We start from the raw sequence: 262,562 nt of genomic DNA, 5'->3' as shown, positions 1-262,562 counted from the left end.
TCTCGCCCAAATTTCCGACTTTTTAACAGGAGAATATGATGTGTAAAGAGGTGGCACTAAAAATTTTAACAGAGGGCCAATTCTTAAAGTTTCTTAAAATTTCTCGCCCAAATTTCCGACTTTTTAACAGGAGAATATGATGTGTAAAGAGGTGGCACTAAAAATTTTAACAGAGGGCCAATTCTTAAAGTTTCTTAAAATTTCTCGCCCAAATTTCCGACTTTTTAACAGGAGAATATGATGTGTAAAGAGGTGGCACTAAAAATTTTAACAGAGGGCCAATTCTTAAAGTTTCTTAAAATTTCTCGCCCAAATTTCCGACTTTTTAACAGGAGAATATGATGTGTAAAGAGGTGGCACTAAAAATTTTAACAGAGGGCCAATTTAAAGTTTCTTAAAATTTCTCGCCCAAATTTCCGACTTTTTAACAGGAGAATATGATGTGTAAAGAGGTGGCACTAAAAATTTTAACAGAGGGCCAATTCTTAAAGTTTCTTAAAATTTCTCGCCCAAATTTCCGACTTTTTAACAGGAGAATATGATGTGTAAAGAGGTGGCACTAAAAATTTTAACAGAGGGCCAATTCTTAAAGTTTCTTAAAATTTCTCGCCCAAATTTCCGACTTTTTAACAGGAGAATATGATGTGTAAAGAGGTGGCACTAAAAATTTTAACAGAGGGCCAATTCTTAAAGTTTCTTAAAATTTCTCGCCCAAATTTCCGACTTTTTAACAGGAGAATATGATGTGTAAAGAGGTGGCACTAAAAATTTTAACAGAGGGCCAATTCTTAAAGTTTCTTAAAATTTCTCGCCCAAATTTCCGACTTTTTAACAGGAGAATATGATGTGTAAAGAGGTGGCACTAAAAATTTTAACAGAGGGCCAATTCTTAAAGTTTCTTAAAATTTCTCGCCCAAATTTCCGACTTTTTAACAGGAGAATATGATGTGTAAAGAGGTGGCACTAAAAATTTTAACAGAGGGCCAATTCTTAAAGTTTCTTAAAATTTCTCGCCCAAATTTCCGACTTTTTAACAGGAGAATATGATGTGTAAAGAGGTGGCACTAAAAATTTTAACAGAGGGCCAATTCTTAAAGTTTCTTAAAATTTCTCGCCCAAATTTCCGACTTTTTAACAGGAGAATATGATGTGTAAAGAGGTGGCACTAAAAATTTTAACAGAGGGCCAATTCTTAAAGTTTCTTAAAATTTCTCGCCCAAATTTCCGACTTTTTAACAGGAGAATATGATGTGTAAAGAGGTGGCACTAAAAATTTTAACAGAGGGCCAATTCTTAAAGTTTCTTAAAATTTCTCGCCCAAATTTCCGACTTTTTAACAGGAGAATATGATGTGTAAAGAGGTGGCACTAAAAATTTTAACAGAGGGCCAATTCTTAAAGTTTCTTAAAATTTCTCGCCCAAATTTCCGACTTTTTAACAGGAGAATATGATGTGTAAAGAGGTGGCACTAAAATTTTAACAGAGGGCCAATTCTTAAAGTTTCTTAAAATTTCTCGCCCAAATTTCCGACTTTTAACAGGAGAATATGATGTGTAAAGAGGTGGCACTAAAAATTTTAACAGAGGGCCAATTTAAAGTTTCTTAAAATTTCTCGCCCAAATTTCCGACTTTTTAACAGGAGAATATGATGTGTAAAGAGGTGGCACTAAAAATTTTAACAGAGGGCCAATTCTTAAAGTTTCTTAAAATTTCTCGCCCAAATTTCCGACTTTTTAACAGGAGAATATGATGTGTAAAGAGGTGGCACTAAAAATTTTAACAGAGGGCCAATTCTTAAAGTTTCTTAAAATTTCTCGCCCAAATTTCCGACTTTTTAACAGGAGAATATGATGTGTAAAGAGGTGGCACTAAAAATTTTAACAGAGGGCCAATTCTTAAAGTTTCTTAAAATTTCTCGCCCAAATTTCCGACTTTTTAACAGGAGAATATGATGTGTAAAGAGGTGGCACTAAAAATTTTAACAGAGGGCCAATTCTTAAAGTTTCTTAAAATTTCTCGCCCAAATTTCCGACTTTTTAACAGGAGAATATGATGTGTAAAGAGGTGGCACTAAAAATTTTAACAGAGGGCCAATTTAAAGTTTCTTAAAATTTCTCGCCCAAATTTCCGACTTTTTAACAGGAGAATATGATGTGTAAAGAGGTGGCACTAAAAATTTTAACAGAGGGCCAATTCTTAAAGTTTCTTAAAATTTCTCGCCCAAATTTCCGACTTTTTAACAGGAGAATATGATGTGTAAAGAGGTGGCACTAAAATTTTAACAGAGGGCCAATTCTTAAAGTTTCTTAAAATTTCTCGCCCAAATTTCCGACTTTTTAACAGGAGAATATGATGTGTAAAGAGGTGGCACTAAAAATTTTAACAGAGGGCCAATTCTTAAAGTTTCTTAAAATTTCTCGCCCAAATTTCCGACTTTTTAACAGGAGAATATGATGTGTAAAGAGGTGGCACTAAAAATTTTAACAGAGGGCCAATTCTTAAAGTTTCTTAAAATTTCTCGCCCAAATTTCCGACTTTTTAACAGGAGAATATGATGTGTAAAGAGGTGGCACTAAAAATTTTAACAGAGGGCCAATTCTTAAAGTTTCTTAAAATTTCTCGCCCAAATTTCCGACTTTTTAACAGGAGAATATGATGTGTAAAGAGGTGGCACTAAAAATTTTAACAGAGGGCCAATTCTTAAAGTTTCTTAAAATTTCTCGCCCAAATTTCCGACTTTTTAACAGGAGAATATGATGTGTAAAGAGGTGGCACTAAAAATTTTAACAGAGGGCCAATTCTTAAAGTTTCTTAAAATTTCTCGCCCAAATTTCCGACTTTTTAACAGGAGAATATGATGTGTAAAGAGGTGGCACTAAAAATTTTAACAGAGGGCCAATTCTTAAAGTTTCTTAAAATTTCTCGCCCAAATTTCCGACTTTTTAACAGGAGAATATGATGTGTAAAGAGGTGGCACTAAAAATTTTAACAGAGGGCCAATTCTTAAAGTTTCTTAAAATTTCTCGCCCAAATTTCCGACTTTTTAACAGGAGAATATGATGTGTAAAGAGGTGGCACTAAAAATTTTAACAGAGGGCCAATTTAAAGTTTCTTAAAATTTCTCGCCCAAATTTCCGACTTTTTAACAGGAGAATATGATGTGTAAAGAGGTGGCACTAAAATTTTAACAGAGGGCCAATTCTTAAAGTTTCTTAAAATTTCTCGCCCAAATTTCCGACTTTTTAACAGGAGAATATGATGTGTAAAGAGGTGGCACTAAAAATTTTAACAGAGGGCCAATTCTTAAAGTTTCTTAAAATTTCTCGCCCAAATTTCCGACTTTTTAACAGGAGAATATGATGTGTAAAGAGGTGGCACTAAAAATTTTAACAGAGGGCCAATTCTTAAAGTTTCTTAAAATTTCTCGCCCAAATTTCCGACTTTTTAACAGGAGAATATGATGTGTAAAGAGGTGGCACTAAAAATTTTAACAGAGGGCCAATTCTTAAAGTTTCTTAAAATTTCTCGCCCAAATTTCCGACTTTTTAACAGGAGAATATGATGTGTAAAGAGGTGGCACTAAAAATTTTAACAGAGGGCCAATTCTTAAAGTTTCTTAAAATTTCTCGCCCAAATTTCCGACTTTTTAACAGGAGAATATGATGTGTAAAGAGGTGGCACTAAAAATTTTAACAGAGGGCCAATTCTTAAAGTTTCTTAAAATTTCTCGCCCAAATTTCCGACTTTTTAACAGGAGAATATGATGTGTAAAGAGGTGGCACTAAAAATTTTAACAGAGGGCCAATTCTTAAAGTTTCTTAAAATTTCTCGCCCAAATTTCCGACTTTTTAACAGGAGAATATGATGTGTAAAGAGGTGGCACTAAAAATTTTAACAGAGGGCCAATTCTTAAAGTTTCTTAAAATTTCTCGCCCAAATTTCCGACTTTTTAACAGGAGAATATGATGTGTAAAGAGGTGGCACTAAAAATTTTAACAGAGGGCCAATTCTTAAAGTTTCTTAAAATTTCTCGCCCAAATTTCCGACTTTTTAACAGGAGAATATGATGTGTAAAGAGGTGGCACTAAAAATTTTAACAGAGGGCCAATTCTTAAAGTTTCTTAAAATTTCTCGCCCAAATTTCCGACTTTTTAACAGGAGAATATGATGTGTAAAGAGGTGGCACTAAAAATTTTAACAGAGGGCCAATTCTTAAAGTTTCTTAAAATTTCTCGCCCAAATTTCCGACTTTTTAACAGGAGAATATGATGTGTAAAGAGGTGGCACTAAAAATTTTAACAGAGGGCCAATTCTTAAAGTTTCTTAAAATTTCTCGCCCAAATTTCCGACTTTTTAACAGGAGAATATGATGTGTAAAGAGGTGGCACTAAAAATTTTAACAGAGGGCCAATTCTTAAAGTTTCTTAAAATTTCTCGCCCAAATTTCCGACTTTTTAACAGGAGAATATGATGTGTAAAGAGGTGGCACTAAAAATTTTAACAGAGGGCCAATTCTTAAAGTTTCTTAAAATTTCTCGCCCAAATTTCCGACTTTTAACAGGAGAATATGATGTGTAAAGAGGTGGCACTAAAAATTTTAACAGAGGGCCAATTCTTAAAGTTTCTTAAAATTTCTCGCCCAAATTTCCGACTTTTTAACAGGAGAATATGATGTGTAAAGAGGTGGCACTAAAAATTTTAACAGAGGGCCAATTCTTAAAGTTTCTTAAAATTTCTCGCCCAAATTTCCGACTTTTTAACAGGAGAATATGATGTGTAAAGAGGTGGCACTAAAAATTTTAACAGAGGGCCAATTCTTAAAGTTTCTTAAAATTTCTCGCCCAAATTTCCGACTTTTTAACAGGAGAATATGATGTGTAAAGAGGTGGCACTAAAAATTTTAACAGAGGGCCAATTCTTAAAGTTTCTTAAAATTTCTCGCCCAAATTTCCGACTTTTTAACAGGAGAATATGATGTGTAAAGAGGTGGCACTAAAAATTTTAACAGAGGGCCAATTCTTAAAGTTTCTTAAAATTTCTCGCCCAAATTTCCGACTTTTTAACAGGAGAATATGATGTGTAAAGAGGTGGCACTAAAAATTTTAACAGAGGGCCAATTCTTAAAGTTTCTTAAAATTTCTCGCCCAAATTTCCGACTTTTTAACAGGAGAATATGATGTGTAAAGAGGTGGCACTAAAAATTTTAACAGAGGGCCAATTCTTAAAGTTTCTTAAAATTTCTCGCCCAAATTTCCGACTTTTTAACAGGAGAATATGATGTGTAAAGAGGTGGCACTAAAAATTTTAACAGAGGGCCAATTCTTAAAGTTTCTTAAAATTTCTCGCCCAAATTTCCGACTTTTTAACAGGAGAATATGATGTGTAAAGAGGTGGCACTAAAAATTTTAACAGAGGGCCAATTCTTAAAGTTTCTTAAAATTTCTCGCCCAAATTTCCGACTTTTTAACAGGAGAATATGATGTGTAAAGAGGTGGCACTAAAAATTTTAACAGAGGGCCAATTCTTAAAGTTTCTTAAAATTTCTCGCCCAAATTTCCGACTTTTTAACAGGAGAATATGATGTGTAAAGAGGTGGCACTAAAAATTTTAACAGAGGGCCAATTCTTAAAGTTTCTTAAAATTTCTCGCCCAAATTTCCGACTTTTTAACAGGAGAATATGATGTGTAAAGAGGTGGCACTAAAAATTTTAACAGAGGGCCAATTCTTAAAGTTTCTTAAAATTTCTCGCCCAAATTTCCGACTTTTTAACAGGAGAATATGATGTGTAAAGAGGTGGCACTAAAAATTTTAACAGAGGGCCAATTCTTAAAGTTTCTTAAAATTTCTCGCCCAAATTTCCGACTTTTTAACAGGAGAATATGATGTGTAAAGAGGTGGCACTAAAAATTTTAACAGAGGGCCAATTCTTAAAGTTTCTTAAAATTTCTCGCCCAAATTTCCGACTTTTTAACAGGAGAATATGATGTGTAAAGAGGTGGCACTAAAAATTTTAACAGAGGGCCAATTCTTAAAGTTTCTTAAAATTTCTCGCCCAAATTTCCGACTTTTTAACAGGAGAATATGATGTGTAAAGAGGTGGCACTAAAAATTTTAACAGAGGGCCAATTCTTAAAGTTTCTTAAAATTTCTCGCCCAAATTTCCGACTTTTTAACAGGAGAATATGATGTGTAAAGAGGTGGCACTAAAAATTTTAACAGAGGGCCAATTCTTAAAGTTTCTTAAAATTTCTCGCCCAAATTTCCGACTTTTTAACAGGAGAATATGATGTGTAAAGAGGTGGCACTAAAAATTTTAACAGAGGGCCAATTCTTAAAGTTTCTTAAAATTTCTCGCCCAAATTTCCGACTTTTTAACAGGAGAATATGATGTGTAAAGAGGTGGCACTAAAAATTTTAACAGAGGGCCAATTCTTAAAGTTTCTTAAAATTTCTCGCCCAAATTTCCGACTTTTTAACAGGAGAATATGATGTGTAAAGAGGTGGCACTAAAAATTTTAACAGAGGGCCAATTCTTAAAGTTTCTTAAAATTTCTCGCCCAAATTTCCGACTTTTTAACAGGAGAATATGATGTGTAAAGAGGTGGCACTAAAAATTTTAACAGAGGGCCAATTCTTAAAGTTTCTTAAAATTTCTCGCCCAAATTTCCGACTTTTTAACAGGAGAATATGATGTGTAAAGAGGTGGCACTAAAAATTTTAACAGAGGGCCAATTCTTAAAGTTTCTTAAAATTTCTCGCCCAAATTTCCGACTTTTTAACAGGAGAATATGATGTGTAAAGAGGTGGCACTAAAAATTTTAACAGAGGGCCAATTCTTAAAGTTTCTTAAAATTTCTCGCCCAAATTTCCGACTTTTTAACAGGAGAATATGATGTGTAAAGAGGTGGCACTAAAAATTTTAACAGAGGGCCAATTCTTAAAGTTTCTTAAAATTTCTCGCCCAAATTTCCGACTTTTTAACAGGAGAATATGATGTGTAAAGAGGTGGCACTAAAAATTTTAACAGAGGGCCAATTCTTAAAGTTTCTTAAAATTTCTCGCCCAAATTTCCGACTTTTTAACAGGAGAATATGATGTGTAAAGAGGTGGCACTAAAAATTTTAACAGAGGGCCAATTCTTAAAGTTTCTTAAAATTTCTCGCCCAAATTTCCGACTTTTTAACAGGAGAATATGATGTGTAAAGAGGTGGCACTAAAAATTTTAACAGAGGGCCAATTCTTAAAGTTTCTTAAAATTTCTCGCCCAAATTTCCGACTTTTAACAGGAGAATATGATGTGTAAAGAGGTGGCACTAAAAATTTTAACAGAGGGCCAATTCTTAAAGTTTCTTAAAATTTCTCGCCCAAATTTCCGACTTTTTAACAGGAGAATATGATGTGTAAAGAGGTGGCACTAAAAATTTTAACAGAGGGCCAATTCTTAAAGTTTCTTAAAATTTCTCGCCCAAATTTCCGACTTTTTAACAGGAGAATATGATGTGTAAAGAGGTGGCACTAAAAATTTTAACAGAGGGCCAATTCTTAAAGTTTCTTAAAATTTCTCGCCCAAATTTCCGACTTTTTAACAGGAGAATATGATGTGTAAAGAGGTGGCACTAAAAATTTTAACAGAGGGCCAATTCTTAAAGTTTCTTAAAATTTCTCGCCCAAATTTCCGACTTTTTAACAGGAGAATATGATGTGTAAAGAGGTGGCACTAAAAATTTTAACAGAGGGCCAATTCTTAAAGTTTCTTAAAATTTCTCGCCCAAATTTCCGACTTTTAACAGGAGAATATGATGTGTAAAGAGGTGGCACTAAAAATTTTAACAGAGGGCCAATTCTTAAAGTTTCTTAAAATTTCTCGCCCAAATTTCCGACTTTTTAACAGGAGAATATGATGTGTAAAGAGGTGGCACTAAAAATTTTAACAGAGGGCCAATTCTTAAAGTTTCTTAAAATTTCTCGCCCAAATTTCCGACTTTTTAACAGGAGAATATGATGTGTAAAGAGGTGGCACTAAAAATTTTAACAGAGGGCCAATTCTTAAAGTTTCTTAAAATTTCTCGCCCAAATTTCCGACTTTTTAACAGGAGAATATGATGTGTAAAGAGGTGGCACTAAAAATTTTAACAGAGGGCCAATTCTTAAAGTTTCTTAAAATTTCTCGCCCAAATTTCCGACTTTTTAACAGGAGAATATGATGTGTAAAGAGGTGGCACTAAAATTTTAACAGAGGGCCAATTCTTAAAGTTTCTTAAAATTTCTCGCCCAAATTTCCGACTTTTTAACAGGAGAATATGATGTGTAAAGAGGTGGCACTAAAAATTTTAACAGAGGGCCAATTCTTAAAGTTTCTTAAAATTTCTCGCCCAAATTTCCGACTTTTAACAGGAGAATATGATGTGTAAAGAGGTGGCACTAAAATTTTAACAGAGGGCCAATTCTTAAAGTTTCTTAAAATTTCTCGCCCAAATTTCCGACTTTTTAACAGGAGAATATGATGTGTAAAGAGGTGGCACTAAAAATTTTAACAGAGGGCCAATTCTTAAAGTTTCTTAAAATTTCTCGCCCAAATTTCCGACTTTTTAACAGGAGAATATGATGTGTAAAGAGGTGGCACTAAAAATTTTAACAGAGGGCCAATTCTTAAAGTTTCTTAAAATTTCTCGCCCAAATTTCCGACTTTTTAACAGGAGAATATGATGTAAAGAGGTGGCACTAAAAATTTTAACAGAGGGCCAATTCTTAAAGTTTCTTAAAATTTCTCGCCCAAATTTGACTTTTTAACAGGAGAATATGATGTGTAAAGAGGTGGCACTAAAAATTTTAACAGAGGGCCAATTCTTAAAGTTTCTTAAAATTTCTCGCCCAAATTTCCGACTTTAACAGGAGAATATGATGTGTAAAGAGGTGGCACTAAAAATTTTAACAGAGGGCCAATTCTTAAAGTTTCTTAAAATTTCTCGCCCAAATTTCCGACTTTTTAACAGGAGAATATGATGTGTAAAGAGGTGGCACTAAAAATTTTAACAGAGGGCCAATTCTTAAAGTTTCTTAAAATTTCTCGCCCAAATTTCCGACTTTAACAGGAGAATATGATGTGTAAAGAGGTGGCACTAAAAATTTTAACAGAGGGCCAATTCTTAAAGTTTCTTAAAATTTCTCGCCCAAATTTCCGACTTTTTAACAGGAGAATATGATGTGTAAAGAGGTGGCACTAAAAATTTTAACAGAGGGCCAATTCTTAAAGTTTCTTAAAATTTCTCGCCCAAATTTCCGACTTTTTAACAGGAGAATATGATGTGTAAAGAGGTGGCACTAAAAATTTTAACAGAGGGCCAATTCTTAAAGTTTCTTAAAATTTCTCGCCCAAATTTCCGACTTTTAACAGGAGAATATGATGTGTAAAGAGGTGGCACTAAAAATTTTAACAGAGGGCCAATTCTTAAAGTTTCTTAAAATTTCTCGCCCAAATTTCCGACTTTTTAACAGGAGAATATGATGTGTAAAGAGGTGGCACTAAAAATTTTAACAGAGGGCCAATTCTTAAAGTTTCTTAAAATTTCTCGCCCAAATTTCCGACTTTTTAACAGGAGAATATGATGTGTAAAGAGGTGGCACTAAAAATTTTAACAGAGGGCCAATTCTTAAAGTTTCTTAAAATTTCTCGCCCAAATTTCCGACTTTTTAACAGGAGAATATGATGTGTAAAGAGGTGGCACTAAAAATTTTAACAGAGGGCCAATTCTTAAAGTTTCTTAAAATTTCTCGCCCAAATTTCCGACTTTTTAACAGGAGAATATGATGTGTAAAGAGGTGGCACTAAAAATTTTAACAGAGGGACAATTCTAAAGTTTCTTAAAATTTCTCGCCCAAATTTCCGACTTTAACAGGAGAATATGATGTGTAAAGAGGTGGCACTAAAAATTTTAACAGAGGGCCAATTCTTAAAGTTTCTTAAAATTTCTCGCCCAAATTTCCGACTTTTTAACAGGAGAATATGATGTGTAAAGAGGTGGCACTAAAAATTTTAACAGAGGGCCAATTCTTAAAGTTTCTTAAAATTTCTCGCCCAAATTTCCGACTTTTTAACAGGAGAATATGATGTGTAAAGAGGTGGCACTAAAAATTTTAACAGAGGGCCAATTCTTAAAGTTTCTTAAAATTTCTCGCCCAAATTTCCGACTTTTTAACAGGAGAATATGATGTGTAAAGAGGTGGCACTAAAAATTTTAACAGAGGGCCAATTCTTAAAGTTTCTTAAAATTTCTCGCCCAAATTTCCGACTTTTTAACAGGAGAATATGATGTGTAAAGAGGTGGCACTAAAAATTTTAACAGAGGGCCAATTCTTAAAGTTTCTTAAAATTTCTCGCCCAAATTTCCGACTTTTTAACAGGAGAATATGATGTGTAAAGAGGTGGCACTAAAAATTTTAACAGAGGGCCAATTCTTAAAGTTTCTTAAAATTTCTCGCCCAAATTTCCGACTTTTAACAGGAGAATATGATGTGTAAAGAGGTGGCACTAAAAATTTTAACAGAGGGCCAATTCTTAAAGTTTCTTAAAATTTCTCGCCCAAATTTCCGACTTTTTAACAGGAGAATATGATGTGTAAAGAGGTGGCACTAAAAATTTTAACAGAGGGCCAATTCTTAAAGTTTCTTAAAATTTCTCGCCCAAATTTCCGACTTTTTAACAGGAGAATATGATGTGTAAAGAGGTGGCACTAAAAATTTTAACAGAGGGCCAATTCTTAAAGTTTCTTAAAATTTCTCGCCCAAATTTCCGACTTTTTAACAGGAGAATATGATGTGTAAAGAGGTGGCACTAAAAATTTTAACAGAGGGCCAATTCTTAAAGTTTCTTAAAATTTCTCGCCCAAATTTCCGACTTTTTAACAGGAGAATATGATGTGTAAAGAGGTGGCACTAAAAATTTTAACAGAGGGCCAATTCTTAAAGTTTCTTAAAATTTCTCGCCCAAATTTCCGACTTTTAACAGGAGAATATGATGTGTAAAGAGGTGGCACTAAAAATTTTAACAGAGGGCCAATTCTTAAAGTTTCTTAAAATTTCTCGCCCAAATTTCCGACTTTTTAACAGGAGAATATGATGTGTAAAGAGGTGGCACTAAAAATTTTAACAGAGGGCCAATTCTTAAAGTTTCTTAAAATTTCTCGCCCAAATTTCCGACTTTTTAACAGGAGAATATGATGTGTAAAGAGGTGGCACTAAAAATTTTAACAGAGGGCCAATTCTTAAAGTTTCTTAAAATTTCTCGCCCAAATTTCCGACTTTTTAACAGGAGAATATGATGTGTAAAGAGGTGGCACTAAAAATTTTAACAGAGGGCCAATTCTTAAAGTTTCTTAAAATTTCTCGCCCAAATTTCCGACTTTTAACAGGAGAATATGATGTGTAAAGAGGTGGCACTAAAAATTTTAACAGAGGGCCAATTCTTAAAGTTTCTAAAATTTCTCGCCCAAATTTCCGACTTTTTAACAGGAGAATATGATGTGTAAAGAGGTGGCACTAAAAATTTTAACAGAGGGCCAATTCTTAAAGTTTCTTAAAATTTCTCGCCCAAATTTCCGACTTTTTAACAGGAGAATATGATGTGTAAAGAGGTGGCACTAAAAATTTTAACAGAGGGCCAATTCTTAAAGTTTCTTAAAATTTCTCGCCCAAATTTCCGACTTTTTAACAGGAGAATATGATGTGTAAAGAGGTGGCACTAAAAATTTTAACAGAGGGCCAATTCTTAAAGTTTCTTAAAATTTCTCGCCCAAATTTCCGACTTTAACAGGAGAATATGATGTGTAAAGAGGTGGCACTAAAAATTTTAACAGAGGGCCAATTCTTAAAGTTTCTTAAAATTTCTCGCCCAAATTTCCGACTTTTTAACAGGAGAATATGATGTGTAAAGAGGTGGCACTAAAATTTTAACAGAGGGCCAATTCTTAAAGTTTCTTAAAATTTCTCGCCCAAATTTCCGACTTTTTAACAGGAGAATATGATGTGTAAAGAGGTGGCACTAAAAATTTTAACAGAGGGCCAATTCTTAAAGTTTCTTAAAATTTCTCGCCCAAATTTCCGACTTTTAACAGGAGAATATGATGTGTAAAGAGGTGGCACTAAAAATTTTAACAGAGGGCCAATTCTTAAAGTTTCTTAAAATTTCTCGCCCAAATTTCCGACTTTAACAGGAGAATATGATGTGTAAAGAGGTGGCACTAAAAATTTTAACAGAGGGCCAATTCTTAAAGTTTCTTAAAATTTCTCGCCCAAATTTCCGACTTTTTAACAGGAGAATATGATGTGTAAAGAGGTGGCACTAAAAATTTTAACAGAGGGCCAATTCTTAAAGTTTCTTAAAATTTCTCGCCCAAATTTCCGACTTTTTAACAGGAGAATATGATGTGTAAAGAGGTGGCACTAAAAATTTTAACAGAGGGCCAATTCTTAAAGTTTCTTAAAATTTCTCGCCCAAATTTCCGACTTTTTAACAGGAGAATATGATGTGTAAAGAGGTGGCACTAAAAATTTTAACAGAGGGCCAATTCTTAAAGTTTCTTAAAATTTCTCGCCCAAATTTCCGACTTTTTAACAGGAGAATATGATGTGTAAAGAGGTGGCACTAAAAATTTTAACAGAGGGCCAATTCTTAAAGTTTCTTAAAATTTCTCGCCCAAATTTCCGACTTTTTAACAGGAGAATATGATGTGTAAAGAGGTGGCACTAAAAATTTTAACAGAGGGCCAATTCTTAAAGTTTCTTAAAATTTCTCGCCCAAATTTCCGACTTTTAACAGGAGAATATGATGTGTAAAGAGGTGGCACTAAAAATTTTAACAGAGGGCCAATTCTTAAAGTTTCTTAAAATTTCTCGCCCAAATTTCCGACTTTTTAACAGGAGAATATGATGTGTAAAGAGGTGGCACTAAAAATTTTAACAGAGGGCCAATTCTTAAAGTTTCTTAAAATTTCTCGCCCAAATTTCCGACTTTTAACAGGAGAATATGATGTGTAAAGAGGTGGCACTAAAAATTTTAACAGAGGGCCAATTCTTAAAGTTTCTTAAAATTTCTCGCCCAAATTTCCGACTTTTTAACAGGAGAATATGATGTGTAAAGAGGTGGCACTAAAAATTTTAACAGAGGGCCAATTCTTAAAGTTTCTTAAAATTTCTCGCCCAAATTTCCGACTTTTAACAGGAGAATATGATGTGTAAAGAGGTGGCACTAAAAATTTTAACAGAGGGCCAATTCTTAAAGTTTCTTAAAATTTCTCGCCCAAATTTCCGACTTTTTAACAGGAGAATATGATGTGTAAAGAGGTGGCACTAAAAATTTAACAGAGGGCCAATTCTTAAAGTTTCTTAAAATTTCTCGCCCAAATTTCCGACTTTTAACAGGAGAATATGATGTGTAAAGAGGTGGCACTAAAAATTTTAACAGAGGGCCAATTCTTAAAGTTTCTTAAAATTTCTCGCCCAAATTTCCGACTTTTTAACAGGAGAATATGATGTGTAAAGAGGTGGCACTAAAAATTTTAACAGAGGGCCAATTCTTAAAGTTTCTTAAAATTTCTCGCCCAAATTTCCGACTTTTAACAGGAGAATATGATGTAAAGAGGTGGCACTAAAAATTTTAACAGAGGGCCAATTTAAAGTTTCTTAAAATTTCTCGCCCAAATTTCCGACTTTTTAACAGGAGAATATGATGTGTAAAGAGGTGGCACTAAAAATTTTAACAGAGGGCCAATTCTTAAAGTTTCTTAAAATTTCTCGCCCAAATTTCCGACTTTTAACAGGAGAATATGATGTAAAGAGGTGGCACTAAAAATTTTAACAGAGGGCCAATTCTTAAAGTTTCTTAAAATTTCTCGCCCAAATTTCCGACTTTAACAGGAGAATATGATGTAAAGAGGTGGCACTAAAAATTTTAACAGAGGGCCAATTCTTAAAGTTTCTTAAAATTTCTCGCCCAAATTTCCGACTTTTAACAGGAGAATATGATGTGTAAAGAGGTGGCACTAAAAATTTTAACAGAGGGCCAATTCTTAAAGTTTCTTAAAATTTCTCGCCCAAATTTCCAACTTTTTAACAGGAGAATATGATGTGTAAAGAGGTGGCACTAAAAATTTTAATCGAGGGCCAATTCTTAAAGTTTCTTAAAATTTCTCGCCCAAATTTCCGACTTTTTAACAGGAGAATATGATGTGTAAAGAGGTGGCACTAAAAATTTTAACAGAGGGCCAATTCTTAAAGTTTCTTAAAATTTCTCGCCCAAATTTCCGACTTTTTAACAGGAGAATATGATGTGTAAAGAGGTGGCACTAAAATTTTAACAGAGGGCCAATTCTTAAAGTTTCTTAAAATTTCTCGCCCAAATTTCCGACTTTTTAACAGGAGAATATGATGTGTAAAGAGGTGGCACTAAAAATTTTAACAGAGGGCCAATTCTTAAAGTTTCTTAAAATTTCTCGCCCAAATTTCCGACTTTTTAACAGGAGAATATGATGTGTAAAGAGGTGGCACTAACAATTTTAACAGAGGGCCAATTCTTAAAGTTTCTAAAATTTCTCGCCCAAATTTCCGACTTTTTAACAGGAGAATATGATGTAAAGAGGTGGCACTAAAATTTTAACAGAGGGCTAATTTTAAAGTTTCTAAAATTTCTCGCCCAAATTTCCGACTTTTTAACAGGAGAATATGATGTGTAAAGAGGTGGCACTAAAAATTTTAACAGAGGGCCAATTCTTAAAGTTTCTTAAAATTTCTCGCCCAAATTTCCGACTTTTTAACAGGAGAATATGATGTGTAAAGAGGTGGCACTAAAATTTTAACAGAGGGCCAATTCTTAAAGTTTCTTAAAATTTCTCGCCCAAATTTCCGACTTTAACAGGAGAATATGATGTGTAAAGAGGTGGCACTAAAATTTTAACAGAGGGCCAATTCTTAAAGTTTCTTAAAATTTCTCGCCCAAATTTCCGACTTTTTAACAGGAGAATATGATGTGTAAAGAGGTGGCACTGGGAAAATTTTAACAGAGGGCCAATTCTTAAAGTTTCTTAAAATTTCTGCCCAAATTTCCGACTTTTAACAGGAGAATATGATGTGTAAAGAGGTGGCACTAAAAATTTTAACAGAGGGCCAATTTAAAGTTTCTTAAAATTTCTCGCCCAAATTTCCGACTTTTTAACAGGAGAATATGATGTGTAAAGAGGTGGCACTAAAAATTTTAACAGAGGGCCAATTTAAAGTTTCTAAAATTTCTCGCCCAAATTTCCGACTTTTTAACAGGAGAATATGATGTGTAAAGAGGTGGCACTAAAAATTTTAACAGAGGGCCAATTTTTAAAGTTTCTTAAAATTTCTCGCCCAAATTTCCGACTTTAACAGGAGAATATGATGTGTAAAGAGGTGGCACTAAAATTTTAACAGAGGGCCAATTTTAAAGTTTCTTAAAATTTCTCGCCCAAATTTCCGACTTTTTAACAGGAGAATATGATGTGTAAAGAGGTGGCACTAAAAATTTTAACAGAGGGCCAATTTAAAGTTTCTTAAAATTTCTCGCCCAAATTTCCGACTTTTAACAGGAGAATATGATGTGTAAAGAGGTGGCACTAAAAATTTTAACAGAGGGCCAATTCTTAAAGTTTCTAAAATTTCTCGCCCAAATTTCCGACTTTTTAACAGGAGAATATGATGTGTAAAGAGGTGGCACTAAAAATTTTAACAGAGGCCAATTCTTAAAGTTTCTTAAAATTTCTCGCCCGAATTTGACTTTTTAACAGGAGAATATGATGTGTAAAGAGGTGGCACTAAAAATTTTAACAGAGGGCCAATTTAAAGTTTCTAAAATTTCTCGCCCAAATTTCCGACTTTTTAACAGGAGAATATGATGTGTAAAGAGGTGGCACTAAAATTTTAACAGAGGGCCAATTCTTAAAGTTTCTTAAAATTTCTCGCCCAAATTTCCGACTTTTTAACAGGAGAATATGATGTGTAAAGAGGTGGCACTAAAAATTTTAACAGAGGGCCAATTCTTAAAGTTTCTTAAAATTTCTCGCCCAAATTTCCGACTTTTTAACAGGAGAATATGATGTGTAAAGAGGTGGCACTAAAAATTTTAACAGAGGGCCAATTCTTAAAGTTTCTTAAAATTTCTCGCCCAAATTTCCGACTTTTAACAGGAGAATATGATGTGTAAAGAGGTGGCACTAAAAATTTTAACAGAGGGCCAATTCTTAAAGTTTCTTAAAATTTCTCGCCCAAATTTCCGACTTTAACAGGAGAATATGATGTGTAAAGAGGTGGCACTAAAAATTTTAACAGAGGGCCAATTTTAAAGTTTCTTAAAATTTCTTGCCCAAATTTGACTTTTTAACAGGAGAATATGATGTGTAAAGAGGTGGCACTAAAAATTTTAACAGAGGGCCAATTCTTAAAGTTTCTTAAAATTTCTCGCCCAAATTTCCGACTTTTTAACAGGAGAATATGATGTGTAAAGAGGTGGCACTAAAAATTTTAACAGAGGGCCAATTTAAAGTTTCTAAAATTTCTCGCCCAAATTTGACTTTTTAACAGGAGAATATGATGTGTAAAGAGGTGGCACTAAAAATTTTAACAGAGGGCCAATTTAAAGTTTCTTAAAATTTCTCGCCCAAATTTCCGACTTTTTAACAGGAGAATATGATGTGTAAAGAGGTGGCACTAAAAATTTTAACAGAGGGCCAATTTAAAGTTTCTTAAAATTTCTCGCCCAAATTTCCGACTTTTAACAGGAGAATATGATGTGTAAAGAGGTGGCACTAAAAATTTTAACAGAGGGCCAATTCTTAAAGTTTCTTAAAATTTCTCGCCCAAATTTCCGACTTTTTAACAGGAGAATATGATGTGTAAAGAGGTGGCACTAAAATTTTAACAGAGGGCCAATTTTTAAAGTTTCTTAAAATTTCTCGCCCAAATTTCCGACTTTTTAACAGGAGAATATGATGTGTAAAGAGGTGGCACTAAAATTTTAACAGAGGGCCAATTTTTAAAGTTTCTTAAAATTTCTCGCCCAAATTTCCGACTTTTTAACAGGAGAATATGATGTGTAAAGAGGTGGCACTAAAAATTTTAACAGAGGGCCAATTCTTAAAGTTTCTTAAAATTTCTCGCCCAAATTTGACTTTTTAACAGGAGAATATGATGTGTAAAGAGGTGGCACTAAAAATTTTAACAGAGGGCCAATTCTTAAAGTTTCTTAAAATTTCTCGCCCAAATTTCCGACTTTTTAACAGGAGAATATGATGTGTAAAGAGGTGGCACTAAAAATTTTAACAGAGGGCCAATTCTTAAAGTTTCTTAAAATTTCTCGCCCAAATTTCCGACTTTTAACAGGAGAATATGATGTGTAAAGAGGTGGCACTAAAAATTTTAACAGAGGGCCAATTCTTAAAGTTTCTTAAAATTTCTCGCCCAAATTTCCGACTTTTAACAGGAGAATATGATGTGTAAAGAGGTGGCACTAAAAATTTTAACAGAGGGCCAATTCTTAAAGTTTCTTAAAATTTCTCGCCCAAATTTCCGACTTTTTAACAGGAGAATATGATGTGTAAAGAGGTGGTACTAAAAATTTTAACAGAGGGCCAATTCTTAAAGTTTCTTAAAATTTTTCGCCCAAATTTCCGACATTTTAACAGGAGAATATGATGTGTAAAGAGGTGGCACTAAAAATTTTAACAGAGGGCCAATTCTTAAAGTTTCTTAAAATTTCTCGCCCAAATTTCCGACTTTTTAACAGGAGAATATGATGTGTAAAGAGGTGGCACTAAAAATTTTAACAGAGGGCCAATTCTTAAAGTTTCTTAAAATTTCTCGCCCAAATTTCCGACTTTTTAACAGGAGAATATGATGTGTAAAGAGGTGGCACTAAAAATTTTAACAGAGGGCCAATTCTTAAAGTTTCTTAAAATTTCTCGCCCAAATTTCCGACTTTTTAACAGGAGAATATGATGTAAAGAGGTGGCACTAAAAATTTTAACAGAGGGCCAATTCTTAAAGTTTCTTAAAATTTCTCGCCTAAATTTCCGACTTTTTAACAGGAGAATATGATGTGTAAAGAGGTGGCACTAAAAATTTTAACAGAGGGCCAATTCTTAAAGTTTCTTAAAATTTCTCGCCCAAATTTGACTTTTTAACAGGAGAATATGATGTGTAAAGAGGTGGCACTAAAAATTTTAACAGAGGGCCAATTCTTAAAGTTTCTTAAAATTTCTCGCCCAAATTTCCGACTTTAACAGGAGAATATGATGTGTAAAGAGGTGGCACTAAAATTTTAACAGAGGGCCAATTCTTAAAGTTTCTTAAAATTTCTCGCCCAAATTTCCGACTTTTTAACAGGAGAATATGATGTGTAAAGAGGTGGCACTAAAAATTTTAACAGAGGGCCAATTCTTAAAGTTTCTTAAAATTTCTCGCCCAAATTTCCGACTTTTAACAGGAGAATATGATGTGTAAAGAGGTGGCACTAAAAATTTTAACAGAGGGCCAATTCTTAAAGTTTCTTAAAATTTCTCGCCCAAATTTCCGACTTTTTAACAGGAGAATATGATGTGTAAAGAGGTGGCACTAAAAATTTTAACAGAGGGCCAATTCTTAAAGTTTCTTAAAATTTCTCGCCCAAATTTCCGACTTTTAACAGGAGAATATGATGTGTAAAGAGGTGGCACTAAAAATTTTAACAGAGGGCCAATTCTTAAAGTTTCTTAAAATTTCTCGCCCAAATTTCCGACTTTTAACAGGAGAATATGATGTGTAAAGAGGTGGCACTAAAAATTTTAACAGAGGGCCAATTCTTAAAGTTTCTTAAAATTTCTCGCCCAAATTTCCGACTTTTTAACAGGAGAATATGATGTGTAAAGAGGTGGCACTAAAAATTTTAACAGAGGGCCAATTCTTAAAGTTTCTTAAAATTTCTCGCCCAAATTTCCGACTTTTAACAGGAGAATATGATGTGTAAAGAGGTGGCACTAAAAATTTTAACAGAGGGCCAATTCTTAAAGTTTCTTAAAATTTCTCGCCCAAATTTCCGACTTTTAACAGGAGAATATGATGTGTAAAGAGGTGGCACTAAAAATTTTAACAGAGGGCCAATTCTTAAAGTTTCTTAAAATTTCTCGCCCAAATTTCCGACTTTTTAACAGGAGAATATGATGTGTAAAGAGGTGGCACTAAAAATTTTAACAGAGGGCCAATTCTTAAAGTTTCTTAAAATTTCTCGCCCAAATTTCCGACTTTTAACAGGAGAATATGATGTGTAAAGAGGTGGCACTAAAAATTTTAACAGAGGGCCAATTCTTAAAGTTTCTTAAAATTTCTCGCCCAAATTTCCGACTTTTTAACAGGAGAATATGATGTGTAAAGAGGTGGCACTAAAAATTTTAACAGAGGGCCAATTCTTAAAGTTTCTTAAAATTTCTCGCCCAAATTTCCGACTTTTTAACAGGAGAATATGATGTGTAAAGAGGTGGCACTAAAAATTTTAACAGAGGGCCAATTCTTAAAGTTTCTTAAAATTTCTCGCCCAAATTTCCGACTTTTTAACAGGAGAATATGATGTGTAAAGAGGTGGCACTAAAAATTTTAACAGAGGGCCAATTCTTAAAGTTTCTTAAAATTTCTCGCCCAAATTTCCGACTTTTTAACAGGAGAATATGATGTGTAAAGAGGTGGCACTAAAAATTTTAACAGAGGGCCAATTCTTAAAGTTTCTTAAAATTTCTCGCCCAAATTTCCGACTTTTTAACAGGAGAATATGATGTGTAAAGAGGTGGCACTAAAAATTTTAACAGAGGGCCAATTCTTAAAGTTTCTTAAAATTTCTCGCCCAAATTTCCGACTTTTAACAGGAGAATATGATGTGTAAAGAGGTGGCACTAAAAATTTTAACAGAGGGCCAATTCTTAAAGTTTCTTAAAATTTCTCGCCCAAATTTCCGACTTTTTAACAGGAGAATATGATGTGTAAAGAGGTGGCACTAAAAATTTTAACAGAGGGCCAATTCTTAAAGTTTCTTAAAATTTCTCGCCCAAATTTCCGACTTTTAACAGGAGAATATGATGTGTAAAGAGGTGGCACTAAAAATTTTAACAGAGGGCCAATTCTTAAAGTTTCTTAAAATTTCTCGCCCAAATTTCCGACTTTTAACAGGAGAATATGATGTGTAAAGAGGTGGCACTAAAAATTTTAACAGAGGGCCAATTCTTAAAGTTTCTTAAAATTTCTCGCCCAAATTTCCGACTTTTTAACAGGAGAATATGATGTGTAAAGAGGTGGCACTAAAAATTTTAACAGAGGGCCAATTCTTAAAGTTTCTTAAAATTTCTCGCCCAAATTTCCGACTTTTTAACAGGAGAATATGATGTGTAAAGAGGTGGCACTAAAAATTTTAACAGAGGGCCAATTCTTAAAGTTTCTTAAAATTTCTCGCCCAAATTTCCGACTTTTTAACAGGAGAATATGATGTGTAAAGAGGTGGCACTAAAAATTTTAACAGAGGGCCAATTCTTAAAGTTTCTTAAAATTTCTCGCCCAAATTTCCGACTTTTTAACAGGAGAATATGATGTGTAAAGAGGTGGCACTAAAAATTTTAACAGAGGGCCAATTCTTAAAGTTTCTTAAAATTTCTCGCCCAAATTTCCGACTTTTTAACAGGAGAATATGATGTGTAAAGAGGTGGCACTAAAAATTTTAACAGAGGGCCAATTCTTAAAGTTTCTTAAAATTTCTCGCCCAAATTTCCGACTTTAACAGGAGAATATGATGTGTAAAGAGGTGGCACTAAAAATTTTAACAGAGGGCCAATTCTTAAAGTTTCTTAAAATTTCTCGCCCAAATTTCCGACTTTTTAACAGGAGAATATGATGTGTAAAGAGGTGGCACTAAAAATTTTAACAGAGGGCCAATTCTTAAAGTTTCTTAAAATTTCTCGCCCAAATTTCCGACTTTTTAACAGGAGAATATGATGTGTAAAGAGGTGGCACTAAAAATTTTAACAGAGGGCCAATTCTTAAAGTTTCTTAAAATTTCTCGCCCAAATTTCCGACTTTTTAACAGGAGAATATGATGTGTAAAGAGGTGGCACTAAAAATTTTAACAGAGGGCCAATTCTTAAAGTTTCTTAAAATTTCTCGCCCAAATTTCCGACTTTTTAACAGGAGAATATGATGTGTAAAGAGGTGGCACTAAAAATTTTAACAGAGGGCCAATTCTTAAAGTTTCTTAAAATTTCTCGCCCAAATTTCCGACTTTTTAACAGGAGAATATGATGTGTAAAGAGGTGGCACTAAAAATTTTAACAGAGGGCCAATTCTTAAAGTTTCTTAAAATTTCTCGCCCAAATTTCCGACTTTTTAACAGGAGAATATGATGTGTAAAGAGGTGGCACTAAAAATTTTAACAGAGGGCCAATTCTTAAAGTTTCTTAAAATTTCTCGCCCAAATTTCCGACTTTTTAACAGGAGAATATGATGTGTAAAGAGGTGGCACTAAAAATTTTAACAGAGGGCCAATTCTTAAAGTTTCTTAAAATTTCTCGCCCAAATTTCCGACTTTTTAACAGGAGAATATGATGTGTAAAGAGGTGGCACTAAAAATTTTAACAGAGGGCCAATTCTTAAAGTTTCTTAAAATTTCTCGCCCAAATTTCCGACTTTTTAACAGGAGAATATGATGTGTAAAGAGGTGGCAGAAAAAATTCTTGGCAGAAATCATTTCTGGAAAAGTTTTTGACTAAAATTTCATCTTTGCATTCGGAGAACACGATTTGTTTAGAGAAATTCTTGGATGCCACATCATTTTTCTATTTTAATTTTTGATTAAATTATATACTTACCTATATATTTGTTTTATTTCTTTTATTTTTTACTTTTACTTGCTTTCTATTTTTTATCTCTGTTTGAATACTTTTTTTATTTTTAAATATACTTACCTTTGTGTATTTATTTTTACTTCTTACTAATAAGAATATATGTATATAGTTCAAATACATATACTTCAATTTATGATATTAATTAATAGTAAAAGGTATAGAAGTATTTTCCAATATTTAAATTTACGATATTCTAAAGGATTGTGGAAGGATGATGGTAGTGGAAATAATAAAATAAAACGAAATATTGATAAAAAGTAAAATTTATTATTAATTAAAAAGATACATATATTTATGTTATTATATAAAATTTACAATTTTTCTTTTTATTTTATAATAAAATAAAATTTATCATTTATGAAAGACAATTTTTTTCAATATCAAATGATAAATTTTATTTTACGTAATTACAATAGGTATAAACAAATTATACTAATACTTAATATAATATAGGTATTTATTTTTCTTAAATTTAATATATACACATATATTATATTTCACCTCCGGCGAATATAAATATAAATAACGCATTACATAAAATTATAAAATAAGTTCCAAATAATTAATATCTTTTTATTTTAACATAACTTCCTTCCTAGCCATATTTATGATATTAATTAGTAGTATAAAAATATAGAAGTATTTTTTAATATTTAAATTTACGATATTCTAAAGAATCGTGGAAGGATGAATGGGAAAAATAAAATAAAACAAAATATTCATAAAAAATAAAATTTATTATTAAAAAGATACATATATTTATTATATAATATGTTATTGTATAAAATTTACAATTTTTCTATTTATTTTATAATAAAATGAAATTTATCATTTATGAAAGACAATTTTTTTCAATATAAAATGATAAATTTTATTTTACGTGATTACAATAGGTATAAACAAATGCTATTAATGCTTAATATAATATAGGTATTTCTTTTTCTTAGAATTAATGTATACACATATATTATATTTCATCTTCGGCGAATATAAATATAAATAACGCATTACATAAACTTATAAAATAAGTTCCAAATAATTAATATCTTTTTATTTTAACATAACTTTCTTCCTATTATCCGTATTTATGATATTAGTTATTAGTAAAAAGTGTAAAAGTATTTTCTAATATTTAAATTTATGATATTCTAAAGGATTGTGGAAGTATGATGGTAATGGGAAAAATAAAATAAAACAAAATATTCATAAAAAATAAAATTTATTATTAAAAAGATACATATATTTATTGTATAATATGTTATTATATAAAATTTACAATTTTTCTGTTTATTTTATAATAAAATGAAATTTATCATTTATGAAAGACAATTATTTTCACTATAAAATGATAAATTTTATTTTACGTGATTACAATAGGTATAAACAAATGCTACTAATGCTTAATATAATATAGGTATTTATTTTTCTTAAAATTAATGTATACATATATATTATATTTCATCTCCGGCGAATATAAATATAAATAACGCATTACATAAAATTATAAAATAAGTTCCAAATAATTAATATCTTTTTATTTTAACATAACTTCCTTCCTAGCCGTGAATAGTGGACTTGCGTTTGCCATACAATAGCCTGGGTCGCTGCATATATCACGCGCTTTACACACAAGTGTTTTGTTTATCTGCACTGACTCTACTCGTCCGACTATATATAGAATAGTCCCTGTTTGTACAGCAAACTCTCCAAAGCTCCAAAATTTCACTCGAACAATACTCGAAATCCTTTGCTAAAGAACTCTTCGAACGAGGTCAATCCTGAAGACTTCTTTATCCAACTTTTCTTCTCGTCTAAAAATGTATTATTGTTCATAAATGTCAGGTCACAATCATTGTGTAATAAACGGTGGTCTGGCATAATTCTTGTCCAAAGAATGACCAAGAAGAATAGAAAGAAATATGACAAGAAGATCCAGTCAATGCATGCCGCTTCAGGCAAACCGTGACGATTAATTATCAAGGCCCAACTGTCACGGCCTCTGTGAAATCATTAATTTCTTCTGGAAATTTTAGCGCGAATACCGCTTCGTTCCCACCATCACGGATGTGTATGCGCGTCAGGGAAGCGCGAGATTCCACGTTGGATATTAGGTTGAGGTAATTACAGCCATTAGTTCGCGTATACATCAATTATCGATGACACGATGACATGAATCTGCCGCTTGGAGGCATCCCTCACGATGGAAATGCTTGGGCGCTCTCTAAGCATGCATCATCCGCGCAGAATCGTTACCCAATGTGTGTTGTCCACGTGCCTCGTATTCTCCATTGATTAATAATTTCGCGATTGAGAAACATAGATTTAATGAATGAACGAATATATTTTTGTATGAAACATAATTTAATGTAAAGGAAGTGGATGGATATATATATGTATCTCTAAAATAAATGAGAAAATTGTTATTATTTTTATGATGAAAAAATACGTGATGAAATAATAAATAATAAATCACATATAAAAAATATCTATAAATATATATCGAGTGTGAATGATTGTTGTGAGTTGAAATTGAATGTATGCTGAATTAAATTTAAATTTAAAGTTATGCATTTGTATAAGTATGTATTATAGAATTCATATATATTTGGGTCTTTTTACACAATGAATGAGCGTAAAAAAAAATCGTGTAAAAAAATAATTGGTAACAATTGGTTTACAAATAAAATATAAAACTTGTTTTGAAATAAAACGAATTATCTAAAAAACAATTGAAAATATAGAAATACACTTGATTTGTATTATTTTTATGACTTTGTATATATCGTGTAAAAATAAACTGTGTAAAAAAAGAACCAAGAATATATATAATTCTATTAAATTTTGATTCTGGAAAATTATTTCCAGAATCAAAAATTGAAAATGCTGACTTTTATAAACTGATACATATTTATAATTTTTCTTTCTGTAAACAATATAAAAATAATTATTTGATAAATAAATATTGTTTACTTACATTTGTTTCATTTTTTCCCCTGCCAAGAAAAAACTTTGTAATTATCTAGTATTAATCGTTCTATCTTGATATTTCGAATCATGGTCGTTTATAAGCTCAGATAAAAAAGAAAAGTAAGCGGGCAGATCATTTTTTTCTGAGAGCAGAAGATTACTCGAATCTCGATGAAAAGCTCATTAGCCCAAGTGGAAATTAGAAACGCGTAACTAAAATGCATCTAATGGCGGTTGGATTCCCTTTTCTTTATCGTGTCATTAAGAACCAATTTCGGCTTCTATTAATCATGTCAACTTGAAACCTCAAGGAATCAGTATATCTATGACCACGGTTATTGGTCAATTTTCTTTCAGAAATATATCATTTAACAATAAAACTAGTAATTCTTATAAATTTCAAATAAAAAATATAAATGTTCTTGCACAATTAACGTTTCATAATATTTGCAAAAATATATTGTTCATGTTCTCCAAATATTTTCTCATAAAAAATTTATCCCTCTTTGAAATTCTGAAATACAAAAACAAATTACGTATTCTATTTAAAAAATTCAAAGTGTTATTAAACAAACGAGTTATTTATAAAATTATTTCATCCGTTCCTTCTCTAGTGTCATGCAATTTCCATGTCAACAATTTTTCTTGCAGCATACTTTAGAAGTCATTCAAAATGAACAAGTGACTCAACTTTACAAGTTGCCATTTTTAATTTAAATACAAATAAGTAACCTGTCATTCTCAAGATGTCCACTGACCATCTGTTGTTATAAAATTCCGCAATTAGTCAACACGATAATGGTTTCGTGTTCTTTGCGCGTCTCTTTAAATTCTCTCGGTGCATGCTCATCAACGATACTCTTCTTGTTCTTATTTTCAAAGTATATAATGCGGGTTGCGTGACCGAACGTCACCGTCGCCATCTCAAAACGAGCTGCGTTAAACCGGTTCGCCGATATTAAACTATTTTCCCATGTTCCCCGGCCCAGCGTCGGAAAAAATGATCGTTATGCGTTAAGTCGTGCCGATATAATTGCCGTACGACCAGCTTTCCATCCGTATTTTTATCCACGTCTCGAGATTACTTTGCACTCGTCTAAACCGGTTCAATTTCCTGACAATTTAATGATTTCACCGGTCGATCGGCCATCTTGCAACTAATTCCAAGTCTTCGCTAACCATCGATATTTATCACATTGTCGATTCTGAAAAATTAAACATTTAGGTTTTATTTTAGATATTATTAACTAGATATGAATCGAAATTGGATTGATTTTTTACATCCTTGAATTTGAAAGTTTTTAAAAATTCTTTTATTAAATTCTCCTTTTTTTATAAAGAAATCTGTATACTTACCACATTTTATCGATACTGGCAATATTATTCATCGTATATGTAATTCCTTTAAAAATAAATTCTTATCAATTAAAATCTCTTACGAAACTTCTTATTTATAATCATTGTTTATCTAGAGAATCGTAAAAAAAATCGTAAAATTGATATAAAAAAATTTCAAGATTCGAAATCTCGGAACATTTTAAATCTTGGATTTAAAGATTTCAAAGTTTATATCATTCTTGATACTAATTTTATTCCCCATCCTCCATTCTCTAGACCACGATACGAGTGTATCCGAATCGATAGCAGAGCTTGTAAAAATTTCCAAGACAGAATGTCTTAATTGACTCAGGTTTTAAACGTTCCACTCGAAACACCTGATATATCCGTGAAGAAGCGACGCCCGTTCGAGGAACCTCATCGATAATTAGAAAACACAAGATCGAACTCTGTCTACGTGTACAACGACTCGTTTCACGATACGGAACTGCCCTCTTGGGTGAATAAACCCATAGATATAATGCATGGACATCCAGTCGGGCGAGCCATGCGATAAGATATAGAGAGACGGTGCACAAAGTCCCTTGGGACCAGTTGAGGTCTTAATTACTATCCTCTCATGCTGGAATGCCGCGTTATCGTGCGGTTACTTCTCTGTCCGCTCGTGTATACGTCCATAGGTCCGACATTGAATTACACTTTCCTTTTTGGTGGACCTTTACCGTGGATATCACCGTTGGGTAAACGTGTTAATTACTCGTGACACTCGAAAGTTCTGAAAGACGAGCGGGGAATTAAGCATTTAGAAGTTTTTCAAAGAAATATGAAATGAATTCGCAATACGAATGTTCTGCAGAAAATATCGATGAGAAAACTTCTGAACGTGAAGTTCATATATAATGCATGAAAAATCGTGACAAAATGTCAAAACGAAGAAATTTTAAAAACGTTTTCGTTATTAACTCGTTATTATCCATTTACCATCTTCGATGATTAAAGAAAAATTTTAGAATAAGTTATAATTCCATCGATTTAATAAATTTATATTTTATTGCAATATAATACTTTGTAAAAGATTCGATCGCTATATACATACAAAGTTAATAATAGGGGTTTTCGAGGAGAGATATATCGAAATTCGTTGCATCGGAGACGAACGGATAATTTTTAAGAATTTAACGTTCAATTAAAATCTTCCATGGTACACGGCAAAGTGATTAATAAACTATGTATGTACAGAGAGATAGGTGCAGCTTTGATCACAAGTACAAGGCTTGTCAATGACCAAGCTTTAATAGACCACAGAGAAGCTATCTTGATATAATATCGTGTCCATACATACTGGAACACATTTTAAGCGATCCTCTTGTTATTCAAACTCCATTTAACGCACAAAGTTCGCGTTAATACCTATAAACTGGAGTGGAATATCTTTTTTAAACGTCCAAGGAGGCCGTGCACGATGAAAAAATTCGATCGATCCGAGACCAATACACGCAAAAATTACTTTTCTCGTTACATATTCATCGTAACCGATATTGGCCAATATCTGCTCGAGCAAAGATAAATCCAGACAGAGGAACGATCGTAGAAAATCTATATCGTATCGTGTATCCTATATATAGCGTACAATGCTGATAAATGCGCACTCAACAGAAGCGTACAACGATCAGGTCCAAACGTCGGTAATAGACAGTTTACATTCAGCAATTCTGGTGAACAGCGAAACGTTTAGTAGAGGTAACCGATCGTTACATCCACCATCCATTTTCCCGATATCCAGACCTCTCATGAGTTAGCCGAATCCACGATCGGCTAACATGGAGGTACGAAAATTTACAGGCTAACGATCAAAGCCGTGCAAGAACCGGTAACGTCGTTTCGCTATATCCGATTGTTTGTACAATCGTGTTAATTCTCCACTCAATTAAATTCCTTTGCAAGAACAATTCTATAAATATTTGATACGTATAAGAAAAAAATGTAATGGAACTCCATTTATTCGAACAAACATCGTTAAAATAATTTACTCTTTGTCACGTTTCCATTTATACGAATTATTATGAATATTCTAAATTAAAGAATTAATAGCAAAACTTAGTCAATGATTTATCAATATTAGTTAAATTAAATATTAATTATAATGAAAGAAATCTTTTATTTCATGATTGATGGATGTAATTTTATTTTATAAGAGCTTCAAATTAATTTCTTCCCTCAATAATTGCTCGAATAATATATATTTCAAAGAGGTGAATATAAACCCAACTATACGATCAGCTTTTATCATATATAAAGGATAATGGAGGAAAGAGTTAGTGGACTTATTATCCGATTACACGGTATCATCTTGGAACCTCATTGTAAAAAGAAATCAACAGTATCGCAACAGATGAAAGATGATCGTTAAAACGATCGCAGCCATATTCCAAGACGTGAAGTTCCCTTCAAGAACCCAGGTTGAATTGTCTACCTCGCGCTGAGGACGAAGTAAATCGGTTAAAACTTCGTCTCTCCTCTCCGCCTTGCTTAATTATGTTCCAGCTAGGCATGCATTATGTATTTCACTTTGTTGAAGAGTTCGACCGCCTCTGGAAGTTTGTCTTCCGTCGAAACTTTCCTATGGAGTTTCCAATTGTAATGTACCACTTAAAATGAATTATCGATAACTTTCCCAAAAATCTTCACTGGGAAGAAATGACGGTACAGGATAGGAACGATCCCAACTTTTTCTTTCTCTCCCTCGGATGAACAAAGGGAGGAAAGTTAACCGAAGGAAAATCCGAACTGCGATACAGAAAACACTTTGATGTCCTTGGTAGCAGAATAGTAACCAACCAGAGCGAATAACCTTCCTCTATTTTTATATCGACCACTTTGTGGATCGATCATCGATTCGACGATCGTATTTATATCCATCCGAGCGAAAATCTTGAGGAAACCAAGCGAGGATCTCGAGGTATGCTTTCTTCAAGATGCATACATATATGCGCACATAAGGCTATTCGAAGTTCTTCGAATTTTTGGCGGTTCACCGCCAACTAATCACAAACTAGGAGACATCAATGGAGCAGATGCTGGGATGAACCGTTTGGGTTTCAGGTGAAAAGGCTGGTTGCACGTGTATGCAACGGATCTTGGCTCGTTTTAAACCCAGCCAGGCGCGCGTAAAGCACTTTGAAATGAGATAGGTTCGTTATTTTGATAGCCTTCTCGGTGCTCGTTGATGCGATCCATGATCGTGGCTGCTTTAAGCATCGCGAAAACGAATTAAACCATGCTGTATCGAACTTGCATCAAATCGTAAAAAGTTTGCAGATTTCTTCACACTTGTTTCGAGCTTGTAATTTACTCGAACTATATGCTTTTAACTGTTAAAAGATAGATTTTTGATGGTATAAGAATAAAAAGACGTTTATTTATTTATTTATTTATTTTAATTAATTATTATCATTTAAGTTAAATTTTAATTATTTCAAGAAAAATTGTTTAAATTAGTCGTATTATTTGTAGAAAGAATAATTGAAACTTTTCAGTGATTCTGATTTTGAATTTGCTAAAGCACATATATGTATTTTCACAGAAATGATATATATTCAATAATTTGCAAAAATAGAAGGAAAGATTAAATATGTTGATATATATACCGATATCTCTTCTCTTCAATATTATCTCGAGCATGTAATGCATCTATGGCTCTATGAAAACCTTCTACCCTAAATATCCTTTGTTAGTTGTAAACACACCTGCTTTTTATGAACCTGTGAACAATTTGAAAAAGTTCTTTTAGCTTTGTTACGCTCGATTAAATTATTCCAAATATTTTGATTGCCGGGCTTCTTCAACTTTGCCATCGAGCTGGCATTTACTGATCAAGCGTTGCATCTTTGGGATACATTCATCAAACTTCTCTTTTTAAAAAAATATTTAAATTCAACCAAAAGTGTAAATAATATAACGTGAAAATAATTTAATTTTTGAATTTTATAATTATTATTTTTAAATTAATGCAATTGTTATAAATATTGGAATATAATTGAATTTTTGATAAACAATATGAGAAATAATAAATTGAAATTATGTGCACATATAACAATAGAATACTAGTTGTATAAACATATTTAATTAAACATTTGGTTTTGCGATATTCTCGTCATTTTTAATTTTTTTTCATTGTTATTCCAATCACATCATAGCATTAATTATATATGTTGTAATTAAAATAATTTTCAGATATATCATAGATATGTCATCTTTATATTTGTTATAGAAAAAAATTGTTTTTAATTCTTTAGTATATCTGAAATATTTATATTCATTCTAATGATATAAATGCAGAGATTATATAAAGCAAATTGTTGTTGTTTGTTTATTATTCAAATTAATGCTCATATTCTCTTTCGAAAATCAATCCATTACGTAAATCACGTAAAATTTGTATATTATATGGAATGAAAAAAATTTATAAAAGGATATATATTTAAATATCAGCATTAAAATTTAAGCATTTCAAATATATTATTAATACTGTTACAAATTACTGCAAATATCATTACATTATATATTATACAATCACAGTTCAATTATAAATAAAATATATGTGTTGTAAACAATATTAAAACAACATCATGAAGATTGCTTCAATAAGTTACACATATAAATATAATTATTAGACTAATTAAAATTAATTTTTTGAATATTGAATATGCAAATCATATTTAATATGTTAACATTAAATGTAGTGTAAATTAATAGCTTATGTACATAATAAAAAGCAAAATAATATAAAATGTACATAAATGTACATCAACGATCTCCGCTTCCATCGTTTCTTTCTATTGGTATTGCATCCAAGCTCTCATATTTATCAGATTCTTTATCATCATTTTTAAATAATTTATTGTTAGTTATTGCATCACCGCAACATAAATCATCGTAATCTTCCTGATCATTATTCGTCGCAATTACTTCTTTTTTTTTTAAAGTTTCTAGGGCGTTCGATTGCGTGATCATTGGAATGTTTGTTATTTGATTTACGTCGGTACCATGAGTTACCTAAAAAGAGTTCATTTTTATTTATTTCTAAATAAATATATAAAAATATTGGGACAAACATAAGAAATAAAAATATCAAAAATATCAAATATCAATTAAAATAAAGGGAACTAAATATTACCTTAAGAATTATTTGTACAGGTTCTCGGTTTTCTATACTTTGTAATGAATTACCTTTTTCTTTCTTTTTCTCATGGCCAATTCCAAGTTTTAATAATCCAAACCCTAAATTAAAGGATGCACCAGACAGATAAAATGGTATTGTTATTATAACAAAACCTATACATAAGAAAAGTATACATTTTATAATCCATCCATATGTCCATGATAGATTTTCTAGAACATTAAAAATAATTATTAAATTTACACATACATAATGTATTATGTATTTTATATATACATAAAACTATTAAGTTTATTTAAATTACTAATTATAATTAAGAATAAAAAAACTTACCTGTAGCATTATCTATAAAAACTGATATGATAGATCCTATATGAGTAATTGGATGGAGAATAACAGTAGTAATAAAATGAGATAATGCAAATGCAGGTGTAATTTTTAATTTTGGATTAGTCATTATTGTTTCATAATATTTCTCACAATCGTCATCTAAAAAGAAAAAAAAATATTTTATTCTACAATATTATTTATTTATTTCACAATAAATGAATATAATATAATAATACTTACAAAATAATGAAACAAATTTATTCCACATATTCATTTTATCTGGTTGACATGATATTGGTATCTGTGAAAATTTCATTTGTGCTGCAATAGATTTAACTTCAGCCTCCTTTAAAAAAATATACAACAAATTTAATTAAATTATATTATTCTTTTAAATATCATCATTACAATATCACTTACTTTTATAAGTTGCCACCATGTCATAAAAAAACTCAATATAAATATAACTTGTATAATACTGAAAATAGGAAATCTTCGTCCCCATGTTATCATTCGAAATGTTGAACAAACTATTAACATTGTAAATATAATTATAGCTCCATCTTGCTAAAATAATAAATTTTACATTAAATAAGTCTTTCAATATATATAAAACATTAAATATAAATTAATATTAAACACAAATATTCTTACATGCTCTTGTATCGTTTGAAGCATTGTACGAAAACCTCTATGCAATATATCTAATATATTCATAACTCCAGATATATAATTATATTGAGGTTTTCTTATTATATTACTGAAAATATCATCAATTTCTTTTAAAGATGTTTTATGAATTTGAAAATTTTTGAGTATTTCCATTTGAGAATGAGATATTTCAATTTCTAATATTCCTGTTATTGATACTTCATCTTCATTCTATTTTTAATATATAAAATATAATAAATATAATGGTATTTTATTATTCTTGAAAACTATATATATAAAGAATATTATTTTATTACCTGTATATGGATATTTGATAGTAATAAATTAATTAGACGCTTATAAAAAATAGCTTCATGACTGCTATAATTATTTGCTTGTTTAGATTTTAAATTATTTTGATCTTCATTATTGTTTTGCATAACTTTTATCCTAAAAATATTAACAAACAATATTTTTGATATGCTATTAAAAATAAGTTACGATAAGCTATATATATATATATATTTATAAATTTTAAAGATTATATATTATATTATATGCAGAATATAATATATACATTTATACATACATTATAAAATTTTATATTAAAAAAACCAATATATACATATTTATGTAGCAATTTGAATAATATGATATAATGTCTATTACTTCTCTATTATTATTAAAATTCCATCATAATCTAAATTATATATATATCATATTTTATACATACATGTCCACTTTTATGTCTTTAATCATTGTTTTACTTTGTTTATTATAGAAAAATGAATGTGGATCTACTAATTCTTCTGTATTCCTGTAAAAAATTGTTGTTTATTTCATATTTGCAAAAAAATAGTAAAAAAAATTATTTAATTGCTAAATTTAAAAATTATATATACATTATATATACTTTAATATAAATGTATGTACTTACTCTATGTTTTCAAAATAATTTTCATCTTCACAATTAGTAACTAAAATGACTGCAAGAATATGAATTGACAAAAAAATAAATTCTCTTGAATACTTCATTATATATAAAAATAAACTTTGAATACGATATCTTCAACGATTAAAATTTATATGAATACTATTCTAAAAATATTGACGTTATCAATGTTATAATAACCATAACCTATCTTTTTGTTTATATTATAATACACTGCAAATAAATATATAAAAATGATATATGTGAAATAAACATCAAGTCTAATATTAACATATGCGCTAATACATACGTTTAATACAATGATTCGCAATAATTCATTTAAATCACAAAACGGTATTCACATAAAGCAGTGATACCACTTCGCGTTATATTAAATTATAATACTAGAAAGGTTTAGGATAAGTTGCGCTGTTACCTTATTTAGCATTTAACTTATAGCGCCATTTCTTCAAAAAATGACTGAAACATGTTGTATACTATTACCGACACTAAAATCATTTTTTATTGGAAAGCTTTAAAATTTCTTTCTTTCTTTATTGCCGACCCAAGCTTTCAGTTGTTTAAAAAATCATTGTCGTCATCGAATCAAAATATTCACATATTATATATCAAGCTATATTGTTTTGAGAAAATAATGTCCTAAAAATATATTGTAAAATTAAAAATGTAATATCAATAGATATCACAATAAATGTAAAATCAATAAAATATAAGATCAATAGATTTAACAATAAAAACTAGAAATAAAAGTAAAAGTACGTTCAATTAATATTTCATACTTTTGTTACGTCCAAAATCAAGCTCAAATAAAGCAAGTATATAGTGTGAGAAGGACAGAGATAGGATAAAAATATTAAAATCAGCGCCATCTTCAGAGTGCCGCAAATGAAACTTATATAGAAAGGACAGAAAATAATAGAAAAAGGATAGAGATAGATTAAGAATTGATCATCAGTGCCATCTCTCGAATTTTTTAAAAAGATTTTTAAACTGATATATTACTTATATTACTTACTTATTTGTAAGATGGCGCTAAAAGTTATTTCTTTTCTACTTTATCCTATTTCCAAAAAGATGTCTTTACTACTCAAGAGATGACGCTAATAACCAATTCCCACCTACTTTATCCTTCTTTTGAAGAAATGTCTTTGATACTCGAAAGATGGCACTAAAGATCAATTCTCATTCTATTTCTATCTTTCTCTTATTATTTTCTGTCCTTTCTATATGAGTTTCATTTGCGGCACTCTGAAGATGGCGCTGATTTCAATAATTTTTACCCTATCTCTATCTTTCTCGCATTATTTGTTCTCCTTGTCTTTATATATATTATAAAATGCATCTTCTTTTACTTTATAAAATGTATCTTTTTTTACTTTTATCTATATTGCTTAAATACTAAAATTTACAATTGTATATTAGCATTATATAAATATAATTTTAATAATATATTTTAATATATTTAAATGCATTTTTTTAAAAAATCTCAAAAATTGATATTATTTCTATTGTGTTATAATATTGTATTTTTCTATTATAAAAAATAGCAATGTAATTTTTAATTCATGAATAATTCAACTTATTATATAAGTCTACTATTTGTAATAATCGAAGAAATATATCAAAGAGTTATTTTTAAAATGTATAAGTTAATTTTTATGATTGAATATAATTTTTGTACTCACCTAAAAGAAGAAAATGCCAAACACATAATTTCTTGCACGATCAAAAAATAAAATACAAATTTCTATCAAGTATTAAGTCTATTCTATATTTTATCTGTGATTTAACTCTATATCCATATATATAAATATATGTGTATATATATATATATATCTATGTGTGTATATGTATGTTATCAAATTTAATATTATATATTGACATTTAAATACATACAGATATCATCAATTGCTTGTGAATTATTTTTAAATCTTTAATATATATTAAATAATTTTATCTATATAATAAATAATTTCATCCATACATATTTTTATAGATTGTGTGACGCATTAACATATAGAAAATAGATCACAGTATAAATAAGAAATTTAGTACATTCATTTATATGTATTATTATAAAAAAATTGTAATTGAAAGAAATTCATAGTAAAAAATTAAAATGGAAGTTTTAAATCATTTCGAAAATATTGATGAAAGGTATGTTTTTATTGTTTTTTTCATTTTAAATATATTCCTTCATACAATATAATCATAAACACGAAATTTAATACACTAATAATAATTTCTTTTTTATATAAAATTATATATTCAAATTTTATATATAAATCTATATTTATATCTCGTAAAATAAAATTTTGTTTTACATGGAACATTATATACTTTAATCTATAAGGTTAGGTCTTGTAGAAAATATAATTTTAAATTATTTAGAATATTATTTAGAATATTTTAAATTAATTGGATTCTTTTAATATACTTTAATATTATTATATAATGTTTAATATTTTACAGTGTGGATGAGAATACAATTAGCAATGACAATGTTGGTGTAGTTTTAGAAGAAGCTGAAATAATAGATTGTGACACAGAAATAGAAACTGTTGCAGAAGAAGATAATATACAGTATCAATTATGTGAAGTAAATAGGAATGATAATACAGTAGCATATCGTGTAGTACAAGTTGGTGATAATCATATAAATAATAATGAATTATCAATAGCTGCTCCAATAAATAATACTGTTCAAGTTTTAACTTCACCCATAAATGGTCAATTTTATGTACTTAGCAATGGTAATGAAGTTGTTTCTTCAGAATCTACAAGAACAGTTGCACCACGTGTTAAACTTCAAATAGATAATCCTCAGAATATTCTTACTAACATTAAGAAGGTAATGTATCTTATATGATTTATAATTAATATTAATAAAATATTAAAAAATACTAATATTATTGTTAATATTATACAGAGAGATGAAAGAAGAAGAGTAACTCATAATGAAGTTGAGAGACGTCGTAGAGATAAAATTAATAATTGGATTTCAAAATTAGGAAAGCTTTTACCAGAGTGTGAACAAAGTACAACAGCTGATGGAGATGTAAAAACTAATTTTGAGTTGCAGGTATTATTTTGATAATTCATTTTTTATATCATTTTTATTTTAAACATTTATTGAAATTTTATATTTACAGAGTAAAGGAGGAATCTTGGCAAGAGCATGCCAGTATATTACAGAATTACGAGAAATACAGGAAAATTTTGCACAAAGTTTAGACGAGAATGCTCAGTTATCAGAAGAAGCTAAAACTTTAAGACAAGTGGTAAATCAATTAAGAAAGGAGAATTCCGAATTAAAAGCACAAATTTCAAAAAGTACTTATATACTTGGTACCTAATTTCCATAAATACATAATAAATAGTAATAGAAATTTGGATTTTTATTAAATATTTTTTCCATGACAGTTTTATCCAAAGTATATATTATTTTTACTTATATTTGTAAAAAATAATGTATAGGAAATGCATAATTCAGTGCAATAAAGTAATAATAATGTAGTAATTATAAAATGTTTATTTACATATATTTAACTGAGTATATATTTATATTTTGAAAACAATTGTAAACATATTATGTAATTTCAACTGTACATATCATAAACAATAATTATTTATAACGTGAACAATCGAGCAAAGAGAGTAATTTATTATTAAATCATTAAATTAAATATACAAATATACAAAACATTGTGCTATTAATCAATAATTAATCTTATCCAAAAGTTATATCATTTAATTTTAAAGTTTCTTATTGCCTAGAATATGTTGAAATTTTCACTAATAACGAGTTCTACAATATTTACACTTAACGGTATCTAAATTATTTACACGAAACCAAATACATTATCGTATCAATTATTATTATTTTTTTTTTTTAATATTTCAAAGTGTAATATATTCGTGTATATTAATGATATACAATAATGTCAATCATTAATATGCACGTGCAACTAATTGAATATTACAAGGGACAATATATGCATTCACATATATATATGCAACAGCCTAAACTGTTATTACTGTAAAGTTTATTAATATTATTGCTTCAAAGCACATTATTTGTGCAGAATTTGTTTTAATATTTCAGAGTAATAATACAAATTTTCTAATTTATAAATAGAAAGAATACGTCGAATTATTCATCACATATTGAATTACGTTATCAAGATATGTAGAACAATAATGCAAAGAACAAATTATCGTAATGTTAATTTTTTTTTTTAATATTTTAATATTAAAAAATAATTAATATGTTGCATATATTTGTAATATTACTCTGATAATTTATAAAAGTTTTTTTTCTTTATCGATGTCGGTGAAATTCAATGAAAATTCTGAATTGTGCAATGTAATGATATTATCATTTCAGCATTTATAATTAATATTTAGATATTTCTCTTTTTATGTTTAGTTACATTGGCCATTATAATTGTCCTTACATAACAATGCTTATAAAGAAATTGCGTTCGAACAAATAAATATATTCCTATAAAAATAAGTTTTAAATGAATTAGGTCCAGCAATAAATGTATCGCTTCTAGTCTAGACATCAATGATTAATGATCTCTGTACAATTGAGTAGGAATCTTGCTCTTTCATTTTGTTATCATATTGTCCTTTTCATATACTAAATACTATGCCAGAAAATAAGCAAAAATATACTTCTGTGTATTGTTTATGTTTTACAATTTATTTCTTTTTTATTATTGTAAAATTACGCTCAAAGGCAGAGAATAATAATTTTTTTTTAAACATATAATTTGAAGATTTATACATTCGTTAGAATGATAAAGATTCATTATCAGAAACGAAGAAAAACATATCTAATAAACATATTGGCAGTGTTGAAAACTTTCACAATTGGTAGTGGATTAGTTTTTTGAAATGTTAATTGAAATATGCGATGAAGAATTACAGACAGTATGCATGTTCCATTAAATTTTTAATATACAAAACACAGAGGTTTTTGCTGGCTGCCTGGCTTTCATCGTGATATTCTCTGTAACATTTTTCTGTACAAGAGTAGAAAAATTTGAAAGATATCTCAGATGATTCTTTTTTCCTCTTTAGAAACTAGAAACTGCTAAAGCAGCAGTAGAAAAGAAGCTTTGATGTGCGAGTATTTACATTATTATAGTTTAATGATACTTATATTGTTAATACTGTCCACTCTATATCTGACGTAGAAATATAATTCTCCGTCCATTACTAAAAATTTAAAACCTCCATACGAACTACGATGAGTATTACAATTTACTGCTTTTTAAATGAAATGATGATAATTTTAGGCAGTAAAGGGGCGAAACAATTTAAAATTTTTTTTTCTTTTTTTTTTTTAATGAATATGTTATACGTTTCGCTTCACCGAGAGAAAATTTCAAGGTATAATATTTGTATCAATTGTTCTTTTTTTTCAGTGTGCACTCTAAAATACATTATCTAAATTCAAACTAGAAATACAATTAAAAGATTTTTCATTTTGGAACTGCAAATATTTATATATATATAAGTTGATCTATATTGAAACTCGATTATGCTTTTACTATACTTTTCTCTCAGTGCTTCCCTCATACCTATTTATTCGTGAATCTCTGGGAAACAAACATTTCTCAATCAGTCTTTATTACCATAAAAAAATGGATGGCCATTACTAATCCATTGTACACAACATACAAGCGGTTGCATTTCAATAATGATAAAGTTTCATCACTGGTCTTTCATGTGTTTCCATGATAAGTGTGACTAGTACTTTCTCTTTAGTACCGCAAAAGCTCACTAGTGGCTTTACACATATATGTATTTATACACGTCTAATAATAAGTGCATTCATTTTTCTAATTTATGTAAGTTTTTTCTTCGATTATATTTTCTAATTTGATCCGCTTCAATATTTGTTGTTTTAGTTTTAACCGCTCGATCTCTTCTCCAAACTTTCTAATATTCTTCATTTCACTTGAGATATTCGCATAAACGTTGCTTGTACGCACACTCTTCTTTACGTAAATTTATAATTATGCTTAATTAATACAATATTTCTGGCGATTACACTTTGAACAAACAACGTTTATCATTTTCTAGAAACAACTAAGTGATAATACCTTGTCCAAACTCTATGATAGATGCGTGATTATAAGACGAGAAAGTGTAGAAGAATCTTTTTCGAGGCAGTGAAATTAAATATCGCCAACGATATAAAGTTACACTTTTCTTTCCTTTCTTCTTCTTCTTCTTCTTTTATCGAACTGTATGTGTTTAAATTAAACAAGAGTACTATATAATCGAACTGGTGAAAATTGTAGCGTTTTACTATCCTGTCAACAGGACGTATATCGATATTATTGTTATCGACAGATTAAACGTCAAACTTAACAATTATATAAATAAAATACCTTCGTTCCATACATATGATAAGCGCTTGTCATCGTTTGCCTTCGTGTCGATTAAAACGAAATATTCGGTCTCCGCTTGATTGATTCGAATATTCTTGAACGTCGAAATATTGAAGAAAATCCGAATAAATCAAGGTGATAAGGAACTTTTTTTCAAGAAAAGTTTCTCACACGAGTAATGCGTGAACGAAATTCATAGTTACGAAGCAACGATCGAGCGCTTCTCGTTAAACTTTCACAAGTCGATGTATGGCACGAAGGTAGGCCTGTCTCAGGACGGCTGAAGTCGTGTATTTTTCTTGCTGCTACCGAATGTGAACCAAGTGCCAACTTTACGCCCTAACGAGTTTGTCGTGGCCTGCCCGACCATTGTTGGCATTTCGTAAGCCGACTCTCTTTTGTACGTTTTGTCTGTAATTATTAAATTTAAACGATATCTAAGATTATTATCCAAGATTTAAATATTAATTCTTCCGAATAATCGGAAGATAGCAATTATTTTACGTACTGCGAGGTTTAATTGGCGGTCTGTTCTGTTGTCTCGTTGCAGCGAGTCTAGCTAGTTGCCTCGCTGCAGCAGGAAACTCTAACCCATCGTTTCTGTCCTGTGCAACCAATCTTCGCTCCTCCGCCATGGCTGTCAACCATCGACGTTTCTCTTCCGCTGTGCGACAACAGAATAACAACCACTTATCTCGAACACAGCTGTACACTTTCAAACAGTGCCTCACTGTTACACCCAGTTGGTGATCTGTAAATAAAAGATTAACAAATGATCGATATTTGGAATTGGATCGATGATAAATACACGGGGGTTTGAAAAACTTGCCTTTCCCATCGGGAACATCGATCACCTCGCTTGTGTCGAGATAAATTCGTCCCTTGTATACATAGGTATTCCTCTTTAAAATGTCCTTTTTACAATATACTAACTGATGGTCGAACAGGAAGAGGGTGATATTATTTGTCCACATGCCAGTAGTGACTCTTACAGCTTCACCTTGATAAATTAATTGGGATGAAACTTCTATGAGATCTTCTCCCTGAAAATTAAAAAAAAAAAAAAAAAAAAATATTAAAAAATTGTTATACAAGCGATAATATAAATTCATACCTCCCATCCTTCAACCCTTAGCTGCCACGCAGCCAGTTTTTCAAGGCTTTCCATTCGTCTCTTTCTCTCGTTAATCAGAACGGCGACATCTCGCATCGCTTCAAGGGCTTCCTGAATTTTATGGTAATCCGGATGATCAGATTTTGTATATTTCAACAACTCCGCCAATTGGAGCGGATATTTGCATATTCGTTGCACAGGCGTCAATAAATATCCATCCAAAGGAATCTCTATCAATCCTCTCATTAATCTACAGGCCTCAAAGAACTTACTGTAACGATTATGCTGATATAATTCTTGTAACGTGGCGGTAGCCATAGGATGACTATTGCAATACTCTGAATACATGCGAAATCCTGCTCTCTAGAACAGTTTGAGAATATATTAAAAAATTAAAACAATTGTTATCGAAAGATAGTAAGAAACAGTTTAAATTTTCTTACATGATTTAGGAAACATTCACCGACACAACTCTTATACGGAGCACTCCAATCTATCCTAGTTTCTAAATCTTTCAAAAATTCGGATTGAAAGTCTAACAATTCCTCGAGATTGATAAAGATCGTTTCTATCTGCTCTTCGGTAAACATATCCGTGCGTCGTCGACATTCGGCTATGTAACCCTCCGCAACATCCCTTAGTATCTTGACGAAATCCCGCTCTGTTTGAACCAGTTCACGAACTACGCTCGTTCTAACTTGCTCGTTCGATAACAACGAGACACTGGTACGTCTTCTCAGTTGCTGATTCGATGTACCTCCAGAGGCCATCGCCGCCAAACAATCCTCGACAGTGTCTTCTTGGCTTACGCGTAACTGAAGACATATAATTCAACGATTCAAACTTCAAAATATAATACTTGTTTATTTTTTAACAAAGAATTCTCAATGTATTAATTCAAATACATCGATTCGCTATCTTTTTTATATCAAAGAATTTAAATTTGTCTAAAAGATGAAATAAAATCATTAAATGTAACAGCGAATATCTTAACAAATTGTATTTTTCTTAAATAAATGGTAAATAATTTATTTTAAATCATCAATAGCATCATACCCTAACAAATGCAGCCGGGAACCAGCCATGCTCTCCTCTGCAACTACCCCACCACCAGTCTTTATCCAAATTATCCAAAACCTCTATCACATCGCCAGCACGGAAAGCTAATTCTTCTGGTTCCATCGCCACGTGGTCCCAAACAGCTTCAGCCAAGATTACAACCTCCTCGTCCATCGTCTGCTCGAAGGATTTCTTTCTATCCGTCAAGGAGGCGATGGAGGATTCCGAATCGGACATCATCTCGTCATCCGAAGTACCACCTCTTCCATCCTGTTCATCCTCAGACAGGACGTTTCCACCGGGCAACCTTGCGCCTGATTTCAAACAAAACGACACTTGTCTTTATTATTGAAATAAAGAACACGAATCGAAGATAACTTTTATAAATTTTTATCTGTCGCTGGATTTGTCGTATAAATTTCTTAACACGAGAGAACAATCGTATAATCGTTAAATCACCCTGTAGGTATCCATCGTAGGCTTGCTGGTATTGGCAGCGAAAGATTAAAAAATTGTTTATCACGTTTTGTGGGTGTAATTAGTTTTCTCTAATAGTAGAGCTTTATGAAATAATGCAGTTTGCGCAAAAGTATTATTTCCAATGTATTTTAAATAAAGGAATTAATTTGAAATTGAATTTCTGAAATATTTCATGAAGCTCCAAAAAGCTTTCTACTTTGAACAAAAGCGTATTCACAGGAAGCAATCCTTACAGAACGAAGATATCAACACGTTTAATACAGGAGTGTTTCCGCATTCCGTACTGTTCAAGAACTCTTCTTACAGGTGCTTTCTGTTACAACGGTTGCTTTGAGATTTTTACAAAGGGTGCATGCTAATTTAGAGCACTGTCGGAAAAAATGGTGATCTAAGAGAAACAGAGATTGGAGTACCACTGGAATAGAGAAAGTGTGCACTAATTCTTCGTCAACGGGTTCGCTACCAATGTACTTTCGTACCAAGCAAGCAAGCGATATGCTTCAACAAGAAAAAACAAAGAAAAATAGAATCTCGTACTTTATAAATATCCCTAAATATTTGTAATAAAAATTTTATGTAATAATATGATTGATGAACCAATATATAATTATAAGAATTTATAAATGTTCAAAGTATAAAAAAAAAATGATAAATCACTCATTTGCTTGGAACAAAAGGAAGGAAAGTATATAATCTACGTTAGAATTTGAACAATATCAACAAATGAGATTTTAGATTAATATTTGTTTGAGTTTACCTGCAGTTTTGGTGCGCATCAAGGGTGATAGTTGATTAATACCCAGTGGTTGACTAAGTGAACGCCTCAAATTTGTCCGAGAACTCCTCCCTTTCGCGTTACTGGGAGCAGAATAAAATTTTCATTAATATTTCATTTCTCGTTCCCATATTTTCGGATGAAGGACCAACAAGCTTTGTGTTTACGTAGAAGCATCGATACAACATTCAGCAACGAGTTACAATAGGTAAATATATATGTATATATATATGTATATATATGTATATGTACATACGACAAGGTATACACGTGTATACAGAGTGGTTCTGTTAATTTTTCCTGCCTCCAAAAATTATTTATTCGTTTTTATGTAACGCATTTTTTTTATTGATAATTATGTAGTTTTGTTCCCTCATTGCTATAAATTATGCTACGTTTTAAATTCTTTTTATGATTTACCCTAAACTTTGTACATGTATAATTTATTAAATAATAATCCGTCTAAGTGATTTAAACGATAGTTGAACATTTAAAAATAAGACAAATTATAATGTATAAAATATCTTGAAAAAAAAATTAACAAAAAATCAATCAATTAAAATAGGAAAGAACCACTCCGTAACATAGTAACGCATGATAGATCAACTGTTTTACGAGGAAAAATTAAAAAAAGATGGTTTGTTATAATACCCGTCTACCTACCACTATTCTCCCTCGATTTACTGGAAAGGTTCGAGAATAAAGAATTTAAATTTCTTCAAGGATAATCTTTCAAGAAATTGAAATTGATGATATTCTAATGTCGTGCTATGATTCATTTGGAATTAAACGAAATTAAAAAAAAAAAGAAAAAATCCAGAAAAAAAGATCCAGAGAAAGATTCAGAAAAGAAATAAAAATACAACAAAAGAAGAAAAAGCAAATTATTCAAGATAACGTTCATTTTTTTCAACGATTAAACAATTCAGATCTTCGCTAAAAGAAATTATAAATTAAGCACTTAGATTATCTTTTCATAGCTGTTTCTTTTTTTTTTCTTTATTAGCAGTAAAGTGTAGTTAGTTCATGTATTTTTAAATTAACCAAGACAATACTTTTGAATATTTGCATTAAAAGTCAAAGCAATCGTCCACGTCTCCAAATAAGAATTAATTAATCTCCATGTCTCCCTTCTCTACAACATCCATCCCATTTTACGATTCTCGTTAAAATCAACATTTGCAAAGTCATCAAGACGCTTCCAATCGAATATCCAATCCACGATAATAATAATAATAATAATAATAATAATAATAATAATAATAATAATAATACAAGTCTCGAGCGGATATATCTAAATACCAAATCGCGAAATTTCCCTCCCTCTCCCCCTTCTTCCCCCGCAACGATTGAACGAAGTTCTCTCGTCTAGAAGAGGCGAACCACCGCTCAAAGATGGCAAAATGAGGCGTTTGCGATAAGGGTGCGAAACCACGGGGTTGATCACGGTCGTTAAACGCACCTTCTCAGCGTAACGATGTCATGGGAGGAGTGCCTCGGGCTCAGCCTAGGAGGCCTCGTCTTGATCGGCGATGGCGTCGACAGCATCCTGCGGTAATTGTGCGCGTGGCTGTAACCAGACCTCGTATCCCACTGGAGTAACCTTTGACCTCCTAAATCGCTGTTCGTTCTACGTACATGCTGGTGCCTCGACGACGTACGACTCTGAAGATCCGCCTGGAAAGTATTACACTCGTTAAACATGAACGGTTACTACATAAGATTCCTTAATAGTGAAAGCGAAGATGAGGCTCTTCTTGCCATGTGACGTTAAGCCAATTGTCCAGAAAATTGCTTGATCATCGAGCGGGTTAAGTGCCGTTCCCATTCTCGTTTACGATTAGATTTACACGTCCAGTGGAGATTTGTTAATTTTGTACAAACACCAATATATTTTTGTATTCGAGTTAAGGTTTTCGATGTACGATATATATACACATGGATATTGGTCATTTTACAAGTAATTTTGGTTCTGGTGCAGAGAATTTTTAGTTATAAAATATTTATTATCACAAAATTTCTTAAATGACAAAATCTTTGAAAATGGATAAGATGAAATATTTTTTTGCAAAGTGGGTTGAGAAATAAGAAATATATATATTAAATGTACGTATGAATTTTTCCATCGAAACTAGGTCTTCAAAACGAAATTACTTATGACGTGACCTAATAGATTAGTGCAGTTAGATATGTGGTGTTAGAAAAGAGGCGCCATGTTGCTTTCACGCTTGTCGAAACACATTACCATATTACATTGTTCACGTTCCTATATCTTCATATATATGATTCACGTGTTTCTTATCAATATAATTATAGTATATTATTCACATTTCTATATCTTCGTTTCTTATATGATTCACTCAAATTTTCAAATACTTTTTTTATCAATTGCACGAAACTTAAGATTCACCGTAAATGGCACGCAATAACCGATTCACATTATCTCGAAAATACGCCGTCGTTATACGCGAATCACGTAGGACAAAAACAAGAATGATGAAGAGCAAACAGTGACTCGACTTTCGTCCACGTTTCCATAAATCGTGTTCGGTCAGTCGCTCGGTCCGATATCAACTAACCAGGACTGTGCTTCCTCTCCTCGTATCCTGGTTAACGCGATATATCGTACTGCTATGGTATCAGTCGGTTGTCGGTGATCTTAGCACGAAGCGTGGCTAAACCATAAACGTGAGTAATGCCAGTTATTGTGTCGAAGGAAACAGTCATACGTGTGGACTGATAATGATTACAAATGTGCGACACTTTCAATACAGCAATAATTATACATCATCGGGTGAAAATGGAAAGGAAGGGAGAGCGCCATGGTAAGACACAAAGAGGGAAAAATTGCGCACAAATAAAATAAAAAGCGACGTATGCAAACATCCAATGACAAATGTATCGCTTTGTACGTCCATCGAAAGCAGAAAAGCGTTTCTCTTCGAGATCCTCGTTTCTTAATATCCCATACAATTATTAGCCTTTTGAAAATTAATGATCCTCAGTTAAATGGAATTGTAATTGGGAGAGTGTCTTGTAATTTGAAAAATTGAATGTTCAGAAAGATATTGCTGGTCGATCGAGATGAATTTTATACTATTACTATTGCTTTTTAAATCCTTTTTAAGTTACGACTTCCTTTTGTAATATTCAAATATGTAATAAATAAATGCTGAAAGTCATTAAATAAAAATAACAATTTTTGTGAATCGCAATCTATAGATTGAGAACCACATGTTTATTACTTCAAGTTTCGCTTCGATCGGCCATCGATGCTTTTCAGAACCATAGCCAAAGGTTTAAATAGACATTCCAAAAGATCATCGATATACGACAATGATTGAAAATACCTATTATTACTAAAAATACATACTATACTTTACTGAGAACAAGTCTCGAGGCCCAAGGGATTCTCGTCCTCTCGTTTAACCATCACCCAATGCCAGATTATGAGATTTTCCACCAATACATATTTCTATTTTTATTGCACCTTGATCTTAATCCGTAATAAAAAAATCGAAATTCCTCTCGAATAACTTTTTCTCAGCAAAATTTAATTAAATACAAAACACTCCCTCGTTGCGGTATTCCCATTTATTCAACGATGTTTAAGCACAGATATGGCAACTTCTCGTGCGGCTGATGATTGGTTAATGATTAACGAAGATAGCATAGGGGACAAAGAATCGGGGGCAAAGAACGATAGTCTTTACCTTAAACTTGTCGATCAGTATCTGGTTGATGAGCTCGGACTGGGGTCGTGATTTGTCGGCGACTCGCCTGCGAAGGGCTGGCGGGCTGTCCGTCTCGTCTTGGACATCCGTGTCGTGGGACTCGGAGCTATCACCACCCCCCATCATTCCACCACCACCACCGCCCCCAGTCAATGCTCCACCAGATACCATCTATATCGTTCATAATTTACTTCGTTACTCGTCCAATCTAAATTACACTTTCTTTAATTTTTTCTTTTTTTTTTCTCGATACAGAAAGTCCATCGACTGGCGTGACGCTTTTTTTAGGAAATTAATTTTCTAGGGAGAATTATAGTTGCATGAGATGATGTGAAGTATCGGTGTGAAGTATCTCTCGGACAAGAGAATGGAAATATATAGGTTATAGTTAATTTGGCTAATTTTATTTTTATAATATATAAAGTACGAGTGCATTGTTAAATTGTTCTCTTTCCTTACCTCAATCTGTATTCCACTATCCCCGCTGTTGCATTTCGCGTTTCTCGCAGCCTTGCTGCCTTTTTTCCTCTCTTTACTGCTTCTCCACACAAGAGGACCGAATCTGTAAAAAAAAAAGAACGAGATTCGACCTTTATTTTCTTTCATTTAAATTGCAAGTATAATTTCTCTTAATTTAACCGAAAGAATATTAATTTTCAAAAAAAGATAAAATAGATGGGATGACATTAAACTAACCGGAATTTCTGGTCATTATTGGTGTCTTCTTTATGTTGAGGGGTTTGTTCAGTCACAGTAGGTGGTTCCCTTTCTTCCTCCTCGTCTAAAGGTCCGGATCCATCGTTATCTTCGGCCGGACATTCGCTCTCGTTGCTCTCCTTGCTGCCCTTTTTATGAAACCTCAAGGAGAAACTTTTTCTAAATTTCTGCAGAACGCTTTCTTGCTGGCTCTGCGTGCTCGAACGAGGAGGATTCTGGGTCCCAGAAGCGGTCACGAGATTGCCACTTAAGTTAGAGGGCTGCTCTTGAAGTCGCGAATGGGAGACCAAAGGAATTGTCGCCTCTGCCAGAGGATGCTCCGTTGTTACGTGACCTGTTGTGCCCTCGTCTTCTTCGTCTCCCGACCACTGTCGACTGTTCCAATAATATGGTCGAACGTTATTTTGATATTCATTTTAGCTTTAGAATATTTTTTAAAATCATTATTTCCGCATTATTTTTAATTAACTTAAGTTTAATTAACTTGTCACAAATTATGCATGACATTCCAATTCCTTCATAAAATTTTATAACGTGGTAAAAATAATTTTTTTAAATAAAAAAATGGATGTTAACGCCTAATTAAAAAATATTCTATTTAAAAGTTTCAAAATCTATTGAATTTATAGAATTGCCTTCAACTTTTGCTCGATACATTTAAATTTTTGTTCGACAAAATGCTCATTGTGTACATTAATACATAATTATTGTAATAATATTGTAAAGAGACTATATTTAATCAAATCGATTTTATATTTGAAATAACAAGGATCGCTTTTGTCATCAATATATCTTGACCTCGCAAAATCTTTTCTGAACTTCAGATTCGATCATGTTGTAACGAAAAGAAAAGCTCAGGCTGTTCAACCATAATTCTCGATCTTCTTACACACGTACACACGCACACGTAGTTAATGGGTACGATCGATTCGATTTATCCGTTTAATCAATGGCCCATTGTGATCGTAAATGGAAAATAATTTACGGATCGCAGGAAATTCTACACCGTTTCTTTCCTCTCGCGAGAGGTGCGTTATAAAATTGATAGATCACGAAACTGCTCACGGCAATTTATGCAGCTGAACACCGAGCACGCCAGCTGACCAGGTGGCTGCACGAGGCTGCATAACGGAAACGAGGTATCCTCCGAGTGTCGCCTCTTTGAGAAGCGGAAACTTGCGGTTTCCGAAAAATTTCTAAATTATCCAACTGACGAGTAATGTTACATTGTAAAATTTTTCTCGAAGCTTGATTTTATGAAATGTGATTCCTAATAGATTGATAATTCTTTAATATGCTCTAGAAATCATCTACGATCGATATTTGTTTGAAGAACAATGTGTTGTTACTTGTTACGTTTGAGGAAAAAATTCTGATAGACACGATTTATATTCTTTTCAGATAGAAATATGATTTGAAATGCGAAATGCAGAATGCGAAAGATTATAATTTTTTTAATTTGGAATTCAGGTGGTTGCATAATGAAGATGAGACGTCTTCTCCTGCGAGTGTCGTCTCTTTGAGAAGTTTCTGGCTTTCGAAAATTTCGAAATTATTCAACGAGTCACGACGAGTCGTTTAATATTTAATTGCAGAATCTCTCGAAGCGTGATTGTATTCATTTTCGAGGTGGAATGTAATTCGTAATCGATTTGAGATTTCTTTAAAAAAAAACGTACGATCGGTGTTTATTTAAAGAGCAATGGGGAACGTATCGTTATTTCGTTTCAAAGTATAAAAAAATTCCGCGAGAATAGAAAACAATTTCATGTAGCCAGATATAGAGAGCGCGAGAGAGATTATGATCTTTTCGATTTGAAATAATCAATATCGTTGATAAGCTCTTAAGTGAAACTGTTGATTGGGTGAAACGATATTCATAAGAGTGATTTATTCGAAGGTGTTATTATTGAAGAGTTATTGATTTAAATCGCGATATAATCGAGCCAGATTCTCGAGTTTGTTTTCAAAATATCTTTCTCTTAGCGTGGTAAAAGATAAATGGTTCCTGTTTGCAACGAAATCAATTGGTTCAAAGGAAATATAAATTTTGCAAGTATTTTTTTTTTTAGCAATAAATGAGATAACTAAATATGCTTTATATGCGAACACTTTTTTTTCGAGATAATGAAATTTCTGACTCATTACTTGTCCTTCATGAGTTAATTACACGTAAAAATATTTTTTCGTTTTTTTACGCTGACAATGCAAAAATGATAAATTAACGTCACAGTTACAGTAGTTAGAATCTTTTTTTTTTAAACAATACTTTTACGTTTTTACTCGATTTTCTCAGCCAAATTAATGAGAAAATATGGTGCAGAGTCACGACGTACCACATCATCGAGACGATTTTGATCGATTTTTTTCCTCTTCCAGATTAATGTTTATCCGACGTGTTTCATTACTTCTTGCTCCAGTTACATTTTACGCTTCGTCCGCTTTTCGTTCTGTTACGTTTACTTCTTCAAACTTTTCACGACGAAGGAGTTAACATTTTTCGCTTCACTCGAAAACATTTTAAATATCCTTGCGAAACGATTAATTATTCCAGCGAAGATTTCGTTTTGAAATTGATCGAGAAAAACTTGTCTCCGATTTAGCACTACCTCGAAACAGAAATAAAAAGAATAAAAAGAGAGAAGAGAAAGGTTCTTTCATTCACAGTTCATTCCATTTATACGATCCGACACTAGATAATAAAATACTCGAGATTATTCGACGCACGAAGAACCACTTGCAACCACTTTTAGACAGGAAATGCGTCGAGTGATGGTCTACAGGCGACTGAAATCTTCGACCGGTATACACCAAACCACCACCATATGCGTGTGCACGTCCGTCGTGCCGCGTTCATAGGCCTATACAATCCCTGGTATTAAAATATTCACGGAAATCGTTCTTCCTGTATACTAGAATTTTTATTTTACGATATTAGCCCACCGTTGCTTCCGACCAGGAACCGTCACTTGTTGATCAGCATAATCACGTGTGTGCACGCACACATGTTCCTTTGTGATCCTCTTCTTTTTTTTCACGAAATTACGAAACAAACATTACATAATTTCCATAAATAATAATAAACGTTCGAAAAAAGATAATTAGAAAAATTTCCATATACTCAAATCACTCAACTACATTCACGATCCTCACAATTCATTTCTTCTTCGATCGTTTCTCGACCAATTAAGTAGAAACCGTACGAGAGTTCAAATTTCTCCTTAAAAACATCAATTTGAACGCGACACTGATTCGAGGAATCACACGAAATGCAAAGGCCACTCCCGAAAACAAGAAAATCGGTCGAAACCACTCTGGCCCAGAAGGAAGCGCATTGAACGACGAGCCGCAGCCGACTGAAGGCTCCGACAGCCACACAAATCCAGTCTCACGTGTGTCCCACGTGCATTGGTGTGTGTACACGTGCAGGATGTGCTTGTGTACCCGTGTGCACCTCGTGAACTCTTCCGAGAACAGATTTCGAGGGTCGCTTCAGGTATAAACCGGCATGAGGGGTTGCTCGTTCTCCCACCTTTTGCACGCTGCCTTTTTTTTCTCCCTCTCGTCTTCTCTTTTCGCTTCGTGCCACCCTCATTCACTCTGTCCTCTTCTCTCGATTACGGAGGGCAGGTCGTGGGCGGATAAGAAAGAGAGAGAGAGAGAGAAAGAGAAGAGCGGCCTAAGAAGAGCCGTCGGTCTCCACAAAAGGTACCATTTATCCATTGTAGTGACAGTGGTCCATTCTCGTTCTCCTTTTAATCGGAGGAATTTTTCTCTAGTCTCTTTCCCATCGTGGACGCACACACCACCTCCTACAAATTTGACACGGTGCACAAATCGACTCTTTGAGGATTCCGTTAATCTCCGTTGTCGTTCTGTGTCCTCTATGCGCTTCTTTCTTTTTTTCCTCCTCTATCTTCTTTTTCAACTCTTTCAACGCTCATGACTCCACGAAATCGGTAGTAGAACCGCAATCTTCCTGTGTTTCCGGAGTTTCAAAGAAATCGTGTCGATCCGCGATGGATCCGGTTTTCGCTCTTTGCGAGTTTAAAAGAGTTCCAAAAAACGACAGTTCTCTCTCTTTCTTTCTTTTTTTTTTTGATTGCAAATATCGTCGATTGAAATCGTGATATATAAAATATAATCGTGGTTATAGATTATAAAGTTTTCTGTTGTTTTTTAAAATTCGTTCATCATTGAAATAATGAAATAACAAAAAGGAAAATGGAAGAATGAAAATATAGAAATAATGAAAGGATATATCTCGAATATTATTTTACTCTTTTCATTTATTAAAAAATACTTCCCATTTATCTCTCGTAATATTATTCCAATTGTGCAAGGTATGCATTAACATTTTCGAAGAGGACTCTATGAATATTTGTAAAAATATCGTTAGAGGTTGAAAACGAGGAGTCACGTTCCCGGCATTATTTTTCACGATGTTCCTACCGGTTTGTCGGCAATCTCTTCTGTCATTTCTTCCATTTTGTTACTTTTATGTAGCTAGACACGTGGCACGAACACACGATAATTCTTCTTTTTATCGGTCTACGTTTAAATCTAGTACACGTGGGTGGCACGTACTCAACTTTTGTGAATGCTACGTAGGAGTTTCGATCTCTTCTGGGACTGTTTTCACCAGAAAACCGATCATTAATTCATCGATCATACTATAAGTTTTTCCTCGATCCTTTTGATTTTTCGAACCCTATCTAAATTGTAGCATATTGCTTGTTTTTTTTTCTAGAATAAATTGTATCGTTAAATATTTTTTTTAAATGAATTGCAAAAATAAAAAAAAACGTTAATACTGAAAAAATGTGTCGTCTTTTTGTATGATTAATAGAGAGAAAAAAGTTTTCCATGTTCGTGAAAGAGGAGAGTAAGTTTCTTTTGTTAATGGACAGCGGAGCCATGGACTAAAGTCAAAGAATATTAAGACGTAATATTCTTTCTTAAATGATCTTAAAAGACACCACAGATATTCTTCTTCGTGTTCTCGTTGAATATTACGAATTTAAAATGCAAATTTGGATAATTCTTAAATAAAAGTATCTTTAGAAACGCATATAAATTTGAATTTTTTAAATTAAAATTCCGTTCATTTAAATATTTAGTTTGGAAATGAAATTTAAACTAAAAAATGTAAATTCTATTTTCTGGTAAAATCAAATCTGAAAAAATCAAACTCGAAAATATTGACTTTTACAATTAAAGAACGAAATTTAGTCCAAAGTTAAAGGAAAAAAAATTTTAATTAAATCTCGCCACGAAATGATGTTTCTTCTCTTTCGGATTCATCCCGTTATCTTTTGGAATCCAGAATTTTAAATACAAAACGAGTGAATACAAACGAATGCGAGTGAAGTTCAGTTCGTGGTGTTAAACGGAGCGCAAGTGGAAGTGAAGTGACTTGGCCAAGTCATGAATGGAGAACTTACCGTTCTCCAAAACTTCAAATTAGAATAATACCCAACTGCGACTCATTGTTGGGAGGAGGGATTCCAAGTTGTGAGAACTTTCGAAGCGAAGAAAATTAACGTTCCACTAAATTGTTATCGCTTCGATAAAACTATGACCCGTTTCCACCATTCAAGACTTTCTAATTGAACTAATAACAAAAGAACATTTTTAGAAAACATTTCAAAAACATTTTACAAATTTTAATACAAGCGGAAAGAAAATTAACACGATGTTATTATATTTATATATTTTTAAATAAAATACTTGTCTAAAATTTGCACTAGATAATTTAAATATTATTATCAATTATTCCAATTATCAAATTCAATTGAATCGCTATTATTTGGTATATCGATTTAATCTCGAAGATTAGTAGTAGAGAATTATTTAAATAAAAAATGGAACGATATCAAATATTTGAAAGTATAATTTAGAATAGCAAGGATCTTTGAAAGAAAATTAAAAAAAAAAAAAAAAAAAGATTAATTGAATTTCCTTCCAATCAATCATTACTAGCAGATAAAATGAAAAAGTATCGCTATTAGTTCGGTTGATTTGCCTGAGAGAATCACTCGTGAAATATTAACAGGGCTTGTTTTGGGATGAAACAGACCGGAAGCAAATGTACGCTTCCGTGAAAACTAAAGAGGATGTCGCGAGACATTTTCTATTCAACTGGTAATTAGAGCAACGACTGGATGAATGTTCGTCCAGGTACAAAGTCGATGGAACCTAGCAGGGTCATTCCAAGTAAGGTCTTTATTCTTGCCTCGACAAACAACCCCGACTGCGAGACATACCGAGGGGATCAAGAGGTCATGATGGAAGGTTGGAAAGCAAGAGACGAGACACTTCAAACGAATCTGGATCAATCCATCACCTTTGATCTATATTTCGCTCTTCGATCAACTGTCTTTTTTTTTTTTTTTTTTTTAACTATTTTTACCTCTCCACGATATCGATAACACAGCAAAGTGGAAATTGCTGCTCATTCAGTTTTGATTTATACGTTAGATTATATCCTTTTTCTTTGTACTAAAAAGTAACAAATAATTATACGTATTTATAATTCTTTTCTTTTAGAAAGATAAAGATAAATCGTTAGAATTATGCTTATTCGTAATTGTCAAGTAACCAGAAAGTTCTGTAATCACTTTTATGATATATATAAAAAATTTGATCTACAGACAATTATGAATTATAGGTTTCTATATGTAGAATTATATATTTCTTCTATAATACCTATTATCCAAATGTACGTATTCCAATCAAATAAACATCGTGAAAATAATTTATATAATTATATTTTTAAACAGAAATTAATATTAATCTTCTAAGATCTTCTCTTCCAAGCACAAAAAGAACGACAAAACTGTCTTGGTTACCTAATAATCATGACCGTCTTTTCAAAAGCGACACTCGATTCTTTTACCTAGTTTTTATAAGGTCACTCTCGCATTGTTCTCTTAATTTTCAGTCAAGTATCTCTACTTGTTTGCTCCCGAGATTTATAATAGTAATTTACACTGAGTTCGTTCATTATACCGCATTATGTTACCAAGATTATATTACGTTACGTGGAAATTGTTGGCTAGCTTCTCAAACGAGTCTTTATTAAAAATATATAAATTTGCCGTTTATTGTATTTACAACCAAGAAAGCCAACTCTGTAAAGCTTCTCCAATATTTACAGATACAATATTTTTCGTCCAAGGCAAACACAACTTCCTAAAATAGGGAAATCTCCCTATTTGAGCCTACCAGGCATGAAACGGACAGGTTTCATACCTTATCTGCTGCACACAAGCTGTACACGCGAGACAAGACAGACAGAAAATGAAATGAAAGCAGCGCCCAGCAGAATTTTGAAATGTCCACCTAGTTCGAGTGAAATATTACAATTTACGTTTTTTTATTTTTTCCACTGATGGACGACTAAATTTTGAAAAAGCTATATTTTTAGAAGAATATCACGAAAGATGATAAATCATTCCAAAGAGAATAATCCTAGTTACACAATTTCTAAAGATCATTCTAAATTTGAACAGTTCACAAACATACAGCAGAAAATAAAAACGAACAATAATGGAAGATACGGCAAATATTCTAAAAAAAGAAGAAATAATCCTAAACATATCCTCAACATATAAGCCCGAAAAACTTGCCAAGGATAAACTACATCGGAAGGATCACGTAGAGACTATAAGGACGAGAATGAAGATTCGAGAGACTATCATTCGACACGATCCAAGGTTCTCCGATAAAATTCAGTAGGGGAATAGCTCCCCCAGGATATCGAATGGATTATAAAAACCGATTTCAAAAATAACCACTCACCTTTCCACATCACGATCCAAAAGCGCAGGCGTGCTCGACGCTTTGATACGCCTCTGCGCCTTGCTCAGCCCAGGAATCCGTCTCCTATCCTTTCCAGAATACGCGTTCGAACGTTGATCGTGGAGCGGCTGAAACATAATCGAAATCATTTTACACGTTGCCGACGCATAATTGCGCGTTGCATCCCTCCCTTCCTCCAAAGACACTTAGATGCCAAATATAACCCTCGTGATAACCCAACGCGCGTTGGAAAGTTGGTCGAACGTCGATCTATTCCCATGATTCGACACGCACGAGCGCTCCCGATCGCTCCTATCGTATCGACGCTTATCGAGAGATCACGACTCGAGGTATATTAGACGCCTAACGTGTACTTTAGTTTAGTGAATTATTTCGTAAGCCCGATGTTACGCCGATACACTGGGTCACTATGCCTCCCATTCACGTTCCGGCCACGGGATTGTTAAGTTCTTCTTCAGAATGAATAATAGGATGCGATTCATAATGGATCGTATTGTGCGGACGAGATAATGACGTTAAATATACGGAGCACGGATTCGATCGGCGATCCCCGCTTTGGAATCGTGGTGTAGAAAGTGGTTTTCTTGTATTGGAGATTCTAGATTCGATGTGAATTGTATACATCTCTTAATTGTAATAATTGTTATCGTTCTGAAAAATTTGAAATATTTTTTAAATTAATGGTGATATAATTATGTATGATATAATAAAAAAAAATGATATAATCGATAAGGTTGTAAGCGTTGAAATATAATAGAAAACTTGAATTTTCTAAAATATCTCTATTTTTAGTTTCGAAATAACTTTGAATTAGTGAAATTGTATATATATATATATATATATATATATATATATATATATATATATATATATTGCAAATATTTATGATACAAATGCAAAGATTTCGAAGTATCGAAATATAGAGGAATGAGAATTTCGTGAAATATTATTGGCGAAATTTAACGTTGTCAAATGAACATTTATATCGACAGAGTGTCTCTATTAACACACGAACGAAAATTTGCGTGTCGCAACGATTTCGAGGCTATTTCGCGATGGAAATTTGGAAATGAAAAGTGTGAAAATGGCACGGTGCCACAAAGCTCGATTATATCTCCTCGTCGGATATGATGTTTTGCTAATTAACGATCATTTGTATTCGAGACGATATTTTATTCCTTGTTATCTATATTTCGAATGAAATATTCGAACACGTTACGAACATGTTACCTATTTATTGCCTCGCGAGATGGTAAAAAGAAAATCTAGTTTAACGTATCGATACCTCAAAATGTCCGAATACATGATAACGCGTGGGAAGAAAGTTTCTAAAATGTTTAACGATACGGTGCATACTCTGCAAATTAAATCGAGATTATAAAATTAAACGTAGAGAACGTGATTTTTATCGCGCTTTCTTTTTTCTATAAATAACACGTAAATTCTGGAATAAATATATAAATTTTATACGATACATAATATCAAGTAAAATAATAAATATTTAATTAATTACGTTTAAAATTATTAAACGTTTCATTCGAGTAATTTTTTTCGAATGGAAGTTCACCTTTAATATTATCCAATTCTTCAGGAATAGCATTGTGTGCCGAATCTATGTAGTACATGTATCCCAGTGAAATCCATGCAGCATTGCTCTTTCTGACGTCTATTTGTTATATATACATACCCACACGTAGTACATATAGAAAAGCTGTCGGTCGTGACTGTTCGAGTTCGATTCGGAAGCGATTCACTACAACGAAGGATATACTTTCTACCCTGTTCTCATTCCACATTTTTCTATTAAAAAAAATATATACTTGATAGAAATATACCGACGGGAGAACTTTCATTCTCTTGTATTATCACTGAAAATAATATTATCTTTGCCCATAAAACGACAAAAACGACATTTACCGTTTCTCACGGGTCAATGTAAATTATTATCCTTTTATTCGGAACGGACATCGAATATTTTTCGTTTTCTCCGCCTACAAAACTTGCTTTACACCATTCGGAAAGATTCTGAACGTTAAACATAATGGAAAAGCGAAATAGGGCCGCCCAAACGTTCTCACTTCGTGGAATTACTTGAATATTTCGGGGGTAACGGGACATCGATCGATGTGTATCCACCTTCCGGTTTTCTAAACGAGCTAGGACCACATTTCAGTCCACTCTCGCGTTTCTATACCGAAGAGAGGTCGAGAAGTCACTTGACTCGTCGAGAGAGCGAGTATTGTTGGCTGCGAAAGAATTCACCCTCACCGAAATATCTCGATGCCATTGTCTCCCACTCTTAATTACAAACAGTCCCCGCTACACTCGATTCCCTTTATTGCCTTTTCTACTCGTGATTCGCTTTTTTCATCATTCGCCGTCTATCATCCTCCACACTTTTCCTTTTTCCGAGAAATTTCCAACGAATTTTTTCCTTATCTCCTGATTCATACGAATATATCTCATTCACGAAATACGATATACTTGTACGAGGATAAATTATGTGGGTTGATGAGCTTTTTGTTAATAATTTCTGATATTTTTAGAGAAGGCGAGTACAAAACAGAGGTATAGAGGAGAGAGAAAGAGAGAGTCCCAGTTCTGAAAATTGCACAGAGGAGAAAAGTCGGTTAATTGGATTGCTAGATGAACCAAGATCGAGCTATTCAGGTCATCGGTGAAGTAGTTCGTCCTAGGTAATATTCGAAAAAAGTTGTCGCTTATAATAAAAAACAAGCCGCGTTTTTGAGGCTGAATATAATAATAAATAACTAATAATAGTAAACAACTATCTTACCTAAATTTGCATAACAAATGCAATATAGTTGAATAAAATTATACGTAACATTTTGAAGAAACCGTGCGATTATTAAATTCCAAACAATTCTATTTGACACGACTGTCGATCATATCAAAACGATTGGAAAATCGAAAAATTTTCCAATTAAGACGACACGTAACACCAAGGATAAACCTTTCAAAATACTATTAAATAGCCAGGTTAAAGAAATATCGGAGAACCAGATAGGTGGGAAAAATGTTTTACAGCGTTGAATATGCATAGACCGTGCAACCGTTCGTGCTAACCTTTAATTAAAACTTTTAATTAAGGTCGACGCGAGAAGTTCGATGCTATCGAACTGCTTTGTGTCAGTACTCGACGTTTCTTCGAACGTGGCTTTCGCGTGTCGAAACGAGCGAAATAAGAAAAGAGAAAGAAAAGTTGGATCGATTCGTACGATTTCGAATTGAAAGCGATTCGATCGAGCGCGGCAAAGAACGGAATGGCCTCCTCCTCGTGAAAATATTAGCTTTTGTCTCGATACCACGTTCACGAGCGGCCATTCAAATTCAAATTTATATACATCCAACCTGGCCAATTCGGACACAAAACGATTCCGCCACCCGGAAAATATGTATTGACAGTGTTTGCTTCTGTTGCGGTACGCCACGATTCAAAATCATGGACAGAGCCACTGACCAAAATTTGAATTTATATTCCCTGTCGTTTTGTTAACCCTTTACTTTGGAGAACAATAAATTTTTGATGGAAGAGTTTATCGATGGTGATTGAAAATTGAAATATACCGAATTTAAAGATATTTTTCACATGGCCCGAGTTTAAAATTATTTATTAACGAAACGAACGTCAATTAAAAGCCATTAATGTATTATGTACTCTATATGTAAAGTTTTTATATTTTGCAAAAATAAATGATTGACAGTCATACCTTCGTCATTCACTATTTAATCCATGACACAAATTTAGAGCGCTACTTTCGTCGCAATAAATACCAATTAAAGCTGATAAATTGTCACTCTACGATACGATATCAAATATTGACAAATATTTCACAGATTGCGGTTAAATAGGTTCCAAATTATCCATTAATTTCGTATTCTATTTCAATCGAAACAACAATGGCTCTAATTCATTTCACTTTCGATGTTTAAAACGGTCAAATGTCGATTCTGTCTTTCTCTGTCGTCTCCTTTCCAATCGATCCAATAATCGAAGCGGTTCGGTCGGTCGAAAATCATTCAGCAGGTTATATCCGGACTTGACAGAATTTTTCACTCGGTTAATTAACATTGATCCGAAAGAGCATTTGCATGTTCCTGGTGTTAGATTCCTAACATGCCCAGTAAATCGATAATTGGAAGTTACCGAGGTCACCGCCCAATTATTCATTCGTGTACGATTTTGGTGGCATGGAACGATCCCCGCGAATTCTGATCTCTGCTCGATTAGGCACTCGGTTGAGTTATTCTGCCGGAAGAAATTCTGATTTAACAAGTGTACAAACCAATCAATGCGTGCTTGTTTGTCCACGGAATCGAATTCGATTATCTTTTCATTCTTTTTTTCCTTCTCTTTTGTTATTTAAAATAATAGAAAATAAAAATGTAAAAATAAAACGTTTCTTTTGTGTCCTTAATATCTATTGAATTTAAAATTGAACGTTTAAAAATGCGCAAAGAAATATTAACCGACGATTGACTTATGGACTATAAAAATTGTCGGAGATATTTGACGTCGATAGTTTTGCAAGTTCGTTAATTAAACATCAATCGAAGAAATCGCGAAATAGCAGCGGAAAAGGTAAAGCCGAGAAATTATTTTCAAGGATAGACGTCAAACGTTCGATCAGCTAGACACGCGATTCGTAATTTCCTTCATCGAAGTGAATGATAGAACGGTTGGATGAATAATGATTGCCGCGTTCGACGTCTCAAACTAAATATACGTTGTTTACATACGAGTATAAGACTTTGTATATTCCCCGTATTCTCGATACCATAATATTATGTTTACTTTTATTAATCCATTCGTGTCTATTTCGTTACTTTATATTATATTAAACTTCGTGGAATGGAAATTGTTACGAAAAAATTATTATTATTTCCCTCCCCCCCTTATTATTTTTTTCAAATGACGAGAACTATCGAAGAAAATTAACGAAATTAAAAAATTAATAAAAAACGAAAATGACTTAAAGAGATTATGTGCAATTCAAGTTGCATATAGATCGTGCAAAGGAAATATCGTAGAGGGATAAATCTTGTAAAAATCTTGCAAAGTTTCCATGATCAACTTTTCCTATTCTATTCCGTGCTTAGGAAAAAGCCACTACTACTCGTCCCAGTTTCTAGAATCATTTCGTATAACAGGATTGGAGCTTTTAGTATATTAGATAACTTAGTCGATGATAAAATCACTTGAATCACGTATCTCTTCAATTATTTTCACTTTTTTAATGCACGCGTATACACGTTTGTTGTTGTGCAATAAAACGCCGGTTCTATTAATTAAGAAAAGAGAAAGGAAAAATTCGATATCAAAAGAATCGCAAGACAGCCGACAGAATTTCATTACTCCTTCAATTACAAACCAACGTTAGAATTAGAGCGTGTTAATACATATCGATTGCATTATTGCGTTTGAATATACGTGTGCAGCCTATCGTTGCTTCCTACGACATGCATCATTCACACGGACACAACAGGCATACCTGTTCACGTTAACGTTACTGGTAACAATGTCGTGTCGAATCGGCTGTATCTATAACGCTTATGCACGGATCATTGTCAACAAGGGACAAGCATTTAACTGACAATTAAATGGACATCGACATTGTAAACTCGAATTCGCCGATTCTGCCTGATTATCTTAATGATTATCTTAATTTCCCAGAATCACCTTCCTGTTCTACCTATTCACCTTGCAATTCCAGTATTGCATATGCGAAATGTCGATTGGAATAATACTTTCTCTCGAAGATGATGATATAATTTAAACTCGAATTTTTTTTCTTACTATTTGCACTTTCATAATCAAGATTTAATCCAATCCCTTTCTCGGATAAAAACTTATCTAAATTATCTCCATTCTCTTTCAACATCCATCTAATCGCTCCTCCTAACATCGACCTTTCGTTCGAAACCTTTCGAAAGATATCCCAAGAATATTTTAACACTACAAATGTATAATTGAATTTTAAAGAGAATGGAGACTTGGTTCATCCCAGCCTCCAGATAAAAAGCCGAAAACCATCGAAACTCCATCCACTTTCCATTCCAATGATTCGATTTCCCCCGCGATTAAAAGATATCCGATACGGAAAGCTTTTCGACACGCTTCGATCGTCGCCCAAGGCGCTCGATAATAAAGTCGTATCCACCTCGATCCCTCGATGCTGCGTAATCGTTTCAAATTACCTCGAGATAGGTGGAAACGGATGGTACACCGTGTCAGATGCTCGGCATTTCAAACAGGAAGTCACGTCACGGGTTTACGATAACGCGTTTAAAATTTGCATCTCCGCGAGGGAATTCCACGATCCTGCGGCACGAATGTGGAATGCGAGCATCTCGCGACGATCTGCCGCTCGAAAAACGGGATCTCGATCCTCTCGAGCTTCCAAACCGGAAACAAATCGGAAACGGCCAGCGGGACTCCGAGAAATCTGAGAAGTTTATGGAAAACGCGATACGATAATGCAAAGTCGTGGCGCGATTTTAGAACGCGAATTTCCGGGACGACACGTCACGTGCCGCTATGATCGATTTTTGAAGCGTTGTCCGGAATGTGACGCGCGCCAAACTTTCATCGGTGGAAAGGTTAAATTGGTTGGAGGAAAGAAACGAAGGGATAAGAGGAGGGGGGTTAGAAGTCGATAAGTTGCTACGTTTTTGATAGATACCTCCTTGGAAAAGGGGGAAACATAAGGGAGGGCGTTTTTATAAAAGTGATTTATGGCTGGCCTTTTCTGCTTCTGCGAGATGATAAGAAAAAAGGAAAATGTTATTTTTTCTTATGTACGAGATTGCGGGGTTGGATAAATTAATTTACGATAAAAAATGTAGGTTAGTATGAAATTTCGTTGCGAATGAAATATTTATTTTGTACGATTATTATTTATTTTTTCTTTGAAAATACTTTTTCTCAAATTCAGATTTACGAATCTTGTCAAAATTCAAAATATCCAATTACTGGAATTATTCCATCTATATTATCTTTATATTATCTTTTTTATCTATTTCTGTCCATCATTTTTCTCAAATTTAAACTTAATCCTATCAAAATTTAACAAATCAAGATTATTGAAATATTCTATAATTATTTATCCACGAGATAATTAAGTTATGCGTTCGTTTTTAAATATTTAACGCGCGACATCTCCTCGAAAAGTTACACGCTATTTTCATTTCGTGTCGTTGGAAGCTTTAAGAATTAGGATTAAGATACATTCCGCTAAGGGGTTGATCCTTTCCAGAAACTGCAAGCAAACGCTTTTAGCTCCGAAAAGCTATGAAACGTTATAAAAGCGGTTCCAGGAACTGTCTTTCTTCCGAGTTTCTTGGATAAACAAGAGGTCTAGCCGTTGGTGATTCGGGTCAGCTTAATTAAACTCTGGGACGTTTTATCCGGGCTAACTGTCGCATTGTTGTAAGTTCGCGGATTTATCCGCGACGATTCTACAAGAGAATCGGGAACAGAACAGCTCCTAGTGGTAATTTATCACGTCTGAGCGTGGTATTAATTGGGATCGTTATAACGCTATATGTCGCTAGCATTTCATCGACTCAGAAGAATTTGTAACGCGATAATATAATATCTAAAGTTATTTTCTCTCGTACGATTCGCGAATTACGGGAATATCATCGCTAATTTTCATTTTTTCCATCAACAGATATCAATATATCTTTTTCTTAGATAACAAATTAATGTAACGAGTCATTAGGTTAAAAATAAAAAAGAAATTGTTAAAATTTCTGAAATGAAAGAAGTGAAAAAAATATTGGTCGATTAATATCGAACGATTTCTTCCTATGCTAAACGAGGCTCGTATAATATTATAACGTTATAACGTGAAAGAACATGAGAGAAGATTCGGGAAATCAGTGATAATTTTCTGGGAAACAGGGGAACGGTAGAAAACATTTTATCGATCGAACAACGAGACGATATAAGACGGGTAAAAAGTTCAACAGAACCGCTCGGAAGTTCTCCTGGGAAAGAAAGTTGCGAGAGGCTGTCGGTGAATCGGCCACGAAACTTATAAAAGAAGTAAGAAAATGTTGCTGATCTTCGAATGTTTAAAACATTTGAAAGTATTCTTTCTCTCTTATTTTTTCCTTTTTTTTTTTTGAAAACGTCGACGAGGGAACGAAAATAGATTGATAACTAGTCGAATGTCGATAGGGTCCCGATAATCGGGATCCTGTAATTGAGCGATCATAATTAAAAGAAAAAAAAAAACGATTCAATTTCCGGCAGGGATTGGAATACTCACGGAAACAGGAGCTGTGTGAGGCGTGGCTGCTTCCTGCGTGTGGTGGAGTCGACTGGGACTGGGGCTCGACCTTTGGGAATTCTGCCCACGCTGCCAGGATCCTCCTTTGTTATTGCTGAAATCAAATTAAGTTTTATATACGTAGGAGATATGACAGTTGACAGATGAACAAGAGCTTCGTACGATCAAAGGTAGTGGATGGTACAGGATGACCAGGAATTGGCCTCACGGTACAGATTCCACGGTGATTCACGTTCACGCGGGACCTCTGACACGCTCGCTCGTGGCTTTCACATCGAAAATGGGTAAAAATAGAGGCTGAGCGAGCGATTAGATCTCTCGATAAATTATCATAGGGCAAGTGTTGTCATCGTGGCAAAGATAGTGGGTAATAAATTACGCCAGTTGAAGGTCTCAGCGTGTGATTTACACGTTTGCCTGCCGATAATCGTCCTTCGGAGATGCCGGTGTATTGCGCCCGACAATGATCTATAACGAGCGGATGATCTATGACCGGTGGATCAAACCTTGGAGATACTCTTGTTCGTTGCCGATCGTTGGACGAAATCAACGTATCAAACGTTTATTGCTCGTTCCATCGGTGAAATTCCTATTTGATTTATAAACTCGTTATCGCCGATGCTTTCTACGAGGATGCTCGTGGTGGTCGTTTCTTTTCTCACCGAGTGCATACCACTTTCGAGAGTTCACAGGAGGCAGTGAACATGTCATACAGTGGATTTATACGCAGCACCTGGAACTACCGCGAGACGTGTTGCGAACGCGGATTTGATTTGACCATTATATAGCTTCTGCTCGACATTGCTGCTCAGCATTGACACGAAATTACACTTCGCACACTTCGTCAGTTATACTCGAATAAACCTCGGGAATTAGGAAATTCGGATATTCGAGAAACCACTAATCTCGAAAAATCTATTAAGTATTAGAAATTCGTGTTGCGTTAAATAATCCGAGATTGTTACGTATCGAATACAAGTACTAGAAACTTGCTCGTTTCATCCGCATCCGTTAAATTAGAAACTCGCTCGTCACCGATATTGCAACAAACGTCTTCTCGAGCTTAAGAAGGAAGGCACGTCTGCCGTTTCTAACCCGACAGGTTTGATCCGAAACCACTCCCAGTCCACGAGAAGAGATCAGCCGAGAGTCGGCCGGGAACTACGTAGAAAGTAGAATAAATCGATGAACTTCTGTCGCTGACTCGTGATCCTTCAGCGGAGGACGACTCGACTGTCGATCAACTCGGCGGCGGAGCGTGTGGAAAAAATTCGTTCGCCATGATGAAAATCACGTCTCTCTGCCTCTCTCTCTCTCTCTCTCGATACTCGAGACGCGTGCACAAGCTCTGCTGCACTTTGCTCGAGCACCGTTGCTCTTTTCTCGAGTCGGTTGTCGACCGACTCTCGTCCATCGAACGGCCCGTATCGCTTATCACGATCGCCGATAATGACGTATTAGATCGGAGTGAAAGCATCGTGGGAATTGATCGGGTAGCGCTCGCGTGCCCTGGACAAGCAGGAAGCGTTCGACAGCCGTAAGTAAGTAAGGTCACGTCAAGGCAATAGGTGGGACGATTAACGCCATTAATGTCCGACTTTGTAAGCTTTCCCAGAAGAAACGAGCGGTGGACGGATTTCACATGGGAAGCTTGTTATCCGTCCGATTTTTTCCTCTGATAATTTGTACGTGGGATCGGTTCTGGAAGAGGCTGAGGAAGCCATGCGATCGGCCGTGCGATTTATTTAACAGTTTGAACTTCGACTGTGATTGGCCGTTGGATAAGATGAAGTTCAATGCTGAACGCTCACAATGCTTCGGTCAAGTCTATGATATTTCGTGTTTCTTTTTGTATAATCCGTTTAACGAGTAATATAGTTTTAATTAAAATCTTCTCGATTGAATGTAGCGGAACACAGCATAGCATCTTTTCAACTCTTTAAGAGTATTGATTCACGCTTAATGTTAAATTTTTCTTAAATATTGTCTTAATAAGAGTTTGATTTGTGCTCGAAGTTATAAAATATTCTCCAAATGTTCTCGAAACTATATTCGAAATCACTTGTAACACGCTTAAAAGAAATCCACTTAATATATGTCTCGTCATTAATTCCGTATATAATTCGGATAATCTTCGAGTAATATTTGCCAAGAGAAGAGAAGAGGATAAGAATTTCTACCTCTCGTTTCGGAAATTGAGACGTCTCTAATGAATCATACGTATATATACACACTCGGTTGGGGATATTAGCAAACGTCGCGCCAACTCGCCGCGAGTATTTCACGTATTTCACCGCGCCTTGACTAATCCCGTCGTTATCAAGAGTTTCATAATCATCAGCCACGAGACACGTATTCGCGAACGAGGTCGGAATATTGGCTGGTTTTCGTGTAGAAAGTGCAAGGAACTCGGTCAATATTTCCAAGGCTCATGTGTATACGAAACGATTTCCAACGCCATCGCGGAGACAAATCACCGCGGGGTCCTTGGATAAATATCTGCAGCAGACTACTACTACTACACGCGTTTGTACTTATAATTATCTCGATTGTTTGCCGCTTCGAAATCGCTAAATCTTCCGGCGACATGCTTCAGTTTTTCGGTCGAGGATATAGGATTGGCCAGCTGATATACCGACGTTGTAGTTTTTCAACGTCGAAAATTACGTTTTATTTATGAACGTGAAAAATATTTATCCTAGCGGTTTTTTTCTTCAACGGAACAAACTGCAATATAATTACAGTGTTTTGCAATAGTCCAATTAATGTAACAATCTCTGCCGACCCAAATTTTATTACTAAACTTGTTTTGTACGAGAAATTTTAATAATTTTAGAAACTTGTATATGTAGGAATTTCATCATTAATATCGTTCAAGAACATCTGTGAATGGAGAAAAAGAATTTTTGCTTTCAAAATTTGAAAGCGAGGATAAAGAATAGGATGGAAAATTATTTTACTAAATGGAATGAGATGACTTCAGAGGGATTCAAAGATATTCAATTTGAAGTGGATAAAGTCAAGTTCGCAATAGAACAAAGGAATTTCGGTGGCGTTTAATGATAAAATTGTATCACACTGAGGAGATAATTAAGAATTTCACAATCGAAACGATTATTTTATCACGTGGTCCAAAATTTCAGTGATCGATTCACCGTGCTCTTTGTGTATTTGATCATCAAATTCATTTTGAGATGCGATTGAACACATTCGTCGGCTGTATCGAAAAATTCGATTTAAAAAAAAGCTGATTTTATCTCGAAAGCGAAACCTCTCAGGATATTTGCATTATGTAACGAGTTACATCCGAATTAGATAACTCTGATTTATGTAAATGCAATTTCATTCCAACATCTACTCTACTACCCAAATATTTTATTCTCTTTCTGTAAAATTCCATACATATTTACGTTTCAGGATTCCTGTTTGCTTTGAGTTATTCATTACTTTACCTACATAGAATTTAATTTTTAAAAATTGATTATAAATAAATTCTGAAATTCAATGTATAAATGTTTTCTCTTGTAACTATTATGCCGATCGATATTAAAACATTCAATAGTCTTCGTGATTTTTATTTCTGTCCGTCTTTAAATCGGAAAATCGATCCATCCTTCTTATTCAATGAAGTTTAAAATCATCTCGATCGATAAAAATCTGAAAATAAATCGAATAAATCAGAATAACGAAGCCAAAAATAGAATTTCAAAAAATTTGAGAAAGATACATACCAAAAGAAGATGGATCAACTTTTGAAACAACCTAATAAATACGAAGAAATGCAAACAAATGCACTCAATGACAAAGGAATCTAATTCGTTATTTCACCATTAAAGAAAATTAACCTGAGCCAAAGAGAAGAAAAAAAAAAGGAAGAGATTGAATTATTGAAAACGTAATCAAGAAACGAATCAAGAGATATATCCAATATTTATTCGATCGTTACTTGGACGAGGAACAGAGTGTGAAATACTGGAAACCCGGCTGAAGGCGTGATCGGGTTAAGGACCAGTGTTAAAATCGAAATTTATACGGTGCCCTCGTATATTGCTGGTTTTCGACTGATTCCTCGTCGTTTCTTTTTAGCTGGATCGACTTTCCGCCACGCTACGCAGATAAATCGATGCACCCAGGCCAAATAAACAATCGTATTTATCGCCCTAGGTTCACATGTGGGTGTGCTGGTTACGGGCCGCGGAAACCGGTCGTAAAATCTTACCGGTTTCGCATTACGGCTTCTCTCATACAGCTGCGACCGATGAACCTGCCTATGCCGCGTATACAGTAGTAGGTACGTGTGTGAAATTTTTATTTTTATCGCTCTCGAGAACACTACGCATCCACTCGCGAGCCACCCTCTTCCGCCGTAAAAAAACCTCGTCACCGTTATGTTACGGGTGCAACAGAAGGAATTCGAGATGATTTACGCTCGATTATGCTTTGTGAAATCAATGATAATTAATTAAAAGTTAACGATCGGTAAGAAGAAAATTTATAATGTTCTTGGACGAAGCCAGTGGAAGATGGTGGACGAGAGAGGGATCGGATGGCGCGGTTGCGTAAGGGTGAAAGAGGATCGAGTCATTGCATTCTATTACTTTGAAGGGTAATTGATGTAATCAATTCGAATTCTTGTCGTTTTAACAATAGAAAAATTGGTAATGCGTTTAAATGAATCTGATATAAAGGGATATAAAATTAATTTTTTCCAAAAGAATTCTTCAAAAATAAAGAATCGTTTTGATTTAATAATTGGAACGTTAAAAATCTTATTTTTTTCTTTTCATTCCTTTTTAATATGAAAAATATTTGTGCAAAAAAATTATATTCTAAGAAACGAAAAGAAAAAGATAGTGATAAATATAGACGATGATTGGTCGAAGTTAAAAACAAATTTTGATTTAAAAGTTTATAACCGACGAAGAAGAACAACGATATTGCATCGAGACGAAGTCAACACTTGTTAGAATCGCGTTTTTTTTTTTAAAAATACATTTACCGCAGTTTTTGATTTTAAAGCGCAGCAGACATTTATCACGTGAATCAAGTACAAAATATTTAACTGTTTTGGAAACAATGAAAATTCCTGTGAGATACGATTTTTGAGAAAAATATTTCCACGTATTTTCGCGAACATCACAGACATCTTCTCTAAACAAAAACTGCGGAAAAATTTTCGAATAAAACCAAATTCTACATAAAATATATCCTTTCTTTTTTTACTTGTTAATGCTTTTTGCGCTCGCGTTTCTCTCTGTTTCGCGTATTAACTTTGAGAAAAACTTTTACTCCAAAATTACTATTACGTCAAAAAATATTACTTGCTAAAAATACGAAACAAATTATTAATCAAATTCGTATATTATTATAATTTAAAAATCGTCATAGAGGGCAATTTTTATTCACTACGTACACTCGTTACACTCTAATATTCAATTAAGCCGGACGTATAATAATTGCGGAATACATAACCTAATTCGTAGAATGTATCGCATAATTTGTTTAATCCGCGTTTCAAGGATACACCGTAACGTGATCGTTAAAACAAAATTACTTTGCTTATTAATACATTTTTTTTTTACCGGTATCTCGGCGAACAGTACAGCGAAACAGCGTAGCCAAGCATTGAAAATGCTTCATTGACGTAACGCAATTTAATATATATGTTTTCAATAATGAATCATACTTTCTAACAACTCTTTCGTATCACCGTAATACACGCATTCCACGCGAGGCTAGTCAGTCTTTTTCCTTCGTGTGGATAGGATAAAATCATCTAAATCACGCGTTCGAAAAGTGGGGCATTACGTGTGCGAGCTAATTAGATTTGAAACGAAACAAAATGAGGATACCACATGCGTACTATGTAAATGCCTTGCTCATTAACATTCATTTTACGAAAGGGTAGAATTTGCTTCGAATATCGATTTCGTATTAATATGCATAACATCGTTAGCTTAATGAATCAAGGACAAAAAAGAAGAACCATGATTAACCGCGGAAACGACGTTACATTGTGATCAAAATCTCGAGGATTGAAAGTATAGGAATATAAAAGATTGAACTTTACTAAGAGCAAACTTTTCATTTTATAGATTATTTCAGGAATGGATTTTATCGCCCAGGGACACGAATTCGGATATATATATAAATCCTTGGTAGTCATAAATCAGTGGATGGATATGACAAAGAGGATGGAAGATCGTTTTTTCTCGTCGAAATCGCCAAAAAAAAATTAGATCAGGAGAGGAAATCTCGGCGAATTTTCACGTTTCTGATATGTATAATCAGAAAGTAAATTTACTTTCGCGAGAACTTTAACAAGAACGAAAGATACGAATTTCTAAAAAATGAAAAATCATTAATTTAATACACGATTTCTTTCAATAGCCAAAGAATCATACTTATTTTAATTAATTCTAAGAAGCGTCATTGATCGATACCAAGATAAAATCTCTCGTAAGGATCGTGACGAAAGTTCATGCAATTTCGACGAAATTACGAAGCCAGGTAAAGCTTCCGGATCGTGAGAGCGCGGCATTAGCGAATTTTACCGGCGACTTACGATGCATAGCAACTTTCGAATTATGATATTATATACGATACCGTGCAACTTTCGTAGAACATCGTAGAAATTACGATGTCAAGAAATCACCGGATCGCGGAGTTACGACAAATTACCCGGTCGATCATGCTGGATCGAGATACCAACGAATTTCCACGTCGCCAAGTCGTGACAGCGACAAATTTCAAGCGATATATCGACGATTTTCGTGGATCGTGGGATCATGGATGATTGCGAGTTTATCGTCAGATTAAAGATCCGAGGGATCGAGTCATCAACTGTAATCCGATTGAATTTCTCCTTTTTTCAAGACTTCAAGTAAACTCGAGGATTCTCAAGTTTTCCAACGTGTCACGGTACTTGAAATTGCGACGATCGCGTGTCGATGTTATCCGACTATGTCTATCTGCAATTCGAAAGGGAAATGATCGCGTAACGACTGTGTAATATTTATTAAGAAATGAAGAGAATTCATTCTGTTAAAGAATTCATTTCGTTGGTTAAATCGGAGAATTTAATTGGAATAAATTGAAATAAAAAGTAACTGTAAAGTTATTTACGATACGAAGTCTCAACGATTTCTCGAAACTTAATAGTTTTTGAGATATGTTTCCAATCACGATCTCTGTTTCCATCACCGTGACATGGATATCGTGAAAAAGAAAGAAATACACGTCGAAATATTTTTTCGAGAGCTATATCACGTACAATTTTTATCAAAAAATCAATTATTTGAATATAGTTCATTGCTTCTCAATCTTTAGTTCGCAAATTATTTTTTAATGATTGTTATATTCTACAATCCTCCAGCTATTTTTTAACTCAGCCATTTCGTGGCAAAGAAGCTACATAAATTTTTTAAAATTACCTTACTTTCCATAATAAGATAAGAAAAGATCGAGGAATTATTTTAATATTATAAAAAAAAACTTACAACTCAAAAAAAAAAAAAAATTGGAAAAATTTACACGATTTTTTGTCAACTTTCATGATGTAACTTAACTAAGAATTTGCAGTTGTGTGTCATCGTTCTTCCGGATCGACTTGAATACTTGAATACTTGTTCTCGTGAAAGTTGATACAACCCTGTACGATGCCCGACTCTACCCGCTACACGACTATTGAATTTCAATTTGCGATATCATCGTCTAATTAATATGATCCCGATGCCAACCACGTGTATCTTACTTGCGTCGCATTCCACACGGTCTATTACCTCAAACAAGACTATTTTTTTCACCGGGCTTCTGGCAACGATCGCCAGGAAACACGTTTCCCTAAAACCGCATCGATCTTCGCCTCTTGGCATCGAGAGGGAGAAAATTTTTCACCGTTGTCAACGCGAGATTGTGTGCGCGTCCCATTGATGTAACGGGCCACAAAGAGAAGAGGAATTTAGGTGATCTGTCATTTACAAAGGTTTTTCGCGGAGCTTACTCGAGATCCATTTAATGCTTTTCCAACGGAATGGTGTATAATTTTGCCGCTTTTTTTCCCCCAAGGGAGAGCAAACGATATTTATTTTTCACATTTCGTCCGAATTTGTCGCTGGCACGATAGAATGGAAGTTAGAAATGCACGATCGTAATCACGGATAAATTTTGAAAAAACGTTGACAATTATTTTCTATATTTCCTGTAATCCGTTTTTTTGTAAAAGGGTTGCAATATTGTTACACTTTATACGTAGTATTTTCATATGAAATAATAAGACTATATACAAATATAGTTTAAATATCGAAATCAAGGAATTATTACGGAAAATATAGGGATAAGTATAACGATAATGATATAAGTCGAGTATAATAATAACTCGAAAGGAATACCAACTTATTTATAAAAGAGTGTGTTAATTAAAGTGTTTGAAAACCACTGCAGATATCGATTTGCTTTAAATTAAATGACTCGAGCGGGATAAATATTATTTAGAGTGGAAAAAAATTCGCGCAGCGAGGGAATATTTTACGAGGAATCTCATTTTTCTTTTGGATTAAGTAGCCCATTAATTTCTTCGAACGTGTTATACATTGATATCTTTCTCCTGATATCTTAATTTAAAAAAAGAAGAAAATTAAAAGGAAATACCTACTTCTTGTTTCTCGCTCGCAAGAAATAGCTTGTAAAACACTGTAACACATTGTATCTTACAAATCTGATTGTGGATATATTAAGAAAGAAACGTAACACGCTTGAGACATGAAATATTTGATTGAAAGGCTGGAAGAAAGATCTTTGTAAAGATATCGGCATCTAGGAGAAAAGTTTTCCAAGAATTTTTTAGATCACGATAAACACACACTATCGTATCTATAGAAAATCGAAGCAATCGTAAATGGTTGGCGTGCAAAGTGCAATCCTATTTGCCAATTCATATTCACGTCGATGGCATACTCAATCGTGCACGGCTTGCTTTCAATAATACCTTTCAATAATCCGACGTTCGGCTTCACGCACGAACAATGACACTTAACGAGAGTTCGTCGTTTTAACTTTGCGTGCGCGGTTAATCTTTTATCGGCGAATTAATCACGCGAAAGAGGCCACCTTTTTCTATATCGACGAAAAACTGAAAATCTTGATTTTGAATAAAAGTTTGTTGAAAGTTGAATCATGATTATACTCAGCGAAATAACAAAATTAAAAATAAAATCTTATTTTTAATAAAAAGAATTCTTATATAACTCACTACGTTCCACATATTTAAACAGTTCCATTAGTTTGATAACACGATTTATCAGTATCGAGCTCGCATAACGAAGCTTTTTTTATAATTGATTATATGTAAATTAGCCTGGAGTGGTTGATTAGACGACTGATAAAAAACTAAAAAGCCACTCTTTTACCAGTAGTACCATAATAAGTAACGAGTATTAAAATTAAAAATATTTTTTTTCCACGAACGTCTACACGATTCATGAAATCGAAGCGTCCGGAATCTTTGGCCGAAAATCAGCAAATATCCTCGCTGCATGCAAACACGCGTAACACGATTCCTCGAGCGGAAGGAAAAAAATAGAGGCTGGAATGGTTCCAAAATTGTGCACGCAAAAAAAAAAAAAATATCAGATCGTTGCAGCTTTACCTGGAATCGCGTCTGCCAGCATGTCCTCCCCTTTTTATCTCCCCCTCTTTTTTGTTTTTTATTCCCCAGAAAACAGCTGGACCGTGAAATAAACTTTACGTGGCAATCTTCAAACTATCGACACATTTGGCCAACGAAACTTCCGCGAATAAACAAAATCCGCCAAATGTTCAAATATCTGATGTCATGGGAGAAAAACGAAATTAAAAAAAAAAGTAAAAAGAAAATCACGAAAAGTAATTTCAGAGATTAAAAAAAAAAAAAGGTGAATCAAAGAAGGTTCGAAGGATCGATGAAAAAATTGTTCCTCGAACGGAAACGCAGAATCCACGAAAGCCGTCATATCTCACGCGCTCATCTCTTCAAATTCGTGGTCTCGACAAACTTCGTAACGATTTTACCGGATTAAGTTCCCTTCGGCTAAGAGGATTAACAGAGTTTGGATCACTCGTTGAACCGTGTTCGTGTCACAGGCCGACTTGTATTCTTTCCGCGAAATGTCTGCCGAGTTCCGAGAGCACATTTCACCCCACTTTAAGGAACTTTGAACCAAGGACCATTCCGTTTCGCCATTTTCATGGAGATTAGCCGGATGAGTGGTGCGCGATTTTATGCTTATCCACTTACATTGCTCACGGATCATTAATTATTAACCGAGGCTGGTTAACCGATTGATTAAAACGATGATAGGATTATATGGAGAACGACTTTTGCGCGATGATTCGATTTTCTATATGTTTAAATAAATCGAGATTCACAGATGTATAAATTCTTGATTACTTTTAAACGATACGTAGTAATCAAAAACGGAATATCTCAAAAACGTTATATAATTATGTAATTCCAATCTTCTAATTTAAATTTTTTACAAATAAAATAAATAATTAATAACAAAAATAAGATCTGTTTTAATTCGATCTTTATCACCTGAAACAGAATTCCGGTATTATTCCTTGTTTAATAAAGGATGTTGTCGGATATATAACCTCTGTGAAAATATTTAAAACGTTATTTCGAATCATGAGAGTTTTTCCGCTTCGTTTAAAGGATCGTGGAAAATTTTAGCTGCGCTTTATTCGCTGTGGTTTCAATAAATACATCGGCGAAATCAAACGGGTATAAAAATGATATGCTGCTCCAATTCATTCAACGAGGAATCGTTCGTTCGAATTCACGCAACCGTTGGTTCGTTTCTTCCGACAGAAATACGTTAGATCGTGTCTCACTCGATTCCCTAGATTTTTATTCCCCGGGTGATACCTAAAAGAGAATTCATCGATCCACCTACAAACTTCACAGCGACGTTCGATGTCGACTGAAAAGAATTTACTCTATTACCAAAATTGCATCGTTTTCGAGTAAGACGCAAATAAATATCACAGGTTTGCCATCCTTAAATTGGTACATCTCATATCAAGATAATATCATCGAGGCTCTTTTTACTTTTATTCAAGACTTGAAAAGTTGACTTGTGACTTCCATTAATTTATATTCTCAAATCTAATCATTAAGATTACTTACGTATCGATCTCAAATTTGGAATTTTATCGCGGAAATATTAGCGACGCGAAAGTTAAATCGATAATTCACATCTCTTTCGATTCGAATTCGATCTCGTTTCATTTACAGCCTTAAACGTTCGAGATCGCGGATCAAAAAAAGGCGTCGCAGCGAGGAAAGAGGAATCTCGAGGAAAATTGTCGATATTGCGTCATTACCTTTTCTCGATAAAATGAGGGAAGAACGACGTCGCTTTTCCCTCATCCGCCTTCATATTTTCTTCTCCACGGTGGAAGGTCATTGTCAGCGGAGAAAAGGGAAACGGTGGCGGAGCAATCAAGGCGGTCGTATAAATGGGAGCAGGAAGGAAGAAGGAAAAGGTGGGCTCGGAGGGAATAATGAAAAAGAAAGTAAGAGGCAAGAAAGAACGGAGCGAATTCCAGCGTCGTTGTCGCTGCTAGAATGACGACGCGTAGGGCAAAGTGCTTTTTCTAAGGCCACGTTCACACGGAAGCTCCTTATGCCGTACGCGCGTTCTCACAGTTCTCAGAAAGATCTTCAATACTGTTGCCTTCGTTTTTGCAATAACGTCGCGTCGGAGGTTGTCTGGTTCGATACTTGGATTCTTTTTATTTTTCCTTTATCCATCCAGACGTACCAGGTTGACTCTGTACAGACAGATATGCGCGAAGAATAAATTTTTTTTTTTTCGTTTAAATAGTTTTAAATTAAATTTGAAAACTTTTCAAGCCTTTTGTATTCGTAATAATGTTGATACTTCGTTCGATACTTGAATTCTTTCTATCTTTTCCAATGGGCGTCGAAAAGAAAGAATAAAATTTGTATCAATTGAAATTGATTCGATTTTTGGATTAGTTAGATTATTAGTTATGAGTGTATTACGGGAAAACGGATTATTCCCGTGGAAATTTTGTTATTTAAAACTTTAATTTGGAGAAAATTGAGATTGAAAATATTCAATCAAGGAATAGTTTGCGTACTCGACGAATTTTCGAATTTAATTTTCTCGGGAACTAGTTTTGAAATGAAAAAATTTTATTTCATATTTTTTTTCTTTTATTTTTATACGATAGAATATACTTCCTATCGACAATTAACCCGTATCCAATCGAAAAAGCTAAATTTACTTGCATTTACTTGTGGATGGAATTTTATCCTATTTTCTTTTTTTCGACACAATTTTTCGACTCATGCATTTAAACTCACTCTTTGCTTGTACCATCCGTCTAAAGATTTATATCCGTCTTACATAAATTGTAATCCATTTCGAGAGGACGTTGTTACAGGAATTGGCGAAGGAATATTCCCATGTGCTTGCAGATTTAAAGGAATTCCTTTCTTGAAGTTGTAAGGGCGTTGTTACGTATACCGGATGAATCTAAATTCTAAAGTGGGACCGAAACCGTGAAAAGTGTCTCACAGGAACGATAAAACGTATCTGATTTTCATTTCCCTTCGTTTCTCATCCGTGGCGCAAGCTTTTATACGGAAGCCCGATCTGTAAGTTAAGTCAAACTGAAGTTACTACTACTACTGCTTTTCACGAGTTAAATGGAACAAATCCGTTTGGTTGGAAAGGATTTAGATTGCAAAGAGATACGCCGGATCAGAGGTTTTCAACTCTGATTCTTTCTTTTCCACCTCTTTCTTTTCCCATTCTCGTTCAATCGATCCAGACACGCGCTTATCCAAATTTCGATGGAGCAAATCGCGAAGAAAATTGGGTTAAATTTAAAACTGCGTCCGCTCGAGCAGATCAATCGAGTTAAATTTTATGATAGCTAGCGGATCGGATAGAAAATCTGTCAAAATCCATTCATTCGAGGAATAATTGATCCGTGTGCTCCTAGTGTGATACATCGATGATGGTGTAAATCGAAACAATGGATTACGCAATCTAATCGGTGAAAACAATAGGCGATGGTCGAAACGGACGACGCGAAACGGTTTCGAGAGAGAAACCTTTTCGACGGGGATGCAAAACGATTCGCATGAAACGATTTAACTTCTTCCTTTATTTTTCTCGTCGTATCCCTTAATTAAAGAACAGTTATACGTTTCGAGATAGGTTAAGAATTGCTGTGTCAAAAGGGTGGCCCAGGAAAGCACTTGTTTCTCCTTTCGAACTGCAGGCATTAATCTCAATTCTTTGACCTCGACCCCGATGCACAACGACGATTTTCGAGCGTCGAAAGAGGTCGGATACAGCTGCGGGAAGAGGTTCAAATTATTTTCCATAGATTGAAATCCTTTTCTTCGCGGATCATTGACGCGCCGAAAGTAAGAATTGCGGATCCATCGTTGAGATAAACAGCTGGCCGAGTGCAAAGAATATTCCAATTCTTTTCTCGGTTATCTCGATACACGTTTGATATCGAGAGATAATCGAAGAAATAATTCGATACACGAGACGTCGATATCTTAAGGATTGTTCGACACTATGTCGTCGATTACCGGGTCAAGAGATTTCAATAACGGCGAACTTCGGCTCGTGGAATACCAATATTGATAGCCCCTCCCTCTCCCTGACACAGAATTCGACACTCATAACCACTGGATCGTGGAATTGCTACATCGACGATTTGCTACGCTATCACAAGATCTCGACACTGACAGCTTTGAAGTCGTGACACATCGTGGCACAAAAAAAATCTTTTCCGTCCTGGATTCCAATTCTTGGATCGTCGTACACGTAAAGAGCGTGGAAATGGTATTTTGGATCGTGAGAATGACTGATTGTAACCTTTTATCTCGAATATAAAGTTTCGTGGAAAGATTGAATGTTCTAGAAGGAGGAGGGTACGCAATTTATTCTGGGATAAATGAAAAAAGGGATGAACGAGAGGGAGAAGATTGTAATATCACATCGTAACTAGAATAATCGATCACGTTTTATTTTATTCGTTAAACTCGTTGATAATTTACTCGCTCTACTTATCTTGCACGCGATTGTTTGACCACGATTCAAAGCGTCCATTCGTCGATTTCGTGTCTTTCCAAACTTTCATCGACATCGATAACACGTTGGAACAATAACTTGCATCTATTCTCTTTCAAATTCCCAATTTCGCGGCATTGGCTCGCTGATTGCGCGTTACGCGAAAAAAGAAGAGCCGATTGCAATCTGAAGCGCAATTAAAAAAGAAGAGGAACGCTCATTATTGGCTTGGAACGAGTCCGGGCGAACGACGAATAATAATGGGCGATACGTGATCGACATGGGTTCGACAGTGATGTACATCGGTCAGGCTATTGCGAAGGGAAGCGGAATACTAAGAGAAGGATCAATCGTTTAACCATGCGAGACGCACACGCGCTTACAATTTATACCAATGATACGCTCCTTTTCGTTGAATACAAACGAGCGATCGAGCTAACGGCACGCGACTTCTCCTTGATAATGGCCACGAAATTCGTATTATAGTTCTTGCCTCTTTTGTCGCGTGCACGCCACCCGCGCGTACCGCCTCCACCGGATTTCTCTCGTCCGACCAGAGGGGAAAATAACGTCCACTATAAATGCAAAGATGTAACAACACGCGCCACAAGGAAGCCTTTTATGCCTTTTCTTCGACGGGGCCAATGTATCGGAATAATCGTTTCAATCTATCTTTTCGTCGATTTCAATGCATACGAAAGATGAAGGCGCGCCCCGATCGAATTTCGGATCGAGAGTTCGTTCGATTTTGGATCGGAGAGAAATTGTTTATTCTTTTCGCTTGGAAACTTGCTCCCCTTCTTATTGTGCTGGAATAATAAAGAAAACCACGATGAAAGCGAGAGTTTATTACACGATGACGGTGAATACGACTTAAACATCTATACCGAGTACTCTAAATTTGAATACTCGCTCAATCTCGAATCCTTAAAACTTCCTACCACTCTTGAGCTTATGCAACGCGTATAATCAGATGCGATTCAGATTTACCCGAGGATTCATATCTCGAATAACTCGAGTTTTTTAACAAGTCGATTCGTCGTGGCCCAATCTCGCTCGATATTAAATTAATTACTCATCGACAAAGGGTAATTTCCTTCGATGCGAGAATTCGAAATCGATCGAACGACTATGTTACGCGTGTATCGCATATCGTATCGGCAGGCAGCTGCTGTCCAACTACCGACACGGACCATCTTCCTGGACCGGTTTTCTCCTCGTGCCTCTCCGCGAGGAACCACTCGCATAAAGGGAGGCGGTGTTTATCGGCTATCAAGATTTATGCTAATTTCACGATACCCCGCGCCAATGATGCATTGCACGTCTGCCTCGCGACAACGGAATCTCGCGATCACGACGGGGGAACGTGGCAATTTGGATGGAGCCACGTCTTACCACGGAGAAGTTTATCATTCCGTACAGGCGTACAGATTTAAAGACCGTGTAATTACCGAGATTTTTCTCTCTTGCTTTTTCCTCTTTTCTCTCTTCCTTCCTTCCTTCTTTTTTCTTTCTTTCTTTCTTTTTTTTCTTTTTGGTTAAAATAACTTCGAAATTCGAAGGGGTCGACAATATTTATACCCAGAGCTCGAGATATATCGCACGTGTGAGAGATCCTTTCACGAGAAGAAGCTGTTAAACGCTACTCTACTTTTTTATGGGCGGCGACAGTAGAAGAAGGGTGAACTTATTCCTCTGCAAAACACGTGGCACGCGTGCAGTTCCTTATTAAGGGAAGCCCGATGAAAAGATTCAAAGATTCTTGAATAAATCAATGGTTCGAACGCTTCTCAACCGTTGTAATATATATCGTTTCTCTCGATTAATTTTTAATACACGTTCGTCCCTTGATTTATTATTTAATGAACGCGAAATTTCGAGTTTATACTTGTTTGTGTACCGTTTGTTACTGCCCCATGCACTTAAAATACGAAGAACTACGGAGAAATATTGTACATTATTTGAGAAAGGAAATATGTTTCTCGGAGTACATATACATATATATACGGGACGAGGCAGCTGATATGCAACTTAAATCCGCTGCATCTGGACCGGTTTCTAGGCAAGGATGAACGACTCTGTGGAAAGAGGGTGCTTTTATTCTACGAAAGGAAATATATGGCACGCGAGTCGTGTGCCACCAACGTGTAGGTGGATGCATACTATTTCTACGTGTGTATACGCGTTGCTCTACAGTGATTCTCATCTGGAGAAACATGCGTCTCTCGTAGAGATGCAAATTTCTTCAATTAATTTAATTTATACTAGATACTTTTAATCGTACTTTCAACCAACAGTGAAATATTAGAAACATTTGTGATAGTTGAAAAGATCGAAATAATTATTCATTAAAGAAATACACGAGATTCTTATGAAAATCACGATTATTCCATGGATGCATCGAATGATATATTCATATATCTTGCTTAAAATTATCGTACAATAAGATTAACGTAAAAACAATCTACGATACAAAAAGAATCTGTTCGCATAACATTCCTTCTCGACGAAGACAAAGTAATCTTTATACTTTTGTACAAATCGTTGTAAATTTGAACGAGATTACAACCATAAAAAAAAGAGATTAGAATAATCTCTTAAAAAAAATGAAACCAACGAATGTCCTTACAAAGATCATAATTCCTCCATAAAAATCCGTTCATACTACACCCTTCGTCTACTTCTCGAAGACACAAAGCGACCTTTATGCTTTCGTATAATACCGGCATTTAGGCGAGATTACAACGTTATAAAACAAGGAAACGCGGGTAAATATCGTGCCAACTCCTGATGCATCGAAATAAATCATCTCTATTTGTCGAGTAAATTCCCGGATAGTCAGTGGTTGTCGTCGGTCGATTCCTACTTTCTTCAAAGATATCGAATCGCGTAAAAACGAAGGAGGAAGCCTCGAATCATGGCGCACAGCTGTCGCGTGCCTCGCACGAACATCTGCTTCTACCTGCGCCTCCTCACTACCCTCTCCACCATTCCTCCCATTCTTTTTTCCCTTTTTTTCCTTCCTTTTACCCCTCTATTCGTGTTATTATTTCGCGGCACCATCCACGATTTTTCCTTCTGCCCAAAGCCCTTCCTTAGCGTTCACCACCTGCCGTCGCGACGTGGAATTTTATACGCTGGCAAGGTGATCTCGACGAGATCGATACAGTGAAATTCTATGAGCCGTGCTCCTCCCCCGAGCTTCCTTCTCCTCTTCTTTGATTCTTCACGAGTGACATTTGTATATAGGGTGTTAATAATATATTCAATGTATTCATAAGATAGATCTTTCTGAACTTGGCGTTGCAAAATTTATTTAATAATAAAATTACTACGTATACTTGGTTGTTCAGTTATATTATTGCGGTTAGTTTTCTTATTTTTTATTGGAAATTAAATTAAAACGAAGATTCGAATATAGTTGTTTTCCTTTCATTAATCATTTCTAAAAGTCGTAGCGCAAAATCATTTCCAAATCGGTGAATAACTTTCGAAGTTTTATTTTAAGTTTCGAAAGTTTTATTTTATAAAAGTGATTGCATTCACCAATGCATGCTTTCTTGTTGCACGTTTTCCTCGACTTCTCGCAAGAATTCCGATACATTATCGATTACACGTCGAAGTAGTCGGCAATGTAATCCATTACGAGCGCAACATGTCGCGAAAATCTGTTCTGATACAAACCAGATGGAACGTTCCAGTTCCTGGCAAATTCGTTGTTGTAAGATTGGAGGGCAATCGAGGTATTCGTTCAGGGAATTTCGATAACGTTCGCCCTCCGATCGCATCACGATAGTATCGATTCGGCTTATCTAACAAGGTCAGTGAACCTCCTTGACCATTACGGAGGACGTCGAGTATCGATTCCTATTCCTGTTTCGTTTCCACTAATAAATGATTGAAAGTTATCGTAGGCCAGGAATCGATTCTTTGCTCGTTACCTTGTTCTTACAAATTTTCGAATCGAAATTGAACACGCATCTCTTGAATAATTAAGATAATCGCCTCGATTAGGGGAATTTTGTATCTCTCGTGAAAAAGTTTCAATTCGATTTCAATCAAGAAACAAATATAAATATTCGTTTTTATCGTTTATCGTTTAATCAACGCGTAACGAGAAAAATGACTTTTCAAAAGCCGGTTTTAATGACACACATACGGGTGGCTATTACGCGAAACTGCGCATTCTGAAGTTGGATTGCTGGGCTTTTGTGCTCAAACGTTTAATCGGGAATATACTGGTAGCAGATAGAGATACCAAAAATAATTAGCCCAATTATTATACAAAAGACGCAAAATTCGCAATGAAATTTCTCAAACCATGAATTATGCGCGTACAAAATTATGCGTGAAATATGCTACACGTTAACCCAATTTAATTAATTCAGATTTATCACAAAAGCGAGATACGATCCCCTGAAATTCATATAAATATTTCATAGTAATATTTCCGTACAAACGATAATGCAAAATATGATCTACTTAACCAAAATAGATCCAACTGTTTACCAAATACATCCAAAACAATAAATAATTCTACCAAACATACGATAAAATCAAACAGTTGTACATGATCATGACGATACAATCCGATCGAATTAATTACAGAATATCATCGTCCCTCCGACTATAAATTTCCCCAGACATTTTAATTGTCTTTCGTATCAATTTCTCCCGGTATAATTAATCACACATTCATGACAAAATAACTGTATGTACCTCTTCTTCGATTTATCGCCACCTCCTCCCTCCTCCCATCGCTGCGCTACAACACACGTAAAACGAATACCGTCACACCGTTCATTAAAATCAATCGATCCTTGATTGAACGACTGTTACTCGGACGACAAAAAGGAAAAAAAAAAAAAAAATACGAATCTTCATCACGAGAAATTACACGGTTACCATTATTCGAATGACACTCGGTGTCCTTTATTTATTCGAACGACTGTCGGATCGACTGGCATCCGACCGACTGAGAGCGGACTTTTATATCTTCTTAACCATAGCCCCACGTCACCGTATACGGCCATATCGGCCGTGGAAGCATTATGCTCTCCCCGGGGCTCGTTACGAAGCGCGGTTGCAATTTAGGAAATTTAATGATCCTTAATAACCGCCTCGAAACATTTCAAGAACACTGTGTGTCGATCGTGCGCGCTTATTACTCCCGCCCGTTTCCTCATCGTTAGCTTTTAATCCACGCTGGGAGCACGCTGGGTTCACCTATCTACCTACCCACCTATCTACCTACCTTGGTTGGCAGGCAGAAAAAAATCGGCGTTACGAAATGCAAGCAGCATTCCGCTAGCCGGGCCCGTTGCTGCATTCGCGATTAAGCCATTAGACGGAGAAACGGTTTTCTCCGATCCGTGCAGCGTGTGTGCATCCATCACCCTGCCAAACGTGCCGGCGTGCATCTCGATTCGAAGTTCGAGAATCCGGCTAATTTGCGTTACACGTCGGTGTCGCGCGGTGCAATCTGGGAATCGTTAATGACGGTGAAATATATATTTACCACGCGTTGGTTCTCCGCGCGGAAGATTGGAGACGACTTTGAGAACGAATTGTGATTGGTAAATTGAGATTGGTGAAGCTGGGATGTCGGTAATAAATTTTGGAATTTTTTTGTTTCGCGCAATTACGAATGCAGATGTGGACTCGTCACTTTTGCATCCAAGAAACGACGTTTCTCATTGATTAAACGAATAATAAATCCAAGAAATAATTAACTTTTTAAACGTCGACTCGAATCAATAATTTTATAAGAATTTTCTTTAATTTAATCCAAATGGATTGGCGCTTTTCGAATCTTGTATAAATGATATAGATTCTATGTTATATAGGAATAGGTTGGAAGAAGATGATACGAAGAAAAACGATTATTAGTTAACGTTTATTACTCGATCTTCAGACGAAGATATATCTATACGTGGCTAATTGGGGTGAAAAGACGAAAGGTGCAGTTTACGGTCCGACGATCAAGCGGAACTTGCCGATGGTCTTGGCAATTAAGAAAACGATAACCGTGCCTTTAGCAACTAATAAGCTTTAAAACACTCTCTAACACGGGTGTAATTAATTTACAACACGCGCAAATATCTTCGTGTTATCGCGCCCCTCTTTCGAGCTACTTCTTGAGATTATCTCGAGCGAAATGTAGAGCAATACAATTTAAACCTTAATTGATACTTGGCGAGGTGCTTGTTGCGCGTCTGATAGAGCAATATCAATTTGTCTCTAACTGAAAATATCAATCGAATCCGTGCTTTCTATCACCGAATGAGAATCTCTTCTTCCCTCCTATCAAGATCAAAATTCAATCACGGATTATGCTCCATTCTCGAATTTTCTCGTTTCCTTAATTCGATTTTTCGTAATCTTGTTTTACCAAATATTCCATATTTTAAACGAACATTTCACGCAGTGATTCCCAATTTATAAATCACCATATCCTCGGGAATATTGGTTGATCTTCTCGCAATGAAAAAAATCGTGTTAATTTTCCTTACCTCGTATGAAAGTTCGCAAGTTACTTGAATATTAGATAGATTCGAAGAAGATTGAAAGATGTTAAACGTGCGAGATCAGAATCATTTCCGATTATTCGATAATATTATATTAGCGAGAATTGTTTGACGGATTCGTGAAATTTTCCGACGATAAGGAAACGAGATAAGGATCGAAAAGGAACGTGACGAGGTTGAAGAGTCGCGTGGCCGTCGCGCGCAACAAAACGTCCTCCCACGCACGGTTGCGTGAGTTTACGTCGGTTTAACAACGATAGACCGCGATAACTCGGAGGCAGCGGCGCAAGTGCGTTGACTGGCGCAGTTCGAATTGCATTTGCATGGTTAATTCGTCGTAAGAGGGAAATGGCACCGTCGACATTATCAGGAAGTCGTACGGACAAAACGTTGCATACAGATTACCGGTCCTCCGGCTGCCCTTATTTGCTCTCGAGCATCGCCGATATCGGCGAAGAAGTTGCGCGATTCCATCGTTACGAAGGAAAAAGTAAATTGGCCGACGTTTAAATTTGTTAAAAACGATAAGAGCAATAACAGCGAAGCAAGAAAATTCCAATCTTCTGAATTAATTTTTTTTTTACTTTTTATCAAACAATATTCCATCTTCCTTAAATTGGCAGAATAGAATTTTTAATGTATCTTGGGATTCAAAATTTTTCCTTCGTTCTACTTCCAATACAATTTCCCCAAAAATTGATTTCATTTTGATACATATCAAGAAAGAATTAATTAAGATTCCGAATTCGATTCATTTGGCATGCCTCCAAATTTTATCGCGATGTTTAGGTTAATAAATCAGATCTAGTACGATTCCTGAAAGGCTCGCGTAATTATCCACGAGCAAACACTTGGTGAAGCTGAATCAGCGAGCTCAAGATTTACCGAGTTTGAAATGTATCTGCACGCGTACACTCCGGGGCTATTTGGAAACGAATTTTCCAGCCCAGAAACGACAGGAAGACGAGTTAAATGCGAGACACGGAGAAAACGGGGCAACCAGTTTCACGGTGTTTCCGGCGTCAACTCGAATTTCAGGCCGGCCTCACTCCGCATTTTCATTCCCATTAATTCCGCCGTGCGAATCTCCGGAATAGTTTAATATCAGAAGCGAAACGACTGTTTCGAGTGTTATTGTCTGCACGTTCAGGAAGGAATAATTCAAAGATCCAAGCGTTTTCACACTTCAAAATTTTTTCCCCCTCCTTTCTTTCTCGTCCCTTCCGTCACCCATTCGAAAATTCGAACATTCCTCTTATCATCTTTCTCGTCTAACTTAAGATTCGCGAGGTCGTATATTGAATTTTATCGTCCTCTAGTTGAATTAAAACTTGATAATCGAGTTGCCATTTGATTCTTCGATGGAATTATTTACAGCAGGGCAGGAGAAGGATCGATAGTTATCGAAACGAAGTTTTTAATTAAAAACTCAGGTCGAGGATCTACACTTTTATTATTTTGTTCAGGGGAGGGAGAAGGGAAACTTGATTACCTGTCACGAATATCTATAACTCGTGTTTCATAATACCCGATGTTGGGAAATCTGTTTCAAGCATCTGGCTGGAAGGATGTAATCGAAAAAAAAATATATAAATTACCATAATAATAAGTTATTCTCTCAAAATATCGATCGGTCGGACGAAAAGTTCAAAGAACACTAAGAAGGAAACTTAGTTGATCGTGCGTCCAATAAGCAGACATCGCACCTTGCTCAACTTGGAAATGAAAGCAAACGAGTTGAAATTACACGAGGCGAGATCTTTTCTTTCCCCCCTTATTTTCTTAAATATTCATGGAACGATCTTTTGAACTTATCATTTTTGTCACACATGCTAAATTACAGTTTAAATCCATTCTCGTATAGTGCACAATCTTGGAAAAAAATCAATAGCACCGGTATTATGCACGTTGAACGATCTAGGATACCAATCGATGTCACATTTTGTCGGAATGATAGGCCAATTTCTTTCACGCTTTGACTTCAAATCATCCGAAATAAGGTAATCAGATTTTCCGGTTCGCTGTAAATTTGCTCCCGCTAAAAGGGATGTTATTCCATCATTTCCAGAGGACGATTCCCGTATAACGCGTAAAACCATGATGCACATCTGTGCAAGAGCAGGATAGAAATTATGGGTTGTTGTAATCTTGGCCACGTCGACGTTGCCCACGGTGATCGACGATTATCCCATCGATTCAAGCCAGCTCATTTCCATTCCATTTTCCTGCCCATCATGTTTTCAAACTGTCGATGCCGACATCCAGGAATTGTGGATGTCGACTCGTCGTACAAAGGACCGTTTGACCGTTTTTAATTTAAGGAAAGATAGAAACCGAGTATAACATCCTCGAGCAATCGGTCGAACGTTCAACACAAGGCTAACGATCGAACAGGACTGCTTTCAATCCAGCATAAATACCGAACCGAGTATGATATTCCACTTTGCAATTATCCATGTTGAGCTATGCTTGGAAGATATATGCGCATATACTCTTGCCATATGTAGATTCGTTAAGAATCGTTAATTTTATGTAATTAAATTATCAAGCCTCTCGTAATGGGTCGATACGTAAGCAGAAGTTTGAAGACGAGAGTCTTCAACCAATGTAATTGGTTTGCAGTTTTAAATTATTCGTTTATTTGTATTGTATTTACTTCCGTGTCACGATAATTTAACATTCCCGCGTGTTTTATATTCATTCGTTTCACAGCATTTCGAATTATAGAAATTATTTTTCAATCAATTTCGTTTTGCCAAGGGGTTTTGCTCAAAGGAGGATTTCAAGTTCGAAGAAATTAATTTAATATCCACTTAACAACCGGCCACGCAATAATTAATTGCCTTTCGTCTTTCACTGCCCTCGCAGCTTCGTTTCTTTCCAATTAATCTTACTTATCCTCCCGTGAATGCAAAATCGTCAATATTTAACGTCCTCCTTCCTCGTCTCTTTCTTCCTCCTCCGCTGGATATTCGTTGCAACTGAGTTCGAGTTTCAACTCAATCGTGATTCACCAATTTTACGTCAATATTTAGCCGTTGTTTCCTCGAAGAGAGAAAGCGCAGAAGAACGACTCGGATCGTGTAATCGTCGAGGGAGTTCGTTTCCGGAATTCTAGCTGCAGGGGGAATTCGAAGGGAACGAAAATCCTACGTTGGCGATTCACGCGACCCTCGAGTGTACAATTCAAATCAATTGAGCCGTAATTGCTGTCCCACTGTTCGAATATCGATTCCACTTGAACGTGAATTCTAGCGAGAAATTCTCAAAATATCCTCGCGATCTGATCACGAACGACGTCTCCGTGCCAAGCGTATATCTTTGATCCTTTCACATTTCTTCGAAAATAATTTCAATAGCATATCATAATGACTCTATCCAACTTAGGAAATACGATTTAATTCCACGCTCAAAAACTTGCACTTCGCTATTTAAAATACTGGTAGAGCGAATAAGAGCAAACAACAAATACGAAGTAAGGTGGCCATTAAATAGTCACTTTTGAATAGAAGCATGACTCGATAATCGCTTATTACAGCCGACACACGTAAAAAAGTATCAAATTGGCGGTCTGACTTACTTTAAACTCGGCAAGAAACACGGCTCGTTTATTTTGAATCATCGATCAAGTTCGAAACCGCTTATCACACGAGGCAAGGAAGAAGAAAGAAGGATGCATTAGACGTACACGTTCGATAATAAGCGAGTAAACATTCATTTCGTAGGAATTAGCCTGATCATGGGTTTCTGTCTGACAGTCTTGCGATGTCTTGACGTTGTACAGTTGCTCGATTATGCACGTACGTTGTATAAAACGAGTATCGATCGGGTATAGTTGATCAAACAGCAATAATAAACGTGTTCATTATAATTGCGAGGAGAATCGTGAATCACTTTGTTGCAACTGGTTGCAATTGGAAAAGGAAATCTCTATTTCACGCGTGTATTATATTTTTTTATATCCATCCCTTAAAATTTTTGAATATTTGTACAAATTTAAAATTCTTCCTATTCGGTCAAATTTCCTTTCATTCTTTTCCAATAATTTTCTACTTTCACCTCTTCAAATATTCAAATATTTCAAATGCTTCTCTTGTTGTTTCTTATGTAAGAACTGTTTTTAAGAACCAGTATCATCGCTCGATGAAAGGAAGCTCGCGGGTATGGTAATTTCCCTTCCCCGATTTAAAGCGGCCACTATCTACGGAAGTAGTAGGAACCGGAAGTAAGGGATCCTCCACAGTAGTTAAAGTAATCATTAGAAACGATTTTGGGAGAAATCGATCACTAGTGACCAGATGGTAGACGTCAGATGGTATAGCAAGTAATTGACTCGAAATCAGAGAGATAATTAATAATCGATAACGCATTTTGATTGCTTAATATATATAGAAAATATCACGAGAAACGAAAGAAAAAAAAAAGATCATATCAAGAATAAACTCAATATACTTAGTAATTAATTAAAATAATGTTGCATATATTATATATGTGTGTAGTATATTTACATTAACACGATTTTAAAGCACAGATGCCATCGATGCCTCCACTTGATGCTCTAATTTAGCACCTCGCCATATGATGAAGGCCATTATGCCAATTTCTAAATTTATCTATCAATTTCTAAATATATATAAGAGTGCAAGATTAGCGCAAAATTGTGGATCGTTTTCTTATGCGAAAGGAGGATGCCTGGAATACTAGAAATCGTCGATTCTCAAAGTATTCGGGTCCGTTGGTAAACGTTATTAACCGCTGCATCGAGGGAACACAGGTTATTAAGCACCGGCAGTAATTAACATAATTACTTTCCGGCCATTGCATTAGCGGCTCGACCAATCACCAGATGCAAATTGGTCGACTTTACGAATTTAATGAAACAGACCAACGAGTCGTTGCTTCATCGAAGGGTGATAAAATAAAGGTTATAAAAAGCTCTTATTATCGAGATAATTCCCACAGAAAAATTAAAAGGAAGAATGCATCGTTTAAAAATTCATTTATCGAATGATTGGAAAAATATTGAAAACGTTCACGTAAATTCATTCGAAGAATTATTATTTATTACGCGCATATCGTGTATACCCGTGGTGTCTGGTTCTATAAAATTGTTGCTTCATCAGAAAATGATGTAAAAGGATGTTGTTATCGAGATAATTTATTAATAGGAAATAAATGTATTTTTATCGAATGATTTATATAAAAAAAGAGATTTATATAAATTAATTCGTCGAAATAATAAGTACATTCGATGAATTCATATATCTTGGATAAAAGATATATCTCTCTTTTATTGAAGTGTGAGAGATTCAATTTCCTATTTCAATGGAAATTCCTTTCGTATCTAAGAGAAAGTGTTGGAGAAATGAGTATTCGTAGAATTCTCTCTTGCATCTCGTTTCGTCGAATAAATTTACCATTATTGTACGCGATTAAGCGTCAAACGATGGCCGCTAATTTATTCTCACCTCTTCTTCAACTGTTATTTCCATGCACGTTGTAAACGTGTTTCGTCATATTGTGTGGGGACGGCGCGTCTATTATTCGTTGTTTCCTTATAGGTTATGCATCGAATCAGGAAAGAAAGGAACGTTTTCAGATGTTTACTAATGCCTGAGACACGTTATTATAAACCTAATGAGCTCTGTTCGAGGAAATGTATAATTTTAAAAGCAATTTAAGAATATTAAAATAGTTTATAAATATTACGTGTGTTACAATTCGACTTTCATTTTCCAAGATGAAATCGAACATTTGTGAAAGACGAACTTCATTTGATTCTGATATATATATGTTCGAATCGTTTCAACAATATACTCGAATCCTACATATTTTTGAAAGATTGGAAGAGACATCATAGAGAAAACATCGATAACTTCAAAATTGATATACTTTTTTTCGATTCGAAAATTATCCGAGAACAAAGACTCGAAAGTAATGACGAATATTTCAAGGAATAAAAGTTGTATAATTTGTTTTAAACAAAAGGCATCGAATTAATTCCCGATATTACGAGAATAAATAGGTAAACGTGCAAAGAGTGATGTGTCGATTCGAAAATGGACGATCGTCTTATCGGATGGGACACAAGCGTAATATTTCGTAATGTTAGTTGGCTAACGAACGCCATTCAGTGGCAACCTGACAAACATTTCCGTTGCGTCCGATGCAGCCGACTCGTTTCACCGTGTGCAATCGCACTCGATGCATGAATAGCAACGCGTGTACCAAGTGCCGCTTAGTTAGAATTAATATGGCAGCGTTTCGTTTGAAGGGAAGAAAATAAAAAGTGGAAATAAATTCTGAACGCGGATAATATTCCACATCCCTTTTTCGCACGTTCTCTCGAAAATGGTGTTTCATTATGCACGGGAAACCGATATCATCTCTATCCTCCTTGGAAAAATTTAAATGCGCATTATATTTTTCACGTGCAAGAGGTGGAATCAAGCGATGATGTCAAGTTCAATACGATACACTCATCGCTATTAAAAGCATTTGATATAGTGACTCGACCCCCTTTCATTCTAACTAAATAATCTGTGACCCTCTCTATTTCTCACAATCATATAAAAATGAATTATTAATAGGACGAAGTAAATATATCATTTTTATTTTTAGAGATACGCGAGATTCCAGGTGAAATTAAAAAGAAAAATCTTTCGTGTAAAATATTCAATATCGTGAATGAATCCTTGAAATATTTTAAATAGAGCACGATTTATTTCTATCATATTCCTACTAATTTCGTTAAAACAACAAATAATAATAAATAAAATAATCATCAAAATTTAATTAAAACAAAATTAAAAAAAGAAAGAACAAGCGTCACAAAGTGAAATTTAACATACATGTAAACCAATCTCGCTGCTTTGCATACGAATTTGTACCATTTTGCCGAAACAATCTGCTCCGAACATAAACCAATCTCCGCCATCACTGCCCTATCACCGTAATCCGCCAGAAACAGGAGACAATCTTAGAACCATTTCGACAAGTGTAGTTCAATAATGTAAATCCTCGTGTCTTCTCGAGGATTTGACTTGGATCGCATATCGAAGATCCGTATTCAATTCCATCCGCTTCGAATTATATCGAGAACCACGTGGATCTACTTAATGGCGACATCCCCACACGCGGATCCACGTCCGGTGTGTGGAACATGGAAGCCTGTACATACACGTAACGTACACGAGGGGAAGCCCCTAACGAGTGTCGCGAAAAGGAAAGGAGTGGAATGATCAAGGCCACCGAGAGAGAAATGAAAATTTCGCTTTTACATCAAAGCGAGCATCGGTCGAGTATGTTACCCCGCATTGAATCGTTCACATCAAAGACGCACACTGTGCTCCTCGCGTATACTGTCCGGGCTTAATGTCTCGTGCGTAATTGCTTCCAATTCTTTTGTACGTGAACGGTTTAAAAGGCCTTCGCGAACCCCTTCGTGCGTACGCACCAAAGTTTTCCGCTCCTCCGGTAATGAAGCTCTTGTACGGTATAATGAATGGTGTTACGCAAAAACCATTTATGCCCACGCGTACAAAAAGGTAGGAGAGAGAATTTTTCGGCGGTTTTCGAAGAGTGCTCGACTCTTTGTGCTCGTTTCCTTTCATGTTTACGCGCATCCGTAAGATGTAGACACATCGATAAACATCGACTTTCACCTAGCACACTGATAATGACTGGTTATATTCCAGGTGTTTGATGATAGCTGATTTTAATAGAGAGATACCGCTTTGCAAACGAATCGCTGCTAACTCGAGAAAGTTACGCTCGCACGACTGTCGTTCTTTTATCTTTTTTCCCCTTGATTTTCTACCGATTAGATCTAATTCGAATTTACTAGAAAATTATAAACGACTTCATCATTGTCATTGATATTCGAATAATTTTTTGTCGTGCGTGAGAACGATTATTATAAGAATCTTCAGGACGCGTTTTCGTGAGAAAGGAAATTTGTTTATAAGTGAATTATTTCGCTAAAGCTCGCGTGACGCGAAATTACACGAGAAGGCTCACAATCACGCGTCTGCGTATGCGTTATGCGTGATGCGCACACATACACGCCCCACGTTAATAATTTAAATTACCGCCTCTCTCGTACCGAGGGACTAAATATTCCAACCACTATAATCGTCGATTCATTTAAACGAATAAAAAACGCTCTGAAATTCGTTCAAACCACCGTAAATAACCACACCAAAATTCTTACGTTTGACGATACTCGATTATCTCGATTGAAGTTATTTCCTTCGATCGATTTCAACGTCGAACGTAAAGTATTAACCCTCGAATTAATTCCAACTTGTTCAAAGAGATGTTCCATCTCTTGGACAAAAAATTCATCCTCGATGTCAATTTCAGAAGTGTTTATTAACGGAAGAAACGAAATTGGAATATCAAACGCCGCGTTGAGATCCGTTAAGATTCTCCCGGGGCAAATCAGTATTCGACTAATGGGCAACGATGACAGAATTAATAATCGAATTAATTCAAACGCCTCGGGGTTGCCACGATCATTACGGCTTTTGCACGGCTCTCAATCGATGTAATAACAGAATAATAAATCCTCAAGTTCAAAGCCTGGCCCGTTCCGTTTCGTGCGTACCCACGGATGGAAAAATTAAACGCGAGGCAGAGAAAGGGGCGTGCATAAAACGACAAGGGGGATAAAAAATTAAGATGGGACGCCGATGAAGCCTCGATGGAATTCGCTGACGCCTACAACGGCTTTGTATCGAGGGCCCACGTGTCTCTTTAAATAAAGGAGTGGGCTTGTTGCAAAACACTCGAGAATTCGTATCATGTTTTCAAAATAAAATGAATCTCCGCTATTATACAAGAACAATCGCAAAGAATAAGTCACGGAACAAATCATCTTCCGATTGAAAGTAAATTCGTTTAATTTCCTTTAAGGGAGCGAGCCCAATTAACATTTTATTTAAAAATTAACTTTAAACTTTATATCATGACGATTATTATTATCGTAAATGTAACATCTACATCGTAATTGAATGGAAACATAATAAAAAACATAACAGAATATTCAAATATTACAATTCTTCGAATACAGAACAAATCTTCCACCATACTTGCTAATTTGCATCCGACTGGAGTCACTCGTACGTATCCACCTCGTACGTCGACCGCGAAATTCCAGACCGAGGATCGTTCGTTCGATTCGTTCAAGAACCCATCCCAGAACCTTCCAGACAAAGAATCCGAGAGTTTGCAAGTATAATTTACAAGGTACACTTGTAACGTTTCGGTCGCGCCTCCCCCTTCTCATCCACGTGTGTACCTTCTCAGCGACGCGGTTAGAACGACACGCCCTTCCACCATGTGGCAACGAAACCGGGCGCAACCGTAAAACGGTGTAATTACTTGGTCTAATTACGGAATAGCGCCATCCTACATCCACACAATCGTACACCCATAACGCGCGGCGAACACGTATCCTTCCCCCGGCAAAGTTATGACCGGGATGGGACGAATTACGTCCCCTGTCTATCTATACCCTCGCGGAATGCGGTCTTCTGGGCCGTTCGTCTTTCGTAAACGAAACGATCCTGGCAATTTCAGTCAGCTGATTTTACGTTCGGTACGTTTTGCTCGGCGAACGGTCGTTTCTCTTACCACGCCGATCGGTGGTAAAATCGTTTCTGCGGCTGTTCCAGCGGACGCGTTTATTATTAAGCGGCGGTGTACCGTGTCGACGCCGTCGTAATAATTCAATGGGTTGCTCGTGAAAGAGAAATGTTGGAGCAGGTTTGAAAAATTGGCAGAAACTGTTGAGAACGTTCTTCTAAATGTAAGAGCGATGTCTGGAGAGAGAGAGATGCTTTCAACCCCTCGTTGAATTTATCGAATTTATATAACTCGGGAAGAGAGGTTAATTAATTGGCGAATATTCAATCTCTGTGAATTTTCACCGAGCGAAATGAAGAATGGAAACGATTTCGAGGCGAAAAATTAATTTCTTTGGTCGATATTAAAGTTGGAAACGATTTTTTGGAAATGATAAACACATTTTCAATTTTTCATCAGTATTCAACGTAGCGTATCCTCGATGAACAATGAGAAATTTTTGGGAACGAACAGTTTGCTTCTGGACGAGGCAAACTCGATCGATCTGTTGTGGTCCGTTTAATCAAAACGGTAGCAGGTGGTTGGCAGCGTTCCGACTTCGACTCGAATAACACGATCGCAAAAACTAATATTTCCTCAACTATAGCCAATTGGATTTCAAATTCTAACACGTATTCCTTCCTCGCCCGTTCTCGTTTCGACGATCACCGTCGTCGACTGTTCGACAATGTTTCATGGTTCAACGATCGCTTCGTAAAACCTCCCCGCTAACACTTTTCATGAAAAATGATCGTTTTATTGCGAATTCGAATTCGCTCTTCGTTACTGTTCATCCTGCAGACAGACTCTAGTAATCAAGCGTTAATTCCTTTTTCCTCTGATTGCGAATCGACTCCAACTTTTTCCGAGCGAACAACATTCGATTACGTTTCAACGACTTATTGGACGCCTTCGCGCAGAAATTTCGAACGGAGTCTCTAACGAGGTCGACGACCAAAAATCGGGTTCCTCCGTGAGAAGACTAATTGCGAGAAGAGAGATTGCAATTTTCACGGGTCCCGAAAAATTGTTGTAACCTTTTCTTTTATTCCTCGTATTCCACTTCCACAAATTTTCGAATGTTGAAACAGACGAGCTGGTTAAACGACCCCCGAAATTACTCCTACTGAAATTTAATATAAAAGTGTCTATGAATTTATTCTTTCGATATCGAGGAGTGAAAGTTTTCGTTCCGAAGGAAAAATTCTCCTTCCTCCTTCCTTTGCCGATATATCTTTCGATTTTTCACGGATATTACTTTTACACGAACGAAATCTTTTCACCGGATTGAACTGCAGGCATTGGATCTATCGCGAGATCTCTAATTACCGGGAATAAAGAAAGAATTCATCGAAAGTCGATCAGATCGGAACTTTCAACATTTTATTCCTTCAAATAAAACTGGAACGTTCTCCAGAAACATATCGCAGAATCCCAACAATAAACACCAAGGATATGATTATTCTGTAATGCGAATCTCGAAATAAAATCGAAACTCCGCGTCGCCTTGAAGAGAGACAGAGAGAGAGAGAGAGAGAGAGAGAGAGCGGAAAATTAAAATCCAGTCTGAAAAGGATCTTTTCGTTTTTCTCTGGAAATTGGATCTTTCACGTCATCCCTTTCAGCAGATTCAGCGTAGGTACTCGAGCAGGAGTGCCGGAAGGGAGGAAAAAAAAAAAAAAAAGAAAACGAGGCACGTGATACACGTGGATCCTTGGCATGGAGAAGAGAGGATTCTGATTCCTCCGGGCTTCCGGAAATGATATTATCGTGTATTCGCATAACGCAATGATTATACAATGAACGCGTGGGTAACCCTCGTCAGAAAACAGGATACGCTTCTGCAGCGGGAGACAATGAGATTTCCTCTCTGGTTGCGAAAGCTACTTGCCTCGTTGCGTATTCCGGGATAAATTAGATTAAAATTGCGTTTAAAATCTTGTTCTCGTTTGAACACACGCTCGTCGATACGATTGGTTTAGATCGTGTGCAAGTTGCGACTGGAATATTTATAGATTTTATCAAGTGTGAAATGATTGGATTTTTCTTTTTTTTTTTTTTTAAACGAAGTTAATTTAGAACGATCTTAAATCTGCGCTTCGGAATATTAGATTCCGTTAAGTATGAAAATATGTTGGGTTTCAAAGGCAAATAAATTCCATCTGTCCCGTTTATTAAAAACTTATATAGTGGACCATAATTTATGCCCGATAATAAAAGTTTTCCTATATCTAATAAGGAAATCGATATTGCAGAAATTTAGAAAAATTCAAACCACTATTCGGTTTCAAATGACAAGTTTATTGAAAACCGATCGTAAATTTTATTGAATAAATAGCAAAAAGTAGCGAGAGAAATTATTATATTGAAATTCCATAAGAATATAATCCCTCTCAATTTTGCTATAAAATTTTCTATACAATTAATAATTGCTTTCGTAGTTTTGTTAAGTTCTACGATGGTTTAATATCTCTTTGTATTATAGTTCGTAAATTATAATCCACCGGTGTCCCATTGTCGTTAACTGTTTTTACAGGTCACCGTATAGCGGCGATACTCCAGGAGGCGAACTTGAATCGTGATTTTATACAGGCAAAGAAAGAGGATTTTCAATTATCGTAAAGTTTGAACTGCCACTTCTTCGTGCAACGACACCTGAATCAATCAAGAATCGTACCACATACTTTATGTTTTCTCGGTTATCCAATCCGTTGTTACTCTCCATTCCCATTACCCGTTGCATCAAACCACGTACAACACAATAGCACACAATAGTTTGTAACCTAGCTCTGTAAAGTACTTCACATAGGTGAACGCTAATGAACATTTCGCAGGATTCAATCTTGATTCAAGTAACACTTCAATTTCACAGCAATATTGTTTCTTAATAGTCGATAAATTGCAAACACCCAATTTTTATCCACGATTTCACCGCGTGTTGACTTTCAAAATTAACCCTAGATATCTTAATAACTGTCTTCGAAATGTGATTTTTATGTAAAGCGTTTCCAAAATTGATATCTCTATTCTTCCTTGGAATAAAAATGAAATAAAAATTTAACTTTATGAGATTCGACGTCGTTTGCCAAGTCTTTGAAACGATGCACGATGTTTCACATCACTATCGAAGAATAGAACTGTAATCGACTTTTAATTTGTTCGCGCTCTAACACATTTCTCGATACATTTATCCTAATGCATCGCTGCATTAGCTCCACGTTGATAAAATATCATCATCCTAATTTTTATTTACAAAAACCTCCATCGTTCTAAAAGAAAGATCAAAAGCCTCGTATTTTCTTTCTTTTTTTTCCCCCCCCATGATAAATCCTAAAGGATAGAAAGATGTAGACGCTGAAAAAAAAAAGAAAAGAAAAAAGTGTAGCCGAGATAATCGCGTCAAAGTATGAGAGAAAGAATTCTTCTCTTCCTTTCCGCAATTACTCCGACTCTCTGCCGGAATCTTATCCAAAGGATTTTCTTCTCCCTCTGCTCGAAAAAAAGCGGGGATGATTCTTCGAGAGCCCGAACGAGCCCGATTTAACCGAGTCTCTATCTCGACATTTTTACTCTCTTACGAGGTAAACGCGATGATCGAAAATCGCGCGATATTCGAACGAAATAAACCGGCAACATTAACCGGTTGCCAGTGTGTAAAATCATTCTGGCCGTAATTCCATTTCACAAACTGTTTCGAAATGGCATGCGAATCGAGATACGCGAAATAAAGCCACCACCATAAATCTACCATTACCACGGAAGCGTATGAACGAAGTCGCGCTATAACGCGGCCGGATTGATTGAATTCATTCATTATACCCCGTTATTTCACGATTCGATGTTACGCGTATAGCGAGAGACGAGCATTAGGTCGAACAAATTTTAACCGGATAAATTGGCTGAATGCCAGATTATTCTCAGAGACGGAAAAGAGAAAAAGAAAGGATGGAATGGAGACTTTGGCTTTCGACCAGCCAATTATACCCTGTTGCAACAATTATAAAGAGATATTTCATTCAAGGAATACATATATATATACATTAAATGTGTAACGTTGGTAATTATCGTATAAATAAACAAAGTTTCGTTTCTGTTTTGTTTAATGAACCTGTTAACCTGTTATTTGATCTATATGCGAAATTTTTATGTGAATTTGGTGAATTTGTCCATGATATGAAAAAGGAAGATATATTTCCTTTCATTTTTTGTCACAAAAACGCCATAAATAAAAAAGAATCTTCCTCCGATTTTTTTATCTATTCTATTGTGTCGTAACTGTTCCTCCGATAACATCCCATCTTCGAATCGCTTTGCCAGAATGTAGCGAAACGTCTTTCCAAGTAAAACGAAATCCATCGGCTCGTTCCGTCTCTCGGTGTCCCGTTAGAGGAATCAAGTTTTTTTCACGGCGTGAAACGAAACTCCCGAGGCAGGTACAAAGTTTCCCGTGTACAGGAAGCGTGAATAAGTTCCTCGACGACATATCGATCCGTGAAACTCGGCGAGAGACCACCCGCATTCTCGAGGGCCCTCGAGAAATCTTCAGGAAACATCCTCGTCTCTTTACGGATACTTCATTACGTCATTCCCCCCGGTGTCACTTCGACTTCTTAAGCCGGAAATCTTTGGCAACTTAATCGTTCCGCTCCTCGAGGAGGAACATCCCACGAGGATCGATCGTGGAATTAATGGCGGAGTCTTTTCTTCCTCGTCACGCAATATTGTATGTGGAACGGTTAATACATTCATGTGGACCATTTTTGAAAAGAACCGATGTACTTTTGATGTACTGTATAAAAAAGGGGGGAGGAGGGAAAGTACGGAGGTTGGTATGCAAAAATTTAATTAAAATTTAATTTGCATATAGATGGAGGGCAGAACTGTTTCACTCTATCTCGCGAAAAATCGATTCTGCAAAGATCGTCCAAGGATAATTAACACTCTATATAAGTACTTAGTCACTTCGTTCCGCTTGATCGTGCGTCAAGGTTACTTTGCGATTGCGTTAATCGTTAAACCATCTTTCTAGTCTACCGTAAAATTGCATAATTGCTATGGCAATTAATCAATCGTTTTATCATCTGTTAAGATGCAAATACGAAGCCGTACAATTGGAGAAGTTTTAAACAACATACATTGGAATAATCAAATGATGAACGGTACATAATAGGAGATAGAAAAATTTCAAAATACGCCTCGAGGCACGAAAATACCGATAATATTTCCCGTAATCGAAAAAATTGTCGGATTCCACGAAGCTCCTTAGTCTTACCAGTTAAATCCCACGAGAGATAAAAAAAGGAAGAAAAAATCGCGGACAAAGTGCACTCGTGTAGTGCATGCAGCACCAAAAGGGGACAAAAATACGAGGCGGAGTAATTTGAAAAAAGTTGCGCAAACGTCTCGAGGCTTGACATTGTTGGGCTCACGCGCGAACGAGCAGAGAGGAATATTCTTGAGACGAGTGTAAGAGGAGAAAAGCGTGTATATAATAGGTGTACCGGGTGAAGACGGTACGGAATTATTACCGTGTCCTAGGTGACAAAGAATCCTCACCTCGGCCTTCGTACTCGACGACGTGGCCGAGGCGAACTGGGTCAGTTACGCGCTCGATTCGTGGTTCACGCGCGTGAATTCAAGACCGTTGCATTGTCAGCGCGAAACGAATATCCCGGGACTGGGTATCGTTTTCCACTTGGAAACTCCATCATAAAACTTGCTGGAATTAATTGCATCCTGCCTACTCTCTTCCTTTATCGGGGCAAAGTTTACCGGGTCTCGATCTAATCGGAATCGCCACTGTTTCGTAAGGTAATTAAGATAATTCGAGAAGAAGGGAAATCCGTGGCGTTTCAATTAAAAGTCGAGGGTTAATTGAGTAGAAAACTTGCTTTTTATACTAATTTCCCGTGGTTTTTATCTATTTATTTCTCTCTCTCTTTCTCTCGTTCCTCGTATAATATTTATCTCCGGATCAAAAGTGGAAATTTCTTTTAGAAAGTTTTAGAAACGACACACTCCAAGTTCCCGCTCTCCGAGAAGGGAGGATCGATTACGATAGAATTCGCTTTCATTTTCGGTCTTCGGTTTCAAATGTTTCGCGAGATCCATCTCCTGCGCGGTAAATTACTTCATCCGACTAATTGGAGTAGTTCTCTGGTCGGATAGAAGATTTATAGAGGATTTTCAGGGACCACGAGTTGGTTTGGGATGCCGCGGGCGACAATGATGCGAAAAGCAAAGGAGATGCACTCGGCAAGAGCGCATCGACACGAGTATTTTATGCGTGGATCGCGCTGAATGGACAGACGCGGCGAAAAGGATGCGGTTAACCTCGCTAGTTTCATGTTTCCTACGAAGGTGAAACGTTCGTGTACACACGAGCGACACTCGCCCGAGGCTTGTGGAAATATCGCGCTTTTTTCATCGATCGACCACACGACTCACTTCTTTATAACGTCGGGAAGGATAAATTACGTTTACGCGGAATAATTTTGAGAATACAAGGTTAAATAACAAACTCGTCCTCCTAATTGTTTTTACCCAGTCTCTTTTACCCTATGCTAATAAGTAAAAGAGATTCTTTCCGCGAGGCGAGCAACAGCGTTAAAACAGCTCGCGAAACATCATCGCCATTTATACCTCGAGCGATTTAAAATTGAAAACAGTCCTTCAAACGGGAAGATGAATCGCGCAAAACTACCTAATATATCATCCCATGAAAATTCACGTAAATTGGATCGTGAATGTTCACTCGAAGGCCATCTATTTTCGACTAATAGAAACGAATTCTTCTTCTCTTCTAACCAGTTGTATAATAGAAAACGCATTAGTCTGATATATAAGATCCCTTTTTTCCTTCCTACTACTCTCATATAAGATAGATCTTGCCAATATTTCATCCGAGATATTAACGATTAAGATTTTTCTTATTCGTATAAAGATCGGGAAAAAAGAAAAAAGAAGGAGAAAAAAAATCGCAATTTACTCCAACAAATTCCACGAAATTTCTCTCCTCTTCTTCCGCAGCTGACAGATGACGAAGAGGGCGTATATTTCAGACGGAACCGCGGAAATTATTCTCACGATTCTCCATAAAATTATCCCGTGGACTCTTCCGTTAAAATAATCGTCGACCAAACTTTCAGCGCGACATCTTTTTACGAATGTTTATATCGCGTCCCCCTCGGCGGGAAAGATCGCGTACATAAGCAGCGGAGATTCCCCTTTCGGTACAGCAGGGCAGGTTCCTCCAAGACCAGTTTTTCTTTAATACCGCACGCCAGTCGGCTCTTCATGAAGCAGTTTCTGTTGAACCAGACAATGGACGATGCGGACGAAGGCTGCCTCGGGGGGCTCGTATTTCATTGATATTGCATCGTGAATTCCCGACCTAAATCACATTCTGATAGCCAACCAGCCCCCTCTCTACCCCTTTCCTCCTTCCTTCTATTTTTGACATCATGCATCCCCCTCTCTCTTTCTTTCCCTTCGCGTATCGCAGCCTTACCCCTTTCCCCTTTGTGTATCGTATCGCGAAATTATTCACGAAGAGGAGCCTCGAAGAACTTTGGCCGCCCTAGGCTTTCATTGGACATCTTTCCCATTGCATCTGTTCGCCAAACCATCTTTCTCGTGTTCGCGTGCTTCAATATATATATCTTCTTATAAATCTTCTATTATGCACAGATTATGTATTTCATATTTATTTATATACTTCTCCTCGTATCCTCGTATTTCGATGTCTAGCTCGACCAAATCGTTCGTTTTTCTCTTTTCTCCTCGCGAGGGGCGATAATATTACGTAAAGGAGAGGCTTAATTTTGCGCTTATCGAAATCGTAAAAAATAGATACGACGGGATGTTTGATTTTAATTTATGAATGAAAAAGTGATTTGGAGAAAAATTGAATAGATTCTAAGGGGAGTTAATCTAGTGTAATTGGTAGATAAATGGAACCAAGGCCGTGCGAAGTATCTATCTCGTATATATCTTTTTCTTTTTTAAATTGAATCGAGTATTTGTTCGTGCAATCTATAAATAATTTTTAATAATAGATTACTGTTCATACATCTTGTGTATGTCGAGAAAAGAGATATAGAAGATAGAAAAAGAATAATTTACATTCGTCAGAAATGCTTTTTATTCTCATTATTCGCGCGATTAGTTAGAAAAGAAAGAAGAGGAATTTCATTTTCTCCCCCTCCCTCCCCTTCGATTACTGCTGCGTGGATTTTCATTGACAATCTAATCAGAACGAGGCAAATGAAAAGTTTGTTTCCATCGGAACGGAAAACGATTAATCTTCGTCCCCTTCGAATTAATAATTCATCTTGAACCGCTCTTAGACTTTCACGATTAATCGCCTTCCAGGTTCGACTTCCTCCTCTCTTTCGTATTCTTCCTCATCGTTTGCCCACCGCTTTATCTCCCGAAGAAATTATGCACGAGGCTTGGAGGAAATTCCAAGACGTAAGGAACCGTTTCTTCCGTTCTGTTTCAAGAAAGAAACCATTTGATACCTTCAAGATGTTACGAAACAAGCACGAGTATTGTATTTCATTTATATTCATATTTTAATAAGCGAATAAAATATTCTCTCTTCTCGCTTTTTGACTGTCAAATTAACCATGTGTTCAGCTCTTTTCGTTCCATCGTTATCTCAATTTTCTTTTCATTTCTTTTTCCTTTCCTTTTTTTTTCTTTCTTTCTCATTCTTTATCGAGGCAAAGAATCTAAGAAAGCTGAATCAGGAATTCTTTTATCGCGGCATCTGTTTCGAGCCCACTTTATACCGGGAATTGTTATGGTTCGAAAACAATCCATTGATCGAAATAATGGATTTCGTTTCATGAAGCTTCTTTGATCGGATTCTGAATTGTGGAATGTAATGAATAATCGAATTGCTTCTCCTTTTACGATATTATTCAATGATTTCTTTAATAATGCTTTTCGATTTGACGAAACGACTTTAAATCGTTTGAAATCATTTATTTGAATTTTTTAAGAATAGATATACAAAGCTAAATTGTTGAGATATATTTTTCGTTTTTGCAATTATGATACGTGCTTTTAAGAAGAATGAACGTCTTACAAAAAATATTAAACTATCGTTTATGAGAATACTTGAGATAATTACTCGAGTTAAATGATTCGCTCGATATCCAAGTATTCACAAAATAATCATCCTAATTTTAGTGTTAAATTCGATTTTAGAAGAAAATTAAATTTTCTCGATCAATTGATTTGCGACGATAACCTATTCGTAAACTAAATAATTAAACCTTTAATAACAATTAGATTTATGCTTTTCACGGTAATAAGTTGATTAACAAGGAGCTCTTCGAAATCGTTTAATTCTTATTGAACTATAATATTCCGTTCTCATTACAGACTCTGAAGAGAAGAGTCGAGAATCGTCGAGGTGACGACGTCGCCGTTAGTTTGTAGACATTTTTGATCCATCGTGCTGACGCGCATGAAGTTAATTAGTGTCGAGTCATCTTTCTATTGTAGCTATCCTAGGACGAAAACTGTTTTCCAATATGAAAGATCGATGACCCAGCGTTTTTACTCGAGATTGTCCCAATAACGTCGTTTAAAGGAAATCAAACATTATCGTTAAAATATATTCACCGATAGAATTTCGTCTTCCCATAAATCCAAACATTGCAAAATTCTATTTATTCATCTAACGACGTGTAAAATTATTTGAACGCGATATGCAAAATTTCAAATTTTCCAATTCGTTAGTAATGAAATTCATGAGACAACTATGAATTTCACTACTGATCAGATATACATTATCATCTTTCAAATTCAAAATTTGCCTTCCCTTTATCCCATTCCAGATGTACGAAATTCTATTTAAAATACATTCAACGACAATGTATAAAATAGAAATCACCATTCTAAACCATTTTCATCCTATTCAACGAGGTTCAAAATCCTATGCTTTCCAGTTCATTACTAATAAAATTCATGGAACACGGTAAATCGGTGGAATAAACAGCTTAGCAGCCGGAGTGTTCGGTTAATCGCGTACAAAATAAGGAAATGACTCGAATGAAATTTTATAAGCAGTTTCTGCACCCGCCATGTTCGCTTGGCGCACCGGCTGCATTTTACATGCACGGGAAATTCGTCAGAAAGTTTCCATTGGCGATTTATCAAACGAAATTCACTCAAAGACCTTTTAAGATTGACGTTAAAACAAATAGCTAATTCTCGCATTTCTATTCTCACATTCACCTAGTACAAGAATTTTTATCCCTAGATATCGTGAGGGAATTCGATTAATTCGGTCACTCGTGTCCGAATGGAAATGTTTTAACGTCTCAACTCGCAAGAATTTCGCGTTTCATTTATCGATCGTGACGGAAATAATATCGAGGAACAACGAGCATCGAAACGTTTCTCAAAGCCTTGTTTGTTTTCGCATTGGCGAAAATGTAACACGTGTCTCGTGCAATTACGTTGCGTGCCAAACAGCAACGAAAACAGACGGAAGCTTTTGCGAAATTCATCAGGAGAGGTCCGCGATCTTCGTGAAACGTATAAAATAATTGCGATAATATACGATAGGAGGACGAATGGAAAATTTAATAATCCAAAGTGCACCCTAGCCCCGAACGCATACTTTTTTCGATAACGTTTTAGACTTGGCACGATGTGGACATCCGATATCTAATTTTCTGTTTCTGTTCCGCAACGTGTGTTAAAAAAAGGAAATAAAACTTTATAACATTGAAACGTGCGGAAGGATAATGATTCTCGTCAAAGGTGCTGCTCGGCTCTCCGATAAAACAACCACATTGAATGAAAAAGTTCATTCGATGTAGAGCGCATTTTTTAAATCGAAACCCTCGACATTACTATGGTTTATTAATTTAGAGGGATATTTATGGAAAATGTATTACGCGGCAAATGCAAAAATTCGTACACGCTCGTGGAATAAATTTATAAATTTATTTGACGTCAAGCGAATCCCTTTCCAAGTTTAGAAATTGAGACGATCTTTCATTTCTGCAAATTACGAATAATTTTCAATGGCTCAGCTATCCGATCCGTTGTTCAAACTATTTTTCGAACATAAGTCGAGTATCTCTTTCGACTTAAATAACTTGGAAAGGTTCAATGACTTAAAAAAAAAAAAAAAGAACACAAAGAAGAAGCATAACTGAGAATTTCATTCTAAAGATACGTAAGTACTTCGTACATCTCTTAGCCGTGTTAACCACTAAAGTACGCATTCCTGGATAACAAATACACATAGAATAAAAGGTTAATGAACTCTTACTTGTTGGTCTTGGCCCGAGCCATGTTGTCCCAGCTACGAACAGGGCTGTTCAGCTTGCTGAAGGACAATTCCCTCGATAAATAGGCAGAGCAGTGCCAGCTGTGCCTCCAGAAGATACTTCCGCTCACCCTTTCACGATTCTTCAGCGACGACACCACACCTTTCTCACTCATTTCACTTTTCCCTTCACGATAATTTCCCTCTCGTCAAACACGATACACACGTTCACACTTCATCGTATTATTCGATACTCTACGTAACTTTTCCGGAATATTATTTCGTTCAAATTTCAAAACATCCAGTTCACATTTTGACGTTCATCGATACGTCAAATTTTGATTCTCGATGTTACAATATTTGGACACGTTCATGGAACTCAGTTTCTCTTTTCTTTTCTTTTTTTCTTCTTTTTTTTTTTTTTTTTTTTTTTGTTATCCGACGTATTATTGATAGGGGCCGTTATCAATCATCGAAAATTCGTGTCGCGAGCTTCACATTTTTATCGTGGCGCCGCGGAATCGCGGTCGAAGGCTCGTTTTTATCGCGAATTTTCCGAACACCGAGACGTTTTCACGTTCGCGACGCATCTGTACAGGAAACAGAGAGAGAGAAAAAAAAGATATTGACGAATGTATCCAAGGAGGAAATGATCACGATGGAGTTTGGCGATCGAATCTAGAGTCGTCGTCCTCACGAAAAGTTTTACCAAGTTCCCGGAATTCCTGTACGTGACCGGTTTCACGTACGATACACGATCAAAGTATAAGTCTCGAAGGACTAACTTAACGTCTATCGTGAACTACGTATGTACTCTATGTACGTATGTACGTCTTCGTCCACAGGAATGTTTATTTTACAATCTTTTCATTTTTTTAACATTTGAATAGTCCAGCTCGAAGAATTTTGAGCTATCGTACTATTACAGTAGGTTTAAGAAGTATTTTTTTAAATAAAATTTTATTTTTATCTAATTCTTATACAGAAAATACTATATTTGGATCTATTTCGCATATTTATTGTAATTAATTATTATGTTAATGATATAATAGATACAAATGTTTTCCGGATGAAAATACTTCTTGAAACTACTTTTATTTTTTGTGCAAATGACAAAAGCATCGAAAATATAATATTTTTACGGGATTTATATATGGAAAAGGGAAAAGGAAGAAGGAAGAGGAGAAAAGTTATTGACTTTTTAATCTTTTTATAATCTTATTACGTCCTTCCGACACATTTGCTATTTAATCTTGTTTTCCTACGATTAAAAAGTTTTCCAAGCTTGTGGAAAATATTAGAAGACTCCCTTTAATTAACAAAAGTTTTTATTAGAATATTAAAAGTGTTTTTTTTTAATGAAACGAAAATGAGATTGAGATATAAAAATTGAAGAACCATGGTTAAGTTAATCCTTAAAAGCTATTATTAAAAAAGAACAACTCAACAAAATTTGCCTACGAAATCTTTGTGAAATTTTGTGATATCCCCATAAAAAAATTAAAGATAATTAAACTCCTTTTACATAATAATTGATTTTATAACTTCGATATTTTTTGCGAAGAGGAATAAAATGGTAAAAATGATGACATGATCTTGCAAGTGCTTTAATACACAAAAAAACGTTCGATATTTCTCGATTGTTTTTACCGTTTCCCATCTGTTTCAAGCTAATGGAATTGCTCGGACCAAAAAGATTTCTGATGTTCACGGTGTGATGGAACGGTCAATACGGAAAACCGAGGTCGACGTTAACCAAGAAGAGCCGAATGAACCACAAATCGATCGTTAGATAATACCGGTCGAAAATGATTAAACTTCCAATTAATTCGATGGAATTTCTAAAGAGGAATTTCAAAATTTCTCGAGACAATCGATTTGGATAGAATTTGGAATATTTTTGATCGATATTCTCGAATATTCAAGTACCATTTAATGTATGAAACGAGTTTGTTTAATTAAAAAGAAAAGTATCGTTTCGAAAGACCTGAAATTTCGAATTTCAATTCAAAATTGATATAAAAATAAATGAAAAATTTTGAGATTCGAATAATAATCATTTGATTCGATATCAAACCAGAGAATTATCATTTCATTTAAAAATGAAATGTAACGAGAATTAAATTGTCTATAGTTATGGATGATTCACGTATTTGAAAGAATGTCGAAGGAGCAAGGAATAGAAGGTTATCTGTGGACACTCTCTTTGTTGATTTTTATTTCCGGTACGCAATATGAGTAACGTTCAAAGAATCGTTAGTTAACAATAAGCGGAAGATACGAAAGACGAGCCACGAATGCGTTCGATCCGAAAGCGAGGACACAAGGTGAACAGGTTTACGAATGCAGGTCCACGAGAATCGACCTATTCCTACTCTCGATGGACTTGCAAACATATTTTTGATTGTTCAAGGATAGTCGAACTTGGACATTAGTCTACGTATCGCGAAATTGACTCTCTTTCTCACGAAAACAAATCGAGTCGATTAGTAATCGTATTTATGTTTATTTCCTACTATTGAATCTCTTTCGTTAATTATTTCTTCGAATTGACGACGTAAATAAACAAACTAACGAAAGCGTTTCTACTCTCGTATAAGAAAATTACAGATGGCGAAATGAATCGATCGATATTGGCAATGGCAACGAATTTAAGGAATATATGTTTGATATAATATATATATATACCGACTTTTATACAAACGACCTAGTAACTATCGATTGATTCATTAATTATGTAATATCAGAGTACGAAACGAAGCGTCGGATGGTATAATTTAACGAGGAAAAAAGCAATACGATTTTTACGTGAAAGGGAATAACGCTAGAGAATAAATATAAAAGGTTATTTCGAAACACACGCAACGAGGCGCGATGATAAATCGATACGCGACACGTAGCTGCGAAATATCGTTTCGAATCGCATATATAAACATTTCAACGATATCTTTAATAACGATCAAACAAATCGCACAAAAAAGAGGGAAGAAGAATTCGTTTTACTCGCTGAAAAAGGACGCGTCGTTGTCAAGATTCGATCACCATTCGATTCGAGTTTAAAATATAGGGGAAAAAATTTTTTAATCCCGGTTTACCGTGAGCCGGTACCGTTCGATTCGTACGTCGGCGAACGTTTACGAAAAATAGTAAAAAATATTGGATAAAAAGTGACATACCGCATCGAGGATTTTTAGGATGACTGGTAAACAAAATGCGCGTGGAGGGATGCGCAGAAAAGTGAAGAGGAACACGTTGATAACGAATGATAAGCGCACGTAACAAAACCAACATGTAAACGAGTCGACGGCGCGCGGTGTACTGGCGTCTCGATCGCAGCGCCGCGCCAATACACCGGCGCGGTAGAATGCGCCGTAGCAACCACTTGGTACCGAGCCGGTTTTCTACCGGCAGCCACTTGTTTCGTGCATAGAAACACGATGCATATTTAAACCGATGTGCGCGACTCTGATTATTCTTAAAATATATTTATTCATTCGATATATACCTTGATATTAGATCTTTGAATGAAAATAATACTTTTAGAAATATAAATTTACATTATGCGAAAATTTAATAATTCTCTTCGTTTATATTTAAATTGTAATCAAGAAAATTTTGTTATTTTCGTAGCGAAAAAGGAAAAATATAAATTTTTATTCGTTTAAATAATTATTCTTTTGTTTAAATAAAATTTCCTCTTACTTATATTGATTTAAAAGTTATAATTACAATTATAATTATATTGATTTAAAAGTTACGATTTTTCTTTTCTTTTTTTTATAATAATGTGAAAGAAGAATCATAAATTGCTTTCTTATTTTACTACATTTTATCGATATTGTTGATTTTCTTTACGAATAAGCAAAAAATAATAATTAAAATTAATGAATCGAAGAATACGAATATATAAAATGCAATTGCAGTATTTCTGAAGTTCTGAAATTAAATATCCAAGATATGTGCGTCACGATATTCTATATGTTTGCGAGATTCGATATAAATAATTCCAAATACGTAAAAGTTCGATATCAATAACTTCAGACAGAAGCAAGTAAGAATAGCCTTCGGCTTGTAAAATTTAATACAGATATTTTATAGATTCGAGAAATCGGAGAAGATTGAAAGTCCTAAAGAAGTTTAAGAACCGATGCACTTGAATAATTTAAGCTATTCGAATAATCTTTCTTAAAAAAAAACTCTTAATAATTATATCTTGTATTCTTGAGAAATTTATATTTCTTCTAAATTTTATGTAACATTAAATTCGATATTTTTCGACTACTTCAATTATTCACCTTATACAATGAATAGTCCTTTATTCACTGCCAACGCACGTGTGATAAGAATTATATTAATAGACTGGTTCGAAAGGAAAGTGTATTAAATCTCGTGAGTTTCGAGTTTCCTAGAATCCTTTCTTTTCATGTACATTCATTCTCGATATTGACTTGTACGTGCTTGTACCTCAAATCTTTCGCATTCTACGTGATCAAAATTCTCTGTATCAGGAGTTACGTGATCATAACTGTTAATATATATATATATAACACGTTATTGTTACTCGCAGATTTATATCAAGTTCAATATTTGATTAAATACCATTTCCTATATTTGAATTTTCTTGTACATTTCTTTATTTTATCTTCTTTTTCTTTCGATCTCCAAGAGTTGTGAAAAAATGCGAGATAAAGAAATCCAAAAAATATCTTGTTGTTTTATTTTTCTTTTTTTTCTTCATCATTTTTCATTGGTAAAAAGACCAGGAGCAGATCCCAGTTTTATCTGCTTTTCTGGCGACCTCATTTTATCTTCTCAATTTTTACGAGACCAACAGTTCGCGAGGATGATTCTTTTTTTTTCATTTTCTTTCTCTTTTTTTTTCTCTTTCACTATGTTGAGCTTTCTTTATCGTTCGTGAATCGAGCTAGTTTTCGAGGACTCGTTTCGTTATTCCTTAATTCCACAGATAAAGAACTTTCAAAGTTGTGGAGCAACTTGTAAGATTATTTGAATATCGATGATAACTATGATAAAGATGAGAGACAGAAAAGATAATCTTTTTAAATGAAAAATTAAGAAATGTTATATATATATATATAAAAGTATATATGATATAAAATAAAAACAAACGAGATATCAATTTTTACATTTATAATTTAATAAAACTATAAATGATCCAATATCTGTTCAAAAATATTTTTTATTCGATCACGATTCTACAAATAAATCACAAGTGCCAATAACTATTACTTGTTCAATTAGCAACGATTCGAAAAATTTTTATCAAGACTATCGCCGATTAATCACATCCATGTTCGATAGATTCTGACAAACTTATGAATCATGATTCGTTATTACCGTCTACTATTACACAGACGTTCCTTATCACACCTACTATGTTTAAACAATTTCTCATTAGATTGTTCAAACGCATTTCGACCCAACCTTCATTTCAAACGGAATAAAATCTTGTCCCCCGAACAGAAACTATTCAAATTTGCAATTTTTCCAAATTGTGCGTGTATATTCTGCTAAAGCATAAGCGTAGAAGCATCAAAATATTCGTAGGGAAAAAGTTTCTCTAATCGCAAAGGAATTCAATGCAACTCTAAGCCAATGATCATCCGGTTATCGATTTACGATTGATCATGGTGAAATTTCACTAGAACAAGACTTGTCGAACTCGAGATTAGATCAGCGCATACTTTCTGCGTATCGTAATACAAGCAAGTCTTAACGTCCAACCTGGTGGAACAAAGGCGCGTAACGTTCATTACATTCGGTCGTTAATATCAGACGTCTGCGCCAGGTATGCGTGTGTAGGCGCTACACCAAATGCACTACGACTTGCAATTTGCATTCAAGACCGCTTCAAACTAATCCCTGCTTTCGACCTATATATATCATGTAAACGACATTTACGTCGCCTCGATATAAGCGCTTTCGAGCCACTCGTTACTTACGCTATTTATGATCATTTAAGTTGCACCATTTTTCGTTAATACAAACCATTTTTTCACACTTCAAAGAAGAAAAGCTTTTTCACGTTCAAAGAAGAAAAGCTGGAACCGGTAAATATTCAGATTTTGTACGAAGATAGTAAATAGAAACGAATATTCTCATTTGATGTACAATGCAATCTAAATTAATAATAATAATAATAATCATAATAATTTTCGAGGATCTTTTTTTATACAGTTTTCGATCGAAAAAAGTAATTTGAATGCTTCACAATACGTTTATTCGAGGGAATAAAAATTTCCTCGAAACTGTATTCACCAACTCTTTCTGGACACCACCCGAATTAATTTGTCGCAAGAACGTTTCATCTATCTCATCAGATTCATTGATTTACGCAGCATGGATTATGAGGAACAGGACACGTTTATTCTTAACTGAGACGCGCTTTTCTTTCTTTCTCTCTTTCTCTTTTAACGATCTGTCTCTGTCGTAATTTCTTACATAACGAACGCGACTCGAATGGAACGCGAGTATTAAATAAATGTTAAATAAATCCTGTTCTGAAGTTTAATTATTGGAGACCGTTCGAACCGCTTCATCCAATTCCATCTTCGTAGAATTCTAATTATCGAGCGTGTAATTTATTTTATGGGGCGAGGCGTATAAATTTTCACAAGGTGGAGCGCATCTGTTTGAAACTTGTCAAACGTTACACCGGTTGATATAAATTCAGAAACTTTGTGAAATTTTCACGCGAGAGACGAGAAAGAAAAAGAGAGAAATGATTGAGAAAGAGAGAGAAGAAGAAAAACCCTTTCTCGCGCCATGCTTCACATGACTGATCCGAAAGGGCGTGCCCTATACGCGTCTAGTACCTCGTAATTTATGTTCACAATCAGACCAACATCCATCGAAGGATATATGGGCGCGTGCAAACAGGCAGCGACGAGCATATACAAAGTGACATCATACCGGCACCATCTCAGAAGTCTGTGCACAGATGAGGCTGTGGGGACAAATGTTGTACAACAACGCTTTGACTTTGATATTGATCGAGATCGTCCACCACGATTGGCATCGCCACGAGCAATTAATTTGCCACGAAAATGACGAACCTCCTCTTCGATCGAAATTTAAAAGGACCTTAGTTAATGCAAGCATAATTCACGATATGATTACGTTCATCGATGATCTAATACGGCGGCAAATTATAAAATTTGCGATTAAAGGAGGAAAAATCGATATAGAAATTGTATATGTGCTAGTATAAATAATTTGTTTTAATGTCTGAACTTTTACATGTTCGCGATTTATGGGACTTTGCAATTCTTGAATAATCTTTAAGTAACTTTGAAATAATTCTGTCTCGATCGTATTATATTTCTACGACAAACCATCGATTTCGCCAATATTGAGTTTTCTTTTCCACTTTCTTGCGACGATTCGGAAGAATCGGCTAACATATCCGTTCAATTTTCTTTTTACTTCCATTTTCACGAACTTTAATTCAATTTAATCAAGAACAATCGTCAAATAAATCTTTTTCACGCTTGAAACCAAAAAGAAATTTCCAATGTAAACGTTATATTTCCAATTCTTTCTTCGTGGGTGCGATAAATCGATGAAATGATATTAAAAAAATTGGATAATTTGTTAAAACGAGCTTGGAAGCTGAATTATTATTTTCTTACTGCAACGGGAACGATGCGTAATTGCAGCCGCGCATATTTTACGAGTTCGTACCAGCGTCCCCAGGAATTCTCGTTATTAATCCAGCTCATTATGTGACGCACCAATGTAGGAGTATTGTATGACATATTTATGGGATTCAAAGAGAAGACGTTGGGATTAAGCGAAATTAATCGGTCTTTCCAAAGATCGAAAAGGAAAAACGTTGGGATTGAAATTTAACGAAAAAATGGAAGCAAATGAATTTTTATGCAGGAGAAAGAATGTAAAAACGTAGATGAACTTTGAACGTTTAACGTTTCGTGTCCTACGTCCTATTTTTACGAGCAATTATCGTTAAATTTATATGTATTTATGCGATATATGTTGCGGCTTTGCGTTGTCGACCACGATTCATCGCCGATTCACGCGTTCTTCAACACGAAACACAAAACCGCGAATGTGACATATGCTCCTGCCGACAACGTTTTATCCTCGGGATCTCGAAACTTTAAACCCCTATAATACCTTGAAAAATGGTATGGTCGACGTGAAATAAAAGGCGTAGAGCCAAGACAACAGCTTCAACACGGTCATGCAAATAACTTTATGCCTGTGCTTTATTGCAATGTACTTGTAACGACGACACTTGGTGGCCGACCAAGATGCACATGTAAATTTCATTCCGTCAACTTTTGTGATCGTGAATGAAAATTATCCCGTATCTCTGGTATACGATCCTCGAGCCAAACTTCAAGTTTTGATCAGAGTAGATCTGGCAAAGCTGAGAGCGGCAAGTTTACTTTAAAATTTTATCTTTCGTTCTACCTTTATTGGATCGGTGTTTCTTTAGAATTTCGAGACAATGCTATGACTGTTACAGTTTGTTTCAAAGAAGAGAAAATTGAATAATAAAAAGAATTTTAATGAAAATGTATATAGTAGAATCTGAGATATACACAATAGAATCAGATAGTGTAATAATTAATAAAATTAATAGTAACAAATAAATATTATTTGGTAAAATGATATACAAAGATATAAGTCTAACTTCTTGTAATTTTTTGATAATATCATGCGGTTTTGTTTTGTCAATTAGAAACGAAAGTTTCTGGCAGTGGAACACATGGAATATATAATTTACTCGAAGTTTCGTTGGTTCTGTAAAGTTTCACGCGGACAACGCCCGCACAGAAATGAATAATTAACGTAACAAAACGGAGCAACGTACCGAGTTAGTCAGCCGTGGTCTGTCGTTCTTGAGGTAAAGATCTCCCGTGGGGAGCATTAATTACGTCCAATTGTAGGTCTATTTCGTTCGACTCTTTCTCCAGTTGCGGCGCGTAATTCAATAAGAAAGATTATCCATTCAAGACAAAATCAGTCTTTATATCTTATACGTATAATTTACCATATAATCTGATATTTTCATCGAATTTACTAATTTCATTCAATTGTCAGCAGAATATATATTGATCCAATGTTTATTCCAATTAATCAATTGTAATGAACATGAACTCCACACATCCTTTAAAAAACGTTCCAAAACGAAATATGCAAATGAAAACTCAGATCCAAAATAACGATATGTTCAAACTGGTCATCTTGTACGATGATACTTTTTTTTTCTACTTCTCTTTCAAGCATGGCAACTTTCCCACAAAAGTGTTGCAAACATTGCAATTTCGAACCCTCTCGAAACAGGATCGAAATGCGAATTCAGCCAACGATAGTCTCTCTCGCATCGTTAATCGGCCTTCTGCATTGTCGGCAACGAAAGCATGTAATTTCATCGCCTTCTTCGTATCATTCGAGCTGAACGGGTGTAAGTTGCAGGTGCAACGTTCCATGCAATGATAAAACTCTGTTACACGAGCAATTCTGTCCAGACGAACTTAACAACTTGGAAGCGGACTAATTTCATTATCAGCCTGACGATTCTTTCCGTTTTCTTTTTTTTTTGAATATTCTCTCGACATGATTCATTCCTATATTATAAATAACTGTGCAACATGGAAGATGAATTTATTACGTATTAAATTTTTCCATGATTAATGAAACGCAATTTTCGATTCAATTTATTAATCGGTATTAAATACGATAATTGAAATCAATGAATAATTATTCACACGCGTGAACAGAATAATTTTTCAGGAATTTTGATAATTACGATAATGGAAATTCTTCAAAATTTGCGATAATTAAGAAACCATTATCATATCTTTACACGGCAAAATCTTTATCTTGAAAGAGTCAACAAGTTATGACAATAATAAACAAAAAATATTATTATTTTTTAAAAAGATATAATTGTATATCAATATATCAAAACTTGAAAGAGATTAACAAACTTGTGTATCAAATTGTGTATCATGCGATTCACAATTCAGGTAATAACGTTCCATAACATTTTATTAAATTATCGGTAATTCCATGATAGGAACAGCGAAGCTTTTCAAGCTGTCAGAAGAATAACCGGTGAACTTAATCAAATTCCCAGCCAAAGGTTGGGGAATGGTTGAAGAATAATTTCCAGTAGCTAGGAAGAAAGTCTGTGATATCGAGCGTGAACTATCTCTCTTATCATTTATCATTGGAACGGCAAAGAGGACGATAATCATCTCGTTGAGTCGATGATGTTTTGGGATTTTATGTTCAAAGTCTGTGAAAATTCACATGGATGGATTAGATTAGCATAAGCCACTACGTCAATTTAATTCAGTTTCAATTCGCCCATTGGAAATCTCTCTCTCTCTTTTCAAATCCAAGTAATTAAAGAGTTTGTAATTAATGCATATTATCACCGACGAATCTCGAGGATTCGTTTTATCCAATTTGCCACCAACGGCAAGTCGGCTAATTTCAATTGCTGGTCACGTTCTCACGACACGTCGTTTTCACGGTTTTTACACGTATCACAGCTCTTCATTACTTGATCCTGTTTTTTTTATCCGCAGATTCCTTATCTCTATTTTCAAAAGCCTACCTTTCGGTCAAAAATTTGGATTTCATTATTTCAGTAATACACTTTCCGCCAAATATCATCATTAATTACGACAACGTATTTATCGTGATAATAATAATTTATTTTAATATATTTTTAAATAACGTTTGTAATAGAATTTCAATTTCTGTGATCAATAACTGTGTGTTTCGTGGAAATTATTATCATCGTTACGTACAAATAAATACAAATAAAATGGAATCATAATTCTTATTAGTTGCGTGATTCGATGCAACAAGGCAAAAGATTAATCGATTTCTATTTGCTGGAGGAATATAAATATACGCATAATTATATGTCAAATAACTAGATATCAATTTCATACGTGTATCAAATATCGAAAATTATAAATATTGTAATAATACAAAACGAAGATACAATCAATTTATTCCGACGAGAATAAATCGTGCCGTCTAGCTTTTCAATTTATTGAAAATCATACGTCATTGGACGTTGTTCGAAGATTGGGCTGCGTGACAAGCATGACAACGAAATATACAAGGTGTCTGGTAAAGAATAATACAACTAACCAATTTCTACGTATAAAAATAACATCGAGAGAAAGATGATACTTTTTGGTTTGAAAAATTTGACAAATATAGAAGAATGTAACTAATTATGTATCAATCGATTATTGATAGAGTTCTATTATTATTCAAGAAAATTAAAATTGAACGGAGAATGAATACAAGATCGATATATTCGACGAAATTTGATATTAAAATTTAATTTTAAAATGAACGAATATTATTCCACATTTTTCTCGCGTGAAAATCCAATCTAAAATTCAACACATTTCCTTGCTCTCTACTTTAATAATAATACTTTGACAAATGTTCGAATTCGATTTTCTAAGAAACGAAGCTCCCAACGATAAAAATTTTATTTTATTCTATTCTTATCTTTCATTCATTTTTTTATCAGTCACTCTGTACATATGCCTGGCGATGAATTGGCAGGTAGCAGTAACGACAGGTGAGAAAGCGGAATGGGAGGCCATCTGTTAGTTTCAGAATAAAGTAGCCGGCGCAGGTCGATCGTAACAGAACCTCCAGGTAGCGCTTACGGCGAAGAAATCACCGTTGGGGAGAAAGTGCATTCGTATGGTGCAATCGATGCGCGTTCATTTAAACTTGACACTTGCAACCGAGCCCCTCATTCGTGAGGGGAAACCGGTTCGTTGTAGCTCGATGGGGCCACGTAACCGATTACGCGAGAATTTGATCGATCTCGTGGAAAATCGGTGTCGCGAAAGAATGTCTCCTCCTTGGTGGTAATTAACATGATCGAATTGCTTGAAAATTGAGCTTGTTGCGTAATAATCGATCCGGGGTATCATCGATTTGTAACGTCGAAATGAAAACTTTCTCCCAAAGTTTACGATATTTTCACGCGTATCCTTGTTTAGGGAGAGTTGCAATGGTAAATACATCGAGAAAGTTTCGATTTAACGTCTATGCTTAACTCTGATTTTGCGTATTTCGAGTTGCAACCTCTTTTCGTGGTATTTAAATAACGTGCGATTAAAAGAGATTAAAAATATTATCACCTTTTTCATCTCTGAAATGAGAGAATTATGTTGATATTTTTTGTGGAAATTATGCTAATTACATGGAAAGAAAAATCGTCGTTAATTAAAAATAATAGCAGCAATTCTTTAAAAAAATATATTTCGCGAAATTTATTTTAGAATCTGAATTGAATTGGAGGTAAATAATTGCATCTTGATTGGAAATTTTAAAAAGGATGATGAAAATTGAAAAGCAAAAACGATTGATTGGAAAGAACGATTGATCGTGATCGAAACGACTAATTACTTTGTCGATTCAATCAAGCATTTGTCAAATGAATAGCAATTGCCGCGTTCAATCGCAATTCATAGATTTTGATGGTTTCTATGAATTGCCGATAAATTTGAAGACCAAATACTCATTTGTCGTGTAAATTCCGATCCTTTGAACATTAATACCATTTGCATAGATATATATATATATATATATATATATATATACCGTTATATCTGGCATAATGTCACGTATCAAATCTAAAGTCAAACTCTCCGATATCTAATGTTTGATATCGTACTTGTGAAGCAATGATTGAACGAAACGAATGAGATATATTTGCACACGTGAAAATATATTTACATACGTGCATTGTGCAACGAAGGAAAATTCAGATTTCATTCGCTCGTGAATTATCAACAGCAGAAATTTATATCGGCGATGAGAATTTTTATGAAAATGAAGAGCCTCGATACACGGATAAAAAGTTGAGAAAACGAGAGAAAGTTTAATGAGAAATAATTAAGCCATCTTTGATATAATACGGAATCAAATAATTTATTCGTTAAAATGTTTCTTGAAATTACTGCCAACAAGCATTTCTTTTTTTTTTTTTCTTTTATAATTCCATAAATTGAAAAAATTACCAATGACTTCAAAGGAATATTTCCTTCCACTGAAAAGAACGGATTACTTTTTATACTGTGGAGAAAAACTAATATCCGTGAACTCGTTGAAAACCAACGATTGCGACCAAGAGGGAGAACCCACTCTTGCTCTTGATATTTACAGAATGACATTTCCAAAGATTAATAACCCAAACTTTCGTTGCTATGTCGATATGTACATGAAATACATGTACACGAAATATGAAATTAAACCACATGAAATCAATCGATACGCAATCCTTCGACGCTACATAGTTGTCGCCTGTTTTTCTTTTCTTTTTTATCGAGTGGATATTGTCTTTTGGAAACGAATTTGAAAAAAAAAAGAAAAGAAAAAAAGAATACACGAACGAGATCGTAGCTGTATTTCGGAAACACGCGAGAAGTTCGATGAAAAAGGAAGAGAACAATCTATTCACCCATTCGTGAAAAAGAAGATAAAAGAGAAAAATGGCAATCGTATAAAACGAACCCGACAAAGTATTGTTATGTAAAATCACGATGATATAAAAATAAAAAAGACATCTATGCATATACATAGACATTTTTTTTCGAGCGCCTTTCAATTCACAGAAGAGATTCTAAATCTACATCGAAATGGATCTTAATATCGATCAAGATATATCAGGATTTATACGTTACTTTAAATAGGATTGATCTGCATCCATAACTCGAGAGGAATTATTCTCCCCCTTTTTCTCCCCATATTTTCTTTTTTCAGAATATAATGTTTCAACAAATTCACCGAAGCACATCCTCGTGACATCCACCACCCACGTGAGATACGCGAATACGAGATACGAGAACACAAGAGAGAGGATTGTTCTCCGGGAACTTGTACGATTTAAAAAAGAGCATACAAAGAATGCAGAGAAGATAGAAAGAACAAAACTTTGCGGGAGCTTCCTCTTGTCTCGGATTAACTGTTTCGCCATAGCCTGCGAAGAAAGAAGCTTGTACCTCGTAATGTGCGATTTAAAATTCAGAAAACACGCGATCCATACTTGAGAGCATGGCTATTCGAAAATTTCCTGCAACCAAAAAACCACTTTTGTTCGAATTCTGTAAATAAATTTTTCTTTATATACCAAATTGTAACGAAAAAATTGCATTTTCCTTCCTTACGCGATTACACGTTTCACATTCGTATTCCCTTTTCCGCCTGTGATCTCGTTTCACGTATAAGGGAGAGCATTGATTTTCGCTCTCTCTTAATCAATTTTGATACGCACTGTCCGTGTTCGATCAACCGTTACTAATACGCTTTGAGAGACCAAGCATAACCACGATTTTATAATATTTGATTAAATATCGGTTTTTCACAATCAGTGTCGAGTTTCATTTATATATAATAGAGAGATTACGGTCTGAGACGGATTTATACGATTATTCATACGATATATGATTATTCAGATTATATTTGTAACACGGATATCTAGCGGTAAAAAATTTATACATATTCAGAAACTAGAGGAAACTATATCATTAAAGTCCTTTTTTTGTTTCGTCTCGATGTCTCAATCGAGATATATAAAGACTCGAAGTTTAGTATTTAAAACAGTGCGAAAATTATGAATGGACTCACGATTCAGTGACCTATATCTTTCCTTGGAAATAGTTACTGCGTTCTTCGAGGAATGGCGATCTCTTGTCTGGAGTTTGGGATCAGTTTTAGAAGACGAAATACGAGTAAATAACGAGGATAGAGATACTAAACGATTAAAAAATTATCTCTGCACAATGAGATATCTCGACAATCGGAAATTGTATTTTGGATAAATCAAAAAGCATTTTGAAGGAGAAGATTTCTAACGACCGTCCACCTCGTCGACCGAAAGACATTATTTTCGAAATTATAGCTGTTCAAAGTTTTCCTAATTTTAACACGCTTTCTATCGAGTTTTAATTACGTGATAATTGCTGTTTTGCTGTCTTGGAATATTGAATTGTTAAACTTTCAAACATTTTAGTTGAACGCGCTTTCCTTTCCTCTTCGAGAAACCGAGCATAACTCATCGTGATTCTATAAATTAATTTAATTAAACATTACGTTTTTACAAACCAACTCTCCTCTTGGAATTTCATCATTTCAGCCATAATAACGATCACATGATCGTTACTGTCCCCTCCTATTCTTCTCTACACTTTCGATATAAACTTGAGATACGCACAAGCATCGTCGTAAATGCCTCTTTGCGCATTGGTTCGGATGTACTCTCGAATTCCGCGTGGGCCACGCGTGGGCGATTTTACGCGCGTATCACAACCGGTTCGACGAACGTGCGATTACATCGCATTACACTTGGCGCGCTTGTACGGTTGTCGCTCGAGGGCGTCTTTCGAGTTTCCGCACATTCTGCCAGCTATAAAACGACGGCGGCATTTAGGTGAAAGCACGCGACAAATGTCACGCCTTTGTTGATCTATAAATCGTGTCAAAGATTGGTATTGCGATCGTTTCGAGGATACTCATGGGTTTTTCAACGACGCAGTTTTTAGCGCTACGGTATTTTTTATCGATCAATGGACGAGCCATAAACGAGCCAACCATTTTTAATGTTGCCTAAAAGAACGGTGCTTATTGGGGAGAACGGAGAAATTACGAATTAAGTTTACTGCGATCGTAAATTACGAATGCAATTACGATGCATGAATGTGACCTCGATAAGTTATGCGATCTCGATAAATTGTATCGGGGCGTTGATATTATTATATCGTTAATAACGGTGGATTGCATGCATAGGGAGTAATATCCCCGCGTTAAAAATCGCTTTAAAAATCATTTTAAAATCACTAAGGGATTTCATAAAATCCAAGTAGAGATAGGTATTTAAGAAATAGAATTATTTCTTTCTTCGCAAATTTGTCGAATTAAATGGAATTGATTTTTGAAATATATATATATATATATATATATATATATATATATATATATATATATATATACATCTACATCAAATATTCTGATGCGATTAAGCATTATTTAATCCTCCATTTTCGCTTTTAATTCCGTTTCAGCAGAAATACAATGTTGTACATAACAATATATAAAAATTTTGTGGATGAACACGGTTTTTTTATAATCCCTTTTGCAACATGTATTTCCAGATAATCGAGAAAGCCATTTACTTGTCACTCTTACGTATAATTCGATCCGATAAGTTGATTAAAATATCAGTAACTGAGACAAATACACGTGGATTCACCTGGAGAATGGAATATCTATCGAAACGTGTACTGTGAGTGACGTCTACCGAGATTGCACCATTAGTAATACGATCTACGGACTATCGCTCACAATAAAGTAAATGGTATAACAGGGGACGAAGTAATTGAACTTGTAGAAAATTGGATTCTATTAACTATCAAATTGTACTAACTGACGCTGAATAAATCACGACAGATTTTACGTTAATCCAGTGAATGTCGTGGAAGCTGCGCAACACACTTTCGTACGATTTTCGATAGAAGAAGTCAAGTGGAAGTACTTTTTGTGCTGTTGTGCTGTTTTCTAACAGCGAGCGCGCGGTAAATATCGATCGACCCGTATCGTTGGAAACGAGATTACAAGTGAAACGGAATAATTCTCGCGCGTAATGCAATAGGGGAAAGAATTTAAACGCCAACCAATTAAAAGATCAATCGAACGACTGAAAAATTCGGCTTTCGTTTCCTGCATACCAATCAAGATAATTCTCGTTACGTTAAGAATACAAAGAATACAGGGTGTTAATATATTCGTGAAACACGATTCGAGCACAATTCTTAATGAATTAAATTCTCAAATCTCTAGCCTCGACCAAACATATTCCACAAACGTATTAACACTCCGTGTGAATATATATTTAAATTTTAACGATTAAAATAATTAGTTAAAAAAATTATATCCGATAACTTACCCATTGTGCGTCAAGAAGGACTTGGGCAACGATAGTGACCGCTGATGAGGATCCAAGGATCCGTCCGCCGACAGAGTATCCTCACCCCTCGTTGGAGCGCTTCCAGGCCTGGACAGCATTCCATCTTTCGGCGGCTCCATCAACGTCTTCAGAGAACCAATCACCGCATCCTCCATGGGAGTTGACGCACCCGAGCTCTTCGCATTCCTCGGACTCTTGGTCACGGTTCGATCGGACGTGGTTACCCAAATGTCGCTACTGGAGGATGACGAGGTAGTCGAAGAGGATGCTGCGTGGCCGCTCGGCGATCTACTCGCCATATTCTTCCCTTGAACCGGCGATACCTTTCTATCCTTGTTCTCACAACTCTCGAAACTGCCCGAACTGAATTCAGCTTTCTGATAATACCTATGATATTCCCTCTTATCCACGCCCGAACCGTTCCCGCCGTTAGATCCTTCCAGGGACGACCATCGACTCGACTGTTTCAACACGCTCTTCGGTTGCCTCTCCTGGTATTTGGTCGCGCCGCTGTTACTCCGATCACGAGTCGCCCGATTCTTTCGGGACGCGTCACGATCGCGAAATTCACGATCGTCCATTCGCTCCAACGATGCCGGAGACGAGCTGGCGCTTCCTCTGCTCGCGTGGCTGCTTCCAGCGTCCGTGGGGAGCCTCTGATGAGCCGGATAACTCTGGGATAACTTCATAAATACTGGAGCTTGATTGGGGGAGTAAAGGGTGTCCCTCTGCGAGCAATGCGGCCAGAAATCGCACGTGCTGCTGTTGCAGCGCAACTTCGTGTCGGGGCTGATGCAGAAGTCATGGTTCGCGGACGCGGGATTCGCATTCGGGGTCGTTGCTCCCCTTTGAAGCGTTTTAGGTCGCCTCGATTGTTGCTGCTGCTGTTGTTGTTGCGTTTGCTGCTGTTGCTGCTGCGATTGTTGTTGCATGGACGATCCGGTGGAAGGTTTGGAAGATTGTTGGTGTTTAGAGGAGATAAAGTAAACATCGTAAGTGGGGGGGTTGGGATTACTCCTTTGCCTTTGCTCTTGGCCATCCTCGCGGCGCTCGAAGCGACACGATAGCAGACTTCTGGCTATCGCGCGGCTCCTCGTACCGTAAAGGAACTCGGTTACAGCCTCGGTCTCACGGAGCAGCTCCTCGTTTAACGCGTTCTCGGTTGACTGCGCTTTTCCTAGAAAACAGGCACAAACGATACGTTGAAACAGCTATAAAGAAAACGAAACGCGAAGTAGGAAAGAAATTCAAAAGTGCAGTTCTTACTGCAACTCTTTCCTTCGAATAGTCGAATACGTTTCTTACATGAACGATATACCCAATTTTATATGTGATAACACGATAGATTAATCGGTTAATTCGAAAGAACGAGAAAAGGATTTAATGCGAATAACGTAAAGAATATTGCTTACTGTTCTGAAGAGCATGACGCTTTCTCTCGTTCCCTCGATCGCTGGAAATTTTCACAACCAATCTATGGGGCTCGTTGGATTCCCTCGAATGCTCCCTATTCAATGGCGCGGCAGCGCTCGGAGACCTTTTCTCCGGTAATTGAAGACTTCTGGATCTTCTCACCCGCGACTGATGAGAATCCGGAGACGCTTGCGTCGTCCTCGCGCTCTGATGCTGCCTAGAAGCGTTGCTACGTCTGAAAGGGTTCGGTGTCGGTGATCTGCCCTGTCTGTCCGTGCTGCTCGACGACGAGGAGGAGGAGGATGGCGAGTTGAACGACAACTTGCCGGATTCCGACGATCCCGGCGATCTTCTTAATCCCTGCTGATTCCTGTGGTGTCGGCTCTGCCTGTTCGGCGATATCCTCTCCCCATTCGCGCGGATAGATTCCGTGGATGAATTCAACGCTATTATCGAGGAGGAGACGAGGCTCAGATTCAACGAGGAGCTCGGATTGTCGTCCTCGTCGTCCCCGTCGTCGTATCCTTCCACCGAGGAATCGGTGTTCTCCGCCAATCTGGGCATAGTCGATCTCGTCACGCAACTGTCCAGACTTCTGAAACCGACCGACGACGAGGACGAGCTCGACGACTCGAGGTAACGTTGCACGAATTGCGACCTCCTCGAGGAAGACTGATCTTCCAACGACTTGGCTTGCGCCATTCTGTACTGTTGCTGCTGCTGTTGCTGCTGTTGACCGCCGCTGTTCTGCCTCCGAGCTCTGGACGGCGTACTCGAGGATTTTCGGGACGCAGGCGGCAAGGAACTCCAATTGACTTGATGCGGGGGCGAAGGTGGGGGGCTGATGATATCACTGTCCACTATGGCGTTGGATCGAGGGAGGAAAGGCGGTTTCCCGTAATTGTTGCGCCCCGAAGAATGCTTGGAGGAGGTTTTCTTCCCGACAGCATCCTGGAACGCCGGTGGCGGGGAAATTATCGGGGTAATCGAGGGCGGCGAATACGATTCCGGGATACTGTGGGGCGAGGTGCAAGCGCTGCTCCCCACGGACTCGAAATCTTGACCGTGAAGGGCCAAATAGTCCGGTCTCTGGCTGTCCAATCGCAGAAATTCCTCCGGGCATTTACCTGGCTCGCTGTTGCAATGATAATCGGCCAATTTTACCGTGGCTCGCCGCGGTAAAGGGAGAGTTCCCGTGGCCGCTGTCACCAGGCTGCTCTCGTAGCTCGTCCGCCGATTCTCGTCCAGGGATCGTTGCTGCACCTGAACCCAACCGGATCGACCCAGGTAGACCCCGTCCACTTCTCTATCGCACCATCGGACCGGCGACAATTCCCTGCTGCAATCTCCGCTGATGAAAAGTTCGCCGGAAGTGCCGCTGTTACCCGACAGGAACGAGTTCGAGGATTCTCGACGACGAGAACTCGTCACCTGTTCGTAAATTCATCGATAGAGACAGGAGGAAGGGAGGGCTAGTTCTTCCAGACACTTGAAAAACAAACTTATTTAACAAGCTCCATTCCGAATTTCAAAACTTTCTTTCTCTCTCGTTGTTTAAAAAAAAAGTATATTCAAAGGGTTGTACGAAGTTGAAGCCGAAGTTCACGATTGTTATGGAATACACAATAACGAGTGCGTCTTTAAAAAATTTCGATTGGAAAATTGTAAAAGTTTGGAGCGCGAAATTTTTCATTCTTCGAAGCGAGAATTCGCTAGAGATATCGTATCGAGAGTGTTACACGAGATTTCAAAGGAGCACGATGCAATAATAAAAGGAATATCTTCTTCTTCGACTCTTTACTTGCCTGACTATGGCTGTCCTGCCGATGTTGCTTTAGGCTGGAAGTCGATGCCGTTGCCGATGCCGTTGTATCGTGCCGTTTCAAGGATGGTATTGAAGTGCCGCGTGTATACGAGCCTCGGGCGTTTCCACTTGATTTTCCTTTGCCTCCGCTTTGACTTTTATTGCTACCGACGCTGTACGAAGAACCCTGAGAACCGACTTCCCAAGGATCCGAGGTGCTGCGCAGATGCAGGATCGACACGTTTTGACCTCTGTAAACGAGTCGACGGACAAATAAATCACTATGAGATGAAACTTTCCGCTATCATCGAAATTATTATCACGTTCATCCTGATAACGAGTAAAACTATTCTTAATCAAACCAAAAGAAGAAGAAAAAAAAACATTTATACTTGATTCTCGAAAGGAAAATTATCCTTACGGACATATGTATATTTAAAAACCGGTGAAACTCGATTTAAGAAAATTGGTACGCGTTGCTTTTCCTCGGGTACAATCTTCTCGTATAAATATTCATCGTTTCGCGATATGCGGAGGAGGAGATAAAGAAGGAGACGAGAGTGTTGCATCCGTCTTTCTTCGAAATGTCTACAGAGACGAGATTCTTTCCTGGCTCCTCTCGATACGAGAGCATAGCACGGAATGTGCTATGTGGCGAAAGCTAGCAACGTACGAGCCGTAAAACGGATTCGTTTCCGACGAAAATAAACATTCGTCGTGTTTCGCGAGACACCGAAACGTCTTTGACCGTGATTGAACGTGTGTGCCGTGAGAGCTCCTCTCTGTTTTCTTCGCACGCGTTCCAATGTGTACAGTAGGAAGGACGTGACGATAAAATGTGATTAAAGAGAAGAAAAATATATACAATACAGATTAAAAGTATCCGAGCGCGTGATTATTTTAATTACGAAATCGTAATGGTTATAAAAAATATTTGCATAATTGTGTTAATAATTTTTAACGAATCCTTGTTTTTATCGGGTTCCATATTTCGTTTTTTAACATTAAATTTTAATAGATGTGAATGAAAACGGTATTAAATGATGTAAAATATAACGTAGTTGGATCCAATTTATTATATGTAAATGCGATATTAATACAACGGTGCGCAAATATCTTTTGTATCCATTATTCTCTGCGATTAATACGTATATAATAGAATATTGCTACACCATAAAATTAATTCGAAAAGTGTAACGCGTATATAATAACGAAGAGAACTCTTTTGTTCTTTGAGAAATTCTTCTTTTTTCAGATTGTTCAGTTTATTAACTGGTAATAAAAAAACTCTCTTAAAAAATCTTGATCATCCTTAATCTTCAAAATAAAATTCAAACTTCGTCAAGACGAGTCAGTCAAAGCGTTTGGATACTTGTAAAATAATGTAAAAAAGAAAGAAAAAAAGCAAACGATCGAGAAACTCGTTAATATCATTAATCGTATTTACAGTTAGCACAGTTGGTAACGAAAATTCCCGTTCCAATTAGATTAACAAGGATACTTTCTCGCGCGTATGAGAGCATCGATTCTACGATGGAACAATGCGATTCGCGGCGCTTAACCAGCGCATTTTAAATCGTTTGGTGGAAATAACGAGTGGACAAGAATTTAAATTCGCGAACGAGTTTCGTACGTCGAACTACGTATGTAGGTCGCGGAGGAAAATTTTCGAAAATGAAATCCGTTATCTCTGGCCGGGCAAATGAATTTCAGGAAATTTCAGGCGGCGTGACGGGTCCTCCCCCGCCACTTCTGTAATTCAGAAATGTTCCCCGCCGTTTATCATTAATGAGTGGCGGTAAATGTAGGGGGAGGGAAAGGGGAAAAAGTAGGAAAGGACGACAACGAGCGCAAGAATAATCTTCCGGCGTAATGATTCATGAAAGAAGGAGAAGCGAGGAAAAATGGGATGTTCGTTGGCAAGCTTCGAATCTCTCGAGTGGTCGAAGCTCCGGAATAAATGACATTCTAATCTTCCAAATGACTCGATTCATTTTCAAATTGGACGATTCAGAGGAATTGAACGCGCGTGTGTGAATTTATCGGCGACTTTGTAAAATGTATTGTGTAATGTGAAACGAGCTTTCGCGTAATCCTTGATAATTCATCGATTTCTTCGCGTAACGTACGTTTTACCGTAACGTTTTACGCGAACAGAATTATTATCCGTTATATATCAATTGTTTAAACACATGCATATGTTATATAGTTAATAAAACGTTATTTCTGAACCATCTAATCTCTCGGATAATATATACGGATAATAGATATCATTGAATGAATTATATTTACCTTTTAACCGACATCGTCTGTGGGATCTTTCCTCGGCTTTCACACTTGAATTAGAATCACTCTATCGTGTCTATTATCACGATTTTATCAAGGATCGATGCACCGTCATTTTGCCATTACGTTAACGTTTACATCACCACGAAGCCAACGAAACGTGGTTCATCTCGCGATTGAAATTTCACCAATAGTCAATCACAGTCTCGATATTTCGAAGTAATAACGTTCCTTTGAAAAATATAATAAAATCTTAGGGGAAAAAAAGAAACCGATTTCTTATGCAAGAAAATTTAACACTCTTCGATGTTATAAAACGATCGAGTTATTAATAAAATTAATTCGTCAAAACCTTCGTATTTTAACTCTTTGGGGCGTAATGAATTAAAAACTTATCTTTGAAAAATTGAAATAATTATATACAAATACACATCATGCGTAATAATAATATTTACTTCTTATTTGATTATTTTATCGATATAAAATTTTTCTCCAAATAAAGATCCGCTCTAAAAATTCGTATCACGAAGAGTTGAAATAACAATTTTCCCTTAAAAAAAAAACTGTAACAAAATTTCTAAAGGAAAGAAAATAATGTCTTACGCAAGAAGATCGAAACGAAATCGTGCTATTCCAAGAAACGAGCAACTAGCTATTCCGCGATCTCATTAAACCTCGTAAAAATGATCCGAGGCGACTAATTAACCGTATAGGGCTTCGGAAGGAGGTCTAGAAACGATCCAGGTCCCTTCGACGTTCACCCGTTGAATTTTGCATTCCGGTGTGTAAACAAGTCGAACTCCACGGGGAAGCTTCGTGGACAGAGAGAACGATGTAGGAAGCTCGTCGCTTTATCGAGCTTCATGAAACTTACATCACGCGTACCTAACCACCGACTGTAGTCGAAGACTACAAAAAGTAAACAAGAGAAGGAGAGAGAAAGAGGGAGGGGAGGGGAGAGCAAATATAAACTACGATCGAATCGATTTTCCCTTTTTTTTTTAATCAGAGATTAAACTTGCCGCCTAATCTATATCGTCGTGAATATCGCGAGTTCTAATTATACCGTACTCTTGGACCTTGTCACTGTTCGCCTAGTCCAACGTATATATCCTTTTTTGGCCCGTCGTGACACACCGACGAATAAAACGCTCGAGAAAAGAGGGACAATGAACTCCTATAGCCCACGTAAAAAATTAACACGCTCCCGGGCTCATCCGGTGATCCACTGCGATTAAGGAAGGTAAGAATATTTTTTCTTCTCGCTACTTTGATATTCCTCGATCATTCCGCGAAATTACGAAGAAGACAGTATTCTTATAAAAATTAAAGAAAAGAATAGAATTTAAAAAGTAAAAAAAAAAAAAAAAATATAGAATGAATCTAATTTCGAGATTGATTAATTCACTAGAGTCTGCATCGTATAAATATGGAGAAAGTACGTAATCGCAAGAAAAATGTGAAAGGAAAAGAAAATGACGAATCGATCGTTTTATAGATACTTTTGTATTCACCCGATAAAACCTATCAGTCTGTAACAAGCACTGTACTAAAACGAAACTGTCGACACACACTTGCGGATCGCACAAACACCCGTATATATATATATCTACGCCTGTGCAACACAGCGATACGGCAACACAGAGACGTTAAAAATCCTTAGAGGCGGATGTAAATCGTGGCGAACACCGGACTCGTTAAAATCGAGTTACACCCCTTCTTCGCTCGTCCATCCAGTTCAGATAATGGAAAAAACAGAGATATCTTCTTTTCTTTTTTCTCTTTTTTTGCGTGAAAGGGACAGAAGGTAATGAGAAATAGGACGGAGAAGAAACGAAATCGAAGGAGAAAGAGAGAGAGAGAGAATAAGGGAAGGAAAGAGAAGAGAAGAGAAAATAGCACAGAGAGAACACACGCGTTACCTGTCGCCGCGGGAGCCAGTGGCCGTATTCGAGATGTCGGCAGAATTCGCGGCTGGACTGACTCTACGAGGTGGCAGGGCGGGAGCAGGGGCCTGGCTCGAGGACGAGGTCGAAACGGGCCCTATGACGCCCACGTTGCCCCCGCGTACCCCGTCCTCGGCCGAATGTTGCCTCGAGGATTGCGAACTCTGCGACAACCAACGACGACCGCCGCCTCTCGTCACCACCGTTGATACGCTCGACCCTGTTGCCTGATGGGACACCACCACCGTCCCTCCGCTGTCCAGTGACGTGCTCTGCGATCAGAAATTCAAATCAGCCGAGTTTGCTCGATCGAGATGGGCAGGCAGGGATGGGGGGATTGACTTTAACTTTTAGGAACGGTTGGCTGGATGCGAAAACTGTAGGGGAGAAAAAAACGTAACGAGTTTACTTTTATCGATTTTTTGATCTTCTCGCTTGATCTTGATTGCAACTGAGAGAGAATATTTCGATGACTTTCGATCGTGCAATTTCTATGACAATTTTGGGATATTTTCGAATATAATTTGCGTCAAGTGAATTTGAATACGTTCTTTTGATGTATCTTTCGTACAAAGATCGTGGTGGATATAAAATTAATCGTCACGAAATTCTCTCTGCTATTCAATTTACCGTAAGCCGTGTGAAATTACCATAATTCGGGAGAAATTAAATTTGAAACAAAAATGGGGGAGAATCTATAGGTACGAACTTTACGTAGCTAATAATTTTTTAATGAAACGGGAGGAAAGTTATAATAATACAGCATAGCGAGAGAAATGTTTCAAGGTGCGCACTGTAAGAAATTGAGTTCAACTTCTGTTGGGATTTGAAGTATCGAGGTGAAGGTCGTGACAAATTTTTTGTCATTTCGGCTTTCAAACCTCGCTAAACAGAGCAGGATTTATTTATGAAAGATCGTTAAGTTTGCCATTTAAAAAGTTATATATTTCGACAAATCTTAGGATGTATTAACGAAATAAATAATAATTAATAGTGGACTCGAGCAACGTTTTCTCCTTGAATTCTCGGACTTGGCACATTCAGAACGATACCGTAAATGACGCTCCCTAATGTGGTAACTTGGATGCGGTTAGAATAAATAGAAACGTATTTGAGTTCTTTTCTTTGACGTTTTCAATTATTCCTTCGAGGAGGGAAGCTAATCGATTCAGCATAGGCTGTCGAAGGTTTCTCATTGGTCTCGTCTTTTCATCGTCTTCTCTTTATTTTTTTCACTCCTTTTATCCGCATCGTTCGATGAACGACAAGCTAGTATTCCCGCTCGATGGAGAATTCGCATTCTTCAACCAGGGAATTCGAGATTCGATGATCGCTTCGAGGAAATCGCCATAGAATTTCTTAAGATTCGCGGAATATCGAGAGGAGAGGGTTTATTGCCCATTTTTGCCTTTGTTAATAGCATCCGTGCCCTCCCCCTTCGCATTCTTTCAATTCTATTCACCGTACATGGTTTATTTTGCGACCCTCGTCAAAACGATATTAACTGTAATTGTTTTCTTTTTACCGGTCATTAATTGTTATATACCTTTTTCTTATCTACTCAGAAAATAATAATAGAATTGTCGACTTACGGTATATTTCTTATTCTAATAAAAATTAATGTTACTCTTTCCTTAAAATCGCTCTCTTTGTTTACTTATTCAAAATCAACAAAAACCTGGCAATTTTCTAACGTTCCAATTAAAATCCCATCTTCCGTTTTATCATCCCATTTCTCATCAAAGATTTAATTTGTAACGATGGCATATTTGCAAGTGGAAAATTCAATATCGTCGAATATCATTGATCGCGACGCATCGACTCGAAAATCAAACCTCGTCGAGATTACATAAAATTATTCTGGAAGTAATCGTGACGAGGTAATGTCGGCGCGTCGCAACACCAGACGAACTAAACTCACAACACAGGTTGCCGGCTGTTTCTACTTCCAAATACGGACGAGGTGCGAGAGACTGGCTACGCAACTCCTTCGATGAAAGTATTTTTATTTTTGTCGTGAGCTACGCCGAAGAAACCCGTCTCACCACGCCGATCCATCGTGGATCGAGAGGAGTCGTAACAAACCGGAGAGAATCCTATCGCTTAAAAGATATCTTAAGCCATCAGATTCTCGCCGATTAATTGTGGCCCGTGTTCCATCCAGTTTTTCCTTTCTTTCTTTTTTTTTCTCTTCTTTTTTCCTCTCCTCCAGCCACCGAATTGGCGCCGTTGATAAGAAATATGAAGAAATCGAGGTCGTCGCAGTGTTTTATTACGCGTGCACGTCCGATTTCTTTCGGCAACTTGGTTGTTTACCTAACGTGGAAAAATTGAAACGACCTCGAGCCTCGAAACAGGATAGAAATCGAGTGGAATATCTAGGTCGGGTCGATAATTCAACCGCCGTAAAACTGGATTTATCGCGTTTCTACGGCGAAACTTTGTTTTGTATCGTTTCCTGTATTTCTGAAAATCATCGATTAATATTGTTACGGACATCGATAGTCCACTGTAATGTCGTAACTATTCGACAATGCAGAATTCCGAGGCCTGTTTGTTGTGCAACGGAAAGAAGATCGTGTATCCGGGGATACCGATAAACAGGAAGAGCTGCCAATTGTGCTTAATACGTATTAGAGACGTGATCGATCGCTAAATAATTGTCAAATACTGTTTTTATTATTACAGGATATTCAGACGAAGCTATGCAAAAATTTTATACATAGTTTGATTACTTTTGAACGAAAATGAACGATATTAGAATCGATACGATTATTAAAATTTTATAACAAATTGTTATAAAATTTTATCAAGTTTTAAATTTAAAACTTAGAAAAAATTATTAGCTATTAAAGATTAATTGTACTATCCAAGCTTACATATTATTTAAATATTGCTAGAAAAAAAAGATGGAAGAATAGATTTATAAAAATCTTTAAAGAAACATTTAAACATTTTATTAGGAATGAAATTATAGATCACTTACGTTTAAGTGATTCTTTCTGGACGTAACAGAAGAGTCTTGGGACGAGCCTCTCGAATAATGCCTGGAGAACACTTCAGCGAGCCTAGATCTCCCCGAGGTGGTTGCATTGACTTTGGATTTGTTTGGCGGCGATTCCTCGGCTGTTTTGGCCAGATTCGGATTACTGCTTTTGCGCTCCGGGAAAACTAAATGCTCGATGTTTGGCGTGTATCCAGGATCACTTCTCACGATATCCTGAAGGGTGATGCGGCTACCGGTACTCGAACCGCCATTACTGGAACAGATCGATTTCTTTTCATTAAATTAAAATTCATTCGTATTAATTACGTATATTTTGGTAGAAACGTGCTTATTTAACTTTATAACAGCTCAATCTCGATTTTCTCAAAAAAGGACTTAAAAGAAATCGGTCAATTCTATTTGAATTTTTTTCACGTGATGAAATTGTTTGTATATAACGTCTAATTCATGAATAGAGAATTGAAAGTTGTATCCTGCCACTGTTGATAGAGCGAATTGCCGATCGGATAATATACTGTTAAACTCGATAACGATTTTAAGTCGATAACGATTTCCCTCGACTCGATACCGTCGTATTTGGCGGTATTCTCGATTGTTTGCAAGTCAAAATCCTCGACTCCGCGACGAGAATCAACAATAGTGGAATACGATTAATATTTATATACGCGAGCTCCATCGTTCTTCATGAGGATGTCTCCAGGGGTGTCGAGATTCTTCTCGCGTGAAAGGAATTTCGTCAAGGGACATTGGGGAAAGGGTGGTGAGCGTGGAACAGTGAAAGAGCAGAAGCATGATGGTGGGAACAAAAGGGAGGGAGAGACAAAGAATGGGCCAGAAGGCGGATCAGTGAAATGCACGGTGAATGCAATGTCGCGCACGTCGACACGCGTAATGCCGGCTTAAAAGGGTTAATTATGCAAGCCCGCTGAAAGCCACGGATAGTTTACTGTCCCCTGATATTTTTGTCCGAGATTTCCTCTTCTTCTCCTCATAATACGTTAAAAACGATTAAAAAAAAAAAAAAAAAGGAAAAGGAGAGAGGAAAGGTAAGAAAGAAACGGGCGGATCGTAATAAAAATGTCGACGGCAGACCAGCTCGGGGATCTATTGTAGTCGAGGCTGTAATGAAGACGAATATATAAACGAAGCGAGGGAAAAAATTCGATACACAGAAACCGTTTCCAAGATCGTTTATTCTACGTTCTTTTCTCGTGCTTCATCTTTGATTTCAAAAATTTGAAAAGTGTTAAAAAATATAATTGTCGCAAAAATACTAATTACCCTCTAATGTTTCCCTTGAATTGATTTCATTTGTGCAAATAATGCACTATTTTCTCGTAAGTATTAATAATCGTTCAAAGCTTTGTCTCTTGATTTTTGTACGAAAGCAGACATTAATAACTTTAACAAGTCATTACGATTGAGATATTTTATCAAACTGACCTGGGTCCGAAGCCGTACGATTGCCTCTGGCCTCGTCTTTTCCCGCTGCCACGGCCAGGCTTGATGTTTGTCACTTCCGCTAATTGCAGCAAGCGGTTGCGATGCTGCCGCAACAGCGGGTCTTCCCTGCGATTCATTTTAACCGGTGCAAGTGGAATCCTGTCGTTCCAGCATCCTGTAATCGCAAAAAAGAAAGGACGTTTAAATATTCTCTTCGAATAGAAAAAGATCCGAATATCTCGCGCGAATGGTGCACAAACTTTCGCCGCAATTTATTGAATACTCGTTGAAGATTCGTTGAAACGTTCGGGAAAAAGTAAAACAGGAAAATGATGGATTAATCTGTTTTAATATGAAAATGATGATAAATCTCTGGTTGTCAAATGTGCAGAATTTTTCTGCCCTTCTCATCACGTCAATATTGAATTTATGTAACTTTCTTTTTGCGACTTTGGCGTCACCAAATTTAATTTTTACCAGTTTTATTTTTCTTCGCACTCTTGGACGAATTAATTGGTTTCGAAGGAAATAATTTTTTTTTACGATTCTAGCGTTATTATCGTTCATCTCCACTTTCGTGTTGCCAAGTTGTGATGATCAAGTTCTCGAAATTGCATATTTTCTGTACTAAAAAGTTCGCGCGGATGGAACATGTATATTCGATCGTTAAAATTTAAGGATACTCGGTCTAGAAATTCTAACAAGAAAATATAATCGAATTAATTCGATTGGGATCTCAATAGGTATCTTCGTGGCAACGATAATCGATCTCGTGTTAAACGTTAGGCAATATTTTTCAATAGAAACGATTCTTAAAAGTTTAAAGGCAAAAGGATGGTAATTGTCGGCTTGTGGATTCTTCTCTCGGGGCTCGTGTCGGATCAGGAAAAAAATTTACTACTGACACTGTGCCCGCCATGCTTTCAGTCCTTTTTGAAATAGAACTGGGGAGGGGGGAGGAAATCTTGGCAAATAGGACCGAAAATGTCGTTCCCCTTTTTTTTCTCTCTTTCTGTTTCACTGTTAAAAACTTGCGGCATTGTTTCAGCACTGTATCGTCTCTATAAACGTTCCTTTTTGTTCTTCCAATTGAAACGATTTTCCATTGAACACAAAGAACTATGAAACGTTTTTTCTATTTCCATTCGAAAGTATCATTGAACGTTCTATTCGATAAAACTATCGACCGGTTTATTAGTTTATCGCACTGTTAAAAGTTATTTCGAGTCCTTTCAATCAAACAGAAAATAACGTTTAATTATCTGTATACGATTAATTAAATAAAACTTCTTACACCTTCGTAATTCATAAATACATCTATGTTGTTGGAAAACTGCCAATAAAGTCCGATATTTGATATTTAGCAATAATGAACTCTATTTTAACTTGGAGCATCGATAAAAATTTTCCGAAGCGTAACCAATTTATGTGTTGATGAGAACGTATAAAGTTTTAAATGAAAATTAACATGGTCCATATGGCGTAAATGTGATGGAAGTGCGTCGTATATTGTGAAAAAAATTATTATTCATCCATCGAAGATAATTATAATTGAATATGCGTACCATTATATTTAATTCTAATGGAATTCCACGAAAGAATCACGAAAATATATAATAAAATAAACATTTTTATTTAGAAGAAACAGGACACAAGAGTAAAAAATATTCAATGAAATTAAAATTTATTGTTTCTAGTTTCAAGTTTAATCAATATCTAACTTTTAAATATATAGTATACAAAAATTGAATGTTTAACCTTTTACGACCTCTATAAATAAATGTTGCAGTCGATTTATCCCTTCATCACTGAACATTGTCAAAGACATACGATGTTATTTAACGAAAAAAATATAAAATGTAACGCAGAATTTATACACGTGAAAAAATTCTGTAAAATATACCCTACTATCGAGCAAATGTTTCACGAGAAACAATTTTGTATTTAATGTCTATGTTTTAAATCAATTTATATTTATACTTATATTTAGACTCAAAAGAAAACTTTAATTTATTTTTTTTGTAACGAGAAATGTTTTTTTATAAATTGAAAATGTCGATGAAAGATTCAGAATACTCCAATAATTCCATTTTCGAAAAGATAACTCCAAGAATTCTGCTTTCTCAAGTATTTTTCTATTTTCAACATTGACATATCACTTGTAAGATATAATAAAAATTATATGGATAAATAAATCAACCTCTTGGAATATTTTATATTTGCATTACAATATATACGTCATCACTAAAGGAGAATGTCTTTGATGATAACGTTATTTATAGATATGTATATACCTACTTTAAACAAATTTTAAGGAAAATAGCTCAATTAAAATGCATAGTTATATAGGAGCAACATTGTTGACTATATTGAATATTAATTGCGTTTCAGAAATTTTCTTAAAATGAATATTTTCATATTTTATGACCCATTGTTCAAACAATACGAAAATAATTTCAACTAAAAATAAATAATTAACGATAAAATATTAAAACATTTCAATAATTTCAGTGTAAAAAGATTTTTCAATTTCTGCAACAGAAGAATATTGCACGTGACAGAATTTTACGAATAAACGAACATGAAAATAAATTGTGCGGAGATTTTTGCGCGTTTCTCAGTTGTAATTCGAAAATGTGTTCACGCGTGGCTAAAGTCACTCCATAAATTGTAAATTGTGATCGGAATTTACGAGTGGGACGCACTGCGGTTTTTCAAAACGAAAATTATCCGATCGAAACAGATGCTTCAAGTCGACTGATCAAGATTTATGGTTACGTATCCAAGAACGAAATAGCGGTGAAGCAGAGCGATTTGCAATAGTTTCCATTATCGATCTCTGTTGACCTTTCATAAATATAAGTTCAAGAATTATATACAAGATCAGAAGAAATATTTTTAAACATTTATCAAAAACAATACATTTTTTCGAAAGATTTTATTCGAATTTATATTTCTAATTTGATTTAATTATTTTTTTATTTTACGAGCACAGATTGTACGGGAATAAAGGAATAAAATTATAGGAATTTTTGATCGAATGTTGGCAGTGACGCATGACATGTCGGGCATTTAATTAAACTTTTAAAAGTACGTAGCAATTAGAATGAAGTATGCAAATGCACAATTCAATGAAACCGTCGAGTGTGAAATACCATTAATGTTGGGTTAGACGGAGTTGAAATTAATTTTATTTACGGGAAAATCTAACTAATGACTGTCATTTCATTGATTTATGAACAATTCGGTGTGTTACGATTTTACGATCATCATATTAGTGAGATTACAAAGCTGTATAATAAAACTCGTTGAAATGCTCTTTACCAACTTATTAATTATATTTAATACTTATTGCAAATTAAAATTATACCACAACTATTGGTATAATTGAAATGGAATAAAATTATTACTTTCGATATTATTAATTTCTTCCTTTTTTCTTTTTTCCAATACGCAAAATATTCTCGTTTCCACTGTTCAATTTTATATTCTCACATTTCACTTAACATATTTAACATACTTAAACATAAAATAAACAATAAATAAAAAAATAAACCGAGACATTATGCTAAAATGAATGATAACAAAAACCAATGATAGAATAAGAATGGTAGAAAATTGATAAATATTATAACAATAAAATGTAATATTCGCGGTAAAATTAAAATGCGTTTGTTTTCCCCTGGTATCGATCGATTAAAGCCTCCAGGAAGCATTTAATCGTCTCCTTCTTTTCATCTCTAGCCAACCAAGGGCCAAGGATTATTATTCTAACGAGCAATTCGCTCGCTTTAAATATTTCCCCTGTGGATGATTCGCAAAGAACGTGGTCCCCGCAAGTACACGAAGTGCCACTTTCCAAAGCGTTGAGCGGAATATCCACGCGTATTCACAGTTAACGTAAGCGCCAATGTTGCATATAAATGTGTGCAATATCCCACGTGAACACACAATGTCGGTATTATCCGGTTGGCTCTCGTGTTCGTTGCCAGATAAATACAATGGGAACGGGGCGTTAAGTCAACACGGCGTGGTTATCTGGACTCTTGGAAGAGGAGAAAATGCTCGTGAAGGAACGGTATACGTTCGAAAGCTCTTAAAGCTCGGGTCATCGTTGAATTACGCCTGGATTTTCGAGGATCGCGCTATTGTGCTCGCCACTCCATGATAATTTTCCGCGCATCCTTCTTTACACGATTTCACCGTTCAACCGTCCTTCGATTGTCCCCGTATCGATAGTAATCGATGCTTCTCTTCGTTACGTAATTGCTTAATTACTAATTGCGTAACGATGAAAAATGACGATCTTGCGTAATTATGGTAGATAGAACGAAAGTATCGTGCCCAAATATAATAAAGTGTCTTCACGAGTTTTAACAATTCGAGTCATTGAGCCAAGATTTGCAATTTCATTGTGACATTCGGTTATTTCAGGATGAAATGGTTGCTCGGATGATTGGGACAGATGCACGTTCAACAAGGATAATATTAATGATCGATTCTCGGTAATCCTTCTTATGCAGTTTCATAGATTAATTAATCACGTAACTCGACAAATCCTCTATGCGAGATCATGCTGATAGAGGTTCAAAGTTGGCTGAAATTTCGCCGTGGAATTTCCCAGATGATTTCCCCATGGAATGCACGGCAAACCATAAAACTTTGTATCGGGCATATTATTGGACGGTTCATAGTCGATATCGACCAACATTTTTCAATCAAGTCCTCTCCAACAATCGTATATTGCCTATTTCGATCGTTGTCTTCGCCTACGATAACCCGTCTAGCCTGCGAAATTATACATTTAGCGTATATAAGTGGTTGGTAGACCACCCTTATCACCGCGCTACGAGGCCGTATATTGTCCAAATTCTCAAGAGAGGAATAATTTTGTACCGTTGATAGGATCGATAAATATCATAAACGTGACGCGCGTGTTTAATATCATCCTCGGAAAATAAGTTCAATAAATATTTTTCCCCGATTTTAATCAAACTTGTTACGAATACTTTGGAATTAATTAAGAAATTTTGAAATTGAAATTTCGAGATCACGCGCAATTGATTTGACAGGGGAAAAAATAATTCGATATTTTATTCAATCCTGAGAGATATCGTGGCAGAATGTTCGACGCGGGATTCCATGTGATGTTATATCAAACATAGGGATGGCACAGGTCTTTCCACCCTGCGTTCAGTCTCACCGTTGAGGATGGGGTGCATGCATAATTCGCGTTTTCGAGTGGTAGAGGGAAAGAGGAGGAGGAGGAGGAGAAAGAAGCGAAAGCACTTCGACCACGGAAAAACCACAGGAGTAGATTTTCAATTATCCTGGAAAAGGTACTTGAAAGCATTCGAGTCGAGAATTCCGCTTACAAGACCAAGTTTAGAACGTTCGCGAATCTCTTCCTTTTCTACGTATCTTGTAAAAATCGTAAAAAAAAAAAAAAAAGAAAAAAAGAAAAGACTATCGCGATAACCTAAAACCGTCCATCCTTCACGAATCGATCCAGGTATCTTCGTTAAGGGAAATGAAGTTGCATTTCGTCCGACTGTGAAACGTTGTTAGTTCAATTCTATCCTTCGTTTTATTCCGCCAACATATTTGAACAAGCATCACCGAGTTTTAAAAAGATAAAAAAAAATTTCCCTTCTTATCTATGTCATTCAATAAATGAAAAATCTACTAACAATATCCCTATTTGCTGTATTAAATTACATCTCAACGATGCAAATTCAGTTCTTTAATTTACATAATATCGTGGAAATAAAATTTTAGCGAGATACAACTAAACGAGGTAATTTTATGCAATCATCCACTAAATTTACATTGATTTTGAAATTTACATTTTTCTTCTTTAATTCTGATTCCTTCCTAATCCATTTATCGTTATCGCGATTTTTTCTATTTTCTTATTGATACATTCAACATTTTACTATATAAATACATTATTGAGATTGAAAATTTGCATAAAACCGATGGAATATAATAATTTAAGAAAGTTCGTATAACTCGTTAAGTATGGATTAGCACGTTTCACCAGAGATAGGTTTGACCGACGAGAACAGCGAATTGTGCTCGCTATCCAGACGTATCGGTCGATGCGAAAGCCATTTGCAAGCAAGTACCAACTGTCTACTCAACTGAAATAGAGATGGACAGGTTCGAAATGGACGGCTCGTATGCATGCAGTTGTTTCAATCGGTGATATCTATCGTGAACTTTGTACACGTCGATTTAGTTCCCTCGGTGTCTTCGACGACACCTGCGGGAAACTGATACCCCCAAACCGAAGACTTTAAAGGAAACTTACGCAGTCTTATAAGAAGATGTACGGTTAAGAGGTGGGTAGTAGTAACTAACCGGCTTCCCCTGTTTCAAACTAGTTAATAACTATCGTGGAATTATTCTATTAGATAAACATTACGTAAGAGGGAAGTTTCACTCCAAAGTTTCGTTTATTTCATTAAGAGATCGAGTAAATTAGTCATTCTTAGCAATATATTGGATCATCCTAATAGGCAGTGTCATTTTCAAAGGAATAATTTCACGAAGAAAAATAATATTTCTTGTGATTAAGACGATTCTTTAAATTTCTAAATTAAAAATTTGCTCAATGCTGCAGTTTCTGTAGTTTGCTATTTAAAAAAAATTTCGCAGAACGATAATATTTGGTATTGATTTAGAAGAATGTAGTAATATGTATGTATCGTCTACTTAATTTTTCATTATAAACGTATAGTTGGTGGTTATTTATAATTTTATTTTAAATATGTACGATATATGATGTTTCATAAATATGTAAGACGATATTTCTTATATAGAGGATGATTTAATATAATATTTGTAATATTGTATTTTTAATATAATCTTCTTTTAATACATTTACTTTATCGATACGATTACATTACCTTTTGAATAAAATGTTTTCGATCGAATCAATTTATCACTTAATAAATTTTATAAATACATTGCAGATAAATATTAACTTGCCCTCGTACATATTTTAATACGTTCAACAATTTTCGAATATTATAAATTTATGTTGGAATTTTATCGCGAATCGCACCTGTGCGATACAATATGTGGAACAATTTATTACCATTCTAATTTAAATATCGTGCAGATACAAACGTTTATCTTTCGTTTCGATATCACAGATACTTTTTGAACGTTCGTTATATTATAAAAAAAAAAAACTTATGCGATTGAATCACAAACACAGCCAATATGTATTCGAAGCGGAGAAGATGCTTTTAAATTTTGCAATAACTCCCTTGCCACACGACTTCAAACAAGATAGAACAAAACTTTGTAATATCATCGAATTGTTGATAGAACTGGAGGAGAACTGCAACTACCATATCGTCGACCGAATGCAGGCTAGCCAAATACTGTAAATTTGTTCAGAAACTTTCGCTGTTCGCGCATCTCTATTACAGTCGAACAATTCGTTGCATTCCTGCCATTGCATTTCTCGGATAGTGCTTTAACTTGCAAAATCTTATCAGGATACATCCATATTTGCACCCGAATCATTATTCTCGAAAATAAATCGAAACAATTGAGATGGACGAAAGGATAACCAGAAGAAATAAACAAGAGAAAAGGATAGAGCGTGTATAATTTCGAATTTGTAAAGATTTTATACACAAAATAAGAGGAGGATGATAAATTATTATTGACTGAATAAAAAACGATTTTACTTCGAGTAATAACAAAATGACGGAAGGAAAGAAAAGAAAATGGAAATAAACGTTTTAAATGAATTATAGTGTAATATTTCATACGGATTAAAAGAGATTTTATCAGAAAACGAAGAGAAGAAAAGAGAAGAAAATTTAAAAATAAAATTTTGATCGAATGAGAAACGATTTGTATACCTGAGGTAATATCGAATTAAAAAGGAAAAGAATCAAAAGTTCTGAACCAAGTATAAAATGGAAAATGAAAAATTGTTATCAGAAAATAAAGAAAAGGTAGAAAATTCATAAACTCTTGATTGAATGAGAAACGATTTGTATGCTCGGAATAGTATTGGATTAAAAAGAAAAAAGAAGAAGATGGAAACGAAAGTTAACATTTCATACAGGATAGGAAACAAAGTAGCGAAGAAAAAAATCTGTCTGAAAAATAATCAAATTTACAAATCAACGGAACGAAGAGGAGATGTGAATGAAATTTGCAAACAAAAATCTCGATCAAGAAAAATTAAATCGGGCAGCAGACAGATTATCGATATCTAATGCTTCTTACGTTTTTCTTTACAGCTCGTGACCAGCAACAGTGCCTTCCGTGAAAATAGTGTCGCGCAATATCCGATATAAGATCCCATCGCCACTGTTGAGATATCGTAAATCAATTTTCCTCGTCGCGTCGTACATTTTTTTCTCCACGACCCTTCGCGATTCTGTCACGAGTTTCAGCTTCGTTAAAGTGGGAATTGGCAGCTCATTTAACGTTTCTATAAAAGAAATTAAACGCGAAAACATAATTATATATAACCTCCCTGTTATTCTGTCTTCCGTCTCCGAATTTGACGAGACATTATAATCATTTTTTTATAAATTAGTTGAAGATCTTTTTTAAAAATCTTCGATATTTCCATAAAAAGATTTTTGCTAAACCTCATCCTCTTATTATATTATAATTATTACGATATGTGATTACAAAACAATGTGTCGTTATACATGTTATGATAATATATTAATATACTTGTTATTTGTTTGTATGATTAATTATATTATGAAATACATATTTATAATATAATATGTTGCGACGACATGATGATCAATTTTGATGAAAAATAAATCTGATAAACGTCAAGGTATGGGTAAAACTTTAGCCAACTTTGAAATCACGCTCGAATCCTTTTGAGAATTAATACGTAAATTCCTCTTAATATTCCAGTTTGCAGTTAAAAGCGAACTTTGCCTGACGCTGTGTATGATTGTTTATTAAGTACCGCTATTATATCCAGCACAAAGAGTAAAACCGGTGAGAGAGGATAACGAGTACCGAAATTATTACAAGTAATCGAAGGAGAAAATTGTTTCAGCCTTAATATGTCATGCGTGTAATTAAATGAACGTCGAGCCTTGTGACAAGTTCAAAATGAGAAAGCTCAGAAGCAGTAATATATTCTCGCAACTCAAAGATACAATATGTGCAACATTAAAGTGTACGCGTGAATTAAAGCAAGATGCCAGAAAAAGGATGCGTAATAAACATTGATTCTTTTTTAATCTTAACTTTTCTCGACAAAATATGGTAAATAAGTCAACCTTTGGTTATTTTGCGAATGACCTGCCATTATTTCATGCTTATGCGAAAATAATAGTACCTGTGTCACGTTAGAAGTGATATAACTCCGATATTAGAAAACTTTCGACATCGGCGTTGAGGGATGACATACGTGTGTTAGGAATTAATTCCAAATGAAATCCCACGCTTGAAAATGGTAAATTTTTCGATATTTAGAAAGCTGTAATTGCAAAATTCCAATAATTTCGTTACAATTTTCGTAAAATTGACATCACATCGCGTCGAATCTCGTAAGACTCGAAACGCGGCTCAAGTATCGAATGCAATTTTTATTATAAGTACCGCACGACCTCGTTACCTGTCGGAGGATTTAATGGGAGCGCGAAATAAATGCGAAATTACGAAATTAACGACGAAGAAACGGCGGTAGTCTGTTAAAATGCATTACGAGCACAAAGAGTGCAAGATTTTACGCAATTATAGGAAAACGCAAATGTGATTTAATGTTTCCAAAGAACGTTTCGAGTGAAAGAAAAAAAGAAAAAAAAAGGAACAACACGAAACGTTAATATTAAAATGGATTTCAAACATCGAGTTCCACGTAGACTCGTTCCATTCGGGGGGAAAAACTGGATCGAGGAAAGATCGTGGACAAAAGGGAATATATTCAATTCATTTTAAACGAGCGAGGCTGAGAGAGAAGGGAAGTTTCACAATTCTAGTTCTACGATACACGTATAATTCTATACGGAAACATGCATCGCAAGTATGACGATTCTATGATGCGAGCTTTGTCTCGCAAGTTTGCACTGTTCGCGGTAACCTGAGAGTTGCGGCAATGAAGATTACTCGGTATAATTGAAATTGGTTATGTCTGGACTTGTAAGGAATACTTGTTAAAGGTGGGAGGATTCATCTATTCAAACGTTTACGGGAATAATGATAGAATAGTAATCGAAACTGTTAACGTTTAACATTCGTAGTATTATTCATAGAATTATTCGTATCTTGATTTATTGAATTAGGATCGTTTAAATTTAGAATAAAACGTTCGAGTAATTAATGTTAAGTGTCTTATTTATAAATCCATTGATCGAATTTGATTTATTGAATCGGAATGATAATGTTCTAATATGATCGTTATAAGTGACGATGAAATCTCGATGTTTAAAAAAAAGAATCGAAAAGATAATCAAAGAAAATACATTGAAAAATCGATTGGAATATCGTGATATTATAAACGACGGATATTTTCGTCACAAAACTGCCGATTTTCATTCCTTTGAAATGTATTTTGATCCTCAATAAATCTCAATAAAAGCGCTATCAAAAAAGAGATAATTTACGATAGTTGAATGGTAAAATATTTCAGATATTCGCTTCTGAAAAGCGCAATCTTTGACAGAGCAAATTGATTGAATTTTCTCAATTTTCTCGCTGAGAAAAAGTGGAAAAATAAAGAAGCATAATTAATTTGATACACTATTTAAAGACAGCGTATTAATCTTTTAATCTCTTTAATTCTTTTTTCCTTTTTTTAATCGCAACAGGAAATACATCCACTACAGAAGAAAGAAGTATTTCTTTCCCCGTAACATTGTAACTATACATTGTAAACTCCACAATAATGATGACTTTAGAATTTTTCAAACAAGACGAAGGGGATGGTAACCCATGGAATTGAAAGAGGGGCTTAAAAACCGGTTTTCTATTCGGCCGTGGAAACCATCGTCCGACGACGATAATTTTGTTTTCCCAACGTCGTTGACGTCCTCCCATTCATTTTCGTGGCAAGTGGGAAGGAATTGACGTGGAAAACGGAAAGCTATGGTATGCCTCTACGAATGCAACTTTGAATATGAGTTGGAAACAATTGGCTCCTTTAATGAGATTGGCCGTAGATGTGTACGTGTGTACACACGTGAGCCAGATACGTTTGTGCACACACGATTCTTGCCAATAGTCGAGGGAAACGTTATTAACCTGATTGGCGGCGCAAAAATACCCTTGCAGCTCCCGCTTGACACTAGTCTGGTCATTGCACTCAGAGCTAATTAACTAAAACTACGGATAGCAACTACAAATAGGATTTCTCTAAAATATGTATATACATTATATGCATACGTGCATACCGATCGTATGTACACGCGTTTTAGCAGATATATTTAGCAAATAATTTTAAATAAAAAACGTACTTCTACTTTCCTTTCCAAGGTTGTTTCATAAATTTGTCCAAAGTTCAAGCTACACCCTGAATAAACGATTATGACGAGCAGACGCGACGATGCAGGTAGTTGACGATAATCTCTTCGGTGACGGTTTTGGATTAGACTGGTAAAAGCTTCTCTTGTTTAATGTAATATATACTGCATGTAACGAGATGGCGTTGAAATTATAATATTATCTACTGCTAACATAGTTGCATTCGTTATCATTAATGTGTTTTCTGATTAATCTGTTTCTGTCTCTTTCTCTCTCTCTCAAATGTATCCAAGATATTTTTTTCCCTTATAATTTTTTGTAAAATTTGTATGTAAATCTTTTTGTAAAATTTTTAATACACAGATTTTTTATAAAATATCTTTCGTAGAACGTTGCTTAATTTTTCGATCAAATATAAATAAATATCTCAAAATCTTTTTAAAACACGCGCAATGTAAAGATTATTGTGTCAAGTTTAATTATTATTAATTGTAAATTTAATTATGGTTCAGAGAAAAGAATCGTTACATGGAAATTGCACGATGTAATATATAAAATATTCCTATTACATGCGAAACAAGGTACTGAAAATTACATGAAATTTGCGTTTCAAATAATAATAAACGGAATTCCGTATCTCTTCCTGTTACAATTTAAAGGACTCATGCTTCAATTATATAATTATATGTGTTATTTTAATCAAAATAATAAGAATAATGCTGAAAAAAAATCAAAAACGGGGACAAGTTAAATAAATTTAATGATGCATCGAAATAGAACATGCAGTTCAGCAAAATGAATATTAATAAAATGATAATACCATTCATATATCAATCAGATTTCTTTCATTAACTTTCAATGATCCAACTTTGAATTTGCATAAAATTTAACATCATTGAATATTAATTTTAATTAACATACACTACTTAGTATTATAATCGTATGTACAAATATGAATAATCCTTCGATTATTTGGATCAGATGTTCGAGATATAGATAGAATTATGATCATACTAACTATCATTGTGCGAATCTACCAGTTAAAGGTTATTTAATAGTATCTACATTTCCTCTTAATTATCATGATACATTAGTAAACCTAATTTATTGGTATGTATAAATGCTTTTCCCATCCACAGATCATTCGTAATAGAAACGCATAACATGTATCATAAAATGTAAAATTGAACGAAATATTAAAAATTTAATATCCACCGCATTAAAATAATTTATACATTTTTAAAGATTCGTTTTTCAAAATATTTGAAACGAATTTATTATTCCATCGTTATTAATATTTTATACGAAGAAGAAATAAAAATTAAATGTTTGTGTAAAAGATTAAAAGAATAATTATTGTTATATACTATAAGCTGACTATTTGAATAATTTTGTCACTATATTTTAGATTCGAATTTTACAAATCTAAAAATCAGATTTCGATTTATTTCTCTCCTTAAATTAATTCGCAGATTTAACCACACGAATTATATAGTACCACTGGATGTGGGTGTACAAGGACAGAAGTCCATCAAATGAAGAATGAATAAAGCTACGGTGATAAATATTTGTTTTTCGGCTGTGCAATGTTTATTGTAAAACTTTACGTTATAAAAACAATGCTTCGTGCACAAATTCGGTCGTGGAAAATAAAAGAAAATGCAAAATTTATCAAACGCAAACGATTTGAAGAAATAAAACACAATAAAATAAAGCTTTTGGGCAAAAATTATCGCGATGCTTTTGTCTTTACGTTTTATCGACGATTAAATTGTCCTTATAATTACAATCGTGCAGGATCGTTAAGTTTATTAACCGTTGCTTAGCAAAGAAGCTGTATATATCGCGAAAAATAAACGCAGAACCGTAACAAAAACAGGACACGATAAATTCCTCCCAATAAGGCTGTTCCAAATCCGACATTTCGGATCAAATAGAGCGGAATGACAAACGATTATAAAAGGTAAAAACGATAAATATGAGGATTATTTTTTTCCTTCCTCTGCTTTATCCAAAATACGTTGTTCGTTGTAATTAATGTTATTTTTAATATACTATATTGTAAATGCATTTAATAATAGAATGATCATCCGAATTTCGATTATGCAAATGCGAATTTTTATATTTTGTAACAAAATAACTATTAATTTATTTTTTTTACAATATATTTCATCTATATAATCTTTCTTTATGTAAGAACATTCGTATTCGAAAATTCTTTCTTTCTAGTTATGTCACATGCATATATATAAATTTGGATTTTTCTAATCGATTATCAAAAATCGCCTATCCGAAATGGATTCTCCTCTTCTGATTAATTCGAATAATCGATGTTTTACCGTATTTACTAGTTGAAATAGCCAAAAGTAGAAATACAATGCACCCTTTTTACATGAAAGAGAAGCAAGGAGCTCGTATTCATTCATACAGCGGAAGAGTAAAATTTTTTACAATCTTCCATTTAGCATTCTGGAGTAAAACGAAAGCATGGAAAGGGGAATAAATCCGCTGGTTAATAGATAACCGGGTCGTCGCCCTCGAGAGGTCGACAAGGCTTTTGGCAAAGAACGAGCGAAGAAGAAACGAAGGAGGGGGGTGGGGGTGTATTCGTCTTTCCGAGGTGCCTATGTCTAGCAAAGAAGCTGTGCAACGTGTGCAACGTGTTATAAAAAAAAGTAGAACGAGGTCAAGGCGGTTCGTCGTTCTTTTTTCTTTTCTTTTCTCTTTTTTTCTTTTTTTTTTCTATCTAAAGAAAATTTGCCTCGAGTCAAACTAACTTCCTCCCCCCTTTTTTTATCGTTGTTGTCGAGAAAATTGTCTAACTTCATAATTTATCGCGTCTTTGAGTTCTCTTCACGGACAGAGAAAAATTTTTGGATGAATAACGTAGTTCGATGTGACGTGATCATAATTGCTACTGGAGATAGAAACAATATATTTAAAAAAAGGCTATTTCAGTTTGTAGTACATAGTACATCGCAAGAGAAGTTATTTCCTCTTTGGAGAGTTTTAAAGTTCATTTGCAAAACTAATATCTAAAACTTTATAATTTTAATAACGTTCCTTTGACTTACCTCACACCCTTTGTGTTCTTTTCGCCAATTCCATGGTTATTGTCCATGTTTTCTCCCAAAATTTTGGAATCTTGCTTGAATTCCACGCGATTTCATTAAGAGCAAATATAATGTCTTTCAAACATAACGATTCTTCGAATATTTTTCATCGAGTATTTTTCTATCTTCCGTATAATATAATCTTCTTCGATTAAAGGAAAATTCCGAATACGAAAGAATCCCATCGAGAATTTTATCCTTTTTCACGATGCATATTTCGAACACTCGGTTTGTTCATTCAATTTCTATACAAATATTTATATACGGATTCTTGTCAAAGCAACTCGATCGATAATTATCTTCGAAAACGTTGTTCACTTCATCACAAAGAAACGACACCTCTTCAAATTCCAAGTATTCATGGTCGAAAGATGCGTTGAGCCGATGATCACAAAAATCGAAAGAACGATCACCTCTTCCCGTTGTCCTCGAAAATGTCGAGTTTCTCTCCTCCATCCTTCTTTTCCGCGGTGAAACAACGTCCATTCCCAAATAATTATCTGATCAATGCCAACCGATCTCGACGAATCTCCAAATCTCTTGATCCCAAAATTTCACTCGCACGATGACACGCAACAGCGTGTACATAACGTAGAAACAAAAACCAATGCGTGTTGCCAAAAAAAAAAAAGAAAAAAAACACGATTCAATGTGGAGATTTCTCAGCTAAATCTCTCATCGAACACACATAGTTCCACGGATTTTCATTGTTGCTCTTTTTTTTTTTTACCGCCATACAGAAATCGCGGATTAGTCCGACACAATCTTTTTCCACTTTGAATGCTCGTCCTAAAAAGTGGAAAATAAAAAGCTGCACTTTATTGCTCTGCGGGGGAATCTCACTCGTTGCCACGGGATCACCAACGCTTGTGCTACACGGACTTAACTCTGTTCTCGTTTCTCCTTTTTAAATTTCACTAGTTCGCGTAACATTGATTATCCTTTATAACAAAGTTGGTGTAAACATGTTCGATCGATAATCCTCCAAATTTTGCAAGCATGCGATTTACTTGCGTACTTTCGTCGGGGAGAACTGCACCTATTTTTTTAAACAATAAGATAAGTAAGACGGAAGTTATATAGATTCGTGAGAAAAGAGTACACAATTTTCTCTCGAAATAAAAGGATCCCTTTAAACCGAATAAGACATTAAAATGTTTCGCAGAAACGAGATATAAGCAGAAAGAGAGAGAGAGAGAGAAAGAGAAATAACTTTGCGATGGAGAGAAATATCGCGAGATTTTCAAAGCTCGGTCATTAGTCTAGTTGTTTGAGTCTAACATTTCACGGGATATACAAGAGGGGAAGAAAGAGAGAAAGAGAGAAAGAGAGCGAATATACGAGAATATATGAAAAAAGAAGAAAAATGAAAGTGAATTTTCCGCCAAGGCTTTCCCGCGTCGCCGAGCACGCGCGTTTTTCTTCCGCGTCTTTTCAACAACCCTTCGCTGTAAATCACTAGATTTATACATTTTCCTAACCCAACACACAGGGTACATACTTCGAGCACGGGCGCATTAGCGGAGAGACACGAGATACGCGATAGAGGAAAATATGTACGTGAGAAAATGTGTGCACGAACACCTGATACCTGCGTAATTACATTTTTGACAAAGGATTTTCGATTTTAATGGAAGATGGATAAAGAAAGATTGCGCTTATAAGAGGATTGAAGATGCGAGCACGAATGAATTTCGGATATGATCCATTTTCGAGGCAAGGTTTCGTTCACGATACGATGATTTTACGACGAAGGTCGTGTCTTTTCTCGCTGTAACAAAAATGGAAACTATCACCATATATTCTTGTGAAAATCATATAGGTCGGAATGGAGGCTCTGTTTCGTAATTTATCTCGATATCCGCCATACAGTTTTATCAGAATGACTAGTGTTTTCCGATAACAAGGTATCGACCTGCTGGAAAATAAACGAAAAATTTTCCATCCCTGGTTGTCGCGTTTTCCCAGCTACAATTTTTCAATTCGATTATTATTTCACGTTCGAATACATCGTTAAACTTCGCGAACAGGAGAAAGGAAGAACGATGGTCTTTTTCTCGAGCCTTTTCTGCTTTATTTTTAAAAATATCGAGGGACGTAGATTTCTCGAAGAGAAGAATTACGAAGCTTCTTGTCTTAGAGAATATCTGATGTTTTCTCTTTTCTTCTTTTTTTTTTGTACATCATAACGGAGGAATATTAAAAAGGGAAGCTCGAAATAAAAATAGAAAATTTTATCGCGCTTTCAACGCTGTCCATCAATCTGATGTTTGCCATCGTATTATGGAGAAGCGTGTGCTCGAGGAAAGTGAAAAACATCAAATTAAGTTGCCAAGTTGGAACAAAAATTAAATCTCGCTTACTCGAATACTTTGATCAACTTACCCCCGGGGATGATATCCCGGGAAAGAGAGTTATCGATCAAAATAGAGCTTGATATTCCCTGGCTTCGAGTCGAACACCAAAGCGAATAAAATCGAAATGCAAAAAAAAAAAAAAAAAGGAAGCGAATTTTCGTCTATGACACGTTATGCGCATCAACTGTAAAATAGTTTATGTAGCAGAATTTCGTTCGGGCGACGAGTAACGTCGAACATTGTTCCATATCCGAAACGAAATTGATTTTATCGAAGCGTCTCGGAATTTTTCCTCCAAACATGGAATATGTTTTGCATCGCGATACCTATATCAGAAACTCGATGCCGCGATGCAACCGCAAACTATTCGAAATATTCTGGCCAATCACCGGGATGAAGCACAAAGGGAAAGATACGGTATAAATTCGAGAATAATATTGTTCGCGAGCGAGCGACAATTCTTGAGGAGATACGCGAGGAATAAAATAGTTGAAAAATTTTATAATCACCTTACTGATGAGATTAATTCGTGAAATATGAGATAGAGAGAGAGAGAAAGAGAGAACACCATCGTCAAGTGTACAAGGAAGATAATTTTGGAAAGAAAATGGAGGTTAGAGAATTACGAGGGAACGAGATGCAAGATCTGCAGTATCGATCGTATTATTAAAATTAATCACTCGAGGTGAAGTAGATGAATTATGAAGACGATTGGATTAAATGGAAAATAGTTGCAAACGTCGAGGAATGTAAAATGAAGATGACGAAAATATTTGAAATTCCTTGTTGGTCAAGTTGATCGATTTACCGAGTGAATTAAGATCCGTGTGCTAATTACTCCGGGTCCATCGAATCAATTTACTGATCAAAGTGACGTGTCATGTATCTCGGCATACCGAATGTCGACAACTAGCTCAAAGGGAACAATTTGAGGATGCTGGGATTGTTTAGGATCGTCACTGTTACGTGGAATAAATGAAAAATATAAAAATCGATCTAGTGATGATAATTGATGATGATTTATAAATTATAAAGGACAGATAGAGCGGTTTTAAAGAAACAATGCAATGAAAATTGAACGACAATTAGATTTCGAACAATTTTCCGGTGTACAATTAGCTAAGAGTGGAAAAATAATAATTGTATAGAACTTACGGCTCGTAATGCTTTTAACCTTTCATTCTTACGTTAGCCTGTACACAGGGATACGTTGGAGTAGACTCGACAAGAGTAGAGGATTGCTCTTGAGGCAGAGAAGTGACACAGAGTAAAAGAATGATGGAAGAAGGGGAGAACATAAAGGAGAATATTTCAGTGTTATGCATGTTGGAATGCATTGTAGTAAACCACAACACTGATTAATATGCTCATGCGACGAGAGAGGGAAATCACAATAGGGAAACGTAGGTGGCACATACGTGTAAGATTTCATAAGATGAAATCAAATTGCGGGAGAAAAATAATCAACTTTATGATCAGATTACGATGACATTACGTTGTAAAAAAAAAAAAGAAGAAGAAATACTCGGTAGAGATTGTGATTAGATAAAAATATTATCTCGGTATTTCTTGTCTGCTTATACATTATAGATTGCACTAGGAATTATGCAAAGCAAACAATCAGAAAGAAAAAACAAAAAGATCGTGATGTTATTTCAACGCTACGTCTATAAACACGCATCATTGCGTATGTTTAAAGAGAGATTTAGTTTCAACGCGACAAATTGCAAACTATAAATAACGTTATATACATGTACCCACTGAAATTGAAGTACCGCAAAAACCGCATTCGGTCTAGTTGGAACGTTACTAATGACTTTAGTGTCGTATACCGTGTGACATTGTTAAAAGTGTCGCATAAAGTTCTTGTTGTTAAATGTCGCGGTGCAATTGGAAGATACACGTACGATTTTTCCGTATTAAATCCGAAATCGTATAACGTATAGGTCGGTGAAATGAAAATTATTCGTTTCCGAGTATAATCGAAATATTCGAGAATAAACTCCGTAGAAAATGTCCCTTGTTCGGACAAATGGAGCGGAAAGATAAGTAAAGAAAAAAAAAAGTAAAAACGTTAAAATCAGCAACGAACGTGAGACACACTAGGAAGAAAGCAAGGTGCACGGGGTCATTGTCCTCAAAAAGGCGCGTAGCGGTAGCGTCATATTTCTGCGAGAACCTGTGACACGGTGTGGAAATGGAAAATCCTGGTGAACAAGGAAAACGTTACACCGAAAACGAGCACACCGCTTATCCGAACGTAGAATAAATCACATATACCGATCAAATGATACGCGTGTGTACGAAAATCGATAAATTCGGGTCCCGGGATGGCATTTACCGTTCGCTCGAGCATTTATCATCCATGCTCGGATGTGCGCGAGAGAAGAGGAGGCGAAGGAACAGTGGCAACGTCCCTGAGCATCGAAACGCCGTGTGCGGACCGGTGCGCGGTGTGTCACGCGTCACAACATTGCGTTTATCGTCTGGTCACACGCGAATCCATACGCAGCAGGGATACGACGACCAAAGAACCGAAGGAACTGTCATATCGCGTTGTATCGTGTCACGCGCGTCACCAGCATTATATTTTTATCACACACCCACCACTCGGCCCGGTAAACGAGCACCATGGCCGATGTATACGGCTGCTACGTGTTCGTTTGCCTGCGGACTTGGAGCGTGTCCTAAGACGGGAGAGAGAAAGAGAGAGAGAGAGAGAGAAAGAGAAAATATGTAGTTCGAATCACGCCACGTTTCTTTCAGGGCCGTACGACCGTTCGAAGATGTAAGAGGTGTCAGAAGGGGTGCTCGACGAGAGGGGTGTGAAGAGAACGCGTGAGATCCGCGTGTGTCTTTTGGGCTACCGGTCCCAACGTTGACTGCACCATCGGACTCTATCGCGCTACTCGCAACCACCACCACCACTACCACCACCACCACCACCACCAATACTACCTACCACCACCGCCACCACAGGCTACCGTTACCGTCGTCGCCGCCGCCGCCACCGCCGCCGTCGACGACGACGCCGTCGGTTGGCGTTGGCTATCGATTTTTCCGCGCAGCCTCCGCGGCCGGAGCACACAGACCGTCCACGTCTGCTGGATAGTTCTAACATTGTTGCTCGCTACTTTAACCCCTTCTGATTCTCACCTTGCTCCCTGTTTTTCTTTCCGATTTTCTTTTTATCGCCATTCTGAGAAGCCTCTCTCTTTTTTCCTTTAATCGAGAAAAACGAACAAATTTCCCGATAACGGAACTCGTACAATCCCTCATTCCGAATTATCGGCTCCATTGCTTTACGAATCTATTGTAATCGTTCGCTTTTTTTTTTCGTAAAATTCTTGTTCTTTTTTTCTTTTCCTCTTTCTTTCTTTTTGGTCGAGTTAAGTGCAGCTCGAGGGAACTATTCTTTCTTTTTACTTTATTCCCATCTTTTTTTTTTTCTTATAATATTCATGATTGTGATAGTATTATTGGTAATTGATGGGCACCGCTCTATGTTAACATTGTCGTAAGCATTTTTGTTTGTTCCGTTTCCTTGTCCTACTTAAGAATGTAATATTCTGCTGTAAAATAGAACGAAAATTGCTTTTCAAATTCCTTTATGTGTTCTCCAACTCTTTTATTGATCGCATTTCTGTTGATCTTTCCTTCTATGCCCTCGTTACTACGGAATCCGGGATCTCCTACCGATTTTACGAAGAGTTTACGTACCTTTGTTTGGAATAAACGACGAATACTCAATCATTCGTTGAGTGGTTAAATTAGTTTCCCGTTTGATTTATTAATTATCTAATTATTGTTTAATCAATAATGTGAAATAAAATACCTCTCGTTCTTATATTAAAATATATCATCGAATATATCATTTGTGAATAATTTTTATCCCGAATTTTGATCGTTTCTCCCATGTTCAAAAATGTTTCAAACGTTTCTAATTTTACTCTTTTACGCGAAGTCAACCTGCCAACAATGAGTTCAGTTTCAGAGGAATTCAGAGACCATTCTTCAGAAAAACGAGACTCAAAGGGAAACAAAAAGGAAGGAACGTCGTCGCGATAGAATACACGATTTTCCGGCAAGATTTCAAGAAAAATAAAAAAATGAAAGATGAAGACTTCCTTTCCACTTTTACATTATACGATCCTTTATTTCTTCTCTCTTCTCGTTCGTTTAGTGGTTTCCTCAAAGATGAGAATAGCCAATAATCGACATCGCTAAGGAATGAGTCAGGAATAGATCCCGTGAAAAATAGATAGTATCAATGCATGAGATAAGCTAATATTCTGAATTTCGAGAAAAAACAATCGATAGAGGAAGCAAAAACGAGCGTAATCTCGAATATGTTTATATATTTAAAAAAAATATTAATAATTTTTTAATAATCTTTCCTGAAATAGAATCGAGTTTACGAATATTAAATCATAAATAAAGAGATACGAAAAATTAAACGTTCTTTGTGATAAAATGTTTGAGTTACGCTATAATCTGTTTTTTAAGTCATTAATCAATGTTACAAGTTTATGGAAAGCATGAAAAATTTCCTTACATTATATCCATAATAGTTGCTGCATTTTATAACGAAGAACGAAAATGATTCTAATTACACGAATCTAATTTAAGAACAAAGACTTGGAAAAACGAAACTTTGATGATTATTGAGAATACAAGATCTAAAACCAAAATAGAATGTTCATGTAAGTATTGGTAGATAAAAAATTTCTTTTAAATACTTATTAAGCATATTGAACATATCTTACAGTAAACTTTGACGTTTATGTTTTATGTTTATGTGACGAAACTTCAGCATCGACAAGATATTTCCGAAGAACTGTGAAAATCATCATAAAATTTGAAGATGAGGCTTAAATATTTTGCATTCTAAGAATAATAAAATTAATTGAAAATATTTAAAATAAGAAAGATTAGGATTATGACGTCGAGAGATGACGAAGATTGTTGAAATGATTGACGATATAAATTTTATAATTTAAATTATTGTAATGCAAAATTGTTCTTATTAAATTTATTATTTACTCGTAAACTGAAAAAAGTTAGAGATCAAAGCACCTAGGATCAATAGATAAGCCTTAAACTGCTTCTGGCCGATCATGGACGGATGATTCTACTCGAAGCTAGTAGTGCTACTCAATCTGTGGCCGGGCAATAAAGGCAGTAACGCTTACGCCAGCGAGTTTCTCATGATAATAGGTGATCTTGGAAATGAAAAAAGCGAAGAAAAGAATCTTACGATGCTTTCGTACACGAAAGAAATTAACTTGAAATGATATATATATTAATTTAAAAAATAATTATCGCAAAAGAATTATATTGCAAAAATAAAATAGTGATGACAAAAAGTTCGAATTTTTTTCGAAAACTTTACTTTAAAAGTTCAAGTATTCGTTTGTGTGATATTCATTGGAAAAATCTAATTAATTTACAGATGTATCATGGAAAACGATAAAGAAGACTTTCCAGAGAAGAATGGTTGCAATTTAATTTTTCATCAATCTAGACCAAGAACTGACAGGAATTAATTAAATCTATGCTAAAAAGGATGACCTTAATGAAATAGGGTCCTCAGAATTAAACAATCTCCGTTGAAGGATTCGCTTCGATGCTCTTTCAGATTCCAATTGTTTAATCTGACAATTAAAAATGAAATAATGCGATTCCTATAAGAATAAATCTTTCGTTCTTATTATAATGCCATTTCGCTTCAAGTATTTAAATTAATTTAAATGTTATATGTATATACAATTAAACAAACGAAGATGTATAATTTATTTTCTATAACACGAGAGATTTTGTGTATTTATAATTTGTATAAATAAAATAAGATGAGTTTCATATAAGTATATACGCATACAATATGATGTGTACATATATACATATACATATATGTGTACATGTGTGTATATCCATGGCTATTCATAGATGGCATTCTAGCGAATAGAAGTATCGCGATACGAAAAATTTTTCAAACTAAAAGATAGAAGGATACTCTTCAAAAGAAATAGGGATAAAGATGGACGCAAGAAGCATTCAGATAAATTCAGGAAACTATAAATCTTTTTTCAAGATATTTGAAATGACATAAATATAATGGAATCACTATATATATAATAGGATTTTAAAATGTATATATGTATGAATAAGAAATAACACTATATATTTTGTCTATATTTTTCATAACATTAATTTGAATATTTCACTATTTACCTATTATATTTTATGCATTTCAAATAAATGAAATCAATTTGAAGCAATTGTCATGCAATATTATTTATATCGGTAAACTTACATTTCAAATTTCACTGTTATAATATATTAATTCTATCCTGCTATTTAAACGTTCAATTGTCTATTATGAATTTACTCATTTTAAGTGATTTTAACTGTCGTTTAAATTTTTGAAAATTTAGAAAGAAGATTTATGAGAAATCGGTTGTATAGATATAGAATGTAAAGATATAATAGATACAAAAGAATTTAGAATCTTTTCTAGAATCGTAAAATCCTCCTTAAGAAGAACAATTTAAGAAATGAATGTTTGTTCTTGAAAGTCTAACTTCGAACTAATCCGAAATCTCTTAGAAATATACACAAGCCAGAAAACTTGAAAGGTCACTGAACGAAAGATATATTGAGTTTTCGTGTACAATAACATCAATTTCTACGCATCTGTCCATAATCTTTAGCTTTTTGGCCAATATTCACGTCTTAATATATATATACAATTCAAGATAAAATAATATATGTTTCCTTCTTGTTTAAAAAAATAAATGTTTTTTTTCTTTCTCGTTTACAAATATGGAAATATTTGATTTATAAATGAAAGAAAACTTATCGAAAACAACAACAAAAGAAATTTCAAATTATTCTAACCATTCAGATATTTTTCTATTTATATTTTTGCCAATTTTCATTCGAATTTTCAATAACAATATCTCTTTAATGCCAAAATCGATATAAAAAAATTGTTGCTCATGTTTTATTCACGAATCGTTACATATTTCATAAATTTCAGAAATATTATGTTATAGTACACTCGATACAGGAACTCATTACTTCCATTGTACACTTCTGACTTTCTAAATCATTTATTCTTTCGATACAAAGTTACCTCGTTAAAAATAATTTATAACATTTTACGATGATACGATATGATAGAATTAATGTAAGTAATAGAATCTAATAATCGTAGAATTTCGAGTTTAATTTCAAAATTACTTCATGAATACGACCGACCACGTTCGTATCACGCACGAAAATATCACTTTTACAGAACATGAACATTTTACTGGATAGAACTGGAACATTTTACTAGCGATTAACTAATAAAGAACTAACAATTGTGTACGATGATAATGACGATATCTATTCCGTTTATTAGTTATGTACGTAATATCCAATTGTCTTAATCCAACTTATTACTGAAATGAATCACGCAATGATAAATTGGCTTCGAATGACTGATTCTGTGAACCTTTACCGAAATCACATCGAAATTATATCAAAATTAAACCGAAATTATAGATTCGCACAATGATTGATACAGTAGCAAATTTATTAATGATTGGCATTCGCTCAATTTTGATCATACCCTTTGTACCCTTTGTATTGGAAAGGATTGCTAATGAGAGACACGAAACGCAGCCCTTATTAGTAATTTTAATTTACTAAAACAGATTTCAATTAAAGCGGTATACAACTAGGTTTAATATGACTTCCAGTCAATTTGGAATTTGAAACTTTCTCAACTTTCAGTTTTCGTATAACCGTTGCTTGCGTGATGGTTCAAAGTTTCCAAGAAAAGCGAATGAAAATAAAGTTAATACTTTAATGTCGCTTTTCGGGTACCCTTGAATTTCTAAATATTTTCTTTTATTAAGTTTTCATAATAATTATGGTAATATCGATCAGAAACTTTTCGATCAGTGACGAACGTATTTTTTTTTTACGTAATTCAACATTCATTTATAATCTTCTCTTTCATTAATTATTCGAAAAAAATGAAGTAGCAAAGTGGAAAACCTGTTATGTACCATGATACTTTTCCAGAATTTATCCAAAGCAGTAAAAAACGTGGCCGATCATTTTTCAACAATTCGATGAAAAGTCGTTTACTGTCTTTCTCAATTCCTTTCGACAGTCTTCATCGTTACCATTATCGGTCACTTCCTTGCTCACGTTCGTGAACATTGAATTTACTGCCTGTCGTTCGAGAAACGTGGTTTCATCAATTTTTGAACGATCGTTTTCCGCATCAACTTTTGAATTTTCAAAAATGAATAAATATAACGCTCTCGATTCATATATTCATTTCAAACAGAATTCAAATATATCTTGAATGCACAAATATCTTAAAATATCATGTAACAATGAATTGTTCGAAATAGATGCACAACAATTTCAAAATTGGGCGATCGAAGAGAATTTCGTATTTACGTATAATAGAATTTTTATTTGCAGGACTGAAGCTTTGCCATTGAAATTTAATATCTATTGACTAAATATCTTAAACGTGGCGAAAACTAGTTTTGAACATAAATAAACGATTGATCGAACTACTATCTCCACGTGGATTAAACGTGTGTACATGGCCTCGTTTCTTATAAAATAAACTCTATTTAATCTGGAATCGAGACTGAATGCACTGGTGTTAATGGAATTCAGCCTGCTGGATGTGACACGCTCCACTAGGTCTTCGGACTCAATTGAGAAATAACTAGGAGGTTCGATTTAACGGAGCGTGAAAAAAATGTATACTGAAGAAGAAAAATAAATTCTTTTGCTTGATATAGTATATACACGTGATGAATTAATCATTAGATTATAATAAACATGATTAAATAATGTCTTAACACGGAATATTAATATGAAATATTATAATATTACTGATATTCTTATCTTTTAACAATGAATAAATAATATATGTCTCATTTGTATTAATTAATAAATGTACATAAAGATAAGTATATTTTATCACGTATTTGCAAAAAAAAAAAGAAAAATAAAGAAATAACATTACATAAAATTAACATTTTAAATCTCATTCGTCTAATTAAATTCATTAATTTAATTTAAAGATTTTTTTTAAAGATTAATTAATTTCAAAATTATTAATTTCTACTAATTTCTCTTTAATAAAATATTTGAAATCTTACCCTCATCCTTGTCTGTTCCACAAAGTAAGAAGACCATATAAAAATCTTTTGGAAAAACTGTCAAATCCCACTATCTCTGCCAATATCAATCTGAAACAAACAATTGAAAAGCTAATTAGTATGAGGAATATATAATTTTTATAAATTATAGAACATGGTCAGAGTAATGATACAAATTATGCAATAATTTTAATATTTAATTTGATATTATAATATTATTAATTAAAAAATCGATAACATAATTTTAACAATTTAAAATTTCATGAATTCAAGCTCGCAGAATCTAGTTTCAAACTACCCTGTAGAACCTTGAACTTCGTGACCTGAGTTTGTACAACACGTGGCGAATCATACCAAAATCCTAACTCCACTAAGGTCGCAAGAATTGATTCAGAGTAAATCCAAAGAGTCAAAGATTTAATCCTGGATTGCCACATACATAGATTGCAAAACTTAAAATAAAAACTTATTCTAAACTGATTTATTCTTAACTGATCTAAGTAATCCTGTCATTATTTCGAAGTGAGATTATTTAGAATGAAAAAATTGAATTGGCGAATTAGAATATACTCCAAGATTCTGAATCGATTGAGATCAGGCTGAGACCAAGAAATTCAAAGATGTAAAATGCAAGATTATTCGAAGTAAGTTTCTAATTCAACTGATCCTAAACTGATTCAAGATGGATTCAACGGTATCAGTATAATTCCGATGCATTTGAAATCCCCGTATTTTGAGATATGAAATTTATAGTGACACGAAATTGCGGTATACCTGATGGCACACCTTGAGGAATGGCTTAAACATAGATCTTGTTATGTCTGGGTCAAGGATTACGTTATTCAGTGTCTGTGGAAGAGATTGGGGTGCGTCTTGTGATCTTATGTATAGAATTCGATTCACGAAAAGATTCGTGGCGTATCACTTCGTTTCGAAGTCAAGGATTTCGACGCTTCACGATCTCAAATTTGAACGTGTCAGTATATCATGTTAAATCATTTGATTGTTCGAATGATCTAGATATCGTAAGATTTGAATTCCCGAAAGATAAGCATTATATTCACCGCATTCGTTGTGTATTATTTTATTTGACTATATTATAGATAGGTATTACATAGTAGTAAATATAGGAAATATTCATCAAAATTAAATGTAAATTTTCGTGTGTTGGAGAGAGACAGTTACATGTTTGTGCAACTATATATGAAGATACAGTATATTATGAAGATACAGATCGACGAAATTTGAAAGATAAAGAATGCTAGAGAACCGTGTGCAAACGTTATCGATATTCGAAGGACAGTCGTGTTACCTCAGTGCGCATTATATGGGTTACTAGTCCAAGGTCCAACTTCGTTCGTGTCCTGGAACATAAGCTCGTTTGTACGCTGGATAATTTACCCAAACTTCCGGCGATCCATATCATACGTTTATATCTGTCTTATCCCGGATAAAAGTTTTTCGGTGGAAAATTTCGCGCCAATCCGTCAAGCAAGTATCATCATTATTCTATCATATCCTTCGTTACTTTTACAACTCTGAACATCTTCCTCAACATATCTTTTACATATCTATTATATTTTTTTGCTCGTCCATTTTACGATGCACTTAAGGTATGTTGAAGTTGTCTATTCATATTTCTATAGTTTACTTAAGTCTGTTATTATCACGATAATGTCGTAAACTTTCTCAAACGACTTTCTCATGTAAAAGAGAAAGAATATTATACGAAAGAATAAGACAAAAGTAGGAAGGAGATGAAAATTGAAGAATTATATTAAGAATTCGGGAACCGAAACGAATCGATTCCATCGATTTTGAACAGATCTATCGTCGTTTCCGTAAAAGGAAGTTGTTCCCGAACGTGCTTTCGCACCCTACGACGTCTGTCGATACGTTATTCAATTCCATGGTATTGGATTTCCTTTCTCAGTAGTTCTACAGTCAGCAACGATGCGGTTCTATCCAGGTGTCTTTCCGTTCTTTTTTTCCCGCCTTTCTATGTTTCGATTTGACAGATCAAATGGCGAGTAAAAATATTTGCAAAATCGGTCTTTCTAACGACCTACGATTCCTACGATAGCTTCATTCCAATATCACGTTTTTGATAAAAATAAATATTTTATAAGAGCGCCGAAAAATTATTTCAATCTAGATTACTTACAATATTTTTCAAACTTATTTATAAACAGCTAAATTTGATATATAACAGACTAATTTGAATTTAAATTATATGTGAAAATAATTTCTTATGTTGTAAAATCATTCGAAACACATCCAAATTTTCTCAAAAATGTTAACACGAAGTTTTATCAATTAATAAAGGCACAACAGTTTGAATAATATTGCAAAAGATTTGAAAGAACATCGAATAATCGGAATAACGTGCATCTCGATATCCTCTCTCGCATTTTAATCAAGTTAAACGATTTAATAAAAGCAAATTTATATTTCCTGTTCAATGTTACTTCGCTTATTAAAAATTATAATACATGGATGATTGCAGATCGTAAAAGTGACGTACATGTGGCTGTACATTCACGATAAGAAATATCCCTAATTTGTGACTCTGTTGCCTCGCAGTCTAATACATCCATAATTCTACGTAATAATGGAAACTACTCTCTGCATCTCGTACCAACGACGAACATCTGTAGTCAGATTAAAATTCATAAGCATATTCTTAAATACGATTTCAAGTAATTATATAAACTTCGATGAATGTTATTACTGTTATCATTATTATTAGCACAATTATGATATTTCATCGATTATCCATATTTACTTTATTTTAAGAATAACGAACACGTGTAATTTTCAAAAATTATAAATAATAAATATCACTATTTTAAATTACTAAGTAAATTTATTCTATCAATTATATATCTATTTTGAAATTTTTTTTAAAAGTATTTACTATAATTATATATTAAAGTAATTTATAAAAATACCGATGTTAATTTCGATTATGTTAATTACAGTTTCAGTTAGAAAACAGTTAGAATATTAATTTATATAAAATATAAAGTTAATGTATAATTCACATAAATTTTTTATTTTTTTCGTTGCATTAGATATATCTTACTATAATGTAATAATTTTTAAAATTATTATTATATTATTATATTTATTATTATATTATTTAATTATTATATTTTATGAAATTTTATCTTTAAATAATTTTAATTTTAGGCACTTAATACGCAAATTGATATTTCTATTATTTTATTCGTTTACTTTTATATTCATAAGTGCAAGAAAAGTTCAAGTTAAATCAAAGTAGTTTAAGATCCAAAGTATAAATACTTGATTAAGTATTGATATAATATAATTCTATGTGCATAATTATATGATTTAAATATATTTATACTTATAATTATACTTTAAAATTTTCATAAAAAAGGCAATATAAAATTTTTTCAATGCAATCGATAAGAGACGAAATAAATTTTTAAATAAATTTTTTAATAAATTTTTATCAATCGGAATAATTGGTATACAAATAATTTTTTTATAAAATTAACAGAAATAAACAATGTATAGGAATCTACCAACATGAAAATAGTGAAAGGAAGTTCGACTCAAAATTATCATTAACTTAAATATGTAATAGAATAATAGATACATCGATTCAGAAATGCATAAAAATCTAATGCGGAAATAAGCTTTAAAAAAAAAAAAAAATAGAACGAGACAATAATAATCATGAAATGAAAAGAAGGAGGAAGATATGGAAAACAGATAAAATCAAATGCAAATCAATTTGCAACAAATAATTACAATCTAACAGAGTTTTTACATAACATGATACAATATCTTCAGATCGACAAACATGCAAGAATCGATAATTATTTGAAATATGTTCATTAAATTTGTTAAAGTTATTCTTTAAGATGACGTCATTCGAATTTAATTTAAACATAAATACTAAGATAAACGAATAATCAGATTTTTAATCTCTTATTGCAACGAAACACGGCTTAATTATGAATATACAAGTAAACGGATATAAGAAATAATGAAAATTTTAAAACTGAATTTTATTATGTATTATCCATTACGCTATATTAGAATTTTTATCATCATCATTATTTCAATTGCAATTTTTATTATTAATGCTTTTTAATAATTTTTAATAATAATTATAATCTAAATAGTTTTCGGGATAAATTAAAGAAAAATCATGTTTTTACGATAATTTTATAAATTTAGCAATGATATTTCAATGATAACGAGGCATGTGAATTCGTGTCAATATAGTTATGATTACTATGAAGAATACCGAGAATTTAAGTTTTAATACATTGCATCATTATTTTCATTATATAAATCTTACGAAATCTTTTCAAAAAATATTCATTCTTCAAAAAAGAAACGTCGATTCTTGTAGCAAGAAAAATTTTCTTAAAAATGTCTTTTTTAAGACGACTTATTATTTTTTTTATTTCAACTCTTAATAAGCATAAAACGGAGACATATATCAGATTTTCAATGACACACCCATAATTCTTTCCACTCATGATTTTCTATTGCGATAGTTTTTTCTTTTCATCTACGATCCTGATGACGTGGTATCATTATTAACCATCAACAGTAAAAATATATCTATATATCCGTAAACATTACATCTATCATCGTTTATTTCATAAATTTCAAACGAATAACTAAATATGAATTAAATATTCAATGTCAAATCGTAATTGTATTTTTAAATATATATCTCTAATATTTAATATTTAAAATATTTAAAAATGGATTTATGCTAAAAATTTTCTACAAAAATGCAATATTCAAAAATATAAAACAAAGTGTGAAGACATAGAGAAATCGATTTTAAAGTGAAAATTATTTTAATGCAACAAGATTTTAAAAAAAGATGCAATCTATACGAGGTCGTATCTGAACCGCGATCGACGATTTTTCGATTAAATAAAAATGAACTGGAGTGTAAAATCTATCGTCCATAAATAGTTTACGTTTTTCTCATAATCTCGCTATATTTTCTACAAGGTTTTGCGTAAAATAAAAAATATAGGACGAGTATCGTTTAAATTAAATCATGGATAATTGATATTTCCATTTGGATTGATCGTATAAATAATATATCATTCGCAATTTTCTGTTCGCTATATCGGTATGGATATTATATATTACATTATGATCAAACAGAATGATTTATTAATAAACACCATTGAAAAATAAATCAATATCATTGCGTCAAATTGAAGATATATAAAAAGAGAAATAAAAAATATTTGCGATTTTTCCTTTAGAAATACAAATGTCCATAAAAAACTATAGCGAGTTATATTTCTTACGATCTCGGTATTATATACTTCACATAAAGTTGCAACTTCGTCATCATTTTTTAACGCCTCGACACGAATTGTTTCATTGTATTATCATTGTGCAATTTTTTATGTACCGTTTGTAAGCGGCAAGTTTCATTGTTCGTAGAATGAAATCCTAAAAGGAAAAACTAGATGGGTAAGCGTGACAGGATTTTTAAATCAGGATTTCCATGACAGATGGTACTGAAATAAAATAAGATGATTAATACGTGGATCTAACAAAATCTATATAAAATAAATGAATATAGGAAAACTATGATGAGTGTGATTCATACCGGTATTTCCTTTTCTTATTTATTTCCTTGATATTAAAACATTTACAAAATCAATTTACAAAATCAAACAATTCATGTTTAAATGAAATTTGTTTAAGAAGTTGATTGAATTTTCAATAAAATTTTTATAAATTCTAAATTTAATCTAATAAATTAAATTTAAAAATTTTTTAAATTTGATTAAATTTCCCTGATATAAATGTAAAATATCTAGAATAATTTATATTTGCAAATGAATTAAATGCAATATCCTGGTTAAAAATGATCATAAGATAAATGATCAATATATCACTATGATGCAATCAAAGGTTATATCGATAAAAATCAAGTTCTTGATAAATCTAAGAACATTTACTACAAAAAGTTACGAAACTTCGATTTGTTTTTGATTAATTAGTTTCCAATCATTTATTTCTTTTTTAATAGAATAATATAAATTATTAATATTATATATTATGTTAAATTATTATTATATACTTCGAATGCTATACTATTTTGAGAATTCTTGAAGAGAATTTTTCTCATAAATGATTGATTATATATAAAGAATTATTTTATCAGAAATAAAATAAACATAAACTTGAACTCGATGAGAATAAATATGAGAAAATTCAATGTAAGATAATCAACAATAAAATTTAATAAATTTAATAAGTTATTAAATTCTCAGAAAGAATTATAAATTAAATAAGAGAGGCAAACTGTCTCAAAGTTCCTGCTACATTGATAAATTTCAATCAAATTTTCTCTTGACGAAATCACATACATAATCTCATATACCATGATTATATATATAATAATAATAGAAATTATAAATTCATATTTTTTAATTATATCATTAATTAACTTTTGGTTAGTTGATTAATCAAACATTGAGATCACTTCCATAAAGAAAATATACGAATTATAAATAAATTTTCAAATACTTATGCAACATTCTTTTCGACAAAAGATCAAAGATCAAAATACTTCTTAAAAGTCTTCATCATTTACATATTCGATGAGAAATATACATATTCAATATTCAATATTCAATCTTTACCTACTTTCTCCACTTCTGTTTGAAGTTCCAACTTCGAATTAAGCAATAAATAATTATATGAGTAGGAGAGATAGACTTAAAAATCATAATTATGATTAAATAAAAGTATTTTCAGCAATCAAAAGCGATTTTTATTTAGAGATAATGCACGATTTTTTCGAGAACTTCGAATTATTGATATTGAACCTCAACCATTTAAATCTGGGACATTCCATCAGATTTCCCGTTCTTTGAATGACCTTCGAGGAACATAACGCTCACGACTTGATAGCAGGAAAAGGATCAACGTAACGAATAAAAACGGGGAAGCCACAATAAAAATCGGAGGAACTGCAAACCTGTTCCTTATCCACCCCCACTCGACCAGTTGTTTTAGTTAGCACGAGCAGGAATATATAGCTCTTCGTAGATCGTGTGCACATTTCGGACGTACTTGTCGTACCTTATACCTCATCGGATCGGTAGCACACAAAAAAAAAAAAAAAAAATAATAATAAATAAATAAAATATGTTACTCAATAGTTTAGTGATTTCTTTTATTCTTCTATTATTCGCTGTGACCATGATCAATTGTGATTTAGATTTACAAATGTTGCACGTGGTAAATAATTTTATTTCATCGAATAAAAGTTTTCAGTGAAATCTGTATGTGAATAAATGTTGTCATCGAGCTGGATGTAACCTTGTTTTCTAAATAGTTTGAAGTGAAAATGAATAAATATTTAACCATCGATGTGTGATTTCTATGATTTCTTATTTTAAATTATTGTCATTGTGACGAAATATTAATAAAAATGTGTTTTTCAAAGGTGTTCCGACATGGCGAGAAAGTGCCTCATAAAGAGGCTCAAAATTATCCTAACGATCCTTACCGCGACTATTCCTATTATCCATTGGGAAATGGAGATTTGACAAACGTGAGTAAAACATATTTGAAACAATAATGAATTAATACACACACACTGTATATGAAATATTCTAGAGCTATATATGAATATCGATTATAATCTTATGCTCATGCATTTCAACGTAATCGCATCAGTTAGATGTTTGATACGGATCTAAATCTCGAGTACCGTGTCAATGCTAAGGTGTGGTTTTATAAAGTATTTTGAGAATTCCGAGAAGTCCTTGGGAGTACAATTAAACATTTTTGCGATATTTTAAAATTTGAACAAATTTGATTTATTTTTTATTCTAAGTATAATTTAATTTCCATCTATTTGCTTATAAAATTGTTGATTATTAACTCTAAAATTTATTATTTATATTAATTTAAATATTGAATATTATATATTGAATCTATCTTTTGAAAACCACGTTAATATTTTACAATGTTAAAAATAATATTTTAAAACGCAACAATTATTGTAACTTCCTTTTAGTTACGAAGCCATTATGTGCTATTGATACAATCGGTAAGCATAGATAACAATAATTGTTTTATGCAATTATGCAGGAAGGTAAATTACGCGAATACAAAATTGGAAAAATGTTACGTGAACACTACAATCAATATTTCGGACCAGATTATTGGCCAGAGAAGATCTATGCCCGATCGACTTTCATCCCAAGAACTCAGCTATCTGTGCAGCTAGTTTTGGCTGGATTATTCCCACCCTCTGAGAAGCAAACCTGGAATCCAGATCTACCCTGGATTCCGACGCACTCCTTCTTTGTACCCCATAAGCACGACAATCTCATGTTTCCGTATAATTGTCCAAAGTAATTATTTTCATAATTAAAATTACGATATATATTCGTAATTAAAATTTTCTTTCTCTTACGATTTCAAGGTATAAGGAAGAATATAATGAATTCTTAAAATCTAATGAAGCTCAAAATCTACTGGGTAAGTACAAGTATGTGATGAATTACTTGACAGAGAGAAGTGGGAAAGTCATCAATACAACGTCCGATATTCTTCATTTTTATAATTTATTAAAAGAACAGGTGAAAAATTACTTTCATATTACGTAAGAATATTATATACGGAATATTTTGAAAAAATATGACGTCATGAACCTTATTTTTCAGGGAAATCAAAACCTGACTCTTCCAAAATGGACCGAAGCAGTTTATCCTGCTCTACTAAAGGAGATAGTTGCGCTTCATTTTAAACTCAGATCATACACAAACACATTGAAACGTTTGAACGGAGGTATAAGAATATTAATTTCTCTTTTTTTTTTTAAATTAGTATTTTGTACATGAAAGTCAATATATTCTTTTTCTTTTCAGGTTTATTAATACGTAAAATAGTGGAAGATATCAAGTTGTACATAGCGGGTAGATTAAAACCATATGATAGGAAAGCGTTCTTTTTCTCGGGCCATGAAATGAACGTTGCTGCAGTTGTGAGAGCTTTAGAGTTGGACGAACCTATTATTCCTCTATACGGTTCTACTATTATCCTGGAAACGTTGCGCGATAAGAAAAAGAATTATTACATTCGAGTAAATATTTTAATTCGTGAAATATGAAATATTGAGTTTAGTAATGTATTAAAATAATATGAAATGAAATTCATTCTTGAAAAACATGTTTCTAGGTTTTATTTTGGTCTGGAGAACAACTTAAATATAAAACGATTCCTGGTTGCACAGAGTTATGTCCATTATATGACTTTTTTGGTATTGTAAAAGATATAATACCAAACGATGATGAATATCATTGTCATCCTAATGAAATGACTATGAATGAACAAATAAATTCCTCAGCGTCGAATTTAATTACAGGAGAAATCTGGTATTACGTATTTTCTATTTTGCTCTTCACGATTGTACATTGATATTATTAATATTTATCATTGATTTTATGGCAATTAATATTATTTGTAAAATATTAATTAAATCTTTCTCTTTTTAAATTTAAATAGATAGCAAAACTATTTGAAAAATCAAATATTAATGATGTAAAAATGAATAATTTTAGATAATATATACAATAATATTTTAATTTTTTATGTAAAAATTATATTTTGAAATATATATGCACACAAACATAATTTAACATAAATGTAGATAATTCTAAAACAATTGTGCAATTTAAAAAATACAATTCGTCGATTACAGTCGAGACAATGCCAATATTTCCATAAGTGAATAAAATAGAATGTTTGGCAGATACGAAATGAGAACAGATTTTGCAAGTTGACAGATTGATTCTCCTATTTCCATCCAGGTTAAGAGTTCAAGAACCTTTATAGAGTAAATCTAGCAAAATATTTATCAGTTTAGTACGATATTTTTGGTAGCAATCGTAATAGAAATGCTTTGTTGTTAACGTAAGATGAAATTGACGAATATTAAAATTAAAATATTTTGTGTATTGTTTATACAATAGAAATAAATAATAATTTACACATATTGTATCATATTTTTATCGTAAGTTAGATAAAATAATAATAATGATAGTAATAAATAATATTTTAAATCTTGTATTTGAAATGAAAGTCGGCTAATGTATGTCAATTACCACCGATGCTTTGAGTATAACTAAACACGTAATTCCTAGACAGAAGAGTGATTCGTATAGAATATGTTTGTATGTACGATTCAGTTCAAACAGTAATACGCTTCAAGTAACCTACGCGTTGATTTACATAAAACAATCTACACATGTACAAGCTTCACTGGTAAACTGAATCGCTCGAGCGTACATAGTGAACAACTGTTTAAGAAGTACTATTCCTTTGATTGATTTTTTGTATCAAGATTAGAATTAACATCATTATATAGAAAATCATATAATAATTAAAATTATATATTATTATTTTTATTTTATTATTTAGGAAACAAATTTTTCGATAAAATATTTCATTGGATTTATATCTATATTCGTGTATTTCTATTGCAATATTATAACAATTTTGAATATTTAATGATAAAAAAAATAAATAATTATAATTATTTGAATATAAGTTTTAGGAAATTCAAATGAAATACCGGAGAAATATTTGAAAATACAGAGAATTTTGTTAATAAATATTTTGGAATTATTACTCATAACGAGAAATGACTGATGCATATGCAACTGCAATATACACAGCAATATTTTCATAGTAATAGTATACGTCTTCTCGCGAAAATACTACAGTAACTAAGAAATATTTTGACGTTCAACAGCACGAACTAGCTTACAAATGGATTGCAATGCTGTAAATGTTTTGCAATTTTGTTGAAAGTTCAAATATCATTTATTTTCTTGTATCTATTACTAAAAATATATTTTCTGTAAATAGCGGACATTGTATTTTATTTTTTTTAATTCTATCCCTCTCAATTATTAATTTTCTTAATTCTTAGAAAGATATATATCTTGTTGAATTCTCTTAATAAACATTAAAAAATATAATAAACATTGATATTTATCTTCGATCAAAACATCAATTGTACGAATAAATATCTTTCATATTTAATGATTATAGATTATTATCGGAATCAATGAATCAGAAAAATCTTCTCGAATAGCAAGATATTTAATGATAATTTTAAAATTGCTAATCGCCGTCATCACTTCATTACGTATTTCTTTCATCATAGACACTGATGAATAATCATGTCAAAATAAAAATTTCGAGATGATTATGATCTTAAGAAAGAAAGATATATTAGAAAATTGTAAATTTTTATCAAATGTTTATTTAATTATAATTTAAGCTTCGAAAACAGAATTTCGCTTGCGTAATAATATTTTTTATGGAATACTTTATAGAATATAATCTATTAATTAATTACAAATGATCAAATGAAAATCGCACAGTGTTCAACGATGCATGTAATTTTGCATTAAAATAAATTCATCGTAATTATGGAAAAGAGAGAATACGTGGGAATTTATTGAATGATAACGAAAACAGTTGTTTCTCAAGGAGAAGATTTCTTAATGGACAAGTAATTATTTAAAAGAAGACAAACAATCTAGATGAGTATCTTGACAGAATTTTTGACCTTGCATACTTTTATGTCATTTACTATTATTGCAATTCTTTGTTAACATCAAATCATTATTTTCTAATAAAATAGACTCTGTTAATATATAATTTATATTTTCCAAAATTTTCTGATAAAATTCCTTCACATTTTGAATTGAATACAGAGAATTTTGTTAACAAAAATCTCTATACAATAGGTAAAGATATGTAGATATCGTAGATACATAGATTTTATAAATTGTTCTTGTACAATAAAGATTAAGAATAACAAAGAGATTTGGAGTCAATTTATATTCATTTTAAATACAAAAAACTAATTAACTAACAAAGAAATAAGTAAAAGAAATTGATTAAGAAGATTTTCAACATTATTTACTTAAAAAAAACTATCGCTATTTTCTTGGAAGAAATTCAAGTAAAACGTGTTTGGATTAGGAAAAAACGAAATGAAATTAAGAGCACGATGTAGATATGAGAAAAGAACGTATACAACTATAGAAAAGAATGATACAGGAAGAGCATTGTTCAGGCTTTATGATGTGTACACAATCGCACACAAACATTTCTGCAACTTTTCTTAACGTTTACTTCAATTATACGTTGGAATGTGATTTTCCTACGCATAAGAACTACTTGTACGATTATTGCATCACACACAACCTTCAATTCTTTATAATTCATTTGCTAGTTTTTATTTTCAATGCAATAAATCTTTTTTACAATTTTAAATAAATATTTTAAATAAATATTCATTTATATTGATATAAAAAGAATTTCTTTTTACTTGAAAAGATTTTCAAATAAAAAATAGCAATTATATTTTTTTCAAATATAAATTCGTATATCCATAATCTATTCGAGTAAATTGTTAATCAAACTTTTGATAAATGGTAAAATTGTGTTTGGAATGGAATGCATACAAGTGCGTTATCAACACTTTATCTGATCGCAACGACACAATATCAAGAATTTTTTAAATAATTCCGAAATCCCCCAATTTCCTTTGAGATCTTATGCTGTATGTGAATCGACCTACCACTAAAATGTCAATCGGTTACAGCTGTCTCATTACTGTAATTAACTCCACGTTGCTTAAGGTGCGCTTCGAGCGTACATCAACGCCACAGAAGCGTAGACAATTTACGAAGCGTAAATTGGAACGTGTGATGGCAATGTCAGCGATGCCTACTTCAGTTATAAATATTACAGAATGAATCTCGATACATTCCCGTCAAGTAACTAAGAATGAGCACGTGAAAGAAGGAATCAACAATAATAATATGCTCCTAAATATAAATTGAAATAAATAAAATGATTTCGATCGAATCGTTTCGATTATGTTTGTTTTTAATTAAATTCGAAAAGAAATAAGATTTTCTTAAATTTCCTAATATGTATTGCTCCTACTTTCGAATTTTCCATTCATTGAATATCCATGCGATGCTTTGTATCTATTCGAAATAATCTGACTTGAGCACCACATAAATATTGCGTAAATGTGAGTCACACTCGGACGTTCAAAGTATTATGACACATTTTATATAACATGTTCATGTACAAACTGTATATAGTAAATACAAACACATCGTATACGTATTATGTACATATATATGTATATGTACACATAGTCGAAATAAGAAGAAAATGATCATTGCGAGCAAGATTCGAATAATGTAACATGACACATTCACACGTGGAATAAATATAGAAGTAACATCCTTACCCATTTTTTTCACTGTATGTATCAATACCGAATAATTATCTTTGCAACTTTTTTTATCGTATTTTTTGTAAAAAACTTTATATTAAAACCATATTAAATATTTATACCTTCAGTTGAACTTAAACTCTTTACTTTCAATGGAAATAATAATGTAATAATTTAAAATTTAACTATAAAAACATAATTCAATGTCACATTGTCTTCTTGGATAACTGCTTAGTTTCATTTTTTTTTTTTTAATAAATAGAAATTGAAGTTTTTTTATGTTTTTTATAATATTTATATGCGTCACTACACTTAACACTAGCTATAATAAAATATCAATTTTCCAATTTAATGATTTACTTTTGTTTATCACTAAGATACATTTTCAGAAACAAAAAATGGAAAATATAATTTCACTAGACACTTAGCACAAATTATTGCAACCGTTATATGATAACTATGAGTATATAATGTCATCTGTCAGAAAAAATATAACCACTTGGCAATATACCGGACAGCTACAAGCATGTACATGTTGCCAGGTTGAATCTGCTGTCACGCCTTGGGCTTCTCGGTGCATCGTGAGCAGGTGCCAGGTAAGGGGTTAGAAAAGTTGGTGCCCGCGGCATAATTTCTTTTTCTTTTTCTTTTTCACAATTGTATTTATAATTGTTAATAATATTAATGAAGAAATAATAAAAGCATTATTGAAAATTTTTTATTTTATTAAAACAAATAATTCTTCAATTGTATTGTGTTCTTCATTATAAAGAATAAAACAAAATTTATATGTATTTGTGTGTATTACGAAAGAAAATTAATTAAAAAGTATATATTTGTATTATATATGTATAAAGAATATGTATAAAGAATAAATATTTATGCATTAACAAAGTCAAATTATGATTACGTATCAATTATTTTTATATATACGGCTAAATAAAACATAATATTTAATGTTTAGTTGTATAATATGTATACGCAATAAAAAATTAAAATAAAATCTTTTAGATACACTTACTTTTATAAATTATGTTGTATTTTCTTATTGTGATTGTTTATTCGATTTATTTCACTTCTAACTTGTTAATTTTCACAAATTTAACAAGAGGAAAAGGAAGCGTGAATACTACCGCCATTTTTCAAGTTTGACTGTTCGTCGCCGCGCTCTCAACAAATGGTAGATAATGAAACAGCTGTTTCCACGAGTATGAGGACATCTAACGGAACGCGCGCGCGATGGAGCCCGCGACAGCAGGAGAGAAGAATGGAAGTCGTGTGGGTCGAGAACCGATCGTATCTGCAGTAGTCGCAATCGTTCAAGGAATTGACTAAGGAAACATGGCTGCAGGTTGTTGTGGAACGAAAAAGCAAAAGCTGAACAATTCTTCAAGTGTTCCTTGTAATGGTTCAGTGTTACAAAATGGCACACAGTTAAGGAACAGTGTGATAGTAAAGCCTGAGATGGGCTTCTTTTGCTTCGATGTTCTTTATTGCCAATTACATCAACTTGACCCTCCAAAACCGCCCAATTTTAGCAACGAAGCATTGTAAGTAATATTATTTATTGACATTATTTTTAATTTTTTTCATTTTATATTCTTTCTTTCATATTGCTATCTCTTTCTATTCTACAGCTATCTTTATCACACATGTTTGTCATCAGCTGCTCTCTCTTTTCTGTTTAAATGTTATGTTCGTGTACCTTCACATTCCTTCAGTTCCTTTGTTACAATGTGATGAATCCAACAACGGGATATAATATTAATTAAGATTTTGTTTGTATAGAAATCAATGGTATTTGAATGTATATATTGTAGTCGATATTTATTTGTTTATTTATATTAATTGTATTTTTTCATAAAAAATAAAAATTATTTATTATAAATATATAGAATTTAAAAAAAATTAAATTATTTTATTCTATATATTATACATATAGAAGATTCTTCACAAAAAATATTTATTATTGTATAAAGGTCAAAACTTCAATTTGTAAAAACATGATCATATTTTGTTAAATTATCACTTATTTTCATGTTACAATTAATACATTGTATCTAACATTATCTTTGTTTATAAATAATAAAATAAATATGTAGTAAATTGTTTATTTATACTTTATAGCCCATTATTTGTAACATGGACTATTGGAAAAGATATGAGGTTAAGAGGTTGTATTGGTACATTTAATGCAATGCAGTTACATGCTGGACTTAGAGAATATGCAACAACCAGGTAAATTTTTTTTATTTTTTTATTTTAGATAATGATATTGTTTTATTTTCTTAAACACATTAGAAAATTTTCAAAGTGCATTCAAAGATTCACGCTTTAATCCTATCACACGAGATGAACTACCACGTTTACATGTAAGTGTTTCAATTCTGAGACACTTTGAAGATGGTATTGATTATTTAGACTGGGAAGTAGGTGTTCATGGAATTCGTATAGAATTTCATAATGAGAAGGGTAATAAACGAACTGCAACCTATTTACCTGATGTTGCAACAGAACAAGGTTTGTTTTTTATTTTTGTTTTAATAACTTTAATCAATAGTCTACTATATATTAATCATCAATATTATACATATAAAATTTCAAATTGTATGTATAAACATAAGCATTTTCAATATATATATGTATAGATTTTTGGAAAATCAGAATTTATTGTGTTTAGGATGGGACCAGATACAAACAATAGATTCATTGCTGCATAAAGGTGGTTATAAAGGATTAGTCACTCCAGATATTAGACGTAGTGTCAAATTAACAAGATATCAAAGTGAGAAAGTTACTGTAAGCTATCAAGATTATATGACACACTGGCATAGCCGAAGATGCTAGCAGCTGGCTTGGGGTCCTAGTCAAGGACCCCAATTGCCACAAAATTCTGTTGCAGTTCATTATAATGCTAATACATCTCACACATCCCATCTACTATACAACAGTACTCAATATAATTCTTATATGGCCAGTCAGGAACATGGATTAGTAATGACACAACGTAATCATCCTGCATTTATACATCCTCTTCCAATACCTCCTATTTCTCCTGTCATGTTACCTATATGGGATTATTCATCTTTTTGGTGGGATCAAACTAGTTCATCTTATCCTCCACCACATTCACATCTTCATCCTCCTCCCCGTGTTCACCGTTTTTCGTCACAAGAACCTGATCGTGGAATTCGTAAACGAAAATGACATTGGAGGCGACTATTGTTTACAATGTTTTATTGTTTAAAATGGTGCCTACTATACTTTGTATGTTTCTGCATACACAGTTTTCCTCTTATGATATCACATAGTCCTCCTTGAGGACAATAGCATTTTATGTATGATGGCACTGTCTTATTTCTTTATCTTTTATGATATAATAATATTATTTAATACTTAATAATTGGTATAATCATAAAATACATATGCATACAAAAAGTGCATTAACTTTTAACTTTAATATTTGTAATCATTGATAAAAGTATATGTCAAATATTCGAATTTTAAAACTTGTACTATAATATAATTGCATATTCTCATGTGCTTTAATACGTTCATAAATTAAATAACATGATTCAGTCCAAATAGAATATACATAGTATGCAATTAGCTCTGCCATCATACTATTGAGTGTCCATTTATGTCTACAGTATACGAGTGACATGAATAATATTTTAGCACAGTGATGCTGCCTGCAATTCACTGCCTGCTTCACAAGATTTAATGTACAAATTCACGCGAAAATGTTTCTATTATTCGTATATTACAAAAATATAGAATATCATTTTTAGATAATAACATAAGTGAAGAATAAAAAATTAGATTTTCTATTAATTCATATAAGATACATAATTATTTTCTACATAACTTTCATGTATTATCATTTATCAAAAATTATAAGAAATTTGCATAAACAGTTAATATGAATCAAACAATTAATTTAAATAATATTATAATTAATACATAAATAATACATTTTCTAAATTAATTATGCAAAGAGAGTTACTTAGAAACTTTCTTATTATTGTGTTTTTGATTAACTCATAAGTAATACATACATATATAAATACTAATTTTAAACTTACTAATTTAAATTTCTTTGTATTAATGGTATAGGTACATAATTTTTATTGTTATTACATATATTTAATTATTTATATTAATTGGCATTTTCAAAAATGGAAGTTTTTAATTTAATAATGTTTAATTTTTTGTAAAATATAATTAATTTTTAGATTTTTATTTTTTTTATACCATTGTTACATTGAAATTTAACACTTGTAGTTATATTATAGTCCAGCGTTTTATTACAGAAAAGAATTATACCATTAAATACATAAATATGTAATTTCTTGTGAATAATTGTAATTAAAATTAGATATAATCAATTAAATTAACAGTAAATATTTCGATACTTGTTTGGAAATTATTGCTGATTTTACAAAATTTAGATAATATTGTTAAAGGAAATAGCAGTGTGATAAAGATGATAGAATGGGACCTCTATTGTAAATAAGCAATGGACTGCATTATGACTATTAAAATGCGTTAATAATAGTTGTATTATAGTTGTAGATGAAAATGTGACGATCTCATTGTGATTTTAATATTCTGTGACTCGTAAAACACAAATAGAGTTGCTATTGCTTTTTCTGTAACATATTTATCTTATTACTTTGTTTCTGTTGAAATAACATATAATTATAACGTTAAAATGAATTAATGAAACATATGGTGATTTTTAAGGTATAGTAAAATATGTTCTTCCATATCTGTTAATTTTTACTTTCTTCATTCATTTAACCTTTACTTGATTTTTTTTACACACTGCCAATTTATCAATTACTATTTTTATTATGATAAGAATATTTTTGTTAATACACACAAATAGTAAGAAACTATTTTTTTTTAATTATAAGTTTGTAATTATTATTATTAAAATATTTAGTTATTCAAGTTATCTTAAAAAATTTTTTGATATATTTTTATTAGTTATATATTTGACATTATGTGATGTCTAATTAACTGCCATTTATATATTTAAATAATGAAAACTAATTGCATGTGCTCGATTTGTGACAATAGAATATTTTAATTCCTTGATTAAAAATAAAGTGTGCATTTAGTGTGAAAATAAATTTAATATCACTGTTTATAAAAATATTTCAAAGAGAAAAAAAATATATACAAAGATGTTATTATAAGACAAATTTTTTTATATTTAAGTTGAATCAGTGTTTATGCATTGATATAAATTAATATAAAATATACAATATTATATAAGAAATATATTTCTTTTTTCCATATACATACATATATACATATATATAATAAATTTTTCATGTGAAAATAATTAGGATTATTTTTCGTTTGAAATTAATTTATAGTAAAATAATTAATTGATTAATAAAAAATGATAACATCTGATTACAAGAATCTTTATAAGTATTATTAAAAAATTTTAATATTTTATTTTTTGATATGTAAATATTAGAAAAACACTTTATCCTATAATAATTTTAAATATATTTTAATAAGTAGGAAAAAGTATTGTGCCTAGTGAAAAATTTTTGTTAAATGATTTATAAATAATAATAAACAGATTCATGAAACATGAAAAACTAAATATAATAAATATGAAGATCTATCTTAGTAATTTATTATAATTGTGTACAAATAAAAATTTTATATTATCAAGTTTGGTTATATTATTATTGTTGCTATTGTTGTTATTGTTAATAGCCCTATTCTATTAGATATATATATATAGTTATCATTAAATTATATAATTTAAAATATTTAATACTTTCTAACTAGATAAGATTTAAAAAATTGTTTTAAATTATGTATTATGCTTAACTATAAAATAATGATTAAATTAACATTTTTTTAAAAAGTATTGAAATTGATTTAAAAAAAATGTCTTCTTTAATTTACAATAATAAAATATTTATAATGTATAAATCAATGAACATATTAAATAAAAGAGTAATATTCAATAGAAAAATATTTATTAGAAAAATAGCGGGCAGTGAAACAGCTGTTTTTTGAATGATGAGACATCTAGTGGAATGCGTATACATATGCAATAGCAACGAATGGACAAAATGCACGATACGGAACTGATCGCACTTGTACTTAGAAGAGCTGATTAAGAAACCATGGCAGCTGGTTGTTGTGGAACGAAAAAGCAAAAACTAAATGATTCCACTAGTGTTCCGCGTAACAATACTGTAAGTTTACAAAATAGTATTCATATGCGGAATTCTATAATAGTTCAACCTGAGATGGGCTTTTATTGTTTCGATGTCCTTTACTGCCAACTGCACCAACTTGATCCACCAAAACCACCCAACTTCAGTAATGAAGCTTTGTAAGTATTTGTTATTGACAACCTCTCTATTTATTTTTTAATTTAATATTTTTTTTCTTTACTTTAAATGTTTGAATATATAACTTCTAATATAACAGAATTAATATTTTCTGTATTTTATTTTTTATTTTTTTCATTATAAATTTTTATATTTCACGTTTATAACTTAATCTAAAGATTTTTAATTTATGAATAATATATAGAATAAATATGATTCAAATATTATTTCTGTACATAGAATAATTACATTTTATTGAGAATAGAAAAAATTATTAAATATTTTTTATCTTTATTATTTTTTATGACATTTTATATAAGACATTTTATAAAAAGACTAAATAAAAATATATTATCTAAATATTTTCATAAATATTTTAATTAAAATTTTATCATTTTCATTGTTTTTATTAAAATATTTATTAAAATAATTTCTTAAATTTCAATGTATATTATTAAAATATAATAATATATGAATGTGATATTTTTATATATGTTAATATATTATTACATTTGATTTTAAAGCCCTTTATTTGTAACATGGACTATTGGTAAAGATATGAGATTAAGAGGTTGCATTGGTACATTTAATGCAATGCATTTACATGCTGGACTACGGGAATATGCTACTACTAGGTATTATTTTAGATTAAAATTAATAATAATATAAGAATCATTTTAAACATATTACTTTTTATAGTGCTTTCAAGGATTCAAGGTTTAATCCAATAACATTGGAAGAACTTCCACGTTTACATGTAAGTGTTTCTATACTTCGACATTTTGAAGATGGAGCAGATTATTTAGATTGGATAATAGGGGTTCATGGAATTCGTATAGAATTTCATAATGAAAAGGGCAATAAACGAACTGCTACATATTTGCCAGATGTAGCAATAGAACAAGGTTTGTATTATACTTCAATTTAAGTAAATAGAATTTGCAGAATTAACAAGTTTTTCTATGTGATTATTTCATAATATAAAGTAATTTATAATAAAGAATTAATAAGTTACTTAACAATTAAATTATACTTAATGTGTGTGTAAAAATACTTGTAAGATAATTGCAAGTATTCTGCAAAGTTAGAATTTTACTTATTTAGGATGGAACCAAATCCAAACAATAGACTCTTTACTACATAAAGGAGGCTATAAGGGGTTAGTTACTCCTGATATTAGACGTAGTGTCAAGTTAACTCGATACCAGAGTGAAAAAGTGACTGTGAGTTATCAAGATTATATGACACGCTGGCATGGTCAAAGATGCTAGCAACTGCCCTGGGGTTCTGTTAAAGGGCCCCTCATTTGTTATATTTCTAACAACATTGATAATTTGAGTACAGATACATTTAATTGTTGTTTGCAATATATTAATTATCAATGCAATAATATAATGGCCAGTCAATATGCATTCATTATAATAGAATCTAATTACTTTTTTATGACACAATCATGTTTATTCTATAATTCAATATGTTTTAATTTTATCATCTTATCTATACAAAGTTATCTTTTATTTTTATATACACATACAAAATTTGTTTGTTTATCAGTGCATCATAATCATTATTGGAGATGTCTTCCTATAAAAAATCATAGATTATGGAATATAAAAACAAACATGGTATTAAAGACTCAATTTAATCTTTTACTATTTCCAATGGTGCCTATTATATGCTATATTTTATACTTACTTATTTTATAAAAAAAAAATATTTATTAACAAAAATAATAGGATTTTGGGTATGTAGTGGCCTTATCTTTTCTGAATTTAATACTATTTACAAATAAGCTACTGAGTATAAAATAATATTTGTGGAATTTAAGTTCAATTGACAAATTTCTTCAGTTTTTTTATAGCTAGTATAAATATATTATTGTTTAGTTTATACAAGGCGTTATTGTTTGTTTCATTCTTTTATCCACAGTGTATTTTTATTTTATTTTGACTGTTCTCTAATTCAAAATATAGTACTTAATAAATTTGCTTTAGCCATTAAATAATAATATTAATGTCTGCATTTATAATTGCAGTCCAAAATTTGTGATATACAAACAAACTTAATATATTATATAAGTAATAACATATATAATAAATATAGATGTTATTTATAATTACAAACTTCAATATTTTTTTAAGCATTAAATATTCTAACGTTTATTAATAGTATATCTAATAAAAATTTTGAATAATAATAGAAAATTATTGAAATTAACGAAACAATAATTTTGAAATATAAAATATTTTATATTACTTTTTTGAGAAAAAATAATAAATAATAATCTATACATATATTTATAAAAAATTAAATGTAAATAATAATGTAAATAAGAAAGAATGTAAATAATAAATTAAATATAAAAATTATATACGCGTAATAGTAAATAATAAAAATAAGTTGTAATTAAATTATTGAAATAAGAGAAAAAATTGTGTTCTTTTAATTTATAAAACTCTATATTTTTTATAATATAAAAAATATCGGAATGTTCCAAACAATATGTGCATGAAATATAATAACATTTTATCTATATGAATTTCTCATTTCATTTCTCAAAAGTATAAAAAAGTTGAAATTATCTTAATTTGTTTATTAATAAAAATTTAATAATATAAACTTATATTTTCTATTAAAAATAAAATTGAAAATACAATATATCAAAAATATAAAATAAAAAATTATTGTTTTTAATATATAACTATCGCATTATAACATTCATATTATTAATGTGATAGTTACATATTACAAACAATACAATTATAATAATGTAATTTATACGTGCAATTTATTGTGATATTTATTCTTTAATTTAATATATAAATGTGAATATTAAAATTTTATCAAAATTTATTATTTTAAATTTCCTTACCATTTTATCCTTACAACTTTTGATTTAATATATTCTGTAAAATTATTTTATATATATTATTTAGTTGCATAATTAATTCATTTATTGTTATTGATGCATCATGTTATAATACAAATAATACAATTTTTAAATTTGTATTATTATAAATCTTCTTCTAATTAAATTTATTTATTTATAGTATTATTAAATAAAAATTAATAAAATTTATTTATAGTATAGTATGTTATAGTATGTATATAATAGTGTATATAACTTTCTCATTGATATTTCCTACTTCATATTTTCAATCTATAGAATAAATAGAAATATAATGTAAATATATAAGTACATATTGGATATATATATATATATAAGTATATATATATATATATATATATATATATATATATATATAAGTATAAAATACTAAATAATAAATTATGTAAATATACCTGTTTATTATCAATATAGTCTTGAAGTCTTAACATAATATTTGTTAGATTTTGCATTGATAAAATTTGTAAGTAGGTAACCAGACCAGCTGCAATTGAGTTGATAATAAACAAAAATGATATGATCTTAGAATGAGGTTTAATAATGCTCCACCAAAGTTTGAAAAGTTCCTTTCCTTCTTTTATATGTGGAATTCTGTATCCAATACTTCCAGCAATCTACACAAAAGTTTTTAAAATTAGAAAATTAAATTAATTACATTGAAAATAACATAGAAAACATGAAAAAGATGAAAAATATTTTACTCCAATATTTATTGTTGGTGCTGTAACTAAAGAATATAATAAGCTATTAGCTTGTAAAAATGAAATTGCTTTTAATTCTTCACATATCAAACAATAAGGTTCATGTATCAATATTTTATTTAAAATAAACTGAAAATAAAAATTATTATTTATTATATTTTTTACTGTAAAAGATTTTTAGAAAATATTTATTATTTATTAACAAGATTTAACATACGAATTGATGAGATAAATACGAAGTAGATGCTGGTGCAAATGTTAGAAATAATGTTGTCATTATCGTACCATTGTGATATAACTTCAATTTACGTCTAAATATTGAGTTAATTATCAATCCATTAATAATACCAATTCCTGCTATTATTTTACTTCCATGTTTTAAAAACCAGCTTAAAAAAATAATATTATATATAATAATATATTTATAAACAATAAGAATTTAAAGAATTTAAATTCTTTATTATGATATATTTAACAATAAATTAAGAATTAAAATTACAATACATACACTTCATTACGTGGTTCCCATTCTTTAATTAAGTCCATTCGATTTTTAATAAAATCAGAATCACTTTCATAACCTAACATAATTAATGATTGTTATTTTCAAGTTTTTTAAATTATTTATTCTTTTTTATTTTAAAATCTTCACATTTATTGTTTGATTTAATATGCAATATATTTTTATTATGTAACAGTAAACAAAGAGACAATAGATAGATAAGATAGACAATAGATTTATCTTATGAGGCTTCGTAATATTCGTGCTTCATATTCTGAAATACCGATTGTGTAAGTTTGTAATATACTCTTTATAATTTAAGAATTTATCATAGATGGAGATAATCATAAAATTTATATAAGATCTATAAAAGATATAATATTTTATAAAACATCTATATAAAAAAAGATATATGATTTATTTCTTAAAAATTTTGATTGAAACTCCGTTAAATTTTTTCTAATTTAAAATTATTTAGTATCAAATATATTTTATTACTAATGGAATGAAACAAAATTACATTATATTATATCATTCTATTTATTAACATAATAACTTTGTCGAACAATATCAATCAACAAACAGAAGATATTTTTTTAATAAACAAATATATATATTTTAATAAGACAAGTTTCTTTAATAAAATGATGATGAAAAAAAAAAGAACAAACTAAAAAGAAATAACAAAATACAATGATTACCATTATTTAGCTTTTTTAGCTAGAAAATTAGATGATCTAAGAGCATAAACAATTTCCATTATATCAGTGGAAAAACTTTGGGCATTTTGTTAACGCAACACTATTTAAAAAACGCGATCATTTGTCAACGCAACACTAATCGAAACAACCGCGATGAAACAATATCGCAACACTAATTTTAAAATAATTTTAAAATGAATCAAGTTAAAAAATTTATTTTTATTAAAAAATAACAAATATTCCGATATAAATATAGAACGCAACATAATAAAAGGCAACATTCAAAAATAAAATCTAATGACTTTGCAATTTAAGTATAAATATAAAAAACTGTAATAAGAAATTATTTAATTTACCAAAATATTTAAAAAAACAAACGCGATCATCACTTTGACGCAACACTAATTCAACCCGTAATTAATTTATCGCAACACTAATGCAAAATCGCGATTTGCCCACGATGACTGGCCTGGATCTAGATGATGGGCCCGCATGCATCGGCCGGACAATACACAACATTTACTACGTGATACTAAAACGAGCACAGTGACAAAATAATAACAATGACTTCCCATTCTTTGGACTTGGACAAAATCCAAAAGATGAGAAGCCATTCGTTGCAGCCCTCTTCGTGACAGTTTGTCGGGCCTCTTCGGTCTTCCTCCTTCGGGCGCAATGCCCGCTGAAACTTAAATCTAGGCTCGAGATTCACTAATCGCAAATAAAAAAAAAAAAAAAAATAAAGATTAAATCGCGAAAACTAATCGCACGTGGACGACCAACGATCGCAATGATAATTGTCCGTACACGCGCAGAATCTCGAGCGCAACGTTCGTTTCGAGATCGTTTAATTCGCGATCGCGACCGCGGAATTCGAAAAATCGATGGGAAAAACCAGAAACGATATGGTACTCTCCATTCGTCTCAGTTTTGCTCTCGATTTTTCAAATTTTATTTCCTGAAACAGGTTGCCACGCGAAAACGCGCCTACCCGATCAGAGACTGTGACAACCTGCCCGGCCCTACCTACTTATAATTAACAGGCACACCAGAAATATACTACCTATCCTACCTAAACCCTATATTTAAAAAATATGGCAAAACAGGCATACCAACACATTCATTCCACGATTCTCACGCATAATGCTCGGGCGCAAAATGCCTACACTAGGGAAAACGTCCCGGGACGCCTCCGACACCCGAGCTTGGCACACTGCATTCACACTCTAACTTTACGTACCATTTCCCTGAAATCGACTGACGATGGCTAGTGACCATTGCGTAAAATGCGATAAAATTTTATATTTATTATGTCAATTATAATAATGAATGTTCATAAAACAAAATTTCTTTTTCTTTTCAAAAATATTATATTCTTGGAAAAAGAAAATTATTTATATGATATGAAATAAGCTATTATTATTGTAATTTGTGATAAGATTAGTAAAATTTAATTAATGAATAATCGAAACGACGTAATTCCACAGCCTAACCACATACACACACAATGTGGAAAATACATCGTGCACGATACACTAACACATTGTCAGTCGCTAAAAAATTTTTATAAACTTATAAACTATGATCATTATGCCCATTGCCTCTCTCTCATCCAAGTTGCACCTGGGCACGTGAGTGAGATCCTGACAATGGGCACAGAAAGAATTAAATCTGAAAATCCTAAGCTAAAAAATATATTAATATAAATATTTTATATCTAACGGACTAAATAAATTTTGATTTTCATATTCTTAATTCATTTGAAATTTTAATAATTCTACTTTAATTTTAATAATTTTACTTTAATTTTTATAAATATAATACATTATATTTCTTTAAAAAAATTGTTGATAAATTATTAAATTAAAAAATTCATTAATCAGAAGAGAATATATTTATTTAAAAAAAATTAATAATGATATAATGCAAAATAGATTAATAAATTCAAAGTTAAATATTAATGAAAATATCCTCAGATGATTTCTCTATCAAAGCATATTTTCGAAAATATAAAGTAAGAAATATTTAAAATGTTTAGCTTTGATTTCAAAATCTATCTGTCGCGAAATATCTTCTTGCATATAAAATTTAATATATTTTCGGATGTGAGAAATAAAAATTTTATTATTTTTGCTATCTTGAAAATCAAGCAAATTCTTTAAAATATTATTATAAAGACAAAGATTATTATATATGCATTCAAATATTCGTGATGCATATACGAATATTTATACATGTATATTTAACATTTGCAATAAATTTTTATTGTAAATGATTATAGTAATTTAGCTTCAAATAATTAATTTGAAAAATCATTAATATTTAAAAACGCGATACAAGAAGATCTAGCCTAAACTAATAAATAAAACAGAGATAGAAAATGTTATTATTTACGAGTATAATAAATACCCGTAGTCACTGTGCTCGTGCAAAATTCTACGTATACAACCAATCACTCGTGTCGATTTGGACCTTTCATCCTACGACATGATTGAATGATCAGAGGAACCAAAATGCATGCGACTCACCAATAGATGCGAAGATTCTGCATTGCCATTGTTTCTGCATTGCTGTAATCTTGCGAGATGTCATCAAATATGAGAAAATAAAAACTGTAACAGAAAAAATTAAGCATCATAATTAAACACGGTACATATAATAATTATTTGAAGAAATTAGATAAGAAACTAAATAAAGATATATAAAAATTATTACCATTTTATTTGAAAGGTTATATCCTTTTGTAAAATACACTGACTCTAACACGAAATAAATATTTTAAAAAAATGAAATAAATTATTAACACATTTTATTAAACAATAATTGGCGAACAAACACTGACTCTAATTGCGCGAATGGCTATTATAATTAAAAAATATTAAAAATACTACTTAAAAATACGAAACAAACACTGATTCTACTAACCACATTGCACGTGGTCAGAAAAATTTTTTAAAGTGGAAACTGAAAAAAACATATATATTGAATAATAATATAATCTTTACGAAAATAATATAATCTTACGAAAAATAGAAAAATAAATTTTAGATATATTTACCTAAAGAAAAGTATGACGTATTTAATCTTCATTGTTGACAATACTACACTCGCGTGGCTATTATGGCTATCGAATTTCAAATTGGGGAAGGAGGTTATACGTCAACTAAGTAGTAAATTACACAATATTGTAAATATCAGGTTTCAATTTCTAGAAACTGTGTGATGAAAAATGTTTTTGGCCTTAAACAAAACATTAAAATAAATATAGAAATAATGCATAAATTGAACGCAAAAATTATGTATTAGAAATAAAATATATATGAGAATAACAAAATACGATATGAATATTTATTATAATCTAATTATTTCATTTCTATACTAATAAAAAAATAATAAATATTTCTAAAAATTATGTTAAAAATTATGTTAAATTGAATATAATAAGTAAAATCTTATCTTATTTGCAGGAAAATTATTGTATTTTCTGTCAATCATCGTTGAATGTGAAGCTATAATGCTTTTGAAGAGATTCTCCTAATTAAACAATAAGTCTGCATAAATAACATTAAAACCGTAAAATAAATGTATAAAATTAAAATTATATTAAAATGAAATAATACAAGTTTTTAGACAAAAAAAAGTTCAAAAGTTTAGACAAAACATATTACCGGCAATTCTATTGTCAAATAAACGAATAATATAAGTCGAAAGAAATTCAAAAGAATATTTAATTTTGATATAATAATACTTAATATATAATTAAACAAACACATATTATTCAAATAAAACTTGTAATAGTTCAAAACACATAATATAATACTTTATTAATAAAAATTTACACAATTAAGCACTTTTACCAACGTCACACGTCTTGTCACCACGAATTTCAATAGCAAACTGACATCATGCGAACCGATTCTCTTAGGAGCTTCGTGATTGGCTGGAATTGAGTGATGCGCGATTCTTTACAATTTCTATACAAATTCGCGCAGAAATTTAATTTGTATGATTTACTTTTATTTTTAAAATATCAAAATCTTATAAATATTTATTACTTATTACAAATATAAATAATAATATTAATTATTATTAATCAAATAAGGCTAATAATATAGTAATAAAATACCATTTAAATAATAATTTTTAAACAATTATAACTCTACCGATGTCACATATACAACTACTATGATTTTTAATAGCAAACTGACATCTTGCGAACTGATTCTCTTAAAAGCTTCGTGATTGGCTGGAACTGAGTGATGCGCGATTCTTTACAATAATTATACAAATTCGCGCAGAAATTTAATTTATATGATATTTTTATTTCTAAAATATGAAAATCCTATAAATATTTATTACTCATTACAAATATAAATAATAATATTAATTATTATTAATCAAATAAGGCTAATAATATAGTAATAAAATACCATTTAAATAACAATTTTTAAACAATTATAACTCTACCGATGTCACATATACAACTACTATGATTTTTAATAGCAAACTGACATCTTGCGAACTGATTCTCTTAAAAGCTTCGTGATTGGCTGGAACTGAGTGATGCGCGATTCTTTACAATAATTATACAAATTCGCGCAGAAATTTAATTTATTTCTGTTTCTAGAATATTAAAATCTTATAAAAATTTATTATTTATTAAATGTAAATGTATAAATAATAGATTATTAAAATTTATTTAACAAAACATTAAATACATAAAAAAAAAAACTGTAACATAGAAAAAGAATTAAGCAAAAAATTTTATTAAATTATTTTTATTATTAATTAATAATAAAATGAAAAATATTGAATATTTTTAGCAGTTTTTAATTTTTAGCAGGCTTTGATTGTTTGTTGTTTGATTGTCTGAAATTAATTATTGAAATGATTTTTTATTCATTCCAATTATTTAAAAAGAAATTGATATATTATATAATATAGAAATTCTATAATTAGAAATACATTTAATATAAATGAATTTTATATTAAATTAATAATATAAAAATTAAATAAATCAGAAAAATAAATAGAATGGTAAATAGAATGTAATTGTTACGATAAACAGTATTCATTTATATCTATTTTAATATTGTTTTAATAATAAAATATTTATTTATTTATTTATTTATTATAAAATTTATATATATTATAATTATGTATTTGTTTATAATTAATATTAATAAATATTTGTTATAACAATTCAATTATCAGTTTACTATAATATTTATTATAATTTAAAGATAACTTTAGAAATAATGTTTTAGAGATTTATTAATTTGTTTAATTTTTCTGTGTAATAATCTATTATTTATTTATTTATTATAAATTCACATATTTTTATCTATTATTTTTTACTTATATTTTTAATAAACTAAATCTTTATAAGATTTTGATATCCTAAAAATCAAAGTGTTTTATACAAATTAAATTTTCGTGTGAATCAAAATAAAAATTTGCAAACTCAATAAAATAACTGCGCAATTCCAACCAATCATAAAGCTGGTAAGAAACGTTTTCAATGTTTTCTAATTTAAAATTTTTTGTCGATTTTTTGTTTGATGTTAAAATCTTTCTCGAATTCGTTAATTTTTCCAGTAATTATCAATTTAATAATAAATTAATTTTAATAATTTATTATTTGTATTTGTAATAAGCAAGAAATATTTATAGGATTTTGATATTTTAGAAATAGAAATATTATACAAATTAAATTTCCGCGCGAATTTGTATAGGTAAAGAATCGCGCACCACTCAGCTCTAGCCAATCACAAAGCTCCTAAGAGAATCGGTTCGCATGATGTCAGTTTGCTATTGAAATTCGTGGTGACAAGACGTGTGACATCGGTAGAAGTGCTTAATTGTGTAAAAATTTTTATTAATAAAGTATTATATTACAAGTTTTGAACTATTATAAGTTTTGTTTCAATAATATGTGTTTGTTTAATCATATATTAAATATTATTATATCAAAATTAAATATTTTTTCGAATTTCTTTCGTCGATTTGTATTATTCATCTATTTGATAGTTAAAATGGCCGATAGTGTGTCTTATAAATCTTTAAACATTAAATTATAACATTATTTTAATTATAATTTTAATTTTAGATATTTGTTTTAAAGTTTTGATTTTTATTTGTGCAGATTATTGTTTGATTGATAATTTCGAAACTGTGAGAGCTTATTCATATTTAATGATAATTGAAAATCCGAAGATTTTTCTACGAATAAGGTAAGATTTTTTTTATTTTAATAAAAGATAATATAAGCATCTATAAGCAACAATCTTTTGTCTTATAATATAGAAATGAAATACCCAAATCTTTAAATATTGATATAATTCGTATTTATTATATATATCTTGTATATTCTGTATATTGATATATATATATATATATATATATATATATATATATATATCTATTTTCTAAATGTGTTTATCCGTGCATTCATTCATGCATTATTTTTGTTTGTTTTTATTTTACTATTAAAAATTCCAAAACTAAAAACATTTTTTATTTATTTTACTATTATGCTATATCACGTTTCCAGAAAATTAACGGTTGACGTTCGTGCCATATTCGACATGTTTCGACTTGTTGTTACGCTCCCCTCTCCAATTTCTAATTCGATAATCGAAATTTCGGCGCGAGGTGTCATTCTATTATCGAAAGTCGTAGAAATTAGACGCTTTATTTCAGGTATGTGTTTCTTTTATTATATAATTTATATTTCATTATTATTTTTTTATTTTTCGTATAATATATTTAATTAATATTATATATAATTAAAATATTATTTAATAATTTATTATTCATTATATTATTGTAATTGACAGTTTTTTGAAAAATAATTTATTCTGTTTTCTTTATTCATTTGTTTAACTATTAATAAAAAAGAACAACCAAAATTAATTCATATTATAATTTTTACGATGCGATTTTACTATAAATATTATTTTATTTGAATATAATTGATTTTAACTTCTTACATTTTATACATTTATTTTAAGAATTTGATTATCTTTTTTTTAGGTTAGTAGCTGATTACTGATCTTTTTCAAGGCGGGAAAAATTCCAATATTCAACAATCAATTTGATGCTGACTTTTTATGAATTTTTCATGGAATGGTAACATTTGATTTTTAATATAAAAAAAATCAATATATTTACCAATTTTAACTAATATATTAACCAATATATTATTATTTTTTTAAATTTGCATTATTATTGCAATATATTAAGTATTTTATAAATTATAATTTTACATTATATATCGTATTATAATTATTGCATTAATTTTTTTACATGATATGAAAATTTAACGAATTACATTCTTATTTTGAAAATAATAAATTATTTTTTATCTTAAATAAACTAATACTTTATACGATATTTTATGAAAAATTTTGATTTCAAAAAAATAATAATATTATATAATATTATTTAAACAAACACTCAAGAAAATATTAGTAGAAAAAAAGGTAGAAAAAAGAAGGAAAATATCGATATAATATTATTATATTTTCTTTTCTTTTTTTTTTCCTAATAATATAGCTTTACTTTCAGATATTTATGACCACGTGCAATGTGGTTAGTAGAATCAGTGTTTGTTTCGTAGTAGTATTTTTAATATTTTTTAATTATAATAGCCATTCGCGCAATTAGAGTCAGTGTTTGTTCGCCAATTATTGTTTAATAAAATGTGTTAATAATTTATTTCATTTTTTTAAAATATTTATTTCGTGTTAGAGTCAGTGTATTTTACAAAAGGATATAACAATCACCTTTCAAATAAAATGGTAATAATTTTTATATATCTTTATTTAGTTTCTTATCTAATTTCTTCAAATAATTATTATATGTACCGTGTTTAATTATGATGCTTAATTTTTTCTGTTACAGTTTTTATTTTCTCATATTTGATGACATCTCGCAAGATTACAGCAATGCAGAAACAATGGCAGTGCAGAATCTTCGCATCTATTGGTGAGTCGCATGCATTTTGATTCCTCCGATCATTCAATCATGTCGTAGGATGAAAGGTCCAAATCGACACGAGTGATTGGTTGTATACGTAGAATTTTGCACGAGCACAGTGACTACGGGTATTTATTATACTCGTAAATAATAATATTTCTTTTTTGTGTATTTTATTTATTAATATAGGATAGGGTCTTCTTGTACATCGCGTTATAACATAATTAAATGATTTTTATAATTAATTTATTATTAAGAACAATATATATATTCATATTCATATGTGAATATAATAAAATATGAATCTTTCAATGAATAATAAAATAAAAATGATTTTATTACAGCAGAAATTCAATCTATTTATAGTATAATTTAATTTATATAATCTATTTTATATATTAAAATTTAATTGTTTCGTAAGATTTATTCAATTTCATGTGCAAGAAGACACTTCGCGACAGGTAGATTTCGGAATTAAAACGACAAATTTTGAATATTTTCATAACGTAGAAAATATGTTTTGATAAAGAAATCACCTGAGGGTTTTTTTTTATTGATTTTCTATTTAACTTAAAATAATTACTTTTATTACAATTTTTTTAATTTCATAATTTCTTTTTTAATTTCATAGTAATTTATTAAAGTAGAATCATTAAAATTTGAGATAATATCATAATATATAAAATGAAAAACTATTAGTCCGTTAGATACAAAATAATAATATTTTTCTAGCTCAGGATTTTCAGGTTTAATCCTTTCCGTGTTCATTGCCAGGTTCTCACTCACGTGCCCAGGTGTTACTTGGGTGAGAAAAACGCAATGGATACGATGATAATACTTTATAAGTTTATAACAATATTTCAGCGATTGACGATGCGTTAGTGTATCGTGCACGACGTATTTTCCACGTTGTGTATGTGTGCAATTAGGCCGTGGAATTGCGTCGTTTATAATTTTATCGCTATTAAATAACGCTGATTAATTATATAAATAATAATCTTTTATTTAAAATTGATAAAAAGAAATTTTATTATTTATTCCAATAAAATTATTTCTTTAAAAGATATATGTATTCTTTTGCAATTTAAATTAAGATGCATACAGAGTTTTATCGCAATTTACGCAATGGTCGCTAGCCATCGTCAGTCGATTTCAGGGAAATGGTACGTAAAGTTAGAGTGTGAATGCAGTGTGCCAAGCTCGGGTGTCGGAGGCGTCCCGGGACGTTTTCCTTAGTGTAGGCATTTTGCGCCCGAGCATTATGCGTGAGAATCGTGGAATGAATGTGTTGGTATGCCTGTTTTGCCATATTTTTTAAATATAGGGTTTAGGTAGGATAGGTAGTATATTTCTGGTGTGTCTGTTAATTATAAGTAGGTAGGGCCGGGCAGGTTGTCACAGTCTCTGATCGGGTAGGCGCGTTTTCGCGTGGCAACCTGTTTCAGGAAATAAAATTTGAAAAATCGAGAGCAAAACTGAGACGAATGGAGAGTACCATATCGTTTCTGGTTTTTCCCATCGATTTTTCGAATTCCGCGGTCGCGATCGCGAATTAAACGATCTCGAAACGAACGTTGCGCTCGAGATTCTGCGCGTGTACGGACAATTATCATTGCGATCGTTGGTCGTCCACGTGCGATTAGTTTTCGCGATTTAGTCTTTATTTTTTTTTTTTTTTTTTTTTTTGCGATTAGTGAATCTCGAGCCTAGATTTAAGTTTCAGCGGGCATTGCGCCCGAAGGAGGAAGACCGAAGAGGCCCGACAAACTGTCACGAAGAGGGCTGCAACGAATGGCTTCTCATCTTTTGGATTTTGTCCAAGTCCAAAGAATGGGAAGTCATTGTTATTATTTTGTCACTGTGCTCGGTTTAGTATCACGTAGTAAATGTTGTGTATTGTCCGGCCGATGCATGCGGGCCCATCATCTAGATCCAGGCCAGTCATCGTGGGCAAATCGCGATTTTGCATTAGTGTTGCGATAAATTAATTACGGGTTGAATTAGTGTTGCGTCAAAGTGATGATCGCGTTTGTTTTTTTAAATATTTTGGTAAATTAAATAATTTCTTATTACAGTTTTTTATATTTATACTTAAATTGCAAAGTCATTAGATTTTATTTTTGAATGTTGCCTTTTATTATGTTGCGTTCTATATTTATATCGGAATATTTGTTATTTTTTAATAAAAATAAATTTTTTAACTTGATTCATTTTAAAATTATTTTAAAATTAGTGTTGCGATATTGTTTCATCGCGGTTGTTTCGATTAGTGTTGCGTTGACAAATGATCGCGTTTTTTAAATAGTGTTGCGTTAACAAAATGCCCAAAGTTTTTCCACTGATATAGTGGAAATCTTCTTTTGTATATGCAGTTGAGTTACACAATGGTGAGTAAACAATAACTATTTTTGATATACCTTCATTGATTGCAATTATATATTGCGTAATATTACGAATGCATAAATTTGTATTTATTATTATTTAATATTAATATTTAAAATCTTCCATTCTATTTTTTATTTTTATTTTTTTTATTGAGATTATATATATATATATATATGTAAAGATTTGGATTATAAATATAATAAAGCACTTTTCGCGGTTTCTTTTGAACTTTCCATTAATATATTAGTGTTGCGAAAATATATTCTGCTTACGGTTTGTTCGGTTGAGTAAGTGTTTATTATATTTTAATAGCTTTGATAAATGTGTTATTAATTTTTTGTCTTTTTCTTTTTCAGTATCCTTTTGTTAACAGAGCGTTTCTTTTGAAAATATTATTAAAAAATGTATTTTTTATTATTATTATTTCTTAATTATTAATTCAATAATTGAGTTTGTTATAGGTATAAATTGAAGAAAATGAAGAAATGGAGAGAAATTTGATCTTTAATTGGTAAAAACTAATTATATCATAAATTTATTATTATTGAATTATATTTATTCTTTTTTTTTTACAGGAATCACTCAGTTTTCAATGGAATAGAACAGAAAGAATATTGATTCTATGTAATATAAATTTTTTTAAGTAAGATGGAAAAAATTTTTAATTTTTTTAATATATATATAGGATAGGATATTTTTAAATTTTTGATAGGTAAGATGTATAAACGAATTATTTAACTCTTATGTTAGAAATATTTTTTGATATATGTCAGGATGTGTGAAAATGTTTGATTCGATCATTCTGTTATTTATCCTATTTTAAAAAATCCTGTGATAAATATTATTTTCTTCCCAACCTTGTTACCCAACCTTAGCCTTCTTTTGCAATATTTTTCAAGGCAATATCATCATGAATGGCTTGCTAAATTCCTTAATTCTCTCGTTCCATCGTAAACACTACCTAACAGTTATCCTCTGCATATCTTCTCCCTAAAAATCAAGTATTTTTTATAGATTGTTAAAAACAGTTAGATTGACGCTATTCTGCTTTCAACAATCTTTAAAATGTAGTGTTATGTGCATTGCAAGTAATTTTTAAAATTTTAAATAGGCAGTGTTTATAAACTAATTATTTAATGCGTGTTAGTAAAATCATTATGTCTTTAATAGGTAGATTAAATAATTTATAGTTTGGATGCTTTTATAGAGCTTTTATAGAAATTATTTCAAAATAATTTAAAAAATAATTCAAATATTTATTTATTTGAAAAATATTAAAAAAAAAATAGCCGATTTAGCTTGAACTACTATAGAATAGATTTAGTATATGTTTAAATTATTACGCAAAAAACATTTTGAGGTCGGTATTATATAAGATAAATATTGACGGTCGGTATTTATCTTTTTCTTTAATAATGTTGGGTCGATAATGTTGGGAATATCTAATACAGATGAATTTCTTTATTGAATTCGTGAAATATAATATGATATGATATATCATATATGATAAAAGTGTATTACATTTTATGTTTTATCTTACCTATCATGAATTTTATTTTAGTAGATCTATATTTATCTATATTTTAAATATAATTGTGTAGAGTTTCTAAAAATTATCGACTAAGCATAGAATATATTTTGTACACGAACCTTTTTAGAAGATTATTGTTGTACTTTCCACCGTAAGATGGTACTGTTTGAAGTCTTTTCAGCTTGCGACACATACTGGAGATTTATGTAAGCTCAACTACATATTTTAAATACACCGTCGGTATTTAAATAACTTTTATTATTTTAAATATTAAAATACCACACTGTTCGCTTTTACACGCAATTATCATCTTTTGTTAATTTCACTCCAAATATTATTCTATGTACATCTTTTCCAATATATCGGAAAACTTATATGTACGTGTCCACTATTGTACTGTTAGGGGTTGCTTTCACAGGGGAGTAAGTCACGAGACGACCTGACGTCACGCATGGTGCGATCGACCAATCGGAGGTGGCGTTCTCGCGACTAGTCAGTTTTCCGACTGCTAGACTAAGCGCGACGCCATATTGCCCGTGGCCGAGTGGTGGCGGCCTGTGTTTATATCCGTTTCGTTTTACCACGTTTCGACGGACCACCGGGAGGTCTCGCGAGTGACGTGCCGAGCCGTGTACATGCCCGTCTACGCCACCCGTGAAACAGGTCGTCGATTCGCGTGACAATAGTGAACTGTGCGCGATCGTGGAGTATCGACGTGACATACCGTGCTTTGTGTTAGTCTCTCTTTCCCGTTTCTTCTCCCTTCCGTAAACTAGTGCCGTTTACGCTTCTTTGCCGTCGTTCACCCTTTATCTACAGCCTTGTGTTCTGACGTGCCACCAGGATTTAATTGTCGTCAAACGGAATGCCAGTTCGTAAGCAAGGTGGTAAGCTCTCTTATTTTACCGAAACAAAAACCACCCCTGAACTTGCCGTCGATTCGGAGTAAAATCCAGAATCGTCCAATGGGAGGGGCGATACGTATGGGTCACTCGGTCAGCTGTCATCTGACTGTCAGTTGCATGCCTCTTTAATCTTCTTTCTCTTTTTCTCTCTCTTTCTCCGACGTCGAACTATTGAGTTTCAAGCTGATACTTTTCCTCCCCCTTTTTTTTAAACGAGAGAAAACTCGTGGTATATCTGGTGAAAGGTTTAATCGTCGATATTCATGATTGAAAAGACTTCATCAACTCGTTGTTATTGTTAGTTTTTCTAAATCGTGCGAGTTGCGCACAACGCTCGACCTTGAATCCCATAGTTAATCGAGAGAGGTCGCATGTTTACGAGAATGCAAGATTACGTTCGATATAATCGCGCGTGATTATTAAAGGGATGATTAATGATCGCGATACTTGTTGGAGTTTCGACCACGTGGTACGTGTAACTTGGTCCGTGGTGCTTGTTTCGATTTCTCTTACAAATGTGATATATTATCCGGAGTAGGTCGTTATTGAAGCTATTCAATCTTTCTCGGAGCTCTTAATTCTATTTCACCCTATCGTTCGACCGATCTTTGAATGAGTTAACGCCATATTTTTCGTTGCGTTTATCAAAATGAAATGAATTACGAAAACGTGAAAAGAATCGATAGATCGAAATATTAAATGCGCTTTCCTCTTCATATCGATGTAGGCCAGCATAGTAGAATGTGTTGCAATAATCACACGGCTGTTAGTTGTCGGTGTTTGGACGTGGTCCAAGAAAACGCAATAATTTCAGCTCTGGCGGGACTCTTTTGCCGCGGTTATGCGACGAGGTACTCACGGCCACGGACTCAGTCCGTTTGCATCATGCTTTTTCCCCCCCTTGTTTCTTCTTTTCATTCTACCCTTCCCTTACGATGATTTGCAACGCGCGTATTTTCTAATAGACTTTATTTTTATATTAACAAACCGCTCAAAATAGTTGATTCGAGTGACCCTTGGCTTTTATCTTCCCATGATATTTTTACATTATGAATAAATATTTTATAACTTCTGTATCTTGTATATAATTTATAACGTATTAATTATTTAGATAGTGAAATAATTAATATTATAATATAAATAAAGAATTAGAATGATAATTTTTTTTTACAAATAACGATTTTATTATTTTAAATTCAGTATAAACGGAATGAGTTTAGTATCCTGGGGATAATAACGAAACGAATCATTCTCGCATAAAGAAATGCATCATAAATCGGATAGTTGAAGGACTTCCTATAATCCTGAATGTTCGTTGACCTCTCGTAGAGATACAGTGAAAACGACTGCTCTTTCGTAGCACGTGCCAGCTAACGCGGCATCTCCCTATGTACGGTTTACCGATCGATAAAAAGAATTTCAGAAGCGCTTCGTATTTCTGAAACGTAGAGCTCTTTCACGTTCGTTTTTGACACTTACTGATCCAATCGATATAATTTCGTACATTGACGATACTTTCTTTTTTTTTTTTTTTTCTTCTATCTAAAAACTACTACTGGAATATAAGATTCAAATATCGAATACAAGATTCGCAATATCTCTTTTTCAATGAATATTTTGTCGTAATAAAAATCCTAGATGTATCCATATAATATCCTTCTGTTCTTCTGTGAAGAAAAAATGACCACAATCATTTTTATTACGCGAATCCCTCGAACAATTTAATTTGAGAAAAGATCACGTCATCGATCAGTTCGAGTTTCTTGATTCTTTTGCACGTTTCAGCATTTTGTATGTTCAATACTAGATCCTCAACAATTTCGAATCAATCTATTTTCGTCTATGAAAAATACTCGTATTCCTTTCCCGATCTTCTCTTTCTCAGTTGCGAGAATAGAGAAAGAGAATACTTAATTGCAGAGAGGGCACGTTGCTCGCAATTGAATTTATCCTTTTATTATCTCTCCGTTATTTAGAAATCGTGGCGATTCGTTATCAATTCGTCACGATTTCGGCTCGCATTGGATTCATCCATCTTTGAGCTTGATGTTCGAGGGAAAGGAAGGAAAAGAAGAAAAGATACAAATATCTTTTCGCGCTTCTCCAGGCCCGTAAGACGATACGCGCGCGCGACACCGAGCCAACCAACGAAGCCGATAGTTTTCAATTTCTGCGGTGCAGGCGCTTCGTAGGCAAAGACGAGGAGAGAGTCAAGGATGGTTTATGGGTCGGTGATTCGCTTACCCCGGCAACCCACCAAGCTTTTATGCATGCCGATGTATGTACATTTTATATTCTCCGGCTCCGTTTCTGCCCGTAAAGCCTCGTTTCCAACGGCGCGCAACGTTTCGTCGGTGAATGCGCCCCGAAACCTCGAAAAAGGGTCGATTTTAATAGGATGTCGGCCACGAAGAGGGGCCGGTCGGTTCACTTTGCCCACCCGTTGTCGAAAAGACCGTGAAAGGAAGTGGAGGAACGCGTTTGAAGACAAATAAACGCGGCTGCTTCTGTGCCGGATGCGCGCGGCATTTAAAGGGGGCACGAGCGTAAAAGCGGTTGATTCGAAGAGGGTATAAAATTCGTTTCTTGTTCCTTTGGATTAATTCTGCGTACGTGCTCGACACCTCGTCGCGGGTACTTATTTTCGGTGCGTTTAATATGGAAAATTAGAGGTTAGGATTTTTCCATATTCCGTACTTACACGGAACGGATATTTTATTCATGTTTCCACGTCATGTTTTCCGCCAACTTTTCATATTTTCAACGTCTTTCGTTGCTCTCTGATATTCGTATAAACTCGATCATGATAATGGAAGCGTAGCCCGAAGGCGTACGTACACGTTTGAATATCGTACAATTGCGTTTAACGTTGAAGCAAAAGGGGGGAAAACATTTGATCCGAGTAATTCCGTGCAATTCGAAATAATTAATTTACATTTGTATATTTCGTAGTCATGTGTTAGGTATCTACTTAATTAATAGCGCGATAGTGTTTGATAAAGCGGGAAATATTTGATAAAGTGAGAAAATTTTTCGAGATATATAACCCTTAAATATAAATAATCTCTCTTCTCCTCTCTTCCACCGGTCGCATGCATATTTTTAATTTATTTCCTCGGTTTAATTCCCGCATGTACGAGCACGCGGCTCATTTATGGACGACGCTTTGCTGTGGCTTCTAGCCAGTAAATTCGTAGGAGGTTGGTGTGCGTGCAGGTAAGCGTGATGTATGCGAAACGGAGACGATATAGGACGAAAGGGGAGACAACGTGACTGATAATGAGAGTAATGAATAGGAAGTGGGCCGAAAGCTTATGTACTTACACTTCTCGTGGGGATGTGCTCGCCGTTTTGCGGAAACCGGCTATTTAATCACGTCTCGTGGTTCTCTTGCCATGCCGGCTATCGATGCTCTAAACAATATCTCATGTTTCTTTTTTTTCTCAAAAACCATTATTCCATTAATTTTTAAGATTCACTTCAAATAATTGTTCCACGATGTACTTCCACGCGTCATCGAATTGCGAATTAAACGATCCGATAAAAGTTTCGCATTTGATTAGAAGTTAAATGGGTTAAAAGGTGCCTCTGTCAACGCGTTAAATATTTTCAATTATTCAAATATCGTTGGGAGAATGGGTTATCTTCTTTTTACTCCAATTTCGCTCCCATTAAGCGCGATGAACTTCGAATAGAGATAGGAAAAAAAGGTTTGGCCGTGCCAAAAAAGAGGAGATAGCGGGAGGAGACGCGTTTACGATCGATAAGAGGGCAAAGGTCGAACAATCGCGTGCAAGTTCGATGGCAATCACCGATAATGAATCCGCCCAGACACTGTAGACAATGCTCAGGATTAAAATATACCGGAAGGCGAAGGGTAGTGTATAGGGCAACGTTAAATTGGATTCTGGTAGTAGCTTTAGAAATACCTATTCGCAGCTGCACCTGCACGCCGTCTGGGGAAGTTCCGCCGAAACAATTCGGTGGCTTCCGGTTGGTATACATAGAGTTGGTAGATATTTCACGGTATTGGTTTCTGTCATGAAACCGTTGACTCAGGCTAGGATCGTTAACGTTAGTTCGCATGGACTATGCCTTTCGGATTTTCTCATTGTTTCAACGTTCTATTTCCTCTCACTTCCCTTCGTATAAAGTTATCAGACATTATCCTTTGAAACGATGATGCCTTCTATGTCCTGATTTTAATGCAACCAACCCGGTATCCGTATAATCCTAATATTTCCTAATAATTTATTTTTGATGAACGAAACGTCGATGAATAGAATTCGAAGCGACACGTCTTCCTCATTTCTGGTTTAATAAACAAATTTCGCCGGGTGAAAAGAAGTAAACTTTATATATCTACTATATGCATATCATATGCATATCATAATGAATCGTACGAACAGAACGCACATACAAATCTTCGCGTGACGAAGATTCTATTTTAGTTTGCAAGAAAATTAATATTTTCCATATTCTCGATGTATACTCGTGCGAACCACACATCGGTACAAATCACTTCGAATAAAGAATGAGTTCCGGGGATATCGCCATATTCGAGATCGTATTGTATTTTTAAAAATGTAATGTTCGCTCGAAGCGAACGAATGAAACGATAAAGCATATACGTACAACATTGCTAATTGATCATTGAAATGTTAAACGGAATCTCGTGCGTCATGAATTAATCCTTCCGAGAATAATTCATTTCCGTTGTTCCGTCCAACTTTTATTTCGCCCGGTTTAACGAAAATACAGTTTAACCAATATTAAATTATATCGATACACACTCGAGCGCGATTTACCTCCATTGAGTCAAGTTCACGCTCTCTTACTACAATCCTTAGGAATTCTCGATCGAGGAAATCGGTTATGATTTGATCGATACTTGCCCGATTTACGCGTAACTCGTCTAATCGCGAAATTATAATCGAGTTTTGTAATTTAATTGCATGGTAATTTTCGTGCTTGCTAGATTGTTCCTCGTGATATCCTCGTGGTTTATCCTTCCTCTGCGGTCCCAATTGATCCGATCCACTGTGATTTCATTTTACACCAGTCGATGCAGCGATCGAACATTGCACACCGGTGGGTTTCGTCGTATACTGGTCGGTATCAGTCACAGCTCTTCTATCTTTGGATATATCTTACTAATTAACGTGAAAGCGGATGCGAGCAATAGCTAACTTGCCAGGTTAACATTGTTCGGCTTATACATTGGCGTGGTGCATAAATCATTTGGAGCTTAACCAAAACACAATGGCTCAATAAGAACGTTATGGAATTTCGTAATGGGTCTTCTATACCTATCGCCGATAAATTGAAACAAATATCTATTAAAAATTTATCGTGTATATCGTTATAAAAAAGAAACAGAAAACGAATTCTTTTTCTTTCGTACGTGATGATTAAACATGGACATTTTTTTTTTAATTTTTGCACGATTAACGCAATATATAAATAATGAATTGATAAATAGTTTACGAGGTAGTATCATCTTCATTTGATAACATTTCACTGATTGGTAATAACGAGTTTTGTTCGTTACGTCGAAATGTTTGGAAATAGGTAAAATGAAACGCGTTCGACGATCGCTAGATTCGATGATGAGGAAAGAAATTGATAGCAATTATTCACAATTAATATACGGTGTTCATCGTCGAGAAGTATAAATTGATAAAATTATTCGTATCGTAGGTATCATACGTGCCGCGTTATGGTCATAAAGCTAATTGTGTCCTGGGGAATGTGCATACAAATGGAGATTCACAGTAATGAATTTCAATAATTAACAAATCATTTTGTCCAAGATTCCTCGACTGTTGCATTCGTGTTCTCGACGAGGATCGAATTTCGCGAAGAATGATATATCTTTTTATTGCCTCTTACCGAAATTTTATTATCTTCAAATTGTTCATCGCGTTAAATTCAAAAGGATGGATTAAAATCCGGATGGGAAAAGGAAAAAGCGTTATTAGCTCGCCAATATTAAAGAGTTAAACGATGCTTAAGTCTTGGCTTTAACGAGCGATTCTGTTGCCAGCTGATATCCGATAGATCGGATCTGGCGATCACATTGACTGTTGTTGTGATGTCGCGTGATATCGATTCGAAATGTATGTCGAAATCGCACGTCTGTCTTTGGAATTATGCCGTCTACGCTCGCATATAGAGATGCCATTCTTAATCGTTTCAAATTGACTTAAATATCAAAAATTTAAATACAATTTGAAAGTTTACGAGTTTCGTTTCTGTTTGATAAATTGATACTGGAACTGATAAAGCAGATGAAGAGAGTTTTTCGAAAACTCGCGTGTTAATGGCTCTTTATTTAAATATATACGTATCGATACGATTCAGTTGTGAAAACGACGAATATGATATAATATTGAAAGATACACGTTCCCGTGCAATTACGTATGCGTTATTACGCAAGTTATATTCGAGCAAATATTGATTCGCGTACGCATATTTATACAATATTCTAATAGCTAGCGGAAATTTTATACGTCGCATTTATTAGAGACTAAATTCTACCTGATTCTCGATTCTGACGTAATTCTCACTTTAACATTCGTAGAAACTTGAGAATATATCGCAACTCGAAGATAGTTTTACGTTACTTTTAAAAATTGCAGAAATTCTTCATTTTGAACGTCTCTTCTAAATTTTGGCTGGGAAGATCGATTGATATATTTTAGATATTATCGAGATAATATTATCGCAATCGAAACGACGTTGATATTTAATGGGTAGTATTTACAAAAAAAGAAAAAAGGAAAAACTTAAATAGAATGGATCTCGTTATTTTTCAAACAACCTTAGTATACGTGTGTGTAAAACACTCGAACGAACACGCGTCTATAAATGTTGTCTGCATGTGGGGCACACGGAGGGACGTTCACACGCGTGGGTATATCTTTACAGTGGATACACAGTGTGTAACAAACTTGTTCACACACAGCAATGGACGCTTACCATCACACAGAGAGACGATACGTATAGACACGATTCTTCTAATGTGGGCCGTCGCCGAGAATGTTAAATTTAGGGTATGTTCGAGCAGTCGATTCTCGAATGGTGCCCACGCACGTCGCAGGTGCTTTTATCGAAAGTTCGATTCAGCTTTTCGCTGAAATCAAAGTTTTCGAGCGTCGTTTTCCCGTGTTTTGTTCCGGTCAGCCCTTTTCTTTTCTTTTTCTTCTTTTTTTCGTCGAATCGCCGCCGCAGATCTCCGAGTGCAAACTCGCGAAAAACGCGACCTGTTCACAAACAATTTCGCGTGTCACGTGTCGTTGAACCGCCACCACGTGTAGTAGAGGCGTGACAATACAAATAAATAGGAAGCATGCTGGCAAAATGCCAGCACGCGCCATTATGGATTCTGAAATTGGAAATATATATCCCAATCGCGGTAAATAATCGAGAATCATGGAATGATCATTCGCAGATGGCGAGAAAGTTGGAATAGAAAGCAGCAACGGTTCACTGTAGAACAATTATAATCGTGAGAGGCATAGGTAAAGAAATGATAAGTTAAAAATTGGAGTTGTAATGGAAAATTTGTGATTCAAAAGAAGATCCAGAGGAGAAGATACAGAGGATTAAGATTCGTTTAAGAATTAAGATTTCGTTCAAGAGAGAAGCACGACGAGATATATTGTCAGAAAAGAAATTAGAACTTATTATAGTTATTGGCAGTATAGAAATAAATCGAGGAAGCATTGGATGGATATATATGTGATGACGTAACATGAGTACTGCGAAAATGTGATTACTATATTGCAAATACAATCTCTGCAGATATGACGACATTCGAGGTGTCTCGCGTTGAGATTTTTTCAGACGTATCTCGTTGACTCCACTTCGTGTGTCTACGGTCGATAATCTCTCGACTTTTCTCTTGCTACATTTTCAACTCTTTAATGAGCTCGCAAACATTGAAATCTGTGCACGTATGATATTCGAGAGAACTGTGCCAGCCAAGATTCCATTATAATAAATATAATTTTATAAAGAAATATTTTATTTCGATATTTCTGAAGTTAAAAATAATTGGCACAAAAATCGTGGATTAATTCGTAATTTGTAACGAAATTTTCTGAAGAAGTGAGAAGGATATTTTTCAAAATTAATAATAGATAACAGGCTGCTTTATGATTCAATATGTGGTTGCCGGTGATATCTATTTTATGGACTATCGTGAATTTGGTGCAGCGTAAATTTACGACAAAAAGTGTGATGTATTCTACGTTAAACGAAACAACAGGTAATTTTTCTCTTTAAGTTACTAGTGTTGACTTATACGTTATCTAAAAAAGATTATGAAATAAGGCAGTATATTAAATCATAATAATCCGTGGCGGGAAAATATCGATTGTTCTCTAAATCTCGCAAAGATTTACGAGAATTTCAAACATGCGAAATTGCGTTTTACTGTAACTAGCTATCGATGCAAGTAGCGATTATGCGATTTCTATTGTCATTTCTCAATCGTGATTTATACGATTCAGGTTAATGTCGTATCAGAAGCTCTGGAATTTGTTTCTCTACAGATCGCAGCTGTAATTTCCGAATACCTTATTGGCTAATTAATCGGCGAATAATTGAATTGGTGGAATGTCTTCTGTGTTCTATTATTACAATTATGTATGCAATAAACTATATTGAAGTAAAGAAAGAAAATTCATCTTTTGAATATTACACAGCTTTAATCATTAAAATAATACCAATAAATTGCACAAGATAGAATATTCACAAGAAATAACGAGCAAATTAATTATAAATTTTAACATTCTAGGGATTCGATTTAATTGGATGTTTTAATTTATACCTTGATTATATACATATACATATTAGTTTAACGTGCAAAAATATCATCAAATATTCCTCTACCTTTATTCTTGTCCTTTCTTTTTATCTTCTTTACGTCGTATATGTTAAAATGTTTTCCATGTTAAAACAGAGCTTAATCTGATTTAATCTTGACTTGAATCGAGCCACTTTGATTATCCGTTGATGCTTTGACGATTGATCCAAAAGCTAGTGAAGACTCAATTTATTTTTTTCCACTCAAGAATGATAAAATCTTTTTTCTCCCGAGGTTGATTGACCGGGTGCTCGTTGGAAGTATTTTTATTTATATATTTGGCGAGTTTGAGGGAGGATTAAAAGAACATCTATGAGTTTTAAGAAATAGCCTTGAAATAGCAGAATTCGCCTCTATCCACTTCAGAATACTGACATCATCACGAAACCTTAGAATCTCGTGTTCGATGTTAGATAAGTTCGATATCTTCAAGACTTTAGTTTAATTCTCAGTGGATCTTTCACGATTCTGAGCTCGTAAACCTCAAAGTCCTAAGATTCTTTAATGGTTTAAGATATATCCTCTGGTTTAGACGCTAATCTCATAGAACTTGAAGTTCTAAGCATTTCGACGTGATCTCTGAGTGTATCGATTCCGAATTTTTACAGCTCGAGCTTCGAGGATCGATGATCTTGTTTTCACAGGATCCAAGGATCACAGGGGTTTAACGTTCTTGAGGTGGTTCATGGATGCTTTCACGATCATCTCGGGATAGTCTGCGGTCATTTCTACGATCCTCTAATTTAGTTTATTCAATTTTTAGGTAATTTTAATTTCGAAATCATCGGATGCTCTTTGCTTACGTTAATTATTTATATATGTTATGTCCAAGCGTACGGGACTCATACTTCTTTTTATAGACGAAGATATTACAGATATGATTCGCTTCTTTATTTGTTGAATTTATATAGCGATCCACTTATGTAATTTCATTCTTATTATGCTATACTTATCTATCTCCTCATACTCTTGTGATATGAAACTTGCTTCGATCCCTTATGCATCACGTAATACGATGACGTTATAAAATATTTAATATTTAATATGCAATGCTATTGAAAATTTGAAACGAACTTTTATGAATAAATTAACGCGTTAAATATTGGTATGTTCGCAATATAATCGATACATCGTGATTTTTACAATCATTATAACGTGGTTTTTGAAATCTCGCATCAATTTTGATAAAAATCATTTCGTAATATAAATATCGAAGGTGTCATAAAATTTTAAGAAAACAACGTAATATCTGGATCATTGTGCATAGGAAACAAATGCGTGATCAAGAATTCGATGAAAACGTTGCAAAATTTCAGCTGTAATTTATCTCGCGAGTCTTGGCAATGATAAAACTCTTAGGAAGTTTTCGTCAGACAAGAGAAAACGTCGGACAAGTACGATCGAACTGATAAAAATTGGCATGGCAAATTACACGGGTACATCTGGCCATGATCGACCATCGCGTTTCCCAGATTCCAGACAAAATTCAACGAATAAATTGGCATCGTTAAAAGCTCGAGACAAGTCTGTTACGTCGCATCAACGCACTAAAAACAATGTTTGACGAATGGATTGATTTTCTATAATATTGCTCGGCTGTTATCTCGCATTCTTTTCATTCATCTTTCCTCCTATCTTCTTTTTCGCCGTGTTCTTTCCACCAGCCTGTTGTGTGACCGTACTCATCTTCCATGTTCGTTCATCAAAGCCTCTTTTCTCTTTCTGCCTTTCTGTCCTCGCCACTTGTGCGTGTGTCTACCTTCAAAATTTGCTCGCGACTACCCAGACGTGACGTAGATGCCCGCTATTCTGGTTACCGTGTGACGTCGTCCTCACAGTGTTCAGAAATAAACTCGAGTGGCAAGATGCTGCTCGTTGTGCGGCCTCTTTCTCTCGTCCACCTCTTTTAACCTCCATTTGTCACTGTCTTCCTCCTCTTGGCCCGCGGTGATTCGCACCCAATTCGACGATTATTGTGTCACGGACAAGCACCAAAGCAGAAAATTAGTAGACCAATTTAAATTCGCGTCGGTCGGTGTAATGTTAGTTACACGATGAATAAACGAGAGGGGCGAGTTCCTTGCTCGCTCGATCCCTCGCCTAGAGCCACTGTTCCTGTCGTTAAAACGATTAATAAGCGCATACATAGTTGGCAGACGATGGTATAACCTTGCGCCACATTTTCTGAAATGCGACATTCCACCAATGAATACTTTCGGCCCATTGTTTTTCAAGGAAATATTTCTACACTTGTGCTCGATTAAATTATGGATAATAATAATGCGTATATGCATTCTAATGATTATCACAATGATTTACAATTGAAGATTGAGAATTAAACTTTATCCCTGCGAATTATACGGATTTTAATACAAAATATCCCTTGGAGAATTGTTTAACCGTTCAATTTTAATTAGATGCTCGAATTACGCTGTTTAAATATTCAAGATACAAGAATTACGAGAATAATTTATATTAGAGCAGATCCAAGAATAATATGGTTTATCGTTCTATATTTTTATGGGATTTATGCTCTCCAAACATCCTTTAACGAGTTTCTTTACTTCCTCCAGTCTTATAAATGTTCGTCCTTTCCAAGTTTTCAAAGTTTCCTTCTTGGATACAATTTAGCTAAACCATTTACAAAAAAATAAAACAAGATTTTACAAATATCACTGTCTGAAAGTTTCTGCATTATCTAAAACAGCGTATTCAATTTGCACACGTTTCACGATCGATTCACCGATAATTCAAATTTATTTATTCACTCTTTTGTCTAGAAATGAAATTATAACATCACGGCTGAGGTCATAGTCTTCCTCTCTCTCTAAGAGATCTCGCGTTAACGAATTTAAAAAAAAAGGATCGTTACAGTGTTTCGCAGAATGTTTCATTCTTCTTTGTTCTCGATTATCAGGAAACTAGTTTCATTGGACGAGCCGTTAGAAGCTGCGGGCATACTCCCAAGGCAATCCAAACAACGGTTGAAAGTTACATTTGTTTGTCGACCAGTCGGGCATGGTGTAAACGAGCGGCTCGTTCGTTGACAACAAAAATTTAATTAGAGAGATGCGATTCACTTTATAGTTGTGGACGGTTTTTCTTTCCCCGGATAATGAAGTAACGCCGGCAGCTAACCACTCGTGCTTTACCGTCTAAGGGCCGGAAAGGAGGGTAAAAAGTTATACGCTTTAGATATACGACCTAACAACATTTTCTCTATTCTCCCTTTCTCTCCGTTAAGCGAACGATGGACTATTTTATCGTCTCATCGATCTGTTTCGTGATTCTTGCGTTTTTTTTTTTCTTCTGTCGAATCTTCCTCCATCTCGTCCTTTGATCTATCGCAGTTCGGGAGGAGGGGGTTTTCCGCTTCCCTTCCGGCCAGTCTCTCCTCTCTCTTTTTTTTTTTCGATTTCCTCGGCTCTGGTTTTGGAGTAAATACATTTCCGCGTAGAGAGCGCCACTTTCAAACTTGGCGACCCTTTCCCAAACCATTTATCTTTTATCCTTGTAAATGCGGTACCTCGGATACTCTTGTCTTTCTCCTGTCCTCGCGTTGTACGGTCGCTCGACAAAGAATAGAGGTTCACCAATCCTCTCACTCGAGGGGGGTTAACGTTGCTCCTGTTAGGATAATGAAACTATTTGTAGCAACGATGACTCCGCCTTTATCCCAGATTTTCTACGTTTCCCTCTTTGAGCACGGATTTAGTTAGAGCAGTTTTTTAATCCAAATATCAAACCTCTTCCCGCAAATGAGATGAATATTTCAGCAGTGTGATACGGGTCCAATCAAATATTTGCATTATTAATCAACTTGTTAATTGTTCCAGATATTCGAAACGCATTTGTATTACCATTCACGATAGAATCGTTCTATTAGAACGATTCGAAAAACAAAGTATCGTTTCGTTCTATTATTTTCTTTCTCGAGTACGGAAAATTCATTGTTCCTCCCGTGTATAATCCTCGTTTTTGAAAAAAAGAAAAAAAAAAAAGACACGGTTTACGTGCCACGGATGGGGAACAGTCGACAGGCAAACAGCAGTCTAAAAAATTCGTTCTGATTAAAAATTCTTCCTTCAATCCGATGGGATACGTTAGCGTGAATACGTTTCGTACGAGCAGCTTTCCCTTTCCTCTCTCCCCCTTTCCCATTTTACTTTTCTTTTCTTTTTTTTCCTTTTTTTTTTTTTTTACTATTCTTTTATCCCATTTTTTCAAACGGTTCTTCATTATCGTCTTTCACGGCCTTTAGCATTTTCCAAGCCGAGTAACCGCTTTATATTAAGCAGCGTCCAGTAATTAGGTACGTAAGGTGTCCATCGAACTTGTACCCTCATAGTCGATTTTCTTCTTTGCCCACGAGCCGATTTTGAACCGGCAGTGAATGTTTCTCTCCTCTTTATTACAGCGGTGAATTTTTGTCGTCAAAGCTGGCAAAGCCCTTGTTCACCAACCTTCCCTGTTTCGCGTCTTCGCATCGACGGGTTTAATACCGCTCCAGGGTTAACGGGCTGGGTACAAAAATATTTCTTTCCAAAGGCATGGATGCGTTCGCGGAAACGCGCGTTTCCCCCCGTCCCCCTTCCTTTCGTTCTCTTTTTCTCCTTCGTGGATCGTGGAGAACGCGAACGTTTAATCGATGCTCCATTTTCGTGATTATTTTTTTACAGCAAAAATATTATAGGCTCGGGAGTTGTTTAATTGCCTTTTAAATCGAATTACTTATAACTACGATTTTTGCGCACTTGTAAAAAAATCTCATTTCTCGTAAATATGAGAATATCCAATCCTCGGATCATCCATCGATTCATTTGTGTGAAAACGCGAATGATATCGTTTAAGACGATTTTGATCGTAAAAGTTGAAATACATTTGTCCATTGGATATTCGTTTGAAAGGGCGAATAAATTTCGAGAGTTTCGAGGTTTCAGCCGGCTGACCTCGGGCAATTCTCTCTTCGTTTTTCTGAGTGACCTTTGTGCAAATTTTGAAGCACCGTGGTTCGGTAAACGTCGAAATAATTTCTGGATTCGAAGTTAGCGAGAAGTTTCTTCTTTGACGTTTTTTCAGCCCGAACGTAATGTTATTTATGGTTTATGTAAATGAGAATCCATAACGAATATTCCCTCCTGTTGATTTTAATTCTTTGCGTGGAAAACAATATTTATAAAATCTTCGTAGATATATTTTTAATATTTTAGATGGATTCGAAATTATATTATTTTCAAAAATAGATTCTCTAATACATTCTCTAGATATGTAGTCATATGAATAATACAATATGATAAATGTTATAATTCTTTTGAAAGGACAGAGATAATATTTTATACGCATCTTACTGCAGAATGTTCTCACGATTCAGTTCCACCTTAGAACTGGCGAAATTGGCTTAATTATGCTCCTCCGGTATGCAGGTAACGTCGAAGATAAATTCTTGTTTAAATATCTTGAAGTATCTTAAAATAGGTCAAGGATGTAACAAAATACTTCGTGTTTTATGAATTGTTAAAATCATTCATAAGTTAAATAACGACGTACTTATTTATTTACAAAAATTTAAAGAATTTAATTCCTTTTTTTCATCGATTCACGAAATTGAGAATTGATTTAGTTTTATTTACATCTTGGAGCGGGAATAAATATACTATAAAACGAACGCGATCATAGATGAAGTATGGTAGCAGCTGGCCGTGATGCCTTTTCTGATTCCCAATCGTCCATTCGGAACAATCGGCGAGAGAGATCTCATTACCTCTCGCCCGGATATAACGTCGTTTTCCTTTGACGCCATCGTTCGATGGGTTCACTTCATGCAACCTCATAAACGATGAAAATAGGTCAGGAATAAAGTTATTTCGACGTTGTAAGAGGATCGTTGGTTCCTTTGTGTCGTTGATATTGCATTCTTAATAACTTATGTCGCGAAATTTCACCTTAATTTCCTCCGATGTCCTGTGAGAATTCCTTTCCTCGAATTATCGCCGCTCAAATATTTTTAAGAAATTTGCTAGAATCTCTTGCGATTAATTGGAATTTAAAAAATACTTAAAAAAGAAATCGGTATAAATTTCAGATACGAATCTTAAGAATTTTAGAAAAATTTATAAACATAAATTGGAAAGAATTCATAATTAATAATTATCGAGGAAGATGAACGTTTTATAGAAATTTTCAATTGTTATTTTCTCGATTTTATCTCGATTCCTCACTTTCATTGATTCAGTTTTTATGTGTATTCGAGGTACGCAATCAAGACTTGGTTGATCCTTGGTTTATTTTCACGCTGATGGATCGCGCGCTGGTTTTCGACGGAAACTGTAATCTATAAAGATCAGAATAGAAAGCGAGATGGAAGAGGGAGATGGGCGCGGAGTTATATCACGCTGCGAGGTGATAAAACCACTAATTGTTCGGCGAGAAACTTGACGTCGCGCTATATTCGAGCACCGACTACTGAAACAGCTGCGGTCACGCATCGAAGTGTAACGTCGCAAGAAAATTTTATCGAGTTACTTCACGTAGTTTTAGAAATCCTCTAGATCCTCTCCTGTTACGACGAATTAAGACAATAACGTTTTCTTTGTCTTGTGCTTGATAGGTGAGTGTGAGCAGTTCGTGGGGTGCAACAAGGTGGAAATCATCACAGATTTTGCGCCACGTACCGCACGAAAACACGCAGGTAGGAAATGCATTATAATTCATTTATCACGCACGTAGGTAACCGCGAAAAAGAGAGTTAAATTTGACGGGGGATTGTGTACTACAGGGTGAAAAATGATATACGAGTTTTCAGAAACAACTTTATAAGCGTAGCACACATTTTTAGTAGTTATAATATACGTTTGTAAAAGAGTGTGGAGATATTCAAATATTCTGTGTTAGAGATCATGAAAATGTTAACTCGAGAGATAGTAAAATCGTAGAAAAGTTAAAGTCTTGGAAGAGTTTGTGATGTTTGCCCGTTGGCTGAGCTTTACGAGTGAAGAAAAGCACGTTGGTAATGTTGGTAACCGGTCAAGCCGCATTGTGCTCTCCATTGCAGTAGATTCACACATTTACAAGTCTTTTCGTACGTGTGTTATGCAAGTCGCGTTTCCCTATATATGTGTGTGTGAGTGTGTATGCATAGCAACGATTGGAACGATAGCACTGTATGAGAAATGGCGCTATTAAATTCGACTGCAGTCGCATCGTGCGGCTTTACACTTCCTCATGCGGCATACGCAAATCAGAAATGCGTTTGGTCATTGCACTTGTTCGCATTATCATTTTTTTAACGCGAGTTTTCCATTGTATATATATATAAAATTTCAAATTCATCGAATATTTTTCATCGATTCGTTAATATTCTTTTAGAATGATCATTTCAATTTTAATTATTTATTTTTATTGTTTCTTTCGAAAATTTTTTTCGATTATTTTACATTTTTTTTTCCATTAGCAAATCCAAAACACATTAGCTTAATACAATAACAATTATTTAAAATTTATTAATATGGAAAATATTTTTAATGTTAAGAATAATTATATTTTTAAATTTAGAAAATTTGATTCATCGAAATAGCGAAGTTTTTTCCTCGTTATTCGTCACAGAGAACATATTTACATTGGAAAGGGGAAAAGAGATAATCTCTTATTATTCTCACGAATCGTACTCCAATATATATATATATTTATATTATACAAGAGGACGAAAGTAAGACGCTTAACCTTGATTTCAAAGTAATATTGGTCTCGCCTCTGACAAGGAAACATCGTACGTAAGTTCTCTCGGTTATAGAAACGAATAAGATCGTAAAGAAGAAACTAGAAAATGTAACACGGAACATTTTCAATTCAGTTTTCGATATTCAGTTCAGTTTCCTGTAATCGTCATAACAATCGGTGTCAAAGATCTCGTTCCCCTTTCTACGCGAAACGATATGTCATTGGAAGAATGATGATTTGCCAAGTCAGCAGAGATTCTCTCGCTTTTATTCGTTCAAAGAATCGATAAATTTTCTTTCTATTTTTCCACCTTCGTATTCTCAGTTTCCCCACCTCTATTCTTTTTTCACGTTATTTGTCCCACAGCGTGATTCAGAATATTCCTGATCTTAAATTGTTCTACGATGCTTATTGATTCACTGCATTTTCTGCTCCAAGCATAATTCGAGTTCAAATTTTATCAGAGTTTTAACGCATTCATACGGGTGATGCGAATGTGTTTTGCGGATTTTCTAATTCGTGGCGCGTATGGTGGCCTCATAAACTATTTTAAAAAATGTGAAAGATGAAAAAGAGTTTTCTACGTACTTGCATACGAGTTAAATGCAAATGTCATCATCAGCTTGCATTATTTTCGTTGCTTTTTCACCATTGTCTTCTTTGTGCATTTATCAAAAATATTAATATCCACTACCGAATTAAAGAAAATGTTGAACCAATAATTGCACGCCGATGTTATTGACAACAATTTATAATAACTCTTTTAACGTGAAAACTTTATTTAGTTTAACGCATCTTCGATTTCACAATGTTAATTTGTAGGAAATGGAGTTGGAGTGAACTGGGTCGTTAAGTTAAATACATACGAAACGCTTGTAGTAGACGCAATTGGGTGCTTCCTTGATGTACGTCTTCATGAATATTTATCTTCTCCTTTCCTTATGAACATCATAAACGAGACTACGGTTTTTCTTTACACAAATTAACCAGCATCATTGCTATGGAGAAACTTTTATGAATTTTTTTTTCTATTAGTTTTACGTGATATAAGAAATTCAATTTGGTAACTAATAATTCTTACCAAAGTTACGAAGGATCTGCATATAATACTGGTATGGAAGTTTTAAAAGTTTCGAATCGAGCCAACGAAATAGTTAATCTGGACGAATTCCAATAATTTTGCCAAAGATGGTTCCTTTTTGGCCAATTCCTATGCCACATCGAATTAATTCGACATTTCATCGCTTCTTACATTTCGTCCTCCAAATCTTTTGTATTCATCTTTCATCTACCTCTTATTTTCTATAAAAATAACATTACATATAAAAAAATCTAATAATAAAATTTTCAAACGTTTCCTTCAAAGAAAACAATTCCTCGAAAATGTTCCACGTGTTGTTTTCTATCTTGAATTTATAAAGATCGAATGATTTATATCGTGCTTTTGCAATTCAAAACAAGTATTCCCGTGCAAAACAGGTTGCGAACAACGTCATGCAGAATTTTACACAGACTTTGAAAGCGCGAACAACGATGATAAACCCTATTTTTAAACGTTTCTAGGATAGACTGCCGCGACAAAGCGAGGCAAACGAGGAATCGGCAAGAAGTCTTTCTTGGGGGATGAAGCGAATTTAAGAGTTTCAACTTTCTCACGTGGCGCTCGCAGTTTTCCTCTGCAAAGTCGCGGCAACTTAACGCTTTGTAATAACTTGGCAACTTTATTACAACTGCTACGAGCGAAGCAACGCTATTCTAGCCACGGGTTAAACAGCACCAGCCTCGGTTAACACCGCTCCTTAACCGAATGGTTACACTCGATACGGTAATCAGGAATTATTGCCATTAGTCTTATCGTGCCCTCGCCTCTCGCTAAATTGCGCTCCACTCGATCGATCGACCTTTGTAAATTGTTCCAACGTCTCTCTCTCTCTCTCTCGTTATCTCTGCACTACGATTCGCAATGAAACGGAAGAGCCGATGGAAGTGATTTCGCGGTATGTTAATTTCGGAGGATCGTTGAATTAATTTCGAGTGTCTCTCACCTGTCGCGCCGCCACGCTCCCATAGGTGTTCCCTTTTGCTTTGTGCTCGAGCGTCCAATGACAATACACCTATTTAGTTACTCCGCTAGTTACTCTGCAGACTCTCTCTCTCTCTCTGGTTAAAGGAGACATTGCGATACCGAGCACAGATTCATGGTTCATTTGTGTGTGGGAACACCACGCAGTCTGTTCGTTTACCATAATTCAGGCGTACCCTGTCTGTTGTTGCAATTATAGCTACGTTAATTTCGTTCGCGTGTTGTTGTTGCATCGTTATTCTGTGGATCAGATTAATAGTTTAGGGAATTGCGGATAATTTAATCCCCTTCGTATCATTTAATTCCGCCCCCCTTTCCGTGCTCTTATTCGAGCTAGCCTGGTGGAAGATGTTCGTGCATTTGGTAATCGATACGGCAATCTTTCCAGTAAGGAAATTTTGCTTTCATTATACGCATTCGTGGATATTGGAAGATATTCGAAATATTATATAATCGACGCGTTAATTTGGTATTCGCACGGATGCAATAATAAGTAAGAAACTCGAGGAGAATAATAATTAATTAACATTTTGGGATGAAGAATCTCTCACAGAGGAGAGTGCGTTTAAAATGTTTCGATTTTCTTCCAGATTTCGTGTCACAGCGCAATATAAAGCGTAATAAGGGAATTCGTAATAGGCAGTTGAAAATGAAACAGTGATCGAATTGGCGTAATTTTAATACGTTTTAATCGTGTGTATTTCTCCGGACTAATATCAGCACGTGATACATATTTGATGCAAGCGTGGAACGGCGGTAAGCATCTCGCAGCTGCACTCCCACCGCACTGCTGTATCGCTGCAGCTTTCCGTACAAATTACTCTCAACGAGGATGTAAATGGTAGCGACGTATTACGCGTAAATCATAAGTGTCGCCGCTGAGCATGGTAAAGAGTGTCCTATTCATTTATAGCGAGGATGCGGCGCAGTTGCGTCTTTGCCCCGGCGAGTAACCATGCGAATAAAATACTAGGGAACTCGTAAAAATCGAATCTTCCGCCAACGAGCGGAATTCCCCGTATCTCTCGTAGCTACGCGTTTAATACATCGTGCTACTTTTGTTTAATCGTCGACGGACGAAGCGTTACGCTTGGTCGGAAATAACCTTCCTCTTCCAATTAGCGGGCGGGAAATAAAATGGCCACGAGCCATTCGTGCAACGCGCAAAAATACTACGCGTTTTGAACGCGTTTGCGTCGCAATTGCGGTCATTCGTTGCTAAACAAATTGTAGAAGGGTTAGGGAATGGCTGTTGTAACAAAGGGGAAGTAGAGGGATGGAGGATATCGTTCTAAAGTGGCGTGGATGCAATTTGCCGGCCACCAGCCACTCGTGCGCTATTTACTTCGAAACAATTTAGGTTCTGGCCGTCGTGGCGCAGTTCGTATACGTCACTGTCGGACAAAAGCCACGTTACATCCCTGCTATCTACGATCCTCCAAGGATTTTTGCCTTTCCTTCCCCCTTTTCGCGTCATCAAACCTCGATCATATCGCCAAACTATTCCTTCAAGTTCTAATTTTAAATTTATTTCTTGTAGTTTCGTGCTTTATTACTTTGGAGCAGCAAAGTTTCAAACATTCTCGACATAACTTGCAAACAATCGTTTGCTAATCGCAATTTCTCTTTTCTTCTTCTTCTTTTACTTTCCATTTATCGTGTTTTCAGTTATTCTATGGAATATTAAATAGAGAATCAATGCGAAAAATCATTTTCTCGGCTGAAAATACATCTTTTCTATATTTTACTATATTTTTACGGATTCGATGGAGTGATAAGATTGCGTGACTCGCTCCGATCGACTAGACTGATGCGTTTCACAATCCCATCGTTTTTATTCCTGACTTATGGCCAGGGTGCAAGCTGATTCATTTATGAGAAGAGCCTCGGCAAGATGTCTGACCGTCTAGGCGTGCAACCAACCGAATGGCAGGAAATCGATTTTATCTTACAGTACTTTTAAATATCGTTTCGTTTCTTACGTAGATTCGAGAGATTGTCGGCTCATTGAAGATTTCTCAGTGAAAATAAGATCGACGATAAAAGGGAAAATATTGTAGAGATCGTTTCAGAAATAATATTTGGAAAAAAAATATTTGCTTTTTTAAACATTTTCATATTTATCTAAAAAGTGAAAAGTATCAGTTTTTCGATTTTTTTTTTTTAACAAATTACTGTTTATAAAGATTCGAATAGTAATATGTATCGAGTTTCATATACGTATCGGATATCGATGTTATTCGAATTCGAATTGTTTTTTTCACCGTATCATGGAAACTCATTAAATTGTCTTCACTCTGATGGATAGATAAATTGACAATGCATATTTATCAATTACATCGTGTCATTTTCTATTTTGATGAAAATATATTGAACAGAATGCGTAACAGTAGCGTCATTTCAATTTTTTAAATTTCAATCATTAATAATTTAATAATTGTAAAAAGTATAATGAATACGCGATCGATACTAATCGACAGTTATTCGAACGATACGGAATATGATTGTATTATAAAAATGATCGATCAAATGGATAATTTTTCACGAATTATCCTGATTGTATATCGTACGAAAGAAACGTTTATCCCAGTATATGTATCGTGTCAAAATCAAAACGTATGTATCGGCGGTGTTTCCGTTTGTTTGCTCGCGATCCAGGAAGAAGAGAGAGGAAAAAAAGATTGAACAGGTATTGATCAGAATTCTGGATATTATAAATCAAACGATAAATCGTTCGCGTGATTTCATCGTGTCGATAATAATATTTAATGAAATTTTCGACATAACTGTCTATAACGTATGAAATTATAATATTGATTTTATTCGCAAGCAATTTACGATTATAATTTCAATTTTTTTAAATAAATAAAAGGCATTCTGGTTGAGAGGATGAGAAGAAGAATGTAATAAACGCGAGAGACGATTCGTTCGAATCATTCGAACCGTACGTTATATAAATAAATTTTACCTACAAATTTCACTATCTATATCGCGACGTTTATTAATTCTACGCGCGTTAAATATTTAAGTATCGTGACAAATGTTTTTTCACGTTATTATTTATCTTCTTTACGTACGTAGTAAACGTTGCGAAGTTGATCAGTGGTACAACTCGACGCGATTGAATTTCGAAACATTTTTAAAGTTTGAATATTTATATCGAGGAACGTTGATAATTCTCATATTTTGAATATTTACTTTTTTCTCGCGTGTTGTTGTAGTCAGCGATACGACTGGACGTTCAACCAAACGCTCGTTCGGATTCAGGAGCGGCGATAAACCTTTTCGACTATCGCTACTTCTCATTCAGCTATGCCTGAAATCTATGCTAATTCGGGGGCATAAAATATTTGCTTTGACCTGCGCATGTACCGAGTCCACTTCGGAATTCGTGGCCGTACAATAGCGCGAGTTGATTTATGCGCGACTGACTCAGTACGAACAAATTCTACCCTCCTCGCGCCCTCGTGTATTACTGTTGTGAAATTTTATGGATCACCTTGTCATGTTAGTCATTCGTTTGATCGCAACGGGCAAGATCGATGCGTTCACCATCTCTCGAATCTGGGTAAAAAATGGGTGACGTGGTTATATTTGAACGAAATGAAGATAGAAAATTGGAGGGATGGTTTTAGAGATTAAATATTTCATTGAATTTTATTTTGAAAATCGTTTGAAGTTTTTAAATTTGATATAGGTAACTTCTTTTTCTTTTTTTTAATTTTTAAAATATTTTCTAAATTTCAGCACACCTCGATCGAACCACCCTTTATATTGATGTACGGCAAGAATATTTTTCTCGTGATCTAATAACGTCGATGAATAATCACTCTACAAAACGGTGATCCATAAAGGAGAATAATAAATGAAAGTCGCGGACCCTTTTTAGAAAGGGAAATTCGTGTCAATTTCGCGAACGCCTATCGAGCGCGAAAAGATTTTGCAAGCTCGGCTTTCGACTTGGTTGCATTTACTTGGCGGCTTGGCCCGCCCTTCGACCCGTCTCTCCTGTTAGCTGTATAGATCGCTGTATTCATTATTCTGGCGCTAAATCGTTTGTGAATAATGGCCTCCATGAATCTTTGCCCGTTTCGCGTAGCTGTACCGTGGAACTATCGTGTGCCACGTAAGTCCTCTTGCACCTAAGGAACGCCTAAATAACGCGAGCGTTGAAGATTTCTCTCCACATCGAAAAAATTACGGTATCCTTTATGAAAATTGAAATTAAGGGAGACGGACGTTTAAGAAAAGAAAAAAAAGATGATTTAAATCTCGAATACCCGTAATTGCTATTCTTGAATTTAATATATTTCCATTGAATTAAACCTGACGGAGAGTATGAATGGAATGAAATAAAGGTCCGTGATAAATTGTTAAAAATAAAATTGTTTCAGCTTCTGATCTTGAATCGAATTATTATTTAATAGGAATATTAATATTTCTACGCATACTGGCCGATCTTTGATATTTTTCTCCACACATTTTATCGGTACCGATTCGTTCCTTGAGCCGATATCGATGCATCGAAAAAATGTCAAGCACTCGCTTTGTCATAGAGGTTGGAACTGCGAGGAAGAAGATATAATAACGGGTATTTCGCAGAAGTCACGTGATTATGTCCGCGGAGAATCGAGAGTTTCCTTTTTCGAAACGCCCCAGGTATGTGCGTGAAACTGACGCGAATAGTCGGGTTCCATTGTTGTCGGGGTTCTTTGTAACCGATACAAAAGGCAACCGGATAAAGTACTCGATACACTTGGTTCGAAATCAAAACCTAAAAGCTGGAGATATCGCGACCACTATTTATCGCTCTTGAATTAATTGTCTTTGTCTAATGTTCTTCTTTAGATCCGATTTTTTTGTCTGGAATATAACGAGGATAAGTCCAATAATTGTTCGTAATTCGCTTACAAAATTCGACGAATAAATACACGCTTCTATCGTATTTTTTAATATTTCTATCTCTTCTTTTGTAAATACGCTGTTAATTAATAATTATCAACTCGTTCGTCATTTATTGTTTCGTCGCCGTTTGTTTTAACTAACAATTGACAAAATTGGAAATTTTTCTTTCGTAATAATTACGATATAGGAAAGAAAAGACGAGTGAAAATTTTTATTTAATAAAAAAATATTGGAGAATGGCGGGAGAAATACGCGATGAAATTTATAGAAAGAATGGAAAGGAGAGACAAAAAACCGTGTATGGAATACGAAACATCGAGAGAAATTCGAAGTCCGTGAAAATTTCCCTCACGAAAATTGAAAATAAATAAACTACGAGATGGAATAATTTTTATAATGCACGTTCGCGATCCGTGTACCGTTTTCCGTCGCTATTTTGCGTGAATGGAGACATTAACAAAAAAAAAAAAAAAAAAGAAAGAAAGAAAAGAAAAAGAAAGAAACAAACTAACATATTCTATATAACGATATAAGAAAAACAACGAGGAGGAAAATATCAGCGAAATTGTAAATTGAGATGTATACACAATTAATATCTACGACTAACAATTTATAATCAAAGAGAAACTGATGTACTCGTAAAAAGGATGATCCGACGAATATGTATATCAGAGGTCTACAAGCTTTCCAGTCTGGCAGATACTTTAGTCATAAATTTAAAAGAAATAAGATTCTGCTACATCGTGCGGATACGCGTCTGAAAGTCTTCTCTATAAAGCTAGGGGAACTGATCTCTTAAGCCCCTGAGGCCGTAACGTTCACCAATCCCTGCCTTCGGATTGTTTTCTTTCGTTATCTTCTCGTCACATCGCCTCAAAGAAAATAAATGGATACTCGTTTCTATTAATAAAATGCCTTAATCCTTTGCGTCACGATTGGAAAAATCCGAGCTTTGAGCACCTCGAGTCACGGAATCTGCCTCCATCCATCTTGATACCTTCTTGAAATTTCGAACCAGACGAATTTCCTTGAAATCTTCAACTTCGACATTATATATACCAATCCCTTCATCATCCAATGTCACAGTTTTGGAATAATTCGTACATGCGATTCAGAAATTTTCCATCTATTCTATTATTACGAACTCTTCGTTAAATTCCTTATATTTTTTTTTCTTCAAATATATCTTAACTTTCAACTCATGTTTTACACGGAAAATTCATACACAATGTTTTCCTTCGTGTTCCGGATAGTTCTGCCACTTGGCAGAAGTTGGTCACACGCCAAGAAGATGAAAATTACGTGCTTGCGATATTCGTCATACACTGCGATTGGCTGGGATAAAGAATGCGGCGACCCGTACTTCTTTCATTCCAGCTTTCTTCCGTTCCTCCTTTCCGGTTCTCTCGACTTTAATCTGCGCTGCCGACGGGCTGCCAGCCGAGTTTATAGAAAAAATGGCAATGCGGATGAAATGGCACGCTCTCATACGTTGAATTCGGGATCGTTGCGGTTCGCTTTTTCTTCGAAGGCACGGCCAACGCTTGGCAACGAGTCATCCTACTCGCCATACGTAAATATTTTATGCCTGGGAACAATCCTCGATTAACCGTACCTATTGCGTGAGATTGTCGGTGAGCTGGCAACCGTCAAAAGTTGACGCGATGCCGGATTTAGAAAAGTGGCTGATATAACGCGAAGACTTTAGCGAATGTACGTAAAATTCAATTTCCTCGTGTTTCAATCGATATTGGTCGAAAGTTAATTCGTTTTAAGGATAATTTCAATTTTAATCGGAGTATTTAAAATTAATTCATAGTTTCATTTTGAATGATTAATTATTTTCGTGCGTTTCGTGTGTTTATGTTACGTAATTCGTTACGAGGATATTTTTGGTTGGAAGTTTCTTTTTCATGCAAGTTTCCACATTTAGTGCGGCACTCTTTGCTATCGATCGATTAATTATCGCAATACATCACGATTCTTATGCAACCTTAGATCGAGCTAATAGTGTCTATGATTCAAAATAAACGTGATTCGATCGATGTTTTCTTTCGACGTATAGAATGGGATGAAATAATATAAGATCAGGGAATTTCTAAGCTTCGAAATAAGATGGTTTTATTGCTTAAAAATCATGTGAAATATATCTAAAACGAATCTTTATTTAGTTTCATCTCTGAATTCATGGGAAAATTGAATTCCCACAAATATCCGCAGTCTACTCATGACTTTCGACTAAAAATTTCGATTTTTCCGCACTCTTCGCTATCGAAATCGAATAGTTAATTTTTACGTTGCCTAGGAAAAGCCTTCATCATTTTTCTTCTTATACGAAACGAACACAGCTATCTCGCTCGTTTCTATATTTCGTTGGATTTATAACTAGCTCTAGGGCATTGTTTCTCAGATTTTCTTCTAAAAAAAAAAATGTTCCAAAAAAAAAAAAGAAAGAAGAAAAAAAAACGTACATTTTCCGCCCATCTCGCCTCGTTTCTAACCGCTTTTTCGAGGCCCCAATCCCCCAGACTCGTTCCCGTTTTCGAGCATCTCGTTTCACGCGATCCATTCCTTCCTCCCTTCCACCGTAGTTCACCTCTTCAAACCAACCTCTTGAGGTAGATACTTCTACCTAATCTGGAGTGCGGATCGATGTGGTGTGCGGAGAGAGGACGGAGGTTTTAGAGGCGGGCCTCGAATCTTGGCTTTTCGGGGATTTCATTCAAAGATTTCGACGACCTCGACTGACCGAGATGGTATATCGGAATCTGGCTGGAAATGGCGACACGAGTGCGGAGTCGAAAGGATTCGGACGCATCTTGTCGGATAAAGACGCCGCTCTCCCGAGCTTTCCTCGCCAGGAGAGAGATTTGTGACGTATACAGGAAAAGGGGCGTAAGTCGAGAGGAGTGTGAGGCATAGGGAGAGAGAAAGAGAGAGGATAAGGGCGGAAGAACGGTCCAAGATAATCAGCTAAAAGTGTGCCTCGACTTACGAAAATAATGGGTCCGAGTTGACGACGGGATTTCGAGCGAAACCGTGGAAATTTGATACCAGCACACGCGAAACGATCTTATCTTTCGCGGTCTCTTCGAGGGGAACGTAGAATTTTTCTCGAAATCGAAAGGACGAAAATAAAAGAAGAAGGAGAGGAGGGTTGGCTCGAATAGGAATGATCCGTATCCGTATCGTGGCGTTGAAAAATTCAGAGGAAAAAGAGTAAATTCGAAGAAATAATTGGAGAATCTGCGCGGGTGAAATATAAACGAGTAGATGGTAGGCGGATATTCTTTCCTCGATATTTGAAACTTTTGGAAAACGCTAAAGCGAGAGGGATTCGTGTAAGGATAAATTTGATGGTAACGTCGGTTTCCTCGAGTGAAATTGATGTTCTACGAAGCAAGTGATCGGCGAATCGGGAATGTAGTCCATGTATTGCGTGGCGTCGATTTATCAAGTTTTTCTCCCGTCAATTGGAATTCTACGGGAATTGATAGAATTAAGTAACGAAAAGGAACAGAGGAAAAACCGTGGCGGTGAGAAGGGCGAGTGAGAGATCAATTATTGCATTTGAAAACTTTGTATCCAAATACTTAGATTATCGACGTGGATACGAGAGGTTGGAAATTGAAATTCCTATTATTTCGGAAGATTATTCTTTCATTTCTCGATGTACATTAGTATTCTGGTCGAGTAGTCGAACGGAGTGTAATCGATCGTCGGTAACGATTGAATGAACGAGAAACGAAGAAAGTTAGGCGTTCGACCCGGTAAATCCACAAAACTTGGTAATTTTTCCGTGGTCAAGAAGGGAGGAAACGTCTCTGGATAGCCACACGTGTAACGAAACTTAAGATACCACTTTGCCCGCCGTCTCTCCCCCTCTCCCCCGGTGTCAAGAGAATTTTCTCCTTGGAAAACTCGCGCGTCGGGCATACGAATTTCAAGCTTTATAAAAAATTCATGCCGCCCTTTTTTAGAACTTCGTGTCGGGAATAACGGCAAGTTTTTCGCGCGTGGACGTACAAATGTGCGGAAAAATGTGTTCGACCTTGCTTTTATTTCGTTGCTGTTAAAACTCCCCCCTTGTTCTCAACTTTCACACAACTTTTCCAAGTAATTGGTAAAGACTTTTTAACGAAATTCTTAGCCCATTCAGATCCAGACGCTGGGTTGCGGGGGAAATCACGTTACTGCATTGTCGTCGACAATCAATCGTTAATAATCTTGACGTATTGTCGAGCTCGTTCCATAAAATTGTCCCTAACCAGTTAATAATTTGGAACATTGTACGATATTCCGTTACGATAAGCTTGTAACGGCGATACCTTCGTCGTTATCCTTAGCGGGGTAATGGGATTTTCATCGTCATCAACGCTTTTTCTTTTGTCCATTGATAATGGGCGCACTCCATTAAGATGGATTAAATTTTTCAGTGAAATCGGGTACTTGGAACGCACGTCGATTCCTCTTATCGTTTCAAATGCAAACGACGCATTTGGAAAATCACGTGCAACCACGGTGGGGAACGCGTGAAACGTAGAGGAAACATTTTAGGAGACGCGCTCGATCGTTGTCCCCTTTTCAACCGTGATTAAAACTAGTCTTCGACGGCGATTAAGATGCGAGAATACTCGAAATTCAATACCGCTTTTACCGAGTGCATTCGAAACTCGTTCGAAAGACGATGGATGCTTCCTTCAGATCGAGCAGCTGTAATAATAGTGACGAAGCGACTCGTTTCTTGCCTTTTACATTCGATTCGAGGAAACGAGCAATTAAAGTCTGATCATGATGACGGTATTATTTAGCTGTACTACTGGGATAGAGTAATATCGTTATAGAGAATGTAGGCAATTTGGTTAAATGTTTAAAAAGTAATAATATGTTCTTTTAGTTCTCAAATAATATCTTACTTCCATCCGAATAAATTGACCCTTGTCAGGCTATTTACTACTTCTGAAAACATTCCTCGGTATTCAATTAAAAAATATTATACTCCATCTCATTCATCCTTCCAAATTTCGGATAATTCAGCCGTTCTTGGTGAAAATTTCCATTTTCGCGTTATTCCAAACGCATTAAAAAGAAATTTATAGCTTGGAATTTGAATAAATTATCCTAATTAACTTGGATACGCTCGTCTGATCCATGTCAGACGCTACTACTTAAAAAGATTCCCACAGTATCCTTTGGTTAATTCTATAAAATTTGCGTTCAAATAGGTCAGATTTAATTTAATTTAATAAAGTGTCTCAATTGCTTCCTCTTCAAAGAAAGATGCTTATTTAAAAAGAGAGAATTACTCGAGAAATAATGTTGAACGACTTAAAAGTAGCCGCACCCACAAACAGATCGCGAATTCGCTTTATCGCACCTAGCTGAATTCTCTCTGGGGAAGATTCGGCTAGATTTCCGCAAAGAGATAAATAAGTTGGCAAGTTGAATCCCGTAAGGTTTCTAAGGAAGGTAGGAACATTTTCCTAGCTTCTAGCAGATAAACTGTAAGAAAGTCATCTTTTTCTTTTTTTTTTTTACAAAATTCTTCTCCATTCTTATTTTCCTTCTAAGTTTATTTGTTATTCATTTAGAAATTAAAAATTTTCTTTTCGTATCGTCTACTTTTTTCATTTATAATGTGAACGCGATATCGCATTACATATTATTTATATTTCTTTATCGTACTTTTTTCATTTTTGTGAAATTTTATAACCTTAATTAAGACGTACAATTACATAAGTTAATTGATCGATGATGATAGAATATACACGATTATAATGATTCGAAATAATTCTTTATATTTATCTTTATTTCAATTTAAAAAGAATCTCTGAAACGAGTAGGATAACTATTCGAAGAAAATTATTTAGCCTTTATAAATATCATACATGTCCAGATCATTGCGATTTAATTCATAGATCGACGTCTATTTTCTCTCCCATTAATTTTCGTGATGTACGGTACTTTTTCGTTTGAAGCGCGAAACGTGCGGTTCGTTCAATGCCTCTTTTGTTATTGGTCGGCGTAATCAAACGGTTGTTGTCGACAGACGTACCTAATAAATCGTAATCGCTGCAATGCTGTCTGTAACTCGTGCCTACCCTGCTTTAAGGCCCTCTCCAAAAGCTCGAGATTGAAAAACGATCCACGAGGTTCTTCATGAAATTCAATTAAACGTTTTAAAAAATGTGCTCTTGCGAAATTTAAGGCCGAGTGTATCTTCTCGTTCGATCTCTCGATAAAAATTCTCATCGAAGTTAATTTATAGCGTGGCACTTTTTGAACAGTAATTACGGTCTTAACTCTTTTTATAAATTTAATCATTGATAATTATTGCTATCTTTTAACGCGAGAATCATAAGGATCTACGATCTTCGATAAATATCGAGGGAGAGGAATTTTCAAAGTTTAAAAGCTACCTCGCTTCTAGAGATGTTAAAGCGTGATGCTGGAAAAAGTTTTCAAAGAAAAGTTAGCGAACGAAAGTATCTGTAAGCGCGCATCGAAGAAGATTATCGAAAATTTTTTTAACAATTTTTAGATCGATAGAATCTTTTATCTTTTACTTTTCTTTATTTTTTTATTTTTCTCGAATAACTCGAATTTCTTAGCTTTCTCCTTTTTTCGAAACAAACGAATAATTACATATAAATGGAAATTGTGAATAGGGACGTGGTTCGATTACAAATTTGGTAATCGAAAGATGCGAAACCGTAAGACGAGAAGATAGCAATATCATCTATGATATGTTCCCTCTTCGAAATCTGAACACGAACTATCCGCACTTCGTGAATAGAGTTGAGCAGACCCTTGGCCCAAGGGCTTCGAGTGATTTCGTAGCCGGGGCGAAAGTTAAACGTGTTTCTGCAATCCACAGACACAGTTGAAATACGAATATTCGCAGTCCTATTGAAACTTCTCTTTGAAATACCTATCCTATTTACGCAATTTGACGTCGTTGCTCGCCCAACGAATAATAATACCACGTGAAATCATTATTTTAACAAAGACAGCAATTTCGTATTAAGAATTTTTCAATTTTCTCTCCATTCTCTGCAAACCGAGGAAGCAAAGAACATTCTACTCGATACAATTCCCACTTTGATGTAATACTCCATCATTGTTTACACGATTATTTTAACGAAGATAGCAATTTCATCTTGAGAAATTCTTCCGTTCCTTTTTTATCTCCCTCCCTCCTCTTCTTCCATGTAATTGCAAAGCGAGAAAGAGGAATCCCATCGAATGAAAATTTCTACTTGAAACGTTGGTACCTTTTAGGGTATTGTTTCTCTCGTAGCGAGCAACACTGTCCGCAAACGGGTCTAAAGACATTGTATTGCCGTAGAATTACAGTCTGTTAAACGAGTGCTCGAGAGTTCTAGAGACAAGCAAAGCACTCGAGGTGCAAGTGGCGAACCGTGGAGTCTCTTCAGACTCCATCCACCGGAGAACGACGGTGCTTTCATCGGTTCAGAGCTCGGTAAAGACCCCGAACCTTTTCCCCTCCGTGTGCCGTATCAGTCTGGTCATGTTGTTTTCGCGAAGCTCGTGTCATTTTCGAGTTACATTGACGATGAGTTGCCAAGCTTATTTTGCAACCGTACTCGCGACTTTGGCACCGGCCCTCTCTCTCTCTTCCTCCTCAAACTCGATTTTAAATAGCGAAATGTTCCTCCCTTCCACATTCCTCCAAGACAATGTTGTAATAAATCAGGATTCTTCGAAAGATCGTCAGATTTCGCGTAGCGATTTCAATACATATGTATACATAACCTCTTTCAAAATTTGAGTTTTCGAGTTAATTTCAATTTGAGTTTAAAAAACGAAGCGAACAATCACTGTAAAAACATTGCTCTATCTACCTTTGATCTATAAACTCGAAGAATTTAAAAAATGGCATCGATCCAACTCTTGGTACCTTTGGCATCCGGAAGATGATATTTGTTCCATGAAAATTGAATTTCTAAAAGCATTTCCGAGGAGAAAAGATTCGAAAAAAAAAAAGAACGAAACGAAATCGAGTAACCAGCCCATTCACGAAACGATATGAAACAGAAACGTGATTGTTCTTCTGTCGTTCGTTGAACGAAGCAAGGGACAATACGGGGAAATATTTGTCTAGGGAATATCGAGTTGCAAATCCGGAAAACCTTTATCGCGGTAATGCCATCCTCTCCATCCATCGTGATTGTTACGGATACTTTGTTCCCCGAAACCGTATCACTCGAAAAGTTATTGTTCGTTTAATGATCTCTTTAACCGGGACCGATATTTGTTTCCCTCCATTTCCACGATGCAATTGCAAATGTGACGTAATTATTCCCGCTAGGTATCGGCTTGGGATACGCTTAACGGGTTAGAGGTTTACCTGACACGCGTCCCGTCCGTTTTTTAATACTATTGCTGTACGTTTGATACACCATCGATCGTTCGAAACTCTGTTTAACATGTTGTCGTTGCGGTTCGAAAGCAGTATAAATAAAATGGAAATCACTGCGATAATTGACAGAAGGAGAGGCAGGATATTTAGATGGATACTAAGCAGAATTGTACATAGGTGTTTATGCATATTCATGGATCACGATCGTAGTACATACTCCATTAATATTCAATCTGTATAGGTTTGTAGTACGCACGGTCCCTCTGTAATCAATCGTTATTGATGATTAAATAGATGGTATTTAAACGTACGATGCTTCGTAATTATCGTAACAATCGATTTATTTCTCGCAGATGCACAGATTTTTTCTTTTCTTCTTTCTATTCAGATTCAAATTAATAGATTATTACAACAATATTTGTTTGCATGTTACGAGAAACGTTTCTATGAGATAGAATTTTAACCGATATTTTGTATCGCAGTCAGTTGTCATCATAAATGAAAAGAAAAAAAAAATGGAGGGGAAGGAAGAAAAATACGAACTACTTTTTATCTAAATTTTTGACGCGTATCACGATTCACATGTGTGTTTTTCACCGGAATATTGAAAAATTCCATCAGAATACCGATTCCATCGATCATGTAACGTAATGTTTTGTACGAAAAACAGTGGACACGATGTGTTCAATGCGTTCGAAAGATAGTTAAGCAAGTTTAGTGAATTTTCTTTGTTTAAAATTCGCCTCTTTGAGTAGCTCTCAATATCGAGTTCCAGGGAATCTCTAGAGGTTCGGACATATTTCATTTTTCACGAAAGAGGCGAAGAGCCCAAAAGGTGAACGAAGAAGAAAAGTTACGATAGCAAAAGGAATATTCTCACAGGTATCGTAACGTGTGTTCTTCGATCACTTTCCGCTAGGGGAATCATATATGTATGTAAGATACGGAACACATAGGCTCGACGTGCTGTGACTAACGTGTAAAGCGTTTCTTTTTTCCTTCTTCGTTTAATTATGCTTGGAAATTATTATAATGTGATAGATTAGATGGATCAGATATTATCAGAATAATATACAAGGAATTTTATTAAACATTTCGTACAAAGAAGTGTGATTGTATCAATCGTTCTTAAAACTATGAAACAATGCTTGGAAACGGGATAAAATCAATTATCGAGTGTAGAAATAATTATGAAACGACTAATATCATTTGATAATATTTCACAAAAAGGTAGAATAATTCATTTCCTCTCTTCAAATGGTTTAAATGTCGCGAAGTGGGATGAAGTTGAGAGTTTGCTGCAAAATATTCTTTCTTAATTTATGCGAATGAAATAATTTACGGAAACAACGAGAGAGGAACTGGGTCAGAAAGACGCGAGAGGAAATAAAGACTGGAAAGTGATGTCGATATACTTGAAGGAAGACACAGACGCGAGAATACTGGTAGGTCTGGCAAGAAATCCCTTGCGAGTCCTCGTTTCTATTTGCTTTTTCTAACTCCATTTCATTCGTATAAATATTCAGATGATGGCTCCGTGCATCTGCGCTCTCTTCTTATTTCTTTTTTTACAAGCTCTTCGTTTCTCTTTGTTACCAAAAGATATCAAACGATTAAATGATCCAATATCGTGTTAAATACACAAAATATGAATCATCATCGTTCGCTATCGAGCTATACGTTTATAAGTTTATATTTTTACGATAGAAAATTATCAAAATTGCAAGTTTATTGTCAAAATCGAGAAAATAAGGACTGCGAAAATGGAAAAAAAAAAATAAAACCTAGACATTCTCGCTCGTCGATACAAAGTAAAACCATTTACCATCGGTTCGAACGAATAAATCTCTGGGATACAAGGTTCGTACGATTGACAGTGGTTTTCGTTCCCGAATCCTTTATCGTCACGAACAAAAGCTACTTGAATTTTTCATAGTATGCGCAACGAGAAATTGACGCTTGCTCGATCGCGTTATTTGGATTAATTCGTTCGGGTTTTGTTAGATCCATCCGTTATTAGAACACGTGTTTTTGGAACAAATTATGATTCTTTTCTTTTTTCTTCCTTCTTTCCTTTTTCCTTTCGTTTCGATTGTTTCCAAATTCGCGAACGATCGGGAATATGGTTTCGCGGATGAGAATCGGTCTACAGCAAATTGTGTACAGTTAACCACGAGTATCATTGATCCACCGGAAGCTGTACAGGCTGTTTCAAAGCGATTGCTGGAAAGTCTGCGCGCGAGAATTTAGGTTACAGACCCAGTGGTTCGTTCCTCCCTTCCTATCTTCGTTCCATTGACTATCCGCGACTTGGCGACCAACCAATTCCGGCGTTTTCGTGACATACTACTAGCCTACATTTTGTCCGGTCGATGCTATTGGTGCATCGAACTTTTGCACTTTGGAACGTTTTGCAGATTCGCTCTAATTCCTTCCCTCTTTTTTCTTTTTCTTTTTTTCTTTCTCTTTCTTTTTTTTTTGGTAAAAAGATATCTTAACGAATTTTTGTTCGTCGAGGAGAGCAAGATTGCTGCTTCTTTCTCCCGGAATTACCATTGGCCCTCGCGAAAAGTTTTTTCGGTGAAACGTAACTTCACTTTCTGGTAAAAGCAAACTGCAGACGTTTATGCATCAGAGAATATCGAAAAATTTAGAAAAAGTAAAATATATATTATAATTTACTTAAAGAACATTGAAATGTATATGTGTAGAATATCTCGTAGATAGTGCCTTTTCTAAATCTAAAATAAATTAATTCCCTTAAAAAAGTATTTATTTTAGTAGCCGAAATGCAAATATTCCATCTTTCTAAATTCGTTTCTGCATTAAACACGTCTGATTGCCCGTCAAATTTTATTTGGCCAACTCTATCTACGCGATATATAACGTTCATCTTTGGAACCAGGGGAAAAATGGATTGTACAGGCAAAATTCGAAGTATGAAATTCTTCGAGCCGAAATTCGATTTCTCTTGGATGAAATCGTTGTTTCTTTCCATCTCGTTTTGTATCCTCGAAGGATAAATCTTTCGAGGAAACACGTTGAGAGACAATAATATAGCGATGTATAGCATCGTCCAATGAGCATCTTTTGATCTTCACGATCGATCAATCTCAACCATTCTCCGAATGGTTCGAGGAGAGAATCAGCAAGGGCGGAGAAATCTTTGTTTGTAAGTGGAAAAACGATCCTCTTGGAAGTTCGTTGAATTTTAAGATCGTCCGGGTCCGTGAACGTGAAAGAGGCAAGGCTTCGAGGGAAACTTTGTCGATTGCCGCGGCGCGAAGGGTTATTGCATTGCAAAATTGTTTTCGGAACTTCTTTATTGACTGAAAGTTGGAGGCATTCCATTATTGCAGCTCGTATGCATGATTTTTCTTTGCGCCTCGATCTTCGTGTTCCGGCGAACTTTGCTAGACTCGATTCTCGATCCATTGTTTGATTTTTCGAGATAAGTAATCGTATTTTTTCTGTGTGTATGCTATCGATAGGTTAAATTATACAGGTCAGAATGCAAAAGAATTATTAAGCTGTGGCATATGATATGACCAATTTTACGTACAAAATTATGCGGAGATGAGACTCGATGTATCGTTAAATTTTATTGCGTTATTTTAAAATTTGATGAAACCTGGATGAATTGACAATTTAAATATTGTTACAATGAAGTAAATTATATATTGCGAATTATATATTACGAATTGTATTTCAACGTTAAATTTTTATACGGATTTAAAATTTAACGTAACGTCAAAAAATTGCTATAACATTAATAGAATTTTTGAAAAGATCGTATCAAATAATTTGTAACTGATTTAAGAAATTACAATTGATATGATAATCACGAAAACAAATTATTAACGGTGATCAATCGAGTTAATCAAATTAATTAATTATAATAATTTTAACTTTGCTTTTCATTGGACGATATGTATCGATTTTATCGAGTCAAATTTTTAATATCATTTTTAATAAAATTAATAAATACGAAAAATTCTTATATTGAGAATACGATCGTTTCGTTTACAACAACTTGATATTTTTGTTTCAATTTGATAAACCTTTATATTTCCATAAAAAATATATATATATATATATTTATACCATATAAATTAAAAATATCTATTAAAACAATTTCAAATTTATATCGATACCATAATAAAGAGATCGAGGACAGAGAGTTGACAGGATAATTGACTCGGTCTAGTTGCAGATAGTTTTAAACCGATTAGAAGTTCCGAAACGAACATAGAGACGATTTACACATAGAAGAATGATCGAGTTAACGTTTGGGTTTAGCGATTACATATTCGAGACGTTCCCTAACATTGAAAATGATATTAATATGGAACTTGTTTCGATACGTAATCAAGTTCACCGAATTCATCGAGCTTAATCTCATCCCATCGATATCTTATTTTCTCTTAAATGTATCAACATACAATATCCATTCTTCCGAATAGAATTATATATTCCATAGAAATTGTTTCATTCGCAAATGTTAATCGTATGACATACGTATTTTCATTTTTCATTATACGATCGTTAAACTGCAACGATCGTTTCAAACACCGAAAGGAAGAAATAAATCGCACAATAGCGATCCAAGGAAACAATGAATATTTATGAATATTTCATGAAGTCGTCAAACAATAGCAATAGTTGAAAGCATCTTCCCTGTCTTCGTATTGCACGCGGATATATAAATTTATAGTATTTCCTATATATATATATATATGTTTATTCGAAAGAGAATTCTTCTCGGTATTGATTTATCGCGAATTCGAATCGCGCGAGATGTAATAAGTTAACAATATTGGTGAATGTCATTGGATCCATGTGACCATTATCCTGGCGTGGATGGAGCAAAGAGTTATTGGTTCACGCAATCCTCCGAACGCAATTGGGTTGCACGGTAATGAATTTAAAATGATAACCGGCCGGAGAAGGGGCGGATGTGTGCACGATATGTGAAACATTTATTATGAAATAACAGTGACATTTAAGTAATTAATTCGCCGCGTTGACGTTCGGCTCGTCGTCACGGAAATATATAACATGGAATAACGTTACATATCCTAACCCGTATCGTTATCCCGCTACGATAAATCATTTTTTTTTAAACATTCGGTTTCACTTGATTCTTTCCCATTTTTGCCATTTCTATTTTTTTTTATTCCCTTTTAAAAATAATCTTTAGCATCGAATATATATATATATCGTCGATCCGATTGTTTACAAACGAAACGTCTTGCTCACAGTTTTTTAATATCGGCAATTTATCGTGGAAAATTCATGCTCGTATGCGTTAATAATAAATGAAAAATTGCATCGTAAATTCCGTATCGATGCCGTTCCGGCTTTATAAGGTGATCAAGGAAAGTCATCGTGCAATGACCCGAGCGAGATAAGGTCCGCGTCCAATTTTCAACAGCGGCACCATGGGATCGCGGCATCTTTAACGTTGTTGGCGTAGCCAGCGCGGCTGAAATATCGTCTTGTAAAATATGAAACTGGCCGAGTTCCATCGTCGACGTTACGCCGGTCGTATGTCCGCCCCAAAGAGAAATAGCTACATCGTTTCTCGGTTAAAGGAAGAATGGAAAGGCAAAAGAACAACAGGCGTCGCGACCTTTTCTTCTGTTATCTATCTATTCTATCCCTGCCTCTTCGGTCGTCGCGTTTCTAGATTTACCAGAAAATTCTTCTCGATGTTCTTTCATCGGCCCGAAACGAAAATAACTGCCGGATCGAGAGACGATTCCTCGAGAAATCGAGTTTCATCTACTACCATCTACACCAATATTTCACTCTTACAGAGATAAAAGTTTCCAAACTCCAGTTCCGTCGATATATTAATATCACAGTCTATATTATCATTTACTTAAGAAAAAAACGTTACACTCTTGAATGGTATTTACAAATCAGTGGTAAATACAAGTTCTCTCTATGTTAATTGCACAATATGCGATGTGATATACCATTACGTTAATCATCACGTGAGATCACGTATAGTCCGAAATTTCGTTCTTGAGAAAATTTATCTTTATCGATGCACGTGGACGCACGTAACGCTTTGTCGTTGTCGTCCTTCCCCATCAACTTATTCTGAATCTCTTGCAAGGATAGTCCCTTCGTCTCAGGCACAAGGAATAGGGTGAACGGTATGCACGAGGCCACGAGCAAACCGTAGAACAAGAATAAGTATTTCTCGGTCATAAAATCGAGCAGTGTTAAATAAGTAAGCGTGGAGAGGAAAGCGATTACAGAGCCCGAGATACTGACGATGCATGCAGCGATGCACTTGAGATGTGGAGGGAAAATTTCACCCATCATCGTCGATGGGACGAGAATGATGCCCGTAAATATAGATATGTAAAATAATATCATTCCAATGATCGCCAATCCTTCCACTTTTTCCGAATCGAAGCCGAAATCCAACAAATGAAACTCGAGTGTCAAAATACTATAAGACAGGAGGATCGCGCTGCAGGACGCGATCATCAGAAATTTCCTTCCGAATCTGTCCAGCAGGAATATCGATAAACACGATGCAACAACACCACCCGTCATCACTATTATCACCACTTGCGCGGGTTCTATGACACTGACCTTCGCCGTGGTTAAAATCGACTCCATATAAAATAGAATACTGTTTATCCCGGACAATTGACTGTACACGATAAGAATCGAGACTATGGTTATTGACTTTCTGTAATGAAAAATCTTGAATTCCTTCAAAGTGTCCAACAACGATTGTCTATTGAGACTCTCGACGAATATTTGCATCTCCTTGAACTCCTGCTCCACGTCGCAATCCCTGTGATACCATTGGATCGAGTGTTTCGCTTTCTCGTCTAATTTTTTCTTTATCAAGTAGTAAGGCGATTCTGGCAACCAGACGAAAATGATTATAATCACGATGCAGGAAATTAGAGCTATCAAAGCCGATGTGTACATCGACAAATACGCTCCCATGACGCTCATTAGAAGGTTCCCTATTGGTAATCCAGTGGTACCCATTGCGACTAACGCTCCTCTTATATCAGGGTTCGCTATTTCGCCCAGATATAAGGAATAGCAGGAGTAAACCATTCCCAGGCTGAGGCCACCAAGGAATCTCGCGATGTATATCCATTCCACTCTGTTAGCCAGGATGATGAAGAGCCAGCTCAACGTGATAGGCATACTAGAGATCAGAATCGTCTTTTCACTGCCAAAATAGCCGCTGCACAGAGCACCTTTGATACAGCCCGTCAATCTGCCGAGATTGAACAGCGATACGACCCAAGATAGTTCTGACATCGTAATTGTGAACGAAGAATTCGGAGATATTAATTCGCTGATGTACGGAGAGGACCAACCTCCCATCAATCCCACCTCGGTTCCTAATAACAAAACTGCAAACAAATTCGACGTTGGTCGATTTTGATCTCGTTGGATGGATTCGAGAACCTTTACGGTTCAATTAATAATATTAATTTACCTCCAAATCCGGCTATCCATTGGGGCCAAAGTATTCTTTTGCTTGTTAATTTTCCATCTATTGCCATGGTCATAGTGAATGTTCTGAAGAGACAAAGTATATGATAGACATAATGTTTGCATCAAAATTATATACCTTTGGAAATAATTAAAGTATATTTGTGAATGTAGATAAGATAAAGAAAAGCGTATCATCATACAATAGAAATTTCTACAGAACAATTCCCAAGTCAGTTTTTATCCTTAAGTTAACACAAGTTTTTAAAGTGAATAGTTTTGTTTGTGAATTTATGTTTTACGATGATTTTATGCGATTCTTATTTGAAATAGCATCGTGACGCTAAATTTTTTTCGTTTGAACGTGAAATTTTTTTTTTCTTTTTAAACATCAATAGAAGTCGAAATAACAAACCTGATAATTCGAGAGATGATGTAATTTAAGGCTTTTCTTAGGGAAATAGTTCGTGTTATGTTTTCTTCCATATTTGATACGCGGAGAAACAAGACGGGAGTATTTGATTCAACAAAATAAAAATATAAATCTTTCTGTTTTATATACTGATATGTATTTCGTAAAGTGGGGATATAAATTTCTGTTACGAATAACGGAAATGTGTTTACCAGTCTTATCGATAATGACATTATTTGTTTGATATACTTATGATTCCGAAGGAAAGTTGTTTAATCGTATTGTTATAATGTTTTATTTTTAAAGCGTTAGATCGCAAGAGTAATTTTTATGGAGAAAAAGGAAAAACAATAATTTAATCCAATAGTTTAAATAGTAGTTTAAAATAATATTTTCAAAGTTTTGGAATTAACGTAAATTTGAATTTAAAAGAGTCTATAATGTACGTACAGTAATTTTTTTAATGTTTACGTACAATTTTAATTATTTTTAATTATAGTTATTCATTAATTCCTCTTTATGCTAGTTTTAGACGAAATGTAGTGGCGAATATATGGTAAACATTTTGACATCTCCTGATAAGATAAGATAATTGCAACATTAAAATGTCTGTTTTTTTCAAATGTATTATACAAATCAGTAATAGTGAAATAATATTTCTTACTCGTTTTCCATTAGATATAATATACAAGTATAATCATTTTACCAGAAAAAGCATTTATTGAGATCATTAATTATTTATACGACATTTTATTTATACATAATTTATAGACAATTTAGTATCGAGCTGTTTTTGTTATTTCTTTCTCTTTTGAACTTTTCTTTCCTTTCTGCCTCTCCTGCAGCATCTCTTGTATTTCCTGTGGACATTGTATCGTTTAGTATCGTATCTTGAGGGAAAATCAGACGGTGACTGATTGACTATGCAGAATTAGAACAGATTTCTATCAATCTGTCATTATCCAGGTTTTCACGAAACTAATTAGAAATGTTCTAGTATTGGATTAGCAAAGATTCCACGATTACTTTACCTCCAGTCACTCGATAATATTTTTATTCTAATAATCATTTAATATCAATCCTTTTTGTAATCATTCTTCAGAAAGCTTTTATTTTAACTATCTTTATCACGAATCAGACGATACGCTGATGAAATTAGTCGCAATTAGATTAATTCAAAAATTACCTGCAAAGTCTTCCCTTTGGTTTCCGGTATTTCCGTAAACGAATAAATCATGCACACGATCATGATCATCGCGTACATCCAGTAAACATATTTTTCGCTCGTGAGATCGATCATCGGCTGATAGGTTGCGCTGGAGACGAACGCGAATAACGCGGATGTGATGCTCACGGCGAATCCAGCGATACTTTTTAAATCATCCGGGAAAAACTCGCTGAGTAGAGTGCTCGGAACTGGTATCAGACCGATAGATATCATCACGTAAAATATCATGGCCAGGATCGGCAACCATTCCAGATTTTTTGAGTCGAAATTCTGTTCCAATAACATAAAGTGTAATCCCAGTAGCACCATTCCGATGATTACGCAGCCGCATGACACCGCCATGAGAACCCTTCTGCCGTATCGATCGATCAGATACACGCTGATCCAGCCAACCGCTATACCTGAAATGCGAATAGATATATATTCGCGTGATATATATATGTTCTGTCAACGATCGAAATGTCTTTTGTCCAAAGTTAAAGAATATAAAATATATTCGAATTTTCCTAATATCGATGGAAAATAAACCGGAATGTACCTTTCTCGAAGCTTAACAACGAAAAGGAAACGTGATATGTATAAAAGTATGTGTTTTTTTAAATCTTTTGTAAGATGCGATACCGATTCCATTGACGATGATCACAATAGTGGCCGGTTCCAGTATCGTCACTTTCGCCTTTCTGATGATAATTTCCATATAGTACGTGACGGTGTTTACCCCACTGAGTTGCATGAAGATGTAGAGAAAGATGATCAAAATCAACGAACGTCTGTTCTTCTTCTCCGTGATGTGTTTGAGTTTGTGGCGGAAGTTCATCGATCCGGAGGATCGCACAAAATTCTCGATCACTTCCAGTTCCATGTTCACGTTCGATTTCCGATGATACCATTGAATAGTTTTCCTCGCCTCGATCGAATTATTGTTGCGCACGTAGTGATGCGGCGATTGAGGCAACAGCGGGAAGATCATCATGAAGCAGATGGCCAAAACCAGACTTACAAGCCCGAAACACATCATGGACACTTGACTGCCCATTATGCTCCCGATCAACGTCCCGAACGGAAGTCCATTTATTATCGTGCTTACCAGGGCGCCGCGAATTTCAGGTGCCGCCACCTCGCCCATGTACATGGCGAAGCAACCGTAGAACATGCCGAAGCACATACCTGGCAAAAAATTGTAGGAATGACCGGCGCATTGGGAAGTCGAACAAGGAAGATTTACCTGCGCAAAGTCTAGATACGTAGAGCCAGACAGCCGAATTGGCGAATATTATACAAATCCAGCTGATCATGATAGGTATACCCGAGATTAACAGAGATCTTTTGCTGCCGTAATATTCCATAGCGACGTAGCCAACCATGGCACCGAATAATCGTCCGAACGGAAGCAGAGAAACTATCCATGTCGCCTCGTCATCCGTTATGTGCAGTGGCGAGTCTTCTTTGGTCAATTGGGCCAGATAAGGGGATGTCCATCCAATCTTCAATCCCACACTGATAGATAATAGGGTCACTATGATAAAATCCTCAATTGATGTTGCATCGATGATTGTATTATCGCGGGGAAACGATTGGAAACGAGTTGCGTAATTCTATTTCGAGATATAGTTATTTGATCGCAAAACAGATTTGATCATAATGCAACGTACACGGAAGAGGATTACTAACCTGTCACGCAGGTGGCCCACTGGGGCCACACGCGAACAAAAGTTTCTGTCACCTTCAGCTTCATATCGGTGCAACGTGCGCGAGATAGAGACCGTTTCTAAAGACTGTGCTGGCTCTCATCACTCCTGCGAAGTATCCTGTCATCCGATTGATTTATAGTTTCCTGTTTTCTCAATAGTTCTCGAATCTTGCAAATATTTGAAGCTTAGAATCTCGGGAACAGTGACACGACCCGTCACCGAGAAGATTTTGCTATCAGCGATTTGGGAACTGTCTGCATCTGCGTGTAATATTTCAATCGAGTTTTTCTCCCATGTCGAGTATACGTCGAGTATACTTCTTAAACGAATTAAACAACTGTGTGTTTAACGCGAACAGACGGTCTCTTTTACGATCGTATAGACGCGAATTATGGATGAACAATCGTTGAATCAAGAAGAGGAAGATAAAATTTTTTCAAAAAAAAAAAGTCGAGTTTGGTTCGAATTCTATTTATATGTATTTATGTACATAATTTTTTGTACCTTTAGGAAAGAAACAGAAAGATCTAATCGCGCCAAACTGCTCTAATCAGCAACTAATTGCTTTTACTTGTCGTCCCAACGATCGTATCGATTTTAGCATGGAAATTTGCTTTTTCGCGTCACCGATAGAATGGGAAATTGAATTTTTGCCAAAATACAATCCCTCGTGCAATTTCATTAAACGGAAAATAATATATGCATTATATGTTCATTATATACAATTAAGTTTATAAATTGCATGATCGACAGAGAGAAGGATCGAATTAAAACGCGAATTAAAATACTTTCGAATGCATCGAATGTAATAAATAGTTTTAATTTATTTATCCGATCGAAATTCCTCTTTTTTTCACAGATTTCTACGGGATTGAATCGTGTTTGCAAGATAGCGGTTTTTATGAAATGAATTTCAAATATTACGAATCCCGTGATTACTTTTCTACCAATTGTGTTGTGTTGATTCTATGTTAAATTTTAATGCCCGCTTATTATCCTTGTGCACAATGTGGTCCTCATCCTATGAATTAACTTTGAAATTTCATTTGCATATAAATAACGAACTGGGCGAAAAATTTAGATTCGATAGATTAATCGTGAAATCAACATTAATAACATTTATTCGTAAATTGTAACTTCCTCGATTTCGTGTTGTCATACTTGCAAATAACTATGAAAAAAACAATAACATTGTTGATCAATTAATGTGTTAATCAAGAAATATACGGCAATAATTATTTGCGCAAACAAAAATTTGCTTTTTTATATAAATAGTTAAAATAACATTCACATCTAGGAATGAAAAGTGAAAATACACATTTATCGTTAACAAAGTTTATAATGGAATGCACACTGAGTACAGATATATGATGTATCAACTTTGATAATCATCAAACTAACGATAAGAGTTACTCGGATGAAAATATTCAAATATTCATAGTGTTTGAAAATCTCTTGCTCGATTGATGATGATATTTCTCAATGAAAACGATCTTCAAATTCTTAGGATGTCCTAGAATTGTACGGGACATGTGCCAGATGTCTGGTTTTTCGTCTGGGAGTGAAGTTACTTATACAGATATTCGGTTGAAAATATACATATATGTATCCACTGTAAGAAGTTCTCTGAAAGGAACGCTGGTTTGATTGGTTATTTCTGCTGGATGGAATCGTGCAACTATGTATACATATCGAGCAAAGTCTCGCAAATATCGTATCATCTGCTGTAATAGTGAAGTACGAGTTCAATGAGAGAGTTTACCGTTCGGAATCTTTAGAAACTGATTTATATTCTAGGTATTCTCATAGTTAAATGAAGATAGAGAAGGCATAGGCAAGGAAGAGAATAAAACGGTAAATCGTAAATTGCAAATTTCCTTGAAAAATTTAATATCGTTTTGTGCTTGTTGATTTCGAATCTTATTGTCCGTTCGGATGCAGATTATTGTTAATTACAAACCGCAATTTGACAAGAGTTTTCAGAATCTGTCAGATATTTGGTATCCCTAAGGGCAGTTGGGGCCAATCTAGGAACTTCAATATTTGATACATGTGGTCGGTTGTATGCCTCGCTCTTCGAACTAGTTTCACCGTGTGACTTGATGACGTGCAAATTGGATTACTTGCCCTCGGGAATCGTATAATTGAATTTGACCAGGTGTGCTTATCATCAAACATACTTGCAATCAGAAGTATATAGGATTGAAAAAAATTTTTCGGCTCGAAATTTTGAAACGTATCATATAAATCTCGCGCGATGGTAGGATGGTCATTGAAGTGAAATATGAAATGTATCTTTTTTTTTTTTGAACCAGTTATCATAAATGTATATTTCAGCTGATTTATGAAAGGAAGTCGTAACTTTTTTTGTTTGTCGATTGTACGATTTCCAACACCAAAGGATCTAAGAAACTATCCTCGCTTTTATTACAAAGGGAGAGTTATTTCACTGCATAGTAGTTTCCAAGGATTACTACTTCCTTTATTCACTTTATGCAGAAAGTTATATATAATTTGGTAAGGTTATACTTAGTAGTGTACTCTCTATTCTTCAATGTGCACTTTTCATCTTTTATTCAACTTTATTCTTCAAACAAAGAAAATGGCACATCGTTCTACTAAGACACGCGATTCCAGAGTCAGTTCAATTTGGGAATTTTGTAACAAATTAAGATTCGACAAATTGTTAAAGTTTAAACGTAAGTTACAGTTCCTTTTAACGCGAAATGTCGAAATTTATATCAATGTGACGAGTTTGGAGATATTTCGAATATTAAAATCCTCGCGTAAGAAATCCAGAGCACGATTCTACGAGGAAAGGAAGATTCTAATACCGGGAGAACGAGTGGTTAGATTATAGTTTACTTTTAAGGAGACGACGAAACACGTCTGGGAAGCCTGGGACGTAAGAGGGTTGAAGCTCATAAAGCTCGTCGCATATAGATAATATATTAGGTATACTCCGGTTCCCTGGTCGTGTTTTTTCTGCTTTTCTCCTTTTTGCTATCCTCCTCCTTCCTTTTTTTGATCTTTTTTCCCTTACCCTTTCATCCTGAAACTTCTCTTTGCCCCCGTCGTTTTTTTCTTTCCCCTCTTTTCTTTTCCTTCTTCGACTTCCTTCCCCTTCCCCATCATCGTTCTCTCTTTATCCGACAGCTAAAGGAGACAAAGATGAACTGATGTACAAGCGAAAGGAGTTCCTAGTGTATAATGTAACGTTTCGAAAGCTATCACTCTTCAAGGTAAAAGGAAGAGGTTGAACCGTGGTTGAAAAGGGTTGAGGGTAAAACCTGGCTATGGTTAATGGTGAGGAGAATGTACCGACGGGAATGAACGTATTCTTACACCGTGTGTCTTTTCATTCCGATTTTTATCATTTCGACAATGTCGAACGTAGACCGTGGTCGTTTTACTATTAGCTAGAGAAATTGGTATTTCGTATGTTTATTATTACGGAATTAACGATGGAAATAATTTTATCGGCAGAGGTTTAATTTGAAAAATATCATAAAATGTCACGTATACCGGATAATTTTCTTGTGTCCTGTTTTGCTTCAAACACGAGTTTGTGTACATTTTTATCAAGATTTCAATGGGTGTAATCCCGTGTATTGCAAATATTTCATGTTACATAAGATGGATTAAATAAAATCCCTTCGAAATTAGTTTTCCATTTTGTGTATAGATCGATTAGAATTTCATTCTCGTATGGTCTTTGCGATAAATTTATTTTATTTTTTTGCACCGTGCTATCCGATTATAGAAATATTTTATTTAAAAATTTTGGTCAAATATTCCACGATATTTTTATTTTTAATGAATTTACATGAAAATTATTTTTTTTTAAATTATTCAGATTTTTTACATTATTATTTATATTTTTATTTTTATCTATATTTTATATTATTTTACGTGTTCATTTTTATTACGTGTTCATTTAGGCATTCGGTCTTTAAATATTACAAATATTTGTACGTTTACTTTGCTTTAGGTTTCTTTCAATCTTTATTTAGTTTCTTACGACAAGTTTGTCGAGTGTATCGCAATTTCGCGAAATAGATGGGTGTAGAAATTTTTAATTTTCTTACGGATGCAAGATTGGAATTTGAAATGGAGATTTTTGAGCGAATCTATTTTAAAACTTAAAATTAAAACTTGCGATGCAATCGTTTCTTATAATATTTTCATTAACTTTTTTACTTTTTAATCGATAAATTAATTCTATATATAGAAGCACGATTAAAAATGATTTATATTTATTTACACGTGTTAAAAAAATCAGATTAATTTGATTTTTTCTGTAAATTATGTCCCTGAAGAGAGTTGGTGAAAAGCTTGAGAGTTTAAAGTTCGTATAATTAACGATCCTTCTAATTAAATTAGTAATTACTGCACGTTCATCGTTATTGGCATAGTCATAAGCGGATCCGCTTGAACTATTCGAGTCAAGACTGAGTTTCGATGATAAATAATAGAATTCGAAAGCTAACTCCCATTTTCCCATAATTAATACACGAATTATTTCAACAAGACTTAAAAGATTTAATTATAAATTAACTCGAAATCCTTACCGAAATCTTAAAACACGTTATAAATGATAAAACGACTAAATTAAATTCTAAACGATATTTTACGACTTACTTTTCACTTTTACAAAATTTCATAATAAAATTTTGTATTTTTTTTTTAACTTTTAAGTTGCACGATTGCGCAATGTCAAGGATATAATGGTCGAATAAAGTTTTTTTTTTTTCCTTCCAGATATTTTATTTTCCAGTCTGTAAATATTTTCCAGTTCACGCTCGGTTAGAGATGCAACAGACTTCTCTCTCTCTTTCTTTCTTTCTTTCTTTTTTTCGGCAGTTTTCTTCTTTTGTCTCTTTCATTCGGAATTCCGCCAAATATTCAGGAAACTTGACTTTTTTTCCTCCCCCGATGATAAGAAACGGAGCGGAGTAGAATTCATACCCCATTAGGAATTCGACGTTTCGCAGAGACGCGCGCGATCGATTTACCCCACTCGAGAATCGAGATTTTCATCATTCTACCGTTCGAGTGATTCTTCAAATCGGTTCATTTTTTCGCTCCCTCGTACCATTATTCGCTCTTTCTTTTTTTTTAATTTCCCTCCTTTTTTTCCTAAACTGGAGAAAAATTACTTAGCAACAATGAAACTGTAATGCAATTTTTTATTGACTTTTCGCTTGACGACACTTTATCATAAACGAAAATATTTACACACATCGTGTAAACGCGATATGGAATAAATACCATGTTTTAATTTTTAATGAATATTTTTATCACCGTCTGATAAATACGATGATAACGGTGAAAATACAAAGGAATAACATTTTTATTATAGGACAGAAATAGCTTTAAAATGTAAAATTGTGTAAAGGATTTATATTTGGGAGCAGAGACAAACCCGTATGTGTATCCAGATTAGCGATATTTGAATTATAAACATCGTTTATATTTGGGATGTATTGTTTAACAATTGTTGGCGGATTCGAATGCATAAGGTGCTGAAAAGGTACGTATTCTCCGTTTGTTGTATCTATAAATTGTTTCACAACTCCTGAAATCAACCATAGAATGGTTAAGAGATTATGGAAGCTTAGTTAGACTTAGGCAAATACTATTGTCCAGGAATCCCAGTTTATGATATTCAGCGATATACGGAATTTCCAAAGCATTGAAATCTTCGCAGTTCTCTCGCGCTCGATTTATACCGCGCACCGTTTCCAACAGGAGTGAATCAAGAGCCTTGGTAATTTCAATTTGTTGCGTTTCGACGTGTATTCGCAATGAAGCGAAGTGTTTTCTTGGAAAAATACTACAGCTGAAATCCCTTGCTAAATTATTTTCACTCTGTTACTCTGTAGTTTGGATTATTTTCGATCCTCTCGAATGCACTTCCACTTTTAACTTCGAGTTAAACCAAGTGGTTCTTTTCTCGCAATAAATAATCTTATTAAAACATCGCATCGATTGTCCAATAAGTATACGCAATTTTTCTTTTTCTTTTTTATGCTGTTACTTAAGACAATTTAATTCAAATTTTTGAATTTTATTCATCGGTTCCAAATGATTCGGAATAATTTATGAGTATATTGCCACTTCACAATTTTAAATTTAAATTGAGAGAAAGATAAAGATAATTTTTTTAAAAAGAGTTCAGGTATATAAAGCCGACATTTAATTTTAATTTTCTCGGATGGAAAAATCTATCCGATCGATTTATTTTTCGTCTTTTTGCCAATTTAAAAAAAAGAAAAAAATTCTCAACCTCTAAAGAAACTCAATGTTCCATTACACCATTGATAATCGGTCGATCGTATCGGACAAGCGTGCTTCTTTTTTTTATCGATCGTTTTCTTGCCAGGCGTAATGATGAGTAATAAGGCGTAAAAAGCTATTAGGTCCCCGAAGGATATTCCCCATCCTGCGCTACCTCTTTTTCTTCTTTACTCTCGTTAAGAAGACTTCCGACGTGAAAGCGGGATTCGACCAGACAGAGAGAGAGAGAGAGAGAGAGATGTAAAGCCAAAGCGAGGAGATGTCGGATTCGCGGATGGCTTTCTTCCATCGTCTTCTCGTTTCATGGGGTTTTATCTCGTTTTCTTCATCCTGTATTACTCGTTCGCACCGCTTTTCCAGCCGAAATGGAAGAAGAGAAGGGATTCACGCGCGCGCGAGAAAGAGAAAGAGGTGAAATACGAATAGAAATCGTGATTCTCTTTTCCATCGCGTTTTATCCTATTACACGCGTGCATTCGATCAACGATCGCGTCGAAAGTATAGTGGAAAACAATTAAAACACGTAGCACGAGCATCCATTATAAAGTATTTTCCAATTTTTGGATATATTCCAATGGGGAAATTGTTTCTTTTTCTCCCATCTCTGAATCCCTCTCCGCGCTTTTTTTAATTTTCGTACAATCGCGCGGAAATTTCTGTACACTCGTAATTGTTTCGCAATCGTTTCTTCGTTAATTATAACGAAATTATCGTTGCGAAAACTTTTGTTTAATCCATGAACTTTGAACATGAAAAGCCATATTTCTCTCCGCTGTGATTTTTAGCTGCATCAGCTAAGTAAAATGTACGTCTGTTTATATCGGAATCGAGCTGTAAAAATACTATCCATTAATGTTGCGGAACTGTAAAAGTAACGAGTCAAAAGAAAGAGAAACATAATAAAGGGAAAGAAAAAGAATAGAAAGAATGGAATTCGAGTGTTTTCTATCAATGAATTCTCTTACCGGTTAATGCCTGACCAAGTATCTTATAATACTACTTACTTTAAGGTTAATTTCAAACAGGAAAATTCAAATCCCGTTAACTCTTGCATACGAATGTATTAAAGAAATTTATCGAATCGTCACGTTTTATAATGCTTTTAATAGAATTCTTTGTAATTCAATCGATTTTTTTTTCAAAAACTAAAAGCGCTGCGTTTAAAAAAAAATCTAATTTCGTTATTTCAATCGTTACTTCCTTGTTGGAACAAATAAATTAGATCGTTTTCAGACGCTTTAAAAAAATGTTTTATGTAGCTTTTTAACGGCGTCAGAAATATTTTTAAAAACGAAGAAATTTTGGATGGAACGTTTTAACAATAGAACTGATGGATATCATATTTTTCGTTTCATAATTACTACAAACAAAAAAAAAGAAAAGAAGAGGAAAAAGAACATGAAGATATTCTCGTCAAAAATTCATATCACCTTCCGTTGATATAAAATCATAATTGCATCTATTTACTTTTCATTATATTTCAATTATCATCAATTTATCTACTAAAATATTTACTTATTACAAATTATTATATTAGTTCTAGCATCACTCAAACATAGAAGAGACATCTCATATTCATTCAACCACTGCCTCTGTACCGCTTGAGCGTCAGCATCAAATATCCACAAAGCCTTAAAATTAATAAATGCTCGATAAGCGCATTAAAGTAACTTAAAAACGATTAATTAAAAATCGTTTCTCTCCCCCCGATATTTCTCCCACGCGAGTTTCAATTCCCGGAACATTAAACCTCCTAATTATTTCCAAGCCCGAAATTATTTAAAAGAGCGCAAGCAGTCCGCCAAGTCGCCAATTTCTTTTTTCCTTCTCCTCCCCTCCCCCTTTGTGGAGGCAAGGCCCGTGTTATTAATGGGAGAAATGAAAAGGCGCACGAATACTTGGCACGATAGGTGCGCGCGTGTATACGTGCGCTCGTAGGAGGAAAGGATTTGGCGAAGGTACGGGCAAAGGTAGAGGTCGTAGATGAAGTTGGCGGGATGGAGGAGGTGGAGGAGGACAGGGAGGTGGGTTTGGGAGGCGGTCCGGGACGAGTCAAGGGGTTGGAAAAGGGGCGACTCCGGCAGTCAGCGGGTTAAAGCCGCTCCGAGCGGGCGTTCCATGTGCGTCGTCTCTCCGCTTTTCCTCTCCGTGGAACCACGGAATGTCGCGCAAAGAATGATGTCTTCCACGCTCCTGGCTCACGTGCTAATCATCTCGACAAAGTTTGCGCGATTACGTTTTGTTTAACGTTTGACAAGTGATCATTTCCAGTTGGTTTCACGAGTTATCTCGATAATTTTCGACGAGAACTTGAAAGGGAGGAAAGAAAAAGAGAAATTGTGTTCGACGAATTGTGTGCATTCCCTTTGTTAAATTCTCTGTGAAATGTGTCGATTAAGGAAAGTAACGGTGCGTGTTTCTTTGGATGGATAACGAGTCGAGTCGATCAAAGATTTTTTTGAGAGATCAAAGTGCGACGCGAAAGAGAAATATTTCGATTCGATCGTGCTGGTTGTGGTGCTGGTGGTGGTGGTGTTTTTTTTTTTTTTCGAAAAAATGAATTTCTTCGATATCCATCGGGAGTAGTTTGTTCGAGTTGCATCATTTAATCGAACGTGTGTTTGTTTTCGATCTTGATTTTTCGAGCTAGATACTTTCTCTTTGATGTTATCGATATACACACATTCACGTGAATATTGAAAATACCGAGGGGGGAAAGGTTTCCATTCGTGACATTCTGAACATCGATGGTCCGTTTCGACGAAATGAATTTCGAGTTTAACAAGTTTCTTCGTACCTTGTGTGCGCGATGAACGATTCGCGGTAGAGTTTGACATTTGAACTTTGGCGAACAGTGCCACCAGTGTTAAAATCACTTTTGCGACTTGCGATGCGTTATTCCATAATTCTCTAATGTGCCAAAAAATTGTACCATCGAAGATACCATCATGAACAACACGAATAAGTCACCGCACCATTATATTCGATAACACATACGTTATACTACGCGCATGTTTATCAAAAACTGGTTTTTCGGAAGCACGTGAATTATTTATGACACTGCGTGTAATATTTTAGAACAATTTCGGAGGAACGAGAATTTTGGACGAACAACAAATATTTAAACGACTAATCGATCGTTTCTTTCGAATAACCGAGCGTTTCGCTCTTCTTCGCGCTCGTGAAAAATTAAACAATCGACGTATACTACGTATTTGTGAAACGTACGAAAGATTCCGGTATACTGGTATCCTATTAATAAAGATCGAAGATAGATTTATGGGATGAATTTTCCGCATATATCGAACGAGGATTGGCGCGTATTAGTCGTTTATCATCTTAAAAACGATCGAATTTTTCGAACGTTGCACGCATTGTGCCGAGAAATCAAGTATAAAGGGGATAAGGGCGGCAACGTGAAATTCGTGTCGCGTGCTCGATGGAATTCTAGAGTTTGACTGCCATTGTCCTCTAGTGATTAACGGCGTTAGTCTGTGAATAGTTAATTGTCGATCCGCGCATCACGATGGCGTGCGATGCTTCATTGAATAAGTTTGTCGTTTGTCACTTACGGGAGCTAATATTTACGGAGGGGAAGTTGCGAGAAATTCGACGTTTCGTGGCAACCGGAATAACAATTAAACTCGAAGGGCTCCCTGGATCTAAACTGCCCATTCAAACCAACTCGTAATTAACATCGATATTTAACGAAGTGAAAGGAGAACTTTTTTAATTTCGTCAACTTTTTCTCTCTCTCTCTCTCCCTCTCTTTTTTTTCTTTTTTCAAAGACCAACTTCTCGATTAAATAGAAGATAAAAAAAAAGGGTTGAAAAATCGTTCGAAAAATTACATGGTCACAGGTGATGTATAATACATTGAGCGAAACGCTCGTGTTTAACGATGATTAATTACTAATTAATTCATTTTTGCGAACGATGAAATTTCGATATTATGACGTGGAAATGGAAATCGATCGAACCGCTGAGTTCTTGTAAACTGAAAATTCTAATTGCAACGTTCGTATATCGTTTTGATACCGAAATCCGAAATGAATAAACGCGAATGCGAAATAGAAAAAAAAATGGAATAAAATAAAAATAGATTCAAAAAGTTGAAACAAGGAGGGAGGGAAAAAAAAAAAACAAACGCAGAAATCGTCATAAACGGGGTGCAATTAATTCGTTGACAGGTGTTCACCTCTCAAATAAATCGCGTGTCTGGTTTAGGCGGATCAGTCACGTGCGCGTGTTTGGCATCATGAATGCACTTGACTGCGACCATTTTCCGTGCAATTGCATAACCAGCCTCTCGGGAAAATCGCGTTAACTGTAACTCCAATTCACCGTTCATCGATTCTATTTTCCATTTTCGCCATAGATGCCGTTCCACCTCTAAGTTACACCGTTCTTCGTTGATTATTATGCTTAATCGATAAACAGGAGAAACGAGCGAAGAGCAAAACAGACGCGTAAATCATTCCACACCGGCAGTTCATTCCATCGAGCAGCGTATTTTCAAAGTGCGAAGCGTTCGTGTTGTTCGGCTCGAAAACCTAGTCATGAAGAGATTATTTATCAATGTTATCGGATAAGCATCGCGCCCGTTACAACGAATTATAGCGTCGCGTTTTATACCGAGTTTGCTTGATACGAAACGAGATAATAATCCTCGTAACGAAATTATCGATTGAAAATAGTTCGGTCGGCCGTTTTTGGAGAACGAACGGAGCTTCATTTATGAAAATTATGTCCCCTGTGCGCGAGGATTAAACGGGAAATCGACGGTGTATCGTCTCGCGTTCCTCGGCGTTAAAAAACTCAGGTTAAAAACGACCGCGGAGTTTGACATTCCTGTCGCGTGTAATTTTCAACTCGTTCGAACGAAAAAAAAATAAAAAATGAAGGAGGTTGCGATGAAGCGGATGCACTGCCCCCGCGTGTCCGTCGTCTCCCCCTGGAACGCAGATTTAATTTCTCCACGTTGAATTTATCTCGCAGACATCGCGCAGAGGATCGCGAGTTCTGCAACTCTCGGTTTACTCTCGAATTTCCACCAGCTGGTGGAACGAGCAAGGTGATGGTTAGTGATGGTTGTAAAAGTTCCGCGTCGAGATCAAATCCTCGAATTCGCAATTAAAATCGGTCGACGAAATTCCGCAGACAGTCGACCGCGTACTTGAACGTTTCTTGGTCGGCTGGTGATTGGAAAGAGGAGCGAAGCTCGTAGGATCGGAAGAGGAAAAAGGTGTTTTAACGAGCGGATTGAGACGATTGTTGCGTACAATAGCGCGTCAATTTGTGATCTCGATCCGGAGATTATTGGATCGATCGATCGATGGTGGACACACGCTGCTCCCGTCACCGACCATGCATCCGCGATTAACCGGAGCCGGGTGTTCCGGCGAAGGATCGTCGAGTGGATCGGCGAATTGACAAAGGAGAATCGTTCTGTTAAGCATTCACGGCAACACTTTCACGTACGCGTTACCTGCGGGGCTTGCGTCTGTTAATTAGCCAGACATGTACGCCCACGTGCACGGCGATAACGGCATGTGCTGTTATCTGCCCACGGTGCTCTATCTGGAACGTTATCGTAAGTTTTTTTTTTTTCTTTCTTCTAATCGTTCCTTCCCCTTCAATTGTATCGCATTCGGATTTTCTATTCGATTTTAGCTTCGATTTGGTCATTAGTTATTTTCTACATTTCTTCGCGACATCATTTATTTTAAACACGAGGTGGCAAAGGATTATCGAAATAAGAATGGCAATACGTAAGAGCGTGTTACTGCTTAAAAGTTTTAATATTCGTAACGTTGTATCAAACGCGATTAATTTCAAATGGCAAACCTTTCTATCCTCGCAAGGATCAATTCGATCTTTCCTTTGCCAGTTAGTCGGAGAACGTTAAACTCGAACATTACGATACTTGAACGCAAGTTTCCACGGTACTTTACGCAAAAAGGAGGGAATGCAATGGGTCGAATCCGTTTCCAGTGTGAAATACGTTTTCGTAGTTGGGCGCAAACGATCACGAGACTCTCTGTACCGAGAGTTTCCTTAAGCGGCCGAGTATTCTCCGTATTAGTTTGGGGAATGGCGAGATTAGCTTTATTTTAAGGCGGCCGAGGGCTAAACGAGCAACGAGCTCGCTGGAGGAGAACGGACATTAATACGGCACCCAAACTTATTTAGGGGAAAGATAGCGAAAGGTTTTGCATAATGAAGCAGTTAAACTACGTCTACGCGTAAATGTTATATCTCGAAACGTAATCGAACGAACGAGCCGAGATTCTTTGTGTCTTTCGATGTACGTTCAGTGTTCATGAGCTGATAATTTATTCGAAGAAGTATATTCTCTTATTTCTTCACATTCGTCTGAAAATTCGATCCGATCTCTTCGATTGATTTTTAACAATGAAACGTGATGTTTGTTGATCGTTTAAATTTGATATTTCTCTATTTTTATAACATTAACGAACGCCTAGATGAAATGAATTGTTTTCAATCTGCTGTTTTTTTTTTGCTGATTTTTTAATAGTAGATAACATTTTGAATATATCGGATATTTTTGAGCTTCGATTATTATATCGATTATTTGGGATATATTTGGTTGGAATGATGATTAAAATATCGAAATTTCTAGCTCTTTCAGCTAGAAGTGCGTGCACATATACGTAGGATTTGATTGTTTGGAAAATTTGGGAAAAATATAAGGCAAATATATTTTTATATGATATTTTATGATGTGATACATGTATATCTTTTATTCATTAATTTCATGGTTCACGTCTTTCCAAGAAATTTATTAACACATTCCGTACAAATTTTTAGAGTATATTTTTCATTCATTATCGAGAAAATTTCGAAAGATATTACAAATTCTTAATAAATAGAACAAATCCGAACATTTAAACTAAATAAAATATATTCTAGTCGAAATTATATCGATCGTTTCATTTCCAAAATTTATTTGCAATTAGAAATATACTTTTAACGATCGAGAACGAAGAAAGTTTGGGAACACGTGATAATTATATTTTAATCACGCCTCGTCCTTTCCAAATCCACTTGTGAAATGAATTTATTTCAGGAAGAGACACGAATTTTGCAGAAAAATGAAAAGGAATAGAAAATGGATCAAACGTTTAAAAAAAAAAAAGAAAAGAATCACTCGAAATGTGTTGGTATTTGGTCTTTACGACGTTTGCAATGGCCGACAATGGGATCGGGGTAAATGGACATTGAGATTATCGCGGTTTCACGCTATGGTTGCTCCAGACGACTACTACTCGGTGGGCGGAGGATCGTTTCAGCTGTCGCGCGCAGAATGGAGATTAAATTGGCACTGTTTGTACGATCGCCTTCGGTGCCTACTTGCCACCGTTCTTTATTGCCGTTCGCGTATATCAGAGAATGATCACGGGAAGGAAATTAAGTTTAAAATTGTCGAAAGTCGTGAATTTTCACCCCCATTTCCCCGTTATCGAATTGAAAACAAGGATAACTAATTTATTCCATTGTGACCAAATTGTGATTCATCTTCAAAGTGGGGAGAAAGGTGCAAAATTATTATTATGGTTCGTAATAAGCGAGTAATATTTTATTAGAGATAAAATATTAATAATGATATTGACAAAATAATGAAACGGTGGAGAGTATAAAAAGCAATTCGTACATCATTCATTCAATCAGTTACGGTTCGTTATTCATATCCTTCGATAAAACTTTTTACGAAATGACTGGGTTTATCGAAGACTACTTTTTCAATCTATTCGTCCGAGTAAAGATCGATTTGGATATTCAATCAGAGATCACGATGCTATCCTAAAGGATATTTTCGTTCTACCGATCGCTTTGATCACCGGATTAAAATTTACGAACCATTAGAAAAGTAAAGACCCCAGAAAATCTCTCAAGATTTTTATTATCCGTTTATATTTCCCGGATCACTTTCTTCCAAATCTTAGAAAACTTTGAAAAGGTGCTTCACGTTTAATTTAGAAATTTAAAAAGAGAATGGAAAATTTCAATTTTAATTATGGATGTATATATGGAAATAATTTATCAAGTTTTCCTCTCGTCTTTATTTATTGTTTAAGATGTGTATTGTTTCACATTGATTGATTCTTTATTATAATATAAAGAACGTTCGTTTCGTATCTCGCAGAGGATAATTTATGATTTTTATGGGGACAGGATGACGGTAGAAAATGGAAAGATTACAACAGTTACATCCGCTAAATTGCTTATAAGCTTATCTTATCCATTAACGTAAAGCTTAATTAAAACTTTGTGCTAATCCATCATTCAAGAGAAGAAAGTAATAATTTTAATCGACATTATACGTAGCCATATTTAATCATTTTTATCCTCCTTTATTTCTAAATCAAAATTGGATGAATTAATGTGTGCATCTTTAATTCTCTACCCTTTAAATATTGATTCGAGTATCGATATATAAGTATATAAAGATGACTGATACTCGCATTTAGCGATATATTTATTCATCGTGCCGTATATGTATAATTTATGCCCGAATGTATGAAACTTCTGATACTAAATTACGGATACGTCGCTCATGCAAATTTAAACGTAGGGAGCTCTGGAGATGCAAATGTACCTCCTATATGTACGAACGTGACGAACAAATGAGTTAGATAATAGCAAGCGAAAAGTAAGAGAGTCGCAAAGGGAAGGGAAAAGATGGTGGAAGGGTGGAAGGAGGAGAGCATCAAGTGGAAAAGCCGACTTGGATGTCACGAATCCGTTTTCTTTCCCCGACAGCGGTAACGTGCAGAACTTTAAGGGTGAAACGTAAAATTCTTTCTCTCTACGTGGAATGTCGGTATTCATCTTTTTTTTTTTTCTTTCCTTTCAACTTACGCCTTCTCGTTTTTTTCTTCCCTTTGTGCTCTTCCGACATTGATTATTTTTCTTTCGAGTTGAAACTTACGTTAAATTGATTACGTTTAATAAGTCACGTTGCTCGCGTTTCATTTTGAAACGGTGTTAATTAGAAAACTCGCGGAAACCACGTAAAACTTGTTAGATAGAACGTGTATGTATAGAAGGAGGAATTAAAATTCATGGCAAGTATTTTTTTTTTTGTTTTCTTTTTTTCTTTTTTCTTTCTTCTTTTTCCAGAGAATAATCTTCGATGTTCTTATTTAAGTTTTTACAAGTACAGTTTTTCTTTTCTTCTTCCCCTAATGAAAATTGTTACGAAAATTGTTTCATTTTCTTGTTATTCTTCCTGTTTCCTTTGCATCCTTGACCGGTCGATTTTTCAAATATTCTAAAGGTTCAGTCATCGTTCATGACGAAAGAGAAATATTGAGAAAAAACGGCATGGAATATTAAGGAGAACGGAATTACTTTTTTATCTCGACTTAACGTCAGCCTATCGACCCCCAAGGAAATTTATTACCTTTAATTTTTCTTCTTCTTTTTCTTTTTTTCCATCTAGTACTAGAGCCACGACTAAAAGGTTTGATATTTTCTTCTGATTTTCATCCCGGTTATGCAGGTTAAGAATTACTTTCCACTCAATGAAAATGACGGCCTATCAAATGGATCTTTTTAGTAATGCATGAAGTAGAGCTTCCGTGAAGAGAAGCTATAACGTTGATGTACTTTCGATATATTGGAAGACGCGGAAAAAAAGGAAAGAAGACAAGGAAAAAGAAAAATCGTTGATCATTAATTTAAAATCGACATATATTTATATTTTTTTTGCGCGAAAATATTTGATTCGCAGATTCGTTTAAAATTTCTTTTATTTTCTTTCGAATGTTTCGAAGATTATCTGCTCTCTTTTTGTTTCTTCTATCGAATCGTGCTCACGGGTAATAACGCGAGAATGGGAAAAGCAAAATAAGAAATTAATGAAATGCAATAACAAGCAGTAAACATTAAAAGGATTCAGCACGAAACTATTATTTAGAGGGTTTCACTGTTACGCGCTCGTATACGCTATTTCCTGCTCGTTCCATTTTGCTTTCTATCGAATTCTATCTATTTATTAACAATTCTTTAGGATTAAAACGATTATATTCATTCTATCTATACAGCCTATTCGAATATCAATTATACAAGAAGATTTTGCACGTTATAATAGGATCTCGATTAATCGGATCCATCCTCCTTTCGCATTTATCGTAATTATTATATTAGAATGTGTACAAATATGTTTTCAATTATATCCTTTCAAGCTGTTTATAATATATCGACGATATGTCGAATATTCGAAAATGCATCTCTGTTTATTTGTTCCTCTTCAACAGACCAATACAATTTTCCATCCTATAGCAATTTTCCTTAATCAATTGATTAAACAAGATTCTATCGTAAGAGTAAATAAAGATACGTGGAATATTTGGAAATGCTGGATATATATCTCCATTTATTTGTTCACTTTCGACAAAAAGGAACCAATACAATTTCTCATCCTGTAAATCAATTTCCTTCAACGTATATTTCCATCCCTGTCTAACGCTGAACGCGATATACTTCGTGGAAAATATTTAAAAGAAAAACATTAGGTGTTTGTTTACTCGGACAAGAGGAAACCAACACAATTTTTCATCCCTATAATTTTCCTTCCCTGATAAGTTAATCAATCGAGATTCGAATGACGATGGCAAATAACCATATATACTCTTCACCATATCTTTTCTTTCGACAAGAAAAAAAAAAGGAACCGATACAGTTTTTCATCGTGTAAACCAATTTTTTTAACGCGTATTTCCATCTCTGTATCATGTAAAACAGTTGCTACTTCGCGGAAAAACGAATTTCTCGGATTTCGATGCATCTCCGAGTCACGTTCACCTGCATTTGTCTCACGCTATGTTTTCCCTGGGGAGGGGAGAGAGAGGAGGAGGGGGAGGGAAAGGGATGAGATCCAATTATTCGAAATTTCCATAATTCCAGAACTACAGGCCCCTCCCTCCCTTCTATTCCGCCCGTAAATTTCGAAAATCTGTATTCCGCTGTTCCCTTGTTTATCTTACGCGGCAGACACTAGGCGGCGGATAATACGATGATGGCATGGATTAAACGTTCTCTCTTCCACGAATTCTCGTTGCCCGGGGGGAAGGGGTCGAAGAATTGATTCGAGTCTCGAGTCTTCGAGTCGATTTATCCTCCGTGCACGAGTTCAATCCCTTTTCGATTACCTTTAAGATCGAATCTTTGTCGAAGATTATTCACGGTATATCCGAAACAATAATTCAACCTGTCCTCGGGTTCCGTTTGATGCGCCGTCCTCTCGTCGAATTTACGAGGATATTTAAAGGGATGGCGGGGTTCCTTTTGGCCCGTGTATCCGTCGGAGGATGTCATGGATCATCGGTCAGAGGGACGTTTCAACCGCTATTTTTCACAGGATTTCGAAATGGCGGGCGTCGTTCCCATTTACGTTTCGTACACGGCCCCATAAAGTATGATAGATGTTCCGGTTCGTGCGGTTTTCCGCGTGTATCCTGCCTTCGTATAAACTTAACCCGAAAAATATCCTCTTTCTTACGTACTACGTATTTTTATATATATATTCTCGAACGTGTAGAAGGGATCCATATGATATTTGGGCTGTTTAGTATGGGCTGTACGTTATTCTGACAAACGTGAGATGAGCACGCGGTGCCGGATAAATTTCGATGCTTACTACTTCGCCCGCTCGGGTAATCGAATTGCAGGAGAGAAGGTGGAACGATTTATACGAATTGATAAAAATTTATTTGCCTCGATGAAAAGATCTGTGATAAGAATAGACTTGGAGATGTTTAATAATAAAAAAGAACAAAGCGACTTACTTATTTAAGTTCCATTTCTTTAATCGTTAATTTCCCAGTTGAAATTATTTTTCTGAGAGAATAGAGTTTCAAAGTAACGCGATGCGACGTTTTTCCAAGTGTAGGGGGGAAAAAAGTGCAAATTTATGAATATTATTATTTCCCAGCGTTATTAAAATAAGGAAACGCTCGCACCACGGAACGTGGCGCATAAATTTGAAACGTTCGAGGAAACGGAACGCGGAAATTAATTTAGGCTTTTCTTGGGAAACGTTAATTCAGGATCTGGATTAAAACGAAAGACACGACCATAAGAACGGAAACAGACGAAGGAAGACGGTCGCCGCGCTATTATTTTCGTCGTTCATTAGCACGTGCGCCGGTGACACAGTTCGCACGCAATAATTAAAGGACGCCTTTCCCTCCTCTTCGCCGACGTGCGTCTAATTAAAGCACGCTAATTATCGAAGTGAATTACGGCACTCGTGTCTCGGCCATGTTTCCTACAATCACTGCGACGACGAAACGTTTAAAACATTGTAAATTTTGTAATTTTCGTAATCTCAATTTTATTTTTTTTAACGCGGATAAAATTATCGATACATGCTACGATTCTTTCCTTACGAATGATGCGCGAAAAGTAACTTTTATTTGTTGGTTAACACGATACAAACTATTTTTAAAAAATTTTTTATTCAAGTTTTACGGGTAAAGTAATGGGCAATCTCACTCGAGCTACAATCCCTCACAATTTTGAGCTCGAGATGTTACGAGGAAATTTGAATTTCTGATGCAGTTGACGATGTTGACATAATAGAATCACAAACTATTTGAGAAATTAAGTTTCAAGAAACACATAGTCATTGTCCAAATATTTTACTTCAATAATTCCCAAACCTATCTCGCGAAGATACAATCTCACCTAAATAAACCTGGATTGAATCCCACGATCCAAATCCATATAAGCTAATTTCCAAATAAAAGGAGGAGAAAAGGGGAGCAACGACGAACTCACGTTTCCTCAATTTCGTATTATTACCTCGCAAAGATCTCGTCCTTTTTATATCTCCTTGCTTTGATTAAAACCCTCCCCCCGCTTTGTTTCCAGTTGTGTTGTTTTTTTAATTAAGTCTTTCTCGAATTTATTTCGTGCTCAAAAGGAAAAGTTGTGAATTTTGCAAACAGAAGACGAAACAGATTTCGAAAGTTAAGGACACGCGATGCTCTTCACGAATCACGTTTCATTATTCAAAATTATGTATACTCGAGGGAGAAAAGAATTTTGTTAATTATTAGGGAGATCACGTGTAAGACAACGTAGCCGAGGAAGAAATAGTCACCTGAATCATAAAGCCGAGATAAATGGTCGTACTTGGCATAGTTTCATTGCTTCACCAAGCTAGATGACTCACCCATTGCTCCCTTATTACCCCTGAGAAATTTTCTCCTTATTGCTGAGCCACACACGATCCACTACATGGAAACGCGACTACATGCCGGGACGACAGGGTTTCATCTTTTCACGAGAGGAAGCAGTATACACACTTTGTACTACCGAACATTGGATCAATGTTGCTTCTTTTGAATATTTTATAATCCTAATAAATCACTGTTCCGTGTATTTTAAAATAATTCTTAAAAATCAAAAGTATTTAAAAATCAAGAGTTGGACGATAGAAATATATTTTAAAATATTACTTTATATTTTATTATTTCAAAGTAACTCAATTCCTTGATGTTGGAAATTTTTCTCCAAAGAAAATTCGAAATGAGATATTCTAAAATCGGAGTATAGAAAATATTTCCTTGTTCAAGATTGCTCCTTCGAAGATCTTGATCCTCGAGATTAGAAATATTTGAAACGAAATTTTTACACAGGGAACATAAACATGTATATTTCCTCCATAAAATATGGTGCGCGTAAAGAATAATGTTTATATAAATTTATGTACAGATTTTAACGTGCAGTTAAACGGATTTATGTAAATTTTTCTCGCATTATCGACACCCAACGGGATTTAAGTTTTATGACGAAGCTACCTATAACGCTCCACGAAACGTCTATACATTTTTGTATAGAGTATCCATATCCGTCTGGACTTTTTTTCTTTTTTTTTTTTTTTTTTTTGTTTACGCGGAAAGTGGTTTTCTCGTTTTTACGATGTATCCGGGATGACGCGAAAATGGATCGCTCGGAAAGGAACGCTCGTTACACGCACGTATGCCGGGCTTTTCAGAAATCAAAGTGCCACTTTGACTTTTACTCTTGTAGGTCGTCGCTTTCATTTCCAAACTCTCGCGTATATCACTCGCGTAAATTTCTTTGATTTATCGGTTTGTCGCTTCTCGAGCTTCTGTCATAATCTCAATGGAAAAAATTGTAAATTTTTAAGAATCGATAATTTGCACTTTATATTATCGAAGATGTAAGAGATATCGTATTGTGTGATTTTGAATATGTAAAATTGGATATACTTTTCTTAAAATTGAAAATTATGGAACAAATAATATTTTCTCTTTCCCTTCAGAAAAAGTACACACACATTTCCAGAATGTGTTTGGTCACGTCCATCCAAATCTTCCGAATGATCATCCACTCCTCCTTCGCACCCTAATCTCAAACACTCAGCCCTCACTCGAATCTCGCAATAAACAATCTCGCCATAAAAATCTCATCCCCTTAAGATTGATGAATTGGACGGCAAATACTTAGGATTTCAGAGAAGTCCACAAATTGACCAAAGAAATTTGACCAATGGATGGATTATCATCGATTCTTCTTCCATCAAATGGATTAATAACATTGGAAAATTCAATTGATAGCAATATCAATCAAAAATATCCTTCGAGTGCGTTTACTTTTATTTTTCTCCACAAAAAAAATTTATTTTTTTCTTTATTTTTAGACTTTAAATTAGAAGCAAAGAATTGTCTGCAATTGTTCTCGAGAAAGGTTGTTTTCGAAATGGGGCATTTAAGATAATTGCCCTCTTAGCGTTTAACAGAACAGTTAATGATAATTAACCCAGCTGGTTAGAAGGATCCCAGTTATTTGGAAAATGATTTTCACGTTAAAGCTATGTCTCTCACGGTTTTCACTCCCGCGAAACAATACCTTCATTATCACCCCTTCCATTAAGTATGCTCGATAATTACGAATTTACATTTAATCCTTAGGTTACGCGAATCTATCGTGTTCTGTCAGGTGATATCGTTGGTCGAGTGTTCGAGTGTTCGCCATCCTAATTCGATAACCATGTCGTCTAGAACATCGTTAACAAGATGCTCATTAAAGTCGACTCCCAGTAATGACGTGACTTTTGATGGATTTTCGGGCGGCGTTTGGATATCGTGGCTTCCAATTTTAATTGCCTTGTTCTCCCTTCTATCCAACGATTTAATTAACGATCTTGAGGTATTTGTTAACACGCGCGCTACTTTTAAAGTCGATGACTCGTCGTCTGATCACGTTGGAATAAAATTTAACACGAAATAAACAGTTGTGCTGTTTCACTGCTCTATATGAAATGTACAAAATTCATTTGACAATCATCATCTTCTTTGGAAAATCAATCTTCCAATCCTTTAAACGCGTTAGCTTCTGATTTCAATTGATCAAATTTCTTACATCACGAGATCACGCGACGATTGGTCGATTCTTTCGAAGAAAATTCTCGATTATATTTAACTTTTATATATTTTGGAAGGAGTTTGTTGAGTCGAAGAAAGAGAATAAGAAGGAACAGTGATGAAGGCTCGTGAAGATTATCATCGATCGAGATATTTATATCGTTATTTGCGTGGCTTGGTTCTATCCACATTGTGTCACGAACAAAAGAGGGCACTCTTCGAAAGGAAACAGAATGAAAACGTACGAACGGGAGAGATCCGATCGATCCTTTTTCCTCGAACTTTAGAATTCACCCAGGAAGTAGTACGAATCAACAAGTGCGCCGGCCACTCATCCGCGACTGTCTGAACTATCCGGAAGGAAATCGTCGAGATGATCTGCAGATTTTCAACAATGCTTGCTACGCGAAAATCCCTAGGACAGTTGGA

At 34.1% G+C, this 262,562-nt stretch overlaps 9 protein-coding genes and 4 long non-coding RNA genes across 25 annotated transcripts in view; 7 read left to right on the top strand and 6 right to left on the bottom strand.

Annotated features, from left to right (window-relative positions):
• Positions 1-23,324: 23,324 nt before the first annotated feature.
• Positions 23,325-27,339, bottom strand: LOC114577184 (uncharacterized). 2 transcript variants are annotated; one of them, XR_009832141.1, is made up of 4 exons: positions 26,248-27,339; positions 25,624-26,096; positions 24,899-25,405; positions 23,325-24,323 (listed from the first exon to the last, which is right to left on the bottom strand). It is a non-coding gene; the product is annotated as an uncharacterized LOC114577184 (long non-coding RNA). The 2 variants fall into 2 exon arrangements; XR_003697032.2 differs by having other exon boundaries at positions 23,325-25,405; positions 26,248-27,325.
• A 3,383-nt stretch (positions 27,340-30,722) lies between these two features.
• On the bottom strand, positions 30,723-35,149 carry LOC107995248 (chloride channel CLIC-like protein 1). Of its 4 annotated transcripts, XM_017052635.3 has the most exons (11): positions 35,027-35,149; positions 33,757-33,980; positions 33,327-33,554; positions 33,123-33,206; positions 32,707-32,839; positions 32,393-32,620; positions 32,159-32,305; positions 31,979-32,084; positions 31,742-31,897; positions 31,406-31,620; positions 30,723-31,284 (listed from the first exon to the last, which is right to left on the bottom strand). In XM_017052635.3, exons 3-11 carry the CDS (start codon positions 33,422-33,424, stop codon positions 31,036-31,038), a joined length of 1,416 nt encoding a protein of 471 aa, XP_016908124.1. In that variant the 5' UTR covers positions 33,425-33,554; positions 33,757-33,980; positions 35,027-35,149; the 3' UTR covers positions 30,723-31,035. The 4 variants fall into 4 exon arrangements, with proteins under 4 accessions (XP_016908124.1, XP_016908123.1, XP_028521262.1 ...); XM_017052634.3 differs by lacking the exon at positions 35,027-35,149 and having other exon boundaries at positions 33,631-33,770; XM_028665461.2 differs by lacking the exon at positions 35,027-35,149 and having other exon boundaries at positions 31,459-31,620; positions 33,631-33,770.
• Positions 35,150-35,165: 16 nt separating this feature from the next.
• LOC107995251 (upstream stimulatory factor 1) lies at positions 35,166-37,044 on the top strand. Its single transcript, XM_017052638.2, has 4 exons — positions 35,166-35,498; positions 35,814-36,192; positions 36,271-36,423; positions 36,494-37,044. Exons 1-4 carry the CDS (start codon positions 35,461-35,463, stop codon positions 36,695-36,697), a joined length of 774 nt encoding a protein of 257 aa, XP_016908127.1. The 5' UTR covers positions 35,166-35,460; the 3' UTR covers positions 36,698-37,044.
• LOC107995246 (uncharacterized) lies at positions 36,856-174,815 on the bottom strand. Of its 4 annotated transcripts, none has more exons than XM_062082719.1 (21): positions 174,677-174,815; positions 160,344-160,433; positions 134,229-134,403; positions 132,765-133,038; positions 129,755-130,050; positions 125,548-125,797; positions 123,742-125,173; positions 122,309-123,506; positions 63,749-63,863; positions 55,431-55,558; positions 47,607-48,002; positions 47,370-47,472; positions 46,890-47,081; positions 44,639-44,853; positions 43,159-43,259; positions 41,919-42,235; positions 41,306-41,677; positions 40,863-41,225; positions 40,578-40,791; positions 40,257-40,499; positions 36,856-40,159 (listed from the first exon to the last, which is right to left on the bottom strand). In XM_062082719.1, the coding sequence occupies exons 2-21, from the start codon at positions 160,378-160,380 to the stop codon at positions 40,020-40,022; spliced, it is 6,561 nt and encodes a 2,186-aa protein (XP_061938703.1). In that variant the 5' UTR covers positions 160,381-160,433; positions 174,677-174,815; the 3' UTR covers positions 36,856-40,019. The 4 variants fall into 4 exon arrangements, with proteins under 4 accessions (XP_061938703.1, XP_061938702.1, XP_061938704.1 ...); XM_062082718.1 differs by lacking the exon at positions 174,677-174,815 and adding an exon at positions 173,671-174,066; XM_062082720.1 differs by lacking the exons at positions 46,890-47,081; positions 174,677-174,815 and adding an exon at positions 173,671-174,066.
• LOC107995254 (uncharacterized) lies at positions 149,565-154,120 on the bottom strand. The gene is made up of 2 exons (XR_009832139.1): positions 152,320-154,120; positions 149,565-149,846 (listed from the first exon to the last, which is right to left on the bottom strand). It is a non-coding gene; the product is annotated as an uncharacterized LOC107995254 (long non-coding RNA).
• LOC107995250 (venom acid phosphatase Acph-1-like) lies at positions 167,242-170,379 on the top strand. The gene is made up of 7 exons (XM_017052637.3): positions 167,242-167,612; positions 167,821-167,928; positions 168,471-168,736; positions 168,808-168,964; positions 169,049-169,172; positions 169,253-169,467; positions 169,563-170,379. Exons 1-7 carry the CDS (start codon positions 167,520-167,522, stop codon positions 169,800-169,802), a joined length of 1,203 nt encoding a protein of 400 aa, XP_016908126.2. The 5' UTR covers positions 167,242-167,519; the 3' UTR covers positions 169,803-170,379.
• Positions 173,514-174,685, top strand: LOC133667041 (uncharacterized). Its single transcript, XR_009832140.1, has 2 exons — positions 173,514-173,684; positions 174,045-174,685. It is a non-coding gene; the product is annotated as an uncharacterized LOC133667041 (long non-coding RNA).
• Positions 174,816-174,865: 50 nt separating the features above from the next.
• On the top strand, positions 174,866-178,426 carry LOC107995252 (nuclear protein AMMECR1). The gene is made up of 4 exons (XM_017052639.3): positions 174,866-175,205; positions 175,783-175,893; positions 175,970-176,175; positions 176,336-178,426. The coding sequence occupies exons 1-4, from the start codon at positions 174,997-174,999 to the stop codon at positions 176,500-176,502; spliced, it is 693 nt and encodes a 230-aa protein (XP_016908128.1). The 5' UTR covers positions 174,866-174,996; the 3' UTR covers positions 176,503-178,426.
• A 925-nt stretch (positions 178,427-179,351) lies between these two features.
• LOC107995247 (AMMECR1-like protein) lies at positions 179,352-182,395 on the top strand. The gene is made up of 4 exons (XM_017052632.3): positions 179,352-180,028; positions 180,551-180,661; positions 180,726-180,931; positions 181,131-182,395. Exons 1-4 carry the CDS (start codon positions 179,817-179,819, stop codon positions 181,295-181,297), a joined length of 696 nt encoding a protein of 231 aa, XP_016908121.1. The 5' UTR covers positions 179,352-179,816; the 3' UTR covers positions 181,298-182,395.
• A 562-nt stretch (positions 182,396-182,957) lies between these two features.
• Positions 182,958-186,092, bottom strand: LOC107995249 (uncharacterized). The gene is made up of 5 exons (XM_017052636.3): positions 184,144-186,092; positions 183,853-184,024; positions 183,636-183,764; positions 183,330-183,548; positions 182,958-183,186 (listed from the first exon to the last, which is right to left on the bottom strand). The coding sequence occupies exons 1-5, from the start codon at positions 184,221-184,223 to the stop codon at positions 183,169-183,171; spliced, it is 618 nt and encodes a 205-aa protein (XP_016908125.1). The 5' UTR covers positions 184,224-186,092; the 3' UTR covers positions 182,958-183,168.
• A 4,561-nt stretch (positions 186,093-190,653) lies between these two features.
• Positions 190,654-191,961, top strand: LOC133667040 (uncharacterized). The gene is made up of 4 exons (XR_009832138.1): positions 190,654-190,703; positions 190,984-191,071; positions 191,392-191,540; positions 191,874-191,961. It is a non-coding gene; the product is annotated as an uncharacterized LOC133667040 (long non-coding RNA).
• A 4,790-nt stretch (positions 191,962-196,751) lies between these two features.
• The window catches only part of LOC133667033 (disks large 1 tumor suppressor protein-like), a 132,607-nt gene continuing 66,796 nt past the window's right edge, over positions 196,752-262,562 (top strand). Inside the window, exons 1-2 of one of the 4 annotated variants that reach the window (XM_062082716.1) lie at positions 196,752-197,618; positions 213,119-213,199. In XM_062082716.1, coding sequence (XP_061938700.1) covers positions 197,600-197,618; positions 213,119-213,199 — 100 coding nt within the window. In that variant the 5' untranslated portion in view covers positions 196,752-197,599. Of the gene's footprint in view, positions 197,622-198,844; positions 205,912-213,118; positions 213,200-262,562 lie in introns of those variants that run through there. The other 3 variants (XM_062082715.1, XM_062082713.1, XM_062082714.1) reach the window with 3 other exon arrangements.
• LOC107995489 (facilitated trehalose transporter Tret1-like) lies at positions 235,441-240,601 on the bottom strand. 3 transcript variants are annotated; one of them, XM_062082712.1, is made up of 6 exons: positions 240,392-240,601; positions 239,946-240,236; positions 239,342-239,887; positions 238,679-239,121; positions 237,085-237,167; positions 235,441-236,998 (listed from the first exon to the last, which is right to left on the bottom strand). In XM_062082712.1, the coding sequence occupies exons 1-6, from the start codon at positions 240,453-240,455 to the stop codon at positions 236,809-236,811; spliced, it is 1,617 nt and encodes a 538-aa protein (XP_061938696.1). In that variant the 5' UTR covers positions 240,456-240,601; the 3' UTR covers positions 235,441-236,808. The 3 variants fall into 3 exon arrangements, with proteins under 3 accessions (XP_061938696.1, XP_061938694.1, XP_028521386.1); XM_028665585.2 differs by lacking the exons at positions 235,441-236,998; positions 237,085-237,167 and adding an exon at positions 238,193-238,352; XM_062082710.1 differs by lacking the exons at positions 238,679-239,121; positions 239,342-239,887; positions 239,946-240,236; positions 240,392-240,601 and adding an exon at positions 237,496-238,247.

The sequence above is a fragment of the Apis cerana genome, linkage group LG12 (genome assembly GCF_029169275.1).
Source record: "Apis cerana isolate GH-2021 linkage group LG12, AcerK_1.0, whole genome shotgun sequence".
In the NCBI taxonomy this organism is placed as follows: Eukaryota; Metazoa; Arthropoda; class Insecta; order Hymenoptera; family Apidae; genus Apis; species Apis cerana.
This window is presented reverse-complemented; position numbering and strand designations above follow the sequence as displayed.

Coding starts and splice junctions, on each gene's coding strand:
- LOC107995249 (XM_017052636.3), bottom strand. CDS start 184,223: ATGTTAGGTTATGAAAGTGATTCTGATTTTATTAAAAATCGAATGGAC. Junction 184,025..184,143: donor TGGGAACCACGTAATGAAGT/GTATGTATTGTA, acceptor TATTTTTTTAAG/CTGGTTTTTAAAACATGGAA. Junction 183,549..183,635: donor CACCAACAATAAATATTGGA/GTAAAATATTTT, acceptor ACTTTTGTGTAG/ATTGCTGGAAGTATTGGATA.
- LOC107995251 (XM_017052638.2), top strand. CDS start 35,461: ATGGAAGTTTTAAATCATTTCGAAAATATTGATGAAAG. Junction 36,193..36,270: donor TTCTTACTAACATTAAGAAG/GTAATGTATCTT, acceptor AATATTATACAG/AGAGATGAAAGAAGAAGAGT. Junction 36,424..36,493: donor AAACTAATTTTGAGTTGCAG/GTATTATTTTGA, acceptor TTATATTTACAG/AGTAAAGGAGGAATCTTGGC.
- LOC107995250 (XM_017052637.3), top strand. CDS start 167,520: ATGTTACTCAATAGTTTAGTGATTTCTTTTATTCTTCTATTATTCGCT. Junction 167,613..167,820: donor ATTTACAAATGTTGCACGTG/GTAAATAATTTT, acceptor TGTTTTTCAAAG/GTGTTCCGACATGGCGAGAA. Junction 167,929..168,470: donor GAAATGGAGATTTGACAAAC/GTGAGTAAAACA, acceptor GCAATTATGCAG/GAAGGTAAATTACGCGAATA.
- LOC107995248 (XM_017052635.3), bottom strand. CDS start 33,424: ATGAAGTATTCAAGAGAATTTATTTTTTTGTCAATTCATATTCTTGCA. Junction 32,840..33,122: donor AAAGACATAAAAGTGGACAT/GTATGTATAAAA, acceptor TAATATTTTTAG/GATAAAAGTTATGCAAAACA. Junction 31,285..31,405: donor CTGTACAAATAATTCTTAAG/GTAATATTTAGT, acceptor AACTCTTTTTAG/GTAACTCATGGTACCGACGT.
- LOC107995489 (XM_062082710.1), bottom strand. CDS start 237,725: ATGTCATTATCGATAAGACTGGTAAACACATTTCCGTTATTCGTAACA. Junction 237,168..237,495: donor ATCATCTCTCGAATTATCAG/GTTTGTTATTTC, acceptor TTGTCTCTTCAG/AACATTCACTATGACCATGG. Junction 236,999..237,084: donor ATGGATAGCCGGATTTGGAG/GTAAATTAATAT, acceptor ATTTGTTTGCAG/TTTTGTTATTAGGAACCGAG.
- LOC107995247 (XM_017052632.3), top strand. CDS start 179,817: ATGGCAGCTGGTTGTTGTGGAACGAAAAAGCAAAAACTAAATGATTCC. Junction 180,029..180,550: donor AACTTCAGTAATGAAGCTTT/GTAAGTATTTGT, acceptor TTGATTTTAAAG/CCCTTTATTTGTAACATGGA. Junction 180,932..181,130: donor AGATGTAGCAATAGAACAAG/GTTTGTATTATA, acceptor TTACTTATTTAG/GATGGAACCAAATCCAAACA.
- LOC107995246 (XM_062082719.1), bottom strand. CDS start 160,380: ATGGTCTTCTTACTTTGTGGAACAGACAAGGATGAGG. Junction 47,082..47,369: donor ATAGTGGAATACAGATTGAG/GTAAGGAAAGAG, acceptor TGAACGATATAG/ATGGTATCTGGTGGAGCATT. Junction 40,160..40,256: donor ACCGCCAATTAAACCTCGCA/GTACGTAAAATA, acceptor TAATAATTACAG/ACAAAACGTACAAAAGAGAG.
- LOC107995252 (XM_017052639.3), top strand. CDS start 174,997: ATGGCTGCAGGTTGTTGTGGAACGAAAAAGCAAAAGCTGAACAATTCT. Junction 175,894..175,969: donor AGAGAATATGCAACAACCAG/GTAAATTTTTTT, acceptor AAATTTTCAAAG/TGCATTCAAAGATTCACGCT. Junction 176,176..176,335: donor TGATGTTGCAACAGAACAAG/GTTTGTTTTTTA, acceptor TATTGTGTTTAG/GATGGGACCAGATACAAACA.